Consider the following 268,310-nt stretch of genomic DNA (forward strand, 5'->3'; position numbering starts at 1 on the left):
GCCGCGCGTACAGCTTGATCGCCGCCGCTCTGCAGCAATCGCCCGCACGCAGCGGCGCAAGAGGGCCTGCCCCCCCCCCCCCCCCCGCCAGAGCCCTGCGCTGCCTAGACCAATGAGTTCCGGGCAGCGCTATGGGCTGGATCGGAGACGTCTGACATCAGGACGTCGGCTGATGTCCATGACGTCATTCCGATCGTCGCCATGGCGACAGGAGAAGCCAAACAGGGGATTACAGTTTCTCTTTAAAAGGTGTCTGTCTAAGGCCTGGTTCACATTAGCGTTCGCTGTCCGGATTCACCTGATCGGATCCGGATCGTATACTGTACAAACGGAACGTACGTTCCACATAGCAATGCAAAGTCCATGTGGACGTTCACATGCGTCCATTCCGTACAGAACGGAGCCGGATCAGATCCAGGCACTTTTCCAACATGCTCTATTTTTCGTGTCCGGATCATCCGGCCCACGCACCCGGACCGGAGCCTGACTGTACCATCCGGAAATAGAAACCAATGGGAAACGGAAAGCACAGAACACACTGGCCATAAAAAAAAAAAAAAAATGACGTTCTACCCCACTTCCTATGCGTTTTCTAGCGGTCATTTTGGATGGGGACACATGGGCCCAGCATTTCTGGAGTGGAGCAGCAGTGACTTAGTGCTGGAGCTGTTTGGCAGTATGTCTGACGTGGAGGCGAGTCCCTAAACAGCGGAGGACCTGATTCTACAGATGCACCTTCTGCTGACCTCCCAGACCCCAAGTAAAATAGTTTCTTTTACCAAACGGATCTGGATCGCAGCCGAATACATACCTGATGCAACCGAACCGGATCCGGTCCGTTTGGCACAGAAACGCAAGTGTGAACGGGGCCTAAGAGGAAACCTTTAAAGCATTGAACAAAAAACAAACACCTAGTTCCACCCCCCACCAAACCACCTAGGCTACTTACACTATCTGTTGTGGATCCAGGAAAATACGATCACAACACATGCAGTGTGTCATCTTGACAGAATGCGTTGCTCCACAAACATGCAAATATGAAAGTGCTATTGAAAGGAGTTGCATCACATTTCAATGCAATTATATAGTGACCAAGTGAAAGGAGTTCCTAAATGCAATACTGATGAGACGTGTGATGTGACTGAAGTTTTTGTGGCAAGTGGCTGCATGCTACTCCAATGGCACCACTGCTATTTCTGCAACCTTTTCCAAACCCATGTCAGACCTGATTAGAGTTACTGGAAAATACATGTTTGCTGGACTATATGGGTTGTCCAGTAGGGATGGTCAATGAGATGCAAATAACACCAACTAGATGCAGCATTACACAAGCAGCTTGAAACTGGACCAACTGAATGCGACCTTGGTTAGAGTCAAATAGTTTATTTTCAAGCTGTGTAAATTCGCTTACAAAATTTGCCCTGTACCAACTCAGAGCTAATTGCATCTCACTTACTACCCCATAGTAAGGGATATTTCCATAATGTGTATGCAGAGTTGTATTTTAAATACATAAACATTTACAAAGTATGGACCCTTTCACCTGTCCATTGCAGTTCTCTACACTGTTAGGCCTCTCTCACACAGGAGACTGAACTGCATGCTCATGAGGCAGTTCAGCCTCCTAGCTGATGGCCAGCCACACTAACGCCTGTGTAGTCACACCCCCCCCCCCCCCCCCCATGTGTACCCGAGAGAGGGGAGATCATGCAATCACTAGGATTGCAGCTGAATGTAGTGACCACTGAAGCACAGCGGCTGAAGCTTATCCACCCCCCCCCCCCCCCCTGCAATCATCCTTGCTCTGTCTTGAAGTTTCAGGTCCCGCAGGACCCAGAACTTAGCAGCAGTCTGGTGGGCGGTGAGGAGAGCTGCTCATCGCAGTAACCAGGGAGGTAAATAATAACCGCTGCCTGCACTGGGGACAACTACCAATACAGGGGTCACTAATTACTATGCTGGGGATACTGCTGCCTGGCTATATAAACTGGGGACACCTAAACCAGGCAAACTGCTCTATGTCCCCAAATGGTTAAGATGTCCAAATGGCATCTTATTTGCACTATAATTTCTGTTTCAACTGAAGCTTCATGGTTTACAATGCTTCATCACAGAGCAGACACTGATCTTTAAGGGCCTGTTTCCATTGTGCTCAGTATGCATCTTGTGAGTCATTTCTTTTCACATGTGAATCAGACCGCATCCTACTGATTTCAATAGGCTGCCCTTCCCTGTCTGAATTTGCATCCGGGGAAACGTAACAAATTGCATATAATGGAAATGGGCTTTTAGAGCTTTCTTGTAAAAACCTGCACATGCAAACATTTGTGCTCTCTGCACCCTGAGATGTCAAATATCACAGAATCATCAACATAAATGTTCAATAATGAAGACGACAAAAATAATTTCCAGTGGGAATTTATTAACATAAAGAGGAAAACATCCAGATTGTACCAATTTATCTCCAATACTTCTGACTGGTAACAACCACCAATGACAAATGGAGAAAGGGAAGGGGGGAAAAAAGTTCCCACTGGGCCATTTTCTTAAAGTCGAATTCCAGCAACTCAATTGCACCACTAAACTCGCTGCACAGCCTCTTTAGTGGGTGCAACAAAGCTACTATTTATATTAGAAAATGGCAAGTTAACCTTTTAGTGCGGTTACTATTCGCTTAATCAGTCTGCACTTAAAAGGTTAGGATATTTCTGTCTATTTGTCTGCCAAAAGACAGTTGAATGCTCTGCAACAGTTATCTATTGGCATTCAAGTAGCTATTACCAACCCCCCACCCCTCATATTAAGGGTAAAAAACTCACTGTGTAGTAATGGCTCACAATCCCCACTGAACCATATTGGGAAACGTTTCAATAACTTGAGAACCAAAATGTCTAAAAGAAACCTGCAGTGAGCAATATCAAAGCTGCCACACTTATTCTCTTAAACTTGCAAGCTCTCTAGCAGCCATGCTGATCCTCAGAGTATAATTTGCACCAATGGTAGGCAGCCACTGTAGCCAGGTGTAAAGCAGAACGCTGGAATCGCGATCACATTTTGCATGAGTGTAAAGACAACTTAAAAGCAGAGAATTAGTACAATGACTAAGCAAGTAGAATCTAAGGAAATAAAGGTGTCAGCTTGCTCATAGGTCACATGACAGGCAAAACGTAAACAATTCGCCCCTCACTATGGAAACTGATCCCAATATGGTGAACCATTCCTCAGCACACGTGACCCAGACCCACCCCTCCCCCCATCCCTGAAAAAAAAAAAAAAAAAAAAAAAAAAAGTAAAAATATATAAATATATATCTATATATTTATATATTTTCCAGAATGAGATTGATTTTTTTAATCTGTACTGTGTCAGAGGTACGGAATTTAACTGAAGCCGAATTTTACATTTGCTTGCCAAATCATTTTAATACAAATTTCTACAAAGTTAAAGATGCTCCCATCTCATTCTGGAAAAAAAAAATGAAATAAAAAATAAAACTGATTTCCTTGTCCCTACACTTATGTGGAGCTCAGTCATTTTACAATTTTAAGTAGAACTAAATTTTTTTTAATAAAAGCTCCACTGGCAGCCCTGGGGTTCTCTGCATTACACATGCTGCCATTTAAGAAATTCAATTGGAGTTATTTTTAATTAAACGTAAAGCTCATTCGTAGGCAAAACTGAATCCACTTTTTGCCAGTCTTCGGAAGAATGCAACTTAAAGGACTAAAGCCAAATTTGCAAACTTTGCACGAGGGACAAATAATTAAAAAAGAAAAAAAAAAAAAAAAAAAAAAAAAAGAAAGAGCATCTTTCACTTTGCCATTAATTGCCTGGAAACTCTGCACAGCACACAAAGGCAACTTTTCAAATGACTATATTCCTCCAGTGCTCAGTAGGATCAATGCTTTGTGCAATATCAAAATTGGGCACTGAAAAAATATTTATTTTTTAAATTTAGCCAGGGGTAGAGATGAACTTGAAATTCAGCTTTGCATGCAAATAGCCACAGATTTGAATCAGAGCCAATCAAACCCAGTATCTGCTTATCCATTAGTTGGCAGTTCTTAGCCAACGGCCACTGTGGTTTGATTGGCTCAGTTTCAATTCAGAAGAAACTTGCATGCATAGTTGAATTTTAAGCTCTTCTCTGAGTATCAAAGTTAATTTAAAGATGGATCATAGCTCTAGCACCAGCAACACTGTCACTTGGCATGCAGCAAAATTACCGCAAGACAAGCACAGCTTCAGCAGAATAACTGGGCAAAGAAATAGTCATTTATTGCACCATGATCCCAACACAAAACAAAAAATACACCCAGGAGAAAAACTCTTCAGTCGCAAGCGTTTAAGTTAAACTGAATTTCGCTATTCCTATTAATGTTTTGGCTGCTTGAGTTTTCCTTGCAACTGAAGCCTGTGGGTTTTGTGAATGTTTACACAGCAGTTGTCAATTCCTGTGCTTTTAATGGTGACCTGGATGTGCAACACTAAATTCTAGAACAAATTCTAGCAGAAGCTTTAAACAAGGAGATAACTTACAGCAAACAGTGGCACTTAAGACAGCACAATCCAGGAGAGACATGAAGGGGCCAAAATAAAAACAAACAAAACTCAATTTTGCTTGACATATTTAGAATAGTGCAAGGCTCATTTCAAGTCAATTGAAAAACAAAAACAGGGTCTTTTCATTAATGAGCAATATTTAAGGATGTGCAATGACAGGTCACATCCATTCTGAATTGAGAAGGAACTATTTCCAGACAAGTCAACAGAAGTTACACATAATCCAGCGGAATTTTCTTTTTACATAATCCGGCCGCGATTAATGTCCGCTTATTTATGAAAATTGTTCCTTGAACTGAGCCTCACAAAAATTTAGATGCAGTCCTAAACTCGCAGAAACCTTCAGCAAACCATTAAAGGAACTAAAATTTATACCACCCCCATCAAAAAAAAAAATATATATATATTTACAAGTCTGTACAAGTATACACATCAAATTCCACAGAATTACCCCCGAAACCCTCATGCAAGGGACATCTTGTAAAAGAGGGGGCATGGCTTTGGAATATATTTGAACACAAAAGTTGCTGCAGGTTGATAGAAATGACACTTAGTGTTCAAAATCATATTTAAGCCAGCAACTGCAATAAAGTGGAAAGAATGACAAAATATCGAGTTCTCTTAACTCCCTAAATGGTTTTCCTGACTTGGGCTCTCATTTTGCTTGCGTAATTTACAAGTAGTATTTACAAAATATTGGGACCCCTGAAATTGTAAAGTTTTGATTTTTCTCAACTGAAAGTAGGTCTGGAACAGTTTCACAGCTAGTAGTTAGTGATTTCCTGATTCCACATATGGTTAGTAATAGGTTTTAAGAGGGGGGAAAAAAAATTCTTGTCTTAAAAAGGGCTGCAGGAGAGAATCTTCAATGGTCTTGTACATAAGGCACTTCGCACAAGTAAAATATTTTGCTTATGGAAAATATATATATATACCATTAAAACATGAACTCCAAACTGCCACAGATGATGTGCAAGAAAACAATAAACTAGTTTTCAACTGTTTGCAAATTCCTAACAGAATGGATTTTCTTAAAATAAGTATTGCATTGCTGACTGAGGTGAAATCAAAACCATTAAGCCTATAGCAGTGCAAGGGTCTTCAAGCAGAAAACTGGCCTGAGGGTTTCTAGTATAAAGTCCCTCGCCCATCTGAACAGAATGAGAAAACAATTAAGTGCAACTACATTAACCTTATGAGCACACAGTGCAAACGTTGAGGTCATTAATTAAAAAGGTTTGCGTAGGAGGGAGGAACAAAAAAAAAAAAAAAAAAAATCATGTTCAAAACTGCTGGTAAGAGTTCCAAAAGGCAGAAAGAAAAAGACAGAGGGTGGGGAAAAAAAAAGCTGAAATTTGGGGAAGAAGCCCTCAAAGATCATCATGCATGTTGGAATTCCCTCATCTTCTAGGGGCAGATGAAGCCTAGACAGGAGGAAAAAAAATAAATTAATTCTCTTCAGAAAACAATTTAAATGCTAAACGTAAATTACAAGAGATTGATTTTATCAGACCTTTGCAGAGATATATATATATATATATATATATATATATATATAACATTTTTCAGACCATAAGACGCACTTTTTGGAAAAAACTGTGCTGGAAATTTGGACGCAGCCGGAGCCACCATAGGCCAAAATGTGAATTATGGCTATAGAGGTGCTCAGTCAGTCGTTTTGGTGCCGTCAAAAGACAGCCCAAATTACAATAAATACAGCATAACCGCCATCAGCAATAGCTGGAAGCTGAATTGCTTTTCACCCCAGAGCCCATGGCAGCTTGGAGGGGGAATAGTAATTGAAGCTGCCGGGTCTTTTGCAGGAGCAGATTGAGACTTTTTTGGCTTTTAAGAACAAGTGACATGCAAACTAACCTAGAAATAAAAAAAATTTAAGTAGATAATACTAGTTCTACTTGCATAGATTTATTGCACTGTCCACATTCGATTCCTGTGAATTTTATAAAGGAAAAGCAGATAATCCTATTCTAGACAGTTTCCATCTTGGTTACCTTTGAATGAAGCTAATCCTGACATTTCCTCCCTCACTTTTTTCCTCTTGCCAATTGTATATTCGTTACCCACCCTCCCAGAGTCCTCAGACACTCCCACTGAGGTCTATACTAGGAAGTGCACGGTCTTATTTCATTAGGAGGGTGAAATAAACGGAAGAGTAGAATTATAGATAAAAAGACAACCAGCATGCAAAGGTTTGGCAATGGCTTTTAAAGGGCAAGTGCACCTAAGGTATTTTATGACTCTAAACCGTAACAGCAGAAAGTTTTGAAAGGTCTTCATGCAGAATTGGCATCTTTATCGCTTAATACACTCAGATCAATTGCCTTTGAAATTTGTTTTTATGGTGACTATCCAGCTTTAACCTGCGCCCAAATTACATGTATGCCCACTTTTTCTCCCCCACAAGTTGGGAGAAAGTCTCTGCGCCTTACAGACCGAATCCAGGGATCCCCTGACTTGTTTGTCCTCTAAACCTACGTCCTAAAAATACAGTAATTAGCTCTGCAAACATTCAGTACAACCTGTTTAGTTACCAGAATGGAACTTGGCTGCTCTTTGCAATTTACAAGCTTTGGAGCCATGGATTCTAAAATCTATTCTCTGACATCACGCAAAATATTAGCTGGAGGTGCATACATAACATCTCAGCTTGACTAACTACTTTGAAACTGAATGTCACAGTGCAAGAGAGTGGTGTCTAATGTCACACTAGAGAGCTGGTCTCCCTTGAACTACTCATGAGTATAGGTTACCCAAATTAAAGACTGCCACAGCTAACCAGGGAGGTGGCACTGCAAGGTTTGTTTGGTAACTACTAACTGCATTTTTTTTGTAGGGTTATATGCAAAAGGCAATTTGATAAAAAGGTTAATATGGTAAGCATTTCCCTACCCCCATTATACAAAAAGCCACAAAAGGAAATACTGACTTGCAATTAGCGCTTCTCTTCTCCAGATTCGCTGTGATACTCTGCAACATACAGGCTTTTGTCAATACTGGTGGGTATGGGCTTGATCTCTGTTCCCAACTGCTCTTCAATACTTTTAAGGTTAAATCTGTCATCATATGTAATAAGGTTTATGGCGAGGCCAAGGTGGCCAAAGCGACCTGTTAGAGAAAAAAAAGAAAGAAAAGTTCAGCTTGTGCAAGACCAATCATTTCTCTCTGCAAGTCACATATGGCATACTTTGTTATACTGTCATAAAACAGTTACAATGTGGAGAAAAACAGCTTAGAAGAGTCTAACCCTATACTATGTTACAAAAGGCCATAAACCGCATTAAGAATTGTGGTAAAATGACTACATGAACAATTTCTCCATTGTGAAAGTCCAATTTTTAGTGCGGAATCTTCATACATAACGGAACACCTTTCCTGCCCTACTAAAAACTGATTGGATGGAATTTGTGATGAAGGGAATACGGTCCAATAGGTTTAAAGGGGTTTGGAACTGGCAATTGAAAACTCTTGCACCTATTGCCAAAGTACTTAATGTCAGTTTGCCACAATTTATTTTTTTTAAATTAGAAACATTTTGTCCAGTGCCTGTATACCGTGCCTTACAGATAGCCCTCTTCTTACAGCCCACTCCCACGCGCTGGCTCCGTTCGTAGAGCTGTGTTGTCACGGCACTGACACATCATTTGGAAATGGACCCAAACTGTGCAGCTTTGCGCTGGCTCAATATACTGATGTCACTGCATGACAGCGGTATCAGGCCAATGGAAAGCTATTTCTGAATGACACGTCTCCTCGAGGGAGGAGTGAGCTGTAAGGAGAAAAGCTTCCTGCAATGCGGCACCTTCCAATATAAAAGTATGGACATGGGACACACAGTAGATACCAAAACAACCCTCTAACACTGCAGGAGAACAATTTTCCTGGCAAAGGTGACATTCCTATTCAATAGTGCAACTAGGAGCTAGAGATGTGTAGTGTTGCAGAGACAGATTGCTAGCATATTGGAATGTTTACCTGATCTGCCTATGCGATGTAGATAGGTCTCTGCCAGCTTTGGAAAGTCAAAGTTTATCACCACATTCACAGCTTGGATATCAATACCACGGGTAAACAAATCTGACAAAAAAGACGACAAAATACAATTGATTAAACCACAGGTTATTTCCCTATTAAAATACCACAGCAATTTTCACATCATATGCTCCTCCCATTCAATTCACTAATAACGGTTTTGTTTTTTCTTGTAGTAGCAATAAACACTTACCAGTGCAAACAAGATTTCGGCATAAGCCATTTCTGAAATCGTGGAAAACTCTATTCCTGTGCTCCTGTAAGACAAAGTATAATTCATTTTCAAGCAATGCGTGCTTCACCATAGGTAGACATGACCCAATTATGAAGAGCACTGAGCAAAAAACTAACCTCCCAACACTATGCCGTTAGGAGGCTGGAGGTTACGGATACCATTGTTGACCTCCCCCCCCCCCCCCCCCCCCCATCCCTGTGAAAATCACCATGTCTGCACTTCACAGAAACTGGCCTCGGACGCAATGCATTCTGAGAGCTGTAGTCCGTACATCTCCCTGGCAGGAGATGTACGCGCATCTGTGAACCACAGTTCCCAGGAATGCATTGCATCTGGGAGCAACCTTCCAAGGAGAATTCTATGAGATGGGGACTTTTTACAGGGATGGGAAGGATATAATATGGCTTCCCCCCCCCCCCCCCCCCGGGTCATGAACTTTCCTTTTGGTGCTCAGTGCCTTTTAAGGCCCCCCCCCCCATGTGCTTGCACTTGAGCATACTGATCGCTGTGCGCAACACAAACTGCCATTCAGCCCATGTCCAGTAAAAGGAAGTGCTTGTGCTTGAAAGCGCACGAGTGCTCCTTTTCACGCATCTGAACTTGGCACGCAGAGTTTGTGGACTCGCACAGTAAAAGTGCACCTGTTCCTGTGTACAGGGCATGTGCGTTTTATGAACCTGCACACGTCCAGTGCCATCACAGCATGGTCATTTTCGGGTGACTGGTTGGCAGTCATTCAACCAACTGCAGGGCTGGCAGTCATTCAACCAACTGCAGCCAGAACAGGAAGACACTGGAACACAGACACCCACAACTCAAATTCATAAAACCGGCCTCATCCATCAATTTTATTTCTGTATTCTGTTAAGGGACCCTTTAATCCACTATTACATCATAAATGGATTTTAAAGCAGCCAGACAACGCAAGGACTGCACGATGAACAACTTATGTGCTACAAACCTGTCTCATCTTCGCGTGAATATAGAAGCAGGAATAGCCCAGCTGAGATATTTTCTTGGCCAACAGCTCCACTCGCTGAGATGAGTTGCAAAAAATTATTGACTGGTTTATCTGGAGCTGTAAGAAGACATTAAAGCAATGCTTATTTACATATTACTGTCGGTATCTAAAACAATGTCAAAATGTATTGAACAGCATGATTAAGATCATATTGAAACTAGTATATAAGATGCTTTGAATACAATACCACACTTCCTTACTTTATCCTATATGCTAAAAATGATACAGATAATATTTGTGTAAATTCAAATTATGGAAATTGTGTGGAGTGGGTGTGTTCTCTGTGTCCTGTCAGAGGCCCTTGGCAATTGTGCAGGTTGCCCATTATGTAGGAGCCATCCCTAAATTTCCCTGTCCTGCGTCTACGTATTAGTACTTCGCCCTGTCAGTTGGGTGCAAGGCGAGCATCACCGGTCAGCATTAACCACTTCAGGACCACAGGCTCCTCATATGTATCTCCCCCCCCCCCCCCCCCCCCCCCCCCCAGTGAGCAGGCGATTTATTTACAGTTAAGTCCTCTGCAGCTTTAACTGCTAGCTGCAGGGCGTTACAATACAGCACAGATATGAACCACCACCCTTTTCTGCCCACCAACAGATTTCTGTTGGTGGGTTTTGATCGCTGCTGCTTTTTTTTTAATTTATAGGTCATTTAATTTTTTATAAAAAAAAGTATTTATCCCTCCCCCCGACAGCCAATCACAGCAATCAGCTCTCATAGGCATCAGCCTATGAGAGCCAATCGCTCTGAGCCTCCCAAGGCGACAGCCAGATCGCAACGCTACACAATGTAAATAGACGACAGCTTCGCCATCTAACAGCGGTGATCACTGCTGGCAGACTTGACTGAGCAAAACCCCGTCATTCAAGCGGGGATGCGCGGGGATCAGCACACGAGATTGCCTGCAAACCATTCCCTCAGGACTTGACACCAATTGGCGTTGCACGGTCCTGGGGGAGCCACCTTGCGACCACCAATTGGCATTAGGCGGTCGTGATGTTAATACTATTCCCCCTCCGTGTCGTAGGAACTGAGCGGGGCGCGGACTATAGCATTCCAGCTATAGCCACGTAGTCATCTGGCGCTATGCACCTCCATGCGTGCGCCCAGATTACCAGCTTTGCTGTCCCATTCGACCCAGTTATATTTTTCTGCCTCCCAGGTGAAAATTTTAGGGGGTGAGAACACAGAATGTAGTGATGTGCTGCTTCCCAGGGCATCTCATTGTATGAGTAACACTTGAGCAAGATGTTAGGAATACTGGTCTGGGACAAAAAGTGAACAGAGATGCATTACAACTAAATATAGGATGGACTCTAGGGTTCATTTCCACAAGCTACAGATGTGCAGTAGTTTCCCCACCTGCGAGCAGCGCTGGGAAACTGCATACTGCAGATTTATGCAGCACACAGAAATTCTAAGCCATGCATGGCACGGTTTAACCTTCCTGGCGGTAAGCCCTATGCCGCGCAGGATGACATATCTGCCCCTGGTGGGGCGATTTGCCCCATTTAAAGTGCTGTGCGCGCAGCTAGCACTTTGCTAGCCGCGCACACAGCTTGATCGCCACCGCTCTGTGGCGATCGCCCGCACGCAGCAGCGAAAGAGGCCCCCCCCCCCCCGCTAGAGCCCTGCGCTGCCCGGACCAATGAATTCCAGGCCGTGCCATGGGCTGGATCGGAGGTGTCTGATGTCAGGACGTCGGCTGACGTCAATGACGTCATTCCGATCGTCGCCATGGCGACAGGAGAACCCAAACAGGGGAACGAGTTATGTATGTATGTTTGCTATTGATGCCGGCGACGATCGCACTAGAGGGACACACGCGCCCTCTAGTGGTGTTTCATGTAGCTACCACTCTGGTAGCTTTACATGAAACAAAAACAAAAATTAAAAAAAAAAATGGATTTCTGCCTATTTGGCAGAAAAAATAAACCGCCAGGAAGGTTAAGCAATCTGGAATGCGGCTACGCAGCAGAACGGGAAAAAAAGTCCTAAGACTAGCTGAAACCGCAAATGGATTTTTAGTGGAAGGTAAGATCACGCTCAAGGACATTTGGGAAGAATAAAAAAAAAAAAAAAAAAAAAAAAAAAAAACACCTTTACAAAGCTGACACTTACCCTTGAGAAAAGCGTATTAAGGCAATGAACCTTTTGCCTTTCTGTCACATAGGCATAATATTGTGTAACTCCCTTCAGCGTTAACTCCTCCATTAAGTTAATCTCATATGGTTTTTGCAAATGGGAGGACTAGATAAAGAAATTATACAACGTTAGAAACCCGAAGACGCAAGATACACATACAGGTAATATATAAAGTTTTCCATAGTTCAGGTTATTAAAATGCCACAGACGTCCTCACTCTACTAGTTGTCTGAAAGCTGACAAGTCACATGTAGAAACTAAGGCTCCTTTTACACCTGATCCGCTGCATTTGCATTAGTGCACGTCGGTACACTTTTCTTGCATCCGGGGAAAAAAAAAAAAAAAAAAGTACAGATTCCAGCATGTGGGGATTGTAACAAATAGATTTTCGATTACATTTCAGGAAAACCGCGCACTAACGCGTACCAACGCGCATTAACGCAAACACATGCCCAATGCAGTGGATCAGGTGTAAAAGGAGCCTAAGCATTAATTTCTTTCAATGATATTTGCATTTTTTGATAAACCTCAAACCACATTAAAGTGAAACCTTCAAAGGAAAATAAACCGATGCGATAATTCTATTCTCATGCTACTACTAAAAATTACTATTTATCCCACAGTTTTGTTATGTTTTACGCTATGTTTAAAGCGGATCCGAGATGAAAGACTAACTAACAAGTAACTTGTCTATATATCTTATCTAAAGTTTAGATAGTTTACACAGCAAATCTGGCTGCAAACAGCTTCAACAGTTTAAGATTATTTATTCCTGTGATACAATGAGAGCAGCCATGTTCTGTTTGTCATTACACAGGTAATCTGCAACTGCCATCTCCACCCCTTATGCTGGGCATACATGGTGCGTTTTTTATTATCAATCGAGCCGCTGATGACTCGACTGATAACATCCGACGTGTCCGATAACCCGCCAAATCGATTCCGCGCTCGATACCGGCGGGCGGAACAATGGGAGAAGACTATCGGAAGATTAGAAGTGCCCGCGGGGACGAGCGGGAATCGATGCAGGCGCCCGCAGGGACGCGTCGTATCGAGCCAGTGGCTCGATTCCGGTGCATAAACGCACAGTGTTTCCCTAGCATTAGCCTGTGAAAAATTCACTCCCCTTCCCCTCTGCGTCTGAAACCTTTTGCTAGAAACCTCTTCCTCCTGCCCAGACTGAGCTCCCATAAGGCCTTACTACATGGGTCTGAGTGCCTTGGCATTTTGGAGAAGCTGTGAGCGAGGCTTGTTTAGTTTATAGGGAATTAGAGTATTAAAAACAAAAAAACTAAAAGTATTTGGCTTGAGGAATGCCCTATAACCTATATGTAAGGAAGACAATTATGCAACGTATAAAAGTTCATCTCGGAGCCACTTCAACATCTTTAGGACCACAGGCTAACACCCACCTAGTGACAGGCGATTTTTTAAAAAAATGTTTGCACATTCAGCACACTGCAGCTTTTAACAGTTTATTACTCAGCCATACAATTTAGCACCCAAAATGAATGTTATCTCCTTTTCTGCCCACCAGCAGAGCTTTCTGTTGGTGGGATTGGGATCTGATTGCTGTTATGATGTTTGTTAAAACATTCTATTGTTTAATAAGAATGTCAGTTTTAAAAAAAAATTGCGCCCCCTAACAGCCTGCCAGCTCTGATCGCGACTGGCAGGCTGTCGGCGGTCATCTCCCAGTTCCTCCTGCAGGGAGCGCGTGCAAGTGCTTGTTCCCAGCTAATCTCACGCATAACGAGATGACGCACCTGTGAGTGATGGAGGAACAAGGGAGCCACTCTGCGGCCCCCATCCTGCATTAGGCGGTCGCAGTGGTTAAAAATGTAAACGGTAGATTTGTTTTGACTCAGCTCAATGAAACCATGTCTGTCTCAGAGTGCTAAAATATATGAACTATTGACATTATCTAACCACTCTTCTCAGAAGCCCAGTTCTCTGCCAGGAAAGTATTTTATGGCTGTAATTCCTTATCAGTGAGGGACGCTATATTCTAACTGGGTCCCGACTGGAGAAAAACTGTCAGATGCATAGCCGAATATTAACTTTTAGGCAGAAAACGAAAAGCAACAGCATATTTGTGTGCTAGGTACACTGTACATTTCTATTGTGTCACATGTCACAAGGTTCCCTTTAATTAAATACATACATATAATGTATTAGATGCCTGCTAATTTCAATTCTCCAGATAAACTACTTTAAAAGACTTGGGGATTATTTCCACTGGGAGCTGCAGCCATCTGCAATTTGGCTGTGGCTCCTGTCTATGCACGGCTACATTGATTCAGCTGCGTGCTGCAAAAATCTTAAGCATGCTATCAGATTTCACAATGAAGTGTGATCTGGACGCAGGCCAGTTAATAGGCAGCATTTCTCTGTGCAGCTTGCATGCAGGGAAACATTGCAGATTTAGCCCAGATTCAAGCATAGTGGAAATAGGCCCTAAAGATTGACCATACACTGGTCAATGTGGCCAACAGAGATCCCTCAAATCTGATCAAAGAGGAATCTGATAAATCTCTCCACTGTACAGAGATTGTCACTAGATATCAGCATAAGGGCTTTTTTTACACTGCGCGCAATTTTGCTGTGATGCGATTTTAGTCCTGCATGCTATGTTTTTTCCTTGTGTTCCTAGCATCCAGTGAAAATTGCATTGGGATTGGATTCGCAGTGCAAAAAAGAAGACCGAGTCTGAAAATTAGTATGCACTCCCTGTCTGGTCCCCAGTCACCCCCAGAGTGAAGGGGCAGCGGAACTTACAATCACCTGTCCACCTCCCCACTGCTGGGTGCTCCTCCCTGTGTCTTCTTTCCCGGGCATCTGTGTACTGAAACACATGCCAGAGACATGGGTGCACCGTGGCGCTTGCCTTACTTCTAGAGCATCTGATTCGAAACAGGTGCCCGGAAGAGAGCCTGGCGTGGAGAGAAGGACGCAGGAGAAAGCGCCGGTAGACAGGTAAGGACAGGCTGGTGTTTTAAAGGCAATTTTTCATGCAATTAAAAGTTCACTTCAAAAGTATAGCTAAACGGTTAGCAAAATTATGGCTAAACAGTTGGTAAAAGACTTCTGAGAGAGCGCCTATGAAGAGACACTCAGAGTTTGAATGTTCTGAATTGCATGCATTTCCTCTAGGTGCTCAAGGTAGCTAGCAAGCTCCCAACAGCATTGATTCTAGACTAGGCATGGGCAAACTCGGCCCTCCAGCTGTTACGGAACTACAAGTCCCACAATGCATTGCAGGAGTCTGACAGCCAGAGTCATAATTTAAAGGCAAATGTATTGTGGGACTTGTAGTTCCGTAACAGCTGAGGGCAGAGTTTGCCCATGCCTGTTCTATCTAGACTATGGTAAGGATATTTAATATAATAAGTATACAAATTTAGAGTCTCACTGAGGGACAGTTTGTCATGTGAAAGGTTGTTTTGTGTGCGGATCCCCTTTTTTGATTCTTTAACAGACTTCTTAAGGAGCAATTAAGGTTTATTGTCCCAATGGACACGTATACAATTATGATTCGTCCAATGCAATGATCATTATGAGGCCAGATAGGTCACCTTTGTCAAGGCACAAAGAAAGCAAAGGGGACCTATCTGACCCCGAAATGATCGTTGTATTAGACAAATAATTGTAGGTGTGCGCATTGGAACAATAAACTTCATTGTTCCTTAAAGGAGTTATCAGGCAAAGTTCGTAAAATTAGATTTACTCACCTGGGGCTTTCTCCAGCCCCTTGCAACAGACTGTCCCACGCCGACCACTCCACGCTGCTCTCCGTGATCGGTATTCTGCGCCTGCGCAGTTCGCCACGGCCCATGTGGCCATGATGGGCCACGGCGATTTGCGCAGCCGCAGTAAGGCAGACCCCGTGAATACCGATCACGGAGCCCGGGAGAGCGGCGGAGAGTGGAGTGGCCAGCGTTGGACAGCCGGCTGCAAGGGGCTGGAGAAAGCCCCAGGTGAGTAAAGCTCATTTTATGAACCTTGCCTGATAACTCCTTTAAAGGGAAGGTTCAGGGGAGAGAAATTGTACCAGCATTATATAAATGGTTTAAAAGTGGATTGGAACATACGTTACAGGACTTTTGTACCCATTTGGTACATGAGTATTACAGTTACCACCCCTTTTTTTTCCTAACAAAACCATTACCTGGCTGATCCCCAGTATGATTGTAGAAGAGTGCAGAATAGTAGGAAGTTATGTGCAGCTCACTCATGTCGTCCTTCCCAGTGACGAATCACTATGGCAACTGCTGATGCATCAAAGACCCGAAACAGATCAGCTTTCCACTGGTCCCAACCCACTGTCATTCACTGACATCAGCAGGTTTGGGGCAGTGGAAAGCTGTGCAGATCAGCCCATTTATGAGCGACGCGTCAGCCGTTGCTACGGTGGGGAATCACTAGGAAAGTGTGGGGAGGAGTAGGAGCGTGCACCTTAAGAACGTCCTACAAAGCAGTCACTGCTACAATCACACCTAATAGGTACAAGGGTTTTGTAAAGTGAATTCCAACCCACCCCCTTTATTAGATCATTCAAGTATAGTAGTTCATTCCTTACCATAAACTTCTGTACACTAAGAGGAAAAGTGGCTGAATAAAGGAGAATCTGTCTGTTTTTAGGTAACGTAGAAATTATATCCTCCATTATCTGGACAAAATCTTGAGAAAGCAACTTGTCAGCCTAAACGAAAAAACAAAAACAAATGAATGCTGAGGTCCTGACAAATTCAGTAAGCTATAAAAACAAAAAATTTAGCATTTATGTGATTATTAGACACATGGTAAATATTGTTTTGAGTGTCCCAGTGGAGGGGCTTCTGAAGATCGGGGAAGACTTTTCATCCCAACAATCTACCATATATACACTAGACTACAAGTCTAGAAATGTAGGTCTGACTCACTAAATAAAAGTATGAGGTAGAATTATACAAGAGTCACAAGCAACAGTGAGCAGACTACTATTTGTGACATTACCATTTGCAGTAATTTACCCAGTGGCAAATGTCACTTCCTTGCTAAAGGGAATGCCAACGACAGGTCTGAAAGTCCTGGCCACAACCTTTTACAGGGGAAGAGGCAGAGGGGGAAATACTGGGCTGGAGGGAGGGGAGGGGGGGTTTGGGGGAGTGAATAATTGCTGCACTTGGGGGCACGGAGGCGTTATTGGTTGCAATACTAAACCCTCCTGGTCCCCAAGTGCAGCTGTTCATTCTTCCTGGTCCCCAAGAGCAACTAATAACTTGCTGGGTAGACTTATACTTGAATCAATAAAAAATTCCTGCTAAGAGTGTCAAATATTGGGGTCAACTTATATTCAAGGCTATACGGTAACTATTTCCCAACTACTGGTACCCTTTTTAAGGAAAGATGCAAATTTAAAAAAATTACCTCATCCAAAACAATCATCTGAATATGGTCTACTTTAGCCACGCCTTTTTTGATGAGGTCCAAAATCCTCCCAGGAGTTGCTATCACCACGTGAACTGCAAATCAAACAGAAGGTAAATCTACTTTGCTTACCAATTTTTTTAATGGAAATAGCCAATTTCAGCTAGGCAAGCTCTACTTAGCTGGGGGCTTCCTCCAGCCCTTTTTGCACAGAACACGCTAGCCCACATGCAAGTGATTGACAGCGGCGCAGTGCAGGACGACCTTGTGAGGCCGGCTTCTGCACCGGCGGGGACCCCGGGCCGGCGGCTGGGAGCGGAGCTGCGCCGAGGAACAGGTTGGCCGCAAAGGGCTGGAGGAAGCCCCGTGTAAGTAGAGCTTACCCAGCTTACATTGGCTGATATTTCCTTTAACAGTTGAAATTTATTTTGAATGGCACTACAAAAAAAAAAAAACAAAAAAAAAACAGTACACAGCCTACCCAGTGATTGGGCACAGCTGCATCTTAAGTTTTACATATTTCCTGGGGCTAGAGTGAAACAAAGGTTTGTTTAGACCTAGCTTAAAGTGGACCCAAATTAAAAATATAAGATTTCAGAAATAAAATCCATTTTCTAAATTATAGCAGCCTTTTTTAGCTGCATGATGACAAATAAAATATTTTACATTTATTGGAGGAACAATACCATACCATAACATTTGTAAAGCGCTTTTCTCCCATAGGACTCAAAGCGCATACCCCTCCCTTCCATATTGCCGGGGCAGAATCTGGCAGACTGGTGGAGTAGGAGGTGTCCGGCAAAGGAGGAATTGCTAATGGCTGCCACCTGTATAACCTTTGTTATGAAAAGAGAAGGGTGAAAAGCATGCACTGAAATGCTCATAGGCTTGAAGGAGTGTTTATCTTGTGTCAGAGTGGTGCAACTAAATATTTTGAACTAAAAAAATGTTTGGTTTGGGTCCGCTTTAAGGGAAAGCCGCATACTGTTGTAGCCCCAAGTATGGGCATCATTGTAAAGGTGCAGCTAGATCTATGCCTAACCAAAGTTTGGCAGACAGGCAGCCAAGCAGCTAATTTGTGTACTGCAACTTTGGAGTCAGTGTCAATGATTAAAAGTTATTTTATCTGGTAAACACGTAATAAGCCCACATGCAAGTGATTGACAGCGGCGCAGTGCTAACCAGACACTCCAAAAGTTAAAAAAAAAAATCACTTACTTTTATTCTCCATAAACCATTCCCTAGTTTCCCTGGCTCTTATTTGGTACATCTACTGCACAAAGGAAGTTGCAGGGCATGCTGGGTTTTCCCTTTACTTTCCCCCCAGAAAGAACTAATGCAGCCTGATTGGTTGAAGCCTCTTTCCCTCCCGTTTTCCCCTCCCACACCTCTGTTCCTCTCTAACTGGCCAATATTTCTCATGCTGAGACAATGCACTTTCTACTGCAGAGCTGGGTGGAACTTTCTGAAAAATAGGAGGAGGGCTGAATGATAGAGCAAGGGAGAAAATGTCAGGATTGGCTTCAAGATACAGTCAAATGGAAAATCCTTAGAAGGGTTTTCGCTTTTTACTATAGAAAAATCACCAAAATCAAAATGTGAACAATGCAATACATTTGTAAGTAGAGCAAGTATTTATAGTTTGTGTGTGCATGTGTGTGTTCTGAGATAGTATGGCTGACCGCTCTTAGTCATTTTGCCACAGCTTGGGATATATGCTACGGAGTCGCTGTTCATTTGATAGACCCATTTATGATTGGGCTTTCCTCTGCTTTGCAATGCACCCCAACAATGTTCCCACACCCATGACAGCTGGGATGGTGCTCTTTGGCTTGCAAGCATCACTATTTATTGGTTATAGACATACAGATGAATGTTTGAATCATAAGAGGACATATCTGCATATAACAGGTCTTAAAATACACATGTTCACTCCAGTAACTTCTTGCCCATCATATGCCAATTACCTAAAGGTTTCACATTTTGGGGGATTTTAATAGCTGTTTAAAGGGAGTGTTAAAATGTAAATGTGATAATTTGTGATATTGTCAATAAGTGAAACATCCAATGAACAATACTGGCTTAAATTACTTCACCTTGCACAAAGCAAATGTCTTGGAAGGGCAACTGAAGTGAGAGAGATGGAGGCTGCCATATTCATTTACTGTTAATACCGGTTGCCTGGCTATTCTGCTGATCCACTGCCTCTAATACTTTTAGCCATAGCCCCTGAACAAGCATGCAACAGATCAGGTGTTTGACATTGTCAGATCTGTCAAAATTAGCTGCATGCTTGTTTCTGGTGTGAAAGACTATTGTAGCCAAATAGATCAGCAGGACAGCCGGGCAACTGGTATTGTTTAAATGGAGATAAATATGGCAGCCACTTTATCACTCACTTCAGCTCCCCTTTAAGTTGCTGGATAATGTACTGGCTAAGGGCTCTGCCTCTGACACAGGAGATCAGGGTTTGAATCTCTTCCTGTTCAGTAAGTCAGCACCTATTCAATGAAGATACCTTGGGCAAGACTCCCTTAACACTGCTACTGTCTACAGAGCGCACCATAGTGGCTGCAGCTCTGGCACTTTGAGCCCAACGGGGGAAAAGCACAATATAAAATGTTCGGTCTAGTCTTAAAGGGAAGGTTCAGGGACTAACTAAAAAAAAAAAAAAAAATCCATTTCCACTTACCGGGGGCTTCCTCCAGCCCGTGGCAGGCAGGAGGTGCCCTCGGCGCCGCTCCGCAGGCTCCCGGTGGTCTCCGGTGGCCGACCCGGCCAGGCTCTTCTGCGCTCCAAGGCCCGGCACTTCTGCGTCCCACGCCGGCGCGCTGACGTCCTCCGGGCTGTACTGCGCAGGCTCAGAACCAGGCTCAGTCGGCCACCGGGAGCCTGCGGAGCGGCGCCGAGGGCACCTCCTGCCTGCCACGGGCTGGAGGAAGCCCCAGGTAAGTGGAAATGGATTTTTATTTTTTTTAGTTAGTCCCTGAACCTTCCCTTTAAACAACCTGGTGGCGGCATGGAACACAAGATACTAACCTAGGAAGAGGGAATCTTCCTGCATCCTTGCCCCATCTACGCTCACCAGGACCTTTAGGATGTTCATGACCGAGCACCGCTTTGTGCATGAACACAACTGTCCCTCTATCTACAAGTATCTATTTTTTTTTGCCCAATCCACCTCAGGTACACTTTAAAAGATATGTCACAATTCATAATTCCCCCCCCCCCCCCCCCCCCCGTGTAGAACTGAGAACCATAATCAATGATACTTACTACTCCTTCAAACATTTTGTACCATGGGCTGTGGAGAGCAGTGATGGAAAAATGTTAAGGCTACAAATCCCATGTATGGTTTTTCCCAAACATGCATAGTCAGACAATAAAATTACATATGTATCTGGAAACTAAGCTTTGATAAAACCTCTGACTAAAAAAAGGTGCGTTTTGCTCTTAGAAGCAACACAAACACTAGCTGTATAAAAGTATAACCACGAGGGCTTCATTATAAAAAAAAGAAACACCTACCTGTGTCATCCAGTCTCATAATATCGTCTCTTAAATTGGTGCCTCCCGTCGTTGCCATGACCTTAACACCTCCAAGGTGCTTGCTAACTTGGATGCAGATCTGACTGACCTGGAGTGCAAGCTCTCGAGTGGGTACAATCACCATTGCTGTAAATATAAAAAGGTATCAGAAGACGTACTGTAATCCAGCAGTGCTCAACATTCAATGGTTCACCGACATGCAATGATATTTGTTGCTTAAAGAGACTAACTTTAAAAAAAAAAAAGTTTCCCTGGGTGGTACTCCCCTCTGTAGAGGGAAGCCTCCGGCTCCTATCGAGGCTTCCCCTGTCTTGTGTCCCACGGAGGTCTCGCTGCAGCACACGGTACGCACAGCCAACAAAGTCAGGCTGTGCAAGATTTACCTTTTCTGGGTCCAACGGAGGTGCTGATGCTGCTCTCCACTCGGAAATAGCCGATCTCTGTTGGGTCCGCTCTACTGCGCAGGTGACTTGCGTCTGCGCAGTAGAGCGGACCGACAGAGATCCGCTATTTTCGAGCAAAGAGCCACTACTATGTCTGCGCTGGAGCTGGGAAGGTAAATATTTACATCCCCGCTGCTCGGAAGGGCCACAGCAAGACAGCCGTGGGACACAGGATGGGGAAGCCTCGATCGGATCCAGAGGCTTCCGTCTACCAAGGTGAGTACCCCCAGGGGAATGTTTTTGGTTACAGATTATTTTTAACACCGTCAGAACCAGACATTCTGGCCCCTTAAGGGCCATAGCAATCCCAGTGTTCTCCCCAGAGCCTTTTAACTGAGCCTTTTAACTGGGCGGAGCGCCCGGCTGGTGGTCAGTCCCCGCCCGGCTGCTGTGATCACTAATCATATTTGCCGTCCTCTGAGTCCTCCACACTCATCCAGCACAAGTGCGCAGTGGCTGTGGCATTGGAGCTGGCCGCTGTCACTCTGACACAATCTCCGCCCTCCTCCTCAGCTCCTAACATTACAAGCCAGACCGCGGGAGCTTTGAAGAGGTCGGGGCACACAGAGAAAGAGCCGAGAGAACGTGGGCTTACTGTATTCCCTCTGAGTCACTGATCTGCCCGAGTAGTGCAGAGTACGAGCTCTCCTGTCTTCCCATCATGCAGGAATTTTCTCAGCACGTGCTCCAGCCTCCCCCGATCAGAGCTCAGAGCACATAGAGACCAGCGTGGAGCAGCGCTCGTTCATGCCGGGGAGAGCAACAGCAGGGCAGATGGTTATCTGAAATCAGTAATGGTCCCCCAGCAAAGGAATCCTTGTGACTCAGCTGCCGTCTCTCAAGACAGGTATTAGAAAACTTTACAGCTACTACTGCTTCCCTTCCCCCACTGCTCTGCCGGACACTTTACATAGCTAGCTGTCCTGAACATCAGTCTGCAGACTTCCTGCATTAGTCTGTTTCTCACTCTCCCTCTTACACATTTCCCTCTGTCTCCCTCACACACTTTCTCCCTCTTTTTTTCTTTCCCCTTTCCCAGTTCTTTTCACACAAAGACTATCTCCCTCCCAGACTCACACCTATTCCTCTTCCCTTCAGTTTGCATTCACCTTTTTCTACTCAACCCCCCTCTGTCCTCTATATACTGTATTTCCTGTATACAGTATGTATGTCTGCTTACCAGTACTTGATTTTGTTTAAGGGTAGAAGCCACAGCAGAAACTCCCAAGCACTTTTATGTTCCTTTGTAGTGTATGTTGTTTAGCATAGACAAACAACAAGCATGTCTACATTGGGTTTACTACTACTGTGTCAGCCAAAATTATTGTGAGACTTTTTGAAGGAGATAAAACAGTCTGTGGGGATGTGTGGTTTTGGCCCTAAATTAGTCACCCTGTCCACAGCCCCTTTCTGGTATTAATCCGGCTTTTGGCAGCACTTTATCTGATTGCCCAGCAAAACAGCACCACTCAGTGCAAGATGCCTCTTTCTCCATTAGCATCATTTAGTGTAATCCTCTACCCAGTGGCTTAGCATGACTACCTCACCAGATAACAACCAGCGTGCTCCACCTACTCTTCTCCCCAGCAAGCAGCACCCAGCATGATCCTCCCTCTCCATTCTCACCTAGTAGTAGCAGACAGCATCACCCTCCTTACCCACCCATGGTGACCGTAAAGGGAACCAGAGAGGAAGGATAGGGAAAAATAGGAAAAGGTTTTATACATACCTGGGGCTTCCTCCAGCCCCATAAGCCTGGATCGCTCCCACGCCGCAATCCTCCGCTTCCTGTATCGCCGGTACCGGGCCCCGTCACTTCTGGCGGACGCGACCAATTGTCTGCATGCACAGGGGCTACCTCCATACCCTTACGCATGCAGCTGCTCAGTTTGCAGCTGCACGCGTAGGTATATGGAGGAGAGCCCCTGTGATGTGGACAATTGGCCGCGTCCGCTGGCCGACTTGCGGAAATGACGGGGCCCGGTACCGGCAGATCCAGGCAGCGGCGTGGGAGCGATCCAGGCTTATGGGGCTGGAGGAAGCCCCAGGTATGTATAAAACCTTTCCCCCAACGTCTCTGGTTCCCTTTAATTTCCCACCCGGCTACTTTTTCATGCCACCCGGCTGGAAAAAAATTCTGGGGAGAACACTGCAATCCTTTCCCCATTTTTACACAGATTGCTATGACTGGCTCAGTATTCACAAAGTCAGGAGCCAACCAGCATACATATAGCTCAGCTGTCACAAGGACAGCTGAGAGAGCAATAGTAATGCGAGCAAAGAATAGCGCGAGTACAGCAGTGAATAGCTGATATCTATCAGACAGACAGCCACCAGCAGGATGTAGAAAACTACGTTGGTCCAGAACAGGTTGAGAGTTCCTATCCAGTTGGTCATCTGTGTAGTCATTTCTCAAAGTAGAACCAATAAAGTAGTATGATTTAGGGGGGAGAGAGGGGGTGGAAAGAATTTTGTTTTTGTAATTGTTTAGATAAATGTACATATACTTTCCCTCAGATGGAAATATGACATCTCACAGCTCATGGGTTGGGAGTACCTGGCACGTCTGTGGACCATCAATGTTTTAGCACTGCTGGAAGCCATGAAACATTTGCTAAATTATATAGAAGGCACAAAGTTATTTTATTAGAACATGGAATGCTTTTCTACACCTACCTTGTATGCAGTCCTTCTTAAGGTCTAGCCGTTCAAGTAAGGGAATGAGGTAGGCTCCACTCTTGCCAGTTCCATTCTTAGCTCTAGCCAAGATATCCCTACCAGACAAAGCAATAGGAATGCTTTCCTCCTGAAGTAAAAATAGATTTGTTTAGTGCCAAAACCCAACTCCCTAAGGTCAACCTTATTTTAGTCAACAAACCTGTATTGGAGATGGTTTCTCCCATCCCATCTCAAAAATTCCCATAAGCAGCTCTCTTTTTAAACAGTAATCTTCAAATTCATTGCCTTTCGTGGAGGTGACATCCTGCACAAACCAGATTAAACAATTGTAAAGACTTACCGTCATCAAAACCATTTAATACAGACGGAAAAAATATATTTTGCAAATCTGTTGCTCCAGCACTGCATATACAGTATATGTATACATTTGACAACACTCATTTTGGCACCAGTGTGAGCTTTCAGCAATGTAATGCTAGTTTTACCAGTGGTTTAATGATTACACTCTGTATGACTGCTTCTAATTAATTCTCCCTAAGGGCACTGGGCATGTTGCAATACCATAGACATGTGGCGCTGTCACAGTATACAGTATAGCATTCTCCAAGGCTCATAATTTTTGCCTAATTTTATTTTTAAGTCAAGTTATAAAAAATAGAAACAGATTTAAATAACATGCGTATGTGACAATTTAATTGCAGCTGAACCCTCTTATAGTAAACTCCAAGGGACCAGGAAAAGTAGTTTACCATATCACAATTGGCCATATATTGTATATTTATACAGAAAGTTGTTAGGACCTGGGGAATGAGTTTACTTCACCCAGAGGTTTACTATAATATTCTACTGTACCACTATATGCGTATATCCAAGTGTGGATCACAGCTCATGTTAAACCTTGTGTTAATGTTTCCCAAGCAAAGTGACATTTTTTGGCATGAGGATTCTTGCATGACAGAGTTGAGGAGAGTAGAGAAATGAAAGTGGTCAGTTCATTACTGGAAACTAAATATTCTGGTGATGGACATTGCTACATGCATACGTATGCAATTAATGAAGGGGCAAGTCTTATGGTATAAAAGGAGCTAGATTAGGCTGAAAGTGGGGATTTTGCTTTGCTCTAGGATATAGGTGACATGTATACTTTTATGCAATTTTTTGGCAGCTCTCCTATAAATGGGCTTCTAACTCATCTTACAGCATTACTAGAACAGGGAGTAGTAAGACTGCTGTGTTTGGACAAGTTGTGTTTGAACAGAGGCTTTAAATATATAGTAAAGCAGCAATACCTGTATTAACTATGAAATGTAACTAAAAAGTATCTATATCTCACCGAAGTCTTAATTCGAAGATCTTTTGGAGGGAGTTTTAATGTCTTCTTCCAGTCATCACCAGGCCTACAAAAGAATCAACACTCTTAAAGCAATCTATTTTGATTTCTGCATTGTACAGTAATTCAGTATACATACACAGTAATAAGTTAGAACATTAAATCTTCAGAAAAGTTAGTTCTATACTCTAATTTACAAAGCAGGAGATGATCAAATTAATGGGGATAAAAAAAATAATATTTAGATTTATTGCTTTCTAGCATAGATTACAGTTTGCATTTGCTTCTCCTGTTAAACAAATGTTATGTTTATGTAAGATTAGAATGATGTAACTAAATGCAACACTACGCCAGCTCGTCACCAGGATAGTGCCAGGCCGGTTTGCTAGGTTTACATAGACCCAGTATATATTTATGCTTTCATTGCATAGTCACTTATTGTTTAAGATCCATGCAAAGAGTAACACGCTTAAAAGACTACTTACCTTGCTTTCTGTATAATGTGAACCATTCAAAAAAAAAAAAAGCAAAGTTTGATACAATAGTATACAGTAGTTTATTATACTTCTGAAAAAGGAAACCATTCTATACTAATTCACGATGCAGAAGAGGTTTGCTTATAGCAATACTGAACTTTCACAGTTTAGCTACATATGTCTCAGGCACTGACACTAAGGTGATAGAAGGCTTACATTAAAATAAAACCAAAAAGGTTGCATTAAGAAATCCCTTTGCCAACCTTTTTACACTAATGTAATTGGTGCAATATGGGATAATAGACTATGAAAATAGAACTTTTATAAACTTTATTCAAAATTGGTGCGCTAAACTCTATCACCCATATGAACATTAAAAATCTGCAACATGAAAAAAGAAACAGAAGGCATACAGATAAATAGAACCCTTCATCTTTATGCTTTGGCTGCAAAGCTCCATTGTCCAAGCGAAGCTCATTGTCCGGTAAGTTGGTGGCCAAGGAGAACATGCAATCAAGTAGCCCACAAGGTCAGCCTAGGAGTCTGGAATGCCATTGTTCTGTATATTGCAGCATGGATCACAGTTCTCGTGATCTTGGAGTGTGTAATAGAAGACAACTCAGACCTTATATCTTTTATGTCAGGATTAATCTAAACGCAAAAAAGCCCTTTGTGTCACTCAAGGCCAACAGACTAAGCATGTTTTGACAGTTCATTTTTTTTGGCAGCCACATGTTTAAGTTACGCACCACCCATTGGGGAGTCACTCCCGTACCTTGAACAATAGTCGGCAAATAAACTATTAACCTGAGTGTCATGTGCTTAATTTTATTCATAGCCTACAAAATGTATTCATACAAAACATGGTTCACACTACATCTAAAATTCTAAAACCAATTACTAAGACATGTGAGCTTCCAATGATAACATCGCACTGTCCCTATGATGGTATACCACCGTATTGATCACCCAGCCTTAGCCTATGCGGCTACTAGATAAGACAAGACAAGACAAATAACATTTATATTGCGCTTTTCTCCTTGCGGACTCAAAGCGCCAGAGCAGAGCAGCAGCCACTAGGGCGCGCTCTATTGGCAGTAGCAGTGTAAGGGAGACTTGCCAAAGGTCTCCTACTGAATTAGTGCTGGCTTACTGAACAGGCAGAGCCGAGATTCGAACCCAGGTCTCCTGTGTCAGAGGCAGAGCCCTTAACCATTACACCATCAGCCAACTAGTAGGCAGCCACACGAGTAAGTATGGAGGGAGCCCCTGTGATGCAGAGAATTGGCTGCATCCGCCGGCCGACTGGCGGAAATGGCGGGACCCGGTACCGGCGAATCCAGGCAGCGGAGGACGGCGGCGTGGGAGCGATCCGTGCGTATGGGGCTGGGGGAAGCCCCAGGTATGTATAAAAGCTTTTCTTTAGATAAGATTCTTTAGATTAGATTTAAGTGCCATCTACTATGTTAGAATTAAATGTAAAGCCGAAGAAAGGTTACGTCTCACATCTTCAAGGTGCATTATGCTGGAACCACTCCAGCATTACAGTTTTGATGGAAAACCTGTAACTTTTACCCTTTTCCCACTATTCAAGTTCCTCTAGTGCTCACATTAGCTGGGCAATGAGGATGTACCAGTAAAAATGTGTCAAATTTCTAAATTAATCAGCAGTTTCATTATTACCAAGTATTTATACAGCACTGACCTCTTCTGCATTGCTTTACAGAGTATAGTAGAATTTTGTTATAAACTCCTCTAGTAAACCTCTGGCTATAGTAAAAACTCAGACTCCAGCTCCTGACCATGCGCCTGTATGAATATACTATGACCAATTTTGATATACCGTATATACTCTGCTATAAGTTGGTAAATTTAGGACTGACTCACTAAAGCAAAACATGTAGGGGTCGACTTAAAGAAGAGCCAGTCAGTCCTAAATTCCCTCTCTTCTAACTATGCTGCAGCGGATCCCTTCTCTCTATCCGTTCTCCTGCTCGTGAATCCAAACTAATCTCCCCCTCCCACCTTCCGGCTGCTAGTGGCCCAGTCTCGCTTTCCTTCCTATGTGGAATGTTTGTATTGAAAAACAGCTGAGCGGATATACAATACCAATTCCACCACGGTGCGCTGTCCTAGGATTTCCCTCTCGGGCTTCCGGTGATGTGCCGCTATTGTCATGCGACGCCATTGGTCACTCGCCGGCTATGAAGGGAGATCATAGTAAAAGCGCTCCGTGGTGGAATAGGTATTGTATATCCACTCAGCAGTTTTACAATACAAACATGCCACACAGGAAGGATAGAGAGGCAGGCCCACTAGCGGCTGGGAAGGTGGGAGGGGGAGATTGGCTTGGAAAAAAATACTGCATTCACGAGATAGAAAGAAGGGGTCCCACTGCAGCATGAGCTGGGCTGACTTACACTTAAGTCTTTAGAAAATTACAGTTTAAGAGGGTCAAATTTTAGGGTTGACTTATACACGAGGTCTACTTATATCAGAGTATATACAGTAGTAACCTGATAAAAGTAAACCAGAGCTTGGTTGGTCAAGACTGACATGTTTTGCAGGAAACCACAAACCTGCACAGGTGGGGGTAATTAGTGTCTCAGCAGAGCTGATTACATACATGTGTGGATTTCCACAAAACATGCACTGTTGGTGGGCCTTGAGGACAGGGCTGGGGAACACTGCAGTGAACTACTAGGCCAGGTCCCTTAACATCTTGTCACTGTCCCTCAGAGGGGCTCTCAATCCAATTTTCACATAAGTTATGACTGTTGTAGTCTAGGAACAATTTAGGGGGAACAAATTCACTTATTTGTATGCATCTGGGGTGTGGGAGGAAACTTTAGTTCCTAGTAGAAACCCACATGGACATGGGGAAAACATGTTAACTGAGCTCTGTTTTATTAAAAACTTGCAACTTCATTTCTGCATGTGAGATGGGTCTAAGGCATTTTGCAACGCATCTCAGTAGATGCATTCCTGGGGCAAAACCTCTAACAAACTTATTTTTATTGGTTAGGAGAATGGAAGAGAAATTCTCAGTGGATTGCAAGATGTAAACTAATATTAAAGTAGCAAGTTGTATATTTCAATTCAACACTTTGCAAAATTGAACCACTTCATGCATGCCATGGGCTGTAGGGTATAAATGCATGTGTGCTCCTGTGGCATGCAAGCACGTCAGCAGGACATTTACAGTGGAGGAAATAATTATTTGACCCCTCACTGCTTTTGTAAGTTTGTCCAATGACAAAGAAATGAAGTCTCAGAACAGTATCATTTCAATGGTAGGTTTATTTTAACAGTGGCAGATAGCACATCAAAAGGAAAATCGAAAAAATAACCTTAAATAAAAGATAACAACTGATTTGCATTTCATTGAGTGAAATAAGTATTTGAACCCCTACCAACCATTAAGAGTTCTGGCTCCCACAGAGTGGTTAGACACTTCTACTCAATTAGTCACCCTCATTAAGGACACCTGTCTTAACTAGTCACCTGTATAAAAGACACCTGTCCACAGAATCAATCAATCAAGCAGACTCCAAACTCTCCAACATGGGAAACACCAAAGAGCTGTCCAAGGATGTCAGAGAAAATTGTAGACCTGCACAAGGCTGGAATGGGCTACAAAACCATTAGCAAGAAGCTGGGAGAGAAGGTGACAACTGTTGGTGCGATTGTTCGAAAATGGAAGGAGCACAAAATGACCATCAATCGACCTCGCTCTGGGGCTCCACGCAAGATCTCACCTCGTGGGGTGTCAATGGTTCTGAGAAAGGTGAAAAAGCATCCTAGAACTACACGGGAGGAGCTAGTGAATGACCTCAAATTAGCAGGGACCACAGTCACCAAGAAAACCATTGGAAACACATTACACCGCAATGGATTAAAATCCTGCAGGGCTCGCAAGGTCCCCCTGCTCAAGAAGGCACATGTGCAGGCCCGTCTGAAGTTTGCCAATGAACACCTGAATGATTCTGTGAGTGACTGGGAGAAGGTGCTGTGGTCTGATGAGGCCAAAATAGAGCTCTTTGGCATTAACTCAACTTGCTGTGTTTGGAGGAAGAAAAATGCTGCCTATGACCCCCACAAAACACCATCCTCACCGTCAAGCATGGGGGTGGAAACATTTTGCTTTGGGGGTGTTTTTCTGCTAAGGGCACAGGACAACTTAATCGCATTAACGGGAAAATGGACGGAGCCATGTATCGTGAAATCCTGAACGACAACCTCCTTCCCTCTGCCAGGAAACTGAAAATGGGTCGTGGATGGGTGTTCCAGCACGACAATGACCCAAAACATACAGCAAAGGCAACAAAGGAGTGGCTCAAGAAGAAGCACATTAAGGTCATGGAGTGGCCTAGTCAGTCTCCGGACCTTAATCCAATAGAAAACCTATGGAGGGAGCTCAAGCTCAGAGTTGCACAGAGAAAGCCTCGAAACCTTAGGGATTTAGAGATGATCTGCAAAGAGGAGTGGACCAACATTCCTCCTAAAATGTGTGCAAACTTGGTCATCAATTACAAGAAACGTTTGACCTCTGTGCTTGCAAACAAGGGTTTTTCCACTAAGTATTAAGTTTTATTGTTAGAGGGTTCAAAAACTTATTTCACTCAATGAAATGCAAATCAGTTGCTATCTTTTATTTAAGGTTATTTTTTCGAATTTTCCTTTAGATGTGCTATCTGCCACTGTTAAAATAAACCTACCATTGAAATGATACTGTTCTGAGACTTCATTTCTTTGTCATTGGACAAACTTACAAAATCAGTGAGGGGTCAAATAATTTCCTCCACTGTATATAGACCCCCTGTGCTCTCCAGCGTGTCCTTGGCAGCAGCCGACTGTTTCGTCATGTCTCGTCACGGTCTAGAATAGTCATGATTTGTCGAAACCAGTAGGGCGGAGGCAAGGACACAACTTGGAGCTCAGAGGAGGCCATACTGAGAGGAACCAGCAGAAAGCAGAAATCCACTCAATGAGTTATGGTGATAAAACGCTGTTTTATGGTTTTTAAATGTGCGAGCATTACCGATTGATATAAAAAAATGATTTGACATATGCTGGATCCTTCTCTGAGGTCATCATAAGAGGAGGACACTGGAAGTTTGGTTGGCAGTCTTAAGTTAGCCAACAAGTGATTCGGATTGAGGCGATCCATGATCAGAGTGCTCTACCAGGACATAAATACAACAAGGACTATGCACACCAAAAACCGCTAGCAGATCCGCAAAATGCTAGCAGATTTTGAAACTTATTTTTCTGTACCGTTTCAGCTAGCATTTTGCGGTTTTGTGAAGCGTTTTTGGTGTAGTAGATTTCATGTATTGTTACAGTAAAGCTGTTACTGAACAGCTGCTGTAACAAAAACGCCTGGCAAACCACTCTGAAGTGCAGTTTTTCAGAGCGGTTTGCGTTTTTCCCATACTTAAGATTGAGGCAGAAACGCACCTGTAATCCAAAATCTGCAGCAGCCCGGGAGTATGCATTTCTGCAAAACGCCTCCCGCTCTGGTGTGCACCAGCCCATTGAAATACATTACCCTAGCGGATCCGCACCCGCAAGCGGATCGCAAAACGCAGCACAACCGCTCTGGTGTGCACTAGGCCTTAGTGTTGGACTGAGGGTTAATTAGGGAAGTGAAGATGGCTCTCAGCTTACTCTTCTGGGGTTCCCTTCGTAGCAGGGTCGGCAACCTCTGCACACGTAGAATCATCGTAGAGTCTTCTGCGCTGTGCAGAATGCAACAGGCCCCTACATAGGTAACCCCTGAAATGTGACTAGAGTAGAGTTGCGGCGAGGGACATGTAGGCTTCTGAGGGCGGGAGGAAGCCCCAGGTAAGAAAATACATGTATTTAGTGAACCTCGTGATCCTTTACCTCAAATGTTCACTGCAACACTGATCTTTTCCAGGATAACAGCAGTACTCAATCTCCTATAGGCTTGTCTGAAAGGTTTGCCCGACTGATAGTTCTGATGTTTTACACACACAAATCCCAAGAAATGCTTTTTGTAGTCCATTTACTAGTTTACCCTTGTGCTGTTCACACAGCAGTTAAAGTGGACCCAAATTAAAAATACAAGATTTCAGAAATAAAATCTATTTTCTAAATTATAATAAATCGTAGCCTTTTTTCAGCTGCATGATGACAAATATAAAATATTTTACATTTATTGGAGGAACCCCTCCCTTCCTTTCAAATTGCCGGGATTCTTCCGGCAAACTGGTGGAGTAGATGGTGTCCGGCAATGGAGGAATTGCTAATGGCTGCCCCCAGTATAACCCTAGCTATGAAAAGAGAAGGGTGAAAAGTACGCACTGAAATGATCATAGGTTTTAAGGAGTGTTCATTTATCTTTGTATGTGTCAGAGTGGTGCAACTAAATATTTTTCATTAAAAAAATGTTTGGTTTGGGTCCGCTTTAAGAACTATCTTGTGGAAAGGATGATTATGTACACAGCTTAAAGAGACTCCGTAACAAAAATTGCATCCTGTTTATCATCCTACAAGTTCCAAAAGCTATTCTAATGTGTTCTGGCTTACTGCAGCATGTTCTACTATCACCATCTCTGTAATGAATCAACTTATCTCTCTCTTGTCAGACTTGTCAGCCTGTGTCTGGAAGGCTGCCAAGTTCTTCAGTGCTGTGGTTCTGTGATGCATCTCCCCCCTCCAGGCCCCTCTCTGCACACTGTGTATTATTTAGATTAGGACAGCTTCTCTCTTATCTTTTACAAGCTGGATAAATCCTCCTCTGAGCTGGCTGGGCTTTCACATACTGAGGAATTACATACAGGCAGAGCTGTCTACACTCTGCATTAAGAAAAAGCCTGACACTTCAGTGGAAGATAGCTGCAGGGGGAAAGAAACACACAAATGATCTCTTGAGATTCAAAAGGAAGGGTGTATACAGCCTGCTTGTGTATGAATGTATTTTCTATGCGTGGACATACTGTACATCAACCTACTTCCTGTTTTGGTGGCCATTTTGTTTGTTTATAAACAAACTTTTTAAAACTGTTTTTAACCACTTTTAATGCAGCGAGGAACGGCGAAATTGTGACAGAGGGTAATAGGAGATGTCCCCTAACGCACTGGTATGTTTAGTTTTGTGTGATTTTAACAATACAGATTCTCTTTAATAATGTTAATATGATGCAAATGGTGAGATGCAGAATTACACAAATTTATTTTGCTTCAAACAATCAATGAATCCCAACCTCTGCTTTGATTGGTCCATTTTCAATCTGCACAATTCTACATGAACACTGAATTATTTGCATCTTATTAACAATCCCTAGTGACAAGCACTATGCAGTTATTTGAGCAGGCCACTCCAGAGCCTTCACTTTATGTTGCTGTAGCCAATGACAGGTCGATTTGGCCTTGTGTTTTGGATCATTGTCATGCTGGGACGTCCAGGCATGTCCCATGCTCAGATTCCTGGCTAATGAGTGCACATTTTCTCCAATATTTTTGGTAACTTCATTCATACTGACAATTCTGACCAAATTTCCTGTGCATTTTTAGCTCATACATATCCCAAAACATTAGTGATCCACCATGTTTCACAGTAGGAATGGTGTACTTCCATCATAGGCCGTGTTGACATCTTCCAAATGTAGTGTTTATGGCTGTGGCCAAAAAGTTCCAATTTTAGTATCATCACTTCAAATGACTGCCAGAAGGCATGTCTGTGCCAATTGGTATATTGTAAGCGGGATACTTTCTCATTTGTAATGGTTTTCTTCAGGCAACTCGACCATGAAGCCTAACCTTCAAGTGCCTCTGTATTGTGCATCCTGAACTGCCACATCACATTCCTTAGTCCTGAAATTCACCTGAAGCCATTTATGGATTTTACCTTGCATCCCAAATCATTTTTCTGGCAGTTGTGGCTGAAATTCTAGTTCGTCTACCTGACCGTGGTTTGGTTTCAAAAGAACCCATAATTTTCCACTCAGTTTGAATCAGAATTTATTTTTCGCCAAGCACGACTGGGTCGTGCCCGGAATTGGGCTTGGCACAAACAGGGCATAGAAACAGTAAATGACACACCAGAGATAGCAATACATCAAACAAGTACAATACGGTAACAGTAATTACATAAGCATTTTTAAAAGAAGAGTTCTTTAGTGCAGGCCTGCTTAGGACTATTCCAGCTAGTAAAGCAAGCAGCCTAAGGAGGGTCCGCTCTTCTTTTGGTGGTGGGGGATGGGAATGAGTCCAGAGAGTTCAGTGATTTGACAGCTGAGGGGAAGAAGCTGTTCCTGTGTCTTGAGGTCCTGGTGTAGATGGCCCAATACCTCAGGCCTGAACGGAGACGACAGAAAAAGCGGGAGCCTGGGTGCGAAGGATCATTTGCGATCCGCAAGGCTCTGGAGCGTAGTCTAGTGTTGAAGAGTAGGTCCAGTGAGGGAAGTGGTTTTCCGATCCTTTCCGCTGACTCTCTGTAGTTTGTGTCTGTCGCTGGCAGAGGAGCCAGCGTACCAGACAAGGATAGAAGAACAGATGACGGATTCGATGGTGGCTGAGTAGAAGCTCGTCAGAAGTTTCTGGTCCATGCCGAACTTCCTCAGTTGGCGGAGGAAGAATAGTCTTTGCTGGGCTTTTCTCTGGGTGCAGGTGGTGTTGGTCTTCCACCTCAGATCGTTGGAGATAGTTGTGACCAGGAGACGAGCGCAGGGGACCCGTGCGACTTGAACACTGCTAATTGGCATTCTCAATTACTTGGATATTTTCTTATATCCCTTCATTGTTTTATAGCATTCAACTACCTTTTCCCACAGATCCTTAGACATTTATTTTGCTTTCCCCATGACTCAGAATCCAAAAAACAGTGCAGCACTGGATGACAGATTGAAGGTTCAGTCAGGAGCCCAAAAACGCATTTATTTTTTATACACACCCACTAATTACAATAAAACCGATCACAGGTGAAGATGGTAACCTTTAATAGACATTAAAAACTGGTCTGTTTCAAGTTGTGTTCATGTTATCAGGTGAAATCACCAGGGTAAACTTTTGATCAAGGTAATTTGGGCAGTTTGTGTTGTGATTAGGACTTCAAAATAGTAAACAGTAGTCTGACAATAAATGATTAGCCAACCACTAACAGCAAGAGAAAAAGTTTGTGCAGTCATTCATATTCTATGGAACAGTTAAAGGGGCACTACAGCGAAAAATTGTAAAAATGTAAAATATGTGCAAACATATACAAATAAGTACCTTTTTCCAGTGTAAAATGAGCCATAAATTACTTTTGTCCTATGTTGCTGTCACTTACAGTAGGCAGAAATCTGACAGAAGCGACAGGTTTTGGACTAGTCCATCTCTTCCTAGGAGATTCTCAGCAAGGCTTTTATTCTTTATAAAGATATTCCCTAAAAAGGATTTAAACAATGATGCTGGCCAGCTTCCCTGCTCCCGGCACAGTTTTTTGGCAGTTTGACAGTGCAACTGCCATTCACTAAGTGCTTTTGAAAATAAATATATCCCTGAGAATCCCCTATAAAGAGATGGACTAGTCCAAATCCTGTCACTTCTGTCAGATCTCTACTACCTACTGTAAGTGACAGCATTATAGGATAAAATTTATGGCTCATTTTACTCTGGAAAAAAAAATGTACTTATTTGAATATGTTTGCACATACTTTAAATTTTACAGTTTTCCGCTGTAGTGCCCCTTTAAGTGCTGTATTTACACTTTCCTGGGGCATTCTTCAACCTAGCGTTGTGCGTGGGCTCCCTCATTGCCCTCCTGTTTTCACCTGTGCTAATCTGGCCAGTTGTATCCAGTCACGCTATTCTGCACATGCATGCCCCCATGCACAGGAGCCCGACAGAGGGCACATGGGCAGAGGAGCACGCAACCAGCCAAATTAGCGGATGTAACTACCAGAGAACGGAGTGGCCAGAGAGGATGGCGAGGAAGGCCATGGACCGCATGGAGCTGGACGAAGCCCCAAGTATAAGTACAGCACTATTATAAGTCTCAGGTTTCCTTTAAGCAATCAAATTGTGCCAGGGTATTTAAACTTCTAAGCACAATTGTACTTTAAGAGTGCTGACCTTGCCTGGAATGAGTTTCACTGCAAGTACAGCCCACTAGATAGTAAATGTATTCAGTTTGAAGCCACTGCATATGACTGCTCCATTTTGAAGCAGCATAAATTTGCACAACCTAGTGGCTTATGTGACTTGCATAGTGGCTTCTATAAGACACTGGGAAGTGTTAGAAAGTTGTAAAGGTTTCAAATGCTGGCTGGTGGACTGGGTCAGTTTGATTTGATTTAAAATTTGCCAGCTACACGATTCGGCCATAAACTTTGAACGCATTCATAGCAAAAGGTTGATATATGGGTATCAGTTTCAAAACTGAGTGTTGAATACCCTGATAAGAGATTGCGCTATTGACAGATTGACTTAGATAAGAGGCAATCGCGAAAAATAAAAATTAATGCATAGAAGTGTACATTTCTCCCTGAGTAAAATGCACTATAAATTACTTATGTCACAGTAGGTAGTGCTCAAAATCTGACTGATTTTGAGCAAGTCTATCTCCTTGAGGAGGGGGGGGGGGGGGGGGTCTTATTTTCTTTATTTACAAAAGCACCTACTACCAAAATAGTATGAAAAAGTATAGAGAAGGTGACTGACATCTTTGTCTAGATCTTTTCTAAGGCATGCTTTTGTAACAAAATAAAATTATACTTAGAATCACCTGAGGAAATTGACTATTCCAAAATCTGTCATCTTTTTACTGTCTACTCCGACAGCAACATAGGAAAATGAATATTCTGGTGTTTGATGAAGACTAAACTCTTGCACTGGACAAAAAGGAAAACAGAAACCCCCCCTGTATATTTAGAGTTTAGACTGTCTAATTCCCCCTCATCTGTGACTAAGCACACTGATTTGACCCCTTATGCTAGGAATACACAGCTCGATTTTGAGCCATTTAGATGGCTCGATAGATAATTTCCGACATGTCCGTTCTCCGGCCTGATCGCTTCTGCGCTCGATCGGAACAATGGGAAAAGATAAGAAAAACAAATTGAAGATAAGACTCAGGCTCGAAATCGAGCTGGGAATCGATCGGGCGGGATAATCGAGCCTCAAAAACATACAGTGTATTCCCAGCATAAAGGTAGCCATACACTGGTCGATTTGCCATCAGATAGATCCCTCTCTGATCGAATCTGATCAGAGAGGGATCGTATGGCTGCCTTTACTGCAAACAGATTGTGAATAGATTTCAGCCTGAAACCGATTTACCATCTGCTGAGCTGCCGCTTGTCCCCCTCCATTACCTGAAGCCTGGTCTAGGGCATCTTCTCCGCATCCGCGTATAAACTTTGTCACTCCAGTGACAGCGGAAGTTCAAATAGAGCGCCCTCTATTTGTACTTCCGCTGTCACTGCAGTGACACAAGAAGTGCCCGGATGCCAGAATACGGAAGGTGATGCGGAGAATATGCCAGCCAGGAGGTGATGCGGAGAAGATGCTGGGAGCCAGCTTCAGGTAATGTATACCTGCGTCGATCGTACGCCGCTAGCGATGCGCTCCCTACCCGCGGGCAATCGGCAGTTAATTTTCGCACGGAGCTATCGACAGGACCGATCTATTTCGGTACGAGATAGATCGAAATTTAGCGTGTACCATGAACGATGTGACAGATTCGATCCCAGTGACCAAATCTGCTGTCGATCGGCGGGTAATCGGCCTAGTGTATGGCCAGATTCAGAGTTACCTGCCACAGATTTCCAACATGTTGGAAATTATCTAACCATTTGCCTAGCAATTAGACATTTTTCTACTCAGCAGGAGATAACCAGAAGACAATGCACCAGAGATAATGACCAGTCTCTACAGAAAAAAATCTGCCTAGTACACACCATAAAATTTTCTGTAAGATTGTCCGTCATGCTGGGGATACACTGTACGTTTCTGTATTGTGTATCGACCAGCTGATCCGGCCAGCTGATAATATTCACAAGACGAGCGGTAATCAATCCGCGCGGACGAGCGGGGATCGATCCAGCGGCTAATCGACCGCCGGATCGACCCGTGTATTGCCAGCATTAGATTTACCTGCCAGATAGATAATTTCCAACACGTTGGAAATTATCTAACCATCTATCTGCCTAGCAATGAAGCATTGTTCTACTCAGCAGGAGATAAACAGAAGACAATGCACCAGAGATAATGACCAGTCTCTACCAGTACTTTACAGAAAATTGTATGGTGTGTACTAGGCCTTACAGAAAATTGTATGGTGTGTACTAGGCCTTACAGAAAATTGTATGGTGTGTACTAGGCCTTACAGAAAATTGTATGGTGTGTACTAGGCCTAACAGAAAATTGTATGGTGTGTACTAGGCCTAACAGAAAATTGTATGGTGTGTACTAGGCCTAACAGAAAATTGTATGGTGTGTACTAGGCCTAACAGAAAATTGTATGGTGTGTACTAGGCCTAACAGAAAATTGTATGGTGTGTACTAGGCCTAACAGAAAATTGTATGGTGTGTACTAGGCCTAACAGAAAATTGTATGGTGTGTACTAGGCCTAACAGAAAATTGTATGGTGTGTACTAGGCCCAACAGAAAATTGTATGGTGTGTACTAGGCCCAACAGAAAATTGTATGGTGTGTACTAGGCCCAACAGAAAATTGTATGGTGTGTACTAGGCCCAACAGAAAATTGTATGGTGTGTACTAGGCCCAACAGAAAATTGTATGGTGTGTACTAGGCCCAACAGAAAATTGTATGGTGTGTACTAGGCCCAACAGAAAATTGTATGGTGTGTACTAGGCCCAACAGAAAATTGTATGGTGTGTACTAGGCCCAACAGAAAATTGTATGGTGTGTACTAGGCCCAACAGAAAATTGTATGGTGTGTACTAGGCCCAACAGAAAATTGTATGGTGTGTACTAGGCATAACAGAAAATTGTATGGTGTGTACTAGGCATAACAGAAAATTGTATGGTGTGTACTAGGCATAACAGAAAATTGTATGGTGTGTACTAGGCTTAACAGAAAATTGTATGTTAAAATCTAATGCTGGGCATACACGATTAGATCCAGCGGATCGATTAGCCGCTGGATTGACTCCCGCCGCGTCCCCCCAGATCGATTCCCGCACGTCCCCGTGGGCGCTTCCTTATCTTCCACTCGATTTCCGCTATTGTCCGCCTGCGAGTATTGAGCGGGGTATCGATCCGCGCGGTGATCGGACCTGTCTGAAATCAATAGAGCCATCAGCAGCTCGATTGATAAATATCTACCAGTGTATGCCCAGCATAACAGAAAATTGTATAGTGTGTACTAGGTATTAAACTGTTAAGCTGGGTACACAGATTTTCTGGCCGATTTACTGTCAGATCGATTTCCAACATGTCCGATTTGCTGTCCAATCAATTTCCGAGCACTTTCCTATCGATTTTCTATTAAGATGAACGGAAATTGATCAGAAAATGCTCAGAAATTGATTGGAAAGCAAATCGGACATGTTGGAAATAATCGATCTGACAGTAAATCGGACATAAAATCTCAGTGTACCCAGCATAAGCTGAGAGCTCAATTGTAAACACAAGATGTTAATATGCCTGCTTCCATGAAAGCAGGAAGTTAACAATGCAGATTTATTGTAGGATATCAGTTGTAACAAAAATGTTTTTCTTTAAAGCTTATTATGCCTATCTTATCTTAAATTTCAGGTACACTTTAAATCTCTACACACTTCACACACTATAATTATATATATATTTTAGAGTGAAGGAGTCTCTGCTCGTCGTTCTCCTTCCACCTTGTAGGGGAGCACTGCCGTGGCAACTGAAATGGACCCAAACTGTGTGGCTGCCACTGGCAGTGTTTGGGCCGGAGGCAGCCACAGAGTTTTGGTCCATTTACAAGTGATGCATTACCAATTGCAACATGTCCCAACAGAGAATATAACTGGCACCTTTCTTTATGAAGGTACTGCAGAGACACATAAGCAAATGTATAATTTATATTCATTAAAGAAAAAAAAAAAAAAGATGCAGGGTAGACCAACTTAAACTGGACACAGTATTAAAGGGGTTCTGTGGGGGGTAAAATAAAACAAAAAGTGTCACTTACCTGGGGCTTCTACTAGCCACCTGCCAGCTATTAAGTCCCACGCCATCACTGAAACCTCCGAAGCTAGTCACTAGTGACCAGCTAATTATTCCTCTAACCAGATGAATAGCTCTAAGGCTGTGGCCGCGCGAGTCATCAGGAGCTTACTGTGCAGTCGCAGTACAAGAACACATTGTACTGCACCTACGCAGTAAGCTCCCGAGGACACGCAGCGCTATTCGTCTAGTTAGACGAATTAGCTGGTCACCAGGGGGCTTGGGGCTACAGCTGCAGGGGGCCAGTAGAAGCCCCAGGTAAGCGACAGTTTTATTTTACAGCCCACAGAACACCTTGAGGCCTCTTGCACACTGCAAGTGATTCCGATTCAGAGTCCGCTTTTTAATCAGTTTTTACAGCCGATTCAGATTCCGATTTGCAGTTTGCTCCCTGCACACTGCAAATCGGAATCTGAATCGGATGTAAAAACTGATTAAAAAGCAGAATCTGAATCGCTTGCAGTGTGCAAGAGGCCTTAAAGGGACTCGAAGCTCAACTAAAGGAAACGTTTTATACGTTCCAGCCCCATACGATCAGATCGCTCCCACGCCACCATCCTCTGCTCGCAGCTCCGATACCGGGTCCCCGCACTTCTGTCACTTGGGGACAGTCTACGTCAGAGAAGTGCACCCTCAACGTATCACTCCAGTGCCTGCTGGAGAGATACACAAATAGCCCACTTCTGTGTAGACTGGCCGACTGACGGTAGTGCTGGGATCCAGTATCGGAGCTGCGAGCAGAGGATGGCAGCGTGGGAGCGATCCAAGCGTATGGGGCTGAAGGAAGCTCCAGGTATGTATAAAACGTTTCCTTTAGTTGAGCTCAGAGTCCCTTTAAAGTCCAGTTTCAACCCACTTTAGAGGGTTGAAACTGGCGCACTTCGGTGCATTTTTCAGGACCACATAGGTGCAATAAAATATGCATTGCTTTAAAAAAAATGCATAGTTAGGTACAAATATGCTCATGCACTAAAAACACAATTAACCATTTCAGCTGTGCAGACATGACCTTCACGCCTGCAGCGGCGGGTGCTCTAGCCGCAGGGACGCATCAGTCACGTCCCTGCAGTTGCCAGCTGTGTGCGCGATCGCGGGGAGTCTGGAGCCAGGTAGGATTGGCTACCGGGGTCTGAAGTCCCCTAAGCCAATCCATCAGTGTGCAGCAAGAATGATCGCGGTTTTTGATCAAAAACAGCGATCATTCTAATCAGGAACAGGCAGACCGTGTTTTTGTGATTGTGCACGAGCACAGGCGTGCACATGCGCAATCGTGATTGGCACAGCAGCAGGGGGGATTGGCAGAAGAGGACATGTGTCCTCTGAGCCAATCCCAGCCAGGAAACTGAGAATGATGGCTGTTCCAGCAAATGAACAGTCATCCTCATAAAAGTTTGCAAAACATACACAGTGACACAGTATATCAAAGAGTATCTCTAAGCAGATCTGTCACCTCAGAGCTGATTAAAGAGCTGAAAGGAGCTGCTAAAGATATTCTTTGATAATAAAAGAACGTTTTTCACACAATTAAAAAAAACAAAAACAAAAAAAAAACCTTATATCCCATACCAACCTTATAATACTGTCCCACTCAGGTAAATAACTTTAGTTTTCCCTTTCTATTTTTTTCTCTCTCCTCTGTATACCTCTCTGTGTACATTATCGTATACATCTCCATATACGTCCCTCCCTAAGCCCCACAAAAAAACCCCCATCTTTCTATCTCGATCGATCCATCCAACGATCGATCTATCGATTGATCAATCTATCGTTCCATCTGTATCTATCCAGGTAGCATAATGGCAAAGAGGCTTTTCACCGTTGAAGAGGCCTGCGTCTATTTGCAGCAAAGCAGCGAGAGTGAGGAGGGGTCATCAGGCAGCAAGTGGATACCTTTCACTGACTGAGTCGCTGTCCGACAGGGACTCAAACTCAGAGTCAGAGCGGCCATCTCACAGGGTGAGAGTAGAAGTAGAGGCACAGCTTAGGGACAGTAGTTTGGCTAGTGAAGAGCAGCCAGGTCCCAGCAATGTGGCTAGTGGCAGTGGTCAGCCAGGAGGTGGCCAAGGGTAAGCAAATTACCATCAGAGATAATGATCGCTCAGTGGTCGCCTCCATGTATGGTGCTGCCAGACATCCCTGCTTTCACAGCAGCAAGCGGTATTTTTAGTGCCCACCGAAGATCTGCAGCCTGCTGACTTTTTTGCTCTTTATAGAGGAGAGCATTTTATAGCATATTGTGCAGCAATCTAACCTCTATGCTACACAGTATATCTGACAATCCTACCACTCGTTTAGCTGTGAGCTGGACCCCCACGAATGTGCCTGAGCTGAAGGTATTTATTGGCCTGACGTTAAACATGGGCCTAGAAAAAAACTCAGCTTTGTGATTATTGGTCAAGAAACGCCATCACCTGCATGCCCGTTTACGCAGCAACTATGAAGAGGGAGCGCTATGAAATGCTGATGAAAGGTTTGCATTTCAATGACACATCTGCACAGGGACGATCCAGCGCATAACCACCTTTTCAAATTGAGGCCTCTTTTATCCCATCTAAGGGCCTTTTTTCACTAGCCTGCGATTTGCTTCTGATCGCAAATCGCAAGGTACATTAAACTAATGGAAACTGCAGCAGCATTTTCCATTAGTGCGATCAGATTGCGATGCGATTTTGGTCAAAGCGCAATAGTTGTCCTGCCGCGTTTTGTATACGATTGAGCTGGACTATAATGAGTATAGTAGCTCAATCGCAATCGCATGGTGGAAATTGAAACGCGATTGCGATCGGAATCGCGATCGCATTTCATAGTGGAAAAGAGCCCTCAGTGATAAATTCAAAAGGGGTCTAAATGCCTGGAAAGAATATAGCGGTAGATGAGTCCCTATGTCATTTCATGGCAGGCTTGGCTTCAGGCAATCTATCCCCAGCAAATGTGCTTGGTATGGTATTAAGTTTTATAAACTGTGTGAAAGAGGTACAGGCTACACATTTGACTTTAGGGTTTATGAAGGCGAGGACTTATCTGGAAGTTGCTGGGTGCCCACCGTACATTAGTACTGGCAAAATTGTCATTGACTTGATAAGTCAATGAACAAAGGGTACCATTTGTACATTGACAGTTTATGTCCGTGTACCACTTTAAATTTTTGTATGCAGCACAAACCGTAGCCTGTGGAACCGCAAAGCCAAATCGCCAAGGTCTGCCCCTGGAGGTCGTCAACAAAATTGAATAAGGGAGAGGTGTGTAGTCTCCGCAGCAATTAAAATTTAAGGACAAGAGGGATGTGTTGATGCTGACAACCATCCACAATGAGACTACCACGACAGCACTGTCACGGAGAGAGGAGATCCAGAAGCCCGTGGCTATTGTTGAATACACCAAGAATATGGGAGGCGTTGATTTTGCAGACAAAATGTTGGCTTTATACTAAGTGCGGAGGAAGCGAAAGGCATGGTACTAGAAGGTGGCAATAACTTTTGTGGTTTACAAAAAAATCTGGCAATGGAGCCTCATATCTAAAACAAAAAGTGTCACTTACCTAGGGCTCCTGCTAGCCACCTGGCAGCTATTAAGTCCCACGCAATCACTGAAGCCTCCAACGTTACACCCTGGTGACCAGCTAATTATTCCTCTAACCAGATGTATACACCTCAGGTAATCAGCACACAGGCCAACAGGATTCGGAAGAGGTAATGCGACTTCGCAACACATTTTATTGCCCCACTGCCCCCAAATCCTGGAAAACAGTACCCCCCAAAAAAGTGCAGAGTGTGTGCCAGACACCAAATAAGGAGAGACTCCCGATATTACTGCCCATCACGACCAGGACTGTGCCTTATTGGTTGTTTTGAGGCCTACCATTCACTGCTGAACTATTAGACTTTTTATTATTACTTATCCCTGACAGCTAAAGATTTGCAAACATCGAATTTCACACAGAAACTGAGAGAACATACAAACTCCTTGCAAATAATTTCTTTGCAATAACTGAACCATTGCCCTAACATTGCAAAGCAAGACTACTAATGTCTTGGACTCTTTCTGCTGACCATAATCTGGATTTCTGACCTTGGCTGATTATTTTTCTTGGCTACCACTGGCTTGGCTGATAACCACCCTCCTGCGACTGGCTTTTGGATCGATTCCACTATACTACTGAATTTGCTGCATGTTAGACCTCCAAGGGTAAGTCCCAATATGTTTGTCATGCTTGTTCTAGGGAAATATAGGCCTTGTTTTAATCATCCATCCTTTGGTGAAAGCTGAGAGAATGAACTTCACTCAGAGTGGGCCTAATGCTAACAGCAATACATGCCCTCAGTATATTTTGCAGAATTGCTCATTAAAAACAATGCACACCTTAGAGCTAACAATCTACTACAGGCCCAACTATTTTAGAAATTGGCCATATGTGGCACCATTTTAAACCATGGAGTATCATGTCAATATATTTTGAGGCGATATAAAGCTTAGGCCTATGTCATATGAAAATATATTTAACAGTCAAACATTTTGCAAAATGTGATTTTTAATTTAACCTCCCTAGCATTCAATTTCCCCAGGATGTCTGTGCAAACAGTGATGAAATTTATAACTTTTTCCTGTAACTTGCCAAAATGTGTCAAGCAAGGGTCTAGTATACAGTGCAGGAGTATATTGATGTGTATGCACGTGTATACTGTTCACAGCATGTTTTGTTTGGACATATCTGTCAATACCGCTAGGGAGGTAATGGTCAAGTTTGGGAAAATGTCAGGAAATACTACACGAGTCGGCAGCTTACAAAACACCCATATTTGAATAGCCCTGGTTGTCAGCTTTCCACAATAGTGACATGTGTGGCCTTTTTCTCATTCTGGGGCTATGGAAAGAAAGAATGGCACTATAACAATTCCTGCAAAAAATGAACTGCAAAAATGCCAGACGCACCTTGAGAATAATTGCCTGCTGTGCATCTAGATGGTTTTCAAATGATGCATATGTGGTCTCATTTTTATCATAACGAGTTGACGAATACATTTGGATGCGCCTTATAGCTTGAACCCACGTTACATAGAAAATAGGTAGGGACATACTCAATGCATCATGAAAAATAATGTAATTTTCAATATGATCAAATGTGGGAAAGTTTCAGCAAAACTACACGAATCGGCAGCTTACAAAACACCCATATTTGAATAGCCCTGGTTGTTAGCTTTCCACAATGGTGACATGTGTGGCTTTTTTCTCATGTACTGACTTCTGGAGCTATGGAAAGTATGGCGCTAAAATATTTTGTGGAAAAATTGCGCTGTACAAAGCCACGAAGGACACTTCGTCGTTAATGGCATGCTAGTTGCCCAGATAGTTATCAGATTACATATATGGGGTATTTTTTATTTTTTTTTAAGCGTGGTAAGTTGTAGAATAGATTTTAGGGTTTTTTGGGTTGAGGCATGTCTTGTGAATTACTTTTAGTCACATTCTGAACCAAAATCAATATTTTTTATTTTCATATGTTCAGTAACAAAATATAAAGCTTGTAAAAATAAAACAAAGTTACAGAATCTAAAACAGACTACATAAATAGTTACCTTACGGACTCCGCTTTTTAAATATGTATGCCATGAAGGTGTATTACTGTTATATGTGCATATAAAGTCTTGCAGTTATTGCAAGGGAAAAATTAGAGAATGAAAAACAATGTAGAAAAAAAATACACCCTTACTTCCAAATATTATCCCCATACATTGCACTAGGGACATAATGTAAATGTTGGGTTTACCAGGACAAATGGGCAAATAAAATGTGTGGGTTTTATGTACGGTATTTATTTTTTAAAACAGTGGATGGAAATGATGAAATAGCGCAATTTTTTTCATGCATAAAGAACACCAATTTGGGGACTGAATAGAAGGAGCGCTGAAATGTCAAAATTCGTCTCGTCCATAAGGTGAAAACCTGCGGGCTGAAATGGTTAAACAGTCACCAACATGCAATGTGTAAATAAGGCTGTATACAACTGTCCTGCTGATGTGTAGTATTTTGATGATTCTCTGCTCTATGTATGGAAGGCTCTCACAAGAACAAAAGTATACTTACTTAATACCAGTTGCCATACTCTGTGCTTGCTGCTGACTTCCGTTATTGATTGTGCTGGCGTTCTTCAGCTGGTTTATTTGCTGTGTCTGTGTTACCCCACTTCCAGGCCCTTGGCTCTGTTTCACTGGGCCCCTCAATTGCCCATTCTGACTGGATAGACCCATTAAAATAGGGTTCTCTGTTCTTGTGGTGCTCATTTTGTTTTCTATTAGTGTCCCTTTGTAAGTTTTTCAACTTCACAAGGTTTGAAAGTCAGTACAGAGACTGTAATAACAGCTTATAAGACTCTTCAAATGAAGAGATAAAGTCTTGCTCAGTAAATGAGTCCTAAATGCAACATAAACAAGTGCTTGTTCTTGCTGAAGTCTTTGAACTGCGAAGTCACTTGCTCTGATGCACCAAATCAACTTTATAAAAAAGCCTTTAGACGTTGATGAAATTCGTTCAATGAATAAAACCTGAAAGAAAAGTAACAATTACTACGAAGCTGTAAATAAGCAAAACTATAAAAAAAAAAATTCCCATCTACTTCTACCTCCATGCTAAAAGACCAGGATAGACAACGAGATGCAAAAAATGGGATGGCCATGATCTTTATAAAGCAAATTCCAAACCCAGGCAAGTTGACAAATATAGCCCAGTTTAAATAACTGCACCAGGATTATACAATCACAAAAACTTAATACAATCTACAATATGCTATGAATCAAACTGGTGAGTCCTGGAACCCACTAGAGCAGTTTTTTGAGCGCTTTCAATCGCTACCGATTTCCCTAAATGCTCAGCTAATGTAAACCGATGGGACAGATTCCACTGGAGCGATTGCGATTAAGGAAATCGCAATTGCAGGACATGCAGCATTTTGGGAACATTTCTATTCTAAATGTATAGGAGCAGGGAAATAGTTCTCAAAATTGCTAACACTATCACAAATCACTAGCGATTACGCTTTGCTCTTTTTAGTGGGTTCCAGGCCTTCAACCATTCTATACTATAGCATGCTGGCCACCTACAGGCGAAACTTGAAAAATCAGATCATGCAAAAGTTCATTTCAGTAATTCAACTTAACCTTCCTGGCGGTAAGCTCGAGCTGAGCTCGGGCTATGCCGCCGGAAGGAACCGCTCAGGCCCCGCTGGGCCGATTTGCATAATTTTTTTTTTGCTGCACGCAGCTAGCACTTTGCTAGCTGCGTGCAGTGCCCGATCGCCGCCGCTACCCGCCGATCCGCCGCGCCCCCCCCCAGACCCCGTGCGCTGCCTGGCCAATCAGTGCCAGGCAGCTCTATGGGGTGGATAGGAATCCCCTTTGACGTCACGACGTCATCCCGCCCCGTCGCCATGGCGACGGGGGAAGCCCTCCAGGAGATCCCGTTCTTTGAACGGGATCTCCTGATCGCCGGCGGCGATCGGAGGGGCTGGGGGGATGCCGCTGAGCAGCGGCTATCATGTAGCGAGACTTTGTCTCGCTACATAAAAAAAAAAAAAAAAAAAAATTTAAAAAAAAGATTTGCTGCCCCCTGGCGATTTTTTAGCAAACCGCCAGGAGGGTTAAAAAGTGAAACATGGATTATAGAATATTGTGAAAAGGTCCCAGGAAGCGCTTCTTGGGTCGTGGCTTAGCTTCCAATTGGAGGAAGCAAGCTGAGGCAGGGAGCCACGCTATGGAGCACAAGAGGATTGACATGTCCAGGTAAATAGCCTAGCGACAAGTAGATTGTCGCTAGCCTGGCAGTATTTTTCAGGGGGGAGGGGGGTGTTATCACAGGAGAGCATGGGGAAGGACTGGGGCCGGTCCAGAACAACAGCACAGAGGCATGTCATTGTCAACAGGACATGCCTGTGTCTTATTAAGATTTCAAATATCCACCTAGTATTCTCTTTAGACAGCAGAAACCCTGCAACATGTAATCTGCCTAGGCACATGTTATGTTTATGCTGTCTCACCCACAATCTTTTACAATTGTTTACTGTGATAGTTCGGCCTCATTTGCAATGCATATGTCTGTGTTCTCAATGCAGAATTGCATTACCCTAGACAGCAACATTAATGTAATCCAGTATTTTCATGGGAAAAACTGAGCTGTACACTTTGCACATGGCATTTACATTTGTAGAAAAAAAGAATGTGCAGGTTTTAATATTCAGAATGTGTGTGTTATTAATTTGAAACACAAATGTGAACAATGACTTTATAACTACCATACAAAAATGCTTGTTTGGCTGTTTGCTAGTATAGTAGTACAATAATATACTGCCTTATGACAGTATGGGAACTAGGAAATGTCTCCACTGGCACATTGTGAAGGAAAATTAAGTTACAAACTGCCAGTTATCCAAAGCATCAGGCTTTTCAAGAGAAAGCCACAGGCGCATCAAGATCGCCTGTACAGAATGTTATCCAAAATAATCACAACAGGTGCTTTGAGTGACAAACGTCCGTACATAGCTTTAGGACCAGTAAATGCATTTGTTGGCTGTACTCTTCCATGTCAGCAGCTCAAATGTCAAATGATGTTTGAACAGCTTTGTATACTTCACTGCTTTCTTGAAGTGAAAAGACATCTATAACAACAATTGAAACTGGGCAGCATGGAAAATATTCAGTGTTCCTTGTATTCTCAATACAATGTAAGAGGCAGCCACATATTCAACACCCCACTCCAGTCCTGATCCACAGCAGGCTACCTTTCCACTATACCTAGGCAAATCCGCAAAGAAAATTGCCTGTGGATTCACATGTGTATGCGAATTTGCGTGCATTTGCATGCGGGTTTACCATACAAATTTTTGTATTTATTTTATTTCCCTGTCGCCATTCATCACTATGGAATTCCGCGCGTTAACCGCGTGGAAAATGGTTACAGAGGCAGACTTTTTTTCGCCAGTGAGAGAAGTAAATTTCGCCTGTAATGGAAACAAGCCTATTGCAATACATAGCTATGCAAATTTGCATGTAGATAAGGCATGCAAATTCGCCATAGTGGAAACAGGCTCGAAGGGAGAAGACCCCCGGTTTTACTTTACATCAACGAGGAGGAGAAATGCTGTCAAAATCTTTCAGTGTTTGGCTATCATCTCTTCTGGGCATAACATTGAGCGATGCACAAACCACCAACCTAACACTACATATATACTTACGATAAAGGCCACCTTAAAACTTTAGTGGTCGCTTCAGATGACAGTTTACCCCAGTCAGCGTACAGATGTGCTGTCCTGCACTGTTTAACACCAGGAACACAATGCAATTTCCCGCCAGATCGGCGGGAATCGGTTTTATTAAGTTATCTTAAAATCAATCCCTTTATCGATCAGGAGCAGTTTGGACATGACACGCTACAACTTCCTGTCTGACCACCCTTCGATCGGATGGGAAATTGCATTGTGAATTCCCAGCATAACAGCCAATTCGATTATGGAAAGGAGCACAAGCTGTTTGTGCTCCAACCTATGAAGGTTAACAATTGTTCCAGGTGATCAATCCTGTAAGTACACAGAAGAAATACAACTTAAAGGGGACCTAAACTGAGAAGGATATGGATTTTTCCTTTTAAAATACCAGTTGCCTGACTCTCCTGCTGATCCTGTGTGTCTAATAATTTTAGCCACAGCCCTTCAACAAGCATGCACATCAGGTTCTCTGACTGAAGTCAGACTGGGTTAGCTGCATGCTTGTTTCAGGTGTGTGATTCATCCACTGTTGCAGGCAAAGAGATCAGCAGGACTGACAAGCAACTGGTATTGTTTAAAAGGAAACATCCATATCCCTCTCAGTTAAGGTTCCCTTTTAATCCTCGTCTACACGTGGAGATGTGCAGGCGATGTGACTTATGATAAGATCTGTCAGGTCGGATTTCCCCACCGCCGATTCCCTGCTCGTTCCCCACGAGGGGACAATGGCAGGGAATCGAGCGGAAGATAAGCGGCGCCGGGCGGGGACGAGGGCGGATCGAATGCGACGCATGCGCGGGCGTTGATGCGGCGGGTACGCGCGGGGATGTGGAAGAGGCGATACGGCGGCTAATCGAGCCGCCGGACCGCTACGCTAGCGCTACGTGTAGACGAGCCTTAAGCCTTGTAAACAAAGTCATAATAAACAACCAAACGACATCACTGTATTGGACAATTTGTATAATAAAATGTAGCCCAAAGGGATCCTTAAAGGGAACCTTAACTGAGAGTGATATGGATGTTTCCTGTTAAACAATACCAGCTGCCTGGCAATCCAGCTGATCTCTGACTGCAATAGTGGCTGAATCACACCCTGAAACAAGCATGCAGCTAATCCAGTCTGACTTCAGTCAGAGCACCTGATCTGCATGCTTGTTCAGGGGCTGTGGCTAAAAGTATTAGAGACACAGGATAAGCAAGTATTCAGGCAACTGGTATTTTAAAAGGAAAAATCCATATCCTTCTCAGTTTAGGTTCCCTTTAAGCCTACAAATAAAAAAATAAAATCAGTTTTACTCACCTGGGGCTTCTACCAGTCCCCTGTAGCTGTCTGGTGCCCTCGCAGTCACGATCAGATCCTCCTGTCCCCTGCTGCCAGCTACTTCCATTTTCAGCCAACAGGCTTACTGTGCAGGCCTGGCCATGCGTTTCCTACGCATTCCTGTCCGTAATAGCACCCTGTGCAGGACTATTGCAGACAGGAACGCGTAGAAGGCCACGCGTGGACAGGTCGGTCAAGTGAAAGTAGCTCATGACAGGAGGATCCGATCGAGACTGCAAGGGCACCAGACAGCTGCAGGGGGCTGGTAGAAGCCCCAGGTGAGTAAAACTTTTTTTGTAGGCTTTAAGGGAATGTCCAAGCAAAATAAAAAAAATGAGTTTTACTTACCTGGGGCTTCTACCAGCCCCATGAAGCCATCCTGTGCCCTCGTAGTCACTGCTGCTCCAGTCCCCCGCTGGCAAGGACACATTGCGTACATTTTTACGCATTCCCGCTAGTGCAGGAACATTAACACATACATTTTTACGCATTACTGATTCAATGCGTAAAAATGTATGCATTAAACCAGTAACGCGTAAAAATGTATGTGTTAATGTTCCTGCACTAGCGGGAATGCGTAAAAATGTACGCAATGTGTCCCGCCGACCTCTGAGGTCGGCAAGCTGCCAGCGGGGGACTGGAGCAGCAGTGCGTGACTACGAGGGCACAGGATGGCTGCATGGGGCTGGTAGAAGACCCAGGTAAGGGAAACTCTTTATTTTGCTCGAACCTTCCCTTTAAAGCGGTTTAACACCCAGCATTACAACTTTGCTTTAAAAGATTGCTTACAGCTTACAAACTATTATGCCAGATTTTTTTTTAAGCAGAAATTCACTGAATGGGTTAAACATGACATTTTAAGGTGGCCATACACTGGTCGATGTGCCATTAGATCGACCAGCTGACAGATCCCTATCTGATCGAATCTGATCAGAGAGGGATCGTATGGCTGCCTTTACTGCAAACAGATTGTGAATCGATTTCAGCCTGAAACCGATTCACCATCTGCTGAGCTGCTCCTGCCGCCTTGCCCCCCCCCCCCCCGTATACATTACCTGAGGCTGGCTCCGGGGCATCTTCTCCGCATTGCACGGCTCTGTTCCGGCTCCATTACAGCGCTTCCTGTGTTACTCCGTGACCAGGAAGTTCAAATAGAGCGCCCTCTATTTGAACTTCCTAGTCACTGCAGTGACACAGGAAGCGCCGGGATGGATGGAGCCGGAACAGAGCCGTGCAGCACGGAGAAGACGCCCGGGAGCCAGCCTCAGGTAATGTATACTTGATCGGATCGGCCGCCGCTAGCGACGCGCACTTTACCCGCGGGCGATCGAGGGTAATTTCCCGCACGGCGCGATTGACGGACCGATCCGATTTCGGGAGGAAATCGGATCAGCGGCTGCGTTTACCACGAACTATTGGCAGCAGATTCGATCCCAGGATCGAATCTGCTGTCGAAACGGCCGGGAATCGAGCCAGTGTATGGCCTGCTTAAGTGTTGGATTTAAATCCGCATCCATTCTTATCTTTAGTTACAAATGTATCTTTGTTTGGAATGCAATTAGACCTCTGAAAAGCCTGCTGGGGAAGCCCTCTTTGTTCTCTCAGAGCAGTGTTTGTTTACTACTTTGTAAATAGATACATCTGTAACTAAACAAGCAAGCACGGAGGAGGATTTCTAGCTAAATGCAGCACTAAAATGTCATGTTTAATCCATTCAGTGAATTACTGCTAAAAAAAAAAAAAATCTGGCATAATCGTTTCTAAGCTGTAAGCAATCTTTTAAAGCAAAGTTGAAATGCTGGGTGTTAGACCACTTTAAGTGTCTAAACAAGAAGCGACCAATTTCATGTATTCTGGCTAATAATTTCTGTCGACTTGAAAATATATCGTGTAGTCAGCCAGTGCGTACTAAGTCGTTGAAACAAACATTCCAGAACATGTGTGCACATCATGTGAAATGTAACGTCCAGGTGCAATATTCAAGCGACAATAGTTTTCAATATCAGGGCGAACACCATTTAAAGCACTTTTTTTTGCAGGGAATGTCATTTGAGTAATGTTGCTTGCTTGTGTGCCAATTTTAATCTTGCATGGACCCTTACCTAATGGCCTTCACTACTGAGGAGCCACTTGCATATTGCTGCTGGCCTTAAAGGACAACTGTAACAAGAGGGATAAGAATGCTGCCATATTTATTTATTTTTAAATACCAGTTGCCTGGCAGCCCTGCTGATCTATTTTGGCTGCAGTAGTGTTTGAATCACACCAGAAACAAGTATGCAGCTAATCTTGTCGGATCTAACAATGTCAAAAACACCTGATCTGATGCATGCTTGTCCAGTGTCTATGGCTAATAGTATTATATGCAGAGGATCGTCAGGCAACTGGTATGGTTTATAGGAAATATATATGGCAGCCTCCATATACCTCATTACAATTGTCCTTTAAAGCGGGACTGTAACCATAAAAATAAATTTTCAACAGCAACTGGTCTGAGTGTAGTAAGTGATAAAGATGCTAATCCTGCATTCAAAACTTTCTGCTGTTATGGTGTGGAGTTATCACATACTTTAGGAGCACTGGCCCTTTAATAGTCAGTGCCAAACAGTTGCATGCTAGGGGTTCTTTTTAGCTATACACGATCCTCTGCTCACTTGTGTTTACAAGCAAGGCTGAGGTGACTCAGCGATTGAAGGAGAAAAGAAAAAAAGTTAAGGGCAGAAATGACATCAGGATTTAACCTCAAACTGTGGGCAAAAGACATGGTTTCCACCAGGAACAGAATTCTATTAATTTACTATATAAAATTTACTGAACTCAAAACCTGGACAGTACAATACATGTGTTATGCAAGTAGATCAAATATTTATCTACTTATGTTTTTTTCCCTGGCATAGTATGGCTAATTCTACTGCTTTAAGAAAAACATACTGAAGTAAAGTTACTTACATACTAAATTGTCAACTAAAACATTTAGGTCCCATTCACACAAAAGTTTAAAACTCGCCAGCGTTTTGCGGGAGTTTTTTCCGTGATTTAACACGGAGAAAAAAAAAAAAAATCACTGGACATTGCATCGATTTTTCAGCGACCACATTTAGCGCTTCCATAGCAGTGAAACGATCGCCAGGAAATCGCCTGAAAATGGTGCAGGCTACACGTTTGCGTTGGGTGATTAACGCAAATCGCCCAAGTGAGAACAGGCCCAAAGGCATCATTGCACTAGCGCTTTAAAAAGCGTTAGCGCTTAAGCGGTTTTCCGACAAACGCTCTAGTGTGAATGGGCCCTAAAGGCCTGTGCACTTGCTCAATGTCTGATTGTGACTTGATCCCTGGGGCAACATTGTAGGGCCAGGGATGTGCAGATGCGTTGCTTGCAAGCAATACATTCTGTTTTATGCAGGGGGATGGCGCAGCGTGGGAGTGAAGTCACACTGCATGCGGGATAAGTGGGGAAAGCAATGGTGCTCGCCATCATTTGCCAGGATGCATCGCTGGCTAAGTGGTTGGAGGCTGCCGTACAACTTCTGAATTCTCGGCAGAAGCAATCGGCGGCTGCCTCGGCTGAGTTTGACCTGACGTGTGCAGGCCTTACTTCCCTTTGTGTCACTAGGTAGCATGTATATTCTGTCCAGCAATGACCACCTCTTCCACAGTCCACTGAACTTCATAACTCTTAGCTGATTTCCACTGTGGTAACCACTGCTAATCAGATATCTCCTCTAGGACTAACGTGCTGCTCAGTTGTCTTCTACAAACTAATAAGTGGTCACCTGAATTTACCACAAAAAATAATTTCAGACTACATTTTATAGGAAGTTTTATTACCACTGTCAGGCCAGGCAAAAACAGTAATTCTTTAGGAAAGCAAGCATGTCAGGCCCAACAAGTCATCTGTATGTATAAACAAGGCTCAACTCTGTGCAAGGAATGGCTTATCTGGGTTAGAGCCTGTACACACTGGCTGTGCCTCGATCCGATGACCGCATGAGTGTTCCTGATCAGAAAATCTCACAAAGCACTGTACACAGTGGTGCAATGAGATTCCATGCTATCGTAGTGTCTGCCGCTTTTGAGTTTGTGAAGTGCAGTAAACAATTCATGTGGTCATTGCTTTCTTGGGTCAACAATCCCATGAGACCTTGCAACTTGAAGGAAGATGGCCTCAGCAAAATCACATACGCAGGTACAAAAAAAGAAAATTGCATCACATGCACACAAAAATTGGGAGTAGAACTGATAAAAACACATTCGAACCGCATTGCATTTGGCAATTTTCAGTGTATACAGGCCCTTAGAGATACTACCATTACCTTGAGGCCATACGGACTTCAATTTTGGCCAGTAGATGTGTTCAGTGCTTAAACCAGCCCCCCAAAAAAACAAAACAAAACAAAAAAAGACAGTAGCAAGAAAACTCAGGGAACTTTCACTAATGTGATTGAGTTGACAGCACTATCTCAACCTGCTCAGTTTCCAATAGGTTGCAGTAAACTACACCCAAACTATTCAGCCAATCACAACACTTGGTGCTGTAGAGTGCTGTAACTGGAAAATTATTCCACAACAGATTACCTGCTGGGTTGTCTAAACTAGACTGGAGAAGACAATCGGCCTACATCAAACAGTACAACTCTGTGACTCAATAGATTGTAAATAGATTTCATGGTGAAAACTGGTATTGAAAAATCTGTGTGCGACGTATGGAAAGGAGGGGGGTGGAGATAAGAGGCCTCTCTAATCACATTCAACTCAGAGTGATTATCTGTTATGCTGGGCATACACGGGTCGATCAAGCAGCAGATTAGCCGCCGGATCAACTCCCGCCACATCCTCGTGGGCACCCAGATCGATTCCCGTTCGTCCCCACCGGCACTTATCTTCCACTCGATTCGCCGCTATTGTCCGCCCGCGGGTATCGAGCACGGAATCGATCCCCGCGGTGATCGGACACGTCGGATATTATCAACCGTGCCATCAGCGGCTCGATTGATAAGCTAGCGTCGAACCGTGTATGCCCAGCATAAGCCATACTATGTGGCAATCTAATCTGTGCTAGGTACACACCATACAATTTGCTGTTCGATTTTCTTATAAATTTCCATTCACTTCTATGAGAAATTTACTAGAAATACGATCAAATATAAGATCTGACATGTCAGAAATGACATATCGAACCATCAACTGAATAAAAAAAAAATGGTACACTAACTTCAGATACAAAAGAAACCTGGCCAGCTTGAAGCTTCCCAGTCAACCTCTAGCCAATTTAGACTAGGTATCTATGAGCACAACACACTGATGGCTCTACAGATATATACACATATGTCACAGCAGGTGATCACTAGTCATAAACATGTTTACGGGAAACAGCTGATATTTGATATATCCCTGTAAGATTCTTGCTCGGGCCACTGCTATATATTAGCTCAGCACAAAGTGTCACAACGACCGTGCACAGATCAGAGGCTGAAGACAAACATTAGACGTGCCCATAAGACGTACACAATACAAGCAATATGGCCAACAGACGTCAGAGGACACGAGAGGCTCTCGGGAAACAGCCCAGTTCCGGCAGCTACACCGTCACACCGCGGGCGAGTCAGGACCCGGGACACCAGGCTGCGTATCTGCCAGGCTCCCGAGGCCTTCATCACCTAACAATGAGCGGCTGCCGAAAGACGGCAAGGAGCCGCTCCCCGCCATGTCCCCGCCGCTCCGCACAGCGCCGTCCACCCCATACCAACCCTGACAATCGTACTTCTGAGTCTTCAACGTCTCCTCGTCCTCTTCTTCTTCCGCGCCTCGGTGTCGTTCTGCCGGAATCAACACCATTAAACATACGTGTAATTTACAAGACTTGCGTTATTCTTCGTCGAAACTCCAAAATGGCTTCCTTCCTCCTTTAAACCCTCCTCTCGACGTGTGTGTGAATCCTTCCGCTACGAAATCAGATCCTCGAATACGTGTGTTTGCAGATCACTCCGCGCACTATGTGTTCAGCAGAAAAACACTTCCGCCGTGCTGGGGTGGCTGGCTGTCATGTCTATTCCGGAACGTTAGCATTGTGGCCTGGCCTGACACATCAACATAATTATAGTGAAAGTGTGGAAGGGAAATGAAGCAGTCATTAGCTCTGGCGCTGTTCTGTTCTGGGATGGATGGATTCAGTGATCCTAGTCCTAGACAGTTTCCAGTCACACGCCTTGCTATACTGTACTTGTCATAGGAGGGCGGTCAAAAAATAAATTCCTCCTTTTGTAGTATGAGTGATGAATGTTTAAGTGCAATGTATGCTTTTCTTTCTCCTTTCTTAGGCCTGGTGCACACCAGAGGAGTTTTTCTGAGCGTTTTGAGTTTTTAAATCTGCTGCTGCTAATGTTATCCTATGTGTCTGTGCACACTGGAGCAATGAGGTTTTGTAAAAAAAAACAACCCATAGCATTACATTGGGAAGAGCTTTTAGAGCAGGGGCGTAGCAATAGGGGGTGCAGAGGTAGCGACCGCATCGGGGCCCTTGGGCCAGAGGGGCCCCAAAGGGCCCTTCCTCAGCTACAGTATTAGCTCTCTATTGGTCCTGTGCTCATAATAATCACTTCTATAGATACTATGAATAGTGGTAATCATTAACAAACTGTTCTCTATCCCCTTCTTGCACCTCTGACACTGTAGTTGCCATTGGCAGATTTTGGTGCGCCGTATCAATTGTTATGTATTGAGTGCTTGGGGGGCCCCATTGTAAAACTTGCATCGGGGCCCACAGCTCCTTAGCTACGCCACTGTTTTAGAGGTTTTGAAAAGCTCTTCCCAATGTAATGCTATGGGGTTTTTTACAAAACCTCATTGCTCCAGTGTGCACAGACACATAGGATAACATTAGCAGCAGATTTAAAAACTGAAACCGCTCAGAAAAACTCTGGTGTGCACCAGGCCAGATTGATGATTGAAGGAAGCCTGAAGTGAGGTGGATGAGGAGGATGCCATATTTATTTCCCTTTAAAGTGTACTAGAGAGGAGATGACATAAAAGTGTTATACATACTTGGGGCTTCCTCCAGCCCCATGTGCACAGATCGCTCCCACGCCGCAGTCCTCAGTCTTCTCCCTCTTTGGTACCTGGTCTTGTAACTTCGGGCCAGTCTGCGCAAGAGAAGTGTGCCCTCTACGTATCTCTCCGGCGGCTCCCGGGGAGATAAGTAGAGGGCGCACTTCTCTTGTGCAGACTGGCTGAGGTTACAGAACCCAGTACCGAAGATGAAGACTGAGGACAGCGGCGTAGGAGCGATCCATACACATGGGGCTGGAGGAAGACCCAGGAATGTATAAATCATTTAGTTACTCTAGTCTCTGGTTTCATTTAAACTATTCCAGTTGCCTGGCAGTCCTGCTGATCTCCTTGGTTGTAGTAGTGGCTGAATCATCCACCTGAAACAAGCGTGCAGCTAATCTTGTTAGAAATGCCTGCTCTGGTTGCCTTGGCTAAAAGTATTAAGGCCAGTCCCTCAAGCAACATCACTGGGCTGAGGCTGTACAGACACAGAGTCAGCTGCTATGTGGGGAGTGAAGGGTCAATGGATTAGTGCCGATATTATGTCACACTGGAGGGGCGAGCAGCACCAACAATGTTATCAGTCTAGTTGATCCACCTGGCAGATCGCTGGCTGAGCGGCGGTCACTGATTGGGGTCTGCTGTACGCATGCCTGATTATCTGCATAGGCGGTCGTTATCGCCGCCTACTTTAAAGTTGATCCGAGATGAAAAACTATAACAAGTAACTTGTCTATATATCTTATCTAAAGTTTAGATAGTTTACACAGCAAATCGAGCTGCAAACAGCTTCAACAGTTTATGATAATTTATTCCTGTGATACAATAAGGGCAGCCATGTTATGTTTTTCACATTACACACATTACCCAGATGATAGCATCTTCAGCCCTCAGACTGTGAAACCTTAACTCCCCTCCACCCCTCTGCCTCTGAAATCTCTGGCTAGTAACACCTCCTCCTCCTGCCCAGACTGAGCTCCCATAAGCCCTTGGTACATGAGTCTGAGAATGCCAAGGCACTGGAGAAGCTGTGGGCGAGGCTTGTTTAGTTTATAGGGAATTAGAGTATTAAAACAATATTTAAAAAAGTATTTGGCTTAAGGAATGCCCTATAAACTATATGAAAGGAACACAATTATGCAATGAGTAAAAGTTTATCTCAGATCCACTTTAATCAAGTATATGTATGGGGCTTTAGAGGCAGAAGATAGCTAAGCAACTGATATTGTTTAACCTTCCTGGCGGTAACCCCGAACGTAGTTCGGGGTAAGCCGCGCAGGAGGTTTTCTCCGGCCCTGCTCGGCTGATTTTCTTAATTTTTTTTTTGCTGGACGCAGCTAGCACTTTGCTAGCTGCGCCAGCACACCGATCGCTGCCGCCCCGCGCCCGATCGCCGCTATCCGTCACGGCGCGCGCCCCCCCCCCCCCCAGACCCCGTGCGCTGCCTGGTCAATCAGTGCCAGGCAGCGCCGAGGGGTGGATCGGGACTCCCAATGACGTCGCTGACGTCGGTGACGTCATCCCGCCCCGTCGCCATGGCGACGGGGGAAGCCCTCCAGGAAATCCCATTCTTTGAACAGGATTTCCTGATCGGAGATCACCGAAGGCGATCGAAGCGGGCGGGGGGATGCCCTGGGCTCGCTACATGATTTAAAAAAAAAAAAAAAACTGCCGCGCTGCCTCCTGGCGGAATTTTTCATACTGCCAGGAGGGTTAAAGGACCACTATTGCGAAAAAAGTAGGCAGTTAAAATCTGATAGAACCAACAGGTTTTGGGCCAGTCTATCTCCTCATGGGTGATTCTCAGGGTTTTCTTTGTTTTCAACAGCATTTCCTGAACAGCAGTTGCAAAGTCTAACTGATAAAATAGTGTGCAAGTGAGTAGGGAGGCTAACTGGTATTTTACTATTTTGGCAGTTAAACTGCTGTTCAGAAAATGCTGTTGAAAACAAAGAACACCCTGATAATCCCCCATGAGGAGATGGACTGGCCCAAAACCTGTCAGTTTTGTCAGATTTTAACTGCCTACTTTTTTTTTCGCAATCGTGGTCCTTTAAAAGGAAATAAATATGGCAGCCTCCATATCCTCTCACGTCAGGTCCCCTTATAAAAACCCACAGATATTAAAGAGCTGTCACTGAATTTCTGATGAAAGGGGGTGGCATAGTATAGGAAATCCATGAATGGCTAAAGTGATCCTGTATTGGAAACATAAATAGATACCACCACAGTAGAAGAAAGCCTCTGGATAATCCACTAGCTTCCTAGATCATCATTCCACCCCATTGTTCCTGCACTGGGTTCCTCAGAACATATCTGACAAGAGCTTGTCAGATATGTTCTTGTGGCTGTGCACCCATCTGTGTACAAGCATGGCCATGCTGCACTTGCATGGGTACGGTCTGCACAGTAGCACGAAGCGCCCATGCACAGCTTTATTTCCTCTGTGCATACAGTATATGGCTTTGTGCTACTACTGTGTTTTTTTCCATACAAGTTTCCTTTAAAGTGTGGCAGAGACTTAAATGGTGGTGACAGTGGAATGTGTTGACAGACACGCAATGGGGTACAGCATATCTGCTCAGGATATGCTGTGAATTCACCCTTGTGCATGCAGTGCAGATGAAGCCTAGCCTAAGATCAGTGGTATGAAGATAATAATATAGAGTACACACAGATAATACCAACAAAATAATTGCTACACTATACAATGCATACGGTATATAGTGGAAAATCTGTTTTATTTAATTCTCCACTCCTTCTTTCTTGCAGCTGCTGTAAGAGTATCCATCCATCGCCGAAGCTCTACCCTGTTGATTTTCGCTCTTTGATGATGCACATCAAACCTGTTCTTTCCCCCATGCCCTCCCATTGGGGTAGAGTACAGCGCCAGCAGGGCCATTTTTACGCATAGCCAAACCAGGTAGATGCTTAGGGTGATCTATGCAGGAGGGGACAAGACAAACCTATTTTTACCAAACTATGCTATATGAAATTCTTATACACAACTGCTAGTCCCATTAAAGTGGGCCCAAAGTGTTTTTTAAATAAAAAAAATAGATACTTACCTAGGAATGGGGAAGGCTTTGGGTATAGTTCCTTCCTGTTCATCTCCTGGTCCCCTCAGTCCAGTGCTGTCACCCCCATTAGCAGTCTCCGAGACTACTCTCTTCCACGCAGGAGACTTCAGAAGTCTTCGGGAGCACTTGAGTGCGTGAGCGTGCTCTCGTGCGCACTCAGGCATGTGCAGTATGGAGCAGCACATCTTTGGGGGCACTCGGGCTCCAGAAGACTTCAGAAGCCTGCCACAGTGGGATATTTGAACAGGGGAGATGTCGCTGGAATGAGGGGACCGTAACAGGAACTGGAAGACTCTCATTTTTGCTACGCAGCCGAGCTTGTGCACAAAGAGGAGTGTAGATGTGAATTTTAGAGGGTCTTACTTATCTAAGAGGAGAGAATCCCTTAGAGCCTCCCTATCTCTCTGTGTCCACTTGTTGGATGGACCCTTTTCAATTATTACCCTAGCTGTGTCTTTGAGAACTTCCGAAGACGAGCGGCTCTGGACTCAAGAGACCTGAGTTCTTCCGTGGCCTTCCGAGGAGACCTGAATGCCTCTTCCACATTTAAAGTTGGAGGCTGGAATGGGGGCTCGGCAGTATAACGAGGGGATGCAGAGAGAAATGGGAAGTCTCTAAGGTATCCAGAGCCTTCCCTCCTCTTAGGTATCTTTCTTTTTCTTTTTTTCCTTTTGGTGGTTACAGTTGTCTTTTAAATGGGCACTGTGGATTAGCATAACAAAGGAGGCCTAAACAGCATATCAATGATATGGCAGGTGCTGTTAATGAAGCTGTCATTGTTTTTGATTTGGTTTATATTGATTGTTGCAGATTTCCAAGACAATATTTCTACCTGTAAAGTATCCTACCTAATAAAACCTAAGTGTCCGAGTGTCCTGTCCCTGTCTGTGCGTTTGCGCGTTAGAACAGGACAGGCCAGGGGGCCGGGCAGGTGGGCATGTGCGGTGGGTGTGCACGCTATGGGCGCGGGCACGTGGCGATGACAGACCTAGAGCCCGTTTTTAAATGGGCTAAGGTCATTAGTACAGTATAATCTCATTATAGGAAACTCGACTATAGTAAAAGTTCAACTATACTAAACTACCTTCCTAGAGGAGCCATGGAAGTGCACACATGCCCTGCATGGACGAGGCTTCAACCGGGGGGGGGGGGGGGTTATATCTGGTTAACTAGAATGGGGGAGGGGTAAGGCACACCTGGCTATACTGGTGGAGAGGGGGCTGGCTCATCTTTCTAACTATACTGGAGGTGTGTGTGGGGGGGAGGGGCACACCTGGCTAAGTATACTGGGGGGGGCACTCCTGGGAATGGAATGGCACCTGGCTACCTATTCTAAAGTGGGAGGAGGGCTGCACCTGGTTACCTATCCTAGAGGGGGAAGGGGGGAAATGGCATCTGGCTACCTATACTAAAGGGGGGGGGGGAGCGGAACAGCAATTGCCCACCTATACTAAAGGGGGGCAGCAGCTGGCTACCTGTACCAAAGGGGGGGGGGCATTATCAGGCTACCTACAACAAAGGGGGGTGATGGCATCAGGCTACCTATACTAAGGGGGGGAGGGTTGGTGGAGAGGCTGTTGGTTAGAGGCAGCTCATGACAATGGGCCTTGGGTGGTAGAAAGTACAAACCCAGTCCTGGGCGTAGAGAAGACAGAACACAGACATTTTCTGAATTTTCCTGAGAACTTTCAACAGAGACTTTGGCACACATATTGGGGCACCTAAATAACATTCAGATATGTTTTTACATGAAATATACTCCGTGTTAACACAGTCGGGCGGAAAGCAGAGGTAGAAAATCCTTTGACACTGTCCATACACTCTTGGAATTTAGCTTATAGATACAATGCTCTCCAGACTGCCTTACTGTAGTAGCTGTTAAAGAATAAAAATAGCTAAATGCATAATTTCTTGCTTCAGAGCAGCAGCCAAGTGATCACTGCTCCCTTCTATAACTGATGTCCTCCCAGGAGCCTGCACTGCGCTTCAGGCTGATACCATTCCAAATAAATTGCCAATAAATCAGTCAATAATAATTTAGTGACATACTATCCAACATCATACAATGGATACACATACACAAAAGGTTTGTGAAGATTAATATTACACTCAATATATTTAGTAAATGTGAAAGACCAAATTTGGAAACCACACCTATAAACCAAACGGTTGAGGGAAGAACTGTTTCTAGAAATGTAAAAAAAAAATGGCAATCACAATACTGCTAGGTATGAAAAAAAAAACCACAAAAGTTTAAAGGACATGTGAGGTGAAAATAAACTGATGAGAAAAACAATTGTATTTATACTCCTACTGCTAAAAATGACTTTTCACAGTTTTATTTTATATTTAAATCTAGTGTATCCCTACTTATGACACAGAAATGAAATATATATTGTTTTTTTCAAGACAAACTAGGCTTTCATTGTATGCCATTTTTTCCTTCAAACAATTTTGTTTTCTATTGATTTTAATGGGAAAACAAGGAAAAAAAAATAGAAAAAACACATTATTTCTCAGCTTTACCAATTCCAGTTTAAAAATAAAAAGTGCTACTGTAGATAAAAAACACAAATTTTGTTTGGCTATTCCTACCACTTATCACAAAACTTAGATTATGTTCCTGTCACAATTTATGGTGAAGATATTTGATTCTGAAATAATGCTACAGAGTGTATTTTTCACTATGAACTGAGAAAATAAAAGTATGTTTAATGGTAAAAATCAATCTCATTAGCTCAGGAAACATATATTCCTGTTCACCAATTAGTGCTGCATCAGATAGTGCCAGAAATGTGCACAGGAGCAAGCCCAATCCTGCACAGCACTGCTTCTGCTACAAGACGTATATCTACTGACTTGTTGTAGCGAGTGCAGCCGCGGCGGACTGCATCGCCACCGCGGCTGCCTCTGGGCCCCTGCTCGTCTCTCCGACGTCTAGGACGCCAGGGACGGAACTGTCTTTCCCCTGCAAGGTCGCTGTCTCGCGCAGGCGCGCACATAGACAGGACCTTTATGTGGGGAGGAGGCTCGTCAGCTGACATCAGAGGAGACTCACGGCGCCCCGGATTGGCTGGCAGCAGGGGGGCGTGCCAGTGGGGTCTCCTCTGCTTCTTAAGCCTTCAGGCTTCAGTCTAGCGCTGTCTGCTGTCGTGAATACTATTGTGTCAGTGCTCAGACCTTAGATTAGTTCCGGTGTGTTTTGATCTGGGAGGAAACCAGGGATTTCACACAAGACTAGGACTTTTGTTATTTTGTACATTGTAGTGAGGTTCCAGTTGATGATAGATGTATATGCAATAATTGCGATATACATCTATCTATAGTTAGCTTATTGGATTGTATTGATTATTACTGATTTCCTGTGTATGACTCTGGCTAAACTCTGACTCTGATCTCGTTTTCTGATTCTGTACGTCTGCCTATCTGCCTTAAAGTTGCTGATCCTCGGCCTGATTACTGTTTACTCTTCTGTCTCACGATTCTGTTCTGAAACTAACCCCTCTGTTGCTGAACCTTGCCTGTCTGACCATTCTACTCACCAGTGGGCCCTCGCCACTGGTGAGGTGCTAGCTTCACCAGCTCCTCTGGTGAAGTTATTCATTAGTGCAGTACTGTTTGTATCTCCTGCTCCTAGGCTGCAGTACAGTCTGAATCACCTGCCTCTCAGGTGATCATTAGTGCAGTACTGTTTGTATCTCCTGCTCTTAGACTGCAGTACAGTCTGAATCACCTGCTCCACAGGTGACCGTTAGAACCGTACTGTTTGTATCTCCTAGACTGCAGTACAGTCTGAATCGCCTGCTCCACAGGTGACCGTTAGAGCCGTACTGTTTGTATCTCCTAGCCTGCAGTACTGTCTGAATCACCCGCTCCTCGGGAGATTCTATCTCTTCTGTTGCTATATCTCCAGCTTGCTGGGGCCTGTACTCTACTACTCTACTACGGTCAGTGCACCGATAGTACCTCACCAGCCCCTCTGGTGAGGTCTCGTCAGACTATTAGTTACTGTTCTCTATTATAGTTGGTAACTGATGGCATCTTGCCAACTTCGTTGGGAAAGTCTAGACAAGTTATTCAGTCACCGTATCTGATAGTACGTAGCCATTCCTTCTGTAAGGTTTGGTCGTACTTATCAGTACGCTCGCAGCTAGTGCCTACAAGCACCTTTGAAGAGGCCTATCCTGATTGGTTCCAAGGCTCATCAGCTCCACTGATGAGCACTCGTAATATATTTGTCAGTAGTTCCTAGCCAGCCCCTCTGGTAAGGACTACTTAGTCTATTCTTTGTATTCTCCCTGTTGGCACCTTCTCTATCCCTCTGGGAAGGCCTGTTCTTAGCTGTACAGTAGGTGTGTTGATAGTACCTTACCTGCCCCACTGGTAAGGCCTTGCTACTATTAAAGTTACCGTTGCACCAAGCACTATACTCATCCTTGAAGCTATACTGGTATTATTGGTGATTCTGCAGATCACCCATAATCAGGTATAGCGTCTGCGTTATTTAGTGATTCTGCAGATCACCAAATAATCAGACGTCTGAGTTGTGGCACTAAACCGTCACACTTGTGGCTTAGATGAAATCACAGACGACGTAGCTATACTGTAGTGGTGGATAAAGTGGTTAAGTTTTACTGTTTCATTTTCTCTGCTCAATGACACCTACATTGAAGTATGCCAGAGCTCAAATCTATGAATTATTGACCCTTTTTATCTCTTTTCTGCTTTCAGAAGCCATTTACTGACAGGAAAGTGTTTTATGGCTGTAATTACTCATCAGTGAGGTCTATGCTATAGTTTGACCCAGTGCCACCGTTCCCGACCTGGACAGAAACTGTCACTTGCATACCTGATGTTTAACTCTTTCAGGCAGAGAAAGAAAAAAGAGACACATCCTAGTTATTTGTGTGTTTGGCACTATACATACACATGTCTATCTCATAATGTCACATGTCACCTCGGTTGTCCTTTAAATACAGTTTACTGTGGTATGAAATCATAATTTCATGATCTCACAAATGTGTAGCCAAGGAGTGTTCTGAATAATCTCTTCTACCCAATGAACATTGCATGATTTCAAAGCCATATTCACAAGGTAATTATACCTTAACAATCTCTGGGGATTTATCCGGAACTCAGGTGATGAGGAGTGAAATAATAATTTAAGCAATAACACTTAAGGAGCGTACACACTACAGACTTTTTGAAACGACAGGTTGCCAGACCCGGCGGTCGTTCTGAGGACTGTTGCACGTGAGTACAAGCTGTCATCAACTGATGCGTTCCAAATATCCGGACGTATACCGGGTATTTGGATACGTCCGGGTATTTGGAACGCATCAGGTGATGCGCATAGGAGAAGGGGAAATGACGTATGCAGGAGGTGGGGTGGATAATATAAAAACTCTCACGAACGGACCAATCCCCAGCTCCTGATGAGTCTTCTATGACGAAACATGTCGGGCGGGGCTTAGGTCCAGAAGTGAGAGACTACGATACAATCTAGCGTGGGAAGCCGAGCCGTAACCCGAAGCGGTGGAGGTGACTGCAGCACGCACGGACACTGGGAATAGCCATAGAGGGGAGAGACATGGCAGCCGGAGCCCAGCTTAATCGGGGGAGAGCCCGTAATAAAACTCTGCGCCCTACTAACAAGTCAGCATATTGTAAGTGCAATTGCTTTTTATAGTATAATACATTTTTACAGTTTTACAGTATGTGGAGTTTTTTATCCGTTTGAGGGAATACTATACATATGGAGGTGCATATATAGAAGACCTATTTAGGACAAACAGACGTCACCAGAGGAGGTGGGGGACGGCCCTAAAGTGTCCCAAGGTGCAACTAGACCTGATTGAGGTCATTTTATCTGGTGAGTCTGTTTCCATATGGTGTGGTGGTGGAATTAGCTGTGAAGACGCGGCATTGCACAGTGGAGTTTTGAGCATTCACCGCAGGATATATTGTCTGGACTGGGACTTATTAGGGCACTGAATGTATTGTTATAAGTTGTGTAAGCAAATCCTTACATGTCCGCCGAGAATAAACACTGTTTTTGTTCAAAAAACCTGCGCGGCAGGCGGGTGCATGTGCGCGGCGACAGACCTAGAGCCCATTTTTAAATGGGCTTAGGTCACTAGTATTATTATAAATTTATGGGCTAAAAATTAGCGATGGATGTAAAACTGAAAAAATGTACCTTTTTTTTCCATATAAAAAATTGTCACCATACATTATACTAGGGATATAATTATTTTAATTACGGTAGCATGTGGTATTTTAAAACTATAATGGCCAAAAACTAATAATATTTTTTTTTCAATTTTTTTCTTAATTATTCCCGTTAAAATCATTCAGAATAAAATAATTCTTAACATAACGTACCATCCAAAGAAAGCCTAATTGGCGGCAGAAAAAACAAGGTATAGATAATTTCATTGTGATAAGTAGTGCCAAAGTTTTTGGGGAATGAAAGGGAGGAGCACTGAAATAGGAAAATCCCTCTCGTCCATAAGGTGAAAAATACCCGCGGGCTGAAATGGTTAAAATAAAATAAAAAAATAGAAAAATGAGGTGGCTTACCTCAATGACAACAATCAGATCAGACAATAAGATTTATTCTGCACAGGCAACACATTTCATGGGTCTGAGCCCGCTTCCTCAGGCCAATACAAGTGCTGCAGTACCAATAGCCAATAGCATGGAGCGACTCTCAGAAACGCTTGCCTGTGCATAATAAATCTTATTGTCTATCTGACTGTTGTCATTAAGGTAAGCCACCTTATTTTTCTACATTTTATTTGATTTTAACCTTATTATATCTTTACCTGGGCGCTTCTTTACCCTTATTGAATCTATTGGGAAAATTGATGTGTGTATGGGCACCTTAAAGATGGATTTGGGCTCTTTTTCACTATGAAACGTGATCCCAATCTCAACCCGCTTTGTTGCAATCGCATTTTAAACTAATTATGAGTAATGCGATTGCAATTGAGCTACTATACTTAGTATGGGAGCTCAATCGCATTCAAAATGTGACAGGACGATGATTGCGCTCAATCGCAACACAATTCAAGTGCGCTAATGGAAATGGCCACTGCCATTTGCATTAGTTTTATTGTAGACTGTGATTTGCGATCCATTAGCCCTTAAAGTGAACCTCCAGACTAAAAATCTAGTCAGCAGCACTGAAAAGGCTTGGTGTTTCTTTAACAGTTTCACAGCATCAGAACTTTGTTTTTCTTACATAAGCCTTATTTTTAGCTTTACAAAAGCTAAGCTCCGCCCCATCAAAGAAAACTGCCCGGGCTTTTTTTCCCCTGATGCTGTGCAAAGCATGATGGGATTTCCTATGTTGTTATTCACGTTGCCTAACAACTGGGAGGGGTGATCAGGACACAGGACAGTTGGAACTGTGTCTCATGCCAGGGGCGCCGCGAGGCATAAAGCGAACCAAGCGGTCGCTTGGGGCCTCAAGATCGTAGGGGCCTCGGCGGCTCAGTGACGTCGGCGTGACGTCACTGTTTTCCCGCAGACCCACGGGGCTGGCAGAGCAGAGTAGGGCAGGGCTACAGGAAGATGGCCCCCGCCGAAGCCCTGCTCTGGAGACTATGGCTTCAATTCATCAAGCATTACCGCATTCGGTAATGCTGAAAACAGCTGAGTTAACGGAGGACTTAAGAAAATGTTAATTCATCAAAGCTGTTGCCGAATGAGAAGCTGAAATGACAGAGCAATGAGATAAATTACCGACTTGTGCTCAACACATGTCAGCAAATGTCAGTAAATGTTAATTCATCAAGGTTACCACATTTGCTAGCACATTCGGTGTTTATCTCCAGCTCTCCCCTCTTGTTACAGGCTTCGAAAGCCTTCTGTGTGAATGTTTTCATGATTAGCAGGAGCAGGCAACCAATAGAAACAGCCCCTGTTGTCCTGCAAGTGCTGCTGATAGGTGCTGATAGGTCACAGGCTTCTTCACACAAGCTTTCAGACCCCCCAGGCAGTGAGCAGAGAGAACGGGACAAAAGATATCCCCAGATGTCCTTCGGTCGTTTAACCCTTTGAGCCCCTGTTTGAATATGCAAAGATGCAAGTGGTGAAATCACCAAGCATGGCATTTGTAATGTCTCCAGGAAGTTTATCTACGTTGTGGCAAATAAGTAAAATGTTAAGAAACACTGATGGACAGATTCAGAGCAGCAGAGGCAGTATAAGTAACAGTAACTATAACACGTTTCCATGTAAAGGGATGTCTGGATGCCTTCTATTGTTATCAGCTTGTAACAACACAGAGACATTCCAAGCTGCTCTGCACCACTCTGCTGTTATCTAACAGCCTTTGATGAACTGAAGCCGTAGTACTTCGGTAACTTAACGAACCTCTACCACACATGTGAAAATATTGATGAATCAGCACAGTGAAGTGTAAAATACCGAATGCGGTATTTTAAGGACTGGGATTTTGTTATCGAACACCCTTTGATGAATTGAAGCCTATGTCTCCAGTACAGGGCTTCGGGTGGCCATCTTCCCGTAGCTCTGATTTAATCAGCGCGGGAGATTGGAGGAGGGAGGGAGCTCCGTGGGAACTGCGCGCCTGAGGAGCCGGCCAGGAGAGGAGACGGGGAGAGAAGACTTCTGCCAGTGCCAGGTGAGTAAATTCTTTTCTTTTTGCAGCTCTGAAAATGTGCCCAAATTGTGTTTGATTTCTGCTGAACTGTGCCCTAATAGTGTTTGATTTCTGCTGAACTGTGCCCTAATAGTGTTTGATTTCTGCTGAACTGTGCCCTAATAGTGTTTGATTTCTGCTGAACTGTGCCCTAATAGTGTTTGATTTCTGCTGAACTGTGCCCTAATTGTGTTTGATTTCTGCTGAACTGTTCCCTAATTGTGTTTGATTTCTGCTGAAAATGTGCCCTAATTGCGTTTGATATCTGCTGAAAATGTGGCCCTAATTGCGTTTGATTTCTGCTGAACTGTGCCCTAATTGCATTTGCTTTCTGCTGAAAATGTGCCCTAATTGCGTTTGATTTCTGCTGAAATGTGGCCCTAATTGCGTTTGATTTCTGCTGAAAATGTGCCATAATTGCATTTGATTTCTGCTGAAAATGTGCCTAAATTGCGTTTGATTTCTGCTGAAATGTGGCCCAAATTGCGTTTGATTTCTGCTGAAAATGTGCCCAAATTGTGTTTGATTTCTGCTGAAAATGTGCCCTAATTTCGTTTGATTTCTGCTGAAAATGTGCCCAAATTGCGTTTGATTTCTGCTGAAATGTGGCCCTAATTGCGTTTGATTTCTGCTGAAAATGTGCCATAATTGCCTTTGATTTCTGCTGAAAATGTGCCCAAATTGCATTTGATTTCTGCTGAAAATGTGGCCCTAATTGCGTTTGATTTCTGCTGAAAATGTGCCATAATTGCGTTTGATTTCTGCTGAAAATGTGCCCAAATTGCGTTTGATTTCTGCTGAAATGTGGCCCAAATTGCGTTTCATTTCTGCTGAAATGTGGCCCAAATTGCGTTTTATTTCTGCTGAAATGTGGCCCAAATTCTGTTTGTTTTCTGTTGAAATGTTGCACAAATTGCGTTTGTTTTCTGCTGAAATGTTGCACAAATTGCGTTTTTATTTTCTGGTGTCTGGGGTAACTGTTGCTGCATTTATTATTTAATGGTCATAGTTGGCTATATTTGCTGTGCTACGGTTAAGCTCCGCCCATACAATGTCATGGCCAAATCCATCTTTCGGCGCGGCGCGGCGCATCACCCCCACATCCATTTTCCCCGCAAACAGCCCCGCCCCAATCCGCCCTCCAGCTCCACCCACATGTCATGGCCACGCCTACTTATGCGGGATAGCCACACCCATTTTTCGCCGCGGCGCAGGATAGAGCCACTTCCTACAGTCCGCTTGGGGCCACAAAAACCTTAGCTGCACCCCTGTCTCATGCTCCCTGTCACCTCCTTTCAACCAATAAGATGGCTTCCCTTATGAATTCAAACATTTACCTGTTCTTTTAAAACAGGGTGGGTAAGAGATTATATTACCTAGCTATTTTAATTAACATACGGTAACTAATGTAACTTAATGACAGTATGTTTGTTTAGGCTGAAGTTCCTCTTTAAACTCTGTACTTGATGAATACAAAAAAAAATATTTGAAATCCTCACAATAAATGTACTGCACCTATAACACCTTTCCCTGCATCTGAAGCCTGGCACCATGGTAAATACTTTGGGTGATCATCCATCTTGAGCTCAATTCTGCATGAATAACACAATCACTCCAAAATTGATCCAAAAATCGATCTAAAAGCTGAAAAAACGACTTCCTCTTTTTCTGCTTCAGAAATAAGGGACTGCATGTTCAAACAGGTTCATTCTCCAGTGATAATTATTTAAAAAAGAACTGCAGTGAAAATAACGTATGAAAAAAGTGCTTAATTTTTACAATAATTATTTATAAATGATTTAGCCATTGTTTGCCTATTGTAAAATATTTCCTCTCCCTGATTTACATTCTGGCCCTTCCCCTCCTACTCTGGTTACGTGGATCATTCAAATCAATGATTCCTAAAGGTCCGTACACACGCCGGACTTTAGGCAACGACGGGTCCGTCGTTGCCTCCCGCTGGGTGGGCGTGCCAGCGACAGTCCGGCGTGTGTACGCTCTGTCGTCAGACTGATACGGCTGTTTCTGAGCGATCCGGGCGGATCGCTCAGAAACAGCCGTATCAGTCTGACGACAGAGCGTACACACGCCGGACTGTCGCTGGCACGCCCACCCAGCGGAAGGCAACGACGGACCCGTCGTTGCCTAAAGTCCGGCGTGTGTACGGACCTTACAGCTTGAGGAAGTTATTTATGCCCACAGGGGTTCCACTAGCAAGTTCGAAAAAATGTGGAGTAACGTGCATTCCTGCACATTGTGTAGAGTCCCCCCCGACTTGGTCACGGACCAAAGCTTACTTATATTTCACCTTAACTGTAAGAAGAGCTAATGCATGAGATAAACAAATAAGGAGAGATAAACCATGATTTAAAGAGGAACTATAACCAATGATTGAACTTCATCCCAATCAGTACCTGATACCCCTTTTCCCATGAGAAATCTTAACCTTTTCTCGAATATATCATCAGGGCGGTCTGTATGGCTGATATTGTGGTGAGACCTCACCCACAGTGTGATGTCAGCACCTACGGTAGGTCCTGACATCACACTGTGGGAGCCTTGTTGCATTGTGGGAAATAACGGCTGTTTCCAACTGCCAAGCAACCAGTATCTCCCTCTGTCATATGTATATCTATAAAAATACAAACTTTTAGCCTATCACATTGTAGGGGGTGTGGTTTTAATGTTTTCATGTTTGCCAGTATTAAAGGACCACTATCACGAAAAATGTAAAATACATGTGAACACATACAATAAGAAGTACATTTCTTCTGAAGTAAAATGAGCCATAAATTACTTTTCTCCTATGCTACTGTCACTTACAGTAGGTAGTAGAAATCTGACAGAGCCAACAGGTTTTGGGCTAGTCCATCTTTTCATGGCGGATTCTCACCATGACCTTTATACTTTATAAAGACACTTCCTGAAATGGATGGCCAGCCTCCCTTTGGCAGTTGGACAAAGCAACTGCCATTCACTAAGTGCTTTTGAAAAATAAAGAGGACCCCGAGCACCCCCCATGAGAAGATGGACTACTCCAAAACCTGTTGGTTCTGTCAGATTTCTACTATCTACTGTAAGTGACAGCAACATAGGAGAAAAGTAATGTATGGCTCATTTTACTCTGGAAGAAGTGTACTTCTTATTTCAATGTGCAGGGCCAGCTTTAGGGGAGGGGGGCGAGAGGGGGCAGCAGCGTACGTTAAAAAAGGGCGTCGGGAAAAAAGGGCGCACGGTTTTAAACGATAAGCATGAATAATGTTTAAAAAAAAATTGTGCTATATTTTGTTTAAAAATAATGTTTTATAAAGTTATAAATCATTAAATAATGTGTATGAAATCGGCAATTGTAAAAACGTTAATCTTCCCTGTTTAAAAAGTGAAATTTATAATAACGTTTTATAAAACATTAATAAGAATGTTACTAAAGCTATACCTAACCCTACTCTCACACAGAACCCTCCCTATACCTATCCCTAACCCCTAGACCCCCCTGGTGGTGCCTAAACCTAAGACCCCCCTGGTGGTGCCTAAACATAAGACTCCCCTGGTGGTGCCTAAACCTAAGACCCCCCTGGTGGTGCCTAAACCTAAGACCCCCCTGGTGGTGCCTAAACCTAAGACCCTCCTGGTGGTGCCTAAACCTAAGACCCCCTGTGATAAGCATTAATAACGTTTTAAAAAATATTGTGCGGTTTTTCGTTTAAAAATAACGTTTTTAAAAAAAAGAAAAATTTCACAATTTTTCGTTTAAAAATAATGTTTTAAAAAATATTGTACTGTTTTTCGTTTAAAAATAATGTGTAAAAAATTATAAATCATTAAATAATGTGTAATCATGAGAAGCAGTTATAAAACATTAAAAGTCTCCGGGTGCCGCTTTTAAAACGTTATTTTTCTCCGGCGCCCTTTTTTCCTGTTGGGCGCCAATTAAACGATATTTATTATGGGAGTGAATGGCGGCGCCCTTTTTGTCCACCTGCCTCATGCGCCCAAATTTCCTGCTTCTGGGGCAGCACCCCCTCAAATAAATGTCTTGCCCCTCAATGGTCTGGCCGTACGCACGCCGGTTTCTACAGGTGTTCCGGGCAGAGCGGCACCGCCGGGGGACAGCGTAACAGCGGGCATATGCACAACTTACTTTACGTGATCCCTGCAGCCTCTTCCTCTCCTAGGCGTCTATTGCTTTGGTAACAGCAACCCTGTGATGATGTAACTGCATAGAGGCTGCCTGCATGCAGGGATCGCAGAAGGTGAGTTTTAACTGCTCTATGCCAGCTCTCCCCACCGCTGGTCCTATGTTTGGCTACCTATGCTGGAGGCTCCTACCTATCTAACCTATACTGCAGGCACCTACCTATCTAACCTATACTGGGGGAAGCTACCTATCTAGCCTATACTAGAGGAACCTACCTATCTAACCTATACTGGGGGCACCTACCTATCTAACCAATGCTGTGAGCACCTACCTGTCTAACCTACACTGGGGGAACCTACCTATCTAACCTATACTGCGGGAACCTACCTATCTAACCTATACTGCGGGAACCTAACTATCTAACCTATACTGGGGGCACCTACCAATCTAACCAATGCTGCGGGCACCTACCTGTCTAATCTATACTGGAGGCACCTACCTATCTAACCTATACTAGGGGCAGCTACTTACCTAACCTATACTGCGGGCACCTACCTAGCTAAACTATAACCTATACAAATGTCAACTTGTGATTAGACACAGATAAGGGGGAATTAGACAGGCTAGACTCTCTAAATACGTACAAGATGCATTTCTCGACACTGCCACCTCGGTGTACACATGATGCCCCCTTCACATTTCTGACTGTCCCCTCATATGTGCCCTTCTAGAACCTGCCCTGTCAATGTGTTTAATGTATTTTAAATTTTACGATTTCGCAATAGTGGTCCTTTAAAGATGATTATGTGCATGCCGAATGTGGATCAAACAATATGAACAAATTACATGGAGAAAATTAATCATTTCTCTCTTCTATTTTTTAACTTATCACTTTGCAATGTATTGATTTACCCTTTTCCCCTTTTTGCTACAGTTCAGTCAGTTCAACAGAATAGATCTGTGAATCAGCCCCATAGTGTGAGAGGCAAAAAGGAATGGTATTTTTGATTGTATAAAATTTACTGGAAGCAGATGGATTATGCAGCACAATATGCCAGGAAGTGGGGTCTTTACAAAAATAGGTGACAGTGAAAATCTTTGCTTTTTCCAAGACATTTCTTCTACTCAGACATTTCAGTAAATACACCATTTTAATATTCACTCCCTTCTCTATAGTTGTTTTTTTTTTTTTTTTTTTTTTGTATCTCTCTTGTTTTCTGTCTAGTAAAGTTCTGGTCCTTTACCAACATTTTATAAGATAATGAAATAATCTTTTACAATTAAATATACATGAAAATCTCTTTATAAATATGGCACAAAAGAATAGCATTCAAACAGTAAATTGAACCCTAGGTGATAGACATATCAGGGCTGCCATTTTTACTTCCTTGTAAACAATGCACATTGCCTGGCTGTCCTGCTGATGATCCACTGTCTCTAATACTTTTAGTCGCAGACCTGAACAAGCATGCAGAGCTGAGGTTTCTGAGAAAAATCTGGATTAGCTGCATGCTTGTTTCAGGTGTGTGTGTTTCTGACACTACTGACTAGAAAGATAAGCAGGACTGCCAGGGAACTCGTATTGTTTAAAAGGAAATAAATATGGCAAAGTCCATGTCCCTCTCACCTTGGGTTCCTTTTAAATTGCACCTGAACTCTTGTACAACATACAAGGAAACTATAACTGAAATGCACCCTGTATGTATTTAAAGAGTTTAAGCTTGTGTAATTTTCCCCTCATTTGTGTCTAATCACTGGTTGTAATTTGATCCCTCCCCTGTGTCACATGACTGCCTATGGCACATAAGCAGATAAGCCCATTTGAAAGCAAAGGCTGTAAACAATATGTCTGCTTCTGCTTCCATGAATCAAGAAGTAGAAACTTGCAGATTAATTTTAGGATTTTTATGAGCTGTAACAAAGAAATGTATTTTTGTTTAAACGGTATTATGCTGTTGTGTTTCTTTTAGAGCAAAGTTCTGAGTTCTGTTGAGGTCCATTTTAAACGAATGACTCAAAAACATTTTATGTATTTGCTGGGATTACCACTAGGTGGCAGCAAGACATTAAAAATGCCACAGCTGTAAAAAAAAACCCTTTCTTATCCCATTAGGGCTCTTTCACACTAGAGGCTGCGGTAGAAAAGGCTGAAAGTCAGCCTTTTGCTTAACGCCAATACATAGCGTTTTCAAAGCGTTTTCAAAGCGTTTTACAGCTCATATGAAAACGTCCTTTTTTTTTTTCTATAAAAATAAGTGAACAAGTCAGCTGTAAAACGCTTTGAAAACGCTTTGAAAACGCTGAAGTTGGCGTTTTCCATTGACTATCATTGAAACGCCAACAGCCAACTTCGGCTGTAAACAGCCCTGAAAAATCTCCTGGGAGCGTGGAAACACAACGCTCCAAAACGCCGAGTTAGATGTGAAAGGTAAAATGAAAGTCTATGGACTTTCATTTTACCTTAGAAAACGCCAACTTCGGCTGTGGCGTTAAAACGCCGAAAAAGTCCTCTGGTGTGAAAGGGCACTTAGAAAAAACGATTAGTAAAAATATTTTCACTCAATGGTAAGGTCTGGGACCCACAGCAGGCTATTTATAAAGGTTGAGAACAGTCGATTATGATTTTTGTTATGAAAAATGTTAGCATTTTCTTTTTTTGTCACACTTATTAAAGTCCTGATCAAGTCAAAATATCACCTTTGTGTTGCCACTTCTTAATTAACTTAATTATTTATTTCCAGTATTGTTATTATTTAGTATTTATATAACACCAACATCTTCTGACTTGCTGTACATTGTATATTGTCTTGTCACTTCATTGTCCCTCATAGTCATATGTCTATTCACATTTGCTTACTCTCTCCTTCCTGCACTTACTTGCATCTGGTGATATATCACCTAATCCCGGGCCACAGCCTGCTGCCAGACAAACATTCCCTGCTTGCCTGCTTCACACACTTTATAGCCATCTGTCCACAAATAACCTCAACATCCACCCTCACCCCAACCTTTATTTCCATCCATCCCACCCACAAACACATGCTCCCCTTACCCTGCGGTCTCTGGAATGCCAGATCCGTCTGCAATAAACTTACAGGGGTGCGCAACCTCTTCCTCTCCAAATCCCTCACCATCCTCGCTCTCTCTGAGACATGGCTCATCCCCTCTGACTCGGCTGCAGAGGCTGCCCTCTCCTACGGTGGGCTTCACCTCAGTCATACCCCCAGACCAGACAACAGGACTGGGGGGAGGGGTGAGTCTGCTCCTCTCCCCATCCTGCACATTCCGTGTCCTCACTCCACCTACCTCCCTACAATTCACATCATTTGAGGCCCACACTATCCGCCTCTACAATCCCTTCCCAGCCATTGTTGCGGTCTTATACTGCCCTCCAGTGAGCTCCAAACCACAATTTCTCGATAACCTTCCCACACATTTTCTCCTCTGACCTCCCCACCATCATCCTCAGGGATTTCAATATTCCCATCGATGAACCCAACAACTCTGTCGCGACCCGGCTACTCACCATAGCCAACTCACTTGGCCTAGTACAACACACCAACACCCCCACCCACACTGCAGGTCACACTATCGACCTTATATTCACTAAATCCACCACCATTACAGACCTTGACATCGCACGCTTCCCACCCTCCAACCATCATTTTCTCACCTTCAACCTCCTCACAGAAGGCACCTCCAAACTACCTGCCCACCCACCTGGTCGATGGCAGCGAGACCTATGCAAGCTCAATCCTAGTGTCCTTGCTGACCCCTCCATGTCCTCTCCTCCACTCTCCCCACCCTAACCTGTCCTAATCTTGCTGCAGCTCAGTATCGCCAATCTCTCTCATCAGCCCTAGAAAAAGCTGCTCCCCCAATATCCTGCCGCAACCTCCCCCTAACCGCCAGCCCTGGCGCACTACCCATACTCGCAACCTCCAGAGGGTAACACGCGCCACTGAATGGAAATGGAGGAAAACTCAACTTAACCAGGATTTCCTACAGTACAAGACTAACCTGCTGCAGTTTCACACTGCCCTTACTGATGTGAAGCAAGAATACTTTACCAAGCTCATCGGAGCACAAGCTTCCAACCCCCGGCGTCTTTTTGCCACTTTCAACTCCCTGCTTAAACCCACCCCCCACCCCCCACCCTCCGTTTCCTCCCTCTCTGCCACAGATTTAGCCACTCACTTCAACAACAAAATTGTCTCCATCTGTCAGGAAATATCCAATCTTCAATCTTCACCTCCTACCCCCTCCCAACCAGCTCCTCCTCCACCCTATCCACCCATCACCTCCTTCACTCCTACTACCACTAAGGAAGCCAACCACCTACTGCAGACTTCCCATACCACTACCTACCCCCTTGGCCCCATCCCTTCTGATTTACTCCAGCCTCACTTTACAGATTTGGCCCCAGTCCTCACTACCCTGTTTAACCTCTCCCTATCCACATGCACCTTCTCCTCTTCAAGCAGGCCACTGTACTACCTCTGCTCAAGAAACCCTCCCTCGACTCCTCACTACCCTCCAACTACCGCCCTATCTCCCTCCTCCCCTTTGCCTCAAAACTTCTTGAGCGTCTGGTTCACAAACGCCTGACCCAGTACCTCAATGCCACATCACTGCTAGATGCACTACAATCTGGATTTCGGCCTGCCCACTCAACCAAAACAGCTCTCACCACAATGGTCAATGACCTTGCCTTAGCTAAAGCTGAAGGTAAATACGCCATTCTCCTCCTCCTTGACCTTTCAGCAGCTTTTGACACAGTAGATCATCCACTACTCCTCCAGTCCCTCCAGTCCATGGGCATTCATGACCTCGCCCTGACCTGGCTTTCATCCTACCTCTCCAACCGCTCTTTTACAACCTCCTTCAATGAATCCTCATCCACCCCCAACCACCTCTCGATGGGAGTTCCCCAAGGCTCGGTCCTTGGCCCCCTACTGTTCTCCCTATACACATCCTCCATTGGCAAGGTTATCTCCTCCATGGGTTTTAACTATCATCTGTATGCTGATGACACCCAGATCTACCTCCACACCCCTGACATATCCCCCACTACCATGGACAGAGTCTCCTCCTGCTTATCAGCTATCTCCTCCTGGATGTCCGCTAGGTTCCTGAAACTAAATCTAGACAAAACGGAATTTATGATCTTGCCACCCCGGCCGTCCCTGAACCTCCCAGATGTGCATGTCACTCTTAAAGTGAACTAAGCAGCTCCTGGCTTCAAATAGCTGCAAGGGTTGCCATTGTTCAGAAGCTCAACCCCTGCTGTTTTACAACTAGCATTGTCCAGGCTAGGTGTGAAATTCTTCAACTGTAACTGATGTTTTCTGTTTGAAGTACAATGGGGGTTTGTTTGTGGCCAGTTAAGTCTAATGAGGTGATTTCTTATCTGTGTTCCACAATCTCCTGCTCAGCGACCATAGGTCCTTTACGGACCTTTACGGACGGACAAAGTGGCTATTTTAACCCTTAGATGTAAAAAAAATGAGGTAAATTGAAAGTTTTTTTTAATAATAAACCACATTTTTAGAATGCATTTTTAATTTGCTATAGAGCTGCACTGGGTGTTAAAAATGATGCTCGGTTCACTTTAACCACACTACCATTCGCCCTACCTCTCAAGCCCGCTGTCTGGGTGTCACCCTGGACTCTGCACTCTCCTTCACTCCCCACATACAAAACCTCACAAAGTCCTGCAACTTCCACCTTCGTAACATCTGCAAGATCTGCCCTTTCCTGACCTCCGCCACCACCAAACTCCTCATCCATGCCCTCATAATTTCCCGCCTTGACTACTGCAATGCCCTTCTGTCTTGTCTCCCCATGACCTGAATAGCCTCGCTGCAGTCCATCATGAATGCAGCAGCCGGAATTATCCACTCCTCTCATTGCTCCACCACGGCGGCTCCCCTCCATGAATCCCTCCACTGGCTTCTTATCCAGTCCAGAATCAGATTCAAGATACTGTGTCTGACCTACAAATCTGTCCACAAAACCTGTCCAACCTACATTTCCGATCTTAATCAGAGGTACACACCTAGCCGCTCACTCCGCTCCTTGAATGAACTTCGCCTGACCGCCCCCCGCATCACCCAGTCCCATGCACGCCTCCAGGACTTCTCAAGAGCTGCTCCAACACTTTGGAACTCCCTACCTCCACCCATTAGGGCAGCCCCCTCTTTCAACATCTTCAAGAAGGCCCTCAAAACTCACCTTTTCACTCTGGCCAACCACCCTTCACAAGTGCTCTAAACCCGCAGCTGAACTATGGTCCCCTACCTTTCTTGTCCCTACCTCTCCCTCTAGATTGTAAGCCTTTGGGCAGGGTCCTCCTCCTTTTGTGTCCTACCTGATCATGCACCTCCATTACTGTGCACCCATGCTATGCATCTGAGTGAACCTAACTTGCCTAATCTCCATACTCCCATCCAGTGTCTAAGCATTACCTTGTACTTATACTGTGCTGTGTGATCTGGTTTTCGTGTATTCCTGTATTGTCATATTGCTGTATGTCACCCCTAAATATTGTCTGTAACCTAAACTAATGTCCAGCGCTGCGTTATTTGTTGGCGCTTTATAAATACAATAAATAAATAAAAAATAAAAGGAATGTATCATGTAGTGTATGTATCGTATTCTAGAGCCAATTTGGGGGGGAAGCCAATTCATTTATACAGCCATGGATGAAATTGTTGGCACCCCAGACAATTTTCTAGAAAGTCAAGTATTTCTCACAGAAAAGTATTGCACAACACCTAACACATTTTGCTATACACATGTTTATTCCCTTTGTGAGTATTGGAACAAAACAAAAAAAGGAGGAAAAAAAGCAATTTGGACATAATGCCACACACAACTCCAAAAATGGGCTGGACAAAATTATTGGAACTTTTTCAAAATTGTGGATAAATAAGATTTGAAGTTTGAAGCAGGTGATGCTCCTTTAAACTCACCTGGGGCAAGTAACAGGTGTGGACAATTAAAAAATTACACCTGAAAGTAGATAAAAAGGAGAGAAGTTCCCTAAGGGATTGTTTCCACTGCTGCAGAAATTGGGCCGAATCCGCAGAGTTTCCCCAAAGGAAATCGCACAGGGAAACTCCGCCATAGGGGATAACGCCGTCCGAATCACTTGCCTTAGCGATTTGGATGACATTGCAGCATTTTTTCGTGCGGGAGGCAGTGAATCCCATAGCCATGCATGGCACAGCTTCTGAGATTCCCAGGATGTGCCACCACGCGTTTTGCAGCCACGCGCGTGGCTGGTGGAAACGGGCCCCTAGTCTTAGCATGTCTGTCTGATTGTGCCACACACTAAGCATGGACAACAAAAAAGAGAAGAGCTGTCTGAGGACTTGGAAACCAAAATTGTGGAAAAATACCAGCAATCTCAAGGTTACAAGTCCATCTCCAGAGATCTAGGTTTGCCTTTGTCCACAATGCACAGCATTATCAAGAAGTTTGCAACCCATGGCACTGTAGCTAATCTCCCTGGGCGTGGACAGAAGAGAAAAAAATTGATGAAAGGTTGCAACGCAGGATAGTCCGGATGGTAGATAAGCAGCCCCAAACAAGTTTCAAAGAAATGTATGCTGTCCTGCAGGCTCAGGGAGCATCAGTGTCAGCAAGGACTATCTGTCAACATTTAAATGAAATGAAACGCTATGGCAGGAGACCCAGGAGGACTCCACTGCTGACACAGAGACATAGAAAAGCAAGACTACAGTTTGCTAAAATGTACTTGAGTAATCCTTGTGTATAGAAAAATATGTAAATAAGATATGTAAGGGAGCTCAGAGCAATTAGTACAAATTTATTAAAGCGTATAACAATTATATAAACAACCATCACAATAGATAAAACCTTCCCCCCCCCTAAAATCAAAGCAATTGGGCTAGGCTAGATACATGTGTCCCTAATAGGAGTGCACATCCTATAGCAACAGGGATCCTTGCATGCATGAATTTTTCTCTTCGGGCCCAGCTTATGCAATATTGGTGATCACCACCACAATGCTTGGTGCGTGCGTGTAAATCTTCGGATTCCCCCCGTGTGTCTTGTGAACACGCCTCTGTGTGATAATAACACTTACGCAACCATTACTGACACTTGCACGTGTCAAACCTCCCCAAACATCAGCCAGCTTCCCATATGCACTTTTAAATGGTTCTGTGGTCCACTCACGTGAGCAGCCTATGGAGTCCGGCTGCCGTGCGATTCCTCACTACCCGGCTGGGACTAGTGGTGCGGCAGCTCTCTCCTCCAGTAGACCGCAGCGTGCAGTGATGTATATCTTTAGACGACCCGACCATGGAGCGTTACAGCGTTGGGAGGAGGGTTGCAGAGGCACGGGGGGGAAACCACGCCTACCAGTCGCGGCGGCGTCACCTGCACGTGACGCGTTTCATCCAATCAGGATTTCATCAGACGTGTGACGTCGGGATGAGGTGGCGTAACTTTTATGTCCGTCCTGGACCTCCAAATTTGCAACAAAGTTTAAAAGGACAGTTGTCCATTACGCATATGAACATCATAACCAAGGTGGACAGTTAGAAACGAAAGGGCAGCAGGTAGAAAACGTGGATAATCATAGGAACACCTTAATATTCAGATCTTTATTTAGTCCTTGTGGCATCAAACTGCCACATTTGTATATTAACTCCGATTCTTTCTTTCTGAGTTCCCGATCAAAATCACCCCGTCTGGGGCTAATGTTCAATTTATATATTCCCATAACCTTTAGACCTTTTGGATCTGCGTTATGTTCCATTTTGAAATGCATAACCATTGGGTCCAACCTTTTCTTATCCACATTGGGGTTTCTTATATTTGCAACATGTTCCCTTATGCGGACATTGAGGGCTCTATATGTCTTTCCTGTATATATGCGGTCACATGGACAGCGGATTTGGTAGACAATCCTTTCAGTATTACAATCAATTTTGTCTTTAACATAGAACTATTCAGATCGATTCCAATTATAATACATATTGCCTCTCTGGATGTATCTGCAAATATCACATCCAGCACACGTGAACATTCATTTTTTCTTTTTCTGTATATCATTTTTACGCCTGTTCCAGCCAAACTCACTGCTGACCAGGATGTCATTCAAATTGGTACTCCTTCTAGCTGCTATATGGGGATAACCACCCACAGCCTTCGCTATTATGGGGCCCCTTCCCAACAAGTGCCATTTCAAGGAAGTTAGAGATATACTCAATAGACATTGGCACTTGTTGGGAAGGGACCTCATAATAGCGAAGGCTGTGGGTGGTTATCCCCATATAGCAGCTAGAAGGAGTACCAATTTGAATGACATCCTGGTCAGCAGTGAGTTTGGCTGGAACAGGCATAAAAATGATATACAGAAAAAGAAAAAATGAATGTTCACGTGTGCTGGATGTGATATTTGCAGATACATCCAGAGAGGCAACATGTATTATAATTGGAATCGATCTGAATCGTTCTATGTTAAAGACAAAATTGATTGTAATACTGAAAGGATTGTCTACCAAATCCGCTGTCCATGTGACCGCATATACTGTATACAGGAAAGACATATAGAGCCCTCAATGTCCGCATAAGGGAACATGTTGCAAATATAAGGAACCCCAATGTGGATAAGAAAAGGTTGAACCCAATGGTTATGCATTTCAAAATGGAACATAACGCAGATCCAAAAGGTCTAAACTAAAGGTTATGGGAATATATAAATTGAACATTAGCCCCAGACGGGGTGATTTTGATCGGGAACTCAGAAAGAAAGAATCGGAGTTAATATACAAATGTGGCAGTTTGATGCCACAAGGACTAAATAAAGATCTGAATATTAAGGTGTTCCTATGATTATCCACGTTTTCTACCTGCTGCCCTTTCGTTTCTAACTGTCCACCTTGGTTATGATGTTCATATGCGTAATGGACAACTGTCCTTTTAAATTTTGTTGCAAATTTGGAGGTCCAGGACGGACATAAAAGTTACGCCACCTCATCCCGACGTCACACGTCTGATGAAATCCTGATTGGATGAAACGCGTCACGTGCAGGTGACGCCGCCGCGACTGGTAGGCGTGGTTTCCCCCCGTGCCTCCGCAACCCTCCTCCCAAAGCTGTAACGCTTCATGGTCGGGTCGTCTAAAGATATACATCACTGCACGCTGCGGTCTACTGGAGGAGAGAGCTGCCGCACCACTAGTCCCAGCCGGGTAGTGAGGAATCGCACGGCAGCCGGACTCCATAGGCTGCTCACGTGAGTGGACCACAGAGCCATTTAAAAGTGCATATGGGAAGCTGGCTGATGTTTGGGGAGGTTTGACACGTGCAAGTGTCAGTAATGGTTGCGTAAGTGTTATTATCACACAGAGGCGTGTTCACAAGACACACGGGGGGAATCCGAAGATTTACACGCACGCACCAAGCATTGTGGTGGTGATCACCAATATTGCATAAGCTGGGCCCGAAGAGAATAATTCATGCATGCAAGGATCCCTGTTGCTATAGGATGTGCACTCCTATTAGGGACACATGTATCTAGCCCAGCCCAATTGCTTTGATTTTAGGGGGGGAAGGTTTTATCTATTGTGATGGTTGTTTATATAATTGTTATACGCTTTAATAAATTTGTACTAATTGCTCTGAGCTCCCTTACATATCTTATTTATGATTAATCACTTAAAGGTGAGACGGGCACTACTAACATTATGTAGGTTCCAGGTTGATATCCCGTGCTTTGGAAAGTTTAGTCTCATAGAAAAATATGTGTTAATGCAATACTTTTCTGTGAAGAAATACTTAACATTTTGGTAAAATGTCTGTGCCAACAATTTTGGGCATGACTGTGTTTTTGTGATGTGGGAGGAAATCGGAGTGCTTGGAGGAAACCCACAGAGACACAGGGTGAACATACAAACTCCGTGCAGATAGTGCCCTGGTTTCAACCAAGGACCCAGCGCTGCAAGGCAAGTATGCTAAACACAAAGTCAGGCCAGAAACCCACTAGGAGCGATTTTCTGAGCGCTTTGCGATTTGAAAATTCTTGCTAATGTAATGCTATGGGTGTGATCCCACTTGCGATGTGATTTTATATAAAAAACAAAAACCCTTGCATTGCATTAGCAAGAGATTTTTCAAATCGCTAGCAATTAGAAATCGCCCCTAGGGGGTTTCTGGCCTCACTGTGCTGCCCAGTATTGTTAACATTTCCATGTATGTGAAAAGGCAAAGCACACCTCTTCACCCAAGAAAACTGATAGAAACTTTTCATGGCACAACAGAGAAAACAGTGAATGTAGATTGTACAGCAGGGTAGAAACTTCTCAAACACTTGTTTGACACTTTTGGCATTTATCTCCACTTTTTAGTCACTCCAGTGCAATGTCATCTGTTTGATACTTTTTGATGACATAGGCTATCATTCATAAAGGAGCTGTCGGTAAGGGGAATCAATGCAGGAAAACACCGCTGCCTGTATTTTAGACTTCTGGGTGGGCATTCATAAAAATGTATCCATGTGCGGTAGCAGTGCAGAGATTCCCCGAACTAGGCTGGCGGTAGGCAGGCGGAAGGGTTGCGGAGACACGGAAGCTGCCGAGTTGATACATTTCTCGGTGTTCCGCTCTGCTGCAGCTGCCTGGGAGGTCTGTGTGTCTCCATTCACTTACATTAGTATCGCCACATCAGAGGGAGCGGTACTTCCCGACCTCACACCGCTTGCGGTGATCTTTATGAATTAACATTTTGCTACATTTGTTCCGATAATCACCGCACAAGGCGGTGATTTATCACTCTGCTCGGTAGTGTCATTTTTTCATGCGGAAAGAGCCTTTATGAATGCTGACTTTGCTGAGTGTTCGGTAAAGTCAGCTGTTTTATGCATTTCCGCATGCGGAAATGCTTTATGAATGATAGCCATACAGTATTTGCCACAGTGCTTGTTTACCCCTTTTTATTTTTCAGTACATTTCAACTGAGCCTTTTTTCTCCACTTTAGGTGCAATACTGTACTTCTAACGTCCATGTTCAAGTAGAGACAACAACATTATCTATACTGCCTTTTAAAATTGGCATTAAAAAAAGCAACATTTCCAAAGTAAAAAACTATCAAACAACAACAAAAAAAACATGGATATCCCTTGACACTACAGTCTCCCTCACCACACTCAGAAGCTGCAACTTATTATAAGCTGCACTTGTGCATAAAAAGACACCTGCTCCTCTAGAGGGCTCTGTAGTCATAATAGGCAAGACAAGTGACATTAAATTTTTCTGAAAGCAAGTAGGAGTTTTGCAGGTTAAAACCCGCTTCTTCAGGCAATAGCAAGTAGGAGTACACAACAGCAGTCTTTCCGCCTCATGAGGCGCCAGGTGATACCCAGACAGACTGCTGTTGTGCACTCCTACTCGCTATTGCCTGAGGAAGCAGGTTTTAACCTGCGAAACGCGTTGCGAATATCCCCTGGAGTGTACCAATAAATCTACTTTGTTGTTTGAATACACAGCTTGTTGTGTCTGCTTACAGGAGGTAAGTCCACCAATTGCCTCCAAAGCATTTTTTAAACCTTTTAATAATTGATTTTATCCTTTTGGCGCCTCTGTCCTCCATTACGCTATATATAATATCCACCCCTGGTGGAGGAGGATACCCCTTGTTTTTTTCCTGTCTACATAGAGCGACTTCTTAATCCTGAGTGAGGACAGAAAAATCTCCTCACCTGCCTGTTACAGTGGTTGCCTGGAGGTAACCCTGGTTTGTGAGTATAACTTTTTACTCTTTTTCATATAACCCATTTACCAGTACCTACTACACTATATTTGGCTCTCGGTTCTCACCTTTTATATTTTCTGAAATAGAGTTCAGCCAAGTAAGCTGAGGTTGTTTTCTCTCAGACCACATTGGCCCATTTCCAATAAACTTTTTAGTTGTTACTTGTTAGTTTTTTTCTAGGTGATATTTTCCCATCTTGACAATAAAATGCCTTTTAAAGGACACCTGAGGTTAAAATAAACTGATAAGATAAACAATTGTATCTATCCTCCTACTCCTAAAAATGACTTTTTAGATATCCCACAGTTTTATTTTATATTTGAATCTACTTTTTAAGATTTTTCTGCTTCATTGTCTCTGCTCAATGACACATTCATTGAAGTATACCAGAGCTAAAATCTATGAACTATTGACCCTTTCTATCTCTTTCCTGCTCTCATAAGCCATTTACTGCCAGGAAAGTGTTTTATGGCTGTAATTCCTTATCAGTGAGGGTTGCGACCCAGACAGAAATTGTCACTTGCATACCTGATGTTAACTCTTTGGGTTCTTTCACATCTAGAGCGAGTGCAGGAGCCATTCTCCTGCACACGTTATATGCCCTGCGGCGTGTCGTCGGGATGTAGCGGTGCGACACAATCAGCGGCGGTAGTAATTAATTCAACCCGACAGGAAAACGCCGGCTCCCGACGATGAAAAGCTCCCGGGTGCATTGAACCGTAACGCATCGAAACGAGGCATCAGATGTGAAAGGTAAAATGAAAGTCTATGGACTTTCATTTTACCTTGGTTAACGCAAAGGGCTTGATTCACAAAGCGGTGATAACCCAGTTATCACGCCTAAAAGACTTTAGGCGTGATGACCTTTTCACCACTGAGTTATCACCGCTTTTTCCTGCTCTTCGCGCGAAGTTACCGTCCCATAGGGTTTAATGGGAGCTTCGCGCGAAGCGTCGGGTGCTGCGCGCGCACTTACGCGCGTACGCGCGTACGCGCGGTACCTTCGCGCGAGTTTCTTCTTATCATGCCTAAAGTGAGTTTAGGCGTGATAAGGGCCTTTTCACCAGCGTGCAAACACTTTGCACCGCTTAGTGAATCAAGCCCAAAGTTTCGACTTTGCGTTAAACCACAGAAAACGGGCTCTGGTGTGAAAGAGCCCTTTCGATAAGAGAAAGAAAAAAGGAACACAGCATAATCATGTGTATGCTATGCACTGTACATACACATGTCTATCTCATCATGTCAACCAGGGCCGGCCTTACGTTTCACCGCGCCCTGAGCGTAACCATATTTTGGTGCGCCCCCCATTCATGCTCTTTGCGCACATGCACGCCAATGTGCAAGATCCCCTTTAGTATAGATAGGCAGATCCCCCCTTTGGTGTATATAGACAGATCCCCCCCCCCCCTTTTATTGTATATAGGCAGATCCCCCCTTTAGTATATACAGTATAGGCAGATCCCCTTTTAGTGTACAGTGGGATGCAAAAGTTTGGGCAACCTTGTTAATTTTCCTGATTTTCCTGAATAAAACGTTGGTTGTTACGATAAAAATGTCAGTTAAATATATCATATAGGAGACACACACAGTGATATTTGAGAAGTGAAATGAAGTTTATTGGATTTACAGAAAGTGCGCAATAATTGTTTTAATAAAATTAGGCACGTGCATAAATGTGGGCACTGTTGACATTTCATTGATTCCAAAACCTTTAGAACTAATTATTGGAACTCAAATTGGCTTGGTAAGCTCAGTGACCCCTGACCTACATACACAGGTGAATCCAATTATGAGAAGGAGTATTTAAGGGGGGTCAATTGTAAGTTTCTCTCCTCTTTTAATTTTCTCTGAAGAGTAGCAACATGGGGGTCTCAAAACAACTCTCAAATGACCTGAAGACAAAGATTGTTCACCATCATGGTTTAGGGGAAGGATGCAGAAATCTGTCTCAGATTTCAGGTGTCTGTCTCCACAGTTAGGAACATATTGAGGAAATGGAAGACCACAGGCTCAGTTCAAGTTAAGGCTTGAAGTGGCAGACTAAGAAAAATCTTGAATAAACAGAAGCGACGAATGGTGAGAACAGTCGGACTCGTCCCACAGACCAGCACCAAAGACCTACAACATCATCTTTTTGCAGATGGAGTCACTGTGCATCGTTCAACCATTCGGCACACTTTACACATGGAGATGCTGTATGCAAGAGTGATGCAGAGGAAGCCTTTTCTCCGCCCACAGCACAAACAGAGCCGCTTAAGGTATGCTAAAGCACATTTGCACAAGCCAGCTTCATTTTGGAATAAGGTGCTGTTGACTGTTGAAACTAAAATTGAGTTGTTTGGGCATAACAAGGGGTGTTATGCATGGAGGAAGAACAACACAGCATTCCAAGAAAAACATCTGCTACCTACAGTAAAATATGGTGGTGGTTCCATCATGCTGTGGGGCTGTGTGGCTAGTGCAGGGACTGGGAATCTTGTCAAAGTTGAGGGACGCATAGATTCCACTCACTATCAACAGATTCTAGAGACCAATGTCCAGGAATCAGTGACAAAGCTGAAGCTGCCACAGGGCTGGATTTTTCAACAAGACAACGACCCGAAACACTGCTCAAAATCCACTCAGGCATTCATGCAGAGGAACAAGTACAACTTTCTGGCATGGCCATCTCAGTCCCCAGAATATAATTGAAAATCTATGGTGTGAGTTAAAGAGAACTGTCCATGCTCGGAAGCCATCAACCCTGAATGAACTAGAGATTTTTTGTAAAGAGGAATGGTCCAAAATACCTTCATCCAGAATCCAGACTCTCATTGGAACCTACAGGAAGCGTTTAGAGGCTGTGATTTCTGCAAATGGAAGATCTACTAAATACCGTATTTTTTGGAGTATAAGACTCACTTTTTCTCCCCCAAAAGTGGGGGGGGGGGGGGAAGTGACTGCCTCTTATCCAAATGCAGGAAGTTCCTGACTTGTGAACGCCTGCCAATTTCAAACCTCCAACACGCCACAATGTCGGGGACCCGGACTCCCTATACTGTGCCCATGCAGAGGAGGACACAGGGACAAACGGAGGACACAAAGGGGCATAGAGGAGGATACAAGAGGGACACAAGGACACATTGAGACACAGGAGAACACAAGGGGGACAGAGGAGGACACAGGAAGACACAAGAGGTACAAGGGGGCATGAGGTACAAAGGGGGCATAATCCACAAGATGCCCCTTCACCATGGATGTACCAGGTTTAATATATATATTTTTCCCCTGGTTTTTGTCCTCTTAACCTAGGTGCGTCTTATGGTGAGGAGCGTCTTATAGTCCGAAAAATATGGTATTGATTTCATTTATTTTTTGTGTTGCCCAAATTTATGCACCTGCCTAATTTTGTTTAAACAATTATTTGGCACTTTATGTAAATTCAATAAACTTCATTTCACTTCTCAAATATCACTGTGTGTCTCTCCTATATGATATATTTAACTGACATTTTTTATCGTAACAAACAACGATTTATACAGGAAAATCATGAAAATTAACAAGTTTGCCCAAACTTTCGCATCTCACTGTACTTACTAGATGAGGAATAAAAGGGGGTGTAACTTTTAGGCCTTTCACATCATCCCAGTTGATTCCTCTGAAGAACCGGTGCCTCCGGATGTCACCATTCACTCCAAGACGTCTGCTGGGGTCTTTACGAAGGAGCTGAGGATAAAGAAATCTCCTTTAAATCTGCTCTTCTTTTAAAGAAAAAATTAAAGTCATGAATGTATGCAATTAATAATTTACCTGTTTGATAAACTTTTTAGCACTGGTGTTTGATGGGACCCTCTTGTTTCCCCGCCTGCACCAAATAGGCATGATTTCAAAGACTAATACACTTGCATCCCCACTTTTTTCCACTAGTCGTATTATTTGTCATGTTTCATGTTTGGAAATAGGCCAGAATGATTTCAGCATAAAATCTATCAGGAATTAGCCACCGCCTGCCTGGCCTACCCCCGATGCTTGTGCAGTTTAAAACCTCACCTGTCCCACTGTCGCAACTCTTAACCCCACTACTTCTGTACCGTCATCACGATATTGAATGCCGTTTCCACCACACATACAATCGACCACGTCAGACCAAGTTTTCCAGCATGCTTGATCGATACATTTGACTGATTGCGGTCCAAAATTGATCAAATCATCAATCGGGTATGCTTGCTTTGACACTGATTTTCATCTGGTTGAATAAAATTATCGAATCAGATGGTCGATCGGACCACACAATTGGTAGATGTACAGGCACCTTTGGATCTCTCAGGAACTTTTGATACAGTTGACCATGAAATCTTGCTCAGGAGATTGCAGTACTATGGTATCAATGGCTTAGTCTTCCAGTGGTTCAGATATTTCTTGACTGACAGAACACAGAGTATCCCTAGGACTGATTCTGTCTATTCCTATGCCACTAAAATATAGAGTGCCACAAGGCTCATTTCTATCGCCTCTGCTATTTGCACAATCATTCAAGAGCACGGCCTAATGTACCACTGCTATGCCAATGATGCTCAGCGATATCTTTCCTTCAAACCTGGCGGAACAGACCGTACTCCAAAAATAAATGTGTGCACATTAGAAAATGCTTTTTTAGTAATCCATATCGTAGTTCTGTTGTGCTTCTCTTAAAGTAATCCACTTATAGTCATGGAGGTTCAGTAAAACACTCACTTTGTCAACCCCTTTCTCTTCCCATTGCATACAGACCTCGTGTATCATCCCAGGAACAAGTCCTGGTAGACCCCATAGGGGCATGAACTTGGATACCCAACATGGCAATGAAAATATCTTCCTCAGCTCCTTCCATGTAACCACTGTGTCTCTTATTAATTGGCTCTGCCTTAAAGAGAAACTGCAACCAAGACTTGAACTTTATCCCAATCAGTAGCTGATACCCCCTTTTACATGAAAAATATATTCCATGGGGGGGGGGGGGCTACAGTATGGCTGATATTGTGGTGAAACCCCTCCCACAAAGAAATTCTGAGTACGTACTCTTGGCAGTTTCCTGTCTGTGAACCCTGTTGCATTGTGGAAAATAGCTGTTTACTGTGAGAGAACGCGGAAAAGCCACCGCATGTGCTGCTGAGGAGGCGGCAGATTCCGCGTCCAATGCGGCGGTTTGCACGCGGAAGCGAGCGTCTGGTAACAGGGCAGAACGCGGAAAAGCCGCCGCATGTAACAACAGTAAGGCGGCTGGTTCCGCGTCCAGCGTGGCGGTTTGCACGCGGCAGCGTGTGTCTGGTGTGGCTGAGTCTGTTAGTGTACACAGGCTTAGGAATAAGCGCGCGCGCGCGCGCGCGCTGAGAGGCAGAACTCTTATACTGGGCAAGGAGAGATCAGATGATCACGCCGATCAGCTGACTCCAGAGCAGGTTACTATTGGTTGATCAATCAGGGGTGGTGCCGGAGAGCACTACTTCATATATAGTCCCTGCTGGCCAGTCTCAAGTTGTCTGCTGTTGCAATCACTACGTGGAAGCACTCAGACCTTAGTCAGATCCAACAGTGTGTTTGAACCAGGTGGACCTGGGAATTCACACTGAGCCAGATTACTTGTACTGCTATTCTGTTTATGCTTTGGCTACTTCCAGGGTGTAGAGACCACGGACCTCACACCCAGACTAGGGAACTCGTGTTATCAATCTGTTATACTTCAGACTAGTTCCAGGGTGTAGAGACCACGGACCTCACACCCAGACTAGGGAACTCGTGTTATCAATCTGTTATCCTTCAGACTAGTTCCAGGGTGTAGAGACCACGGACCTCACACCCAGACTAGGGAACTTGTGTTATCAATCTGTTATACTTCAGACTAGTTCCAGGGTGTAGAGACCAAGGACCTCACACCCAGACTAGGCATTGTTGATATCTGTTATGACTTACTGCTTTCCTGACTATCCCTCTGATCTCTGATTCGGTACCTCGCATATCTGATATTCCGTTGCCAGACCCAGCTTGCCTTGGATACCGAATCAGCCTTCTGTCTTTGTACTTTATCTGTCTGTGTGTTGCCAACATGGCGTGCCCGACCTTGAGAGCTATCTCTCCTCTTAAGAGATAGTCTCCAGATCAGATAGTGACATCCACCTTCAGGTGTCACTCACTCTCTGGTCCTTCCCATCCTCAGCCTGACTCCACCCCTTGGAGAGTCTCAGGCTGCTGGAAGGTTCCTGTGCCCTCAAGAGCAGTATTCCATTACTGCTTTATCACCTGCCCAGCAGGTGCATTACTCAAAGTACTACTGTTACACCAAACACTCACATACCTATAGGTGTCCAGAGGTTAGCAATATATCTGTATTATCGGTGATTCTGCAGATCATCAATAATCAGGTATATATCTGCATTCTTGGTGATACTGCAGATCATCAATAATCAGGTATGTCGGGTGGACATTGTCTGTCTACTTAGGGCTGTATTGTCTGTCTACTTTGGGCTGGAGGAGATGCTGGGACATAAACGGTCTTGAGAAAACCCTATTAGAGGGACTAAACGATTATCAACCTACTCCTCGCTTATACTGGCCATTCTATCTTCATGCGAGCTGTATCCTAAGTTTTTTGCCTGTTTGATGCTTTTTGCAATTTTAAAGGGAGTTTATAATAAAATAAACTGTTTTAGCCCTGAGACAATGTGATGTACCTGAACCTCTTTGTGGATTAACAGTGATCGGTTTTGGACTTATTTGGCTGCAGCTCCATTGCTGGGCATTTTACCACTTATGTGCATTGATGACAGGTACAGTATATATGTGTTGCACTGGGACCAACTCTCCGATGATAATCTGATCCTATCCAGTTCAGATATCACATTCCTGATCGCTCCATCATCCTAACTACTTCCCAGTTTACATACAATTAGCTGATTATTTTATATCTTTTGAGAGAGATCTGATCCTTCCATACAAGTAATTTGTAATTTGGCCAGCAAGTGTATTTCCTCAGCTTTTCCAGCTCCCAGTCCAACACTGTTCATTTTAACCATTCAGGACCTTCCATCGTTTGTGAACTGAGCCCCAGGTTTTTAATTATACACACTAATGTAGTGTAAAACTGAGAGATAGACACGTTTGTGATATTCAAGACTATTCTTCACACTGTTGGAGATCTCTGCCTCCACTCCATCTCTCAGTTCATTATGCCTCTATCCCCACTTCCTCCTTCTCCAGTCATTGATCGATCCCCCAGTTTTCTCACCTCTAAACAACAGTCACCACATAAAGAAATTGTATCAGCGGTTATTTGCAGAAACGATGCAGACAGGAGATGAGCCACCTTGTCAGCATCAAAGCTGAACCTGCCTGGAACTGGTAGGAACTCCCTAACTATATCTATATGTCAGAAGTGCTTCATTGGCCCTTTGATGACATCACTCCTGACAGAGAAATACAGCATCAGAGAACCATCACTCATCTCTGGATGGGATCTGCCTGTGATGCCATTTGATCACTTCTCCTTGACATTGTTTGCCAGCTGTGTAGGAGCACACAGCAGGAGCAGTTAAAAACGGCGCAATACGCGTTTTGTTTAAAAGGGCGCCACTAAAATAATAATCGCTGGGGCCACTATGCAGATTGCAAGTACAAATAGCAGGTGCTAAGTGCTAGGTGTGCAAGCGCACAGAACAGGAGCAGATAAAAATGTTTAAAAGCGCGCTCGCTATAGTAGCAAGTGCCCGGGACGCCCACTATGCAAATTGCTGGTACAAATAATGGGCACTGGGCACTGGGCACCAGCTGTGCAGGAGCACAGAACAGGCGCAGTTAAAAAAGGCACTAGACATGTCTTATTTAAAATGGTGCCTCTATCATAGCACTTAGGTTACAAGCTGGGGGTTAAGATTAGTTGCTGGGGGTTAAGGATAGGCACCTACCGGAGGGATTAAGGGTTATGCACAACCTTTGGGATAAGGGTTAGGCATCATTGTTTCATTAATGAATAGTCAGGGTTAATTTCTTTAACCCTCTGGGCGATACAATTATATCGCCCAGGAGGTGGCGCAGCACTATTTTTTAAATTTTTTTATTTTTTAAATCATGTAGCGAGCCTAGGGCTCGCTACATGATAGCCGCAGCGCAGCGGCATCCCCCCACCCACTCCGATCGCCTTCGGCGATCAGAGTAAGCAGGAAATCCCGTTCAGAACAGGATTTCCTGCTGGGCTTCCCCGGTCGCCATGGCAATGGGGCGGGATGACGTGGAGTCCAGATCCACCCCTCAGCGCTGCCTGGCACTGATTGGCCAGGCTGCGCAAGGGGTCGAGGAGGGGGACTGCACGGCACGGCGAGCGGCGGCGGATCGGCGGCGAGCGGCGGCGATCGGAAGTTACACGCAGCTAGCAAAGTGCTAGCTGCGTGTAACAAAAAAATAATTATGCAAATCGGCCCACCAGGGCCTGAGAAATCCTCCTGCGCGATATACCCCGAGCTCAGCTCGGGATTATCGCTCAGGAGGTTAAGGATTGCTCTATGTCTTGCTTTTGCTCAATTTACAGATGCAATTGTGTCTCATGATGCAACTCTCACATGACCATCATGGACTTACATGTATTTCTACATTTCTTTTAATTAACCAGTTCATCTTTTAAATGTTTTATAAAGGATTTTCACATTTCCTGATAAACATAAGTCACAGCACATAAGTCCTAGTCCATTAAGAATTATTTTTTATTCACCATTTTATTCATTATTCACCTCCTACTGCTATTGTTGTTTGTTCTTTTTAAGATCCTTTCACGCATGCAGTGTGATTGGCACATGGCATAAGAGCCCTACTGCAGTGCATCATATCGCACTACTGCCTGTATTTTTTTCCCTGCGGCAGACTGCGTTAACAGGGAAATCTGCATGACCCCACCCCCTGCTCAGTGACATACTTACTGCAGGAAGTAAGTCACAGCAGGGGTGTTTCTTCCATTGGGCGCCAGGGGGCGTGGCGCACCAGGTAACTGACAGGGAGAAGGGTGTCACAAAGGCTTCCCATAGAGTATGAGTAGGAGAGGAAGCTGCGTAAGAAGGAGCGGCAGCGGGGAGGGGGGCCAGATCCCACCCTCCCTCACCTGGGTCCCCTCCTTCTGCACTCTGCCCCTCCAGATATGCGAGCAGCAGGCAGGCGCGGTGGGCAGGCAAAGAATAACTCACCTCATGCTGGAGCACTGGAGCTGGTGCATCACTGTTGCCACAGGTCTCCGCCTTCAATGCCGCCCACTCAGCTTCCTGATTAGTGGAAGCACAGTGAGTGACATTTAAGGTGGAGAGCTGTGCCACGTGACGGCGACGCAGCGTTCCAACAGCTGGAACACAAGAATTAAATTAGTTATTCTCCACCCACCCGCCCGCCGCGCCCTCCTGCCACCCACATATCTGGAGGGGGAGAGTGCAGAAGGAGGGTGTCACAGGAGCCCTGGTGGCTGGAACGCGAAATGCCTTCCAAACGGTTTCAGCGCACGGATCGTGCAAACTGTGGTCGCAGTCAATGTGAAGAAACCGTTGGGAATTGGCCGCAGACAAACCAGAAGGGAGCCTGTGGGTTACGGAAATACACTTTACACACTATTTCAGGGTATAACTGCCACCACCGCGGTTTTCTGAGACCGCAGGAGTCACTGACTGGCTATTCCTAGATCTACAAATAAAACGGTTAAACACAATTTATTCTATCTAGCTAGCAACAAAAGTAGTGACTCTCCAGAGACCTGGGATTAGTTTCTGTGTATGGCTGAATAGCAGGGTAGCTGAATAAACAAAGGACCTTTGAACGTCGTTTATTAATGCAAGATAAATAATTAATATATACAGACAATCATTACAATCAACAATTATTGAGACATTAACCAGCTGAGCGGTCTGGACGAGCTCAGCTCGTCCAACACCGCCAGCGGCTGCCGCTCAGGCCCTGCTGGGCCGATTTTAACGAAATAAAAAGCAGCACAGGCAGCCGGCACTTTGCCAGCCGCGTGTGCTGCCTGATCGCCGCCGCTCTGCGGCGATTCGCCGCGAGCAGCGGCGAAAGAGGGCCCCCCTAGCCGCCTGAGCCCAGCGTAGCCGGAACAAAAAGTTCCGGCCAGCGCTAAGGGCTGGATCGGAGGCGGCTGACGTCAGGACGTCGGCTGACGTCGATGACGTCACTCCGCTCGTCGCTATGGCGACGATATAAGCAAAACAAGGAAGGCCGCTCATTGCGGCCTTCCTTGTTTATTCTGGGCGCCGGAGGCGATCGGAAGATCGCCTCCGGAGCGCCCTCTAGTGGGCTTTCATGCAGCCAACTTTCAGTTGGCTGCATGAAATAGTTTTTTTTTTATTTAAAAAAAACCCTCCCGCAGCCACCCTGGCGATTTAATCAGAACGCCAGGGTGGTTAATAGCCAGTATGAAATAAAAAGGGAGAAAATACTTAGGGTTTGTGGAAATATGTCCGTTCTGGGAAAGTTCTTGGTTCAGTTCAGTAACAAAGTCCAAATAAATCAGATGCCAGCATATCCTCAAGCTGGCAAGGATGTAATTCAGTAAGATGTTCAAAGTGGAGGACACTGAGTTTGTCTCCTCTGCCATTCTTATGCCCCTGATCCAGTAGGAGGGAGTGAGGGCGGGAGCCACACACCCCCTTAGAATATGAGATGAGTCCTCCCCTTGTCCTGGGGACCAAAAATCATATCTAACCCGATATGGGCTCTATCTCACAGAACCGTACAGGTCAGGGCAGATTTACTAACATTTTCAGGTCTGTCTCGATTTACCCAGCAGCCTGATACCAAACATTAGGGGTAGGACCCCTGTGGTATCATCAGGGCACTTTCTAGCTGCCTAACTGGCAGTCTTTACCTCAGAATGTTCTGAAACTTCCTCAGAACCAGCGCCAGACAGGGCCCATCATGCCCTGTTAGTTTGGAGGGTCTGCCAGCCTGGCAATACAGAAAATATGACACATATAGCAGTTTATGGAATATGATATATATCTGGGATTTACAGCAGGTCATTCCTAAGTGAAGGCTCTTTTGAAGCTTGGGGGCAGCAAGCTACGTGTCAGCTCCCCTGCTGGGATTGTAGCCAGAGTGTCTAACTTTTCCCAACTAAATTGGATCTGTCATGCTGCATATCAGCTCTATCTGATGGATGGGCCATCAGCACAGCTTGATGCCGGGGACAGCTGCAGCAGGCTCCTGCCTTTTGGGGGAAAGGAACTGTCTTTATATAATAAAAAAAAAAAAAAAGAAAAACCAGGAATGTCGGTTTCTGATTACTGCAATGGCTGCACAAATTTAGCCAGATAGCGATCAGAAATTGGACTGCGCGGATCCTTCCAATTCGCCCGCGTTTCTCACGGCTGTTTCGTGACAGCACCCCCTGGGGAGAAGGCAGATAGAAATGTATCAGCAAGATGTGTGACGTTGCTGCTAACCTGGCTGACGGGTCTCGAGCTGCCGGTACGGCGGGAGAACTTAATGGAGCCTGTGGCTCGGTTCACCTGGACAAGTCGCTGTCTGCTACCCTAAGGCTTGACCCGACATGGACCGTTCTGGACAGGGTGTTTGCGCCACTGCGTTCGGGTGGGGCGTCTGCCAGGACTGCTGACAACGGGCAGTAGGTTGGGTAGGTCAACAGCCAGCCCACGCAGGGTTTCCCTACCAAGTGGCTGTGGACCTAAGGGAACCCCGCGGGAATCCCTGGACCTTCCCAGCTCCTGACAGACGGCACATGCCTTTCAGTATTTGGCTACATCCCTGTTCATCCTGGGCCAATAAAACGGTTTCTGAATACAGGCAAGTGTCTTGCGGACACCTGAGTGCCCTGTCAGGGGATTACCATGTGCGGATTTCAACATTAGGGGTAGGACCCCTGTGGTATCATCAGGGCACTTTCGAACTGCCTAACTGGCAGTCTTTACCTCAGAATGTTCTGAAACTTCCTCAGAACCAGCGCCAGACAGGGCCCATCATGCCCTGTTAGTTTGGAGGGTCTGCCAGCCTGGCAACACAGAAAATATGACACATATAGCAGTTTATGGAATATGATATACATCTGGGATTTACAGCAGGTCATTCCTAAGTGAAGGCTCTTTTGAAGCTTGGGGGCAGCAAGCTACGTGTCAGCTCCCCTGCTGGGATAGTAGCCAGAGTGTCTAACTTTTCCCAACTAAATTGGATCTGCCATGCTGCGTATCAGCTCTATCTGATGGATGGGCCATCAGCACAGCTTGATCCTGGGGACAGCTACAGCAGGCTCCTGCCTTTTGGGGGGAAGGAACTGTCTTTATATAAAAAAAAAAAAAAAAAAAACAGGAATGTCGGTTTCTGATTACTGCAATGGCTGCACAAATTTAGCCAGAGAGCGATCAGAAATTGGACTGCGCGGATCCTTCCAATTCGCCTGCGTTTCTCATGGCTGTTCCGTGACAGAGGGGACCCAGGTGAAGGTGGGGCGGTTGTGGCCCCCCTCCCCGTTGCTGTCCCCACTGCCTCTCCTTCTTGCACTGCATCCCCCTTCTGGGGCCAGCTATACTGAGGGCAACTATACTACCTACACTGGAGGCAACTATACTACCTACACTGGAGGCAACTATACTACCTACACTGGGGGCAACTATACTAGCTATACTGGGGAAACTATACTAGCTATACTGGGGCAACTATACTACCTTCACTGGGGGCAACTATACTTGCTATACTGGGGCAACTATACTACCTACATTGGGGCAACTATACTACCTGTATTGGGGAAACTATACTTCCTACACTGGCGGCAACTATACTAGCTATACTGGGGTACCAAACTACCTATACGGGTGGCAACCATACTACCTATACTGGGGCAACTATACTAGCTATCTATACTGGGGGTAATCTTATTACATATACTGGGGCAACTATGCTACCTATACTGGGGCAACTATATTACCTATACTGGGGGCACCTATACCTGGCATTACCCGCCGTGTCGTGCTTAGCATGCCGCACTCACTCCTTTCCTTTTTTTGGGTGGGGAGTGTCTTATAATACCCAGCACCGGGTGTCAAATGCCCTAGGTACGCCACTGAGTCACAGCAATTCCTCCTATCTGCACATGCGCACATCACAGAGTGATTATGGTGCAATTGACTCCCATGGAGTCGTGTGCCATTCACTACTACGTTCACCGCTCATAAATGCACTGCAGCTTCAGTGTCGGCTGGACCATTTCCGTTGCATTGCGTTGCACTGCTGCTACCGTGGCCTGTCACATAGATGTCTCAGAGATTAATAACGGCACCACAAGAAAAGAGGCCCACTGCTCCTGACTCAGACAGGACGTCACAACAAGTGCCGAGTCACGTGAGTCATGGAGAGGTGAGCTTTTAACCCTGGGCACGGGCGGGGGAGGAGACACATACACTTGGGAGGTGGCCAAGCAGGTGGTGGAGACAGCTTCGCTAGGCCAATTTCTGATACATTTCATGCTGAAATCTATTGGAAATCAGTGTGCAGTGCAGGGCAGGCAGCAGATACCTCTCTGATCAGATTCGATCAGAGAAGGATCTATCTCATGATCGATCTGCACATACATCGAGTAATGTATGGATATTCTTATGTTTAGTCATCATTCTTTGATCTTGCAAACTGTTTTCTCTATTTTTTACTGTTGAAATTTTTATCTTGCAAACAGTCTTCTGCAATTTTTTCTTCTTGAAATCTCTTATCTTGCACACTGTTTTCTGTATTTTTTGCGGTTGAAACCTTTCATCTTACAAACTGTGTTCTATATTTTTTTTCCTGTTGACTAACACCTTTTTAAAGCAACCACAACTTAATTTTCTCTCATTTGTACCATCCCATTTGTACCATGTTCTAAATCAGTGGTTCTGGTACATTTTAAACAGAGCACCAGTTCACTCTTCTTGAGGCTGCTGGAGGGCCAAACTAGTGAAATTAAACACTGTGTTTGCTGATTGCACCTAAGTAGGCATTTATTTTATTTAGTGAAATAAAACATATACCCCATTAAATAAACCATGAGCCATATAATAAAAACAGTCATCTATTCCACAATGTGCAGTAATGACAAAGAAAAATATGTGACATGCATAGAACTCCTCGACATCATTTGTATGATTACATTATGTTGGTGGTAACTATCACGGAAGAGGTTGTATATGTATATTGAATAACAATATTTCTTAACGCATATGGCTACTTGGTCATGCATTCTCACTAGCCAAACATTTTAGTATAGTATGGTATTCTTTTGTAGGTCATGTTTGATTTTTGTATGTCAGTATAATATTCAAATTATTCATAGTTTGTGTGTGCATAAAGTTGGTTGTTGCAGCTAATTGTTATTCTAAGTATCTGAAACATGGGAAATTATATGCATGGACCTAATTGGCCCTTATCCCCAAACTCCAAGTGGAAAAGTCTACATTCTTACGATTGTCAAGTATTATAGTAAATAGGTGTACATTCATCCCCTGCAAACTAAATCTGCTATTGGAATTGCAAGAAAACTTTATAATTGAATTTATGTTCAGGGCTGCCCAAAACATATCCAGACAGACCAGGGATGGGAATTTGTGAATGAAGTACCGGTAAGTCTTTATCTCGTTTGATACTATTTATTGTATACTTGGTGTAATTTACAGAATAGTTATAGCATGAAGTAAACATGGAGGTGCATTTTCAGGGGAACAAACCCGCTAACATTTTTCTGTTATGTATTCATTAGATTATTTTTAGTGTCTGAATTATTTTAGTTCCAAGACGGAATCCTTGTAGATTAAGATCACTTCAATACGTGATATTCTTTCCATGGAGACAAAGCTGCAATATTCGAAACATTAACAATATCTGTTTTGCTCTTTCAACTATTGTGTGTAATCAACTGTACACGGTTTGTAGCCTCCAGTGACATATAGCAATTGATAATAATATTAGGAATTTTATTTAGATAATCGTGTATTTTACACAGCAAGGAAATGTTTGACCAGCACTAGCAATACCTTTTATACGAACCTGAAACCAAACAGATATAAAATAGATACTTGCCTAAGTAATCCAGAGCCTTCCCCCATATGGCTACATCAGTAAGTAATCCTTTTGTCACTCATGCAGCTTGATTTAGCCAGGATGGTTGCGTCAACCTGTATGAGGCAGGTTGACTCAATTGGGACGAGTTTCTTGGCTCGACTCTATTTTTAATATGTTCTAAAATTGACATGGGAACAAAGTGTAGTCCGTTTCATGTTATGTTTCAACACAAAGTCCGATCATCTGAAGTGCATAAAGAACTTCCAGTAATTAATCAATTTTCAAAGGGGTTTTGGGATAAAAAGTGTGAAATATATTTATTACATTTTATTTCCTTTTTCTTAGCTCAACTCAATCACTTTCCCAAACCTAGATGAGTTTGAAATTCAACAAGAAATTACAAAAAAAAGAAAATCCTGAAAAAGAAAATGTCCGAAACCATAGCTATCAATATAGCAAAGTCTCAAGAGAGGCAAAGAATTGGTTACATAAAAAAGACAATTATAAAGTATAAGAATATCAACGATCAACTTGGAGATCAAGTGCTGTACTACAATATGCAGAAAAGATGAAGAAAAGGAGGGAGGCTACAGGCTGACTTTGATGGTCCATACACTATCGAAGCCATTTCTGACAAAACTGTTACACTATGTAACGGCACTGGTAAGGTTGTAAAAACAAACATCAGCCTTTCCCATCTGCAGCCTCACAAGAACAGTTCATTTGAGAAGGATTTCTATCAATTAGAAGAGAAAGATGTAGAATTGGCTAAAAGCGTATCTCCAAAAGCTGACTTGCCTTCTGACAGTTCAGATGAAACAGAAAGCCATGGAGAATGTAAGAAAAGTTCCACAGTTACGAGAAAGATGGTAGAGGTTCCATAAATCTGCATTTTCCACGTGGAGTTTTGGGATATGGGCCAATTAGGTCCATGCCTATCATTTCAGACGTTTCAGATACCTAGAGTAAGAATAACGATTAGCTGTAACAACCAAATGTATGCACACGTGAACTATGAATAAACAACATTTGCTTGTTTCATTGTGCTTTTTTTTAACAAAACACATTATTATTATTATTTAGTATTTATATAGCGCCGACATATTACGCAGCGCTGTACAGAGCATATATATATCTTGTCACTAACTGTCCCTCAAAGGAGCTCACAATCTAATCCCTACCATTGCCATATGTCTATATTATGTAGTGTAAGTACTGTAGTCTAGGGCCAATTTTAGTGGGAGCCAATTAACTTAACTGTATGTTTATGGAATGTGGGAGGAAACCGGAGTGCCCGGAGTAAACCCACGCAGACACGGAGAGAACATACAAACTCTTTGCAGATAGTGCCCTGGCTGGGATTCGAACCAGGGACCCAGCGCTGCAAGGCGAGAGAGCTAACCACTACGCCACCGTGCTGCCCACACATGACAAATAATAACAAACACATGACAAATAATAACACTATTTTAAAATGTAGCAATGAAATTAACCAAACCAGTATTTCATATTTTGGTGTATGAAACTGGGTTGTTAATAGGGGACTGTATGTGTAAGAATAAATTAACTCTTACCCAGGCCCGGATTTACCTCACACAGGACCCTATAGGCACAGTTGTCCTGGCACTTTAGACTTCGCCCTCCATGAACCTACAAACCCCCACTGAACCGCACTGCAAATGTGCTGGCTGGCCCAGCTGTCACTTCTCTTTTACTTCCCTTGCTCGTCATAGGTAGCTACAGGGGCCCTTTAGTTTAAGGTAGACAGAAGTACCCTCAAAAATAAGTATTTAGCGGGGGGAGGGGCAAGAGGTCATGTCTAAAGGGTTACAGGGGAGTCCTCTATAATTGTGCCATGCTCCTACAGCTCCTAGCTAATTTATTTTGTGATGTCCTGCCCTGTAGGGATGATCAATGAGATGCAAATTCTTTCAAAATTATGCACATTTTATGCAAATGTATGCAGTTTGAAAATGGTCCAATCAGTTTAAACCCAGGTTTAAATTGATTGGTCCATTTTCAAACTGCATACATTTGCATAAAATTTGCATATGTTTGCGTCAACTTGGAAGAATTTGCATATATTTGATCATCCCTATTAGACAGGATGGCTCCTCCAACCGGCTGGCTCTTTTGCCTTACACCAAACGTTCTATTCTTTGAGTTGACATTTAATAAGATCATCCCGGCATAAATTGGTAATATAACTCGCTGCCACAAAAAAGAGATTGAGTTACAGCCGCGGCACTGGAGAGGCAGCACAACATGTCCTGTGGCCCGGTATTGGGCCGCTGACCGGTGGTTGAGGATCCCTGCTTTAAAGTATTGTTTTGTGCATGTATAGTTACAATTTAAAAAGCTATTCTTCATATAATTTATTTCCGTTACCTTTTTCTTGCTTCATCTATGGTCAACTGTACCTTAAAGTAAAATTTAAGGCAAAAAGTAACAATTGCCTATGGAGGGGTAAAGCTTTGTATCCTATAGAGCAGGGGTCCCCAACCTGCGTGACCTAGTGGACTGTGTCATGCGCAGCGGGTTACGGGGGTTGCCCCAGTATAGGTAGTTTAGTTGCCCCAGTATGGCTAGTATAGTTACCCCAGTATAGCTAGTATAGTGCCCCAGTATAGCTGGTATAGTGACCAGTATAGCTAGTATAGTCCCAGTATGGGTAGGTAGTGCACCAGTATAGCTAGTATAGTGCCCAGTATAGCTAGTAAAGTTCCCAGGAAGCTAGTATAGTGCCCAGTATAGCTAGTATAGTGCCCAGTATAGCTAGTAAAGTGCCCAGTAGTATAGTGCCCAGTATAGCTAGTAAAGTGCCCAGTATAGCTAGTATAGTGCCCAGTATAGCTAGTAAAGTGCCCAGTATAGCTAGTATAGTGCCCAGTATAGCTAGTATAGTGCCCAGTATAGTGCCCAGTATAGCTAGTAAAGTGCCCAGTATAGCTAGTATAGTGCCCAGTATAGCTAGTATAGTGCCCAGTATAGCTAGTATAGCGCCCTAGTATAGCTAGTATAGCGCCCTAGTATGGGTGGGTAGGTAGGTAGGTAGTGCCCCCCCCTGCGGCCGCCACTCCTGTTACCTTATGAGCAGGCGGCTGCATCCTTCTCCATATTCTCCCAGGCGCCGCTCTCCTCTTATCCGCATCTGGTATTACAGCATCGCGTATTGCGGCTGCTGTAAGAAAGGGAAGGAAGCGTGGCAGCGGCTTCCTGTAGCGGCGATATGCATCGCCGTTACATGGGAACCCTGCCCCGCTTCCTTCCCTCCCTACAGCAGCCGCAATACGCGATGCTGTAATACCAGATGCGGATAAGAGGAGGGCAGCGTCTGGGGGTATATGAGGAAGGAAGCGGCCGCCCGCTCATAAGGTAACAGGAGCGGCGGCCGCGAGGGGAGGGGCAAGAGGTCAGACACGCCGCGGCCCGGAGGAAAACTGCCAACAGACTGGCAGTGGGCCACAGCACGGTGGTTGGGGACCCCTGCTATAGAGCAGGGGCATAGCAATAGCCATAGCAGCCATAGCAGCTGCTTTGGGGCCCTGGAGCATAGGGGGCCCAGGTGGTACTTAATTCACCATTAACTTTCTTGTGTTTCTCCACCCTATGACTTTGTCTCAGTGCCTATAAACTATGTGTAGTGTTGATTGTATAAGATATAAATTGCCCAATTAACTCACGTTCATTGCATCGCTTAAGATTGCCTACATTGGAGGGCCCCTTGACAGTGTTGTTATGGGGCCCCGTGATCTCTAGCTATGCCACTGCTATAGAGACTTCCCAGTCCTCCCTCGGTGTCCACATTCCAGCACTGTCACCCTCATTGCATGTGCATGAAATACACCTTTGGGGATCTCCATAGCACTTGTGTCCTCAAATGCTTTCTGAGGATGGGCAGCTCCATACTGAGCATATGTACAGTACAGAACCACCAGTCTTTGCACGTACTCAACAGAACCATTTGGATGTGAGTGCTTCCGAGGGCTCCTGGAGGAAGAAAATTTGAACAGGAAACATCGCTGCTACAACAAGGACACTGGGAGAGGACAAGGAATGTGTTGTACGATCCAGAGCATTCCCTCTCCCTAGATGAGTGTCGTGTGGGTGGTTTTTTTTTGTTTTTTTGTTTTTTTTTAGATTTGCTTTAAATAGAACATAAGGTGGCATTTATGTGGAGGCTGCCATATTTTTTATCTTTTAAAACAATACAAGTTGTCTGGCTGTTCCGCCGATCTTGTGTCTCTAATATTTTAGTCATACTCTGAACAACCTGAAACATTGGAGCATTCCTTTTGCAGAGAAAGTATCTTGCACAAAAGAAATGGGTGTGCCCTGTCAACACAGTTGCTCATTGGATTGTGACGGCAAGTAAAAACAATTGTTTTTTTCCAATGAGTAGGTCTGATATGCTGAAGACTTTCAGTTTTTTTTACTGTAATACTAGGTACACACCATACAATTTTCTGGCAGATTTACCTGCCAGATCGATTTTTTCCAACATGTCCGATCTGAATCTCGATAGATTTTCCAATTGATTTTCAGATCGGACATGTTGGAAAAAATCGATCTGGCAGGTGTAAATCTGCCAGAAAATTGTTTGGTGTGTACCTAGCATATAATTAGTCCCTAACAGATCATTAACTTTTCAACAAGAACATTGGTAGTAATAGAACATCTTGGGCATAAAGATGCATACAGCAGAACATTTCTTAGAAATTTGAGGTATGTATACCTATATGAATACTGAAGAGCCAATTTTATATGTATTGCCATATTTGTGTGGTTAATTGTTCGACCACAAAAGTCTTTCAAGAGGTTCAGTTACTTAAAGAGGAACTGTCATGAAAATCTTAAAATTTAAAACACATACAGATAAGAAGTACATTTCTTCAGGAGTAAAATGAGCCATACATTACTTTTTCTCCTATGTTGCTGTCACTTACAGTAGGTAGTAGAAATCTGACATTACCGACAGGTTTTGGGTTAGTCCATCGCTTAATGGGGGATTCTCAGCATGGCCTTGATTCTTTATAAAGACATTCACTGAAAAGGATTTATACAAAGATGCTGGCCAGCCTCCCTGCTTCCTGCACACTTTTTTGGCAGTTGGACGGAGCAACTGCCATTCACTAAGGCCCCGTTCACACTTGCGTTTTGCCATGCAAACGGACCGGATCCTGATCGGATCCTGATTTGATCAGGACCTGATCCGGATCGGCACCGTACCGTTCCGATCCGGATTCGATCCGGATCCGGTCCGTTTGCATCAGGCATGCATCAGGCTGCCATCCGGATCCGTGGGCAAAAAATAGCGAAATTTAAATTAAAAATGTTGGGGTCGGCAGAAGGTGCACCTGGTGCACCTGTAGAATCAGGTTCCTCCGCTGTAGGCCTCACTTCCACCTCCGACATTTTGCCAAACAGCTCCAGCACGTCTGTCACTGCTGCTCCACTCCAGACATGCTTGGCCCATGTGTCCCCATCCGAAATGGCCGCTTGGATACACATAGGAAGTGGGGTAGAACGTCAGGTGTTTGTAGGCAGTGTGTTCTGTGCCTTCCGTTTCCCATTGGTTTCTGTGTTCCGGATGGTGCTGTCAGGCTCAGGTCCGGCTCCGGTCCGGGTGCGTGGGCCGGAGATCCAGACCCAAAAAATAGCGCATGTTGGAAAAGAGTCCGGATCCGGTCCGGCTCCGTACTGTACGGAACGGACACGTGTGAACGTCCGCATAGCCTTTGCATTGCTATGCGGAACGTAAGTTCCGTTTGTACAGTATACGGTCCGGTTCCGGCCCGGCGAATCCGGATAGGGAACGCTAATGTGAACCGGGCCTAAGTGCTTTCAAAAATAAAGAAAACCCTGAGAACACCACATGAGAAGATGGGCTAGTCCAAAATCTGACGGTAATGTCAGCTTTCTACTACTTAAAGAGAATCTGTACTCTAGAATTCTTACAATAAAAAGCATACCATTCTCTTCATTATGTTCTCCTGGACCCCTCTGTGCTGTTTCTGCCACTCCCTGCTGCAATCTTGGCCTGTAATTAACAGTTTTAGTTGAACTATGACTAAGAGCAGATTGTAAGCCTGACACGCGTTAGTTGAACCTTGTGATTTTACTGCATTTGCCATGTGGAATTCCTGAATAAAGAATACCAGCGTTTTTTCTACCATTGATTGGCTTGCGGATCCTTCTGTACAAATAACAGTTTTAGGCAGTGTTTACAAACAAAAGACTGGCTTCTAACCAGAGTATCATAGGCTGAGAACTAGCTTACTGTGTGACTCATGCAGAGCTTGGAGGGGGTGTGTAAAGCTTCTGCCAATGACAAGCAGTGCTGCACATTCCACACATTCCAGCCTCAGCCCGACAGACACGACAGAGGAAAGGAGATAAGACTTATTACAGAGACAGTGCACGTAGGAAAGGCTGCAGTAAGACAGACCACATTAGATTAGAACAGTAATAGTAACTTATAGGACAGAAGAAATAAGGCTCAAAATTTTGTTACAGAGTCTCTTTAAGTGACAGCAACATAGGAGAAAAGTAATTTATGGCTCATTTTACTCTGGAAGAAATGTACTTCTTTTTTGTATGTGTTTACATGTATTTTAAATTTTAAGATTTTCGTGACAGAGATCCTTTAAGACACAATATTTTTATCAGGCTTTTTTTTATACTTATAAGTATTGTAATAAGGCCTTTTTTCAGTTCTAGGCAGTTAAACTCCAATTAAATTATTTCCTGTCACTTTTTTTTCTACACCCTCAAATTCAATAATTCATATATTGGCAGTCAATAAAATATATCCTCAGCTGTGTCCTTTAACCACTTTAGCCCGCATGTGTTTTCACCTCTAGGACAGAAGCAATTTTTGAAATGAAGTTTATTGGATTTACAGGAAGTGCACAATGATTGTTTAAATAAAATGAGGCAGGTGCATACATTTGGGCACTGTTGTCATTTTATTGATTCCAAAACCTTTATAACTAATTATTGGAACTGAAATTGGCTTGGTAAGCTCAGTGACTACACAGGTGAATCTAATTATGAGAAAGAGTATTTAAGGGGGTAAATTGTAAGTTTCCCTCCTCTTTTAATGTTCTCTGAAGAGTAGCAACATGGGGGTCTCAAAACATCTTTCAAATGACCTGAATACAAAGATTGTTCACCATCATGGTTTAGAGAAAGGATACAGAAAGCTGTCTCAGAGATTTCATCTGTCTGTTTCCACAGTTAGGAACATATTGAGGAAATGGAAGACCACAGGTTCAGTTCAAGTTAAGGCCCGAATTGACAGAACATGAAAAATCTCGGATAGATAGAAGCGACGAATGGTGAGAACAGTCAGAGTCAACCCACAGGCAAGCACCAAAGACCTACAACATCATCTTGCTGCAGATGGAGTCACTGTGCATCGTTCAACCATTCGTTGCACTTTACAAAAGGAGATGCTGTATGTGAGAGTGATGCAGAGGAAGCCTTTTCTCCACCCACAGCACAAACAGAGCCGCTTGAGGTATGCTAAAGCACATTTGGAGAAGCCAGCTTCGATTTGGAATAAGGTGCTGTGAACTGATGAAACTAAAATTGAGTTATTTGGGCATAACAAAGGGCTATATGCATGGAGGAAAAAGAACACAGCATGCCAAGAAAAACACCTGCTACCTACAGTAAAATATGGTGGTGGTTCTATCATGCTGTGGGGCTGTGGGGCCTTTGCAGGGACTGGGAATCTTGTCAAAGTTGACGGACGCATGAATTCCACTCAGTATCAGCAGATATTGGAGACCAATGTCCAGGAATCAGTGACAAAGCTGAAGCTGCGCTAAGTCTGGATCTTTCAACAAGCCAACAACCCTAATCACTGCTCAAAATCCACTAAGGCATTCATGCAGAGGAACAAGTACAACGTTCTGGAATGACCATCTGAGTCCCCAGACCTGAATATAATTAAAAATCTGTGGTGTGAGTTAACCTTTTGAGGACTGCAGGGCTAAACCCCCCCTAGTGACCTGGCCATTTTTAGTAAAATTGGCCACTGCAGCTTTAAGGCCAAGCTGCAGGGCCGCACAACACAGCACACAAGTGATTCCCCCCCCCCCCCCCTCTTTTCTCCCCACCAACAGAGCTCTCTGTTGATGGGGTGTGATCGCTCGCCCATGTTTATTTATTTTTTTACAAATATTATTGTTGGTGCTTTTTTAAAAAAAAAACTGTTTCTTTAATTACCTTCCCTCTCTCCCTCCCTCCCCACAGCCAGCCAATTACGGCGATCGGCTGTCATAGGCTTCTGCCTATGAGAGCCGATCGCTCTCTTTTCCCCCAGGGGGACAGCCGTGTGACACAGCTGTCCCCAGTACAGCACTGCTGCCGATCGCAGCGCTGTACATAGAAATAGACAGTCTCCCGAGCGGCAATAGCTGCTCGGAGACTGAAGGCGGGGCGGAGCATCCTGCGCGCGATCTCCTGCAAAACAGAGCCCCAGGACTTTACGCCATTGGGTGTTAGGCGGTCCTGGGGCTGCCGCTGCGGCCACGCCCATGCCCAAGAGAGTTTTCCATGCTCGGAAGCCATCAAACCTAAATGAACTAGAGATGTTTTGTAAAGAGAAATGTCCAAAATACCTTCAACCAGAATCCAGACTCTCATTGGAACCTACAGGAAGCAATTAGAGGCTTTCATTTCTGCAATAGGAGGATCTACTAAGTATTCATTTCATTTCTTTTTTGCACCTGCCTAATTTTGTTTAAACAATTATTGCGCACTTTCTGTAAATCCAATAAACTTCATTTCACTTCTCAAATATCACTATGTGTGTCTCCTATATCCTAGGTTCTCAACATGCGGTACGCGTACCCCAGGGCGTACTTCTGATGGTTCCAGGGGGTACTCAGACTTGCTATACTTAACCAAGAATAACAAATTTAGAGTTTTAGAAAATGATAAATCCCATTTAAACAACACCAAATTAGTATTTTAGATAAAATAAAAGCAATAGTAAATGCTTGGAAATTGTTTCGAACCAATTATCATGTGATATGATATATACATACATTTGTCAAGGGGTACTTGCGATAATGTTTACTATGCTAGGGGGTACTTGGCGAGTACAGGGTTTTAAAAGGGGTACATACTAATAAAATGTTGAGAAACACTGTCCTATATGATATATTTAACTGACATTTTTTATCGTAACAACCAACGATTTATACAGGAAAATCATGACAAGGTTGCCCAAACTTTCGCATCCCACTGTACATATTTAAAAAGTTTAGTCCCTAAGGTATCTATTTATGTTTTTTTTTTTAACGGCCTTTTTTTTTTTTTTTTAATTTAAATGTGTTTTTTTTTTTTTTTTTTTTTTTTAAGCTATGGGGAAGGGTGGGGGGGGGGGGGGGGGGGGGGTGTTAGGAGGCTTTATTAAATGTGTTATGTATTTTTTTTTCTCTACTTTAACTTTACTTTTTGGCCACTAGGTGGCACTAAGCACTATCTTGGAAGTTACCAGGAAGTGCTTGATCTTTTTTTTGTTTTACAGTTTTTCCCGCAATTGATCCCCTGTAATACTGATGGGGAACGAGCATGCACCCGACGGCTACAAAGCACACACCCGACGCAATACCACTAGACGAATATACTCATCCAGATTGCTGCTTAGCGGCTCCTACTGGACAAATGTATTCGTCCACTTTGGCTTAAGTGGTTAAACACAAGCCTTAACAAAAACTCCAAGGATTACTACAGATATTTTCAAATTATGAAATTAACCATTAAACAGTTATGTTGTCATTAGTGTATCTTATATCACATTAACCTCCTTGTGCTGCTTTGCATAAGTTTTATATCATGTGGGCTTATAGTCTAAAACACTTTTGCAGTGAACGGGAAAAGTGGATTTCCAGGATGTAAAAATCCAACACTGAATCACCTTGGCAGCTGTACATGACAGCACGATTGTGCAATTGTAAGACTGTAAATCAGGAATAGGTTAGATTGTATATTGTTCCAACATTTTATAAATACATTAAAATCAATCTAAATCTGGTTTATTCCCTCATTATTTACACTTTGACCTAACTTTTAATTTTACGAGTCAGTGATTGGTTTTCTGTTTCTATATAGATCTTCACTGGACATACTGTATTGATGCTTCTAGAGCGGATCATTCAGAAACAGCCTTATCAGTCCGCCAACAGCATGTACACACGTGCTACTGTCAGCTGAATGTCCGCCCAGCATGAGGGTCTGACGGACCCGTCGTGGGCGCCAGTAGTGCGTATGTATGCACCTTAACTCTCAGAGAAAGTAGCAAATGCAAACAACACAGGTGCATACACTGAGCAGTGATGGAGTCAGGCCTTATTCCCATTATAGGCGTTTTTGTAAAATTTTAAGCGCAGGCGATTTTCAAAATTGCCCTGAAAGCGCTTGTACAATGATTCTCTATGAGAGAGTTTATATCAGAGCAGTTCGTTTGCAATCTGCTTTGAAAAGCGGTGCTTGGGCCATTTTTCGCGGAAAAAAAAGCCCACCGCGGACGGACACGCGAGCCGAACGCAATGTGAACAAGGCCACAGGGATGAATGCAGACCAGCTGTCATTTACCTGTTTACTGGTGCTCAAGACAGGCAACTAGGCTGATATGTTTGGCACCACCATGTTTAATGTGAATGTAACTATAATTAAAAAAAGAAAAATCCTGAAATGTGTTAATTATAAGGATGTCAACACTCCTTGGTCTTTTGAGGTTCCAAAACACAATTTACAAATTGATGGCTACAGTTGTGGAGTACTTGTGCTAAAGGATTTAGAGCTTTTTCAACAAGGAGATACTATAGTTGTTATTATTATTATTTAGTATTTATATAGTGCCAACATATTACGCAGCGCTGTACAGTGTGTATATATATATATATATATATATATATATATATATATATATATATATTGTCTTGTGACTAACTGTCCCTCAAAGGAGCTCACAATCTAATCCCTACCATTGCCATATGTCTATATTATGTAGTGTAAGTACTGTAGTCTAGGGCCAATTTTTAGGGGGAGCCAATTAACTTATCTGTATGTTTTTGGAATGTGGGAGGAAACCGGAGTGCCCGGAGGAAACCCACGCAGCCACGGAGAGAACATACAAACTCTTTGCAGATAGTGCCCTGGCTGGGATTCAAACCAGGGACCCAGCGCTGCAAGGCAAGAGAGCTAACCACTACGCCACCGTGCAGCCCATAGTTACAAACATTTATATTTCCCCCCCCCACGAGGATTGTATAAATTAAACTGAATTTATGAATTCCCAGTTTACAGAAGCATATTTGACAACTGTTAACATTTCTTATTTGGGAAAGTCATCACCAAATATGAAACAGGACCGAATGGATATAGAGGTGAAGCTGCTGCAACACAGAGGTAGTTACAAAATATGTCAGTATGTTTGAGGCTGGGTAACATAACATAACGTGAAAAGCTGGATTTTAGGTCATGTTTTATGTTAATGTTGTGTGAGTTTTTTGTGCGTTTTCACAGTATTTTTGATGTGTTGGCGATGTCTTTTTCTTTCATTTTGCGTGCGTTTTAATGTGTTTGCGATTCGCATATACAAAACGCATATGCATTTTCCATGCATTTTTATATTTGCATTTATGCAAATCACAAGGAAGACAACAAGAAGCGGAAATACAGCAAAAAAATTGGGGGGGGCGCATGGAAAACACATGAAAAACGCATTCCATTGACTTATGTACGTTTTTGATGCATCCATAAATATTATACAACAAGACCAGCGTTTTTAAAAATGTAGGTTCGAAAACGCATATAAAACACATATGCGTTTTTTATATGCGTTTTTCCTGCAGTCCATAGACTTCCATTAGCAGTGAAAATGCAGAGTGTTACGCAGCATTTTACGCAACGCTAGCGTTTCTGCTATATGTGCACCAAGCCTGATTTCACAAAGTACAGTTGAACCTGTTGAGAGGAGTACAGTAGCTGCAATCTTTACCAGATGGTGTCATCATTTTTTTAATCACTTTATGTAGTATGTTGTTTTGATCCACGCAATTTAGAAGTTTGGCATACACAACGGCAGGCACTTGGACGGGTCACCGGTAAAATATAAATACAAAAGCACGGGGGGGGGGGGGGGAGGCGGCACATAAAACATTTGGGGGGATAGTGACAAGGGCATCCATCGCATTCGTCCACGATTATCACATGCCGTTACATGGACCACGTCGACCTGATTTCCCAGTATGTCCGATCGATACATTCAGCCAGTTTACTCATTGATCGGGCATGCTCTTGGCAGCACCGATTTTTATCCGATCGATCACCTGCCGAGTTGATAGATGTATGGCCACCTATACAGGGTAAACAATCAATGTAAGCATGTACAAGGATGATTGCATGACATTGCCCAAAGAAAATTAACAATATATTTACCATTTTATTTATTTTTATTTTTGTCATATCTGTGAAGTAAATTGATACAAAAAAATAGTAACTGATGCTTGCAAAGGTGACAGCACTCTTCCCCGGCACAGCTGCTTCGACATATAGCAGTTTCAGATCCTCTTTCACTTTTTTTTTTTTTTTGCTATAAATCCTAATTTGCCTAAAGCACTCACTGGTTAATAGCAAGCTGGGTTTGTGGTTTAGGCACATTGTACTTCTGGTTACAACTGCAAGCAAGACAAACGTCCGCTCTCAATAATGGAAGAAATGATTGACATAGACTTCACCAACTTAACCAATTTAGTAATAGACTTCACCAACTTAACCAACTTAGCAGTAAGTTTTACTTATTACTTATTACTACTATTATTGAAGTTGTAATTTTCTCAATGTATTATTTTTTCTAATTGCGAGATCAATGAAATGTATCTGTCCATGTATAATTTGCAGATTTATTCAGCTACTGTATATTTTGGTTAAGCTTTTAAGATTCACAAAATCAGTCGTAATAGAAGAACTGTTGAGCTCAGCATTTACTTTTTCTAATTAAATGTTAATACCCTTTTTTATATGAACTAGTAGAAGGATCCTTAGGACCCCTCTCCATATTATTGCTGCCACTGCTCTGATTAGGATCAGAGCAAATGTTCATGTGCAATTAATGCAAAATGCCACTATTGTTAAAGAGAACCCGAGGTGTGTTTAAAGAATGTTATCTGCATACAGAGGCTGGATCTGCCTATACAGCCCAGCCTCTGTTGCTATCCTAAAACCCCCTAAGGTCCCCCTGCACTCTGCAATCCCCCATAAATCACAGCCGTGCTGTGAGGCTGTGTTTACATCTGTAGTGTCAGTCTCGGCTGCTCCCCCACCTCCTGCATAGCTCCGGTCCCTGCCCCGTCCCTTCCCTCCAATCAGCAGGGAGGGAAGGGATGCAGGCGGGGACTGGAGTTCTGCAGGAGGCGGGGAGAGCAGCAGACTGACACTATAGAGATAAACACAGCCAGCTCTGACAAGCTTGTTTGTCAGCAGCGTGGCTGTGATTTATGAGGGATTGCAGAGTGCAGGGGGACCTTAGGGGGGTTTAGGATAGCAACAGAGGCTGGGCTGTATAGGCAGATCCAGCCTCTGTATGCAGATAACATTCTTCAAACCCACCTCGGGTTCTCTTTAATGGGAAGTGGCATATCCCATCTCAGTGCTGTGCAATTGTAAACATTCAAATTCACTATTTAAAAGAAGCAAAAGTAAAAGTATTGCACAGTGGAGACACTGTGGTTGCTTGTAGTCAATGTGGATTGATGAAATATATATATATATTTATACACTGTATATATACACAGTAGAATCCCTTTATAGTAAACTCCAAAGACCTGGGCAATCAGTTTACTATATCAGAAATGGTCATACATTGTATATTAATACAGATGCATTTTTCGTGACCTTGGGTCATATTACTATATATATATATATATATATATATATATATATATATATATATATATATATATATATATATATACTGTATATATATATATATATATATATATATATATATATATATATGTGTATATATATATAGTGTTGCTGCTCTTTGTTGGGTGCACAACAGCCTGTTGATGTGATTCTAGGCTACAGTTATTGATAATACAAGGGGAAGTTATTAGAGATGTAGCGAACGGTTCGCCGGCGAACGGTTCCAGGCAAACGTTGGGGGTCGGAAGTTCGATTCGCCCCATAATGCACTATGAGGGTCAACTTTGACCCTCTGCATCACAGTCAGCAGGCACATTGTAGCCATTCAGGCTACACTAAGCCCTGGAGCGCCCCCCCCCCCCCCTTATATAAGGCAGGCTCGCTGGCCATGACACTCACTCGTGTGCCTGCTGCAAATAGACAGACTAGGGAGAGCTGCTGCAGATTTTTTCTCCTAGGGAAAGATTAGTTAGGCTCTTGGCTTGCTCCTGGCTGATTGTTATTGCTAAAATAGCCCCCCTCAACAGCTCTTTTGAGAGCTAATGTTTTCCTGATGTGTTTTTTTTTTTGTGTGTGTTGCTCACTGACATTATACAGCCCTATCTGTTGCAGCTGGACCTTGGTAATTGTTATTACTGTGCCAGCCAGGCCCTGCCTAACTATCTATACTGGGACACCTACCTATGCCTACCTAACTACTGGGGCACCTACTTACCTATACGGGGACACCTACCTACCTACCTATACTAGGGGACCTACCTATGCCTACCTACCTATAGTGGGTCTCCTACCTATGCCTAGCTAACTACTGGGACACCTACCTATGCCTACCTATCTATACTGGGTCTCCTACCTATGCCTAGCTAACTACTGAGGCACCTACCTACCTATACTGGGTCTCCTACCTTTGCCTAGCTAACTACTGAGGCACCTACCTACCTATACTGGGTCTCCTACCTATGCCTAGCTAACTACTGAGGCACCTACCTACTTATACTGGGTCTCCTACCTATGCCTAGCTAACTACTGGGACACCTACCTATGCCTACCTACCTATACTGGATCTCCTACCTATGCCTAGCTAACTACTGAAGCACCTACCTATGCCTACCTATACTGGGACTCCTACCTATGCCTACCTACATACAAGAAGATAATAAGGTCGTTGCTTCATTGTGGACAGACCAAATTTGATCAGCTGGACAGTCACTGTTCTATCACTGAGCTACCACAGCCCGGCGACCATATGGGCTGGAAAACTGCCACGGCCTGCACTCTGGCCATGTTGCGCATCAGTCCAGCATGGCCGTCCAGGGGCGAGCCTGGGCGGGTGCTGCGGGTGCAAGGCACCCAGGCGCCTGCCTCTGAGAGGCGCTGCCGGCGTCGCTCTCCCCCTGTGGCGGCCGCTCTGCCTCTCTCCCTCCCTCTAGCAGCAGGTGCACTGGCGCCGTGTCAGACCTCGATCAGGCGGCGACCAGTAGTGCGGGCGCTAGGACCTAGCACGTCGCACTGATATGCGGAAGTGACATCACTTCCGCATATAGAGAGGGTGCGTCCGGTGCCTGCTCATACTGGTCGGGTCGCCCGCTGATCGAGGTCTGCCGCTGCTGCAAGGTGAGGGGGGAGCGGCGGCGGCGAGGGGGGGCGGACTGTCACTCACTAACTAACTAACTAAAGGGGGTCCCTGTCACTCACTACATGTTCTGAGCACATATACCCCCTGGCTACATCTACTGCGCACATATACCCCCTGGCTACATCTACTGGGCACATATACCCCCTGGCTACATCTACTGGGCACATATACCCCCTGGCTACATCTACTGGGCACATATACCCCCTGGCTACATCTACTGGGCACATATACCCCCTGGCTACATCTACTGGGCACATATACCCCCTGGCTACATCTACTGCGCACATATACCCCCTGGCTACATCTACTGGGCACATATACCCCCTGGCTACATCTACTGGGCACATATACCCCCTGGCTACATCTACTGGGCACATATACCCCCTGGCTACATCTACTGGGCACATATACCCCCTGGCTACATCTACTGGGCACATATAACCCCTGGCTACATCTACTGGACACATATAACCCCTGGCTACATCTACTGGGCACATATAACCCTGGCTACATATACTGGGGACATATAACCCCTGGCTACATCTACTGGGCACATATACCCCCTGGCTACATCTACTGGGCACATATACCCCCTGGCTACATCTACTGGGCACATATAACCCTGGCTACATATACTGGGGACATATAACCCCTGGCTACATCTACTGGGCACATATACCCCCTGGCTACATCTACTGGGCACATATACCCCCTGGCTACATCTACTGGGCACATATAACCCTGGCTACATATACTGGGGACATATAACCCCTGGCTACATCTACTGGGCACATATACCCCCTGGCTACATCTACTGGGCACATATACCCCCTGGCTACATCTACTGGGCACATATAACCCTGGCTACATATACTGGGCACATATACCCCCTGGCTACATCTACTGGGCACATATAACCCCTGGCTACATCTACTGGGCACATATAACCCCTGGCTACATCTACTGGGCACATATAACCCCTGGCTACATCTACTGGGCACATATAACCATGGGCGTCCGCAGAAAATTTTCCAGGGGGGGGCAAAAAGTGGGGAGTTAAAAATTTGGGCTGGTGTTGTGTGGCGCGCGTAGCGCGCCAAAAAATGGAGCTACGTCATGCGGCGCGCGTAGCGCGCCGCGCCGAAAAATGGGTGTGGTCATGAACCAGAATGTGGGTGTGGTCGTGGGTGGAGACAAGTTTACATGAACTAAGCAATGGTGGGACATTAGATTAGGACAATGGTGGCGAACCTTTTGGAGGTCGAGTGTCCAAACTGCAAAGTCACTTTACTATCACAAAGTGCCAACAGCAATTTAAACTAAATACAAACGTTTTAACTCATACATGAACATTATGGAAAATTAAGTTGAAAATAAACTGTGAAGATAAACAATTTCATCCATCGTACTCCTGAAAAAAATTATTCATTTTTTTTAGAACCTCCCAGTTTCATTTTCTGTTTTAAAAAGCAGAAAAAGTAGGTTTAATGCTATTGTCTCATATGATGATGATTCAGCTTTTTCCATAGTCTCGCAGTTAGCAATCATGTGACCCCCAACAAGACAAATTCAGCAATCATGAGGCCCCCCCCATCAAGACAAATTCAGCAATCATGAGGCCCCCAACATGACCAACTCAGCAATCATGAGGCCCCCAACAAGACAAATTCAGCAATCATGAGGCCCCCAACAAGACAAATTCAGCAATCATGAGGCCCCCAACAAGACAAATTCAGCAATCTTGAGGCCCCCAACAAATCATGAGGCCCCCAACAAGACAAAGTCAGTAACCATGAGGCCCGCAACAAGACAAATTCAGCAGTCATGAGGCACATAAATAGACAGCTTTTCACATAAATAGGCAGAATGCCCCCTTAATATGTAGACACCTCTCACCTGGCAGCAGTTCCCCAAAATACACTCAATCTGACAGCAGTGGTTCCCCAAAAATAGGTAGCCCCAGGTCTATAGGTGTCCCCAGAATAGGTGGCCAGCGGTATAGATGTCCCCAGAACTGGTAGCCAGGGGTAGAGATGTCCCCAGAACAGGTAGCCAGGGGTATATGTGCCCAGTATATGTAGGCACGGGTATATGTCCCAGTATATGTAGGCAGGGGGTATATGTCCCAGTATATGTAGGCAGGGGTATATGTCCCAGACAGTATATGTAGGCAGGGGTATATGTAGGCAGGGGTATATGTCCCAGACAGTATATGTAGGCAGGGGTATATGTCCCAGACAGTATATGTAGGCAGGGGTATATGTCCCAGACAGTATATGTAGGCAGGGGTATATGTCCCAGACAGTATATGTAGGCAGGGGTATATGTCCCAGTATATGTAGGCAGGGGTATATGTCCCAGACAGTATATGTAGGCAGGGGTATATGTCCCAGACAGTATATGTAGGCAGGGGTATATGTAGGCAGGGGTATATGTCCCAGTATATGTAGGCAGGGGTATATGTCCCAGACAGTATATGTAGGCAGGGGTATATGTCCCAGACAGTATATGTAGGCAGGGGTATATGTCCCAGACAGTATATGTAGGCAGGGGTATATGTCCCAGTATATGTAGGCAGGGGTATATGTCCCGGTATATGTAGCCAGGGGGATATGTCCCCAGAAAAAGTGGCCATGTGTGCAGGAGGAGGGGAGCAGCGGAGAGAAGAGGGAGAGCTATGGGCACTCACCTTAGGGGGCTCTCCCTCCCTCTCTCGCTCTCCCCTCCGGAGTCCGGAATGAAGTGTGCAGCGGCTGGCAGCGGTGGGCGGAACTTACCTCCTCTCGTCGCACGCGCCGGATGGATTAGCCGCTACTCTGGCCTGATCCAGACCAGAGTGCGGCACCAGAACTTCCGGCGCAGGAGCGAGAGGAGGTAAGTTCCGCCCACCGCTGCCAGCCGCTGCACACTTCATTCCGGAGGGGACAGCGAGGGAGAGAGAGACCCCTAAGGTGAGGGAAGGGGGGGGAGACGTCCGCCCTTCCCCACTGTGCCCATAGCGCTCTCTCTCTTCTCTGCGTGTTCCCCTCCTGCTGGCTGCACGGGCACGCGGCCAGGGGGGGGCAGCGGGCGGCCAGGCTCGGGCAGATGCCCGGTTTTGCCATATGTGCGGACGCCCATGCATATAACCCCTGGCTACATCTACTGGGCACATATAACCCCTGGCTACATCTACTGGGCACATATAACCCCTGGCTACATCTACTGGGCACATATACCCCCTGGCTACATCTACTGGGCACATATACCCCCTGGCTACATCTACTGGGCACATATACCCCCTGGCTACATCTACTGGGCACATATAACCCCTGGCTACATCTACTGGGCACATCTAACCCCTGGCTACATCTACTGGGCACATATAACCCCTGGCTACATCTACTGGGCACATATAACCCCTGGCTACATCTACTGGGCACATATACCCCCTGGCTACATCTACTGGGCACATATATCCCTCGTACATATACTGGGGACATATACCCGGAGCAGTGCTTTTCAGCGCTGCTAGCTTTGGGCGCAGCCAACGCCGCCATGGACTGTAATGGGAATCAGTCTATAGCGGCGCTCAGTGAGGAAGGTCGGCTCCGTCGGAAGACGGAGCCGAAGTTGCATAAAAAACACAATAATTCGGCCTCCAGCAATTATTTCATTTCCCCACTATCCATGGTGGCCTGGAGGGGGAATAGTTATTAAAATGGCCCGGACTTGTGCAGAAGCAGGACCAGCCATATAACAGCTGGATCCTGCGCCCAAGTCTACCGGCGCCGATTTCAAATGTACGCCATATACCTCTGGCTACATATACTGGGCACATATATCCCTGGCTACATATACTGGGGACACTGGCTGTTTGTCATTATGTGCATTTACTGGTGAAAATCTGTCTCTTATTATGTGCATTTACTGGTGAAAATCTGTCTCTTATTATGTGCATTTACTGGTGAAAAGCTGTCTCTTATGTGCATTTGCTGGTGAAAAGCGGCCTCTTATTATGTGCATTTGCTGGTGAAAAGCTGTCTCATATTATGTGCATTTACTGGTGAAAAGCGGCCTCTTATTATGTGCATTTACTGGTGAAAAGCGGTCTCTTATTATGTGCATTTACTGGTGAAAAGCGGTCTCTTAAGTGCATTTACTGGTGAAAAGCTGTTTCCTATTATGTGCATTTACTGGTGAAAAGCTGTCTCTTATTATGTGCATTTACTGGTGAAAAGCGGTCTCTTATGTGCATTTACTGGTGAAAAAAAGGTCTCTTATGTGCATTTACTGGTGAAAAGCTGTCTCTTATTATGTGCATTTACTGATGAAAGGCTGTCCATCGTTACGTGCATTTACTGGTGAAACGCTGTCTCTTATGTGCATTTAGTGGGGAAATTTTGTCAGTAAAAATCTTTTGTCAGTAAATTTTTAGGTATTTGTCAGTAAAAAATAACGTGAAAGGTTGGCAACACTGGCAGGCTGTGCGGCGCAACGGGAAAGATACAGGCAGCCCACCTCACGCTTGGGCTTGGCGGGGGGGGAGGAGCCGACGACAGCGAGCAAGAGTAGGGTGGCCGCAGGCAGCCATAAATACGCAGTGTGTGACTGCGTTGCACTCGCAGAGCCTCTCAGCCTAAGTCAGTCCAGAGACTAGCAGACTCGCAGGCAGCCAAAGCCAGCCAGGAGCAAGCCCATGGAAGAGTGGTAGGAATGGGGTATCACATGCATGCGTAAAGAGGTGGAAGGTGTGGGTGTGATTAGGCAGGACATGGGTGTGGTTATGTTGTTGGGCACGGTTAATTTAACCACTCCCATAGGCGCCAGAGAAAATCTTGCACCCAGGTGCCAGGCACCCCAGGCTCACCCCTGCGTCCGTCACTACGCAAACAGCTGTTTGCGGTGCGTTACACAGTGAGTTTGGTGTGTCAGTGTGAAGCAGAACTCTAATTACACTCTCTGATTGATGTATACCCATGCAAGATGTTTGAAAGCACTTTAGACCTGCAATTTAGCATTCAATGTGATTTCTGCCCATAAAATGCTGCTTTGCGTCAAATCCAGATTTTTCCCCGGGACTTTGGGCATGTATCCCACTCCGCCATGCCCCCCTCCAGGTGTTAGACCCCTTGAAACATCTTTTCCATCACTTTTGTGGCCAGCATAATTTTTTCTATTTTTCAAAGTTCGCCTCCCCATTGAAGTCTATTGCGGTTCGCGAACTTTTCCGCAAACTGAAAATCGAAGGTTCGCGACATCTCTAGAAGTTATTAGCCTAGGCTATGTTTTACATTAGACACCAATGTAGGTTAGGGTTAGACATTCTTTCAAGGGTGTCACTTGCTTTGGCATAGGACGATTGTGACAAATGACAATAGAATCACTGTAGCATCAAAAATGGTTGGTTTTTATGGACTAATACTTTTAGTATTATATATTATTTTATATAGTATTATATCTTCACACAGAGAAGAGTTTAGGAATTTGTAACAGCACTAATATAAACATTAGTAAGCATTCAGGAATTTGGCATAGAGGGTATCACAAAGTAGAGGCCAGCTAGAAAGACATGAGACAAGATGTTAATGCCATAGTCTGTAGTCATAGAGTTATGATTTTGAGCACTTTCCTGTGCATTTTATAAACTTTAAATATTAAATGATTTGCCTGAGACGAATAATAGCCAAAAATTAAACAGTAATCATCTTCTGTGTCCTATGTGCCTGGGTAGACTCATTATTTTCTGAAATTTTCTCAATGTACTTGACAAATCACACCTGTTGTCTCCATGACTTTCCAATTGGCCGTGTCTCTGTTCACATGACCCGCCGACACATGATATGAATTTGTACATCACAGCAGGGTGGGAAACAGACACAGCTCAGTGGGGAGATAGGGCCAGGTATGCAGGGCCGGCCTTAGGTTTCACAGCGCCCTGAGCGAAACCTGATTTTTGTGCCCCCCTTCATCCTCTTCCCACGTGCGCGCACACACACGCACTCACACACATAGGGCCATATGCAATTCACCTTTTCTCATGAGATATCTCCTAGGACAGTGGTTAGCAACCATTTTGATGTCGTGGCACATCACGCCAAATGCTCAGATCTCTGTGACACAGCACATATGTATAATAGGAAAAATACTACTAATAACCACGAATGGCTGGAAAGAGTGCATTATCCTGAAGGCTAGAACCTTTCAGGAATATTAATAAAAACAGTGGGACAGTTAGCCGCCCCTCCCCCCCATTTAGAATGATAGCACAGCACCAAAAATTTGCACCACACGTTATAGCCGCAGTGCGCCCCCCCAAAAAAACGCCCCCCCCCGATCTCATGTGTAGGTGCCCTCAATATAGGTTGCCAAGCATAGGTGTCCCCAGTATAGGAGGTCAGTTGAAGGTCTCCATCGCCCCCATAGGTAGACAGGCGTAGGTGCCTACAGTATAGGTAGCCATGTGTTGGTGCCCTCCTTAAAGGTAGCCAGCCATAGTTGCCCCCAGTATAGGAAATCAGGTATAGGTGCCCTCAGTATAGGTTACCAGCTATTAGGCGCCCCCTTGGAAGCCGGCGCCCTGAGCGACCGCTCTGGTCGCACAGGTCAAAGGCCGGCTATGCAGGTATGCTGATGGAAGAGGAGTCACAGCAGCAGAAGAGGTACGTTTTTAACTTGTGTTAACAGTGTGCTCTGCTGCAGCTTATTTTGCATAGGTGATAGGTAATAGTGCTGTCTGGGGGGCATAGCTGGCTACCTAATACCATTATCTGGGGGGCATAGCTGGCTACCTAATACCATTAATACCATTACCATTACCAAATTCCATTATTTGAGAAGGTACAGCTGACTATCAAATACCATTATCTGGGGGAGGGGGGTAGTACATCTGGCTAACTAATACAGGTAGTCCTCGGTTAACGAACAAGATAGGGACTGTAGGTTCGTTCTTAACCTGAATCTGTTCTTAAGTCGGAATATTGTGCCATCTCTGTCCCCTGTACCTCCTCTGTGCCCCCCTGTGCCTCCAGTGTCCCGCTCTGTATCATCTCTGCCCTTTGTACCTGTTTATACAAGTTTAAAAGCCATTTTTTATTTGTTTTTGAAAAAATTGATTTTTTTCAAAAACTACAAGTCCAATTTGAAAATTTTGTTTTTGGGCTTGTTCCCATGGAAACAGAGAAACCATGCCGTTTGTATCGGCGGGTCGTTCGTAAGTCAGGGACTACCTGTACTACTATCTGGGGGGGGGGGGGGGGGGACATGGCTTCTTAATACTGCCATCTGAGGGGCATGGCTGATTATCGTATTACAGTATTATCTGTGGGGCACAACTAGCTAGCTAATGCTGTTATCTCAGGGGCAAACCTTGCCACATAATACTACAATCACATGAACTACTGCCTCCTCTAGCATGAGGTGGAAATGAGGGGAAACCTGCAAAGGGGGTGGGGGTGGTAATGCTCAGTGGGGGAAGCTTCATATGAAGGGCTTCAATTTCCCAGGGGAATACGAGCCTGCTTGGGGACAAGGGGCTAAACCAGCTTGAGAAAGGAGTTAATTTAAAAAAAAAGGCCTTAAAAAAAGTTCCATTTCTGACAGTTTCAGGAATGCACATGACCCGTGTTGCCAAAAAAAAACAAAAAAAAAAAACAAATTAGCAGCTGACCACAAATCTAATAGTTAGCATCCACTGCCCCGCGTCTAGGGTACACATATATGAGACCATCGGAAAGGCAAAAGCCGCTTTCAATAAATCAACTAAGGAAACATGTTACTTTTTTTTTAGACACACGGGCCCATATTTAATTAACTTTTCTCCTGAGTTTGCTCTTTGGAGATAATTTTTCAGCTTCTGTTTATGATACCTTTTAAGCTCTTTTCATTTGAAAAGTATCAAAAAGTAGGTGAAAAGTACTATCAAAATTACTTTTTTGCTTGCTGGGGGTTTAACTACTTACTGCACCAGGTGCAGTATAATCACGCCCTGGGAAACTTCATTTGAAGTCCTAGGGCCACGAAAATTAGTCAATGGGAGCACCGTTACCGCAGGTTAGCGGGGACATGAATGAATGGGATTGCAGTTCCCATTCAGAAATCTAAGTCCCTGAATCAATGAATGCAGGTATCTATTAGATGCCTGCGTCGTATGCTTCCGGCTGTTACACTGCCACGCATTATTTCCGATTCACGTCCTTACGTACGCAAATTGGAAATAATGACTGAGGACATCTTGTGGCCAATTAGTAAAACTAAATCACAACACATATTTACATTAAAAAAATACATAAATAGTTGCCTTAGGGATTTAACTTTTTTAATAGATATGTCAAGGGGGTATATAACTGCTATTTTTAAATTTGCGGGCTTATAAACAGTGATGGACGCAAAACTGAAAAAATGCACCTTTATTTCCAAAAATATTGGCGCAATACATTGTACTAGGGAAAATTTTTAAGTGTTGCAATAACTGGGACAAATGAGCAAACAAAATGTGTGATTTTTATCCACAGTAGAATGTTTTAATTTAACAGTATAATGGCCGAAAACTGAGAAATAATTATTTTTTTCCATTTTTTTCTTATTATTCCAATTAAAATGTGTTTAGAATAAAATAATTCTTAGCATAATGTACCTCCCAAAGAAAGCCTAATTGGTGGCGAAAAAAACAAGATATAGATCATATTGTTGTGATTAGTTGTGATTAAGTTATTAGCAAAAGAAAGGGAGGAATGCTGACAGGTGAAAATTGCTCTGGTCCTAAAGGGGAAAATCCCTCAGTGGTCAAGTGGTTAAAGGGCATTTTATTGACACGGTGTGAGTATATCACCTAGGAGAAACCCTTTGGAGAAAAAGTTAATTGCATATGGGCTAATGTATTTTCTGTTTTTTTTGTTTTTTTTAATCAACATAATCACTTACTTTATTTAAGCATTTACTATATCTTTTTACAAGGTTTTCAGTCCCTGCAGTAGCATCACACTCCAGACCTATGGGTTGGAGGTACTGTGGAGGGAGGGGTTTTCATGTCAATGCTGCTGAACAAGCATTTACTTGTGTGCTGCAGTCATGTGACAAGAGGTGTAGGGAGAGAAGAGGTTAACCTGACAGGTGCAAGTTAAATAAAATACACAATAAGAATACTTTGCATGGCAGATAAAAGCAAATGGTGGTTACATTCTGGATGATCCTCATATTTTTTTTAAATGTATTATTTTTTTCTACAATACTGGTCCTTTAAAGGAAAACCCGCGGTGAGAGTGATATGGAGGCTGCCATATTTATTTATTTTTGAACAATACCAGTTGCCTGGCAGTCCTCCTGATCCTGTGTCTCTAATACTTGTAGCCATAAACCCTGAACAAGCATATGAAGATAAGGTATTCTGACTCAGCTGACTAAGGATTTACTGAATAGCCATTTGCTGGTTCCAGGGTTTTGACTCAGACACTAAGAATGCCAGAAGATCAACAGGACTGCCAGGCAACTGGCATGGTTTCAAGGAAATGAATATGGCAGCCTTTATATCACTCTCACCTCAGGTTCCCTCTATGAACTGTGCAGCAATTTCAAGGCATTAAAGATACTGTGGAGCGTCACTTTTACTGAACACATTATACTTTTACACCCCCAGGATGACAGTGTCTATTTTATCTCTTGCGCATTGTAGATGTTTCATGTTGTCATGCCTTGTGAACTAGTACATACTGTATGAGCAGTGGTTAACTTACACATTTTCAATATTAGCTTTGTGAATTGGAGTCTGTGATCACCACTACCCATTATAATATTACAAGGGAAATTCCCCCTCCTTTGTCACCATTGGTCGCTTTGCTTTATGTAATGTAAACAGATGTCCCTTGATTCAATATTGCAGATGTCAGAGCTGGGAATTTCCAAAACAGTATTTGTAAATTCAGATGAGATAGGAGAGTGTTCATCTGACATACTACACACACACACACACACACACACACACACACACGCACACGCGCACGCGCACAGACGCCTGCATACAAACACACGCCTGCATACATACACACACGCCTGCACACATACATACAATGTGGTTCAAAAGATCCGCACCATCAAAGTAGATACTTTATTGTTACTCAATTAAAAACAATAAAATCCAAAGTCCAAATACACGCTAACAAGACATAAAATAGAATAGGATCCTATTCTATTGTATGTCTTGTTCGCGTGTATTTGGACACGCGTGACATAATGGTGAGTGTCCTTACGCACTATGTTAGATATTCTGTGTATGTATGACTCTATATACGCTATATGTGGATAGGATGTGGAGTTTATATATGTCCCGGCTACTATGTGCAATCTGATTGGTTGGGGGGAAGATATGAATATGTATGTATGCAAATCTTGCAGTTTTCTATGTGGTCCGCTTTGGGGCTTTAAATGTATTTGGATTTGTTATCACTGTGGGCTGGTCACGATTTGAGAAAGGACCTAATATGGCCCGAAACGCCTGTGCGTCATCTTTGTACATACCCACATATGGATTTTATTGTTTTTAATTGAGTAACAATAAAGTATCTACTTTAATGGTGCGGATCTTTTGAACCACATTGCATTGAACTTGTGACTCCAGAGGAGATCTCGGCACATCATTTTGCAACCATTGGTGCAGTGACTTTCACTTAATGCACACATACATACACACACATGTGCACAGACACCTGCATACACACACACGCCTGCATACATACACACACACACACACACACACACACACATACACATGCACAGACACCTGCATATACACACGCCTGCATACATACACACACACGCACACGCCTTCATACATACACACACACACACGCACACACACATGCACAGACACCTGCATACACACACACACCTGCATACATACACACACACACACACACCTGCATACATACACACACACACACGTGCACGGGCGCCTGCATACACGCACACACACACACACGCCTGCATACATTCACACACACGCCTGCATACATACACACACACACACACACACACACACACACACACACACACATGTGCACAGACACCTGCATACACACACACACACACACACACACACACACCTGCATACATACACACTCAGATTTCAAGGGCACAAGACAGGAGACTAGTCTGTTTATTTTAAAACTCACATGAGGCATTACACAATCTGCTCATAGTATTCAGTATATAAGGGTAAACCCTCATACTAGATAGTGGTGGTAAAATTGGTCAGTGATTGGCCAACCATAAAATGACCAATTTTACCACCTTCATGTAGTATGAGAGTTTACCTAAACAATCTGCCCATAGTATTCAATATCCATTGACCCTATGCCACATGAATGGGTTAAAATTCGTCAGTGATTGGCCAATCATAATTGAGGGCAAAGACACACTGCAGAGCACTTTTTGATCTGTTTTCATTTTTAAAAACATGCTCCCATTGACTTGCATTAAACCCTCAGAGTGTTCCACTGCCTCCCAAAATCCTGCTGTTGTCCATGGGTGGTGTGAGTTGTTGTCCCTTACTGCATAGAATTTGAGATAAACAGGTTTGGTAAAGCTTCAGTTCAGTGCAAGGAATCCAGGATTTGAGCCATCAAGGATTTTTCACCCTTTCAGATACCAATTACAAAGGCAAAATTGCACAATTCATGTCACTATCACAGAGGGAAAGTAAAAAGAGGCAGGTTTTGGAGTTGCTGACAGTGACAGGTGAACCCTACTTTTGCTTCTCTAGATGGTAGAAGTGTCTGTGTGTCCCACTGACACTTGTGTTGCATAGACAGCCTTGGTAATTCCTACTGTGTGTGCCACTGCCAGGCCCAGCACATTCAGTGACTACCTGTGTGTGTGACAGGTGCACATTGTAATACCCATCACTGCATATACCTACCTGTTGTTCCCAGTGCACCTACCTACCTACGTGAGTGCACACAGTGTCACTGTGCCTGTCCTGTACCTGTCTGTGTGTGACAGGTGCACATTGTAATACCCATCACTGCATATACCTACCTGTTGTTCACAGTGCACCCACCTACCTACGTGAGCGCACACAGTGTCACTGTGCCTTTCCGGTACCTGTCTGTGTGTGACAGGTGCACATTTGTAATACCCATCACTGCAAGTACCTACCTGTTGTGGTCAGTGCACCCAGCTACCTATGGGAGTGCACGCAGTGTGATATACTACTTCGTGCATACCTGTTAACTGCACCTGTGTGACTGCACATTGTATTAGTCAAGTCCGTGCATACCTTTCACTTCATCCCATCCAATATGGACAAAACAAAAGGCAGAGGCACACCACCTGGCAGGTCTGTTCGAGGTTGCACTGCCGTGATTTCTTGTGGCCCTCGACTTAAGTACAGTGTTCAGAAGAAGGCACGTGCCATCAACCCCCAATATTGTCAGGACGTAGTTGACTATTTAACACAGAACACCTCATCTTTCTCAGCTTCCGCAAGGAAGTGTGACATATCTTCCTCCTCCTGCGCTGATTCTAGCACCCCACTTAAGTGCCATCACCCCAGGGCTCAGCGGTGTGGAAACACAGCATCTCTGCCTGCAGGCCGGTTGACTGCCTTCTCCGCCACCACCAACAGGGTCCAGGACTCCAGGTGTATTCCTGAATTTTTGAATGCTAGCAGCGGCCGCTATAATAATTTTTCTGGTGCATGTACATGCCTGCCTAATATTTCTGGCTGCACTGCGGCTGCAACAACAAAACAAAAGGCATGTACATGGATTAATTCCTCTTCGTGATCGTTACCTTGCCGCGGTGAAGGGGCTTGCATATCACAATGAAGCAATGACCGCCGGCCATATGAGTGTTTCGGGGGGTGGCACAACAAGATAATAAGGTCGATGCTTCATTGTGAACAGACCAAATTCGATCAGCTGGACTATCACTGTTGTTCTGTCATTGAGCTACCTCAGCCTGGCGACTATATGGGCTTGAAAACTGCTCTCGCCTGCACTCTCGCCATGGTGCGCACCAGTCCAGCACGTCCATCACAGCACAAACAGCTGTTTGCGGTGTGTTACACAGTGAGTTTGGTGTGTCAGTGTGAAGCAGTACTCTAATTACACTCCCTAATTGATGTATACACATGCAAGATGTTTTAAAGCACTTTAGGCCTGAAATTTAGCATTCAATGTGATTTCTGCCCTTAAAACGCTGCTTTGCGTCAAATCCAGATTTTTCCCCGGGACTTTTGGCGTCTATCCCACTCAGCCATGCAAAAACTTAGATGTTAGACCCCTTGAAACATCTTTTCCATCACTTTTCTGGCCAGCATAAGTGTTTCTAGTTTTCAAAGTTCGCCTCCCCATTGAAGTTTATTGCAGTGTTGCAAACTCATCCCTTTAATTACTGACACATATGAATTATACAGGTTTTGTGGCTCAGTAGATGCAGGTAAGGCACTGATTATGTGTAAGTAGCCCCAGAACCTGTATAACTTAGATGTGTCAGTAATTAAAGGGATGAGTTGGCAACACTGGTCTATTGCGGTTCGCGAAAGTTCGCGCGAACCAAACTTTTGCGAAAGTTCGTGAACCCAGTTCATGAACCTAAAATTGGAGGTTCGGGCCATTTCTATTCTGCGCTCCCGCTGGAATCGAGGCACTAGGTAAGCCGCTGCTTGCACCACCAAGCAAACATGACAATTTTTAAAAATGTCTTTTCCCCCCACAAAGTTGCCTTTAAAGCCACATGAAAAATACCCTCATCCACCAAGCTGTATTTTCTAAAATATTGTTTGTTTTTGCCACATGCCCAGTGACCTGTGCTTTTTTTCAGTTGTTTTCCCATTTACCCTGAAAATGGAATGAGATTAAAATTAAAGTCCTCCTTCATTAGCTTCAGTGCAGTTTGCTGTGAATGCTGATTTTGTAAAGTTCGAAGTTTGCAAATTGAACTTAGGAATTCTCTGCTAAAGAAAACAACTGATGATTATAAGGAAGGAACAATGTAGGCGTTGTACATTAACATATCTTGCCTCTTACCTCAGATCAGTGCTTAGGTGAGGAGCTGTTTAATGTTCCTTCAAGTTTGGTCTTTGAAGTGGAACAGTCATTTATTTTGCATGAAAACGAGAACTTTCATTTTCAGTAATTATGTAAATATGTGTGAAGTAGCTGTCAACATGCGGAGGTAAATGGAAAATATGGCACTCTGCCTCTGCAATATGCAAAGAAGTGGTTACAAGCTGTGCAAAAAATCAAACAAGAGTGCTTAGCAAAATCATGAATTTTTTTGCCATTGCTCTTTCAGTTGATACGGTAACATTTATTTTTAAGAAAATACACAAAAACTTAACGAGAACGTGAGCTGAAGCTCGAGGTCAGAAATACATACTGAGGAAAGGGAAGCTTCTGGGACTGGGTCATAATAAGGTTTGCCACAGCATCCTCTGGTCCCCCATTGCTGCACGTTCATCTTCCAGCTGATCGGGCCGTGCTCCTCTTCTGGCATGACCACGGCCATGTTGCAGCTGTGCGAGCATAGCCACGCTTGTGCAGTAGCACGGAGCCCCTTATTAGCGTCTCCGGCTTAAGTGCCGGCGTGGCTATACTCACTCAGGCGCAGTAGAGATGCACTTGTGTTTGAAGAGGAGAGGGAAGGGGCAGTTCTGTAGCTTAGAGTCTCTTACCTCTTTGGAGAGCTACTGTCCCTAACCATTAGCACAACGATAATTAGTGGAAAGCTACTGGTATGATCTCTACCAGCTTCTTTGAATCCCACAAAACAGAGGTTTTCAGTTTTTTGCTCAGCCATTTACAAACAGGTATAAGCTGTGCAAGAGGTATGTTAACCTGATTTATTAGCTCTTTGATGACTACATCCTGTTGTTAATATCCTTATTAGTTACATATTTCTATTTGATTTTGATTTCAATGGATATCTATCTATCCATCTATCTATCTATCTATCTATCTATCTATCTATATATATATATATATACACTGTATGTATATATAATATATATATACCTATAAAATCAGACATGTGTGCTGCTGATTTCAACGGAACATGGTATACAGATCCCTCATGTTCTGGAGGTCTCAACTCCCCCCCCCCCCCCCCCCCACCACCACCACCACCACCACCACCACCCACACACGCACACGCCTGGGAAGGACTACGAACAGCCAATCCGATTTTACCTATTCATGTCAATGTGAACATTTAAAGGCTGCCACTCCCCCAGTAATAAATCCAGGGTCCCCAAATTTGGCACAGTTGGTCACTTTGTGACCTCAGTTAAAAATTCATAGAAAATAGGTGGAGCATAAAGGTGCCAGTCAAATGTCAGCCACTAATTTTAAAGGATAAATCCGAGGAGCATAAAAATAAAAAAATCCACTTAACTGGGGCTTCCTCCTGCCCCTGGCAGACGTCCTGTGCCCCCACTGCTGGCCCGGAGTCCCATCCATTACCAGAGGCCTACTGGCGTTCCAGCACGCCTCTCACGTAGTCGCGCTGACGTCATCCAGACTGTACTGCGCAGGTACAGTAGCTCCGCGCCTGCGCATTACAGTCCAGATGACATCAGTGCGACTCAGTGAGCCACATGCTGAAGCGCTGGAAAAGCTGTCCTGGAAGACGACCTGGCAAGGTCGGCATCAGCAGCGGAGGAGACTGGGAGCCACCAGAGTTGCAACGAGGGCACAGGACGGCTGCCAGGGGCTGGAGGAAGCCCATGTAATTGGATTTTTTATTTTTATACTCCTCGGACTTTCCCTTAAAATGGGAAGATGCAAACTGCAGCCATTCTTAGACTGTTAATCGAAGGCTTCTCACACTTTGGCACAGTTGGTCACTGGGTGACTGGAATTAAAGTTCAGAAAAGTAGGTGGAGCTTAGCTTAACCTAGCCTATAATTAATATTATTTTACTGATCATAAAATCTTGTGATGATGTGATCAGACAAGTGCTGCCGACACACAGTGCAGGAAGCTGTCTTTTCACTTTCACAGTGACCTTAGTGCAGGTGGTACCTTAGTTACATATAGATTCCATTCTGAGAGGTTGTTTGAAAGTGAAATTTGTTTGCAAGTCAACTAGTCAAGTCATGTATTACTTTCGGACAACTCTGGATATGGATCCATATTGTTGGGGACGCAGTATCCAGGGAGTGAATCCTTGAACGTTATTTAACCTTATACTTGGGTCACTTTGAATTTGGTAAACATCTTTCTATTTATGGTGTGTTGGTAATGGGATATGAATGGAACAAGAATAGCACTGACATTTTCTTGAATTTACATGGTATTCGAAAGCCCTATTATGGAGGTTACTGATGTGTAACTTGTATATTGTTGTGGAACCACAACGCCATGTAGTTAGATTCATGCAGGGTGGAATGTTCAAAAACAGGTTCTGCAAACAACTTTACATACTAGATACACACCCCAGTCACTTATCCCTTCATCAGAAATAACTGCAGACATGTACTCTAGGCAGGTATCATCAAAGTACTGGAGTTCTGAGTTACTTTCAATGAAGAGACAGCATAAACACAGGGAGGAGGTGCAGCGTTAAAAACAGAGAGCGAGGAGTTAGATGTTATGTACAGTGAGAAAGGGGTGGCTTGGGGCAGTGGAATACAGACAGAAGAGGGCAGTACAGCGTGTTATACAGAGAGAAGAGGGAAATACAGTGTCATACATAGAGAAAAGTGTAATGCAGTGTCATACATAGAGAAGAGGGGAATACAGTGTAATAAAGGGAGAGGAGTTGAATATACAGTGTACCATAATAGATAGAGAGTGTAACGATTGGTGTAAGCACGCAGAGAGAATCTGATTATTGGTGATCTGCAGTATAACCAAGAATGCAGATATATACCTGATTAATGATGATCTGCAGAATCACCGATAATACAGATAAATTGCTAACCTCTGGACACCTATAGGTATGTAAGTGTTTGGTGTAACAGTAGTACTTTGAGTAATGCACCTGCTGGGCAGGTGATATTAGGCAGTAAAGGAACACTGCTCTGAGAGCACAGGAACCTTCCAGCAGCCTGAGACTCTCCAAGGGGTGGAGTCAGGCTGGAGACAGGAAGGGCCAGAGAGTGAGTGACACCTGAAGGTGGATGTCACTATCTGGTGTGGAGACTATCTCTTAAGGGGAGAGATAGCTCTCGAGGTCGGACACGCCTGGTCAGTAACGCACGGACAGATAAAGTACAAAGACAGAAGGCTGATTCGGTATCCAAGGCAAGCAGGGTCTGGCAACGGAATATCAGATATGCGAGGTACTGAATCAGAGGACAGAAGAGTAGTCAGGAAAGCAATAAGTCATAACAGATATCAAACAATGCCTAGTCTGGGTGCGAGGTCCATGGTCTCAGCACCCTGGAACTAGTCTGATGTATAACACAAATGATAATACAGTTCCCTAGTCTGGGTGCGAGGTCTGTGGTCTCAGCACCCTGGAACTAGTCTGGAGTATAACACAAATGATAATACAGTTCCCTAGTCTGAGTGCGAGGTCCGTAGTCTCAGCACCCTGGAACTAGTCTGGAGTATAACACAAATGATAATACAGTTCCCTAGTCTGAGTGCGAGGTCCGTGGTCTCAGCACCCTGGAACTAGTCTGGAGTATAACACAAATGATAATACAGTTCCCTAGTCTGGGTGTGAGGTCCTTGGTCTCTACACCCTGGAACTAGCTAAGCATAAACAGAATAACAGTTCAAGTAATCTGGCTCAGTGTGAATTCCCAGGTCCACCTGGTTCAAACACACTGTTGGATCTGACTAAGGTCTGAGTGCTTCCACGTAGTGTTCGCAACGGCAGACAACTTGCAACTGGCCAGCAGTAACTATATATGGAGTAGTGCTCTCCAGCACCACCCCTAATTGATCAACCAATAGTATCCTGCTCTGGAGTCAGCTGATCGGCGTGATCAGCTGACTCTCTCTGCCCAGTATAGGAATTCCGCCTCTCAGCGTGCGCGCGCGTATTCCTAAGCCTGTGTGCACTAACAGACTCAGCCACACCAGACACACGCTGCCGCGTGCAAACCGCCGCGCTGGACGTGGAACCAGCCGCCTTACTGTTGTTGCATGCGGCGGCTTTTCCGCGTTCTGCCCTGCTACCAGACACACGCTTCCGCGTGCAAACCGCCGCATTGGACGCGGAATCAGCCGCCTCCTCAGTAGCACACGCGGCGGCTTTTCCGCGTTCTCTCACAGTACCCCCCCCCCCCCTTCCCCGAAGAGTGGACTCCGGACATCTCCTGCCCGGCTTCTCAGGATGCAAATTATGGAACTCCCTTTTCAACTCCTCTGCGTGCATGCGACATTCTGGTACCCAAGTTCTCTCCTCAATGCCATACCCCTTCCAGTGTACCAAATACTGCACGGAGTTCTGCACAAGCCGGGAGTCTAGAATCTTCTCAATTTCATACTCTGGTTGGTCATCAATCAACACGGGGGGGGGGGGGGGGGGAGCGGAATCCACGTGTACTGCCGGCTTGAGCAAGGACACATGGAACGATCTCACACCTCGCATGCTGGTGGGGAGATCAATGGCATAAGTGACATCATTGATTTTCCTGGTCACTGGAAACGGACCCACAAATCTGGGACCTAACTTGGGAGACAGTTGCTTCAGAGCCAAATGTCGTGTGGACACCCAGACCAAGTCACCTGGAAGGAATTCCCACTCTATGGAACGCCTTTTATCAGCCTGTTTCTTCTGACTCTGAAAGGCCCTCCTCAAATTTCTTTCTACCATTCCCCGAGTCTGCTTCAAAGACCTCTGCCAATCCTCCAGGGCTGGAAACGGAGTGGCAGTCACTGGTAATGGGGTGAACTTAGGTGACCTTCCTGTCACCACCTGGAATGGGGAAAAACCTGAGGAGGAGCTCTTCAAGTTGTTGTGTGCAAATTCTGCAAATGGCAGGAATTTGACCCAGTCGGTTTGAACATCTGCCACATAACATCTCAGAAACTGTTTCAGAGACTGATTGGTTCTCTCAGTCTGGCCATTGGTCTGTGGGTGGTAGCCTGATGAAAAAGATAGTTCCATGTCTAACTGATGGCAGAATGCCCTCCAAAACTTAGAAATAAATTGGAATCCCCGATCTGACACTATATTTTCCGGAATACCATGCAGCCGGAAAATATGTTGGATGAAGAGATTGGCCAACTCCTGGGCTGAGGGGAGTCCTTTCAGGGGGACAAAATGGGCCATCTTGCTGAAACGATCGACTACCACCCAAATGACCGTCATGCCCTCAGACCTGTGGAGTTCGCCCACAAAATCCATGGACAGATGGGTCCATGGCTCACTCGGGACTGGCAATGGTTGCAATGTCCCAACAGGTGCCTGACGGGAGGGTTTGCTTCTAGCACACACTACACATTCTCTTACATACTCTTTGCAGTCAGTTGCCAATGATGGCCACCAGGCACACCTCGCCACGAGGTCCTGAGTTCTGGTGGCCCCAGGATGCCTAGCATTTTTGTGGGAATGGAACAACTGCAGAATTTGAAGACGAAAAGGCAATGGTATGAACATGACCCCTTCAGGCTTCCCCTCAGGTACATCCTGTTGGAACTGACTCAACGTTTTTGTCCAGTCCCTCCAGGTCTCAGTGGCGGCCAGAACCACTTTCTGAGGAAGAATGGTTTCTGGGTCTGAGGGCTGTGCTGTCTCGGGCTCAAAACATCTGGACAAAGCATCAGCTTTGATGTTCTTACTACCAGAGGTATACGTGATTACAAATCTGAATCTCGAGAAGAATAATGACCAATGAGCCTGTCAGGGGCTAAGTCTCTTAGCGCCCTCAATGTACTCCAAATTCTTGTGGTCAGTATAGACAGTAATGGTATGTTCTGCACCCTCTAGCCAATGTCGCCATTCCTCAAAGGCCAACTTAATGGCTAGAAGTTCCCTATTGCCTATATCGTTGTTCTTCTCTGCGGGTGAAAACCTACGTGAAAAATAGGCACAGGGGTGTAATTTTCCCTGCAACCCAGAACGCTGAGACAGCACAGCCCCTACCCCTACCTCTGAGGCACTTACCTCCACGATAAAGGGGAAGGTGGTGTCGACATGTCTCAAAATGGGTGCAGTACAGAACAATTTCTTTAGAGTGGAGAAAGCAGAATGGGCCTCGGGACCAGTGGTGAGTATCTGCCCCTTTCTTTGTGAGACTGGTGAGAGGTGAGATCACCGTAGAGTACCCCTTTATGAACCTCCTATAGTAGTTGGCGAACCCCAGAAACCTCTGGAGAGCCTTCAGTCCCACAGGTTGGGGCCACTCCAAAAAAGCTGAAACTTTTCCAGGGTCCATAGAGAGGCCAGAGGTTGAAATTATGTACCCTAGAAAGGCAACAGAGGTCACTTTGAAAATGCATTTCTGCAGCTTAGCGTACAGCATGTTTTGTCTCAACTTCCGTAACACAAACTTAACATGATTTCTGTGCTCTGAGAGGTTGGACGAGAAAATTAGTATGTCGTCTAAGTATACTAAGACTTCATTAACCAGCTCTTGAAAGACGGCCGGGGCATTACACAACCCGAAGGGCATCACCAGGTACTCGTAGTGCCCGTCGGGTGTGTTAAAGGCCGTCTTCCATTCATCACCGTCCCTGATCCGCACAAGGTTGTAAGCACCCCTCAAATCCAGTCTTGAGAAAATATTAGCATTGGTGACTTGAGTAAATAAATCGTCTATTAAAGGCAAAGGATAGCGATTTTTTACTGTAATTTTATTTAAGCCTCGATAATCAATGCAGGGCCGGAGGCCTCCATCTTTCTTTTTCACAAAAAAGAACCCTGCCCCTGCCGGGGATCGAGAAGGGCGAATAAAACCTTTAGCTAAGTTCTCTCGGATGTATTCCTGCATGGCCAACTTCTCCGGCCCAGATAAATTATAGAGATGACCTCTAGGGGGCATACAACCAGACCTGAGATCAATGGGGCAATCAAAGGGACGGTGTGGAGGAAGTTTATCTGCTGCCTTGGGACAGAACACGTCCGCAAATTCTAAATACTGATCTGGCAATCCCTCCATGTGAATCTTGGTTTTACCAAACGTTACTTTCGCTAGACAATGATGATAGCAATGGGCAGACCAGCTTGTTAGCTGACCCGTAGCCCAATTAATCTGAGGCGAGTGAATTTGTAACCATGGCATGCCAAGAATGATCGTGGAGGTTGCCATTCGTAACACGAAAAATGATAAACTTTCTTTATGCAACACCCCTATTGTGACCCCCAAGTCTGGGGTCTGGGAAAGAGGGTGATTACTCTGCAGAGGGGAATCATCCACTGCAGTGACCCGAATCTGTTGTTTTAGTGGGGAGATCGGAATCCCCAATTTCTTAGCAAACTCATAATCCATAAAATTAGCTGCTGAGCCAGAGTCTATGAAGGCCTCAGTAGTCTCTGTCTTATCCTGCCAGGATATAGTGCAAGGGAGAAGAAAACGTTTGTCATCGAGAGGTAAAGACTGCCCGCCTAGGGTATTACGTCCGACTACACCTAGGCGGCAGCGTTTCCTGACATCTTGGGACAATTCTGCACTTTATGACCCCCCTCTGTACAGTATAGACAGAGCTGCTCTGTTTCCCTACGCCTCCGTTCCACCTGAGACAATCTCGACCGACCAATTTGCATTGGTTCCGGTGGAGGTGAAGCAGGTGGAGATGGAACAGAAGGAGACGCTGCGTAGGACAAGTACCTTACATTGTTCCTACCCCGGGTCTGTCTTTGGTATCGTAAACGACAATCAATTCTGATGGCCGATGAAATGGCCTCATCAATGGATTTGGGCTCAGGATGACCCAGCATTAGATCAGAAACTGCGTCTGACAACCCTGATAAGAAACAGTCTAAAAGAGCGAATGAGTCCCATCGAGCTGATACTGCCCACTTTCTAAACTCCGCAGCATAGTTTTCTACTGGACCTTTGCCCTGCCGCAACAACTTGAGCTTCCGCTCAGCAGTAGAGGCAATATCCGGGTCATCGTAAATTATAGCCATAGCTTTAAAAAATTCCTCTACCGATGTCAGGGCCTTATCCCCCGTGGGAAGGCTATATGCCCAAGTCTGGGAATCCCCTGACAATAGAGTCTTAATGAGGGTTACTCTCTGTGCCATGGTCCCTGAGGAATTAGGTCTTAACTCAAAGTATGATAACACTCTGTTTCTAAAATTTCGGAAATCAGATCTGTGACCAGAAAACCTTTCAGGTACAGACATGCGTATGCCTGTGCTAGGAGGAGATCGCACGGTATCCACAGCCGTCTGATAAACTTGTACAGTCCCAGACAAAGCGTTGATTTGAGTCTGGTGACTGTCCAGTACTCGGGTGTAATTCTCCACCGTAGTGATGAGTACATCAAGCCGGCTGCAGAGTGCGTCCATTTGGGTTTGGTCTGCCGTTCTGTAATGATTGGTGTCAGCACGCAGAGAGAATCTGATTATTGGTGATCTGCAGTATCACTAAGAATGCAGATATATACCTGATTATTGATGATCTGCAGAATCACAGATAATACAGATATATTGCTAACCTCTGGACACCTATAGGTATGTAAGTGTTTGGTGTAACAGTAGTACTTTGAGTAATGCACCTGCTGGGCAGGTGATATTAGGCAGTAAAGGAACACTGCTCTGAGAGCACAGGAACCTTCCAGCAGCCTGAGACTCTCCAAGGGGTGGAGTCAGGCTGGAGACAGGAAGGTCCAGAGAGTGAGTGACACCTGAAGATGGATGTCACTATCTGGTGTGGAGACTATCTCTTAAGGGGAGAGATAGCTCTCGAGGTCGGACACGCCTGGTCGGTAACACACGGACAGATAAAGTACAAAGGCTGATTCGGTATCCAAGGCAAGCAGGGTCTAGCAACGGAATATCAAATATGCGAGGTACTGAATCAGAGGACAGAAGAGTAGTCAGGAAAGCAATAAGTCATAACAGATATCAAACAATGCCTAGTCTGGGTGCGAGGTCCTTGGTCTCAGCACCCTGGAACTAGTCTGATGTATAACACAAATGATAATACAGTTCCCTAGTCTGGGTGCGAGGTCCGTGGTCTCAGCACCCTGGAACTAGTCTGGAGTATAACACAAATGATAATACAGTTCCCTAGTCTGAGTGCGAGGTCCGTGGTCTCAGCACCCTGGAACTAGTCTGGAGTATAACACAAATGATAATACAGTTCCCTAGTCTGAGTGCGAGGTCCGTGGTCTCAGCACCCTGGAACTAGTCTGGAGTATAACACAAATGATAATACAGTTCCCTAGTCTGGGTGTGAGGTCCTTGGTCTCTACACCCTGGAACTAGCTAAGCATAAACAGAATAACAGTTCAAGTAATCTGGCTCAGTGTGAATTCCCAGGTCCACCTGGTTCAAACACACTGTTGGATCTGACTATGGTCTGAGTGCTTCCACGTAGTGTTCGCAACGGCAGACAACTTGCAACTGGCCAGCAGTAACTATATATGGAGTAGTGCTCTCCAGCACCACCCCTAATTGATCAACCAATAGTATCCTGCTCTGGAGTCAGCTGATCGGCGTGATCAGCTGACTCTCTCTGCCCAGTATAAGAATTCTGCCTCTCAGCGCACGCGCCCGCGCGTATTCCTAAGCCTGTGTGCACTAACAGACTCAGCCACACCAGACACACGCTGCTGCGTGCAAACCGCCGCGCTGGTCGCGGAACCAGCCGCCTTACTGTTGTTGCATGCTGCGGCTTTTCCGCGTTCTGCCCTGCTACCAGACACACGCTTCCGCATGCAAACTGCCGCATTGGACGCGGAATCAGCCACCTCCTCAGTAGCACACGCGGCGGCTTTTCCGCATTCTCTCACAGAGAGCAGTGGAATACAGTGTAATACATAGAGAAGAGGGGAAGAGAGTGTAATACAGAGAGATGAGTGGAAAACTGTACAGTGTAATACATAAAGAGGGAAATACAGTGTAATGCATAGATAAGAGGGGAATACAGTGTAATACATAAAAATGAGGAACATACAGAGTAATACATAGAGAAGAGGGGAATACAGTGTAATATATAGAGAAGAGAGGAAAACAGTGTATTACAGAAAGAAGGGAGCAGTGCAGTGTGTAGTACAGAGAGAAGAGAGGTATACGGTGTAATGCAAAAGCAAAAGAGCAGTACATTGTTGTCAGGCTTGTCTGGTGGTCAATAACCACGGTTCAGACTGTATGCCCATATGACTGACCCAGAGCCCAGCCCGTAACACCTGCACAAACTCCTGTCTAACACAATACTACAATACACCCTGCAGGTAGATGTAGCATACAGTCTGACGGATAGATAATTAACCAGAGAGAACCTGATCATTCTTGGCAATGCAATATGGGCATAGTCGATATAAATACACAAGATAGTCAGCTGAGGTCTAGTGGGTGAGGTTATCCAGATGAGTGAATCAAGTGGCAGAATGCCAGGAGTTCAGATAGACACTTTCCAGAGATAGCATAGTCAAGGCAGGAAAAAGTCAGTCCAGGCAGAGTTCATGCAAATCCGTGTCCAAGCAAAGGTCAATCCAGACAGCAAGGCAAAGCGTAGTCGAGGTACAAAGCAAGGTTGGCAACAGGAATCCAGCAGAGGTTAAGCGTGGTCAAGATACAAGGCAATAGTCGGGAACAGGAATCAATATTGACAGTGAGCGCTACCCAGCAACAAGCCAAAGCTAATGCTATCACGGGCAATGACTGGGGGAGCTCATCAGGTTTAAATACTAGAACTAACCAATCAACAAAAAGCACAATTGAAAACAAACCAATAGCAATCCAGTCTGTCAGCTGGATCAGCTGACACGAAAGCATGAACGTCAGAGTTACTGCTTACATCTGCGGAGCGCATACTGGGAACGCGTCCTCCGCCTATCCAATGAGATCTGAGAAGCCTCCTGCGTTCCACTGATGTCAGTGGCTTGCCGAGTTCAGAAGTCGGAATTATAGCCCGAGTCTCGGCATTCCGCTGCTGACCAGGCACAGCAGACCTTACAATTGTATAATAAAGAGAGAAGAGAGGTCTTTTGTGCAAGGCATCATTCACATCAGGCAATGCTTTTTGGGAAATGCAAACCCAAAACTGGTGTGTGTCTTTTTTATACGGCAGGGCAGCTATAACCAACACCTCCAATCTCATTTCATTGATTGGACTCCACCTCACTCCAATTAGCTCTTGGAGATTATATTAGTCTATCGGTTCACATACCTTTTCCACCTGTACTGTGAATGTTTACATGGTGTGTTCAATACAAAACATGAAAACATTTAATTATTTGTGTGGTGTTAAGTTTAAGCAGACTGTTATTGTCTATCGTTGTGACTTAGATGAAGATCAGATCACATTTTATGACCAATTTGTGTAGAAATTAATATAATTCCAAAGGGTTCACATATGTTTTCTTGCTACTGTATATAGTATTGAAATGTTATGTTTCTGCCAACATTGCTGTTGATGAGTTTTGTAGAACTATGCAGTAATCTTAGAATTCAGGTAATATTTGCAGTAACACATTCGGAACTATCCCTAATGTTGCCAACCGACTACCCTCTAGATTGTAAGCTCGAAAGGCAGGGACCTCCTCCTAGTGTTTCATAGTCTGCTGTCATTTATCAAATGAACATGTCCCAGAATTGGTGATGTCTGAAACCACACATCAACTATGTATGCATTTGTATTGTTGGTTGACCTAATTGTACAGAGTTTGTACCTATGCATCCTACTATTTGTTTTGTACTATGTACAGCGCTATGGAAGATGTTTGCACTATATAAATAAATACTTTATAACATCAGGAAATGTGAGTGCCTGGGGATAATGGACTATTTGGGCGCCCCATAGGCGCTAATGCCAAATATATGGTATTGACCACCGAAGAAGAAATTTGGGATGCACGATAATTAGCGAGCGCCGAGCCTGTCCATCCGTTATTTTTTGTTTTGACAATTAGTGTTTTAAAAAATGTAGTTTTAAAATTTGTTTTGGCAATTATAATTTCTTAAAAGATAATTTTGAAATGTTTTATATTATTAAATGTATCTCTTTTTGTATTAACATTATTTGCAGCTCAGAATGGGTGTTTTAGGGTTAGGCGTCTGGAAAGGGGTATTAGGGTTAGGCACCACCAAGGTGGTTATAGATTTAGGCACCACTTGGGGGGGGGGGGGGTCCTTAGGGTTTGGCACCACCAGGGGGGTCTTAGGGTAAGACACCACTAGGGGAGGGTTCTGTGTGAGAGTAGGGTCAGCGCCCGCTTCCTCAGGCAATAGAAAAAGGAGTTACAGCATCTAGCAAAACAAACAACACTTGGTGCCTCTCACAGAGGCACCGAGTGTTGTTTGTTTTGCTAGATGCTGTAACTGCTAGATGCTGTAACTCCGTTTTCTATTGCCTGAGGAAGTGGGCGCTGACCCGTGAAACGCGTTGCTTTGTTTTATCTGGAGTACATTAATAAATAGACTGAATGTACAGTCGTGTTGTGTCTGCTTGGAGGAGGTAAGTCCACCACTGCCTCCTCTAATTACCAAATTTTTGGCTTTTAAGCTCCTTTAAAACCCTTATTATCCTTTTGGCGCCTCTGTTCTCTCCTATATAATATTGTATCCACCCTGGGTGGAGGGTTGCAACCCCTTTCTACTAGCTATAGAGAGCGACTTCTTATTCCTTATTGGGGTCAGGATAATCTCCCCACCTGCCTTTACAGTGGTTGCCTATTGGTGACCCATGTTTGTGAGTATAACAACTATTACTCTTTGTAATTATCCACTTTGTCAATACATACTACACTATTGGGGCTCTTGGTGTTCTTCTGTTTATCTCATCAGTAGTATTTACAATGTGTTACTATGTTTATTATGACTGCAAATATATTTTATTTTTCTTTGTTATAGACGATATTTTTCCATATTTAATAACATTATTTTAACCTATTTATTATTATATCTTAGATAAAGATGAAGAAACAATATAAAATTGTTAGAGACAATATCTTAAAATTTCAGCTATATCCCGCGGCCCTTTTTCCTGGTACCTTATTCGATGTATGCATGTTAGCTATATCAATCATCAACCATACACAGCAATAGTTTATGCAGGCACCTGTTTTACAGTTTTTTATCCTCTGCTTTACACACAGATTCCTGAAAACACCAGTTTTGACACCATGCTTCTAGAGTACGACTACCTGTGCCCGGACACCACTGGTGAAAATTCAGAAGAAAGTCTGAGCTTCCAACGTATCTTCATCCCTTTGCTCTACAGCCTGGTATTCCTGGTTGGCATCACAGGGAATAGCCTTGTTCTCTTTATCCTCATGAGACACCGTCGATCACACTCAAGCACTGATACGTTCCTTGTGCACCTGGCTATAGCAGATTTGCTCATGCTCATTACATTCCCCTTTGCTGTGGTTGAGGCTATGACTGGATGGGTGTTTGGAGATTTCCTCTGTAAAACTGTAGGAGTCATCAGCCGTTTAAACTTCTTCTGCAGCAGCCTTCTCCTGGGATGTATTAGCATTGATCGCTACCTGTCCATCATCCATGCTATAAATGCCTTCAGGAGACAATGTGTCAGAACTGTACATATCCCTTGCTGCTGTGTGTGGTTTTTATGCTTTCTTCTTTCATTGCCCAACTTCTACATTCTGGGAACCTATGAAGAACATAATTACACCTGGTGTGCATATCGGCAAGGATATTTTCCAGACAACGGTTGGTGGCAAGCTGGAAGGTTCCTCAACCACGTGGTGGCTTTCTTATGTCCACTGATCCTTATGAGCTACTGCTATTCTCATATAATAGCTGCCTTGTACAAGTCACCAAGACCAGAAAAGAAGAGAGCAGTAAGAGTAGCCATAGTGATCACTGTGGTCTTTTTCCTGTGCTGGACTCCCTACAATGTGGTTATCTTGGTGGACACTTTAGATCGACTAGGAATAAAAAAAAGTTGTATCAATCAGAAACAATTTCATGTAGCCGTGATAGTTACTGAAGTGCTAGGTTTTATTCACTGTTGTCTGAATCCCGTGCTCTATGCTTTTGTAGGTGTAAAGTTCAGGAAAGATGCTATGCGTGTTTTAAACTGTATTGGATGCTTTAAGTCATCAATGCTTCGCAATGCAAACAAACTTTCTAGGAGAGGAAGTTCAACAGAATCTGAAAGTGGTACAGTAATGTCCAGCATCTGAACTGGCAAAATTGTCCAAAATATATGACTTATGAAATATTATTGCCATCTGTTATGAAAAATAATGAATTGTAATGTTAACAACTAAATTCTGTTATCCAGTTTAAAAATGACATAGGTACATAGTTACATAGTTACATAGTTATTTTGGTTGAAAAAAGACATACGTCCATCGAGTTCATCCAGTATAAAGTACAACACCAGCCTGCTCCCTCACATATCCCTGTTGATCCAGAGGAAGGCGAAAAAACCCTTACATGGCATGGTCCAATTAGCCCCTAAAAGGAAAAATTCTTTCCCGACTCCAGATGGCAATCAGATAAAATTCCTGGATCAACATCATTAGGCATTACCTAGTAATTGTAGCCATGGATGTCTTTCAACGCAAGGAAAGCATCTAAGCCCCCTTTAAATGCAGGTATAGAGTTTGCCATAACGACTTCCTGTGGCAATGCATTCCACATCTTAATCACTCTTACTGTAAAGAACCCTTTCCTAAATAAATGGCTAAAACGTTTTTCCTCCATGCGCAGATCATGTCCTCTAGTCCTTTGAGAAGGCCTAGGGACAAAAAGCTCATCCGCCAAGCTATTATATTGCCCTCTGGTGTATTTATACATGTTAATTAGATCCCCTCTAAGGTGTCTTTTCTCTAGACTAAATAAACCCAGTTTATCTAACCTTTCTTGATAAGTGAGACCTTCCATCCCACGTATCAATTTTGTTGCTCGTCTCTGCACCTGCTCATTGACAGTGATTTAAAAAGCATAAAGTGCATATATAATAATGCGTTAGTATGCTTAGGTTTTAAAACCCTTAATTGAGGCCTGATCAATAATGCAATATACTTGCAGTACTGATTAGGGTCCTGTTTTATAATACTTGTATGTCACTTCTAGAATGTACAGTAAGGACCCGTTCACACCAAAGTGAAAAGTGCAGCATTTACCGGATGTTATCAATAGGATGTATTTACACTGTCAAATAAAACGCAAATGCACAACACAATCTTCAGAACGCAAATGCAAAGCCCCGAACCTGTTGCATTTTTCCATAGCTGGACTGCAAATTCCATACCACAAACACAAATCTGACACAGTGGAAGCCTATGGAAACAGTGTCTATTCTCACAAGGCTTCCCGCTGCATGAAAAACACATACCTGTCCCATGGAAATTTGGCACCCTCATCCCCACTCTTCCTGTCTACGCCTAAGGCCCAGGCCTTTGTGACCTTGCCAGAAATCCGTCTCAGCATTGTGTTAAGTCTGTGATGTTAAAAATTATTCCAGCCACCACAGCATCTTCCCCACAGAGAAAAAGACAGGGGGGGGGGGGGATATAAAAAATGTACACAGCGCTTCCTCCAGCTCCCTCTGGTCTGATCACACCCTCGCTGTCGTCCTCTGCTGCCTGCAGCCTCTGCAAATTGCAAGCACAGGCTGGCTGCATTTGTGCCCCATCATGCTCCTGTGGCTGGGAGCTTTCTGCCCTAGCGCAGTAGTACTGCACAGGCTCAGAGCGCTTTCAGCCGCGGGAGCGTGACAGGAGAGCGTGGACTGTGCCTGTGCCGACTGGCCCTGACTGGACGATTTGCTGGGGTCCGTTGCGGAGGCTGCAGGGCTGCAGGCAGCGGATGGTGGCGGTAAGGGATCGATCAGACTGGAGGGGGCTGGAGGGAGCGATCAGGTATGTATACATTTTTTATATACCCCATCTCAGTTACACTTTAAACCTTATAAAAAAAGAATTTAAACTCACCTCACTCTTCAGAGTCCTAATCAGAGGTGTATCTACAGAGGTGCAGGCATGGCATGTGCCCCGCATTGGGGTCACTTCTCCACAGCATCCCTGGAGTTCTCCATTTAGATTCTAGTTCATGTCTAGGGGACATTCTGCTGCCTGGTTACATTTTTGAGAGGGCGAAATGCTGCCAAATTGTTATTTGGGGGATATGTACATGATGACCTAGTGCCATACCTCATTCTTATAGATCATGCTTCACTTTAACTTGGGCATAACCAATTTAACTGAGGCTACACCTTAAATACAGCTTACATTTTTGGGATTGGAACATCCCCTCCCCCTGCCCCAGGGTGGATTTCAGTGTCAGCCACAGGCACTGTTTTCCGTAGATACATCTCTGGTCCTAGACTTTCAGACAGAGGAAGCAACCTTTTTAGTAGAAAAAAAAATTAGAGCATTCTGTGCATATTTTATCTACTAATTAGAAAGGATTTTCTACAGCTACAATATATGTTATCAGTGAACTGTCTTTGCTCAGTAACTTCATTTTCCATATGTAAATATGCCTGAAAAGGGAGCCAGGATCTCTCTGGAACCATTATTTTTTAGTACTTCAAACAGCCAATAAAATATGTCAAACTAGGTTCCACCCCACGATAATTTTAAAGATATACAAAACAGACAAAAGGGGTTTTAAAGGGACTCCGAGCAGTGCGGAAACTATGGAAAGATGCATACCATTTTAAAGCTCTCTTTCTCCTCTTTCCAATGATATATAAACCGCCGCCCTACGCCTTTTAGTTTTAGCTATTTTCGCGATTGAAATTGCAGTGGCCGCGATTTCAATCACGAAAATAGAGAAAACTAAAAGGCGTAGGGCGACGATTTAGGTGTCGCCAGAAAGAGGAGAAAGAGAGCTTTAAAATGATATCCATCTTTCCATAGTTACATTGTATTACACAGGGCGACTTTTTCTGCTGAATGGAGCTGTTGACACTGAGGAAAGTGTCATCCTGTGTAATACAAGTAACTATGGAAAGATGGATATCATTTTAAAGCTCTCTTTCTCCTCTTTCTGGCGACACCTAAATCGTCACCCTACACCTTTTAGTTTTCTCTATTTTCGCGATTGAAATCGCGGTCACGGCAATTTCAATCGCGAAAATAGCGAAAACTAAAAGGCGTAGGGTGGCAGTTTATACATCATTGGAAAGAGGAGAAAGAGAGCTTTAAAATGATATGCATCTTTCCATAGTTTCTGCACTGCTCGGAGTCCCTTTAAAGGAACAGCATCAGTCTTTAATTCTTCATAAATATCAATAATCTTGACTGCAGTCATATGAACAAGATATCCAATCACAGAACCAAAAAATGCCTGACACGTGTTTCACGGACAGAGGACGCTTCCTCAGAGGCAAAACAAGTGCGTTCTATCAACAGTAACCAGAGAATCTGGATCAAAAGCACCGCAATCTCGGATGCTGAATGAAGCCGTGTAACACCACGGTGTGCTGTATTCCGATAGAGGAATAGACGCTCTCCGGACGCTCCTGTATCGGAATACAGCACACCATGGTGTCACGCGGCTTTATTCAGCATCCGAGATTGCGGTCCTTTTGATCCAGATTCTCTGGTTACTGTTGATAGAACGCACTTGTTTTGCCTCTGAGGAAGCGACCTCTGGCCGTGAAACACGTGTCAGGCATTTTTTGGTTTTGTGATTGGATATCTTGTTCATATGACTGCAATCAAGATTATTGATATTTATGAAGAATTAAAGACTGATGTTGTTCCTTTAAAGCCCCTTTGGCCATTATTTTTAGTGCAAGGAAACTTTCCATTCAGGGATGTTTTTTATTGTTATTATTATTTTTTTTAAATTTCTCTGCTAATTTTGCAACTTTACAATCTTTATATCTTTGAATATTGTTTACATACTTCGATCTCTGTTTTTATACTTAATTTCATATTCACAGCTTTAGGTGTCAGAGATTTATAGATATGTGTATTTAATTAAAGTGCAACTTTGTGCCAAGTCAATTAGGCCTCTTTCACAGTGGTGCATTGCAGTGTGGTGTAACGACCGCTTTGTAACGTGGCTTATGCAACCTTGCCAGTGCAGCAGGTGTGTCTAACTGGTCAGGGTATGGTAGCACACTGCGAAACACACGTGTTGTAACAGGTACTGTGAAGCATACCTTTTATTGACTGTATGCTTCACTGTTTGTGAAGCAACATGACTGTAACTTTGGTATGACTTTTTCAATCTGTTGTGTTCCTGTTATACTGTGAATGTGGCCTATGGCTTATAAATATGTATAAGTTTTCTAATGCATTCAATAAATCTAGAGAAATTTATTCTGCAACGGAATTAAGTGGATTAAGCTTTCTCATTCATATATGTAACTGACCACAGTGATTAGTGGTTTGTTTAGCTGTTTTATGTAGCATGTGGATTGTGATATTAAAGGACAACCGTGGTGACATGTGACATGATGAAATAGACATGTGTATGTACAGTTCCAAACACACAAATGAAATAAGTAGGCTGTGTTCCTTTTTTTTTCTTTCTCTGCCTGAAAGTGTTAAAGGACTTACGAGGCCAAAATCTTTAAAAAAGTAAAGTACCTAGAAGATGTTTAAATGCATGGAGGACGTCGTCCGCACCCTCCATGCAGTTCTGCCGGGTCCCCTTCCTGAAAGCGCCCCCCCCCCGTGCCGATCGCAACCCCACAGGCCGGGTCGGGCTCTCATGCCGCTCCTAATATGGCCGCCGGAGCTGGCCGCGGCTGCGCAGTCCGCATTGCCCCGAATGCGGCTGCGCAGCTCTAGGGCCAACCCCTCCGATCCATGCTACAGTGCGTGGTTCGGAGGGTTGGCCCTAGAGCTGCGCAGCCGCACTCAGGGCAATGCGGACTGCGCAACCTGGAAGATTCTTAAATGCACAGAGGACGCCATCCGCGCCCTCCGTGCAGTTCTGCCGGGTCCCCTTCCTGAAAGCGCCCCGCCCCCCCATGCCGATTGCAACCCCACAGGCCGGGTCGGGCTCTCATGCCGCTCCTAATATGGCCGCCGGAACTGGCCGCGGCTGCGCAGTCCACATTGCCCTGAGTGCGGCTGCGCAGCTCTAGGGCCAACCCTCCGAACCACGCACTGTACCGTGGATCGGAGGGGTTGGCCCTAGAGCTGCGCAGCCGCACTCGGGGCAATGCGGACTGCGCAGCCGCGGCCAGCTCCGGCGGCCATATTAGGAGCGGCATGAGAGCCCGACCCGGCCTGTGGGGTCGCGATCGGCACGGGGGGGGGGGGGGGCGCTTTCAGGAAGGGGACCCGGCGGAACTGCATGGAGGGTGCGGACGGCGTCCTCCATGCATTTAAACATCTTCTAGGTACTTTACTTTTTTAATGATTTTGGCCTCGTAAGTCCTTTAAGCATCAGGTATGGAAGTAACAGTTTCTGTCCGGTTCAGGACCGGGTCAGACTATAGCATAACCCCCGCTGATTAGTAATTACAGCCATAAAACACGTTCCTGTCAGTAAATGGCTTCCGAGAGCAGAAAAGAGATAAATAGAGTCAATAATTTAGAGCAAACTTCAATGAAGGTGTCATTGAGCAGAGACAACTAAACAGTAAAATCTAGTTTTAAATATAAAATAAAACTGGGATCTCTAAAAAAGTCATTTTTAGGAGAAAGTGGATAGATACAATTGTTTTTCTCATCAGTTTATTTTCACCTCGGATGTCCTTTAAGTCTATCATGAACGTTTTTTCAAAAGTGTTTTAATAGAATGATTCTTTTTCATGCTAATTGTATAGAATATAATTTTCAAAGTACAGTATTGTTCATTTTTTTTTCCTGGGACAATATGTAATAAATATTTTTTTAAGATTAAAAAAAAGTGTGCTCCTTTCATTTTATGAAAATGCTAAACCAAAACAGATCAGTCCATTGATCCTCAGTTACAGTGGGATGTGAAAGTTTGGGCAACGTTGTTAATCATCATGATTTTCCTGTATAAATCGTTGTTTGTTACGATAAAAAATGTCAGTTAAATATATCATATAGGAGACACACACAGTGATATTTGAGAAGTGAAATTAAGTTCATAGCATTTACAGAAAGTGCACAATAATTGCAAAATTAGGCAGGTGCATACATTTGGGCACCCCAAAAAAGAAATGAAATCAATATTTAGTAGATCCTCCTTTTGCAGAAATTACAGCCTCTAAATGCTTCCTGTAGGTTCCAATGAGAATCTGGATTCCATTTTGCTGAATGCGCACGTGTGCACCTGTTTAACCCTTCAATGGAGGGGTTTCATGTGGTTGAACCACCAGTGAGCAAGTAAATACTTTTAATATTTAATATTTTTAGTTTCAAATTGTTTTATTAAAGTTTAGTAACAAAACAAGTTATGCAATAAGGTTGCCCCGATAGGGCCAAAATTACAATGGTATGCTTAGGGGGTAGGGGGAGAAAATAAAAAGTAAACGGTGGTTGACATCATGAGAAAGCAATGGGTTTGTTAGATACAGAATCAACAAGAGTGGTATTCAGATTATGCATGCAGGCAATCAAGGTGTTCATATGTTTAAGACCATGGTTCGTAGCTGTTGCGTTTCAGTCAGGGATAGCCAGGGTTGCCAGGTTCTAATGAAAGGTAAGGTGGAGTCGTTAGCAATTGCCAGAAGGCGTTCATTTATAAGAATATCGTTTATTATTTCTTTAGTTTGGGTTAGAGATAGGGTTGGTTGAAGCCATTGTCTGGCCAAATGTATTCTGGCAGCCTTGGCTATGTGCTGAGCTAATCGATGTTGAGGAAATTTCCATCCTTTAGGCTTGTGGCCTAGTAGTAGAAGAAGTGGATCGGTTGGTTGTGCTTTTTCAAGTGTCGAGTTGATGAGGGCTGACACCTGATCCCAGTAATCTCGGGCAAGTGGACAAAACCACCAAGTGTGGGCCATGGTTCCAACCCGACCACAGTTAATATTTAATATTTTTAAGTACTTTTTCAGCCACATTGTGGGACTTCTTCAATTGCTAAGTGATGAAGAGTTATTTTAAGCAGATTATAAAAAATGTCCATATTTTTCGGACTATAAGACGCCCCCTTGTGTCATCCTGTGTCCCCCATGGGCCTGCTTCTGTCCTCCTTGTGTCCTCCTCTATACCCCTTGGTGTCCCCGTGTCCTCCGTTTGTCCCCCTGTGTCTTCCTCTGCATGAGCACAGTACAGGGAGTCCCAACATTGCGGCGGGTTGGAGGTTCGTATTGGCAGGCATTCACAAGTCAGGAACTCCCAGCATTTGGACTATAATCCAAAAAATACAGTATCTCCTAGGAAATAAAATTAATGGCTTATGGGCTAGTTTGTCTATTTTCTCCCAAGCAGCAAATTAAGATGAAATCAAGCAAGCTTATAAGTGAGCCAACTAAGAGTGTGAATACTGACGTTAGTTCAAAATTCTTTTTACCAAAAACAAAGTATCTTTATTAACAAAGGCAAACTACCCTTCTGTCAGCAGCACTGAGCTCAGACACCACATCAGACAGCTTCAGTAGGCACTTTCAGTGTGAATTTGGGAGATGTCTGCACAGGAATTTATACTACAATAAGGGCCTGAGCCCACTAACGCATTTGTGTCCGCTTCTGTCCGCTTTTCAGTATCTGTAACATTGATGTGTTGCTGAAAAGCGGAAACAACTGCGCACAACTGCGTTAGTGGGCTCAAGCCCTAAGGAGACACAGCCATCCTGGACAGGTTAGTCTTCACTAGAGATGGAAACGAAAGCCCAAAACAGCAAATTGAACAAGACATACTTTATTAGCAATCATGTACAGTAGATAAATGACTATACTTAGCAAACCTGAAGTGAAAAACAAAACATATATTGAATTGTATGTGTAGTACTGATAATAAATAGAACATTAGTAGCAAAGAAAAGTCTCATTATTTTTTATTCAGTTAATAGCCTTTTTTTTATAATATTGCATCATTCTGTCATATTTGCAATTTACAAATCACACTCTGTATTTTAAACTTTAAGACAGAGCAGAGCTAACGACCCTTTGAACTTTCCTGTAGTAAAACCTTATCTCAACCTGTCTCTCGCTGTTTCATGGTTGTTTAAGTGCTTCAAGAGTACCTGAACCAAAGCTCAGGTACAAAATTAGCTACTTACCTTAAAGGGGCACTATTGCTAATTTCATCTTTTTCAGACCCTTTAAGATACATATGTCTTTTTGGAGTAATGTTATGGCACAGTATATAGTCTAATATAAATGTAATTGTTCACTGCCAATAATGATTTATAGCCAGGCAGTCACGCTGCCCAGCTGCCAAGGACCCCTTTCGGTAAGCTGGCAATGAAACGGACGCCTATTGTTGTCCGTTTCTATGGCAACCCGACTGGCTTCTGAACTGTGCAGTCTGTGGCGGCTGGGCAGCGTATCACCACACAGCGCACACACCCAGCGCTGTACAGAGGAGGCTGCGTCCTTCGCTTTATGGCGGCTGCTGTGAGCAGAGTAACTGCACGTTAGTGCAGTTATAAGGTGGAAAAAGGTAAATGAGCTGGCCAGAGGGGATTCAAATAACGGCAGCTCTACCATCAATAACAGATGCCTCCCTACTATACAATGGTATAGTCTGCATTGGCGTTGGAAAGGGAAAGCTACTGACGTGACTGCCTGGCTATAAATCATTATTGGCAGTGAATAATTACATTACTATATACTGTACCATAACATTACTCCAAAAAGACATACGTATGTTAAAGGGTCTGAAAAAGATGAAATTAGCAATAGTGCCCCTTTAAGTGAGGGATGCCTCAGGCCCCGTTATACTTAATCAGTTGGTATGCTTTAGTGTGGGTTAGTATGCGTTAGTACGTGTTAGTGCGCGTTGGTACGCATTTTTTCCATAGCAGTGCATTGGGAAGAAGATTTCAGTTAAAATGCGTTAAGTGTGAAAGGTCCCTAAGGCAAACATGGGCATTACTTTGAAAATCAGTTTTCTTTCCGTTTTAACTGAGAGCAACTAATTAAGTGTAAAAGGGCCCTCAGGATCCTAGTGAGGCTTCCCTCGCTACTCCATTGTCCACTGTTGCTGAGTGCTCTCCCCCAGAAGATTAGCGATAAGGCATTGTCATCAGGGCCGGATTTAAGGCAAGGCCACATAGGCCATAGCCTATGGCACCACAGGATCAAGGGCAGGTGGACAGCAGGCAATACTGGGGTCAGCAGCGGGAAGGGTCACCTGGCTAACTATACTAGAAGGAGGAGGGTCATGAGGCTATCTATACGTAAGGGGTGGGTCATCTGGCTTCTTACACTAAAGGGAAGGGGGAGGTCAGGTGTCATTAGACTATCTATACTGGAGGGAAGGGGGGGGGTCAGCAGACTAAACAGGAGGTGGGGGGAAGGGTTATCTGGCTACCTATACTAGAGGGGGGGCAGCTGCTGACAGTGGCCTTGGGCGGTAAACAGTACAAATCTGGCACTGATTGTCATTAATCGCATCGGGGTTGTGCAGCTCCTCTTCCTGTAGCGTGGCCGTGCAATAGCCTTGCGAGCCTGCCCATGCATGTGCAGTAAGCTGGAGCCACGAGCTCCATGCTACTGCGCATGTGCAGGTGTGCTCGCGCAGCTACGCTATAGGAAGAGGAGCTGCACGGCCCCAATGTGGAGTGGGGCCACGCTCAACAATGGGGGGCCATGGAGTAGCGAGGGAAGCCTCATTAGGATCCTGAGGCTTCCCTCTCTTAACCAGTTTAGCTTTTTGGACATAGCTCCTACATCCAAAAATGCATGCTGGACAGAGGAGATACGTCCATGAAAAAACCCATTGCCGTGGACAATCACGCGCTCACCTGCGGGGATACTGGTTGCTGCCCGTTAGCCCGTAGATCAATGAATGGAAACACAATTCTCATTCATTAATCTAAGTCCCTGTGTCACTGAATCTCATCAATGAGATGCCTGCATCATTGCTTTGTTGGAAGTAACACATCCACGCATTACGTCCTGTATAGCGTACTATAATAACGCAATAGGAAGAAATGCACTAGGACATCTTGTGGCCAAATAGTAAAATTACACTTACATGCCTTTATTTTACAAAACAGACCTACACATGATTTAAAATTAACTCCTTACTTCCCACATTGTCCCAAAAATACCCAAATAAAACGTATTCAAAAATAAAAAATAAAAACAAATTACAATTTAAAAAAAACATAAATAGTTAGGATCTGAACTTTTTTAATAGGCATGTCAAGAAAGTATATTATTATTATTTTTTAAATTATAGGCTTGTAAATAGTGATGGACGCAAAACTGAAAATTTCCAAATAAAATATTTGTGCCATACATTGTAAGAGAGACATAATTTAAATGGTGTAATAACCGGGACAAATGGGCGTATAAAATACGTGGGTTTTAATTATGGTTTTATTTTAAAACTATAATGGCCGAAATCTGAGAAATAATTTTCTTTTTTTTCACAATATTCCTGTTAAAATGCATTTCGAATAAAATAATTCTTAGCAAAATGTACCACCCAAAGAAAGCCTAATTGGTTGCGGAAAAAATGATGTAGATCATTTTGTTATGGTTAGTAGTGATAAAATTATTGGCGAATGAATGGGAGGAGCGCTGAAATTATGCATAGGTGGAAAAACACTGAAGGCTGAAGTGGTTAAGGTAAGTGTCTGATTTTGATCCTAAGCTTCAGCTGTCTTCCACTCAAGTTGGGTCAAAGAGCTCAGAGAAGCTCTTTTGCATAGATAGCAACTGAAGTTTCTTAACTTTTCCTGTACTGGAAACAATATGAGACTCTATTCTTTGCTACGAAAGTTCTATTTCTTAGCTGTACTACAAATACAATGCATTATATCATAAGTTTATTTTCGCTTTAGGTTTGATTTAAAGTTGACCTAAACTCTTGCATAGGACAGAAGGAGAACATAGAGAAATGCAGCCTGTATGTATTTAGTGAGTTTAGCCTGTCTAATTCACCCTCATTTGTGTCTAATCACAAATTGTAATTTGATCTTTCCCTGTGTCACATGACTGCCAATGGCAGAGATGGCAGATAAGCTCATTTGAAAGCACAGGATGTCAACAATATGTCTGCTTCCATGAATCAGGAAGTAGAAACACTGCAGATTTATTTTAGGATTTGTACCAGCTGTAACAAAGAAATGCTTTTTGTTTGAAGGCTATTATGCTGTTATGTATCTTTTAGAGCAGAGAGGACGTTCTGAGTTCAGGTCCACTTTAATTGAATACAATTAGTGTGTGAGCTAGATTTGCTTGGGACTGCAGTACAACTTGCTTTCTCTCCTATCTAACTGCAGTATGTGGTTGGGGCCATTAGCTGTGTGAGTATGTGATACACAAGGAAGGAAAAACAATAGTTGTCAGACTACATTGTCCAAATTCTTTGCATCACAGAAAGAGACATGTTTTTTCATGAAAAGCTGGGACTTTTTAAGTAACAGGAAGTGTGTATAAGACCTCAAGTTTGAAATATCAGGTGACAGATGGATACCAGCACAGCTGCAGCAAGCACTGCTAGAACAATGTTTTTTCAGTTTGAAAAGTTTATTTCCGAAGCTAATACTCATTACATACACTGGTCAACAGGACTGTTTAAGACTATGCCTTGTTCAATTTTGAACTTAGTTACACTTTAAATTTGGCTAGGTGGTGTTTATTGGTGGCTGGATAGTGTAATGGTTAAGGGCTGTGCCTCTGACACAGGCGACCTGGGTTTAAATGTTGGCTCTGCCTGCTCAGTAAACCAGCACCTATTCTGTAGGAGACCTTGGGTAAGACTCCCTAACGCTGCTACTGCCTATAGAGCCCTAGTGGCTGCAGCTCTGGCGCTTTGAGTCCGCCAGGAGAAAAGAGCGATATAAATGTTCTGTGTCTTTGTCTAAGGGTAGTTTCACAATATAGATGCAATATGTAGCAATGGTATGTTCACGTGATGCTTCGGATTGTCAGAATGACGCACAGCATGCTGTGCATTTACCATATGGTGTGCGCAATCTCAGTTGCAGTGGTGCATAATTCTATGCACTGTATGCGTCGCTGTATGTGTTGCATTGCACTTGTAGTGCGCAATGAAACGTTTCAACACTTTGGGAACCTATTTTACAGGATGTGCAATGCAGCATGCAGCTGCAGCTCTGGTGCTTTGAGTCTGCCAGGAGAAAAGCACAATATAAATGTTCTGTGTGTTGTCTTGTGTCTTTATTGGATGCAATAGGAATATACATGGGCTGAGCTGGAACTTGGAACATGACTAATCAAATTCAGAAGGCTTGTAATCGATAACTAACAGATTGATTGGTTAATGAGTTGTCAGGTATGAAACATTAAAGTGGGAAGAAACTCCATATTACCAGGGAAAAAATTAAAATAAATCATCCAATAAGAAATTATTTATTTAGTTCACTTATCCTGTTGTGTTTAGTGTTCACCGTCAGATTTAGGAAAAATATGATATGAAAAAAAGAAAATAATACTGTTTCTCTGTAATACCAAAAGTGACATTACTTTTCCCTTTTCTTTTTCGTTTTTTTTAACCCAGCTCAGCACAGCAAAGATCACCTAGATGAAAGGCTTACATCACTGTGTTAAAGTGGACCTGAACTCTTGAACAGGACTGAAGAAATACATAGAGAAATGCCCCCTGTATGTATTTAGAGAGTTTAGCCTGTTTAATTCTCTCTCATTTGTGTCTAATCACAAGTTGTTATCTAATTTCTCCCCTGTGTCGCATGACGTCCTATGGCAGAGATGGCAGATAAGGTCATTTGAAAGCACAGGAGGTTAACAATATGTCTGCTTCCATGAATCAGGAAGTAGAAACAGTGCAGATTTATTTTAGGATTTTTATCAATTACCTTCTGGGATTCATTAACCTTTTGGTTGTAGTGTCCTTATCTTATCTGAAATATGAAGTTTGTGTTATTTGCATTTTTAGATAAGCTTGTTACTGTAGCTACAAAGAAACACTTTCTACAATCCTGTTGGAACTGCCAAGTTCGGCACAGTTCAGCAAAGGCAGACAGACCAGGTAAAAAAAAAATAAAAAAAAAAATTGCATTTCAATTGCAAAAATAAAAAAAAAATTGCACTGTATATACACAGTGGGATGCAAAAGTTTGGGCAACCTTGTTAATCGTCATTATTTTCCTGTATAAATCGTTGGTTGTTACGATAAAAAATGTCTATTAAATATATCATATAGGAGACACACACAGTGGTATTTGAGAAGTGAAATGAGGTTTATTGGATTTACAGAAAGTGCGCAATCAGAGCCGTTTGAGGTATGCTACCTGAATATAATTGAAAATCTGTGATGTGAGTTAAAGAGAGCTGTCCATGCTCGGAAGCCATCAAACCTGAATGAACTAGAAATGTTTTGTAAAGAGGAATGGTCCAAAATACCTTCAACCAGAATCCAGACTCTCATTGGAAACTACAGGAAGCGTTTAGAGGCTGTATTTTTTCCAAAAGGAGGATCTACTACTAATTTATTTTTTTTTGGTGCCCAAATGTATGCACCTGCCTAATTTTGTTTAATCAATTATAGCACACTTTCTGTAAATCCAATAAACTTAATTTCACTTTTCTAATATCACTGTGTGTGTCTCCTATATCAGGGGTCCCCAACCTTTTTGAGCCCGGGGCACACTATCCCGACCAAAATTTTCCCCGGGGCCCCCCTGGGGTGGGGGGGGGGGGGGGGGGGGGGTTGAGTGGGCGTGGCTAGTGTCGGCGGCAGCAGCCCCCCCCCTTTTTTCCCAGATTCTACAGTATAGCAAGTACAGTTTCCACAGTATAGCAAGTCCAGTTACCACAGTATAGCAAGTACAGTTAGCCCAGTATAGCCAGTATAGTTACCCCAGTATAGCAAGTACAGTTACCCCAGTATAGCCAGTATAGTTACCCCAGTATAGCAAGTCCAGTTACCACAGTATAGCAAGTACAGTTAGCCCAGTATAGCCAGTATAGTTACCCCAGTATAGCAAGTACAGTTACCCCAGTATAGCCAGTATAGTTACCCCAGTATAGCAAGTCCAGTTACCACAGTATAGCAAGTACAGTTAGCCCAGTATAGCCAGTATAGTTACCCCAGTATAGCAAGTACAGTTACCCCAGTATAGCCAGTATAGTTACCCCAGTATAGCAAGTACAGTTACCTCAGTATAGCCAGTATAGTTACCCCAGTATAGCAAGTACAGTTACCACAGTATAGCAAGTACAGTTAGCCCAGTATAGCCAGTATAGTTACCCCAGTATAGCAAGTACAGTTACCACAGTATAGCAAGTACAGTTACCCCAGTATAGCCAGTATAGTTACCCCAGTATAGCAAGTACAGTTACCACAGTATAGCAAGTACAGTTAGCCCAGTATAGCCAGTATAGTTACCCCAGTATAGCAAGTACAGTTACCACAGTATAGCAAGTACAGTTAGCCCAGTATAGCCAGTATAGTTACCCAAGTATAGCAAGTACAGTTACCCCAGTATAGCCAGTATAGTTACCCCAGTATAGCAAGTACAGTTACCACAGTATAGCAAGTACAGTTAGCCTAGTATAGCACGTACAGTTAGCCTAGTATAGCAAGTACAGTTACCACACTAAACCAAGTACAGTTAGCCTAGTATAGCAAGTACAGTTACCCCAGTATAGCCAGTAGTTACCCCAGTATAGCAAGTACAGTTAGCCTAGTATAGCAAGTATAGCTACCCCAGTATAGCCAGTAGTTACCCCAGTATAGCAAGTACAGTTAGCCTAGTATAGCACGTATAGCTACCCCAGTATAGCAAGTACAGTTACCACACTATAGCAAGTACAGTTAGCCCAGTATAGCAAGTATAGTTAGCCCAGTATAGCCAGTAGTTACCCCAGTATAGCCAGTAGTTAGCCCAGTATAGCAAGTATAGTTAGCCCAGAATAGCAAGTATAGTTAGCCCAGTATAGCAAGTATAGTTAGCCCAGAATAGCAAGTATAGTTAGCCCAGTATAGCAGGTATAGTTAGCCCAGTATAGCAGGTATAGTTAGCCCAGTATAGCAGGTATAGTTAGCCCAGTATAGCAGGTATAGTTAGCCCAGTATAGCAGGTATAGTTAGCCCAGTATAGCAGGTATAGTTAGCCCAGAATAGCAGGTATAGTTAGCCCAGTATAGCAGGTATAGTTAGCCCAGAATAGCAAGTATAGTTAGCCCAGAATAGCAAGTATAGTTAGCCCAGTATAGCAAGTATAGTTAGCCCAGAATAGCAAGTATAGTTAGCCCAGTATAGCAGGTATAGTTAGCCCAGTATAGCAGGTATAGTTAGCCCAGTATAGCAGGTATAGTTAGCCCAGTATAGCAGGTATAGTTAGCCCAGTATAGCAAGTACAGTTACCCCAGTATAGCCAGTATAGTTACCCCAGTATAGCAAGTACAGTTACCCCAGTATAGCCAGTATAGTTACCCCAGTATAGCAAGTACAGTTACCACAGTATAGCAAGTACAGTTAGCCCAGTATAGCCAGTATAGTTACCCCAGTATAGCAAGTACAGTTACCACAGTATAGCAAGTACAGTTACCCCAGTATAGCCAGTATAGTTACCCCAGTATAGCAAGTACAGTTACCACAGTATAGCAAGTACAGTTAGCCCAGTATAGCCAGTATAGTTACCCCAGTATAGCAAGTACAGTTACCACAGTATAGCAAGTACAGTTAGCCCAGTATAGCCAGTATAGTTACCCCAGTATAGCAAGTACAGTTACCCCAGTATAGCCAGTATAGTTACCCCAGTATAGCAAGTACAGTTACCACAGTATAGCAAGTACAGTTAGCCTAGTATAGCACGTACAGTTAGCCTAGTATAGCAAGTACAGTTACCACACTAAACCAAGTACAGTTAGCCTAGTATAGCAAGTACAGTTACCCCAGTATAGCCAGTAGTTACCCCAGTATAGCAAGTACAGTTAGCCTAGTATAGCAAGTATAGCTACCCCAGTATAGCCAGTAGTTACCCCAGTATAGCAAGTACAGTTAGCCTAGTATAGCACGTATAGCTACCCCAGTATAGCAAGTACAGTTACCACACTATAGCAAGTACAGTTAGCCCAGTATAGCAAGTATAGTTAGCCCAGTATAGCCAGTAGTTACCCCAGTATAGCCAGTAGTTAGCCCAGTATAGCAAGTATAGTTAGCCCAGAATAGCAAGTATAGTTAGCCCAGTATAGCAAGTATAGTTAGCCCAGAATAGCAAGTATAGTTAGCCCAGTATAGCAGGTATAGTTAGCCCAGTATAGCAGGTATAGTTAGCCCAGTATAGCAGGTATAGTTAGCCCAGTATAGCAGGTATAGTTAGCCCAGTATAGCAGGTATAGTTAGCCCAGTATAGCAGGTATAGTTAGCCCAGAATAGCAGGTATAGTTAGCCCAGTATAGCAGGTATAGTTAGCCCAGAATAGCAAGTATAGTTAGCCCAGAATAGCAAGTATAGTTAGCCCAGTATAGCAAGTATAGTTAGCCCAGAATAGCAAGTATAGTTAGCCCAGTATAGCAGGTATAGTTAGCCCAGTATAGCAGGTATAGTTAGCCCAGTATAGCAGGTATAGTTAGCCCAGTATAGCAGGTATAGTTAGCCCAGTATAGCAAGTACAGTTACCCCAGTATAGCCAGTATAGTTACCCCAGTATAGCAAGTACAGTTACCCCAGTATAGCCAGTATAGTTACCCCAGTATAGCCAGTAGTTAGCCCAGTATAGCAAGTATAGTTAGCCCAGAATAGCAAGTATAGTTAGCCCAGTATAGCAAGTATAGTTAGCCCAGAATAGCAGGTATAGTTAGCCCAGTATAGCAGGTATAGTTAGCCCAGAATAGCAAGTATAGTTAGCCCAGAATAGCAAGTATAGTTAGCCCAGTATAGCAAGTATAGTTAGCCCAGAATAGCAAGTATAGTTAGCCCAGTATAGCAGGTATAGTTAGCCCAGTATAGCAGGTATAGTTAGCCCAGTATAGCAGGTATAGTTAGCCCAGTATAGCAGGTATAGTTAGCCCAGTATAGCAGGTATAGTTAGCCCAGAATAGCAAGTATAGTTAGCCCAGAATAGCAAGCATAGTTAGCCCAGTATCGCTGCCCCAGTGTCGCCAGTACAGTTAGCCCAGTGTAGCCTCTCCTCTCTTCCCCCCGCGCGGCCGCCGCTCCTGTTACCTTACGAGCGGGCAGTCGCTTCCTTATGTTCCCCATAGCTCCTCTCCTCTTGCAGCACCTCGTATTACAGCAGCGCTTCCCGCGCGGCTGCTGTAGGAAGGGTAGGAAATAGGGCAGCGGCTTCCTGTAGCGGCGATCGCCGTTACCATGGGAACGCTGCCCCGCCTCCTTCCCTCCTTACAGCAGTCGCACAGCAAGCGCTGCTGTAATACGAGATGCGAGAGGGGCCATGGGGAATATAAGGAAGAAAGCGGCCGCCGCTCATAAGGTATCAGGAACGGCGGCCGCTGGGGGGAGAGGGAGAAAGGCCAGATCCGCCGCGGCCCCCCAGAAATCTGCCAACGGACCCCCAGGGGGCCGCGGCCCCCAGGTTGGGGACCTCTGTCCTATATGATATATTTAACTGACATATTTTATCGTAACAACTAACGATTTATACAGGAAAATCATGACGATTAACAAGGTTGCCCAAACATTCGCATTCCACTGTATACGCCAAAGCCAGCAATAAATGTACAATGTGATAATAAGTACACAATATGCTGGGTAGAAAAGCCCAGCGTGATTGGAATAAATAAGACAAGCTGAAAAACCTGATAGGGCTTGAAAAATGCACCAGTGCAAGGTGAAAAGTGGGTAAGAAAAGTGCTTACTTGCAAGATGAGGAGCTTCTGATAGAGGCTAAAACTGGTTTATATATGAATTATGACTTAAAGAGAATCTGTATTGTTAAAATCGCACAAAAGTAAACATACCAGTGCGTTAGGGGACATCTCCTATTACCCTCTGTCACAATTTCGCCGCTCCTCGCCGCATTAAAAGTGGTTAAAAACAGTTTTAAAAAGTTTGTTTATAAACAAACAAAATGGCCACCAAAACAGGAAGTAGGTTGATGTACAGTATGTCCACACATAGAAAATACATTCATACACAAGCAGGCTGTATACACCCTTCCTTTTGAATCTCAAGAGATCATTTGTGTGTTTCTTTCCCCCTGCAGCTATCTTCCACTGAAGTGTCAGGCTGTTTCTTCCTGCAGAGTGCAGACAGCTCTGCCTGTATGTAATTCCTCAGTATGTGAAAGCCCAGCCAGCTCAGAGGAGGATTTATCCAGCTTGTAAAAGAGAAGAGAGAAGCTGCCCTAATCTAAATAATACACAGGCAGTGTGCAGAGAGGGGCCTGGAGGGGGGAGATGCATCACAGAACTACAACACTGAAGAACTTGGCAGCCTTCCAGACACAGGCTGACAAGTCTGACAAGAGAGAGATAAGTTGATTTATTACAGAGATGGTAATAGTAGAACGTGCTGCAGTAAGCCAGAACACATTAGAATAGCTTTTGGAACTTGTAGGATGATAAAAAACAGGATGCAATTTTTGTTACGGAGTCTCTTTAAGATTGACCATTTATATCTGTACACCCCACTGCATCACCTAAGGTCATTTTTATTGTTTTTAATTTTGGAATTATGTATTCTCAATAAAATGTAGTTTATATTTTGTGATAATCAGAGTGTGGTTGGAACTACAGAAAGAGCACCCAAAAAACAGCACGCTTTTTGGGTGCTCTTTCTGTAGTTCCTTAGTCATTGGAAGTCATAATTAAAAAAAGCCATATACTCACCTAAGGAGAGGGAAGGCTCTGGGTCCTAATGAGCCTTCCCGTTCCTCTCCCGATGCCCTTGTTGCAGCGGCAGCTCCTCCATTTAAAACCCTCGGAAGTTTCGGAAGCAGAGTCCTCCCAAAGACAGGCGGCTTCATACTGAATGCGCAAGAGAGGGCGCTCGCACATGCGCAGCATGGAGCAACCTGTCTTCGGAAACACTTGGGCTCACGAAGACTTCCAAAGACTCCCTTCGGTGGCAGGGACAGCAGTTCTTGACCAAATTGGTTGAATACTGCTATGGGGGAGCCAGCTCTGCAACGGGGACCGGGAGAGGAGCGGGAAGCCATAATAGCAATTTTTTTTTACCAATATTACGTTGAATATCATGTAAATATAATTATCAGCTGTCCTAGGGGTCTGCACACAGAAAGGGGGAGGCCTGCTATTTTGGGAGCTACAATGGTATGTATAGGCACAAGAATCCTCTTCCAATTTACCTGTGCCATGCTGACAGAAAATATTACGAGTATCCCAGTACCACATATAGTAAGTTTTAGATTTGATTTTGTATCCTTCAGACATAGCTAGGCAGCAAACACTTCATCCTCAGGGACTGTTCATGAATAACAAGAGCACTGTTGTTTTACAATGTGGCAGAAACACATTGTTTGCTAAATTCTGTGTGGAAGCAGCCACTGGCAACTGAGCCTGCTTAACGCGCCGATCATGAAGAACTGGTTTTGGCATCTTGGAGCAGACTATCTCACAGCCACTTTTATATGTTAAACAGAAGTTTTCTCCTCTTTCCTTTCTATACACATTCTCAGAGAACTGAATCTGGATCACCCCTTAATGCACACAAGAAGATAAATAAACCAGGATATTTTAAGCTCTGCCTTTTAACAACTGCTTCAACCCGGATGGAATGGCTAAAGAAAGAGGTTCTTAAGGGCAGATGGAATGGTTAAAGAAAGAGGTTCCTAAGGGCCGATTCACACGTATGGTTGTATGTCATTTACCAATGGCTGAATCGCTCATTATTTAATCGCTGCCTATATACAAGTAAATGGGCAGCGCTGGTTCCGTTGTTTCCTGCTTTTTACTGTTGTTTGTGCAAGTGAGTTTTTAGCCCTATTTTTCTTGTCAATTCAGCTGACCCTAGAAGCTTCCAAGGTCGCTTACCGCTGTGTCTCCATGTCCCCCTGCAGGGGGTGAAAAACAAATTTAGGGTTCTAGTAAGAGCTAGTTTGTTGTAAGATATGGGCTGTGGGCAAAAGCTATGTACACAGGCTGGAATACATTCAGCTGAGGTATCTGTTAAGGCCAGAGATCTAGTGTGTGTACAGGAGCATGCCCCCCTCCCCCCCCCCCCCCCCCCACACACACCTCCTTAAAGTGTACTTAAGAAGAGTGATAATAGGAAATATTCATACCGGGGACTTCCTCCAGCCCCCTCCGGCCTGATCGCTCCCACGCTGTCCTCTTCTGCCTCACTGTTCGCCCACCACTGTCCCCTGAAAAATCCTCCAGGCGCAGTCTGGCCAGGCACGCTCCCCTGTGTCGCTCCCGTCCCGGGGAGAGTTCTGCGCGTGCGCAGTAGTACTGCACCGGTGCAGAACGCTTCTGCGATGTAAACACAGTGGGAGCACACGAGCGGCTGGGCTGCGCATGGACAGTTTGCCCCAGACCGGAGGACTTTCCAGGGCCAATTGCGGGTGAACAGAGAGGCAGAAAAGGACAGCGTGGGAGTGATCGAATGCGCCGCTCGATTCCCGACGAATCGATTATTCCCGAACATTTCCGAGCACATTTCTATGATTTTTAGGTTGATTGCCATGTGAAGTATTGCAAATCTACCTAACGATCCATCGAAACGCGAATCGGACATGTCGGAAATAAACGAATCAACGGGAATCGAGTGGCGCATCGACGGGAATCGAGTGTGGGAACGAACCGTGTGTATCCAGCATTCGATCCAGCATGCTGGATTTTTAGCACCATCACCCAAGTGACTGACTCCTGATCCTTGCAGGTGACACAACCTGTACATGTGTACCAGGCTTAAGTTACAAAATGAGAGACAGATGAGTGTATGAGATATGATGTTAGGATTAGCCTCAAGCCTTGCATTAGGTGCTGAAAATGTTAGTTTTAAAGTGAACCAGAGATGAAAATAACTAAAGATTTGATACCCGGGGCTTCCTCCAGCCCCATAAGCTCATTTGAGTCCCATGCTGTCCCCCCGCGGTCTGCCGCTCAGCCGCGATCAGCACCGGTAACAGCTCAGTTGTGTCCAGTCTGGATCTTCTGCGCAAGCGTGGACCTCCCGCTGGAGGATGCCCTGGGTAAGTATCAAATATTTAGTTATTTTCATTTCTGGTACACTTTAAGCATCTAGACTAATTTACAGGCAATAGAGTAGTCTAATTTCATGCAGTCTGAACAGCACTCATAGAGGTGGTCAGTCCATCTCCTCATGGGGGATTCTCAGGGTTTTCTTTGTTTTCAACAGCATTTACTGAACAGCAGTTGCAAAGTCTAAAGGCTCGTACACACGTCGGATTTTCGCAAACGACCCGTCGTTTGGACGTCCAAACGACGGGTTGTTTGTGAAAATCCGACGTGTGTATGTACCTTAACTGACAAAATAGTGTGCGAGTAGGGAGGCCGGCTGGTATCTTACTATTTTGGCAGTTAAACTGCTGTTCAGGAAATGCTGTTGAAAACAAAGAAAACCCAAGGTCCATTTACACTTAGGGCCTGTTCATACTATGCACGTTCCTAGGCGTTTTCAGGAAACGCGTACGGGTACCAAATACGCTTAGAAACGGCTCCTAATGCTTTTGAATGGGCTAGTTCACATGTATGCGTATGAGACGCATACGTTTCTTATCCACATTGCTGCATGCAGTTCTGTGCGCCACGCATAGAAACGGACGCAATGAAAGTCTATGGACGCGTATCAAAAACGCGTACTATTGCGTTTTTAGCGTACGTTTCCCTCTGCGGTTCCCATAATTCTTTTTTTCCCCCTGGGTCACGTGTGTGTGCAAAACGCAATAGAAAACGCATTAGAACGCAAGAAAAACGCATGCGTTTTTCAACTTGCGTTTCTTTGATTTTATACGCGTGCTTCATACGCTGACAGTCTGAACAGGCCCTAAGGGCCTATTTCCACTATACGCAGATTGGATGCAGAATTGATGCAAACTGGATGCAAAAAAACTGACGCCAATAAATGCCTATGGGCCTGTTTCCACTACACGCAGAATGGATGCAGAATGGATGCAGAAAAACTGACTCCAATGAATGTCTATGGGCCTGTTTCCACTAAACACAATTTTTCAGATGCAGATTTTCCCATAGGCATTCATTGGAGTCAGTTTTTCTGCATCCATTCTGCATCCAATCTGCGTGTAGTGGAAACAGGCCCTATGAGAAAATCTGCATCAGAAAAATCGCATTTAGTGGAAACAGGCCCATAGGCTTTCATTGGAGTCAGTTTTTCTGCATCCATTCTGCATCCAATCTGCATTTAGGGGAAATAAGCCCTAAATCAGTTGGTGTGCGTTAGTGTGCTTTAGTATGCGTTGGCACGCGTTAGAACACATTTTTTCCATAGCAGTGCATTGTGAAAAAGATTTTAGTTAAAACGCGTTAAATGTGAAAGGTGCCATAGGAAAACATGGGCATTACTTTGAAAATCAGTTTTCTTTCAGTTATAACTGAGAGCAACTGATTAAGTGTAAACGGGGCCGGAGAATCCCCTATGAGGAAATGGACTGGTCCAAAAGCTGCAAGTTCTGGCAGATTTTAACTGCCTACATTTTTCGCGATAGTGGTCCTTTAAGAGGAAATAAATATGGCAGCCTCCATATTCTTCTCACTACAGTTGTCCTTTAAGGAAAACCAAGAACAGGATCTGTGTTAGTAGTGCTTCTCTGATCACTCTGATTTTAGCACAGCGATGGGTGCCAGATACTTTTGTCAGATTCGGGTTATTTCCGAGTCATCTTTCCAATGGAAGCGCCCTAACAGATTTGTCCTCATTTATAAATGTGGCCATTTAGATGTGTTGTCTCTGAGACATCAGGGTAAAACAGGATTGCAGGTAATGTGTAGCCTGTCAGGTTGTCCATCTGGTATGCCAACAATTTATTCATTCCTTACCGATACCCAGAGTATAAGAATGTGGCTACCCGAACCAGCTGAGCGACATTCCCTGCATTGCAGTCAGTCTTTTTGTTGGAGGTGGAAAGAGCAGTTCACAAGAGTTTTATTCACTCTCTCTATGTGCAAAAAAATGAACAATTAAAGTCTGAAAGAGACTAAAGTACTAAGGCCACATTCACACTTCATGCGCTTCTGTCCGCTTTTTTTCAGCACATCATTGTACAGATACATGTTGCTGAAAAAAGCGGACAGAAGCGCACTGGTGTGAATGAGCCCTAAGAGCATACCCAAGCAGCTCACAGTGACCCAGCCAGAACTACTAGGCAATAAGATGGTGCACAATGTATGTTGGTACACTTTTTACACTAAAGATGTCTTTTTATAATCTTTATTGTTCTGCCTTCATTTATTAACATTAAAGGACAACTATAGTGAAAAGGACATGGAGACTGCCTTATTCATTTCCTTTTAAACAATGTCGGTTGCCTGGCAGCCCTGCTGGTCTATTTGGCTGCAGTAGTGCCTGAACAACACCAGAAACAAGCGCAACTAATCTTGTCCAATCTGACAAAAATGTCAGAAACACCTGATCTGCTGCATGCTTGTCCAGGGTCTATTGCTGGGAATACACGGGTCGATCCGGCGGCCGATTACCGCTCGTCCCTGTGGCGGAGATCGAGCGGGCGGGGGTCGAGCAGCATGATCGGACCAGCTGAATATTATCAGCTGGCCAGATCAGCTGCTCGATACACGGTACAGAAACATACCGTGTATCCCCAGCATATGGCTAAAAGGATTAGAGGCAGAGGATCAGCAAGGCTGCCAACTGGTTTTGATTAAAAGGAAATAAATATGACAGCCTCCATGTACCTGCCACTTCAGTTGTCTTTTAAAGGGAATTACCACTAAAGTTATAGTTACAGTTGGAAAATACTTTTTACCAATACTCGCCCTTTACTATCTCTTTAGGTGAGTGTTAGTACACAACGTAATACTTATACAGTAATACAATCAATGAGCTCATGGCTAACCTATTAACCTGGTTTAAGAGGAGTACGTTGGTATGGGGCTTTTAGTTATATGCATGATCAGTTTTATTTATTTTAGGCACATCGTGTACAAATATATATAAGTGCTTTTAGAGTTTCTATGCGCTGTGCATTTGGTTTACATATTAAATGATCACTAATCATCATATAAGTGCAGGAGGAGAATTGGTTTACTTTTAGTTTAAGGCACACCTGAAGTGAGAGGGATATGAAGGCTGACATATTTATTTCCTTGTAAACATTACCAGTTGTAGTAGTGTCTAAATCGCACTCCTGAAACAAGCATGTTGCTAATCTAGTCAAACTTGTGTCAAGAACATCTCCTCTGCATGCTTGTTCAGGGTCTATGGCTAAAAGTATTAAAGGCAGAACATTGGCAGGACAGACATTCAGCTGGTATTGTTTAAAAGGAAATAAATATGTCAGCCTCCTCCATAACCTGCTCACTTCAGGTGTCCAAAAATATACAATATCATTTCTTGATTTAAAAATATGTTTTTTATTGAAAGTACAGGACATAGTAATAAAGCTTTCTACCTTATGGGATTGATTCGTTAACTTTGCAGCATGCTCCTCGTTCTACTATTGCCCACTGTAACCTCTATTTTTATGTGTAGTAAAACAGACACCAGTAAAAGTGATAAAATATTGTTTAATTTATCAATATCGTACTACTTCATTCAAATAGTAAATTATCTTTAAGAACCCTCTCCTGTAGGTACGTAACCTCTAAGACACCCCCCCCCCCCCCCACCCGGTGATGCCTAATTTTAAGACCCCTCTGGTGGTGCCTAACCCCAAGAACCCCCCCCCCCCCCCCGGTGATGCCTAACCTTAACCCACCCCCCGGTGGTGCCTAACCCTAAGCCACACTATGCTAAGCCCCCCTGGTGGTGCCTAACCTTAACCCCCACCCCAAGTGGTGCCTAACCCTAAGACCCCCCTGGTGCCTAGCCTTAACTCCCCCAATGGTGCCTAACCTTAACCCCCCTGAAGGGGGCCTAACCTTAATCCCGTTTGGTTTGTGTGATATATATAAATTAGTATATAGGCCCATACACACGTCCGTTTTTTGCGAACGACGGGTCGTTTGAACGACCCATCGTTCAGTCGTTCGCCCGCTAAATCGGGAGTGTGTACAGACTGTCGTTCGCGTGATAAGAGTGAGTTTGAGTAATCCGCCGGGCGGATCGCTCAAACTCACTCTTATCATGCAAATGACAGTCTGTACACACTCCCGATTTAGTGGGCGACCGACTGAACGATGGGTCGTTCAAACGACCCGTTGTTTACAAAAAACGGTCGTGTGTATGGGCCTTATGATTGTTTATGGTTTTATTTAACATAGATTAAAAAATGATAATGGAGGAGTCAAAATGTAAAAAAGAAATCGTGTGTGTGTGTGTGTGTGTGTGTGCGTGCGTGCGTGCGTGTGTGTGTGTTTTTAAGTGAGTTTGTTGAAAAACAATAGCATGTAACTTAGGTGAGAATTACAGAAGCTGCTCTCGTTGTAGTGAAAAGCATAGGGAACAGTTTTTCAAACAATGATACAGTTTTAGAAGCAATTACTTGTTCAATAATGGCTCATTGTAATTGATATATTTGGTATGAAAATGACAGTTAAAGATAACAAGCGATGTAGTTGTTTTATATTTATGCGACGCCCTTTTTATATACTTGTCACCAATAGAGAGAAGAATTGCATTGATGTGAATTAGGTGCCCTTTCTACTAGGAGCCATTATTACGTTCTACCTACCTAAAGATTGTTAAGACTGTACATCTTTTCATGGCAACAGTATTACCTGATGGCGGAGGACTAATGCTAGGTACACACCATACAATTTTCTGTTACATTCTTCTGTTAGATTTACTCACAACATGGAAAAAAGCTATCTGGCAGGTAAAATCTAACAGAAAATTGTATGGTGTGTACCTAGCATAAGGCTCACAGAAGTGCATTGCGGTGCGGCATAACGGCCGCTCTGTAACTGCAATGCACACCCTATAGTGCAGTTCACAGTGTGTGTGTGTGTGTGTGTGTGTGTGGGGGGGGGGGGGGGGGTATTGCAGTATAACAGCAGGTGGCAAGATAAAACACTGCAGGCAGTGCGATGCAGTTGCAGTGCATCACCACAAAATGAGCGCATTCACAGTAAAAGTGAAGCTTACTTTTCATCTCCTTTAGATTGTAAGCCTTTGGCAGGGCCCTCCTGCCTTGTGTATTATAGCTGATTGTGCATCCTAACCACAAAGTTACTTGAACGTGTATTACTTGGACTACTACTCCAGTGCATGATCCAGCATTGTGTGTCTTACTGTTTATTACCTGTATTGTACTGTCTGTCATCCCTATTATCATTATCTGTAGCCTTATTTATTGTCCAGGGCTGCATAATATGTTGGCGCTATATAAATCCAATCATTAATACTATTTCATTCTTTGTAGTTCATAATAGTAACTGAATTTTATGCATCGCTGTACCCGACACAACGCGAGGATAACATGTTGCGATCCTGCTGTTTCCGGAACACAATGCAGCAGGCACTGTGAAGGATCTTCTGCTTACATTTGGTGCCACATACCACAGGACCTTTTGAAATCTTGTGGATTCCACACATGAATGCATCAGTGGTGTTTCGGTGGTACAGGGGGGATTTACATATTACCTGACTTTATTTGAAACATTATCTGCTTTTATCTTTTTGGATGATCTGTTTTATGACAGTGGTATGATAAATTCCTAGTAATTATGACTAGAATTAAGGTGCTTCAATTTTGATCAGGATCAGCCCATTCTCAATATAAGTGTAGTTGGCCAACTCAAACATAAGCCTCTTTGCTGCCCCATAAGGGCAAACTCATCGCCAGGATCCAAGAGACCTATATTTACGAATAACTTCTCTCATCTTTTAAAGAAAGCCGTTTATGTGTGGAGCCCCTGGGTCTCCTAGTATGCTGTTTATGCCAAACAAACCAGGGGAATGTGTTCACCTGAGACAAGACAAATAACATTTATATTGCGCTTTCCACCTAGCGGACCCAAAGCTCCAGAGCTGCAGCCACTAAGGCAGTAGCAGGGTTAGGGAGTCTTACCCAAAGTGGTGGCTGGATGGTGTAATGGTTAAGGGCTCTGCCTCTAACACAGGAGACCTGGGTTCGAATCTCGGCTCTGCCTGTTCAGTAAGCCAGCACCTATTCAGTAGGAGACCTTGGGCAGGACTCCCTAACACTGCTGCTGCCTATAGAGCGCGTCCTAGTGGCTGCAGCTCTGGCGCTCTGAGTCCGCCAGGAGAAAAGCGCGATATAAATGTTCTGTGTTTGTTTTTTTTGTTTACCCAAAGACTCCTTGCTAAATAGGTGCTAGCTTTACTGAATAGGAAGAACCGAGATTTGAGTGGAGTGTGTTCACCCGATTTGAATTATTTTTATTAAATATGTTATTTATATCATGTCTCACCCTTGTCCCTATTTTGGGGCATTTTCTCATGGGGTGGTGGTCATGTTTATAAGTGCAGTAATGGGAGGACACATAAAGGGATGTGGGAGTTTACTTTCTGCTACATTATGGTTTGTTTATACATGTATTATTGGTTGGTCATGAGTGACGTTCGTATCTGAGCACCAGCAACATTGTAAGTGTTTTTAATCTTGTGTTTTTGATCCAAGCTATGGACGAGGTACAGTTTGTATGACTATGTTCTACAAAATTTTTCAAAATAAATATTGTTGCAAAAGAAAAAAAAAAGACAGTAACAAGTTCACAAAAATAAATTCCAAATTCAGAATATGCAGGACTTTTCAATAACAATGAGACAGGTGTGATAAAAGACAAGGAAAAAAATAAATCACATCACTCAAGTAGACATAGATGATGGTAAAGCAAACCTGAAACCAAAAAACCCTCATAATATAATTAATTGTATGTGTAGTACGGATAAGGAATATAACATTAGTACCAAAGAAAAGAGTCTCATATTTTTATTTTCAGTTACATAGCTGCTTTTTTTTTTTTTTTTAAATAACACTGCATCATTATGTCACAGTTGCAGTTTTAAAGGCACACTCTGGGCTTGACTCACTAAACCTTGATAACTCATATATCACACCTTATGAAAGATCACACCTTATGAAAAGATATCACACCTTATGAAAAGTTATCACACCTTATCAAAGTTAACTTATCAGAGTAGCATAGCGAACGCTACAAACTTATGCCTGCTAATTGGCAATGGCACTCATCCTGCCCTGAGCCCCTGCGGGTTCGTAGCGCTCGCTATGCTACTCTGATAAGGCGTGTTAACTTTGATAAGGTGTGATATCTTTTGATAAAGTGTGATATCTTTGATAAGGTGTGATATCTTTGATAAGGTGTGATATTTGAGTTATCACGGTTTAGTGAATCAAGCCCTTTGTCTTTTAAACTATAAAACAAATAGCAGAGATAATGACCTTTTGAACTTTCCTGCAGTAAAACCTTATCTTAAGCTGTCTCTCACTGTTTCTTTGCTGTTTAAATGCTTTAGAAAACAGGACTGTATTGGTTGCAGTGGGTCGAAAAGCTCGGAGAAGCTCTTTTGCACAGATAATCACTAAAGCTATTTAACTCTACCTGTACTGGAAAACAATAGGAGACTCTTTTCTTTGCTACTAATGTTTTATTTCTTAGCTGTACTACACACACAATTCATTATATCATACATTTTTCTTTTACTTCAGGTTGGCTTTAAGAAAAATTGAGATTTTAAGGCTAAGAAAACATATTCATTATGTGTTTTTGTGTTTGTACAAAATTGTAATCACATAAAGTCAAGTAAAGGGAGTTTACTTGATAGACAAACATGTACATGAAATGATAGCCCACTGTAGAATAACAAAGGTGGCAGAGGAGTCAAAGTTGGAGTACTTGATGGGGGAGAACATGAGGTCAGGGTGTGTTTACAGTTAAGACTTTCCTGCAAGACCACATTCTTTTCCCCCAGATGGAATCTGATTGGTCTGGTGAGAAAAGGAGAAACTCATTTGTAAGACTGGTATCTGGCTACTCACATATTTGTCAAACAGAAACAGGTGCAGACATCCTCTGGGTTCAACATGCAGCTTCTGGGGCTTGCAGTTCTGTCCCTGCTCCTTTCTACATCGTGGTGTGGTAAGTCTAAAGAAACCAATGTGTTTTTTTATTTATTTATTTTTTAACAATTTCTTTATTTAGCATACCATATTTGCATTGGACTTGTACATAGTGTTGCTTGCCGATTTTCGCCAAAGTCATTTTCGCATCAAAAATGCTATTTTCAATTTTGAGAAAATATTTGTAAAAATACATTGTGTTTTTGAAATATGGTCAAAGGAAACAATCTGTAATTCTACCACAAAAATTCACAAAACACACAAAAATCATTTATTTTTAAGCACAAAAATTGGCGAAATATGTGAAAAATCACAAACCTATTACAAAATGATTTTATATGGCAATTTCGCAAGTTTACATTATGTTTGCATTAGTTTTACAAAAATGAATGCGAAAAGAATATTGGCAGTTTCGCTCATCAATGATTGCACTCACCAGTCTCCAGCCTCAGCTATCAGTTATGTGTGGAGGTCAACATTTATGTCTTTGTTATTTAATGTATATATATTGTCCATTCCAGAGGTAGCGATATGCTGGGCACACTCAATGCAATCAAAGCTAACTCTTGACCTGGCACATGTGTGTCCACCAATAAGACATTGGCCTCAATTCACTAAGATCATGCTAGAGATAATAAGGCAAGAGAAAACTTACCTCCACACGTGAGAGAGTTATCTTACCTCTTCATTCCTTAAGTTACCTCTCCTGTAGTTAATTTACCTCCTCTGTAGTTAATTTACCTCCTCTGTAGTTATTTTCACACGCAGTTAACAGCCTGGGCCATATGCAATTCCCTTTTTCACCTGTGTTTTCTCCTAGGAGATAATTTTTCATCTTCAATTTAAAATAACTTTCCAGCACTTTTCAACTTAAAAAGTATTAAAAAGTAGGTGAGAAAGTACTATTAAAATTATTTTGAGTATTTTCTTGCTTGCTGGTGGCTTAAAATAAATGTTATTGGCATGTTTAAAATTATCGCCTAGGAGAAAACTCAGGTGAAAAAGTGAATTGCATATGGGCCCCTGTCTTTAACTCTGGAGTTATTTTAAGGATTGGAGAGTTAATTTAAAGTGAACCAGAGACGAAGCACCCTTGTGTATTTTACCATAGAAATCAGTGGGAACATTAGAGAAAACACTTACCATGCTCTCTGTTCCATCCTCACTGCTAAAAGTGTCTGTTATCTAGCTGAGATAAGAATCCCGGACTGAGCATTGAGTCTGGCTTTGCTATAATGACTCAGCTATAATGATTCCTGAGCAAAGCCAGCAGGGGGCAGGCTTGGACTTGAAGACAGCAAAGAACACAGTCTCAGCTATAATTATTCTGTAGCAAAGCCAGACCGACTGCTTAGTCGGGATTCTTATCTTAGAGGTGATAACAGGCAAATTAAACAGAGAACAATGTAACAAAGAGCAGATTAGGTGTTTACTGTCATGTTCCCACTGATTTATAAGGTAAAATACATGAGGTTGCTTCATCTCTGGTTCTCTTTAAAGACAGAAGAGTTAACTTTAGGCTTGCCTGAGGTAGAATGTTTCCTGAATACTACATGCCTTATCACCATGGTAACAACTCTAGAAGAGTTATTAAAGACAGGAGATAAGTTTAGTGAATTGAGGCCAATGAGTCTATCAAGCAATGGAGCAGTTGGACATTTTCCAACTGCTCCAATTATTTTCTAGGAGAGAAACAAATGTTCCGAAGATCACATGCCATCCATGACGCAAAAGTTTACTTGAGATATGATTACTGATTGATCTGTCGAACAACTGGATTGTATCATGTTTGGCTACCTTAGACCTGTGTTACATGGGCCATACCCCACTCAGTGATAGGATCAAACCCACAGGGAACCATCTCTGTGAATGCTAGCATTACTGTTACCAGAAATGTGTTGCCCTATTGCCAGTGGCTGCTGGATATCAGCAACGATTGGCTAGCAATGGAGCAGCTCTGCTAAGTTAGAAAATGCATAGTTAATTCTGTTGATTCTGTTGTGGTGTGAGGATCTGCCTGTGTAACATAGGGGACTTATGCCGTAACTTGGTGTTGTTTAAACCTGTCCACGTGACGCCTTAACCACTTCAGGACCACAGTCTTTTCGCCCCTTAAAGGGAAGGTCCAAGCAAAAAAAAAAAATGAGTTTCACTTACCTGGGGCTTCTACCAGCCCCATGTAGCCATCCTGTGCCCTCGTAGTCACTCACTGCTGCTCCAGTCCCCCGCTGGCAGCTTTCTGACCTCGGAGGTCAGGGCCGCATTGCATACATTTTTACGCATTCCAGATAGTGCAGGAACAAAAATGTATGCGTTGCACCACTAACGCGTAAAAATGTATATGTTAATGTTCCTGCACTAGCGGGAATGCGTAAAAATGTACACAATGCGGCCCTGACCTCCGAGGTCAGAAAGCTGCCAGCGGGGGACTGGAGCAGCAGTGAGTGACTATGAGGGCACAGGATGGCTACATGGGGCTGGTAGAAGCCCCAGGTAAGTTAAACTCATTTTTTTTTTTTGCTTGGACCTTCCCTTTAAGGACCAGAGCCTTTTTCTCCATTCAGACCACTGCAGCTTTCACGGTTTATTGCTCGGTCATACAACCTACCACCTAAATGAATTTTACCTCCTTTTCTTGTCACTAATACAGCTTTCTTTTGCTGCTATTTGATTGCTGCTGCGAGTTTTAGTTTTTATTATATTCATCAAAAAAGACATGAATTTTGGCAAAAAAATGACTTTTTTAACTTGCTGTGCTGACATTTTTCAAATAAAGTAAAATTTCCTATACATTTCAGCGCGAAAGTTATTCTGCTACATGTCTTTGATAAAAAAAAAACCATTCAGTGTATATTTATTGGATTGGGTAAAAGTTATAGCGTTTACAAACTATGGTGCCAAAAGTGAATTTTCCCATTTTCAAGCATCTCTGACTTTTCTGCGCACCTGTCAGGTTTCATGAGGGGCTAAAATTCCAGGATAGTACAAATACCCCCCAAATGACCCCATTTTGGAAAGAAGACATCCCAAAGTATTCAGTGAGAGGCATGGTGAGTTCATAGAAGATTTTATTTTTTGTCACAAGTTAGCGGAAAATGACACTTTCTGACAAAAAAAAGAAAAAAAAAAAGTTTCCATTTCTTCTAACTTGCGACAAAAAAAAATGAAATCTGCCACAGACTCACTATGCTCCTCTCTGAATACCTTGAAGTGTCTACTTTCCAAAATGGGGTCATTTGTGGGGTGTGTTCACTGTCCTGGCATTTTGGGGGGTGCCTAATTGTAAGCACCCCTGTAAAGCCTAAAGATGCTCATTGGACTTTTGGCCCCTTAGCGCAGTTAGGCTGCAAAAAAGTGCCACACATGTGGTATTGCCGTACTCAGGAGAAGTAGTATAATGTGTTTTGGGGTGTATTTTTACACATACCCATGCTGGGTGGGAGAAATATCTCCGTAAATGACAATTGTTTAATTTTTTTTACACACAATTGTCTATTTATAGAGATATTTCTCCCACTCAGCATGGGTATGTGTAAAAATACACCCCAAAACACATTATACTACTTCTCCTGAGTACGGCGATACCACATGTGTGGCACTTTTTTGCACCCTAACTGCGCTAAGGGGCCCAAAGTTCAATGAGTACCTTTAGGATTTCACAGGTCATTTTGAGAAATTTCGTTTCAAGACTACTCCTCACGGTTTAGGGCCCCTAAAATGCCAGGACAGTATAGGAACCCCACAAATTACCCCATTTTAGAAAGAAGACACCCCAAGGTATTCCGTTAGGAGGATGGTGAGTTCATAGAAGATTTTTTTTTTTTGTCACAAGTTAGCGGAAATTGATTTTAATTGTTTTTTTTCACAAAGTGTCATTTTCCGCTAACTTGTGACAAAAAATAAAATCTTCTATGAACTCACCATACTCCTAACGGAATACCTTGGGGTGTCTTCTTTCTAAAATGGGGTCATTTGTGGGGTTCCTATACTGCCCTGGCATTTTAGGGGCCCTAAACCGTGAGGAGTAGTCTTGAAACCAAATGTCGCAAAATGACCTGTGAAATCCTAAAGGTACTCATTGGACTTTGGGCCTCTTAGCGCACTTAGGGTGCAAAAAAGTGCCACACATGTGGTACCGCCGTACTCAGGAGAAGTAGTATAATGTGTTTTGGGGTGTATTTTTACACATACCCATGCTGGGTGGGAGAAATATCTCTGTAAATGACAATTGTTTGATTTTTTTTACACACAATTGTCCATTTACAGAGAGATTTCTCCCACCCAGCATGGGTATGTGTAAAAATACACCCCAAAACACAATATACTACTTCTTCTGAGTACGGCGATACCACATGTGTGACACTTTTTTGCAACCTAGGTGCGCTAAGGGGCCTAACGTCCTATTCACAGGTCATTTTGAGGCATTTGGATTCTAGACTACTGCTCACGGTTTAGGGCCCCTAAAATGCCAGGGCAGTATAGGAACCCCACAAGTGACCCCATTTTAGAAAGAAGACACCCCAAGGTATTCTGTTAGGAGTATGGTGAGTTCATAGAAGATTTTTTTTTTTGTCACAAGTTAGCGGAAAATGACACTTTGTGAAAAAAAAAACAATACATATCAATTTCCGCTAACTTGTGACAAAAAATAAAATCTTCTATGAACTCATCATACACCTAACAGAATACCTTGGGTGTCTTCTTTCTAAAATGGGGTCACTTGTGGGGTTCCTATACTGCCCTGGCATTTTAGGGGCCCTAAACCGTGAGGAGTAGTCTTGAACCCAAATGTCTCAAAATGACCTGTGAAATCCTAAAGGTACTCATTGGACTTTGGGCCCCTTAGCACAGTTAGGCTGCAAAAAAGTGTCACACATGTGGTATCGCCGTACTCAGAAGAAGTAGTATAATGTGTTTTGTGGTGTATTTTTACATATAACCATGCTGGGTGGGAGAAATATCTCTGTAAATGACACATTTTTGATTTTTTTTACACACAATTGTCCATTTACAGAGAGATTTCTCCCACCCAGCATGGGTATGTGTAAAAATACACCACAAAACACATTATACTACTTCTCCTGAGTATGGCGATACCACATGTGTGACACTTTTTTGCAGCCTAGGTGCGCTAAGGGGGCCAACGTCCTATTCACAGGTCATTTTGAGGCATTTGTTTTCTAGACTACTCCTCACGGTTTAGGGCCCCTAAAATGCCAGGGCAGTATAGGAACCCCACAAGTGACCCCATTTTAGAAAGAAGACACCCCAAGGTATTCCGTTAGGGGTATGGTGAGTTCATAGAAGATTTTATTTTTTGTCACAAGTTAGTGAAAAATGACACTTTGTGAAAAAAACAATAAAAATCCAATTTCCGCTAACTTTTGACAAAAAATAAAATCTTCTGTGAACTCATCATACACCTAACAGAATACCTTGGGGTGTCTTCTTTCTAAAATGGGGTCACTTGTGGGGTTCCTATACTGCCCTGGCATTTTACGGGCCCAAAACTGTGAGTAGTCTGGAAACCAAATTTCTCAAAATGACTGTTCAGGGGTATAAGTATCTGCAAATTTTGATGACAGGTGGTCTATGAGGGGGCAAATTTTGTGGAACCGGTCATAAGCAGGGTGGCCTCTTAGATGACAGGATGTTTTGGGCCTGATCTGATGGATAGGAGTGCTAGGGGGGTGACAGGAGGTGATTGATGGGTGTCTCAGGGGGCGGTTAGAGGGGAAAATAGATGCAATCAATGCACTGGGGAGGTGATCGGAAGGGGGTCTGAGGGGGATCTGAGGGTTTGGCCGAGTGATCAGGAGCCCACACAGGGCAAATTAGGGCCTGATCTGATGGGTAGGTGTGCTAGGGGGTGACAGGAGGTGATTGATGGGTGTCTCAAGGTGTGATTAGAGGGGGGAAATAGATGCAAGCAATGCACTAGCGAGGTGATCAGGGCTGGGGTCTGAGGACGTTCTGAGGTGTGGGCGGGTGATTGGGTGCCCGCAAGGGGCAGATTAGGGTCTAATCTGATGGGTAACCGTGACAGGTGGTGATAGGGGGTGATTGATGGGTAATTAGTGGGTGTTTAAAGGAGAGAAGAGATGTAAACACTGCACTTGGGAGGTGATCTGATGTCGGATCTGCGGGCGATCTATTGGTGTGGGTGGGTGATCAGATTGCCCGCAAGGGGCAGGTTAGGGGCTGATTGATGGGTGGCAGTGACAGGGGGTGATTGATGGGTGGCAGTGACAGGGGGTGATTGATGGGTGGCAGTGACAGGGGGTGATTGATAGGTGATTGACAGGTGATCAGTGGGTTATTACAGGGAATAACAGATGTAAATATTGCACTGGCGAATTGATAAGGGGGGGGGGTCTGAGGGCAATCTGAGCGTGTGGGCGGGTGATTGGGTGCCCGCAAGGGGCAGATTAGGGTCTAATCTGATGGGTAACAGTGACAGGTGGTGATAGGGGGTGATTGATGGGTATTTAGTGGGTGTTTAGAGGAGAGAAGAGATGTATACACTGCACTTGGGAGGTGATCTGATGTCGGATCTGCGGGCGATCTATTGGTGTGGGTGGGTGATCAGATTGCCCGCAAGGGGCAGGTTAGGGGCTGATTGATGGGTGGCAGTGACAGGGGGTGATTGATGGGTGGCAGTGACAGGGGGTGATTGATAGGTGATTGACAGGTGATCAGTGGGTTATTACAGGGAATAACAGATGTAAATATTGCACTGGCGAATTGATAAGGGGGGGTCTGAGGGCAATCTGAGCGTGTGGGCGGGTGATTGGGTGCCCGCAAGGGGTAGATTAGGGTCTAATCTGATGGGTAACAGTGACAGGTGGTGATAGGGGGTGATTGATGGGTGATTGATGGGTAATTAGTGGGTGTTTAGAGGAGAGAATAGATGTAAACAATGGATTTGGGAGGTGATCTGATGTCGGATCTGCGGGCGATCTATTGGTGTGGGGGGGTGATCAGATTGCCCGCAAGGGGCAGGTTAGGGGCTGATTGATGGGTGGCAGTGACAGGGGGTGATTGACGGGTGATTGACGGGTGATTGACAGGTGATTGACAGGTGATCAGGGGGGATAGATGCATATAGTACATGGGGGGGGGTCTGGGGGGGGGGGTCTGGGGAGAATCTGAGGGGTGGGGGGTGATCAGGAGGGGGCAGTGGGCAGGGGGGGGATAAAAAAAAAATAGCGTTGACAGATAGTGACAGGGAGTGATTGATGGGTGATTAGGGGGGTGACTGGGTGCAAACAGTGGTCTGGGGGGTGGGCAGGGGGGGGTCTGAGGGGTGCTGTGGGCGATCAGGGGGCAGGGGGGGGAAATCAGTGTGCTTGGGTGCAGACTAGGGTGGCTGCAGCCTGCCCTGGTGGTCCCTCGGACACTGGGACCACCAGGGCAGGAGGCAGCCAGTATAATAGGCTTTGTATACATTACAAAGCCTATTATACATATGTGCTGCGGCGATCCGGGTGCTAGTAACCCGCCGGCGCTTCCGAACGGCCGGCGGGTTACTACGAGCGGTGGGCGGAGCCAGTCCCCGGCGGCTGATCGCGTCACGAATGACGCGATCGCCGCATAGCCACTCCCGCAGCCGCCCCCGCCGATGGGCGTATTGCGGTCGTTTGGGCCCGGACTTTGCCGCCGCCCATCGGCTGGGGGCGGTCCTCAAGTGGTTAATGGTGCATGTTTTGCAGACAGCCTCACCTGTGCACAGGTGGGGTAATTAGTGTCACAGCTAGGTGGATTCCATGTAGATGAGACATTAATTACCCCACCTGTGCATAGGTGAGGTTACCTGCACAACATGCACCGTTGGGGAGTCACGAGGACAGGTTTGAGAAACACTGCCTGAACTGATGAAGGAGCCTAATTACATCTTTCGCTACAATCCATGGCGGCCTGGAGGGAGAATAGTAATTATCGCCACCTAGAGCATGCGCCCGGCTAACGGAAAAGTACCGTTATTTGCAGCCAGTGAATGCTAGCAGTAATTCAAACAATGATATAATGGTGTTATACCATTTTACCTATTACCCTGTATTACTGTATTAGTACTGTGCAAATGTTGGCATTTGCATAGCAAACACAGGATTTAAGTGACTACCGTAAGAGTTATTTGTATAATTCTGACAATTAGTTTGTCGAAGGGTTAGAATTATAAATAATATTCTAATAAAATTATATTATTGTTGTTATTATTGTAATCAACATAAACAATAATAATGAACTTGAATGCAATTAATACATTTGGGGTAGGTGCACACAGTCATAGCCGGGTATACTGGCATATACAGTGCTGTGGAGAGTGGCTAGATAGGACATAATCTATCCACCCATTCTACGTGGTGTTCAGAAATGTACACTGCCACAGCATTGCATAATAAGGTTCCATGTATTTCTGTAGAAGAGAAAGAAACGGCAGCATGGCTTAATGTGTATCTGTTCCTGAGTTTCTAGACACAGAGTAGATGCAGAGTGTTGGATGTCTTAGCATAAGCAAGAAGTTTTAAATCAGGATGATACCATTTATTGGCTAACTAAAAATGAATAAGAATAAACAAGCTTTTGGCCTTGCAGCCTTCGTCGGGCTTACATCCTGTTTGGTTGCAATACGGCATGTGTAGCATGCTCAGGATTGGTGAAGAAAAAGTCACTGCCTTCTGCTAATGTAAAAAAGAGCTTGTGGTGAGGCTGTGGGGCAGCGACCTGCCCGATTAGCTAAATAAGTGTCTTCAGAGGCTCCATCTCGGTCTTTAAACACGCCACTGCTCCATCTCGGTCTTTAGACACTTCTTCAAATGCGCACTGAATAAGGAAAGGAAAGGGAGCAGTTATTAACCCTTATTCAGTTCACTTTTTCTGCTAAGTTTTCTCCTAGGTGATATTTTCACTCCTTATCAATAAAATGCCTTTTAGACCACCAGCAAGCAAGAAAATACTTTTGACAATACTTTTAACCTACTTTTCAGCATTCTGCAATCTAAAAAAAAGTACCCAAAAGTTGTCGAAAAATTACAGTGAAAATTATTTAGAGTATTGTTTTGCTTGCAGGTGGTTTAAAAGGAATTTTATGGCACGGTGCAAAAATATCCCTTAGGAGAAAACTCAGGAGGAAAAGTGAATTGCACATGGGCCATTATCTCTATCAGCCTTATTGCAGCCACCATCCTGTGCAAGCACCACTGCTGGTCATGTTCAGAGATGCGGTCCTGCGCACTGCGCGCGAGAAAGGCGGCATTTCATATGGGCAGCACGGTGGCGCAGTGGTTAGCACTCTCGCCTTGCAGCGCTGGGTCCCTGGTTCGAATCCTAGCCAGGGCACCATCTGCAAGGAGTTTGTATGTTCTCCCTGTGTCTGCGTGGGTTTCCTCCGGGTTCTGGAATTAGCATATGCAGACAGGACCTTGCAGAGACTGTGGAAGCTGTACTACACCCAAATATGAAAACAAAATTACAGATTACAGCAGGAAAAGTTTACTTTAAAGTGGACCTGAACTGAGAAGTTCCTCTCTGCTTTTAAAGATAAGCAAAAGCATAATAACCTTTAAAGAAACACATTTCTGTGTTACAGCTGATACAAATCCTGATACAAATCCTGCAGTAAATCTGAAGTGTGTCTACATCCTGCTTTCATGGAAGCAGACATATTGTTAACATCCTGTGTTTACAAAATAGCTGCTCTGCCGAGGACTGATGGAATTCCTGATCTGACACAGCTGAGGGATCAAATTACAACTTGTGATTAGTCACAGAATTAGACAGGCTAAACTCTCTAAATACATACAGGGTGCATTTCTCTATGCTTTCCTTCCCTCCTGTGCAAGAGTTCGGGTCCACTTGTAGCACTGGCTTACATGGCCATGTATAAAAGATGGCAACTCTGGTGTCAGGGATTGCAACCAATTATGAGAGGTTACCTAAAATACCTTTTCTTGTGCTACCAGATGACATCATCAGAGATGTAAGCCCGTGGCTATTTACAATTTTTAAAACAAACTTGCAGATTTTTTGTTGTACAGAATTAAATGTGTAGAGTTATTACAGGTGAAACGAGAAAAATTAGAATATTGTGCAAAAGATTATTTATTTCAGTAATGCAACTTAACCCTCTGGGGGCTAATCCCGAGCTGAGCTCGGGGTAAGCCGCCACAGAGGATTTCTCAGGCCCTGGTGGGCCGATTTGCATAATTTTTTTGTTGTTGCACGCAGCTAGCACTTTGCTAGCTGCGTGTATATACCGATCGCCGCCGCTCCGCGCTGATTCGCCGCTACCCGCCGTGCCGCGCCGCTCCCCCCCCCCAAGACCCCGTGCGCAGCCTGGCCAATCAGTGCCAGGCAGCGCTGAGGGGTGGACCGAGACTCCCTCTGACGTCACGACGTCGTTGACGTCGATGACGTCATCCCGATCGTCGCCATGGCGACGGGGGAAGCCAAACAGGAAATCCCGTTCTGAACGGGATTTCCTGTTTGCTTTGATTGCCGGAGGCGATCGGAGGGGGTGGGGGGATGCCGCTGCACAGCGGCTATCATGTAGCGAGCCCTGGGCTCGCTACATGATTTAAAAATAAAAAAATTTAAAAAATAGTGCTGCGCCACCTCCTGGGCGAAATAATTGAAACCCCCAGGAGGTTAAAAGGTGAAACTAATACATGAAGTAGACTCATTACATGCAAAGCGAGATATTTCAAGCCTTTATTTGTTATAATATTGATGATAATGGCTTACAGCTTATGAGAACCCCAAAATCAAAATCTAAGACCATTACAATATTGTGAACATGCTTAATATTCTAGGCTCAAAGTGTCAGATTAGAATCAGCTAATTAATCCAAAACACCAGCATAGGTTCCTATTTCATATATTAAGTTTCACCATTTAAGTTTAATTACTGGAATAAATGAACTTTTGCACAATATTCTAATTTTTCGAGTTTCACCTGTATTTTTTTTTCAACAAGAATTTTTAATTAACAAATACAAGTTGATACAGTACTGCCGTTGTAATAAACCCCATAGCATATATACAGTGATTATACAGAAGGGGAGTCCCAGAACTGGGGGGATCCCAACAGCACAAAGAACTGTTACATAGTGTATTGCTACTTCACTGGCAGAAGACCGACATGTCAGCCAGAAAGGCAGCATTCTTTTTAAAGTGAACCTGAGGTGAGAGTGATGTGGAGACTTCCATATTTATTTCCTTTTAAGCAATACCAGTTGCCTGGCCAATCCTGCTGATACACTGCCTCTAATGCAAAACATACACGGTACGTTTATGCTCCGGTACCCGGCGCATCATTGCTTGTCCACGCGTGCGCGTGGATCGATTCCCGCTCAATCCAGCGGGCATTCCTTGTCAGCCGCTCGATTCCCCGCTATTGTCCGCCCGCGTGGATTGAGCGGGGAATCTATTCGGCGGGTCATCGGACCTGTTGGATATTATCAATCGAGCCATCAGCGGCTCGATTGATAAGGAATAAACGCACTGTGTATGTTTAGCATACTACTTTTAGACCCTGAACAAGCATATGCAATTCATGTGTTTCTGACAATATTGTCAGATCTTACTAGATTAGGTGCATGCTTGTTTCTGGTGTTATTCAGACAAGTTCTGATTTTTCCAAATTTCCCTGCATAGGATTTAAACTATGATGCAGACATAGTTTTTTTTTTAATCAAGATTTCCCCTCACATCCTGTCACAGTGAGATCTTCTCTTAAGGACATAATGTAGGGGGAATTCCCCCTAATGTGGACACCCTCACCCAGTTTAGGACGTAAGGGTAACATGTTCACTCATAAGGTGAGGGGACAAATCATAGAGGTAGCTTGAGCCAAGAAGCCAATGGTACAATGTACTTGTGTAACAAAATGGCAGCATCTGTTAGCATTTTAGCTCAGAGATATTTGTTAGCTGTGTATGAATGTGTAATTACGCTGTCGATAACATTTTTGTATATCAAGCCCTTTTGACATTTGTGTATAACCTTCAAGGTTGCTGGGGTTGTTTTATCAGGACAGGTGCATAGAAAATTCAAGCAAAATAGGAATGGTTGCTGATTATTGACCAGTCTTGATATCTCACCCCGGATGTTAATTCAAATTGTTACAACCCGTCAAGGAAACAAGCTAAAGTATTTTAACTGTCTATCTTAAGAATGGTAGTGCTTGGTGTTTGAATAACCTAATTTTTTCACTCTTTTTGTTGCAGAAAATACATCACTGTACAGCTCTTCCTCAATTGTTGCAAACCCCTTTGCTACATCTGTGATTGTAGCATTACCTTCTGGATGCCAGTATGCAAACAATACCGCATTTCTTTCCATCAGCAATTCATCAGGATTTTCTTTAAGTAAGGACCCTGTCTTTATGCAGCAATTAGCAATGTCTCCACTGTAACGGCTTATCTTGCTTATAAATTAATATACCGGTAATACTAAATTTGAAAAAGAAAGGAAATATTGTTAACACCCAGCCTGATTTAGACCCGGTTCACATTAGCGTTCGCTATCCGGATTTTCCGGATCTGATCCGGACCGCATACTGTACAAACGGAACGTACGTTCCGCATAGCAATGTAAAGGCTATGCGGACGTTCACATTTGTCCGTTCCGTACAGTACGGAGCCGGATCGTATCCGGACTCCTTTCCAACATGCACTATTTTTTGGGTCCGGATCTCCGGCCCACGCATATATATATATATATATGTATATATGAGGTTACTAGCCAGAGATTTCAAAGGCAGAGGGAAGGAGCGAGGAGGAGAGCGGAGTGAAATTTTCACAGGCTGAGAGCTGGAGATACAGATCAGCTTGCCAGTGTGTAATATGACAAACAGAACGTGGCTGCCCTCATTGTATCACAGCAATACATAATCATAAACTGTTGAAGCTGTTTTCAGCTAGATTTGCTGTGTAAAATATCTAAACTTAAGATAAGATATATAGACAAATTATTTGTTATAGTTAGCTTTTCATCTTGGATCCGCTTTAAGGTATGGATGCATGTACCATTAGCAGCACCCATCGCAGCTATACCTAGATGATGTAAGGAGGGGAACAATACATTCTGCTGAAATAGGCCAGCATCCTGGATCCTTTGGCAAGACATGGGCAGTCTTGCACAGGTTAGAATCTCTTCAGAGATGGCCATGACTGGCCGCCTCTGCCAACTTTATTCTAGCATATGTACAGCGCTTTGGTCATGTAAGGTATGCCAGCATGCCCAAACTGCTCTACATAAATCTATTTTTAAGAAAACAGCAGCAGCCATGTGATTATTACTGATCCTTGTAGTTCTCAAACGACAGGCGGCAGGCGGGCTCTTGTCTGCACGCTATAAGAGCCTACCATACAGACTCTTCTACTTCTGCAATACTTATAGTGGGAGGTGGGGCGTGGTAACATTTGTTATGTGGATAAAAGTGGCTGCACCTGTCATGGGGGAGTCGGAAGACCTTTCGGGTGAGAATGGTGACCACACCTCTTATAAGGACTTGCTAAGGGCCCCGTGATTTATAGTTAAGCCCCTGAAATAATTGTAAATTTACCACAAAAAAGGGGGGACCTAACGTTACATGCATGCACCTATGATCTCCTGACTGCTATTTCACCATTTTCAGCAATCCGCATCATGTCCTGCTATGATTCAGATGTGGTCACAAACGCTTGCAACCTTATAGGAAACAAATTAGAAATCCAAGCTTGGCTTTCTTAGTCACTAACCCTGGAAATCCTGTGTAAATTCTTCGCCCTGCTGTTTTTTTCCAGTATGGGAATTGCTTTATTTTATCATTGTTGCTATGCTACAACTATAAAAAATGTAATAACCAGTCATCCATTATGTTTTTTTTTTCAGATCAATCTTTTAGTGTGCCCCAATGCCGCCTGAAACGTGACCTGATAGTGATTAACAATGCTCAGTCTGGCAATGTGGAAACCGTGAACATGGGTTATCAAATCACAGGTCTGAATCCTGGCTCTACATACACGTGGGTATTTTTTATATCTTTCATTAACTGAAATATAGCCAGAAAACTTGTTATCTGTGTAAACTGAAGTGGTAGCTAGTAGGCAACTGTCACAGACAGGGCTGGGTGGAGTCATAAGCAAATTAGGCATCAGGTTCTGGCTCATCAGTATGGAGATAGTGAGGCACCAGAACTTTAGCATGACACAAATACATTTCTCCAGTGGTTCAGTCACTTAACAATAGAGCTTTGTTGGGTCTCCTGCAGAGCTGTAATATGATACCTGTGACTCTAAAGGCAGCCATACACTGGTCGATTTGCCATCAGATTTGACCAACAGATAGATCCCTCTCTGATCGAATCTGCTCAGAGAGGGATCGTATGGCTGCTTTTACTGTAAACAGATTGTGAATCGATTTCAGCCTGAAACCAATTCACCATCTGCTGAGCTGCCGCCTGTCCCCCCCCCCCCCCCCCCCCCCCCCCCCCGCATACATTACCTGAAACCTGGTCCCAGGAATCTTCTCCGCATCACCTCCCAGGTGGCATCTTCTCCGCATCACCTTCCGCCCTCTATTTGTACTTCCGCTGTCACTGCAGTGACACAGGAAGTTATACAAGGATGCTGCCGGATGCCGTGATAGAAGGGGATGCAGAGAAAATGTCGGGAGCCAGCTTCAGGTAATGTGTACCTGCGTCAATCGTACGCCGCTAGCGATGCGCTCCCTACCCGCGGGCGATCGACAGTAATTTCCCGCACGGAGCGATCGACGGGATCGATCTATTTCGGGATGAAATAGTACGAAATTTAGCATTTAGCGTGAACGATGTGACAGCAGATTCGATCCCAGTGATGGAATCTGCTGTCCATCGTCGGGTAATCGGCCTAGTGTATGGCCAGCTTAAAGGAGCCTCAGATTCTATCAGATCAACAGAGACTACAGCAAAGAAACATCTGACTATCCAAGCAAAAGTAAATAAATCACAGGGGTTTTATTTCAAAAAAGCTTTTACAGAATGAATGTGCCCTATATATGGACAATGATAGCATGATTTGCCAGGGCCGGTTCTCTCATGAAGCAAGGTGAAACATGTGCATCAGACGCAAGGGGACAGGGACAGCAAGTTTGTACTGTGTTTACACTAAAAGCATGCAGTCAGAGTAGGAGGAGTATCGAGAGGAGAGCGAGGAGAAGAGATCATCATTGGGGAAAAGCAGCTTGTCACTCTGTGTGAGGAGTCTGACAGTGATTGAGGAGGGGGAGGCAGAAGAGAACCAGTGTTTCATTTGACTTGCATAGCAGAAGGGATGAGGTGGCACTGCTGTCCTGACTGAGGAGGAATGAAGTGGCTGAGGGTGAGTTTGCTTGTCATAGACACGCAGCCAGCCAGTGTGCTATTATGTTGAGCGGCAGCATGTCATGTGAGATTATTAAATGAAACAGAGTAAATTGTTGGGTGCTGTGCGATCACTCCAAATCAGGAAAGGGGGGGGGGGGGGGGGGGTTGTCTTCACAAGTTTGCCTCAGGCAGCAAAAAGTCTAAAACCGGCCTTGGATTTGCCATGCAATCAACCTAAGTAATTGTCTTAAATTCAAAGAGAGTCACTCTAATAAACTCAGATCTGTGAAATCAAACACGACACTTAAATATCTCTGCATTCCTAACTGCTTCCCGGTCACCTCAAAGTAAAACTGAATACCATTCCTTTCACGGTCCCCTCATTGCAGAGCTGTCACCCCCATTGCACGTATTCGACAAAATGGTCAAATACACCTACAGGGATCCCCGGAAGTCTGTGGAAGCGTTTGTGTCCCCAGCTATGTACTGCGCATGTGTGAGCATACACTCATGCATGCACAGTAAGAGTCGCCCGTCTTCAGAAGCACTCGCGGACACAAGTTCTTCTGAAGTCTTCCGAGGGCTCCTGAAGGTGGCAAATTTGAACCAGGGATAGAGCTGGAAAGTGGGGACTGTGAGAGGAACAGTAAGACTCTAAAGGATCCAGAGCTTTCCCTCTCTATAGGTAAGTATCTGACTTTTTCACTACATATTTGATTCAACTTCTCTGTTTGCTTTCAGGTGATAACTGTTTTTTTTTTTTTTTTGTTTTTTTCAAAACATTATTTTTAATTAAAAACAGCTGAGACATGGTATGGAAAGACAAAAAAACCCTGTTATAATTTCAAATACCTTGTGTTATGTGTTAACTAAGCAAGTGTGTAACAGCCTGCTGTAGGTAATCCTGAGATGCCGCAGGTACATAGTGAGTTCCAGTTACTACCAGGGATCCTCTCAAATTCGAATTTGGATGAAATTTAAATAGGGTTATTCGAATTTCATCCTGCTAATTACTGCAGCTGTGCGGGTGGCTGAGGGGGGTTAATCTTACCCATCAGCCGTCTTCTTGCTTCGTCCCTCGGCGCCTCCTACAATGTGTTCCAATCCGGCGGTCACGTGATTACATACACTTCCTCCTTCCGGGTTGAAGGAGGAAGTGTACAGTCACGTGACGCCGGAAGGAAGCGCATTGTGGGAGGCGCCGAGGGACGGAGCAAGAATATGACTGATGGGTAAGATTAACCCCCCCTCGGCCACCCGCACAGCTGCAGTAATTAGCAGGATGAAATTTGAATAACCCTATTTGAATTTCATCCGAATTCGAATTTGAGAGCATCCCTAGTTACTACGTATGCTGTCACTCTGTAGGCTGAGAATTCAGGAAGGAAAATTTCAGCAATGATGTAATGTGGGACCAATAAGCAGGCAAGCATGCAATTCAGTTTCCTGTGTTGGTGGGTATGGGCCACCACAGAGAGTGGTAACTCACCTATGTTGCTGCCTCTCACTGATGCGCTGCATGCTGCTCTCTATCTTCTCAACACTGCCACCTTCACGAAGGCGGACATGTCGGAAAGATGGAGAGCAGCGTGCAGTGCATAGGCGATATATACGGCAACATACTGGGTTAACACCATCTGCTGTGACCCATGTCCACCAACATGCAGGCTCAGTTTCTTAATTTTGTACTTGCAGGCTCATCCCTGCTTCGAGTTCCTTGGAGCTGAGGCCTAATCACAGCTACAACCCCTATTCCTAGGCTATCGGGTAGAAATAAAGCACAGTATAACTGAGTACATAGGGAGAGCCTCCTAATCACAGCTACAACCCCTATTCCTAGGCTATCGGGTAGAATTAAAGCACAGTATAACTGAGTACATAGGGAGAGCCTCCTAATCACAGCTACAACCCCTATTCCTAGGCTATCGGGTAGAAATAAAGCACAGTATAACTGAGTACATAGGGAGAGCCTCCTAATCACAGCTACAACCCCTATTCCTAGGCTATCGGGTAGAATTAAAGCACAGTATAACTGAGTACATAGGGAGAGCCTCCTAATCACAGCTGCAATTCCTATTCATAGGCTAGAGGGTAGAATTAAAGCACAGTATAACCGAGTATATAGGGAGATCCTATGGAAAAAAAAGTGCAGAGAAAATTATTACATATCTATAAAACAGAGAAAAAAAAACATAAATGCATATATTGTATTTTCTAATTTCACAGTGTTCAATATACCATCGGTGGTGTCGCATTTGCATCATCTTCGGTTACAACTATGAGTGGTAAGTTCACCAAAATATTTTTTAAAAGCCTGTTTTCCCTGCCTCTTCCTTTGCTTTCTTTTTACACAGCTGAAAGATTTTAGAGCATAAAAATATTTTTTTGTGACAGATTTCCTTTAAAGTGAGATAAACTCCGTATTAAAGGACCGATATCGCGAAAATCTTAAAATTTTAAATATATGTAAACTCATACAAATGAGCCATAGGTTATCCCTCAGCTATGTTGCTGTCACTTACAGTAGGTAGTAGAAATCTGACAGTACCAACAGGTTTTGGGCTAATCCATCTCTCCATAGGGAATTCTCAGCATAGCCTTTAAAACCACCTTAGCGGTATGGACGAGCTCAGCTCGTCCATTACCGCCGGTGGCTGCCGCTCAGGCCCTGCTGGGCCGATTTGCTCGCTATAAAAAGCAGCACACGCAGCCGGCACTTTGCCAGCCGCGTATGCTACCTGATCGCCGCCGCAGCGCGGCGATCCGCCGCGTGCAGCGGCGAAAGAGGGTCCCCCCAGCCGCCCGAGCCCTGCGCAGCCGGAACAAACAGTTCCGGCCAGCGCTGAGGGCTGGATCGGAGGCGGCTGACGTCAGGACGTCGGCTGACGTCCATGACGTCACTCCGCTCGTCGCCATGGCGACGAGCAAAACGAAACAAGGAAGGCCGCTTATTGCGGCCTTCCTTGTTACTGCGGATCGCCGGAGGCGATCAGAAATATGTGTTAGGAGCGCCCTCTAGTGGGCTTTCATGCAGCCAACTTTCAAATGGCTGCATGAAATCGTTTTTTTTTAATTAAAAAAAAACCCTCCCGCAGCTGCCCTGGCAATCTTAACAGAACGCCAGGGTGGTTAATCTTTATAAAGACACTCCCTGAAAAAGATTTATACAAAGATGCTGGCTAACCTCCCTGCTCAACGTACACTTTTTTGGCAGTTGGACGGAGCAACTGCCATTCACTAAGTGCTTTTGAAAATAAAGAAAACCCTGAGAACCCTCATGAGGAGATGGGCTAGTAATCTGTTGGTTCTGTCAGATTTCTGCTACTTTCTGTAAGTGACAGCAACACAGGAGAAAAGTAATTTATGGCTCTTTTTACTCTGGAACAAACATACTTCTTATATGTATATGTTAATATATATTTAAAATTGTATGATTTTCATGACAGTGGTCCTTTAACTGAAAAAAAAAAATCATCCAATAAGAAATTATTTATTTAGTTTACCTATCCTATTGTTTTTAGTGTTTACTTTTTTAGATTTAGATTTGTACGCCCAACTGCTCTATGGTGGTCAAAATGTTGATATGTTATGGTCAGAACCCAAAGTCTAGATGTGGCCATCTCACTGTAGCCAATGCCGAAATTAACCGATTCCTGGCGGCTCTGTTTTTCTCCTACGGCTCTGGCTATTTCCTATTGAATTGTGGCAGCTGGGGACACATGCTTGCTTCCAGAGTCGGTAGTCGTGGCAGGGAAGCAGAGTGGGAATGCTGCAGACATTGCTTCTGCCAGCAGCCGCTCTGTAGGAACCAACATCACGAATTCCCAGGGAAATGTTTGGGCCCCGTACTGGGCAAACCTACTGGGCCCCCCCTCTGCCCCCACATGGCAAATTATGATCTTTGAAGGCCTGAACACACTGACATCTGTGCGTCTGCTTTTCATGCGTTTCCATGGCTGGAAGCGTTCTGCGTATGTTCTATTCATTAAGACTGTAACTGCGCTTGCACTGAATGCTCCCAGCCATGGGAGCACGATGGAGGAGGTGCGCGGCACAGAACAATGCATGCGCAGTGCCCCGCAACCTAGCTGGATTGTGCCGACAGAAGCTTATGGAATGGACCAGAAGGGTATCTAGGGAGCTGATGGACTACAGGGTCCTGGAAGTAAGTAAAAATCCTTTTCACCCATCCTCAGGTTTACTTTATTTACTGAGTAAAGTAAGTCCTGGTTGAGCCTCCTGGCACCTCTCACCACATTAATGGGCAGCCATAAGGACAGACACATACTGCAGCTGGGGCCTGGCACTTTTCACCGGGCCCCAGATTTACTCAGGCCCCATACAGCAGTACCTTTTATAATGCCCTGAAGGCGGCCCTGCGAATCCCTGCTGCGACGAACGACCCTGGTTGCATTGCATGTGTATCCCCGGCTACTGACAGAAGTCAATAGGAGGGTGGCAGGGGGAGGAGCCAGAGCCGTAAGAGAAGAACGGAGCCACCACAAATCTATTCATTTCGGGCATTGGCCACTTCTAGTTTGACCCGCCAGAACCCGAAGTGGCCAGATTCGGGTTCTGGCTGTAACAGATACACTGGTCAGTAGAGATTCTGACACGACTGGAAGTGTCAGACTATCCTGCCAGTCACTTAGATTATGCAAACAATTGTTCCTGTTCTGTGCAGCTAGTTACAACTGCAATAAAACAAACATACTTAAGGCTGCCATACACTGGTTGATTGCCACCAGATCGGCCAGCAGATAGATCCCTCTGTGATCGAATCTGATCGAAGAGGGATCTCTTGGCTGCCTACACTGCAAACCGATTTTGAATCGATTTCACTATGAAACCGATTTACAATCTGTGGAGCTTCCGCTGCCCCCGCGTCCCCTGCATACATTACCTGATCCGGCCGGCACGAGTCCCCCGGTTTACGCTGTCTCTTCTTCGCTCTGGGCTCCAGCTTCACTTTACTTCCTGTCGGGGGAAGTTTAAAACAGTAGAGGGTGCTCTACTGTTTAAACTTTCTGTCGGGACAGGAAGAGGTGAAGTCAGCCAGAGCCCAGCGTGGAGAAGGGACAGCGGGGACACGCGCCGGTGGAACAGTTTGAATGTCTGATGACCGACGCTAGCGCCAATATTGCCGCAGGCGTCGGTCGTCGGACACTCAAATGCCGCCAATGAAGCACTGCCGACCCGCCGGGGGCAAAATCTTCCACACGGACAGATCGACGGGAACGATCGATTTTGGACAGAAATCGATCGTTCGGTCAGCGTTTGCGCAACGATTTCACAGCAGATTCGATCTCAGTGATCGAATCTGCTGTATATCAGCGGGAAATCGTGTAAGTGTATGGGCCCCTTTAAGCTGCTTGTAAACTAGTTCAAGAGTTCTTAAAGCCGAACTGCCGAACTGCCAGAGCCTGTAAGGATTGTGTGTGTGCGTGTGTGTGGGGGGAGGTGTGAAGGGGTTAAATACTCACCTTTTCTGAAGTCTTCCCTTCAGGCAGGTGATTGCTCCTTCTCCCTCTCAGAACGGGCCCTGGCATTTTTTTCTCAAAATCGCCACCGAGGCTTTGGCCACGCCCATTTGTGTGGCCCCGGCTTGGCAGCTGCGGCTTAGTTGGAGGCTGAGCTCGGGGCAGGCCGTGCAGATGGAGGTTTTCAGAAGACCTTCGTCAGGCTTCGGAAACATGGCCGCCGCAATGCTAAGGAGGGGGGGGGGGGTGAAGCATCACCTGTGCCCTGAAAACGTCAGGATAGATACATATTTAACTCCATGACTCCCCAAGACGACGATATCATTCAGACAAAATCTGACATAAAAAGCACATCTGCTGAGCGTGCCCAGACTGGTGCTGCTGTTTTCTAAGGCTGCTCCAGACATTACATCTCATTTCTGCTCTTGAATCTGAGAGAGCCTGAGTGCTTTGAGTCCTATGGGAGAAAATCGCTATAGAAATGTTATTCTTATTGTTATGTCAAGTTTAACTTTAGGTATTCTTTCAACACAGATTTGAGGTTATATTCAGTTTCAGAGACTCATAACCAGATGCAAAATTTGCAAACATCAAATTGCAAAAATATTTCTACAGCACTGGTACAGGCTCATTCAAATCAAATGTGCTGCCCTGCATTCAGACATTTCAGTTGTACTCTTTTACATCTGTACATAACAAGGCAAGGCAGCAGCTCTGCTTGCGTCTCCAGGGGACAGCCGTGTCACTCGGTTGTCCCTGGAGAAGCTCCGATCGCGATCCCCTCTCATAGGCTGATGCCTATAAATAAAAAATAGAGACACCTATTTAAAAAAAAACCCCAAAACAAATAAATAATTAACAAATAAATAAAGGAGGGGGGAAGGATTCACTTGAGTGCTAAATGATATGGCTCTGCAGCAAGCTATTAAAGCTGCAGAGCACCTAATTGTAAAAAATAGCCTGGTCACTAGGGGGGTGTAAGCCTATGGTCCTGAACTGGTTAAGCAAAGATGCTGGCCAGCCTCCCTGCTCACTGCATGCTTTTTTGGCAGTTGTTGGAAGCAACTGCCATTCACCATGTCCTTTGGAAAATAAAGAAAACCCGGAGAACACATTTTACTCTGGAAGAAACAGACTTTATATTTTTATGTGTTTACAAGTATTTTAAATTTTACAATTTTTTGCGATAGCAAGAGAGGAGCAGGCTCAGTGCATGTGACGTGAGGACAAAGGTGGGGTCGGCTGGGGAGTGTACACACTGTGAGTGACAGCCAGCAAGAGAGATAGCTGCTCCTGCACTCATTGATGTAGGCTTGTGAGGAAGGGCAGGCCAGCATGAGTGACTGACTGACTGACACAAGCAAGTAGGAAGAAGAAGATGAGGCTGAGCTATTAGCAATCGCTGGGTGCTTTTAAGTCATCCATCCACTGTTCCACAAAATGCAAATTTGTCATGGCACTGGAATGAGGCCTTAGAGTTAGGTATAGGTAGGGTTAATGTTAGGCTTATGTGGGAAGGATTAGTGTGATGTACAGATAAGGTAAACCAATAGTAAAATATTAGTAACTTTACCAATATCCAACTATCTGCAACACTAGGGCCTGTTTCCACTACACGGAGATTGGATGCAGAATGGATGCAGAAAAACTGACTGCACTGAACGCCTATGGGAAAATCTACATCAGAAAAATCGCGTTTAGTGGAAACAGGCCCATAGACATTCATTGGAGTCAGTTTTTCTGCATCCATTGTACATCCAATCTGCGTGTAGTGGAAACAGGCCCTATCAGCATGATCCAGCTTCCAAATCACCAAGCACCTGTTTTCCATGTATGTGTTTGCTAGGGCTTCCACTAGGCGCCTACATCTTAAAAAACATAGGCAAGCTACATCTTAAAAAACATACTACTATGTTGACTGGTTTGGCCTCAAAATTAGCCATAGCCTACGGTTAAGGATTTAGATCAGGGCTGTCCAATTCCAGTCCTCATGGACCAAGGTCATCACACATTTATGGCACAGCTCAAATTAATTGATCGGGAAATGTGTGGATCATCAGGTAGCACACTTTTCTCCAGGACTATAGTTGGACAGCCCGATTTAGATGATGAGCTCCTCTGAAGGACAGCTAGTGACATGAATTGTTGGATGTGGCTTCATAAAGTGTTGCAGAAAATGTGTCAGCGCTATATAAATGCATGATACTCAATAATTTTACCTATCCTTTCTTTCATTGCAGTGCAACCTAGTCCTCCAGTCACCTTTGCCCGCAGCGGTGGAATGGTTGTGATTACAGTTCTATTATCTATTTCAATGTTCTTCCTCGTGATTGGACTGATTGTGGTTCTTGTGTTGGGAGGACGTGGCAAGAAATAAGAAGTAACTGGGTGGCCATGTTAATGAAGAATCTTCAGGAGCTGAAACAATAAACCATCCACTTTACTGATGATTAACTTATTTTGCCTGAGGAAAAATAAAAATGAGAATGTCAAACATCTCACCATAGTGTCAGGGAGTGGTGACATATATTTACATTTTTTATATATGTAATCTAACATTTTGTGTAAATAGTGTTTTTTCCATTTCTGCTGTTTTCCACACTAAGGACAAATGTACACATCTGCAACTGAATCATGCTATCATTGCTTGGAGTTTCTATTTCAGCGGAAACATGAATTTGTATGATTTTTTTTTCAATAAAATTTAATAGAAACGTCTGTTGTAAATATATTTTATGTGTAAAATCAATCACGAAGAACACCAAACAAAACTCCTTTTTTATGGTTTTGTTTTCAATTAAAGTGGTATGAAACTCAGCATTTCCTCTTAGTTCTAGACAATTATTTACAGTATATAATCTACTACCACAAAAAATTGTAGCAGAACAGCATTCAAACAGTTAAACACAGCACTTTATTCTTCAGTGGAAAGCTCCTTGCTTCAGTGGGCAGCTTCTGGCTGCATTCCAAGGGTGATAATATTATCTTTTGTTTACATTCCTACACCTTAGCTGAAACTGAGCTGAGCTGAGAAGCAGAAAGAGCTAAGCAGTGACTAACCAGATAGATTTTAATACATAAATACAACAGCTATGTAATAAAATGCAATGGCAGCTTTCAGAGTAGATAAATTGGGCCAGATTTATCAAAGACAAAACGCATATGCGTTTTATATGTGTTTTACAATTGCGTTTTCTGCAAATAATTAGGAAAACAACAGGAAACAGAAATACATCACAAAACAATTCTTTATACAAAAACGCATATAAAAACGTATGGAAAATGCATGAAGAATGCATACCATTGCGTTTCCATTGACTTTCATTAGTGTGTTTTTGCATATTACGCAACAAAACCAGCATTTTTGAAAACGCACACATAGAAAACGCATGTGCGTTTTTTTCCTGCGGCCCACTGACTTCTATTAGCGGCAAAAACGCAGTGTTTTCTGCAACACTAGCATTGTTAGGGTCATGCTATAGTCCGACACGGACAGAAACTGTCACTTGCATACCTGATTCTCTTTCAGACAGAGAATGAAAAAAAGTAACAGTTATGTGCATGGCACCGTACAGACACATGTCTATCTCATCATGTCACCTCGGTTGTCCTTTAAGATTTGAACCCTTACTTGAGCCATCCAAAGCCAAAATAAAGCCTAAAGTAAGAAAAATATGAAGGCTACCATCTTCATTTCTTTTTTTAAAGTAAAAAATCTTGTCTTGAAAAGTGGATCTCATGGCCAAAAGGTCCTGAGTTCCGTAAACTAGTTTTCAGGATGTGTGGGAGGAGCTTCTGCAGCTGGTTTGATTCCATGACCATTACTGATCAGACTGCAAGGGAAGTATGATTGGTTCTGTGCTACTGCGCAGCCGCAATGTTCCAAAGTATGCCGGCCACCAGAAGACCATCCAGAGGCTTCCCTGTCCTTAGGACTGGTTCACACCAAGGGCTTGATTCACAAAGCCGTGATAACTCATATCACGGTCGCGCTAGTGTTTTGTGCGCGCTATAACGCGTGTAAGGAATTTGCGCACTAAAGCATCTATTCAAGCAAAAATTCACTCGTTTTCATGTGAAAATTCACATTAGCGAGTGCAAATTTGCAATTGCGAGTAAAAACCTTTATGTACGTTATAGCGCGCTCAAACACTAGCACGACCGTGATATGAGTTATCACGGCTTTGTAAATCCAGCCTCAAGAGCGATTTTCATAAGCGATTTTGAAAAAGCGTGTGGCTAACCACAGTTGTAATTTTTTTTAAAATTGCAAGTGCGCTGCATGTAGCATTTTTTGGACCGACTAATCTTAAGGGCCCATTTCCACTAGCCGCCACATGTCCTACGAGACGCACAGCAGCACTTCCTGTTGTGCGAGTATGCAGCCCGAATCCTGGAAGATTCGCTGCATACTCGCACGGCTATGGGATTCGCTGCCACTCACATGGAAAAATGCTGCAATATTGTCTGAATCGCTATGGTAAGCGGACAGCTGCTGCATTATGCCTTATGGCAGAGTTTACCTGTGCGATTTGCCTGCGGGAAAACTCTGCAGATTTGGCCCGATTTCTGCACTAGTGGAAACGGGCCCTAAATGAATGCGCTACAGAAACGCTCATTCATTTAAAAATCGATCTGAAAATGACTTTTCAATATTTTGGTGTGAACTAAGCCTCCGGTCAGTATCAATGTGTGATTTTCTTGCCTGAGCTTCGGCTCTGGTTTACAAAGCAGAACAATTTGGCGCCGGCAAGTTTGGGCGCACCATAGACCGTAATGTGAATTATGGCTATAGCTGCGCACAGAAGCAAATTTGGGGGCCGGCGAAAGATGGTACCCAAATTAGCTTAAAAACAGTGTAATTCGTCTGCCAGCAATAGCTGGCAGCTGAATTATGTCTTTCCCCCACTATCCATGGCGGCCTGGAGGGGGAATAGTAATTAACGCAGCCGGGATTTGTTCAGGTCCAGAGCAAGCCGTTTATCGGCTTCATTCTGCGCCCAAATTTGTCAGCGCCAATTTTAGATGTATGCCTGGTTTAAGCCTCCTTTTCACAAACTGTTGAGCTGTGTGCTCAGCAAGCAGTTACCAGGCAGCAGTAAGCAGTGATCATGCAGCAACAAGCAGTTACCAGGCAGAAGTGAGCAGTTGAGAGGCATTTCACTATCAACAGTTCGTGGAAAGGAGGCCTTACTTTAACCAGTTCGGCCTATCTGGACGAGCTTCCTCGTCCAGATAGGCACTGGTGCTGCCGCCGGCTGGTGCGCGCGATCGGGCGCGCCCCCGCGCGCGCTCCCGCTGCCCGCCGCTAGCCCCCCGATCAGTGAATGGGAATATAATTCCCATTCACCGATCTAACTTCCCCGCAGAAATACCGACGCTTCCTCTCCAGAGAGCGCGGTATTTCTGCCCCCAGGAAACTTCTCCCCAGCATTTTAGTTCCTGGATGCGAGATCGTTTGCATCCAGGACTTTTTTCACTGTGGCCATCTTGTGGCCAAATAGTAAACTGCACCCACATACATTTTTAATAAAAAAAAAATATTATTTTACATTTAAAATTAGCAGTTTCCCTCCCACACCAAAAATTACCCACATACACTTTTTTTTTATAAAAAAAATAAAATAAAAAATACAATTAAAAAAAAACAAAAACAACATAAATAGTTACCCAAGGGTCTGAACTTTTTAAATATGCATGTCAAGAGAATATGTTATTATATTATTTAAAATTATAAGCTTATAAATAGTGATGGACGCAAATTGAAAAAAATGCACCTTTATTTCTAAATGAAATATCGGCACCATAAATTGTGATAGGGACATCGTTTAAACGGTGTAATAACCGGGACAGATGGGCAAATAAAATACATGAGTTTTAATTACGGTAGCGTATATTAATTTCAAACTATAATGGCCAAAAACTGAGAAATAATGAATTTTTTTCATTTCTTTCTTAATCTTTCTGTTAAAATAGATTTAGAAAAAAATAATTCTTAGCAAAATGTAGCACCCAAAGAAAGCCTAATTAGTGGCGGAAAAAACAAGATATAGATCAATTGTCATAATTCATTGTGATAAGTAGCAATAAAGTTATAGGCGAATGAATGGGATGTGAACGTTGCTCAGATGCATTAGGTTTTCGGACTGCGGCGCTGAACCGGTTAAAGAGACTCTGTAACAAAAATTTCATCCTGTTTTCTACCATCCTACAAGTTTCTAAACCTATTCTAATGTGCTCTGGCTTACTGCAACACTTTCTACTATCACCGTCTCTGTAATAAATCAGCTTATCTTTCCCCTGTCGGACTTGTCGCCATGTACCTGGAAGGCTACCAACTCTTCAGTGTTGATCTGCTATGCACGCCCCCCTCCAGGCCCCTCTATGCACACTCCCGTGCGTGTGTGTTATTTACATTAGCCAGCTTTTTTCTGCTCGCTTATCTTTTACAAGCTGGATAAATCCTCTGTTGTGAAAGGAGTCACAATCATACTGAGGAATTACAGACACGGGCAGAGCTATCTGCAGGAAGAAACAATCAGCCTGTCACTCTTCAGTGCATGAGAGCTGCAGGGGAAAAGAAACACACAAATGCTCTCTTGAGATTCAAAAGGAAAGCTATATACAGCCTGCTTGAGTATGGATGTATTTTCTATGTGTGGACATACTGTACATCATCCTACTTCCTGTTTTGGTGGCCATTTTCTTTGTTTATAAACAAACTTTTTAAAACTGTTTTTGACTACTTTTTTATGCGGCGGGGAGCTGAAAAATTGTGACAGAGGGGAATAGGAGATGTCCCCTAACACACTGGTATGTTTACTTTTGTGCGATTTTAACAATACAGATTCTCTTTAACAGCTTGAGGCCCCCAAAGTCAAAGAGGTTGCTCCTCTGTAAGCTGTTGCTAGCTATACTAGGGAGGCCGATTAAGGTTCCACCCCTCCCCTATTTTTCTTCTATCCTTTATCCTGAAAGGAAAAAAAAAATAGGCAGACTATCCCGTAACGTGTCTCTGGTACACTTCATCACCCCACATGAAGCACTGAGAGGTTAGTTCAGGCAGACAGCCTGCTTACTTAGTAGAGACTAGACTAGAGTGTTATATAATTTGCGGCTGCTGCAGACAATTATCACTCAACAACACTCATATGTCATATTCGCAAGTCAGAGCTCCGCCCATCTAAGATATCACATGACCTGGTCACATTATTCTGACGTTACTTCCATTTCCTCCATCCTATCTTGCTATTCTGCTGTAGAGATGGGAAGTTCGGATCTTTTCAATGATCCGGATGATTCGAATCGGATCATTGAAGAGATCCGGATCTTTGATCCGAATCTCGGATCATTTTACTACCGGAAGCATTCGGGGGTGAAATGAACAGCAGGACAGGTCTGTGGACAGGAGAAGGGGAGGGAGTGGACACACAGAGAAGGGGAGAAGATGGACAGAGGGCAGGGAGTGGACAGAGAAGGGAGGAGGGACGAGCAGAGAGCAGAAATGTTTGCACGTAATACCCACATGCTGCAATCATGCTTTACATATATTTCACCTATATGTTCATCTGTACACTTTGAAAGAAAAGGTCGCACAGTGAAAGAAAACATTCCCAGAAGATAAGTGCAGCTGTTTAGTGCTGAGTGCAGGAGGATTATATTGCCTTTCAATCACAGTGTCTGCAAAGTTACTGAGCTGTGCTGAGCCAAAAGCTTCCCATGTGTTCACTGTGCAGCACTACGGAACAGACAGCCTATAATGGGCAGCACATTATAGCCAGTATGTGTGCTCTACACATATCTGGCAGTGGCACCAATGTCCCCTCTCTCTCATCTACCTGCTGTCCCGGCAAGGATGCCTCCCATCCAACAGAGCGATCCATCTCAGCTCTGCTTCCAGGACCCCGCTGCCCGCTGAGAGGGGGCGTGTCGCTCCTGGCCCCGCCCCTTTTGCGATCCGAATCGTTCATTTTGATGATTCGGATGATCGACTCATAAAATAGATTCGAATCGTTCATGATCCGGACAACACTATTCTGCTGCTGGTTGCTTATGTACAGTGAGGAGATCTTCCAGCGCTGCGGTGACAGCCGTACTGCGTGGCCTGATATTGCGCTGGTATGCCGGTGTACCTGTGCAAGCTGTGCCGCCGCTCTGTCTTCTGCGCCAGGAGGAAACACGTCTATGAAAAAGGCCACCGGGAGCGGCTGCAAGTTACCCTCCGCGCTTTCACCAGCAAGGTAGTTATGACACTGCTCGCTGTGCTTACACAGTCCAGGCAACAGCAGTGAGTCGCTAGGGAGAATAACTTAGAGAGAATAATGTAGGGAGAATAACTTACTGTTAAAGGTCAAGTAAAAAGTTTATGGAGGCTGCCAGATGTATTTCATTTTAAACAATACCAGTTGCCTGGCAGCCCTGCTGATTTATTTGGCTGCAGAAGTGCTGAATAGCTTCGAAACAAGCATGCAGCTAATCTTTTCAGATGTGACAGTCAGAAACACCTGATCTGCTGCATGCTTGTTCAGGGCCTATGGCTAATCTTATTAGAGGAAAGGGATCAGCAGGACAGCCAGGCAACTGGTATTGCTTTAAAGGAATTAAATACTGCAGCCTACATATGCCTCTCCTTTCACTTGTCTCTAAAGATAACCTGTGTGGGGCTAGATCACCTTTTGTGTTGACGCCTGGTGCTGCTCATTGTCTTCAGGGTCTCTTCCCCCCCCCCCCCCAATCCTCTTTCTTCAATTTCATCAAACAGCTGGAATTTTCCCCAGTGTCACGGAGTGGTTCAAAACTGCACATGTGAGTTCAGCACCACACTGGTGCAGCAAAACTAAGCGCTTCTGTACCAGTGTTGCCAACTCATCCCTTTAATTACTGACACATATGAATTATACAGGTTTCGTGGTTAGGTAGATGCAGTTAAGGCACTGATTATGTATAAGTAGCCCCAGAACCTGTATAACTTAGATTTGTCAGTAATTAAAGGGATGAGTTGGCAACACTGTTCTGTACATGAACTCTACTGAGCAGGTAGGAACTTGCTTATGTGCTGTTCACAATCACTCATTGCCACTGGAATGAGAACCATGCACTAATCTGAGGTCATTCGGTACTCTGGATCTCTGGGCATTTCATCTGGGCTGCCATACACACTCTACAATAGGGCAGGGAACTATGGCCCTTGCCTGCCAATATAGGTCCAGATTCCTCTCCTCCCTCCCTCACTCAATTGCAGTTTTTCAGCAGTGATCTCCATGGCCACAGCAGTGCCATTTGACCCACTCTCAGTAAGTGGCAACGTGTCACATGATGCTGGTAAATCGCCACTGGAAGATGCAATTGGGTGAGTTATCAACTTATCATTATATACCGCTAGTAACTCTGCAGGGAGGGAGGGAGGGGAGGAATGTGGCCCGCAGTAGAAAAATTTGCCCTCCCCTTCACTAGACACGGTCAAGAACCACTAGTATGTATATAAGGCTTAGTGTACCAGAGCTAAAAAATTAAAAAGATTTTATACATACCTGGGGCTTCCTCCAGCCCCATCTGCTCCAATTGCTCCCACGCTGCCGTCCTCTGCTGCCCGCAGCTTTGGGAATTGGGTCACTGCACTTACATCAGTCTGAGCCAGTCTAACGTAAGAGAACTGCACTGTTTGCGTATCTCTCCAGCAGGCACTGGAGAGATGCATAGAGGGCGCACTTTTCCTGCGTAGCTGGTCGTGACGTCAGTGACGCGACCCGGTTCCCGAAGCTGCGCACAGCGGAGAATGGCGGTGTGGGATCGATGGGATGGGACTGGAAGCCCCAGGTATGTATAACTTTTTTTTTTTTTTTTTTTTTTCAGCTCTGAATCCCTTTAAAGAGACTCTGAAGCGAGAATAAATCTCGCTTCAGAGCTCATAGTTAGCGAAGGCATGTGTGCCTCTGCTAAAACGCCGCCATCCCGCGGCTAAACGGGGGTCCCTTCACCCCAAACCCCCCCCCTGCAAAATCAACGACCAACTTGGTCGTAAATTTTGCTCTTCCTGGAGGCAGGGCTAATGGCTGCAGCCCTGCCTCCCGCGCGTCTATCAGACGCGCATCGCCGCCTCTCCCCCGCCCCTCTCAGTGAAGGAAGACTGAGAGGGGCGGGGGAGAGGCGGAGGTACGCGTCTGATAGACGCGCGGGAGGCAGGGCTGCAGTGGTTAGCCCTGCCCCAATGTGGAAGCGCTCCCCTGCTGCACGGAGGGGAGTTGGGGGATCAGGGACCCCCGTTAAGCCGCGGGATAGCAGCGTTTTAGCAGGGGCACACATATTCTCGCTTCAGACTCTCTTTAAGGGGCGGCTTTCAGAAAAGGATTAAGACGAAATTGGGCACTAGGCAAGATGGCAGTTTTTGCTCACCGCTGATGATCATTAAGCTTTATAAGTAAGATTTGGTGGGGGCTAGCATCTGCCAGGCCCCTGGACTCTCTCCAGGCCCTAGGCAACTGCTTAGGGTTGCCTTGCAGATGATCTAGCTCTGATGGCATTCCCTTTCACTTTTATAAAAGTGTGCTTATGGAGTTTAGTGCAACGCAGAGGAGAGTGGGAGAGGTTGAAGTCCACTCAGCTGACAATCTACTGGTTAGTGCACTAAGGAGATGGATGTAGTGTGACACATATTCTTTATGTACACATGCTGGATTGAACTCTGCTATGGTGGCTGATAAAGACTGCTTTGGCTGAGACTCTTGAGTCAATACAACTTATGTACAGCGGCCATTCAACGTCTCCTAAAGATCGGGCATGCTGGGTCTTAAAGGACAACTGAAGTGAGAGTGATATGGAGGCTGCCATATTTTTTTTTTTCCTTTTAAACCATACCAGTTGCCTGGCAGCCCTGCTGGTCTATCTGACTGCAGTAGTGTCTGAATAACACCAGAAACAAGCATGCAGCTAATTTTGTTTGATCTGGCAATGGGTTCTATTCACAATAATTCTTCAGTAATGTTGAGGTAAATATGTTAAGTGTTTAATAACTTTGCCGTAATTGGCTGGTAAAATGTGCAGAAATAAAGCATTTTTTTTACCACTATAGAGCAGCCTATATGCTTGCCACCCATTACACAGAGATGACCCAGGAAAGCCTGTCACATTCCTCCTCATCTGAATAATCACAACTGTAATTTGAGCCCTCAGCTGTTCCAGCTGGCTGCCTCAGCAGAGCAGCTAATTTGTAAACACAGAATGTTAACCCTATGTCTGCTTCCATAAAAGCAGGAAGTACAAACACTGGAGGTTTTTTGTTTGTTTTTTTGTTTGTTGCTGGATTTGTATCAGTTGTAACAAAGGAATGTTTTTTTTCTTTAAAGGTTATGATGCTGTTGCTTATCTTTTTGAGCAGAGAGGAATTTCTTCTTCGGCATCTATAAAATGATCTGAAAGACTGTACGAGGTCTGAAAGTTCGCCTTGAGATTAGACACGCTCATCTTCTCTGCCTCTTATTTACAATGGACATAAACTCAAGCAAAATAAGCTCAAAAGGCTCCATCCTAAAGGCCAACAGCAGAGAAGTGAAAATTATCACCTACCATTTGTAGGCAGTGATGAGCTCACAAATATTGAGCTATTCGAATCCGTGATTAAAATGAGGCTTGATTGCCTCAGGTGTGCGGCTGGAAGAAGGGCACGTAGTGAGTCTTGCAACGCGTCCAATAAGACGCATGCAAGACGTTTGGAATGCAGACTTATGGTAAGCAGGGGCGGCGCCAGGGGGGTGCTTGGGGGTGCTCGAGCACCCCCTAGAATTGTCCAAGCACCCCCAAAGCACCCCCTGGAGTGAACTGACTTCAGGCGTCTAAAAGACGCCAAGTCAGTTCACACACCGGCAGCACGGAGCAGCAGGCAGGGCTACGGTAAGATTGCCGCCCGGAGCCCTGTTCTGCAGACTTCGGGCGGCCATTTTCCCGTAGCCCTGCTCTCTGCATGCGGGCAGGAAGTCTCGTGGTGACGTCGGGAAGGAAGAGGATCGTGGGCGCGCGGGCGCTGCGCGCCACAATGAGGTCGGGACTCGGGACAGGAGGTCGGGAAAGAAGGTCTTCTGGCTGTAGGTGAGTAAATGGGTTTTTCTTTTCTTTTTCAGGTGATGCGGATTGTGCATATTGGGGTCATATCTGCTACGGATTGTGCATATTGGGGTCATATCTGCTACGGATTGTGCATATTGGGGTCATATCTGCTACGGATTGTGCATATTGGGGTCATATCTGCTACCGATTGTGCATATTGGGGCGATATCTGCTACCGATTGTGCATATTGGGGCGATATCTGCTACCGATTGTGCATATTGGGGTCATTTCTGCTACCGATTGTGCATATTGGGGTCATTTCTGCTACCGATTGTGCATATTGGGGTCATATCTGCTACCGATTGTGCATATTGGGGTCATATCTGCTACCGATTGTGCATATTGGGGTCATATCTGCTACCGATTGTGCATATTGGGGTCATATCTGCTACCGATTGTGCATATTGGGGTCATATCTGCTACCGATTGTGCATATTGGGGTCATATCTGCTACCGATTGTGCATATTGGGGTCATATCTGCTACCGATTGTGCATATTGGGGTCATATCTGCTACCGATTGTGCATATTGGGGTCATATCTGCTACCGATTGTGCATATTGGGGTCATATCTGCTACCGATTGTGCATATTGGGGTCATATCTGCTACCGATTGTGCATATTGGGACCATATCTGCTACCGATTGTGCATATTGGGACCATATCTGCTACCGATTGTGCATATTGGGACCATATCTGCTACCGATTGTGCATATTGGGACCATATCTGCTACCGATTGTGCATATTGGGACCATATCTGCTACCGATTGTGCATATTGGGACCATATCTGCTACCGATTGTGCATATTGGGACCATATCTGCTACCGATTGTGCATATTGGGGCCATATCTGCTACCGATTGTGCATATTGGGACCATATCTGCTACCGATTGTGCATATTGGGACCATATCTGCTACCGATTGTGCATATTGGGACCATATCTGCTACCGATTGTGCATATTGGGGCCATATCTGCTACCGATTGTGCATATTGGGGCCATATCTGCTACCGATTGTGCATATTGGGGCCATATCTGCTACCGATTGTGCATATTGGGGCCATATCTGCTACCGATTGTGCATATTGGGGCCATATCTGCTACCGATTGTGCATATTGGGGCCATATCTGCTACCGATTGTGCATATTGGGGCCATATCTGCTACCGATTGTGCATATTGGGGCCATATCTGCTACCGATTGTGCATATTGGGGCCATATCTGCTACCGATTGTGCATATTGGGGCCATATCTGCTACCGATTGTGCATATTGGGGCCATATCTGCTACCGATTGTGCATATTGGGGCCATATCTGCTACCGATTGTGCATATTGGGGCCATATCTGATAACGATTGTGCATATTGGGGCCATATCTGATAACGATTGTGCATATTGGGGCCATATCTGCTACCGATTGTGCATATTGGGGCCATATCTGATAACGATTGTGCATATTGGGGCCATATCTGATAACGATTGTGCATATTGGAGCCATATCTGATAACGATTGTGCATATTGGGGTCATTGGACGTGTTTTTTGTTAAAATCTGCTCACATTACGTGTATTTTCTTGAGAAAACCTCCACAATTATGTGAATTTTCTGGGAAAAGGGTCACCAAAACTTGGGCCCTCTGTCTTTGCGTTGCACTTTTAAAGGGAACCCGAGGTGAGAATAATATTGAGGCTGCCATATTTATCTCCCTTTAAGCAATACCAGTTGCCTGGCTGCCGTGCTGGTCCTCTGCCTCTTATTCTTTCAACCATAGACCCTGAACAAGCATGCAGCAGGTCAGGGGTTTCTGACAATATTGTCAGAACTGACAAGATTAGCTGCATGGCTTGTTTCTGGTGTAATTCAGTTCACTACTACAGCCAAATAGATCAGCAGGGCTGCCAGGCAACTAGTATTGTTTAAAAGGAAATAAATATGGCAGCCACCATATCACTCTCACCCTGGGTTCACTTTAAATTACAGTTAGCCCCGCCCTCATCCGGTCATGACCACGCCCATTTTTTCGCCGCGGCGCGCTTCGCGCGCCGCAGGTTGTAGCCACACCCATTTTTGGCGCGGCGCGCTTCAAGCGCCGCAGGTCGTCAGCTCCCCCGGAAATTGGTCCAGCACCTGCATAGCACCCCCTAAAAAAATTTCCTGGAGCCGCCACTGATGGTAAGTAACCCCCTCTCTCCCAACCACACACCTGAGGCAATCAAGCCTCATTTTAATCACTGATTCAAATAGCTCAATATTTGTGAGCTCATCACTGTTTGTTGGTGATTAAAAAAAATAAATCATTAACACCAACTAGCTGCACACTGAATCCATTGACAATCTTAAATTGTAAATAAATTTGAAGAGAATTACCTCACTTTTAACGCAAGAGGTAATTTAGGCCTCTTCCACGAACTGTTGAGCTGTGTGCTCAGAAAGCAGTTGCCTGGCAGCAATGAGCAGTTGTGAGAGTTTGAGAGGCATTTCACTGCCTGTAAACAGTTCGTAGAAAAGAGGCCTTAGGGAGAAAAAAATTTGTGAATTTCAAAAAGGAGATATTTTGGTCGTTATTTATCACTACCTAAGTTACCCCATGCTGTAACTCATTGTGAATAGAGCCCAAGGTACTTTTCCATTAGCCGGGCGCATCTGGCAGGTGGCGCTAATTACATTAATAGTTCACATGACAAGTGTTAATGTAACACCCCCCCCCCCCCCCCCCCCCGAGTCTTTCCTCGCAAGAAAACAACCAGGATTACGGGGGGATACGTATGTCCCCGCCGGCTGCCAGTATTGTATAGCAGAGAGAGGGAAAGGGGGAGGAGAGCGAGAGCTGAAGCCGTTGGCTTCACCTGTTACATTGCCGCCGGCTTCATTTTAATTCAATTAACTCTCTTTACAATACATTTGGCCACAGCGAGACGGCCAGTAAAAACCAATAGTCGGTTACAATAACACTTTTGTTATGTGAACTATTAATGTAATTAGCACCACCTGCCGGATGCGCCCAGCTAACGGAAAAGTACCGAGCCCAATGTCAGAAACACCTGACCTGCTGCATGCTTATTCAGGGTCTATGGCTAAAGTATTAGAGGCAGAGGATCAGCAGCACTGCAAGGCAATTGGTAATGCTTAAAATTAAATAAATATGACAGCCTTCATATACTTCTCACGTTTCAGCTCTGCGTGTTCAGTAAGCCAGCACCTATTCAGTAGGAGACCTTGGGCAAGACTCCCGAACACTGCTACTGCCTATAGAGCATGTCCTAGTGGCTGCAGCTCTGGCGCTTTGAGTGCGCCAGAAGAAAAGCGCGATATAAATGTTCCGTGTCTGTCAGTTGTCCTGTAAGTGATGCCCAATGAGTTTCTCTCTCCCCACTCACCACACCTTCGGTAAATTGCTCTGTCATGTGCCATTCATTGTCCATTCGCACCCCTCCTCCATAGCAACAAAAGCATCGCTAGCCTGGAGGCTAGCAATGCATCTGTACAGCGTTGACTGTGAAGTGATCCCTGACGGGCAACAGCAATCCAATTTTCCAGCAGATTTGATCACATGGTTTGATCACATGGTTTCGACCTAATGTCTCTTGTACTTTTGAGGACATCAAAGGAAGTTCCAGCTGCATGGTACTGCCCACATGTCCATCCCATCCTCTCCACAGAGCAGAACACACAGTTTGCCCAAGAGCTGAACATTGTGCGATTGTTGCCGAACTGCTCTTTAGGAATTGGCTGTAATCACAAAAGTTTGTTTTGTGTTTGTGTACCTAGTCTTAGACCTTATTTGTTTTGTCTTTCAACCAGATCACAGCTGCACGGAAGATGATACATGTAGCCACAGTGGAGAAGTTTAATGCACAGGAGCACACACAGAAATTCTGGTGTCACTGTTGTGAGGAAGAAGTGACCAAACATGCAAGTGACGGCAACCTGACCGTGTTATATGGAGGCTTGTTAGAGCACGTTAACAGGTACTGTTTCTTGGCGATAATGCCAGATATACACTAATGTCCTGTTGGACTTTATTAAACCATTGATAAAGCATTCTTAGGTGAAGAATTTAGCCTGTGATTCCTCCTGGGAAGTGATCACTCCTCAGATCCCTGAGAATCTGGAAGATCAGTAGGTAGAAAATGTGAATACTTCAGGAGAGGGGATCCTCTGGAAGCTTCCCCAATCCCTCTCTGTCCCTCTGTTTCAGAGCTGAGATGCCTGAAGTTCCTCTGAGCTTGCCTGCACAGTAGCACAGAGCTGCCACTTGGGCCTGGCAGAAAAAGCAGAGCCTGTTTGGCTCCATGTTAGTCTGCAGGTGTGAGCTGTCTGCACCTGCGCAGTGTGCATCTCGATGGGTTTGTGGGGAACTCACCGCTGGGAGGAGGGCAATAGGGAAAGCCTCTGAAATATCCAGAGGCTTCTCTCTCGAGGTAGGTCCCCAAATTGGGACGTTTGTTCACTTCAGGTTTATGTTACGTATTTGAATAGTGCACATTTTGCAGCGCACGTTAAAACGCACTCTGTTACACTAGTCTTTATAGCCAGAGTATATATACTGATCTTTTGCATGTGTACAGCATCTTGCAAAGATTTTTATCTGATGGGGAGTTCAGCTCAATAGAATACTGTGTAGATATGCTCTCATCCTACATGGAAGGGGGTAAAATTGGTCTATGATCTTGCCTTTTCCAAAGACTTTTATCTGATGTGTGATGTTAATGCTAGGTACACACAGTGCAGTTTTCTGACAGATTTACTAATTGATTTTTTTTCCAACAGGTCTGATTTCCGTTAGGTTTTTTTTTTTTTTTTTTTTTTTTTTTTTTTTTTTATATAGAAGTGAACAGAAAATTGATCGGCAATCAGATCGAACATGTTGGAAAAATATGACCGGAAATTGCAATGTTTGTACCTAGTATTAGTAAGAACAATGAATGTTGTTGTAAACCTCCAGTTTAGCAACAGGAAGCTAGAGGCAAGAGAGGTATCATGCCTGTATGGATAGGTGTGCAGATGTTGGCAAAACTGAGTTGTCCAATAGGCTATACAATTTGGAAAGTCCATGGGTACAGCCGAGCAAGCCTAGCAATTTTTGTTGTTGTGTGAGATTAAAGAGACTCTGTAACAAATTGTTTATCTTTATTTCTTCTATGCTATAAGTTCCTATGCCTTTTCTAATGTGGTCTGGCTTACTGCAGCTTTTCCTAATTGCACAGTAGCTGTGTTATCTCTGTTATATGATCTAATCTTCTCTCTATAGTCGGCACAGTCAGGCTGAGGCAGTCAGACTGGAATGTGCAGGGCTGCTTGTGATTAGCTAGAAGCTGTACACACCCCCTGCAGGCTCTGTGTGACTAACACACTCTGCTTAGCTGAGCCTATTAGAAGCTGGTTAGTTTGTTTGTAAACACTGCCTAAAACTGGCAATTACAAGCCAGGTTTGCAGCAGAGAATGGCAGAAACAGCACAGAGGGGACCAGGAGCACATAATGAATAGAATGGTATGCTTTTTATTGTAAGAATTTCAGAGTACAGATTCTCTTTAAGGACCTTTTCACACTATGGGCCTGATTCACAAAGCGGTGCAAACTTTTTCGCGGACTTTTTCGCGCGCAATTAGCCGCGATTTGCACGATCGTGGACTTTTTCGCGCGCAAATTGCGTGCGCATAAGTCCGCGATTGCGCAAATCGCGGCAAATTGCGCGCGCAAAAGTCCGCGAAAAAGTTTGCACCGCTTTGTGAATCAGGCCCTATGTGTTTGCAATGTTCCTTCTTTTTTTTGTTATACAAGTTTTTTTGCAAAAACATTATTAAAAAATGCAAGCCTAGTTTTGAAAATGCGCTTGCAATCAGTAATGTGAAAGAGATTTAATCCATGTTGGTCTTTGGCTAATTTCTAAAACATTGATTTTAGAGGACAACTGAAGTAAGAGGGATGTGAGGGCTACCATATTTATCCTTTTAAGCAATACTAGTTGCCTGGCAGTCCTGCTGATCCTTTGTCTCTAATCCTTTTAGCCATAGACCCTGAACAAGCATGCAGCGGATCTGGTATTTCTGACATTGTCAGATCTGACAAGATTAGCTGCATGCTTGTTTCTGGTGTTATTCAGGCACCACTGCAGCCAAATAGATCAGTGGGACTGCCAGGCAACTGGTATTGTTTAAAAGGAAATAAAATATAGCAGCCTTCATATTCTTCTCACTTCAGTTGTCCATTAACTTGCGATAGTGGTCAAAAAGAAGTTGAATGACTTGACCTGAAGCTATTAAATCGTCAGTTTAACCATAGCTTTTGGCATTGGCCGAGTTGTATTATCCATAGAGTTCTGTATAGCTCATACATGTGCTGTACATGCCAAGCCCAAATGTGGGCACGACCCAGTCATGCTTGGCGAAATAAATGATTCTGATGTGCCATATATCAAAGAATAATCATCCTTCCTACTTCATCCTTATATTTAATTGTAAGTATTGCACTCTTCCCACCCCCATAACACTGTAAGGGCTGGAACCCACAGGAGCGCTTTTGGCAGCGTTTTGGCAGCACTGCGATATGCTAGCAGTTTGCCAAAACGCTGGGCTAATGTTAATGGATGGGGCAACTTCCACAGGAGCGTTTGCGTTTCTCAGAAACGCAAACGCAGGACATGCAGCATTTTGGGAGCGTTAGCGCTTCAATGTAAAGTATTAAACCGCTAGCGGAAACGCTCAGCAAAACCTAAACTGAGCGGTTTTGCTAGCGTTTTGCGGTTCAGCACACTGTAACAAAATGAAAAATAATTCACAGGACCAATCAGGATAAAAACGCAAAACGCTAGGCACCCGCTGGGGAAAAAAATACAATATGCAAAACACGACCAAAAACGCGCATGAATCCGCTTGCAAACCGCTCAGACAAAACGCTAGCGGTTGCGTTTTGCGTTTGCTGATTTCAGTGGGTTCCAGGCCTCAGTGTCCATTCTAAAGAACACAACTTCAGTGCTGCTTCAAGAATGAAGACTGAGAAATTGTGTTTACTGTAATTTTGTTTCTGTATAATTTTAGACCAGAACACAAAAAAGCGGTGAATAAATTTTGGTGGACGCATCAAGCTGATGTAAAACTAAAACCAAAATTTGTTCTCAGTGATGAAGAATACGAAAGGTGGGTTGTTTTTTATTTTATTTTTTTTTATGTTTTTACTTATAGATGTACAATATAAGCAGTTTTACTCAAAATTGAATTTTGGGGTAATTTAAACATGGCCTTGATAAACTCACAACCCTGCTTGCACACCTTTCTGCTGTTTTGTCACCATTCCAACTGGTTGTGTTGCCTCTCTCTGTGAACAGTGAGTTTGCTTTTGTTTTTTTCCCCCTTTGAGATCTATCCCTGCTTAGAGGAAGGATCATTTGAAAACACCACAAGTTTAAAAGGGCAGGGCTATCTCCCCTATTGATTTTAGCAGCTGTACAGAAATCATGGCACACACAGTATTCAATTGGCGCCCGCTATAATAGCGGCTACAATTTTGTAGCTGCAATTTTTTTGTGTAATCGCTATTTCTAGCCGTTATTTGTAGTTGTTAATTTCAATGTATAGCCGCTATAGTGGCTACAATTTGTACCCGCTATTTGCTGCTGAGATTTAGGCCTCTTTTTTTTCCATGGGCAGTTGAGCTGTGTGCTTAGCAATCAGTTACCAGGCAGCAGTAAGCAGTTACCAGGCAGCTGTAAACAGTTGACAGCCAGCAGCAAGCAGTTTTGAGAGGCATTTCTTTGCCTATCAACTGCCCATAGAAAAGCGGGGTGGGGTTAAGGGTTATCATTTACAAGAAAACGCTAACCCCAGCATAAATTTGTATGCAGTATTGTATTGATTTCTTTATGCTCAAAGTATTTCAGTGTATATTCCAAAACACCAGCTAGGGATACATATGAGTTAAACGCTAGTTCAACATGAACACAGTGTAACATTAAAGCCATAGGATTTACAAAAGTACATGTGCAGTGAACACAGTGGATCCCTAATAAACAGAGGAGTGGAACTCCAGTGGAATTAATGTGCAAAAAGCCACATTTATTTAAATATTGCTTTTAAAATCGCAATTGCTAAGCACTAGAGATTTTTGGTGTGAGCTGAGCCTTAGCCCATCAGAAGTCATTGTGTGCCCCTGCTTTTAGAACCATCTCTTCCACTCCTTTAGGCTAGGTTTCCATTAATGCAAAAACGGGCCGATTCCCTGGCCACAAATTCGGATGGAAATTGCCAGCCTATAGAAGTCTATGCAGAGCATCCAAATTCATTGCCGGGGAAAAATCTGACGGCATGCAGCATAATCTCGTCCGAAATTCCATAGCCGTGCATAGCACGTCTAGAGGGATTTGGCTGCGAGACGTGTCTTGCAAGACGCATGCCGCGCACAGTGGAAATGAGCCCTTAGGCCCTGTTCAGTGCTCAGTTGTGTTACAGAATAATTCTGCATGTGAACTTTCTGCCCAAACAATTCTATGGAGCTATTCACAGCACTGCGTTGTAACTGATCACGTTATTCTAACTCGCTGCATGCAGGCTTTGAATTAACCACTTGCTGTCCCTATGATGTGAAAATAAGTCTCTGCACTCTCCCTCCTATAAAACCTTAGATAACACTGTTTATTTATCTCTGATATAACATCACTACATAGTTGTAAAGGAATGACAGCAAACCTCTATTCTCCCCCCCCCCCCCCCCCCCCCCCCAGGGAATTCAATGGCAGTTAATTAGTAAACCAGTGTAAAATACACATTTCAGGTGCAGACAGTAGCAGATTGTATACATTACGTAATTGTTACATCTAATACATTATCAAAACAAATGAACTGTTTAAATAGGAGGGATTGACAAACAAACAAAATCTGTGCGTTTATTGTATAATAGAACTGTTTAAATTAAAGCTATAATGTATGAAAGTGGATAAATTGTGTATTTTTTCACTTATTACCTTATTTTCCTTTTTAAAATGCATGGAAAAAAGAATTGCTAATAACAAATAATATTCCAGAAGAAGGATCGGCACCACACTCCGTATGTATTAATCAGCTCTTAAACTTTTATTTCATAGTAAAATCTGACAGGCAGCGACAGCCCGCTGTTTCGGCCTGCACGGCCTTTTTCAAGTTGCCAAAAGTGTCAAATACACAAATACATTAACCAACACCCTTTAAATATCCCAATGTTCCACCCCTAAGGGCAGACAACCAATGTGCAAGCAAGTGGGTGTGGCAAGCAGACGGACCTGGTGGGAGACTGCAAAAATTCAAAAGCACCAATAGGAATACTACTAAACACTCACCATCCAGGTGACGCATCACATACAGAAACCGCCGGTCTCCTTCCTAATTAAGTAGATGTTGCAGCCGCGCATCACGCTCCATGGGCACCGCTGTAAACAGCGGCATGTCCCATTCACTACACAGCCCATCATGTGATTGAAGTCACATTAGCGGCAAAGAGCCAATCATCTGCACGAAAGCTCCAACCAATAGGAAGCGACCAGCCTCGGTAATGCAGAGGCAGGGGGCGTGTCCCAAAGTTACGGAGTGCGCTCCAAGTGTCAAACAGCGCTGACTCCATAGTAACAATTATAAACAAAACACGCTGTCCACACTAACCTCTCCCGAGCTAAGGGTAAACTGTATGTAGACGCAGTCAAGTCTTATTGCCACATGTTCACCGCATCTGTAAAAGATAAAAACATAGAAACATATGAACAAAAGAAGAGTTCCTCATAATACATACATTAACCATCAGGAATGAAGTAAAGCAGCTATTAAAGAGACATGCACCACATTTGCAAAAAGTGCATATCCATGTGAAATCATTAAACACAAAAGCTCAGGTCGTATTCTCTATTGAGGCCTGCTGGACCCATGGACCCAGTAAAATGGACCCATGGACCTAGTAAAATGTTCCACAACAGATTGCTCCGTGGACTTATTCCTAATCAAAGTCTTAGGAATAAGTCCACGGAGCAGTCTGTTGCGGAACATTTTACTAAGTGTAGACATAGCGTATCTCAATTGCGGGTGATGGCTATTGATGGGGTTGCACCCGATTGGAGGGGGGGGGGGGGGGGGTAACCGCTTAAGAGTTACTGAGAAGAGAGGCAGGGTGGATTAAAAGACTGGGGGCCATGGGTCCAGCAGGCCTCAATAGAGAATACGACCTGAGCTTTTGTGTTTAATGATTTCACATGGATATGCACTTTTTGCAAATGTGGTGCATGTCTCTTTAATAGCTGCTTTACTTCATTCCTGATGGTTAATGTATGTATTATGAGGAACTCTTCTTTTGTTCATATGTTTCTATGTTTTTATCTTTTACAGATGCGGTGGACATGTGGCAATAAGACTTGACTGCTTCTACATACAGTTTACCCTTAGCTCGGGAGAGGTTAGTGTGGACAGCGTGTTTTGTTTATAATTGTTACTATGGAGTCAGCGCTGTTTGACACTTGGAGCGCACTCCGTAACTTTTGGACACGCCCCCTGCCTCTGCATTACCGAGGCTGGTTGCTTCCTATTGGTTGGAGCTTCCGTGCAGATGATTGGCTCTTTGCCGCTCATGTGACTTCAATCACATGATGGGCTGTGTAGTGAATGGGACATCCCGCTGTTTACAGCGGTGCCCATGGAGCGTGATGCGCGGCTGCAACATCTACTTAATTAGGAAGGAGACCGGCGGTTTCTGTATGTGATGCGTCACCTGGATGGTGAGTGTTTAGTAGTATTCCTATTGGTGCTTTTGAATTTTTGCAGTCTCCCACCAGGTCCGTCTGCTTGCCACTCCCACTTGCTTGCACATTGGTTGTCTGCCCTTAGGGGTGGAACATTGGGATATTTAAAGGGTGTTGGTTAATGTATTTGTGTATTTGACACTTTTGGCAACTTGAAAAAGGCCGTGCAGGCCGAAACAGCGGGCTGTCGCTGCCTGTCAGATTTTACTATGAAATAAAAGTTTAAGAGCTGATTAATACATGCGGAGTGTGGTGCCGATCCTTCTGGAATATTACGTGTGACCCTCTGGTACAAGGGTGAGGATCGTGGCACACACCTTTCAAAGAACTTTGAGCGTTATTTGAGTGCTCCTGGATATATGCTTGTTGCTAATAACAAATATCAGCCACAAAAAGCCTTATTTGTCCTGAAAAAACAATATATAGATAATTTAGTTGTGATAATTGATAGTTATTGCCAAAGTAATCACAGCTGAGCTGTGAAAATGACCAGGGTAGTGAAGTGGTTAAAGTCTGTCCAGTTTCCACTGCAGTTCAGTCATTCTAGTGTATAAGAATTGTGTTATGCAACTGATCACTGTGAACCTAGCCTACACCTATTGAGAAGCCTGTGGAAAGCACTTTTTCATCCAGCAGAGAAGGCCAGCCAATGGAGTAGGTCAGATTTATTTAAAATGGCAGGGTTGAGGCAGGGAACACACTTGCAGGGGCATTTTTTCCCTGTGATTCCCGGGTCACCACCCCAGTGTGTTCCCTTTTGCAATTGTGTGTTTTGTGAAGGTGTTTTTTTTTTTTTTTTCACGTATGTTCCATGGCAAGGTACGCTGTAATTGTGACCTCATGCATCATACATTTAAAAAAAAATAAAAAAAATAAAAAAGCTGTTTGATTGCAAAACAAACATGAACGAAAAGGAACAGCGTACATGGCTATTGGCTTCTATAGTGAGTGCAACCATGCGTGTTTTGCTGTCCACTGGAAACCTCTTACAATTCCAGCAACCAAGTTCGCTGCCTGACTGATGAACAAAGGTCCCCCCTCCATGTCTTGCATGCCATTAACTCTTGCACGAGTCTGTTCATTTTGTTGACATGCTGTGCAGGAGTCCATTCTACACACTTGGGAAAGAAACTTGCAGTATCGCAGGAGTTCTTCATTATAGAAGAGAGTAATTGAACAGCATTCAGTTTTTAAAGTTCTTGCAACAGTATCTTAATGTACATACACAGGGTTTGTTGCTCTAAACGGCCAATCATTATTGATTCAGGGGTAAAATCTTGTGGGAACCAGTGTCCTTCAACAGCGGTGGCCTCCCTCTGTCACCTGCTGACCGCTGTAGTAGTTCCCACTGAGCTGCAGCTGAGAGCTTCTGCTTGTGTTACTCCCTCTACTCTCCATAGAGCACAATGGGCTGCTGTAACCTCTGATCTTGTATGTATATGCTGTTTATCTTGGCCGCAAACTCTTTATCAATTAACAAAAACCTATACCGTGTTTGTGGATGCAAAGTATTTTTTCATAGCAGCGGCTCTGCACTTTCAACACTTAGCCGGTGACAGCAGGACCCCTGCCAGGAAATTCTATGTAGTGTCTGAAACAAACGCCATAAACAGGGGTCCCCAAACTTTTTTTTTAGTCAAGGGCCGGGTCCACATACTTTAGACTACTGGGGGTCCGGAGTGTACATAACATGTAGAAAAACATTACATTGAACCTAGTTAGTGTAAACAGCGCCTGAAACACAATCTGCCACACGCAAAGCAATCGGTGTTCAAAATACATACAGTATTTTCAAAAGTCCCCCCCCCCCCCCCCAAAACAATCCCCTTTCCCCAGTAATTGCAAGGACTGTAAATTACACACACACCACCTTTTCTATTACCTCTAACCACCCCACCACCACAATGTTTTTACGTACCAGACAGTGAAGCATACCCAGGTCACAACCTGCCATGCAATTGGACAGCAGTGCTACCTAATGCGGAATTGGATTAGAAACCAGGAATAACATCTTGCTGGCGTGTGTGTGTGTGTTTTTTTTTTTTTTTTTTTTTTTCTCTCTCTCTCCCCATCGTCCCTATTTGTACTGCACTGAGATATTCAGTTTAACATCATTTGTGTTTTCATAGGTTTAAGTCATCAGTAACTAAAGCTTTAGAAGGCTATGAGGAAACCGAGGATGTTCTTATTAAGCAGGTACGTAAATACTGTATGTCTAGCATTTATACTACAGGTTTTGTGGGTGGGCTGTTATAGCTGTCACTTGAGAAGTTATTTTTTTCTCCTGCAGAAGATGGAAGCTATTTTTAACAGGATTCCTAAATCAGTCTCCCATGCAGACGAGCAAGGTTGTTGCAAGCCAATCTGCTTTTAATAGTCTTGGCCTAGTTGCTGGTTTGTGTTTGTTTGTTTTTTACCCAGAATGTTATCATATTCAGTTGTGATTGATTATCTTATCTATCCTTGGCGATACATACATTTTCAGCTTCAAGCAAAGCCAACTGCTCTTTCCTGTGGTTGGCCAGAAACTGATCTGGGAATAATGACCTTGTAATAAAAAACTATACCCCTTGTGCTTAGAATATGAGTTTCTAGTATGGGGTTTTTGTGAATATGCATACCAGGATGGGGTCTGCAGCATTCTGGCTTAGGCATTGGTATAGCATTTTTTTGCTTTAGTAACGGGTTACATGTAGTGGACAGACGAGAGAGAGAGAGAGAGAGAGAGAGATGCCCCCCAAAATTTTATTGCTTACGTTTGGCACCAAAAGGAACAGTGCTGAAATCAAACATACCCACATTGTCTTCCATTTGAAATAAAGTTGGATCCCAAATCATATGATGATATGCATTGACAATAAGTCAATGAATTAAGCACTGCTTGTTTGGTTACTTAGCTGATTTAAAATTAGCCTGTGTGAGACCAATATTGAGTACCTAGACTGAAAGATGGGCAGTTACATCAATAACTTTTTTTTCTCCTTCCCGCTTTCTTTCTTTTCACAGATGGCTGAACAGATTGAGATGGTGGAGAAGAGCAGACAGGAGTTAGTGAAGAGTGTCCTAGAGGTTTGTTGGCAGAGATCTAAAGATCTGTATCCATACCTGACCAGATTTTACGTGCGGCATCATAAACTCAGCATACTTAAATGTCTAATGTGCTTGTGCAGTCTTGATGGATTGGGGGGCAGGGCAGTCGAGCATATTTGTCATTTTTGGAAGTATCAATAATTATTATTTTTTCTTTGTTTTAGGGGCCTTTTAAAGGGGGGAAAAAAAGCAAATGGCCTACGTGCAAGAAAAATTGTGACATTTCTTCTGAAAATGTATTTTGTAACTACAGAAAAAGTGGTAGACGTCTTCTGTAGCACTTAATACATAGTATATAGTCTTGTCACTAACTGATAGGAGCTCACAATCCAATCCCTAGCGTATTCATATGTCCTTATAGCGAAGCAATTAAAATCAGCGCCGGACATTTCAGGGCCGACATAGGATGTGGTAGGTATTACTGCTAAAGCGCGCCCAGGCAGTAATTTGGGCGCCATCAAATGACTGAGTCAAAATTACTATTAAAACAGCATAATTCAGCCGCCAGCAATAGCTGGAAGCCAAAATATGTCTTTCCCCGCTGTCCACGGCGACCTTGAGGGGAAATGGTAATTCATGCTGCCGGGACTTTTGCAAAAGCAGGTTGGGCTGTTTTTTGGCTTTACCCTGTGCCACGCAGACATGGTAAAAACACACAACCAGCTATGCAGATAGTGCCCCGGCTGTAAGGCAAGAGTGCTATCCACTAAGCCACTATTTTGCTTCACAACCATTGTTAATTCCTAACCACATTACTCGAGGCTCCACCCCCACCGAGGCATTCTAAGCCACAATATCCAGGCAAGAGTGATAGAGATGCGACAAGTCTGTTATATCTAGTCAGTCAGACTGAGCCGAATACCGGGATCTGATTGCGGCTTAACTGAGGCATGCGGGAGAACGGCAAGGGACGCATCGGTGCTTATGGGGTTGAAGGAAGCCCCGGGTAAGTAAAAATATTTAAAAACTCACCTCTGGGTCACTTCAAGATCACTAAAAATTGCAATTTGATTCTCAAATAGACCCCAGCTTTTAAGGTAGCTGTGGGGATAGCGCTGGTTCCTGCATGAGTTGTGTGAAAGAATTTGCATGAAAACTTGCAAGCAAGTGTGTAGAAGGTTGATTGACTTTGCTGTATTATTTGCCACCCCCCTCTAGCACCTTACTACTTCTATGTGCTAGCTCGAGGTAAAGAGCCTAGATACTGCGTGTTTGTTTGTTTCCCCCCCCCCCCCATTTTCATTCTGGACAAGCAGGGCTGTGGAGTCGGGGAGTCAAAGCAATGAGTTTGGATGAGTTTTGTAGCCCTGAAGACGAGCTGCAGTCTGTACTAAACTCTGCTTGAACAGTGTTTTGAAGCAATCTACACTGCTTAGCTAGGGTTAAACGACATTAAAATGTCCCTACTGAAGTTGTAATAAATCTGAGTACAAGTGCATGAGCTGCTTCCCACTCAGTTTTGTAATATAAACCTTGGCACAGGATACGCTTGTATTCTAGGGAGGGTAAATGATAGATCGGTAATAAAAGTGCTGTGTATCATTGAACAGAACCTCATTATAAAGGGGCCCATACATTTGCTAACCATCCAATCGACCATCCAATTCTATTCTTATAATCGAACTGGATGAAATTTGGTGCTGCCAAGTGCATGCCCGACCGACAATGCGACCAATTTCGGAAATTGGCCGCATGGTCGATCGCGCATGCTGGAAAATTTCGGGCCGAAGTTGGTTGGTCGGGTGCGCGGCGGTACGGCAGCCGAATTGTGAGCGACAAGACGACGAAACTCCTGCTGCCGCTGCAATGTTTAAATGTATGCAGTGTGTGCATTTATACATTACTTGTCCGGTGTCAGCCTCCACGCGGTTTCCGTCCATCTCGCTGGGTTCCGCATACACGCCGGCGACACATAGCGTCTGACGTCAGATGCTATGCGCCGCCGGCGTGTATGCGGCTGTTACCTGGCGAAGATCGACTGTCACCGCATGGAGGCTGACACTGGACAGGTAATGTATAAATGCACACACACTGCATACATTTATACATTGCAGCGGGGCGGACGCGGTGGCTTGGCAGATTCCCTGATTCCTTGATTTCATGCTCAAATCGGACGGGAATCTGCCTGTAGTGTATGGGCAGATTTGATTAGAGACAAATTTGTCTCTTGGTCGAATCTGCCCATAATATTCTAATGTATAGGCACCTTAAGATACACTTGAAACCTTGGTTGCCAGCAATGATTCTGGGCAGCCAAAGTTGAATGTGTTTATGAGCCCCAAGTTTAAAGGACAACTGAAGTGAGAGGGATATGGAGGCTGCCATATTTATTTCCTTTAAAGCAATACCAGCTGCCTGGCTATTCTGCTGATCCTCTGCCTCCTAATACTTTTAGCCATAGACCCTGAACAAGCATGCAGCAAATCAGGTGTTTCTGGCATCATTGTCAGATCTGACAAGATTAGCTGCATGCTTGTTTCTGGTCTTATTCAGACACTACTGCAGCCAATTAGAGAATTAGGGCTGCCAGGCAACTGATATTGCTTAAAAGGAAATAAATATGGCAGCCTTCATATTCTTCTCACTACAGTTGTCCTTTAAAGCTGATTTAAATGACTGGCCTGATGCTCCTAAAGAGATCTTACTCAAAGGGGTTTCTGAGAAATAAATGAAACTTAATATTTCCTGAATTACGTAGCCAACACAACAGATGGAAACAGAAGAAGAAGAAGCATCCTGGAACAGTGTAGATCTGCCGTGCAGGTAAGAGTTTACCTTCTTTTATTTACTGTGACATTTAGGGCCCTTTTACATACAGCAAGTTGTGTTGTGAAGGCAGTGCAATGTAGCCAAAGCATCACATTGCGATGTTACCATACAGTAAGGTGTACAGTGCAGAGGAAGTATGCCTCACTGCCACTGTAAACACAGGCGTTGCATGGTTAATGCACAGCATACTGTGTTACTTCACTGGAACCCTCTGCTCCACAGTCAATGTGAAAGCCCCATAGAAATGTGTATTGTGGTGATATTCTCTGTTGCGACACACAAAATTTGGTGTGAAAGGGCCCTTGATGCTTATTTATTTTTTGTTTTTTTCATTTGATGCATATGGATATATGAAGTTGAAAATGTGTCAGATTCATACTTTTTGGTGGTGATTCGTAACAGGCTACTTCAATACTTTTGAAGACAATTCTGTTTTGTTTGTTTTAAGTTCAGAGTGGGACATTGTGATGTGACGTTAATGTTGCAACGCAAAATTACAATGCAACAATCGTAACGCACATTAACGTCGCATACAGTAGGTACAGTGAAGCATACAGGCAATGAAAGGTATGCTTCCCTGTATATGTTAACGTGTGCTATTAGAGGGATTGCAGCATTTACAACGCAACACTAACGTCGCACTGTGAACGTCGCATAGCCTTAACATTGCAGTACGTTAAACATAGTTATGGCTTTACAATGTGGGACCATAACGTCCCACTGTGAACTTGGCCTAAGCAAATACAAGTTTTGGGGAGAATACTGACAAAAGGTCAAAAACTGAAATGCGTGAAACAGCTTGCATTAAAACACATGGGGAGAGAGCATTCCCTGCTTATTTTCACATGATACTTCATAAATGGATAAAAGCCACAGAACAGGGCCTTAAAAAGACTCTGTAATAAAAAAAATGTCCCCTGGGGGGTACTAACCTCGGGAGGGGGAAGCCTCGGGGTCCCAATGAGGCTCCCCCCCCCTCCCCCCCCCCCCCCCCCCATCCCTGTAGCTGCAGGCAATCCAGCGCTGGCTCCCCCGAAGTGTCCTGCAATCCTCCCTCGACAAGGCTTGATATATTTACCTTCCCTGGCTCCAGCGGGGGTGCTGTTGCGGCTCTCAACACGGAGATAGGCGGAAATAGCAGATCTGTTGGGTCCGCTCTACTACGCAGGCGACTTGCGCCTGCGCAGTAGAGCGGACTGACAGCGATCGGCTATTTCCGCCTATCTCCGAGCGGAGAGCATATACTGTGCCTGTGCTGGAGCCGGGAAGGTGAATATTTACATCCCCACTGTCCAGAGGCGCACAGAGAGACTGGGACACAGGACGACGGGGGAAGCCTCGATAGGATCCAGAGGCATCCACCACCCGAGGTGAGTACCCCCCAGGGGAACTTTCTTTTTTAGTTACAGGTTTTCTTCAAAGAGAACCTGTAAAGATACTTCAGTATAGGGAAGTCTCCGGATAGTTCAGAGGTTTCCTTATCCATCGATGACCTAACCATTCCTATGCAGGGTCCCTCTGAACATATCCAACAAGAGCTTGTCTGATATGTTGTCATGACTGTACTTCACTCTCTGTATGAGTACGGCCTGCGCAGTAGCACAAAGCCACTCATGCATGTCTTTTTCCTCACATGCAGAGTACAGCTGCACTCATACATACTCACCTAAGGATTATTAGGAACACCATACTAATTTGACCCCCTTTCGCCTTCAGAACTGCCTTAATTCTATGTGGCATTGATTCAACAAGGAGCTGAAAGCATTCTTTAGAAATGTTGGCCCATATTGATAGGATAGCATCTTGCAGTTGATGGAGATGTGTGGGATGCACATCCAGGGCACGAAGCTCCCGTTCCATCACATTCCAAAGATGCTCTATTGGGTAGAGATCTGGTGACTGTGGGGGCCATTTTAGTACAGTGAACTCATTGTCATGTTCAAGAAACCAATTTGAATTGGTGCATTATCCTGCTGGAAGTAGCCATCAGAGGATGGGTACATGGTTGTCATGAAGGTGTGGACATGGTCAGAAGCAATGCTCAGGTAGCCTGTGGAATTTAAGATACCCAATTGGCACTAAGGGGCCTAAAGTGTGCCAAGAAAACATCCCCCACACCATTACTCGACCACCACCAGCCTCCAATATGGTAACAAGGTATGATGGATCCATGTTCTCATTCTGATTACGCCAAATTCTGACTCTATCGAGAGTCCTCAGACCAGGCAACATTTTTTTCAGTCTTCAACTGTCCAATTTTCGTGCAAATTGTAGCCTAATTTTTCCTGTGTGTAGTGGAGATGAGTGGAACCCGGTGGGGTATTCTGCTGTTGTAGCCTATTCGCCTCAAGGTTGTTCATGTTGTGGCTTCACAAATGCTTTGCTGCATACCTCGGTTGTAATGAGTGGTTATTTCAGTCAACATTGCTCTTCTATCAGCTTAAATCAGACGGCCCATTCTCCTCTGACCTCTAGCATCAACAAGCCATTTTTGCCCACAGGACTGCCACATACTGGATGTTTTTCTCTTTTCACACCATTCTTTGAAAACCGTAGAAATGATTGTGCATGAAAATCTTAGTAATTGAGCAGATTGTGAAATACTCAGACCGGCCCATCTGGCACCAACAACCATGCCATGCTCAAAATTGCTTAAATCACCTTTCTTTCCCATTGTGACATTCAGTTTGGATTTCAGTAGATTGTCTTGACCCAGACCACACCCCTAAATGCATTGAAGCAACTGCCATGTGATTTGGTTGATTAGATAATTGCATTAATGAGAAATCGAACAGGTGTTCCAAATAATCCTTTAGGTGAGTGTAAATGGGAGCGCAGCCACAAAGAGAGTCCTGGCTAGCTGTGGTGAGGTGGACATAGACTCCTGGGTCATCCAGAGGCCTCCCACTAAAGAAAAAGGCAGTAATTTTACCTACTTTCTACAGGTTTGTATTAAAACGGTTTTCCAGGCAAAGATCCAATAATATAGTAACCAGAGTACTCAAATATTACATTTTCTGTGTGAAATGAGGCTTCTACAGTTAAAATCCTGTCTTGAAATTTGATTACATGCGCTGAGGCACAAAGTTCAGCCATGGAAATTGTAAATTAATAATTCCTCCATGCATGCACCTTTAATGGTTAATCATATGCAGCTTGGAATTGAGCCAATGAAATGCAGTGATTTTGATTGGCCCATCTCGAGGCTCTATACAACTTGTTTTTAATCTTCATGCAGCTGAAATTGCTGTTTTGGGGTTACTTTGTTTTGTGGCAGAACGTCATGCTCACTGACTCCAGAAATGACAGTAACATTTTTTTCTTTCCCTTTTCACCAGCAATGCAACAGCTGGTCACAGTAGTGAAAGCAATGAGCCTGAGCAGTCGTCTTCAATGGCATCTCTCACATACATTGGTCATCAGGTAGTTCTCGCTCTAGTCTCTGGCAGGGATGTTGTTGATAATGCAATACTGTGCAATAAATAGTGAACATTTTGAAGTATTTTTTTAAGCACTTTTAAACTAAAGTGAAACTGAATGCTGGCTTTATTTCTTTTATGTAGTATTATCTATTCCTTTTATTGTTATTTTTCACCTTAAGGGCCCATTCACACTTGCTGATCGCAAAACGCTAGTGCTTTTTCTAGGGCGATTTTGCAAAAAAAAAATCACTATTCACACTTTTTTTTTTTTTTGCGATCGCGTTTACCGCTTCTATAGCACTGAAATGCGATCGCCGGGAAATCGCCTGAAAATGGTGCAGGCTACGCATTTGCGTTGTGTTTTTGGGCGATTTGCGGCGATTAGTTTAAATCACCCAAGTAAGAACAGGCCCATAGGGTTTCATTGCACTAGCGCTAGCGTTTGAGCGTTTTGCCAAAATCGCAGCAAAACGCTCAAGTGTGAAGGATACCAGAGCCCAAAGTATTAGGAGAAATGGGGGAGAAACAGGCATGAATGGGGGGGAGCTGTCCTGATGCCGTCTGCTCCCCCCCCCCCCCCCCCCCCTGTTCTCCTCTGCCGCCTCCTTTCATATCTAAAGCCCCTCTGACAGCCTCTTCCCGGGTCGCTAGAGTCGGGCATCACTGCGCCTGCTACAGCGCACGGCCAAAAGCGCTCTGCACATGTCACGATTACGTAATGCGCAGAGCACTCCTGGCTGTGGTTGCTTGCTGTAGGACGCGCGCAGCTGGGCAAGCGCAAGTGCAGTGATGCCCTAAAATCCATAGTCTCAGTATACCCATGTTTTATATAGTGTTTCTCGCTCTGCTGCGGGACATGTGAAGTGAAAATGCTCAACATTTCTATTAACTTTTAAAAGCCAAGACTCTTGGGCTGCCACATGTTTTATAGCACAAGGCTGCTGCTGTAGAGGCAAAAGTAGGTTCTTAAGAGCAGCTACATGATTGATACAGAAATGTTCTCACATAAAAGGGGACCACACCTTTGTATTGTCAGAACTGAAAGCCAATACATGTTCATAAATGTTCTCAGACTTCAGATCCACACATCACGCCGGTTAGAGGACTTTAGCCTTATACCATGTGTGATTTCTTATAGGACTCGCCTCAATAAGTGTGTCCAAGTGACAAATCTGTGCTGGTTGTCTTACTGTTGGAAGCCTATAACTTTATCACTACTTATCACAATGAACTGATCTATATCTTGTTTTTTCCGCCACCAATTAGGCTTTCTTTGGGGGGTACATTTTGCTAAGAGCCACTTTACTGTAAATGCATTTTAACAGGAAGAATAAGAAAAAACGGAAAAATTTTTTTTTTCATTTCTCAGCCATTATAGCTGTAAAATAATACATGCCTCCATAATTGAAACTCGCGTATTGTGTTTGCCCATATGTCCCGGTTATTACACCGTTAAAATTATGTCCCTATCACAATGTATGGCGACAATATTTTATTTGGAAATAAAGGTGCATTTTTTTTCCGTTTTGCATCTATCACTATTTACAAGTTTAAAATAAAAAAAATAGAAATATTTCATCTTTACATTGATATCTAAAAAGTTTAGACCCTTAGGTAAATATTTACTTTTTTTTTTTCACTGATTACCTGGCTAACGAACCGCGGGCCGGGAGTGCGCATGCAATCGGCCGCGGGAGCACGCATGGTTCCTGGACGTAGTTTCTACGTCCAGGAACTAAAATGGGTTTAATTTTTATTTATTTTTTTTTCCTTCCTAATTTTGGTTCTGTACATTGCCACCATGAATTTTAAATGACACAACCCAGATGTAGTTGAAAAACACAGATTTAGCTTTAACCTTTTCGGGACCATGTTAATGAGATCCTACGCCGCACTTGTGGCTGTTCTAGCCTGATGCGGCGTAGGATCTACGCCGGCCCGCAATTTCCGCTCCCGACGCGATCGTGCGCACCCGGAGGGGGAGATTAAGCTGTCATATGACAGCCGACATCTCCCCCGAGTGATCAGCAGCCATCGCGTATGGCTGCTGATCACGTGATCACTACGATCGCCGTCGGATCGTAGTGATCAGTTTGACAGCTGCGGCGGCAGGGGGGAAAAGAAGAGGATCCACTCACCTCCCTGCCGTTCCAGCGACGATCGGCACCCCCCTCCGCTCTGGCCGGCATCTCCGCTCCGTCTGACGTCAGCGCCGGGTCCCGGCTTGATGACGTCATCAAGCCGCGACCCGGAACTGATCTTCAGACAGAACGGAGATGCCGGCCGGAGAAGAGGGTCCCGTGCGGCTCATCGCTGGAAGGTAAGTGAAGGCTGCGGGCAGAAGGGGGAGGCACAGGCCACCATGGGGGACACCACTCTAGCCAGCCACACACGGGATCCGGCCGCCTGACCCCCCCCCAAACGCGCGCACCCCCTTCCCGCGCAAAATGCCTGGTCCTTAAGGGGGGGTAGGTGGCCGGTCCCGAAAAGGTTAATTTAGTGGGGTAAACAAAACTATTGCATAAAATGTGAAAAACTGGACGGAAAGTGTTCATTTGTAATACTTGGTTGCTGGGTTTCCTCCTTGCCTGTTCAAGAATTTTGCACTTTGTTTTAATAAACTCCTGGGTTGCTTTGGCTGTATGATTTGGGTCATTGACCATCTGTATCATGAATCCGCTGTCCTGTGTCTCATCAATAAACACTAATGTCCCAGTGCCACTGTCAGCCATGCACGCCGAAACATCACACTGCCTTCACCATCTTTGACAGATGATGTATTATGCTTTGGATAATGAGTTGTTCTCATGCCTTCTCCATAATTTTGTCTTGCCATCATTCTGGTAGAGGGTTTTTTTTTGTTTTGTTTTTTTTAGATGTTCTTTAGCGAAGTCCAGCCTAGCCTTCCTATTGAGGCTGAGTGGCTTGCACCTAGCGATGCACCCTCTATTTACTTTCATGCAGGCTTCTCTTTATGGTAGACTTGGATATCAATATGCCTACCCCCTGGTGGAGAGTGTTCACTTGGTTGGCTGTTGTGAAGGGGTTTCTCTTCACCATGGAAATAATTCTACGATCATCAACCACTGTTGTCTTCTGTGGACGTCCAGGTCTTTTTGCTTTGCTCCCTTCAACAGTGCTTGCTTTCTTTCTCAGGATGTACCAAGCTAGATCTTGCCACTTGTAATATTGTAGCAGTGTCTCAATGTGGTTCTCCCCCCCCCCCCCCCCCTCCTTTCTGATTTTCGCAGCTTAATTTGTACCAGAGATAGGGACCCCCCCAATAAAATATACATACCTTTAGCCCCCTTCGGCGTAATCATACCCACGCCGTCCTTCTCCCTCTCTGTTCCGCCGGTACAAACCAATTGCGGACGATATGGGATAGAGAAGAGGACGCATTGGGAGTGATGAGGCCGGAGGGGTCTGAAGGAACCCCTATGTATGTATATTTTATTCCTAATCTTCCCCCCCCCCCCCCCCCCACATATCTGTCACTTTAAGGATGGCTTCTTTTACCTGCATTGTAGAACTCCTTTGACGCATGTTATCTGACCACCTACAAGCACCACACCTCAAATCAACTCCATGACTTGTATCTGCTTCATTGATAATGACATAACGACGGACTAACCCACACCTGACCAATGAAATAGCCTTTGAGTCAATTGTCCAATTACTTTTGAGCCCCTGACATTCATTATTTGCTTCACATTTTATACTATCATTTTGTACACTCCACTGAATTAAAAATTAAAGTCTGCACTTCAACTGCATCTGAGTTGTTTCACTTGCAAATTCTCTGTGGTAATGTACACAGGACCAAAATTAGAAAAAAATTGTCTCTGTACAAATATTTATGAACCCAACTGTACATCCCCTTTAAAACCTCTCTGAAACTCCTTTTGTAATGTTTTCATTATTATTGTAGATGGATTCCAGCATGGGCAACCTTCATACAGGTGAGGAATTTGAATGTTGTCTTTAACCACTTAAAGAGAGTCTGAAGCGAGAATAGATCTCGCTTCAGACCTCATAGCTAGCAGGGGCATGCGTGCCCCTGCTAAAACGCCGCTATAGCGCGGCTTAACGGGGGTCCCTGTCCCCCCAAACCCCCTCCGAGCAGCGGGGGAGCGCTTCCTGGTTGGGGCAGGGCTAACCGCCGCAGCCCTGCCCCATGCGCGTCTGTCAGACGCGTACCTCCGCCTCTCCCCCGCCCCTCTCAGTCTTCCTTCACTGAGAGGGGCGGGGGAGAGGCGGCGATGCGCGTCTGATAGACGCGACTGGAGGCAGGGCTGCAGCCGTTAGCCCTGCCTCCAGGAAGATCAGCTCCAGCGACCTTTTTCCGACCCAGGTTTGCGGGGGGTGGGTTGGGGGTGAAGGGACCCCCGTTAAGCCGCGGGATAGCGGCGTTTTAGCAGGGGCACACGTGCCCCTGCTATATATAAGACCTGAAGCGAGATTTAGTCTCGCTTCAGTGTCTCTTTAAGCCCGAAGGGTTGAAATTTTTTTACATCCGAGCAACTTTCACCCCCCATTCATTTGCCTATAACTTTATCACTACTCATCACAATGAATTGATCTATATCTTGTTTTTTCCGCCACCAATTAGGCTTTCTGTGGGTGGTACATTTTGCTAAGAGCCACTTTACTGTAAATGCATTTTAACAGGAAGAATAAGAAAAAAACGGAAAAAATTCATTATTTCTCAGTTTTCAGCCATTATAGTTTTAAAATAATACATGCCTCCATAATTGAAACTCATGTATTGTATTTGCCCATATGCCCCTGGTATTACACCGTTAAAATTATGTCCCTATCACAATGTATGGCGACAATATTTTATTTGGAAATAAAGGTGCATTTTTTCAATTTGCGTCCATCACTATTTAGAAGCCCATAATTTATTAAATCATATTGATGTACTCCTTTGACATGCATATTTAAAAAGTTCAGACCCTTAGGTAACTATTTATGTTTTTTTTTTTTATTGCAATTTTTTTTTTTTTTATTATTTAAACTTGTATGTGGGTATTTTTTGGTGTGGGAGGTAAACAGGGTTTTTTTTAATGTATTTAATCGTATTTATTTAATACCAAGTGTGTTTTGGTTGTAATTTGCTATTTGGCCACAAGATGGCCAGAATCAAAAAGTCCTGGGAGCGATCGATTTCGCTCCCAGGCAGAAGAAAGGAGACCAGAGCTCAGAAAAGCCGCAGCGTCTGAAGAGACACTGTCGGCTTTTCTCCGGGGGGGTCCGATCAGCGAAAGGGATTTATAATCCCTTTCACTGATCGGTGGGCTAGCGGCCAGCAGCGGGGGCGCGCATGGGGGGGGGGGGGGGGACCGCGGGAGCGCGCGCGACCCGCGGGAGCACGCACAGCCTAACTGGACGAAAATTTTCGTCCAGTTGGGCTTAAGTGGTTAATGATGGTGTTTTTTTTTGTTTGTTTGTTTGTTTTTTGTTTTACATGCAAGAGCATAAACATGCCAGTCCTGAAAACCGCTTGAGCAAAGAGATGAGGGCTCTGAAACGTTGCTGCAATGTGTCCTTATTCTCCTGTTTCAATAAACTGCTTAATTACTGATTTTAATCTGTCACCAAAACCATTGTTTCTGGTCATTTCAGTCGACCGCTTGTCCCAATTGTCATACAGACACTCTGCTTAATTTCCAGAACATACAGTGCACTTTACTGTGGGGTCAACAGTAATGTCCACTAAGAATTTGCTTCCATAACTGCTAGAGAGGAAGCCATTGATATCTGAGTGCACGTTATACATCCGATCACTCATTCGCATCTCATTTACCATCTCTATTCATACAGTGGCTTGCAAAAGTATTCGGCCCCCTTGAAGTTTTCCACATTTTGTCATATTACTGCCACAAACCTGAATCAATTTTATTGGAATTCCACATGAAAGACCAATACAAAGTGGTGTACATTTGAGAAGTGGAAAGAAAATCCTACATCATTCCAAACTTTTTTTACAAATAACTGCAAAGTGGGGTGTGCATAATTATTCAGCCCCCTTTTGTCTGCGTGCAGCCAGTTGCCCATAGACATTGCCGGATGAGTGCTAATGACTAAAATGTGCACCTGTGTGTAATCTAATGTCCGTACAAATACAGCTGCTCTGTGACGGCCTCAGGTTGTCCAAGAGAATATTGGGAGCAACAACACCATGAAGTCCAAAGAACACACCAGACAGGTCAGGGATAAAGTTGAGAAATTTAAAGCAGGCTTAAGGTGCATACACACATCAGACTATAGTCTTTGGAAAATGAAAGATCACAGACCACTCTTACCACCCTTCATGTAGTATGAGAGCCATACTCTACACAGTCTTTTCTATGGAGCTGAACTCCACATCAGAAAAAAAAACTTTGCAAGATGCTGCACACACAGATGCTGTACAGACACAAAAGATCAGTATCTGCAAAAGATCTGTTCCTGCCAAAAATCCATTCCTGCAAATTGCAATGATAGTCTATGAGATCTGCAGATCATCATACACACATGATTCGACTGACATTCATCTGCAGATCAGATCTACCAGGATGGATTTTCAGATCTGCAGATGATTGCTTAATCTGCAGATGAATGTCAGTTAAATCATGTGTGTATGATGATCTGCAGATCTCATAGACTATCATTGCAATTTGCAGGAATCGATTTTTGGCAGGAACAGATGTTTTGCAGCTACTGATCTTTTGTGTCTGTACAGCATCTGTGTGTGCAGCATCTTGCAAAGATTTCTATCTGATTGGGAGTTCAGCTCCATAGAAAAGACTGTGAAGGTATGGCTCTCATACTACATGAAGGGTGGTAAGATTGGTCTGTGATCTTTCATTTTCCAAAGACTATAGTCTGATGTGTGTAAGCACCCTTAGGCTACAAAAATTTCCAAAGCCTTGAACATCCCACGGAGCACTGTTGAAGCGATCATTCAGAAATGGAAGGAGTATGGCACAACTGTAAACCTACCATGACAAGGCCATCCACTTAAACTCACAGGCCGAACAAGGAGAGCGCTGATCAGAAATGCAGCCAAGAGGCCCATGGTGACTCTGGACGAGCTGCAGAGATCTACAGCTCTTGTGGGGGAATCTGTCCATAGGACAGCTATTAGTCCTGCACTGCACAAAGTTGGCCTTTATGGAAGAGTGGCAAGAAGAAAGCCATTGTTAACAGAAAAGCATAAGTCCCATTCGCAGTTTGCCACAAGCCATGTGGGGGACACAGTAAACATGTGGAAGAAGGTGATCTGGTCAGATGAGACCAAAATGCTATGTGTGGCGGAAAACTAACACTGCACATCACTCTGAACACACCAACCCCACTGTGAAATGTGGTGGCAGCATCATGTTCTGGGGGTGCTTCTCTTCAGCAGGGACAGGGAAGCTGTTCAGAGTTGATGGGAAGATGGGATGGAGCCAAATACAGGGCAATCTGTAAACCTCTTGGAGTCTGCAAAAGACTTGAGACTGGGGCGGAGGTTCACCTTCCAGCAGAACGACCCTAAACATAAAGCCAGGGCAACAATGGAATGGTTTACAACAAAACATATCCATGTGTTAGAATGGCCCAGTCAAAGTCCAGATCTAAATCCAATCACATCTGTGGCAAGATCTAAAAACTGCTGATCACAAACGCTGTCCATCTAATCTGACTGAGCTGGAGCTGTTTTGCAAAGAATGGGCAAGGATTTCAGTCTCTATGTGCAAAGCTGGTAGAGACATACCCTAAAAGACTTGCAGCTGTAATTGCAGCAAAAGGTGGTTCTACAAAGTATTGAATCAGGGGGCTGAATAATTACGCACACCCCACTTTGCAGTTATTTATTTGTAAAAAAAAATGTTTGGAATGATGTATGAGTTTTGTTACACTTCTCACGTGTACACCACTTTGTATTGGCCTTTCATGTGTAATTCCAATAAAATTGATTCATGTTTGTGGCAGTAATGTGATAAAATGTAGAAAACTTCAAGGGGGCCGAATACTTTTGCAAGCCACTGTAATTCCAGCCTAAATAAAAATTGTATGCAGTTAGGAAAACTGTCAGGAAGTGTGTTGGACCAAATTCCATGCAGCAGTTTGCTTGTAAGCCGGAATAATGATCATCTCATTCACCATCTCCAATCATGATGAGTTGTTCTGGTTTTAACGTTGCAATACACTTAGGCTTGGTTCACATTAGCACTATAACATGGTCCGTTCCCGGATCGGAAGGGAACAAATTGGAACGGATGCGAATGGATCCAGTGTTAGCTTATGGACCCGTTCACATCCGTCCAATCGAACTGCACGATCTGCTGAACGGAACGCAACTTTCCTTCCTGCAGCAATTTTTCCATGCTGTTGAGCCAAGTGGAACGGAAATGGATGCTGAAGTGCTGCGTTGGGGGCGATGAGAAAACGGAACGTTTTTTCACACCAGTGAAGAAACGGACCATTCTAAGGTGCAAAACTGGGGGATGTTGGGAAACCGAAGGGAAGCAGCTGAACAGCAACAGAGTGAAAACTGATCCGATCGACCGGTGATCAGATCAGTTTTCACAGATCCGTTTGCCACTTAATTGCAGGTGTGAACCCGGGCCTTATAGATTTCCACTAGATTTAACTATCAGAGCCCTGCCATGGTTTAATAAGAATACATCCTGTAACTTCTTTTTCATTAAAACTGAAGGTGCTGTCCCTCCATGGATGATGCCTGATGAAGATGACACAGAAAAACAAGAGATTGGACCAGCACTGGATGACTTTATAAAACACCGTAAGCATACTTTGTACTTTATTTACATACTTGGCATCTGGGGTAATTTCACACAATGCTGTTTGCCAAATTAGGCTGATTTTATGAGGGTTCCCCTAAGCTGAAGCACAGAAGTTATCCTGCAAACGTGGACTGAATAATTTCAAAAGTGGCCATCAGGCAGCAAACACTGACTGCTGTCATAAGCATATCAGAACATAAAGGATTGCTGAATGGTTAGTGCTTTAGTGTTGTGTTGCTATGTGCAGCACCCTTGAATAAGGGCTGTATTATACTACACGTATTTTGCTGCATTTTCCAACTGCATGGAAAAGGCAAAGACATCAGCAAAATAATGAACAGCACAGCAACCCTTATAACTAGGACGATCTGATTGTAATCTGACTTTGCTTGATCGCAAAAGTCCTGCATAATGCATCTTTTTTCTGTGTTTTCTCTTTGTATTCCTAGCATCTAGAAAATATCACAAAATGCAGTTGCAGGAGGTTTGCAACAAAATCGCAAAGAAAATGTCATTGCAAATGTGATTTGCTGTATAAGAGCCCAGACTCTAGATCAGCTGAGATCTGTTTATTTTAACTTCTGACTGGATGGGTGTGTGTGAACGTTAATTTAAATTGTGCAAGTATAGGAACTTAGCCTCCCCCCCCCCCCCCCAGCACCCACTATAGGTACCCTTTAAGTGTCTGAAAGTCTTTCATTAACTTTTTATTAAAGGTCTCCTGAAGTGAGAGGAATATGGAGGCTGCCATATTTGTGTGTGATTTTCACACTACTCACCAGAATTCTCAGTAGGTCTGCCAGGCAACTTGTATTGTTTAAAAAGAAATAAATATGGCAACCTTCATATACCTTTAAGGACCAGAGACTTTTTTTTTTTGTCTATTTGATTGTGATTGGCTCTGTCTCAGTAACCAACTAAATTTGGCTTCCAACTGGAGTACACAGGTTAGCTGCAATTAGATTAGCTGAGTTTAGTGGTGATGGAGCAGCGATAGTGGTAAAGCATGCAGCGCCGAGACATTGAAATTTACACCCTGGCAGGGATAAGCCAATCAAAACTGAGCATAGACTTCTATTATCTTCGTTTGGGAGAGGTTAAAGTGCACTGAGCACAATTTCTGTAAAAAAAAAAAACTCCCCATAAGGGAGGTTCTTATGTGTGTCGCAGGGGGTTCACGATCCTCCATCTTTTTGAGCTGTCAGCAGTTTCTGTATGCATTTGTACTTTCCGGCAGGGGTTGCGTGTGTACGCTGCAATGCATGCAGGGAGATGTAGTTCGGCAGATGCAAGTACAGCACTGTGCTCTCATCTCCCGAACTACATCTGACATGCATCACAGCATGCATGTGCAGGTAAACCCTGCTGGGTAGTACAAATGTCCACAGAAGCTGAGGGAGGATGCCGAATCCCTTGTGACTTGCAAATCATTATGAACCTCCCTTATAGGGGCGTTTATATAAAAAACAAAAACAAAAAAAAAAACAGAAATGCTTTGTGCACTTGAGTCTATTCCTCCTTATAGTGAACCATAACCCTGGGAGGAGAAAAGTTTCACTTACCTGGGGCTTCCCCAAGCCCCCTGCAGCTGTCATTTGCCCTCATCGCAGCTCCTCGAGTGTCCTCCGGCCCCCGGCAACGCATCCTCTTCGTCATGCGCCTGCCGCGATTGATGGCGGGGAAGGCAAAGAGGAGGCGTTGCCAGTCGGCTGAAAACCAAACTAAGCCACGGCTGGAAACAGTATGACATTCGAGGAGCTGCGATGAGGGCACAGGACAGCTGCAGGGGGCTTGTGGAAGCCCCAGGTAAGTGACATTTTTTTTTTTTCCTCCCAGGATTAAAGGAAATGTCCAAGCAAAATAAAAAAATGCGTTTCACTTACCTGGTGCTTCTACCAGCCCCATGCAGCCATCCTGTGCCCTCGTAGTCACTCACTGCTGCTCCAGTCCCCTGCTGGCAGCTTGCCAACCTCTGAGGTCAGCGGGCCGTATTGCGTACATTTTTACACATTCCCGCTAGTGCAGGAACATTAACACATACATTTTTACGCATTACTGGTTCAATGCGTAAAAATTTACGCATTGAACCAGTAAATCGTAAAAATGTATGTGTTTCTGCACTAACGGGAATGCGCAAAAATGTACGCAATGCGGCCCGCCGACCTCCGAGGTCGGCAAGCTGCCAGCAGGGGACTGGAGCAGCAGTGAGGGACTACGAGGGCACAGGATGGCTGCATGGGGCTGGTAGAAGCACCAGGTAAGTGAAACGCATTTTTTTTATTTTGCTTGGACATTTCCTTTAAGGTTCATTTTAAGAGGCTTAGGCCTTGATTCACTAACCGGCACTAAGCCGGTTAGTGTGCCTCATCACTTAGTGGGCACAAACTACAGCGCTAACCTTATCTGAGGTTAGTGTGCCTTATCTGAGGCTAGTGCCCCTTAAGTAGCTTTGTGCATCTTTTACTGTGCACAAAATACTTAAGGGGCACTAAGTTTAGATAAGGCACACTAACCGGCTTAGCGCTGGAAAACTTTTTTACTCCAGCGCTAACACTTATCGCTGGTTAGTGAATCAAGCCCTTAGTTGACAAATGCAAGCAGTGTATCCCACAATTGATGCAGTACACAATCTATGCCAATATTAACCTCCTGAGCGATAATCCCGAGCTGAGCTCGGGGTATATCGCGCAGGAGGATTTCTCAGGCCCTGGTGGGCCGATTTGCATAATTTTTTTTGTTACACGCAGCTAGCACTTTGCTAGCTGCGTGTAACTTCCGATCGCCGCCGATCCGCCGCCGCTCCCCGTGCCGCGCAGCCCCCCCCTCCCCCTTGCGCAGCCTGGCCAATCAGGCCAGGCAGCGCTGAGGGGTGGATCGGGACTCCCTCTGACGTCACGACGTCAAAGACGTCGGTGACGTCATCCCGCCCCGTCGCCATGGCGACCGGGGAAGCCCAGCAGGAAATTCCTTTCTGAACGGGATTTCCTGCTTACTCTGATCGCCGAAGGCGATCGGAGTGGGCGGGGGGATGCCGCTGCGCTGCGGCTATCATGTAGCGAGCCCTGGGCTCGCTACATGATTTAAAAAACAAAAAATTTAAAAAAAAATAGTGCTGCGCCACTTCCTGGGCGATATAATTGTATCGCCCAGAGGGTTAAATTGTCATTTATATGCTTCTAATAGGTCAACATTTATGTGACTTGTTGCCTCCTATTCAAAAGTAAATTGCAGGCCAAGAGTACAGATCCTTTTGCATGATGATTTCAGAGGAACTGTATGAATTAGAATACTGTAGTATGCATGTGTGCTTATAAAGCTGAATTTTTTTTTGCTCTACATTTTTCAGACCTGTAATGACAATAAATGTAGTCATAGTTCAATTTTGAACAAATTTTGAATTACTTTTTTTTTTTTTTTCCCCCTTTCAACAGAGAAGCAGATGGCACTAAAGAAGCTCCCTCCGAACAGAGTGGGTGCAAACTTTGACCACAATGCCCCAACTGATGAGGGCTGGCTTCCATCCTTTGGGAGGGTGTGGAATAGTGGAAGGAGGTGGCAGTCACGGTGAGTGTTCCCATGTTCATCCACAGTGCATGTATTGAACAACCTAACAATGTAACGGTTTGCGGATTTCTGTTTTTAATGTGCTCAGTGTACATAAATGCTGTGAACATTTCTGCACTATAATTCAGCATCTATATTGGTCAGATATCAGCTAGAATTCTGACCCTAGTCAGTTGAACCACCTACTCAACAGCTTTTGTGCTGCATCAACACAGTACAATTCCATTATGTCAGTCAGTGGGAGTAGTGCCATAGGACTTCTGCCAATAGAGCAAAATCAGTGTGGAGCATAAAACGCAGTGGTAAATCAAAGCTATATGATATAGCTGAATATGATATTCTGCACTTGTGCGTTTCCCAGCACTGAACATGGCGATTGTGTGCATGACCGGGGTGAAACATTGTAAAGAGAACCAGAGACGAAATAAAGAAAAGCTATTCTACATACCTGGCGCTTCCTCCAGCCTCATATGCACGGATCGCTCCCATGCCGCTGTCCTCCGCTGCCAAATGTTATTTTTTTTAGGGATTCGGTGGTGCGTTTTTCCATAGCGGTTTTTCAATTCACTCTGACGCAAGTCAGGAAGTGAACGGAAAATAATAAATACAATGTATTTATTCTTAAAAACGCAAATGCAATGGCTGCACAAAGGGATTTTGAGCGTTTTGCGGTTTTCCTATACCTTCTATTGAGGTGGAATCACCCCAAAAATGGTCCATGCAGTGCTTTTCAGATCAGAAAACGAAAGACGCCCCAATCTGAACTAGCGCATAGGAAAGCATGGTGTAAGTGCTTAAAGGGCGATTTTGAAAAATCGCCAGCACTTGAAAAAATGAAAAAGCACTTCTAGTGTGAACGAGCCCTTAGTTCATATGGCAGCAGATAATGTACAGTTCTGTTCCAATTCTGTCAGAAAACTGATGCAAACTGAAGAAAACTATCAGTTAATTTCCTGTGAGTTAGAACTGATAGAAAACTTATACAAAACTGACAGGACAGGAATGGAACTGTACAGATTTGTGTGAACCTAGTCTAAAGGTGGCCACACACCATCCAAATGTTTTTTTTTTTTTTTTTTTATCTTTTCAATTCAAGAATTGCAATACTTGTTTTCTGACTGGTCAGATTTTTGAAATGTTACAATGTACCACACAATGTTAATTTTTTTTCTCCAATTATAAAAAAAATTATTAAACTCAAAAATTGAGTAATTTACAATCTACCACACACCATAAAATGTTGATAAAAATTGATCAGAAAAATAAAATCCAACACTCTAGATCAGGGGTCCCCAAACTTTTTCGGTCAAGGGCCGGGTCAACCTACTTCAGACTGCTGGGGGGCCGGAGTATACATAAAATGATGTAGAAAACATTACATTGAACCTAGGCAGGGTAAACAATTACCTGTTAACACGTGCAGCACTTATTTCTCCCATTTAACCAAAAGCAGATAGTATGCCCCGAACACAGCATGTGGAGATAGTATGCCCCCAACAAAGCACAGCAGCGAAAGACTGCTGCGCTGGCTTCCCTGTGGGTGGATGGATGGAACCAGCACAGCTATTATATATACGGCCACCGATTTATTTAGAGATGCAGTGGACTGTATCCATAAGTAATAAGTCCAGTAAGTGGGGGGCCGGTTAAAAACCCTCAGGGGGCCGCATTCGGCCCACGGGCCTTAGTTTGAGGACCACTGCTCTAGATCTTCTTCTTCTTCTTTTTTGAATAAAAATGGGAAATTTTAATCAGATTTCTCAAAAAGGGGGGATTTTTTTGGGGGGGGGAGAACAACCGATTTTGTAATTATCGAATTGGTGTAAAATTTTCTTAGTTGTATGGTGTGTGTGGCCACCTTAAAGAGAAACTCCAACCTAGAATTGAACTTTATCCCAATCAGTAGCTGATACCCCCTTTTACATGAGAAATCTATTCCTTTTCACGAACAGATTTTGTGCTGAAACCCCTCCCACAAGAAGCTCTGGGACTGCGGTACTCTGGGCAAACTGCCACAATGTAACAATGTTCACAGACAGGAATTAGCTGTTTACAGCTGTCTCTGACAGCTAAAACAGCTAGGAGCAGCTACATAACCTGCCCACAGTAAAAATGTCAGAATGTAAATCCGGGAGAGGAAATATTTTACAATGAGCAAACACTGACTAAATCTCTACATAATTATGGTAAAAATGAAGCACTTTTTTTTTTTTTTTTTTACTACATTATTTTCACTGGAGTTCCTCTTTAAGGCCTGTTCACAGTTAGTTTTCTGCTGGACAACTTCCCAGAGCGGATAGCAGTAGACCAACAGACATGTTGGCCCTGTTTATACTTGTCTGTCTTCAGTGTCCAGGTTTGTCAGCTGCATTAGATTGGTGTGGCTCTATAAATTTATAAGCTACAGGCTCAGTACCCATCAGCAGTTCTGGATGGCGCAGCCTTTCTTTCCATGAACATATAGATGATTTTGCATATTGAGCAGTGATGCGTTGTAGGAAACCACAGTTGCTCACTTACAGCTGAATTTTCGCAAATACACTTCGGCTTTAAGAAGGCAAAATTACATTTCTGCAATGTACAAACTTGCATGGCACTCTTTTTTTGCCAAGTGGATGCATTGCCATTCATCCCATAGTACTATACGTATACACTGACACATTCTCATTCCGTGAACCCTGCCCACACCCTCTTCAGTGTATTTTATAGAAAGCATTCATTTAAAGGGCAGTGACAAAAGGTGGCAGACAGGGTAATGAGATGCACACTGGGGAGGTTGTGGGAAAAGCTAAATGCTTTTCCACACTGAGCATGGAGAAAATGTAGGTGCAGGGCTGGCCACAAAGTGGTTATACCTGTTAACGGCTATCTCTGTTTTTTAAAGGGACTCCGCGCTCTAATTTAAAATCAAAATCTGAACTTACCTGGGGCTTTCTCCAGCCCACCGTAGGTCGGGAGGTCCATCTGGCTCTTCTCCCAGGGCCTGGTCAGAAATGGCTCCCCGTGACACTGGGCTCGAGTGTCTGGCTCCTCTTCCTGAAAGGTGACGTCAGTCGTCATCATGGCGGCCGGCGTGACAGTACGGTGCATGCGCAATTAAACCGTGCATGCGCCGTACTGACGTCACCTTTCAGGAAGAGGAGCCCGACACTCGGGCCCAGTGTCGCTGGTAGCCACCGGGGAGCAATGTCTGACCAGGTCCTGGGAGAAGAGCCAGATAGACGTCGAGGGACCTCCCGACCTACGGTGGGCTGGAGAAAGCCCCAGGTAAGTTTTGATTTTAGAGCGTGGAGTCCCTTTTTAAATTCAATAAAGAGCTATATGTACTCAGACGTGGTGCTGCACAACTCTGGTCTTTGTCAAATACATTTCAATACATTTTCTCATTCACAGGCATCAGTACAGGAAGGAATCAAACGGTACTGGCGCAAAAAGGAAAAAATGATCTGTACGTCTTCAAGTTCATTTGTTATAATATTTAAACTGTATATATATTTCTTGCCTTCATTGTAATAAATTGTGAAACTATTTGAAATCTTGTCTTGATTTATTCCCCCCACCTCCCCTTTATGCAACCACATACATGTATTGTATTAAAGTGAAAACTCTGCTAATGAGGAAGGGGGAGTGTTATCTCTACATTAATGCAATTGTGCAAATCATCATCGTTTATGGGTTTGTTTTTTTGTTTTGCTTTCCTCTGTGTTTAAGCCACTGCAACATGACTCCAACGCATAGGTGGTGTTACTACAACAAAGGAATTGAAAACCTTGTAAAAAGAGATAAACTTTTACTCATTGCATAATTGTGTTCCTTTCATATAGTTTATAGGGCATTCCTCAAGCCAAATACTTTTATTTATTGTTTTACTACTACTCTAATTCCCTATAAACTAAACAAGCCTCGCCCACAGTTTTTTTTTTTTTAAAGCCTTGGCACTCAGTCCCAGGTAGCAGGGGCCTGTGGGAGTGGAGTCTGGGCAGGAGGAGGAGGTTACTAGCCATTGATTTCAGAGGCAGAGGGGACTGAATTTACACACAGGCAAGCTGATAGCATCTCCAGCCCTCAGGCCTGTGACAAACAGAACATGGCTGCCCTCATTGTATCACAGCAACAAATAATCATAAACTATTAAAGCTGTTTGCAGCTAGATTTGCTGTGTAAACTAAACTTTAGATAAGAGATATAGACAAGTTATTTATAGTTTTTCATCGCAGGTGATTATATGAAGAAATAATCAGAAGATGGTGTTCAAAATTAAAAAATTTAATTTGGTAAATTAAAACAGCTGGTACTTTCTGGACAACTCTGGTATGATACAAGAAGGCTCTATTTACCAGAAGAACCATACATAAAATTCCCATATGTTTGGTTTAACTGGAGTAGGGTAAGCTTGATGCAGGATAGTCAGAGGTGCTGTAAAATTGTAATTTGCATGCAAACATGATGTAAATTACACTTGGCTTGGAACTGGGACAATCCAAATAGTTAGGGCTCTTTCACACCAGAGCCCACTTCTGGCGTTTTAACGCAAAGTCTATACTTTGCGTTAACCAAGGTAAAAGGAAAGTCCATAGACTTTCCTTTTACCTTTCACACCCGACGCTGCGTTTCGATACGTTGCGGTACAACGCGTCCCGGCGCATTTTATCGTCGGGAATCGGCGCTTCCCCTTCGGGGTAATTAACTACCACCGTCGCTACTCAGTGTCGCACCAGTTTCCCGACGACACGCCGCGACGCGTGCAGGAGCCGTTCTACTGCACGCTTCTGGTGTGTAACGAGCCTTATGAATTGCATTTGATTGGCTGAATTCTAATGCTAAGTACAGACTGTAGACTATAGTCATTTGTAACGGCCGACAATCGGAAGAATTTTTAGGGACTAGATTGTAAACCCCTCTGAGGGACAGTTAGTGACAAGACAATATACTCTGTACAGCGCTGTGTAATATGTCGGTGCTATATAAATACTTAAATAAATAAAATAGTGAACGATAATTAACCCTTAATGACCACACAGCGCAGTTCTTCTGCACGCTGTGTACAGTGAAACACCTAGGGAAACTAAAGCGGCAGGAAGGAAGAACTGTTACGTCCTCCCCGATCATAAATGCTACTGGAATGGGCCACAGGGGAGTGCTGGAGGAAGGGTGATGCTCTGTGCTGTGAAAGTCACACAGCACCAGTAATAAAATAGTTTGAAAGTTATATCCAGACCAGTTCAGGGGTACTTTAAGGTAGTTCAGTCAGCGAACTGCGGTTCATTTACTAATTTACTAGTCTTAAGTCTGTACTTATCATAAAGCTGCAAACAAGTCAGCATTATTAGCATTTCATTTACCATTTCTTCTTTGTGGACGTTCATGGTTTGTTTTACACGTTGTCCATTGCCTGGATAACTTAGTAAAAACATTTGTGTTACTCCCATCAGCCAGAACCACTCCTTTATTGGGGATATCTTGATAATTGCTTCTCATAGCGCATTGCCCTTCGCAGGGCAATGATTTTCCAATGTAATTAGATGTGCCTGGTTCACATCTGTGTGCTACGCTGAGCAGCGTTACAAAAACAGTTGCATGCATTTCTGTGCATTGAGCTGTAAAGCGCACACCCAATGCAAGTGAATATTTTTATTTTTTAATTTTTTTTTTTAGCACATATAAGTGCATGTGTTAACAGTAATTGGGGAAAAAAATTCACATATGAAAACAAAGCTTTCACAACTGCTAAAATAAGAAATGGGCTTAAAAAAAACGCATGCAATTAACATGCGCTTTTACACATTTCTCAGTGCACCCAATGTGAACGGGGCCAAAGTGGACAGTTTAATTTCACAGAAGTGTGATTGACTTGAAGGTACATTGTGTTAAGTGGCTTTGTTTTTTTTAGCAGTTTTATATCTTCTCTGTTATACTCTGTTTTGACAGGCCCTGATTCTGGGATTGTTAAAACCTGAACTGAAAGTCAAAACCATACACAGGTCATACTTGCCTCCTGTGTAGTCTACGCCTCAATCTTTTTCCTGGACAGAGATGACGGCATACTCCTGGGTTAGGCTCCACCCCCTGTCTCCATAGGACAGTTTGCTAATAAATTAACCACTTGCCGACCGCCCACAGCCGATGGGCGGCGGCAAAGTGGATGCCAAAAGGACCGCAATACGCCCAAGGACGTTGCGTCCTTTCGGCATGCCGGGGGAGCGATCGCGTCATTGACGCGCGCTTCCCCGGCAACTGGCTCCGCCCACCCGTGACGACAACCCTCCGGCCGCTCGGAAGCGCTGGCGGGTTGTTAACCCCGCGATCGCCGCTACAAAGTGTATAATACACTTTGTAATGTTTGCAAAGTGTATTATACAGGCTGCTTCCTGCCCTGGTGGACCCAGTGTCCGAGGGACCACCAGGGCAGGCTGCAGCCATCCTAGTCTGCACCCAAACACACTGATCTGCCCCCGCCCCCTGATCGCCCACAGCACCCCCCCCGACCACTGTTTGCACCCAATCCCCTAATAACCCATCAATCACTCCCTGTCAACGCTATTTTTTTTTTTTAATTCCCTAAACTGCCCCCTGGGGACTCCTAATCACCCCACCCCTCAGATTCTCTCCAGACCCCCCTCCCCCCCTGAGTACTGTATTCATCTATCCCCCCTGATTACCTGTCAATCACCCCCTGTCACTGCCACCCATCAATCAGCCCCTAACCTGCCCCTTGCAGGCAATCTGATCACTCACCCACCCACACCATTAGATCGCCCGCAAACCCGCCGTCAGATCACCTCCCAAGTGTATTGTTTACATCTGTTCTCTAAACACCCACTAATTACCCATCAATCACCCCCTATCACTGCTACCCATCAGATTAGACCCCTATCTGCCCCTAGGGCACCCAATCACCCGCCCACACCCTCAGACCCCAGCCCTGATCACCTGACCAGTGCATTGCTTGCATCTATTCCTTCCACTAATCACACCTTGAGACACCCATCAATTACCTCCTAGCACACCTACCCAACAGATCAGGCCCTAATTTGCCCCGTGTGGGCTCCTGATCACTCGGCCAAACCCTCAGATCCCCTTCTGATCACCTCCCCAGTGCATTGATTGCATCTATTTTCCCCTCTAACCACCCCCTGACACACCCATCAATCACCTTGTCACCCCCCCCCCCCCCCCATCCATCAGATCAGGCCCAATACAACCTGTCATCTAAAAGGCCACCCTGCTTATGACCGGTTCCACAAAATTCGCCCCCTCATAGACAACCTGTCATCAAAATTTGCAGATGCTTATACCCCTGAACAGTCATTTTGAGACATTTGGTTTCCAGACTACTCACGGTTTTAGGCCTGTAAAATGTCAGGGCAGAATAGGAACCCCACAAATGACCCCCTTTTTTAGAAAAAGACACCCCAAGGTATTAGGTGTATGACGAGTTCATAGAAGATTTTTTTTTTTTTCAAAAGTTAGCGGAAATTGGTTTTTGTTTTTTCACAAAGTGTCATTTTTCACTAACTTGTGAAAAAATAAAATCTTCTATAAACTCACCATACATCTAACGGATTACCTTGGGGTGTCTTTTTGCTAAAATGAAGTCACTTGTGGGGTTCCTATACTGCCCTGGCATTTTAGGGGCCCTAAACCGTGAGGAGTAGTCTAGAAAACAAATGCCTCAAAATGACCTGTGAATAGGATGTTGGGCCCCTCAGCACACCAAGGCTGCAAAAAAAGTGTCACATGTGGTATCGCTGAACTCAGAAGTAGTATAATGTGTTTTGTGGTGTATTTTTACACATACCCATGCTGGGTGGGAGAAATCTCTGTCAATGGACAATTTTGTGTGTGTAAAAAAAAAAAAAATCTAAATTGTCATTTACAGAGATTTCTCCCACCCAGCATGGGTATGTGTAAAAATACACCCCAAAACACAATACTTCTCATGAGTACAGCGGTACCACATGTGTGGCACTTTTTTGCACCTTAAAGGGAAGGTTCAAGCAAAAAAAAAAAAAAAAAAAAGATTCACTTACCTGGGGCTTCTACCAGCCCCATGTAGCCATCCTGTGCCCTTGTAGTCACTCACTGCTGCTCCAGTCCCCCGCTGGCAGCTTTCTGACCTCGGAGGTCAGGGCCACATTGCATACATTTTTACGCATTCCAGCTAGTGCAGGAACAAAAATTTACGCGTTTCACCACTAACGCGTAAAAATGTATGTGTTATTGTTCCTGCACTAGCGGGAATGTGTAAAAATGTACGCAATTTGGCCCTGACCTCCGAGGTCAGAAAGCTGCCAGCGGGGGACTGGAGCAGCAGTGAGTGACTACGAGGGCACAGGATGGCTGCATGGGGCTGGTAGAAGCCCCAGGTAAGTGAATCTCATTTTTTTTTTTTGCTTGGACCTTCCCTTTAAGTGTGCTAAGGGGCCCAAAGTCAAATGAGTACCTTTAGGATTTCACAGGTCATTTTGCGACATTTGGTTTCAAGACTACGCCTCATGGGTTAGGGTCCCTAAAATGCCAGGGCAATATAAGAACCCCACAAATGACCTCATTTTAGAAAGAAGACACCCAAAGGTATTCCGTTAGGAGTATGGTGAGTTCATAGAAGATTTTATTTTTGACAATTACTAAGAAAAACATGAAGGGTGGGAAAGGTACCTATGAAAAATATGCAGACACTTAATGGCACTATGCAAATTCTTTTAAAACAATCTCCCTACTAGGCTTCCAATAGTCTAACTTCATCCCCTACTTAAAGGGAACCTAAACAGAGGGATATGAATACTTTAAATAATACCAGTTGCCTGCCAGTCCTGCTGATTTCTTTGCGGCTGTAGTGACAATCACACACCTGCAACAAGCATGCAGCTAATCCAGTCTGACGTTAGTCAGAGCATCTGATCTGCATGTTTGAGGGGTTGTGGCTAAAAGTAATGGAGACACAGGATCAGCAGGAGACTCGGGCAACTGGTATTTTAAAAGGAAAAATGCATGTCCTCAGTTTAGGTTCCCTTTAAGGATTATACTAACCCCAAAGACCAATACATTGTATGAAGCCAACTTTCCCTGCTTACTCAAGATTACATCAATGATAACCTTATAGTTCCTAATACAACTGTCTATAACTGGTAAAATTACCATAATTTACCTGAAATTTTTTAACTGAAATGCTCTTGCTTAACCACTTAATACCGCGCGTCGGCAAAGTGGCAGCTGCAGGACCAGAGACGCAGTACTGCGTCGCCAGCTGCAGGCTGATTAATCAGGAAGCAGCCGCTCGTGCGAGCGGCTGCTTCCTGTCAATTCACGGCGGGGGGCTCCGTGAATAGCCTGCGGGCCGCCGATGGCGGCTCGCAGGCTAAATGTAAACACAAGCGGAAATAATCCGCTTTGTTTACATTGTACGGCGCTGCTGCGCAGCAGCGGCTTGAGGCAGATCGTCGATCGCCGCCATGTGACAGGGGACGTCCTGTCACTGGCTGCACAGGCAGGCAGGAGCGATCAGACCCCCCCCAGCACATCATCCCCATAGTGGGGGAAAAAGGGGGGCGATCTGATCGCTCTGGATGCACCCTGATCTGTGCTGGGGGCTGTAGAGGCCACCCAGCACAGATCACAAATAACAACGCTGGTCCTTAAGGGGGGGGGGGGGGGGGGTAAAGGGTGGGTCCTCAAGTGGTTAAAGAGACACTTCAGCCAGAAAAAAAAAAAGAATTTTACTCACCTGGGGCTTCTACCAGCCTCCTGCAGCAATCCTGTGCCCTTGCATCATTCACTAATCCTCTGGTCCCCCGCTGCCAGCTAGTTTCGCTTTTGCCGACAGGCCTGTCAGGACTGGACACGCGTAGCTTTTTCCGCATTCCCGACTGTAATTAGCACTATTGCAGACCGCAACGCGTACAAAAATACGCGGTGCTGCATTACGCACGCATAGATATGCGGCAACGTATTTTTGTACACGTTGCGGCCTACAATAGCGCTAATTACAGTCGGGAATGCGGAAAAAGCTACACGTGGCCAGTCCTGACAGGCTTGTCGGCAAAAACAAAACTAGCTGGCAGCGGGGGACCAGAAGATTGAGTCACTGCGAGGGCACAAGACTGCTGCAGGGGGCTGGTAGAAGCCCCAGGTGAGTAAAAAAAAATTTTTTCTGGCTTAAGGTTCACTTTAAAGTCCCTACACCTATTCCTAATCACTTTGAGATTACTGCAAAAACTCTTCTTTTGGGCAGGTTAAAGATCCAGGATCTGTAAGCTGGCACTTTTCTCACACAGATTTGATGGTAGCCAAGGACCCCCTAGCATCCTCCTATACCACAGAGCAGCCACAATGGTAAATTTTGTATCTCTCTACAGACTCTAATATGCTCCCCTATGAACATTCCTGGAAGCACCCAATAGTATCCCGAGTAAGCAGTATTTTTAGACTCCATCAGGTATTCCACACTTATCACTCACCACCCACACTTCCTTATCAGGTTAAAACAACCCTGATTTATTTAAACAGTAGGTAAACCACCAGTTTACCTTAGTAAAATACTTTTTTGTGCAGTAGATGCCTACTAACATGGACTGCTATCCAAGAAAAACAACCAGCTCATCAAGTGCTTTTTCACACGGGATAAAGGTTTTCCTTAAAGGGAACCTTAACTGAGAGAAATATGGATGTTTCATTTTAAACAATACCAGTTGCTTGGCAGTCCTGCTGATCTCTTTGGCTGCAGTAGTGGCTGAGTCACATGCCTGAAACAAGCATGCAGATAATCCAGTCTGACTTCAGTCAGAGTACCTGATCTGCATGCTTGTTGAGGGGCTGTGGTTAAATGTATTAGAGACTGAGGATCAGCAGGAGAGTCAGGCAACTGGTATTATTTTAAAAGGAAAAATCCATATCCTTCTCAGTTTAGGTTCCCTTTAACTTACCACCATTTGTTGCGATTGTGTGCCTCAGGAATCCATCTCGACCCAGAACCATCAGTTTGTTTTTTGCTAGACTCTCCTGCACTGACTTCTATGCTGCACCCCTACATGTTAGGCTGGGAAGGGGGACATGCCAACAAAGAAATGGATAGACAGCTGGCAGAAAATAGCTGGATGCTCCACCAACATTTATGCCACGGTATCTAGTACCTATTAAACTTGTTAAATTGGCAAACTTTAGATGCTTCAGAGGATGTGGAAGAGAATGCAACAGGTTTGAAGTCTGGTGGCAGTGCCTGCACCTGACCAGACTATGGAGCATGACCTTTGGTTCATTACCAATCCTCACATTACCTTACTGAAAGACCCATGGATAGCACTTTTCCATGGCACTCCCAGGGGTGGGAACACAGAGGATAGGCTCCCATACAACCCATTTCAGGATTGCAGGTCCATGGCGCTGCTTGCCACTGAACCAGAGGATCTTTTTGTTAAGGTAGCAATACAACTTACAATTATGGGCAGATTCAACAAATACATCTCTAATCAAAGCTGATTAGAGATATATTTGTCTTCGTAGAAGCTGCCCATATACTATAGGTCTGTTCCTGCCCAATTTCAGAAGGGAATTGGCCGAGCCCATTGTGTGCATTTATACATTACCTGTCCTGTAGCATTATGCACTGGCAGTGTGTACACTGAATCTGGAGAAATGGACAGACAACACATGGAGGCTACTACAAGACTGGTAATGTATTAATGCAGCCACCATACACCCAACCAACATCTTGCAGCATATGTGATTAACAATGCAAACATTTTTCCCCCCCAAAATTGGTCACTTTGTTGGGTGGGCGTGCACTTGGCAGCACCGATTTTCATCCAGTTAGATTGTAATAATCGAATCAGAAGATCATCCAGTAAGTCACCTGATGTGTGGCTTCCTATACTTTGTTCACAATATTGATTATACTGGAGAGGCTTGGTCCATCTGCATAAACTTGTACAAAGGTGCGTACACCCGCACTACAGCCAACGACTGGTCCTTCAGACCCTCCCGCTGGACGGACTTTCAGGCGACAGTAGTGCGTGTGTATGCACTGTCGGCAGACTGATAAGGCTGTTTCTGAACGATCCACTGAGCCGATCGCTCAGAAACAGCCTCATCAGTCTGCCGACAGTGCGTACGCACGCGCTACCGTCACCTGAAAGTCCGCCCAGCGGGAGGGTCTGACGGACTCGTCGTTAGCGGCCGTAGTGCGTGTGTATGCACCTTAAAGAGAACCCGAGGTGGGATTTAATTATGTTACCGGGGCACAGAGGCTAGTTGTGCACACAAAGACCAGCCTCCATTGCCCCATGCTATGCCTCCAGGACCCCCCTGCGCGCTGCTATACCCCTGCTATAAGATGTATTTAGAACAATTTGTTTTTGGCTCAAAACAAGAAAGGGCCGTCAAAGCCAAACATTTTTATTGTGTTTAAAGACACACCGGTTTCATCTCCATTAAATTTAATCAAAGTTATACAACAAATTGAGATTTTGGACTACTCTATCTCCTCATGGGGGATTCTCATATCAGATTGCAACTGGGCCGAAAAGTTACACTACGCAACAGTGTGTATTGCCTGGTTAATGTACCGCATTTCTCCTAGGTATTAGCTTATCAAAATGCCTTTGAAGCCACCAGCAAGCAAGAAAATAAATTTTGAAATTTTGGCAGTTCTTTTTCAATTGCATTGGAGGATTAGATTGGGCACTTAATATGAGCACTTCCTAAAGAGGTTGTCCAGCCTCCTTGCTTGTACAGTATGTTGGTAGTTTTACTGAACAACTCCTTTCATAAAGTTCTTCTGAAAAAAAAAACCCAAAACCCTGGGAATCCTCCATGAGGAGATAGACTAGTCTAAAATCTGTCTGATTTTTACTGCCTACTGACAACTTACGAGAAAAGTACTTTGTGTATTATAATCTGAGAAAAATGTACTTCTCCGAGTTGTGAATACATATTTAATTTTTTCACAAGTGGTTTAAGTTTTTTTTGTTCTATTTTACCTGGCATAAATCCAGTTTGATAGAAACAAATATTCATATAACAGTAACCAGTTACTTGGGCCAATAACCTGTGAGGCTACATTTCCATTAGCTACAAATAAGGCCTAGTTGACACTACAAATCACAAGCGCTAAGTGCTTTTGTGAGCAATTTCGTTAAGCGATTTCTGGTATTTTTAGAGCGATTTGCATTTTGTATGCATTGAAGGTAACTGAATGTTTTTAAAAGCAAAATTTGCTTGAAAAATGCTCATGAATAAAAAAAAAAAAAAAAAAAAAAAAAAAAGCTTATCAAAGCACTGTTTACTATATTTTGCACTGACGAACAATCGCCCAGAAAATGGTGCAGGACCCATGCTTGTGACAAAAAAATAAATAAAAAAATTCACTCCCACAGGATTTCATTACACATGGGCTTTCACAGCAATTTTAGAATTGCTAGGATAAAAACAAAACAAAACCAAGGGCTCAGCGTGAGCCTGCCCTAACTTTTTCCACATATGGAACTGGAAGTCCATTTAAAGTGCCCATACACTTACTCAATTTCCCGACAGCAAATTCGATCACCGATCGAATCTGCTGTGAAATCCACACAGAAATGCTGACAGATTTCAGTCTGAAATTGATCGATCCGTCCGTGAGGAAAACTTCGTTCGATCGCTGGCGGGTTGGGAGTGCGTCGATAGTGGCGTTCGAATGTCCTATGACCGGTGCTAGCGGCAATACATTACCTGATCCGGCCAGCGCGTTTCCCTTCTCCACGCTGAGCTCCGGCTGGCTTCATTTACTTCCTGTTGGGGGAAGTTTAAACAGTAGAGCGCCCTCTACTGTTTAAACTTCCGACAGGAAGTAAGTGAAGCTGAAGCCCAGAGCGGAGTAGAGACAGCGGAGACTGGGAGACTAGTGACGGCCGGATCAGGTAATGTATGCAGGGGACGGCAGCAGCAACTCCACAGATTATGAATAGATTTCATAGTGAAATAGATTCAAAATGTTTGCAGTGTAGGCAGCCAATAGATCCCTCTGATCACAGAGGGATCTATTTGCTGGTCGATCTGGTGGCAATTGACCAGTGTATGGCTGCCTTTAGTAAGATCTGAGTATCAATGTCCTGTCACCGGGTAGCACCGCTGCAATTCGGCAGCACATGAATTGCACTGGCACACAGACTGAACTTCTCTGCAAGTGTGCAGTTCAGCCTCCCATCTGAAAGAGAAATAAGAAACCTTCAGACTAGGTTCACAGTGGTCAGCTGCATTACGCACGAGTTATGAGTGTGAACTGCAATGGACACTGCACAGACTGCAATACAAAGCCTGCATGCAGCAAGTTAGAATAACACGATCAGTCACACCCAAAGGATTGTATGCGCAATGAGACATACAAAATAGTTCTGAGCATGCAACTGAGCACTGAACAAGCTCTCAGATTTTGTATGGAGCAGCAAATGTGCTTTTCTGCAAAGAAACCCAGTCCTTATGTGTAAAATGTGCAGTATAGTGAAAAGGGACCAAATGACCTCTATGCATTTAATTCAAACATTCCATCTCCACTGTTTGCATCTTTGACGTCTTCTCATTTCAAAACCATCTCTGGTTCATTTTACCATCTTTATGCAAGAAGCAGAAAAAAAAAATACTCCAATTGTTTTTTACAGAACCATTTATTTCTATTAATTTACATGGAAAAAGTAAGATCCCATTCCAGGCCCTGCAATAAATAAGAGAAAAAGGATTAAAGAAAACATTATCCAAGGACACAAATTAAAAAAACAATTTTCTAAACTGATTAAAAACTCGAGAACTGACACCAATGTCTTACAAAAGGGTTTGATTCTTCCAATTATGAAAAAAACTATAAAAACAAAAAAAACACATCAAACTTCCTGAAACGCAATGCGCCCACAGTTGCAACCCTAGTACGCTCCCATTCCCAACCGATGTCTTAAGTCCACCCACACGTCCCACATGCGTGCCAGGCACAACTGATGCATAGACACAGGACGACGCAGGGAAAGATGCCAATCAAACAGACCACCACATGATGTACTATATGATTAGCGGAATTTTCCCCAGAATTTTCCCAGCCGGGTGGAAGGAAAATATAGCCTGGGTGAAGCTGGACAGGGAAATGCAAGGCTGTCTCTTCCGTAAGGGCAACCTTGGCAATTGCCAAGGGCCCCTGAGCAATCTCACGAGCGAGACACACACCTTTTTCTCAGACCTAAGAAAAGCTTACCCTGGCACTGCAGCAGTATGTGGAAGAGGCGGGGCCAGCTAGGACCAAAGTAAATAAGGAGGAAGAGAGGCACACTAGCAGTTCTCTCCTATTGTGTCAGCAGAGTGTGAGGAAGATAGTCTGCTATACCACTGTACAGCTCTGCTGCCCTCTAGAGGATGCAGCCCGAATTACATGATTCAGGCTTGCAGCATTGTCTGGCTGGTTTTGATGGGAAGAGAGTGAGGAGAACAAGACAGAAAATTAGCTGGGCAGAGCACCTGGCTGATAGGGCTTGGGGAGAACACTGGAATATGGAAGGAAGTATACAAGTTTGACAGGGATGGTGGGCAGCCTACAGAGGTCTCTTTAAATCTACTTCAGCATGATCACAGTAAAAAAAAAAAACAAAAAAAAAAAACAAAAACCATGAACTTCAGACAGTTACTGCATTCCCTTAAACTGCACTTGCCACAAGGGAAATTTGGAGTGAAGCACTGTTGACATTTTTTAAATTGTTGCTTTGCTCTACCAAGATTCGAATTTTTGCCTAAACCCACTTATAAAATTAAAATCACTGAAACAGTATCTACAGATTAGGCATTCTCACTTTTTCCTGCACATTTGTTTCAGATGACTGGGTAAGCAATGGTAGCATCTACACTTCTTAAAGAGGAACTTAAACCAAGTTTAATATCGTGACCTTAAGACTGCACTGTGTGTACTCCTGTTAATTATTGCCTGAGGAAGCGGGAATATACCCAAGAAACGCATTGCGAATATACCCTGGAGTGTACCAATAAATCTACTTTGTTTTTTGAATACACAGCTTGTTGTGTCTGCTTACAGGAGGTATGTCCAACTGCCTCCAAAGCATTTTTAAACTTTTTAACAATTGATTTTATCCTTTTGGTGCCTCTATTATCCATTACACTTAAACCAAGTTTTGAACTTCATCCCAATCAGTAGCTAATACCCCCATTCCCACGAGAAATATTTACTTTTTCTCAATTAGATCATCAAGGTGGTGGTGGGGGGTTGTGAATGTATGGGTTGCTGATAGTGGTGAAACTCCTCCCACAGTGTGATGTCATGACCATGGTCATGCCTTTCTGTGAACCTTGTTGCATTGTGGGTTACAAGACTCACCAGTCTATGATTCTTCGGTTCCAGCAGGTGCATCACCACCCTTTGTATTCCTTGTATAGATAACTTGGGCTCGATGCTTAGATACCAACTTAATCAGGCCTTAAAAGAGGGGTGAAAAAAAAAATTAATAAGTTAGAAGTAACTGAGCACACAAGTGACATCAATTTGTGTTTACATATGACATTAAAGAGAACCCGAGGCGGGGTTCTTCCATCACAATCCATATACAGAGGCTGGGTCTGTCTATAGAGCCCAGCCTCTGTTGCTAGTTAGTTCCCTCCAAAGCCCCCCTGCGCGCTGTCAGACCCCATAAATCACTGTTTACCTTACTACTGTCAGTCTCGGCTGCTCCCCCGCCTGATGAATCGCTCCGGTCCCCGCCCGCGTCCCTTCCCTCCAATCAGTGGCGAGGGGAGGGACGTGGGCGGGGACCGGAGCGATTCAGGAGGCGGGGGAGCGGTGAGACTGACCGTGAGATAAACACAGCTGGCTGTGACACGCTGTCTGTACACAGCTGTTAAAAGGTGCAGTTTTAAGGATACAGTGCCTTGGTTTCCTTCCTATTTGTCATTATCTGCCGCGCACATATCTGATTAGCATGAATCCAGCAAATGTCTTTCTTCAGTGAGCATTGAGTGCCAGGCTTTCATTTGTGCATGGAGATTAATACATGTGAATACTAGTATATTTGAGTTAACGTATTTAGTTTTTGTTCAAACAGTATTTCCTGTTCATTCTCTACCACCTCACTACTTGTAGCACAAGACTGGGAGCCATCATTTATATCAAGCAATTACACTGTATTTACTGCATATAAATTCAAACTTTCCACCTACCTCCAACATAGCAGCTGAAGAAATTTCCTGCTGTGCAGTGCAAGTGTGACCAGAAATCTACCCACAACCTTTACTGTCTGTATATAACATGCTGCTATCCTCACTGGATCCCCTCTAGAGTAGTACAGGGAAGCCTCTTCATGATCCAGAGGCTTCCCCCTCAGAAGGCAAGTACCCTCTAAGGGCATGTTTTTCCCACCTCTGCTACACTTCAAAAATCATCCCTGAAGTTCCATTTTTCAGATAACCCCACTTCCTGCCATTCTATGTGCAGGAAGTGGGAAGATGTTTACAGAACCATGCTTCAAGAAACCGTGCCAGCATCTTCCAGGGTCCTGAACAGTAGATAGTACATCATAGTTACCATAAGTAGATAGGCACTGATAACTAATATAAAATTAAAATTTAGCATTTTCAATGTTATACCAATTAGGTTTCATCAGCACCGATATATATGACCTGGTGGGTAAGCAAAGGTTAAGAGCTCAAGCAGTAAACAGGACACACACACACAAGATATTTAGCTATGTGCCAACCTTTGTTAAGCAGCTCCTGGAGGGCGGCCCGAGCAAGTGATCCCCTAATCTTCAGTCTCTCAGATACCACAGCTGGAGTTATAAGCTTGTAGTTGGGGACCTCTTTACACAGCTTGTCATAGGTGGCTTTGTCAAACAGCACCAAGTTGTTCAGCTTGTCCCTCACTTTTCCTTTGGACCACTTCTACTCCGAGAAAAAAAAAAAAAAAAAAAAAAAAGAGAAAAAATTACTGCTGTTCCAAGATGACTATTCTAGTCCTTCATACACCCTGTTCAGCAATTATAACAGTGGGAATTTTTACAAATTCTCCCAATTACCACAAAAAAAACTTCAAACACCTGTACAAAAATAAACAATTGTCCACCAGAAACCTATCTAGCAACAAAGGGTCTCCAAACTACAGGCAGCACACAGAGTGAATCGTGTCTACATTAGGCAACTCAGAATGAAAGAATGCTGAGTAGCAATGCTCTTCCGAGTAGCTACAAGTCTCGGATTCAAAATGTTAATATTGATTAAACAGCTGTGACTACGGGAGAAGAGGTGGGAGAAGGTTTACAATGTGTCCGGTTCACGTCACAAGGCGTGATCCATGACAATCCCATGCTTCGTCTTTCAAGCTGGGAGAAGGAACCGCGGGAGTAATGCGGAACGCGACGCGAATGGAACGCATAGGATGCATTTAACCCCCCCCCCCCCTCCCCCGTCACAGATGTTTAATCAACATGAATTCAAATTTTGAATCTGAGTAGCTATGCGACTCCTAGCTACTCAGAAGAGCATTGCTAACTCTGCAGTTGGTGAATAAAAGTTCCTGCATTAAAAAAAAAAAAAAGGCACTATAGTAATTCACTATCCAACTTGCTTGTCCATGTAGAAAATTAGACATGTCTTACCTTCTTCTTGGCCTTGCCCCCAGACTTGTTGACTGGGTCCTTATCCTTCTTGGCAGACTTGCCAGCATCCTTCTTCTTCTTGTCGTCTTTAGGCGGCTGGATTAGACCGTAACAATTACAAGTTAGAACAAGATAAACTTTCCAATGGTTCATCGTCATAAAGGGTGATCTGACATTTGCAGGCCATCAATAGAGTACACAGAACAACAAACAAGAGGGCACAACCGTACAGCATCACACCTACTACTGCTCCTGATTTCTGGATGCAGGAGGTTACAGGACTACTGCTAACTACCAACAACGGAGAAGTGATTCCAGTCAAGGTTGCCTGGCACCTCTCTCTGCCCTGGAATGGCCTGCACTGTAGAGCACAGGACTGTGTCAGATTTCTTGGTTCAGATGCAAAGGGGTAATTTAGAAATTATGTATTACAGCATCTGCAAGATAGCCAACAGCTAGTCTGGGGAGTATCTTATGTATGTATCCTAGTATTTCCAGATATCAGCTTTACACTACGTAAAGGTCTAGGGGATCGAGAAGATCTCTAATTCTGTTACTTGCAGCAAAACATGCCAGAAACAGCATCCTTATTTTTGAAGATTTTCTGCAAGTTGTAAAACTAAAATAAAAGCAATACATGCAAAAAAAATACTAACTCATTACACTATCATAAATCGTGAACTTCAAGCGACAGAAGAATAAGGCCATGTTTACAATGAACATTGCTTTGTGTTTCCTGTGACAGCAGGCTAGCAACAGATCAGAAAAGCTGTATTGCACATTACCTGTGCGCTGCATAGTCAGTTAAAAGTATGCTTCACTATGGCTAACGCATGCACGGGAACCCATGCCGTCGCACAGGTGGTGCATTGCATTATGGCAAGCCCAATTAAAGAGCGGCTGTTATGCTGCACTGTAATGCACCACTGAACGAGAATTGTGCTATATGCACAAGGTACCCAAAGAGAGAATTCTCCCTTTACAATCAAAAAGCATCAAAGGCTGTTACAGTACACCTGAACTGATAAGGATGTGGAGGCTGCCATATTAATTTCTTTACCAGTTGCCTGGCAGTCCTGTGGATCTCTTTGGCTGCAGTAGTATGTTGATCACACAAACAAGCATGTGGCTAATCTAGTCAGAACCAACCTATCTACATGCTTCTTCAGGGTCTATGGCTAAAAGTATTAGAAGCAGAGGATAAGCAGGAAAGACAGGCAACTGGTATTGTTTAAAAGGAAATAAATATGGCAGCACCCATATCCATCTCTTTGGAACTCTGAACTGAGACCTGGAACTGAACTATAATGTAGTTGAAACCTACAATACAATAATTTGACAGGTTATCTTTCTTCACAATCCAAATGTAAAATATTGGATTTAGAAGCTCTAGGAAACATGTAAAGGTATGTACGTGTACACACACACACACACACACACACACACACACACACACGACTTGACCCCTTGAGTGACAGTCCAAGGCCAGGTCCTGTAGAAATTGGTCACTGGCCCAAAGACAAGTGGCACGTTCTGTGGCTATGAAAGGAGATGGGGGTGGGATGTGTGGTTTGAGAAAGAGCAGCTTGCGGTGAGCATGGGACAGCGGCTTGCAGCAGCTCATTTAAGGCCCATACACACGGGGTACGGCCGCCGCCACGTGGCACGCGCGTGTTGCGGCGTCAGGTCGCCCGTGTGCATAACGCGCGCACCCCGAACCGTCGCCCGTCGGAGCTGTCCCCAGGCGATTAACATGTTCAATCGCCGGCTACAGCTGTCACGCGACTTCGCTGGAACTGTCGCTAGTCCCGCATGAGTACGCGGGCTAGCAACAGGGGACCTACGCAAGTGAATGGAGCATCCAGCCAGGGGATGCTCCATTCACAAACCGCTTCTGCCGCGTCTCTTGTCTTTCTGGCGAGACGTGTGGACAGCTGTCGCCGGCAGGAAGCTGTCGCTCCCTGTTCACGTGCGCGCATGCTACGGGGGACAATCGTCCCCCGTGAGTATGTAGCTTTAGCCGATTCATAACACTTCTCTGCTAATGAAAAGCATTTAGCAGAGTATTTGGCATCAGCTCCCAGCGTTGAGCCGCAAGGGATACAGCACCCTGAACGCAGCCGAAGCTACATGCAGCGTTTCAGAAAACTCAATTGTATGCTACCATTCATCTCAATGAGAATGTAGTTGATTTCGGGAATAAACGCAGAGCGCAGCTTCCTGTCTGAATTTGCCCTAATGCTGGGAATACAAGGTACGTTTCTGTACCGTGTATCAACCAGCTGATAATCGTCAGCTGGCCCGAACAAACCGCTCGACCCTCGCCGGCAGGGGTGGATCCGGAAGCTAATCGAGCCGCCGGTCGACCCGTCTATTCCCAGCATTAGGAGGGGTATATGCTCACCCTAGATCATACATGTCAAACTCCGGCCCATGGGCCAAGTCTGACCCTCGGAGCCATCAGATTTGGCCCTCGGGTGGTTTCCACACTTTGCATTAGGTTTTGCTCACTCTAGACTACCAGAGAAGCTATATTGGAGGGTAAGCCCTAGATCACCAGGGAAGCCATATTGGGGGGGCAGGGGTTTGAACAGTACTAAATACCACGGAACTGTATAGGAGAGGGATGTGGGCCACTAGATACCAGGGAACTGTATAGGGAGTGAGGACAACTAAGCATCATGAAACTGTATAGGGACCGGGGGGGCTTTTAGACACCAGGGAACTTTATTAGGGAGAGACGTGTCCACTAGACATTGAAGTCGGCCTGCGGCTTGGTCCCATAGCTCAATTTTGGCCCACTTTGTATTTGAGTTCGACAACCCTGCCCTATTTGATCCAGTACTCTGGAGCTTGCAGCAATGCATCAAGCTGCTGTACACATGCTAAAATTACAGCAGACAGTCCTGACCAGCCAACTCTGCCGATATCTAACTTGTCTATGCTGTTCATGGCATTTATCTTTCATATAGTGTTAAGCTACATAAAAACAATCTTGCAACAACCATTGTCCAAAACGTGTCTGATACAGTAACAGTTTCAGAGTAATTGTACAGACACGCTGCTGGTTCTGTGTTGAACAGCTTTCTGTGTTCTATGGAGAGTTCACTGAAGGAACTATAATAGCAGCGCATCACACATCAGGGATCCAGTGTTAAAACAATCATGATTGTTTCATTTAACAAATCTAATGTGTATTTATGTATTACATACATATACTCTCAGGGTAAGGATTGTTAAAACTATGAGCTCAAGTTACTTCCGAGAACATTCTGTTTCGTGCACATCCACACAATTTTATGCCTGGTGTACACCAATTTCCCATCAGATTGGTTAAAATCGATTATTTCCAACAGGTCTGATCTGAAATTCAATCATTTTTATATACAAGTGATCAGAAAATCAATAAGAAAAACGACCAGAAATCAGGTCAAACGAAAATAATCAAACTCATCTAATAGGAAATTGCATGGAGTGCCCTAGGCATTAAAGTTGTAGAAAGACCAAGTTCAGTCTGATCAGGAGACCCATTGCCCTCCCACTGGCCCAGCCTCTGACAACACTGCAATACAGCAACCCGAGCTTTATGCACCATCCCAGGAAGAGCAGAATACACCATCTGCAATTCAAGGCGTCCATGCCAGCCAGGTCTCCTGGGATCACCCAGCTATACGCAGCCCCCTGTTCAGGACATGCCGACAGACCGTCCGAGCACCCTGCAGTCTGCGCTGTTATGCGGTCACATGGACGATGGAGCTGATCCGAAACTCGGACCATGTAAGAGGAAGGCCTGCAGAGCGGCCCATCTCACGGCTATTTCCCCTACAGCCCAACTCCTTCGACCCGAACCTCACCATGCTGCTACTTGTTCAAAGATGTCGGACAGAAAGGAAGAAGCCCCTGCTTTCCGCACAGTAAACCCCGTAAAGGGGCGAGAACTTCCGCTTCACGACAGTTCTGTTTCCTTCTCAATGAACTACAATTCCCGGTACGCATTGCGCTCATTTTACCTGAGAGGAATAGCAGCAGTTGTTGAACTATGTTCTATCCGTGCAACTTAATCACAAATTTCAAAACTTTGCTTGTTTGTAAAGGCGGAACACACACCTGTATCTTATGCTATATACAAAACGCACAGCAAACCACTATCCTGTTAGGATGTAGTATTTATATAGCCCTAAAATCTTCCGCAGTGCTTTTCATAGTGTATATAGCTATGTCACTTAGGTCTCTTTTCCATGGACTGCTGATAGGCAGTGAAATGCCTCTCAAACTCTCACAATTGCTCATTGCTGCCTGGTAACTGATGAACAAGCATGCTCTGTCCACTCCATGTAGTTTTGCACTCCTGCCTGGATACACAGCAGCCGGTAGCGTTTTGGGCATGCATACTTCAGAAATGATGCTCATGTATGAGCAGCACATGTCAAGTACGCATAACCATAACACTTCCAGCCTCGGTTCCTGTGCACATCCATACAGGAGTGCAAAATTACCAGGAGCCCCAGTGGACAGCGCAGCTTCTTTGACCTCTGTGCGACTTGCTGCAGTCAGAGCCACAAATAGGGGACAGTGTAGCGCAATGGAGAGAAGCCCATCCAAAACAGAGAACAGGTAAGTAGAAGGATCCTAAACTACACACACTGCCATAGATGTAGTGTAATGCTAAGTACAAATTATGCAATTTTCTTTGCTGTCAGATTGATTATTTCCATCATGTCTGATCTGATTTCCAATTTGCTGTTCACTTCTATAAAAAAAATCATTCAGAAAATTGATTGGAAAGCAGATCAGACATGTTGAAAATAGTCGATCTGACAGTAAATCTGTCAGAAATTGCATCGTGTGTACCAAGCATAAGCTCGGGTGTACTTTAAGCCACATCTACACGATACGATTCTTTTGAAAGATTCGTTTACGATTCTATTTACGATTTGATTAAATCTGACATGTCCGATCTGGATTTGATACGATTCAATTCGATTTGCCATCGTTTTGAAATGGCGAATTGAATTAAATCGAATCCTTATCGGACATGTCGGATTTAATTGGATCGTAAATAGAATCGTAATCAAATCGTACAAAGAATCGTATTGTGTAGATTGGGCTTTAGACAGTAACAATTTAACACTTGAGACAGATCTTAAAGCGGAATATAACCCTGCATTTCAACTTTGCTCTAAAACATTATTTACAGCATATTATATGCAACCAGCATTTTTTTTTTTTACTAGACCAGCATTGGAAGGGTTAAACACAGAGGTTTAAAGTTCCGTGGAGAGATATGCAGAAGTTCAGATAGATACATTTAACTAAATAGAATGTAACAAGTGATAAATGTTACACACTCTTTGGCTGTCCTCCAGCTCCTTCTCAGTCAGAGAGAGTGAGTCACATTCCACACTTAGATACATTTATGTAAACAAAATGTATCTATGTAAGCTTTGGATGTGTCTGCAGTTCTCTCCAGGAACTTTAAAGCTCTGTGTAACCCTTCCAATGCTGGTCTAGTAAAAAAAAAAATGCTGGTTGCATATAATATACTGTAAATAATGTTTTAGAGCAAAGTTGAAATGCAGGGTTATATTCCGCTTTAAAATTAGTCAGCAGGAAGTTTTGTAACAGAATAACACTTTTTATTGGCTAACCAAAAGAAAAACAGTGAGCCTTTGGCTAATGAGCCATCTTCAGACTTTGTTCCTGTATACAAGATGTTAGGGCACACAGCTATATATACAGACAGGAGGAGATGCATTGATTGTTTTGTAAATATAAATAAATGTAACACAGTTGTCGTTCTGTTTCAAAACATCCTGCTTTCACTGATGGTTAACACAGTACAATGCTTTGCTGGCAAAAAAAAGTCAGGAAAGAGTTAAACTGTAGCACAAAGAATGTAGCTCTCATTTTCTAGGAGAAAAAAAAAACAAGCCATAAATTTAAGAGTTCTGCTACTTGAGCCCATATATTTTTCTTCTCACAGCAGATTGTTTGTCCCCTCTCATCATACAGAGGACAGGATCATCAGGTGATGAGGCATAACACACACTTTGCACAAGTGAGAGAGATGCAGGGATCTCTGGAATTCAGGCAGACCAGAGAAAAGCAGGAGAGGTAGTTTACTTTGACATGTGACCTCTTATCTCTCCAAGTCCTGCGCTCTGATAATTTTTATTGCCCTAGGCCGTGGCCTTGTGGCCTTCACAGAAATCCGGTTCTAGGCAGAAGTAAGCAGTTATCATGCAGCAACAAGCAGTTACTAGGCAGCAGTGAGCAGTTGAGAGAGTTTGAGAGGCATTTCACTGCCTATCAGCGGTCCGTGGAAAGGAGGCCTTACTTGCCCTCAAAGGAGCTCACAATCGAATTACTACCATAGCCAGTCACATGCTTATGTTCCCATTGTAGTCTAAAGACTTTTTATAGGGGGGAGTCATTTTCCTCTTATCTGAAAAATATGGGAAGTCTCAATCTGTAGATCTAAATTAATAGGTATTTGCAAATGAATGAAAGTAACCATCTTCATAGAATATTACGCCGTGGGACAGAATTATCAATACCAATGCAAGAATTTTTTTTTAAAACTAGTGAAAAAGTGGAGCAATGACTCAAAGCGACTAATAAGAATCCTTCATTAGGGCATCTGTTTTAGTTAAGTCATTTTCCTTGCTTTAGTTTTGATAAACCAGCCTCACAGTATGTAAATAGTAAAACAAGTTTTTACTACATTCTTCAAGATCATTAGTATTTTGAATTTTGTAACAATTTATGGGGAATGTGTATATGCAGGACCATTTCTTGGCACGGGGCATTCAGGCAAAGGCCTGGGGTGTCTCGTAGTATACAGATTGCAATACTACACCTTCTGTATTAAAAAGAAAATCTGTTTAAGGTGGTGTTCAGTGCACAGAAGTTCTGTGACAGTGTATTCCAGCTTTTGATGTGCCCTATGATGGCATTCAGCTTTCCGTTGTCCCTTGTGGGAATCTTTGTCAGATGCTATCCCACTCATCCTCTTCTCTTTCCTCTCCATAGAGTATGGATGTCTATGTGGGGTAGAGTGTCATAAATTTCGAGTGCCTGAGGTACCAAATAAGTCAGAAATGGCCCTGGGTATAGGCAGGGCCGGATTTCAGCCAAGACCGCATAGGCCATGGCCTAGAGCACCACAGTATCAAGAGCGGGTGGATAGCAGGCTATACTGGGAGGGGGGGGGGGGGGGTCACCTGGCTACCTATAATGGAAGGATGGCCTGGTCATCAGGCTATCTATAAGGAAAAGGGGGTGTCATCCGGTTTCTTATACTAGAGGGAAGTTTGTGTGTGTTTGGGCGGGGGGGGGGGGGGGGGTGTCATCAGGACAGAGCTGGGACAAGGTCCTCCAGCACCCAAGGCTGAGACACCAAAGTGCACCCCTTCATCCCTCCCACCCCAGCTGTCACACACTGATTGCTATTAGACTAAGAGGGCCACAGGGTCCACAACCTCCCCAACACCTTAATATCTAGTTATCTGGCTTGCAGTCACTGCCATGTATCCCCTTTTCTTATTTCTTTCTGCTTTAAACACAATTGGGAACGACAGCTGAATGAATTGTGCGCCCCCTCCTACACTGTGCCCTGAGGCTGGAGCCTCTCCAGCCTATGCCTCGGCCCGGCCCTGCATCAGGATACCTATATTGGAGGAAAGGGGGTTCATCAGGCTATCTATACTGAAGGGTGCTGCTGCTGACAGTGGCCTTGGGCAGTGAAGAGTACAAATCCAACCCTGGGTATAGGGATACTAGTGTACCCCTGTAATAATTTCCTTGAAAGGGAATTATATCTGGGAGCCATTTTATTAAATGGGGTTTTCCAAATTCCACCACAAGTAACATCCTCATATCAATGCTCCACCTTGTCTGGGGCACTTGAGGTGAGCATGGGCTCCTTGTCCTTGCACAAGGGTGCTTTGCAAGTATTTAGTTGCCTTGGCATTGCATGCATGCAGGAGATAGGCATTTAAAATGCTTGGGGGCACAATGTCTTTTTAGCTTGGTTCACATTCTGATGGATGCACAACAGTACATTCCCAGCTTATGCAGTATGGGTTTGCTGGGTCTATCACAGGCCATTGCAGCTGGTTTCACTGGCACCATTGTGCATCCATCGCTGTATGCCGCCACTTCTGCTTCTACCAGGGACAAGCACCACAATATTAATGGAAGCTGCGGCAGACACATACTGCTGGGGCTTCCCATTGATCTGAAACAAAGTAATAGGAATCCTCTTTCCTGGGGGAGGATTCTGATTGGTCCAATGAGTGGATCTGAGGGAGGATTCCTATTGGTGTGTTTCAATCCAACGGGGAGCCCCAGCAGTATGCTTCTGACGGAACTGTTCACTTGTCTTTTGATCCACTCAGTTCTCCTCCGATAAACTGAATGATTTTAAAGACAGTGTGAACCCAGCCTTAAAGGAGTTCTTTATCTTTAGCTCTTTATTATACATGAGGTGAAAAAAAAAGAAAAGTTTTACTCACCTGGGTCTTCTTCCAGCCCCTCGAAGTCTATCGGTGCCCCACGCTGCTCTTCTCGATGCCGACGCTTCACCCTCTGTAACGTCACAAGCCATGGCCTTACAGATAATAATTATTCATTAATAATGAATGATCATTCGATTATTTTCTTTCAATCTGAATGACCTTAATAAAAAGTTAGATACCACTGTAGAGGGACGCCTCTGGATGCTGCCGAGGCTGGCTTCCCTGATCCTCCATGACTCCTCTCTGCTAGCCGGTTCTCTTTGTCTTAATGGTCACGTTACCTTCTGTGTACAAGCATGGCCCCACAGTGCAGGCTTACAGTATAGCCCGTGCATGCGCAGGAACACGAAGGAAAAAGCATGGTACAAACCATGCTACTGTGCAGGTACTTTGCACCTGTACAGTGCAGCCGCAATCATTAATTGACAATGTCCAATTCTGTAAAAAGGGTTCCAGCGTAGGGGCGCAGGAAGAGAGTACCTGAGATGAATGGGAAAAAAGGATTTTTACTTATCTGGGGCTTCTCCCAGTCCTCAGTAGTCCCTCTGCTCTCTTGAAGTTATCTCATTCCCATTTGCTATGCCGCTATCAGCCCGTAAATTCCATGACTTAGCTCAAACCCGACTTGCAGTTCGTTAAGATACGATGGAGATAGCGAACGGTCCAAAACAGCACATGCACAGTGGCACCGCAACCCAGCTGGACCTCACAGGAGCAAAGTCAATTGGACTAAAAGGAAATCGAGGGGGCTGACAAACTACAGGGGGCTGGAGGAAGCTCCAGGTAAGTAAAAATCCTTTTCTCCCATTAATCTAAGGGTAGGTGCACACATAATATAACATGAAAGGCTGCGTTTTATTTTATGTTGTGTGAGTTTTTGGTGCGTTCTCATTTTGTTTTGGTTTTTTTTTACAGAAGATGCGTTTTCAAGGCTTTTGCTTGTGTTTTAACCTTCCTGGCGGTAACCCCGAACGTAGTTCGCGGTAGGCAGCGCAGGAGGATTTCTCAGGCCGTGCTGGGCCGATTTGCATAATTTTTTTTTTTTGCAACACGCACCTAGCACTTTGCTAGCTGCATGTGCACTCCTATCGCTGCCGCTCCGATTAGCCGCCCCGTGCCGCGCCCCCCCCCCCCCCAGACCCCGTGCTCTGCCTGGCCAAATAGTGCCAGGCAGCGCTGAGGGGTGGATCAGGACTCCCAATGACGTCACGTCGATGACAGGGGAACCTCTCCAGGAAATCCCGTTTTCGGAACGGGATTTCCTGATCGCCGGAGGTGATCGACGCGGGTGGGGGGATGCCGCTGCACAGAGCCCTGGGCTCGCTACATGATTTAAAAAAAAAAAAAACTGCTGCGCTGCCCCTGGCGGTTTTTAATAGACCGCCAGGAGGGTTAATGTGTTTGCTGTTGACATATATGCATTTTTCATGTGTTTTACAAGTGTGGTTTATGCAAATTAACAGGAAGACAACAGGAAGCAGAAATACATCACAAAACTGCATAGAAAAACGCATGGAAAATGCATGAAAAACGCATACCATTGCATTCCACTGACTTTCATTATGTGTGTTTTTGATGGGTTTTTGCATAGCATGTAAGAAAACCAACGTTTTTGAAAACGCACACATTGAAAACGGGCTTGTTTCCACTGTAGCGGTGCGGAATCGCCTGGATTCCACCGCTGAAGAAATCGCATGCGGCTGCATTTCCGCATGCAGATTTACCCGCTATTTCGCATGCGATTTCGCATGGCAAGGAGCCATGCGAATTTAACCATGTCACTGC

At 44.1% G+C, this 268,310-nt stretch overlaps 5 protein-coding genes and 1 long non-coding RNA gene across 12 annotated transcripts; 3 read left to right on the top strand and 3 right to left on the bottom strand.

Annotated features, from left to right (window-relative positions):
• Positions 1 to 2,402: 2,402 nt before the first annotated feature.
• Positions 2,403 to 56,621, bottom strand: DDX6 (DEAD-box helicase 6). Of its 2 annotated transcripts, none has more exons than XM_068240821.1 (14): positions 56,404 to 56,621; positions 46,153 to 46,610; positions 25,428 to 25,491; positions 24,294 to 24,398; positions 24,092 to 24,221; positions 20,952 to 21,098; positions 17,424 to 17,518; positions 16,594 to 16,716; positions 11,991 to 12,119; positions 9,810 to 9,926; positions 8,807 to 8,870; positions 8,557 to 8,658; positions 7,511 to 7,689; positions 2,403 to 5,987 (listed from the first exon to the last, which is right to left on the bottom strand). In XM_068240821.1, the coding sequence occupies exons 2-13, from the start codon at positions 46,347 to 46,349 to the stop codon at positions 7,517 to 7,519; spliced, it is 1,446 nt and encodes a 481-aa protein (XP_068096922.1). In that variant the 5' UTR covers positions 46,350 to 46,610; positions 56,404 to 56,621; the 3' UTR covers positions 2,403 to 5,987; positions 7,511 to 7,516. The 2 variants fall into 2 exon arrangements, with proteins under 2 accessions (XP_068096922.1, XP_068096923.1); XM_068240822.1 differs by having other exon boundaries at positions 56,390 to 56,621.
• Positions 56,622 to 89,978: 33,357 nt separating this feature from the next.
• Positions 89,979 to 202,855, bottom strand: LOC137521503 (uncharacterized). Of its 3 annotated transcripts, none has more exons than XR_011022140.1 (4): positions 202,762 to 202,855; positions 197,143 to 197,387; positions 174,036 to 174,141; positions 89,979 to 90,069 (listed from the first exon to the last, which is right to left on the bottom strand). It is a non-coding gene; the product is annotated as an uncharacterized lncRNA (long non-coding RNA). The 3 variants fall into 3 exon arrangements; XR_011022141.1 differs by lacking the exon at positions 89,979 to 90,069 and adding an exon at positions 102,237 to 102,360; XR_011022142.1 differs by lacking the exons at positions 89,979 to 90,069; positions 174,036 to 174,141 and adding an exon at positions 173,764 to 173,984 and having other exon boundaries at positions 202,762 to 202,854.
• Positions 114,105 to 145,538, top strand: CXCR5 (C-X-C motif chemokine receptor 5). Of its 2 annotated transcripts, none has more exons than XM_068240838.1 (2): positions 114,105 to 114,207; positions 144,127 to 145,538. In XM_068240838.1, the coding sequence occupies exons 1-2, from the start codon at positions 114,130 to 114,132 to the stop codon at positions 145,177 to 145,179; spliced, it is 1,131 nt and encodes a 376-aa protein (XP_068096939.1). In that variant the 5' UTR covers positions 114,105 to 114,129; the 3' UTR covers positions 145,180 to 145,538. The 2 variants fall into 2 exon arrangements, with proteins under 2 accessions (XP_068096939.1, XP_068096940.1); XM_068240839.1 differs by lacking the exon at positions 114,105 to 114,207 and adding an exon at positions 139,766 to 139,875.
• On the top strand, positions 157,554 to 197,570 carry UPK2 (uroplakin 2). Of its 2 annotated transcripts, XM_068240844.1 has the most exons (6): positions 157,554 to 157,629; positions 173,969 to 174,135; positions 186,343 to 186,483; positions 187,991 to 188,123; positions 191,670 to 191,728; positions 197,164 to 197,570. In XM_068240844.1, exons 2-6 carry the CDS (start codon positions 174,081 to 174,083, stop codon positions 197,298 to 197,300), a joined length of 525 nt encoding a protein of 174 aa, XP_068096945.1. In that variant the 5' UTR covers positions 157,554 to 157,629; positions 173,969 to 174,080; the 3' UTR covers positions 197,301 to 197,570. The 2 variants fall into 2 exon arrangements, with proteins under 2 accessions (XP_068096945.1, XP_068096946.1); XM_068240845.1 differs by lacking the exon at positions 157,554 to 157,629 and having other exon boundaries at positions 173,958 to 174,135.
• CENATAC (centrosomal AT-AC splicing factor) lies at positions 202,737 to 242,933 on the top strand. Of its 2 annotated transcripts, XM_068240840.1 has the most exons (11): positions 202,739 to 203,163; positions 210,826 to 210,992; positions 214,064 to 214,162; positions 219,906 to 219,972; positions 220,783 to 220,845; positions 223,565 to 223,629; positions 226,974 to 227,058; positions 230,989 to 231,019; positions 235,747 to 235,833; positions 239,266 to 239,398; positions 242,792 to 242,933. In XM_068240840.1, the coding sequence occupies exons 1-11, from the start codon at positions 203,044 to 203,046 to the stop codon at positions 242,841 to 242,843; spliced, it is 969 nt and encodes a 322-aa protein (XP_068096941.1). In that variant the 5' UTR covers positions 202,739 to 203,043; the 3' UTR covers positions 242,844 to 242,933. The 2 variants fall into 2 exon arrangements, with proteins under 2 accessions (XP_068096942.1, XP_068096941.1); XM_068240841.1 differs by lacking the exon at positions 214,064 to 214,162 and having other exon boundaries at positions 202,737 to 203,163.
• An 11,082-nt stretch (positions 242,934 to 254,015) lies between these two features.
• Positions 254,016 to 261,970, bottom strand: RPS25 (ribosomal protein S25). Its single transcript, XM_068240846.1, has 5 exons — positions 261,861 to 261,970; positions 258,007 to 258,102; positions 257,110 to 257,293; positions 255,738 to 255,836; positions 254,016 to 254,081 (listed from the first exon to the last, which is right to left on the bottom strand). The coding sequence occupies exons 1-4, from the start codon at positions 261,861 to 261,863 to the stop codon at positions 255,742 to 255,744; spliced, it is 378 nt and encodes a 125-aa protein (XP_068096947.1). The 5' UTR covers positions 261,864 to 261,970; the 3' UTR covers positions 254,016 to 254,081; positions 255,738 to 255,741.
• Between the last annotated feature and the right edge of the window lie 6,340 nt (positions 261,971 to 268,310).

This window comes from Hyperolius riggenbachi, chromosome 6, assembly GCF_040937935.1.
Source record: "Hyperolius riggenbachi isolate aHypRig1 chromosome 6, aHypRig1.pri, whole genome shotgun sequence".
Taxonomy (NCBI): Eukaryota; Metazoa; Chordata; class Amphibia; order Anura; family Hyperoliidae; genus Hyperolius; species Hyperolius riggenbachi.

Coding starts and splice junctions, on each gene's coding strand:
- DDX6 (XM_068240821.1), bottom strand. CDS start 46,349: ATGAGCACCACAAGAACAGAGAACCCTATTTTAATGGGTCTATCCAGT. Junction 24,222..24,293: donor AGAAACCATCTCCAATACAG/GTTTGTTGACTA, acceptor TTTTTACTTCAG/GAGGAAAGCATTCCTATTGC. Junction 21,099..24,091: donor TAAGAAGGACTGCATACAAG/GTAGGTGTAGAA, acceptor TTATATTTACAG/CAATGGTGATTGTACCCACT.
- CXCR5 (XM_068240838.1), top strand. CDS start 114,130: ATGGAAGAAATGATTGACATAGACTTCACCAACTTAACCAATTTAGTA. Junction 114,208..144,126: donor CCAACTTAACCAACTTAGCA/GTAAGTTTTACT, acceptor CTTTACACACAG/ATTCCTGAAAACACCAGTTT.
- UPK2 (XM_068240844.1), top strand. CDS start 174,081: ATGCAGCTTCTGGGGCTTGCAGTTCTGTCCCTGCTCCTTTCTACATCG. Junction 174,136..186,342: donor CCTTTCTACATCGTGGTGTG/GTAAGTCTAAAG, acceptor TTTTTGTTGCAG/AAAATACATCACTGTACAGC. Junction 186,484..187,990: donor TTCATCAGGATTTTCTTTAA/GTAAGGACCCTG, acceptor TTTTTTTTTCAG/ATCAATCTTTTAGTGTGCCC.
- CENATAC (XM_068240840.1), top strand. CDS start 203,044: ATGCCGGTGTACCTGTGCAAGCTGTGCCGCCGCTCTGTCTTCTGCGCC. Junction 210,993..214,063: donor TTGTTAGAGCACGTTAACAG/GTACTGTTTCTT, acceptor GTATAATTTTAG/ACCAGAACACAAAAAAGCGG. Junction 220,846..223,564: donor TAGTGAAGAGTGTCCTAGAG/GTTTGTTGGCAG, acceptor TGAATTACGTAG/CCAACACAACAGATGGAAAC.
- RPS25 (XM_068240846.1), bottom strand. Junction 257,294..258,006: donor GGGGCAAGGCCAAGAAGAAG/GTAAGACATGTC, acceptor TTCTCGGAGTAG/AAGTGGTCCAAAGGAAAAGT. Junction 255,837..257,109: donor CCAGGAGCTGCTTAACAAAG/GTTGGCACATAG, acceptor CCCTCTTTTAAG/GCCTGATTAAGTTGGTATCT.